This window comes from Anser cygnoides, chromosome 1 (assembly GCF_040182565.1).
Source record: "Anser cygnoides isolate HZ-2024a breed goose chromosome 1, Taihu_goose_T2T_genome, whole genome shotgun sequence".
Classification (NCBI taxonomy): domain Eukaryota; kingdom Metazoa; phylum Chordata; class Aves; order Anseriformes; family Anatidae; genus Anser; species Anser cygnoides.
In genome coordinates, this window is record NC_089873.1 from 112,633,841 (window position 1) to 112,853,839 (window position 219,999).

The 219,999-nt window shown below is 42.9% G+C and overlaps 3 protein-coding genes and 2 long non-coding RNA genes across 10 annotated transcripts; 3 read left to right on the plus strand and 2 right to left on the minus strand.

Moving 5' to 3' along the window:
* Window positions 1-4,335: 4,335 nt before the first annotated feature.
* On the plus strand, window positions 4,336-9,037 carry SOD1 (superoxide dismutase 1). The gene is made up of 5 exons (XM_013192917.3): window positions 4,336-4,506; window positions 5,155-5,248; window positions 5,747-5,816; window positions 7,593-7,707; window positions 8,468-9,037. The coding sequence occupies exons 1-5, from the start codon at window positions 4,432-4,434 to the stop codon at window positions 8,576-8,578; spliced, it is 465 nt and encodes a 154-aa protein (XP_013048371.2). The 5' UTR covers window positions 4,336-4,431; the 3' UTR covers window positions 8,579-9,037.
* Window positions 9,038-11,316: 2,279 nt separating this feature from the next.
* Window positions 11,317-58,165, minus strand: SCAF4 (SR-related CTD associated factor 4). Of its 2 annotated transcripts, XM_048071451.2 has the most exons (21): window positions 57,863-58,165; window positions 45,795-45,878; window positions 45,155-45,199; window positions 43,640-43,801; window positions 41,474-41,609; window positions 38,895-39,034; window positions 38,152-38,328; window positions 37,731-37,831; window positions 37,191-37,238; window positions 35,937-36,045; window positions 35,432-35,599; window positions 34,149-34,234; window positions 33,332-33,522; window positions 31,017-31,117; window positions 29,861-29,974; window positions 28,998-29,154; window positions 27,324-27,478; window positions 21,555-21,717; window positions 21,342-21,422; window positions 21,054-21,242; window positions 11,317-13,287 (listed from the first exon to the last, which is right to left on the minus strand). In XM_048071451.2, the coding sequence occupies exons 1-21, from the start codon at window positions 57,890-57,892 to the stop codon at window positions 12,446-12,448; spliced, it is 3,279 nt and encodes a 1,092-aa protein (XP_047927408.2). In that variant the 5' UTR covers window positions 57,893-58,165; the 3' UTR covers window positions 11,317-12,445. The 2 variants fall into 2 exon arrangements, with proteins under 2 accessions (XP_047927408.2, XP_047927409.1); XM_048071452.2 differs by lacking the exon at window positions 37,191-37,238 and having other exon boundaries at window positions 57,863-58,164.
* Window positions 58,166-69,196: 11,031 nt separating this feature from the next.
* On the minus strand, window positions 69,197-83,644 carry LOC125183664 (uncharacterized). Of its 4 annotated transcripts, none has more exons than XR_010825199.1 (4): window positions 80,450-80,569; window positions 73,998-75,772; window positions 73,655-73,731; window positions 69,197-72,739 (listed from the first exon to the last, which is right to left on the minus strand). It is a non-coding gene; the product is annotated as an uncharacterized lncRNA (long non-coding RNA). The 4 variants fall into 4 exon arrangements; XR_010825198.1 differs by having other exon boundaries at window positions 69,197-72,742; XR_010825197.1 differs by lacking the exon at window positions 80,450-80,569 and adding an exon at window positions 82,027-83,644 and having other exon boundaries at window positions 69,197-72,742; window positions 73,655-75,772.
* On the plus strand, window positions 81,717-138,661 carry HUNK (hormonally up-regulated Neu-associated kinase). 2 transcript variants are annotated; one of them, XM_048071477.2, is made up of 10 exons: window positions 81,717-82,101; window positions 100,699-100,991; window positions 108,712-108,767; window positions 114,286-114,421; window positions 116,264-116,391; window positions 122,161-122,296; window positions 126,744-126,912; window positions 128,018-128,098; window positions 132,973-133,153; window positions 135,539-138,661. In XM_048071477.2, the coding sequence occupies exons 1-10, from the start codon at window positions 81,826-81,828 to the stop codon at window positions 136,183-136,185; spliced, it is 2,103 nt and encodes a 700-aa protein (XP_047927434.2). In that variant the 5' UTR covers window positions 81,717-81,825; the 3' UTR covers window positions 136,186-138,661. The 2 variants fall into 2 exon arrangements, with proteins under 2 accessions (XP_047927434.2, XP_066834135.1); XM_066978034.1 differs by having other exon boundaries at window positions 81,718-82,101; window positions 133,090-133,153.
* A 7,629-nt stretch (window positions 138,662-146,290) lies between these two features.
* Window positions 146,291-149,731, plus strand: LOC106043446 (uncharacterized). Its single transcript, XR_001211683.3, has 2 exons — window positions 146,291-147,480; window positions 149,315-149,731. It is a non-coding gene; the product is annotated as an uncharacterized lncRNA (long non-coding RNA).
* The last annotated feature ends 70,268 nt before the right edge of the window (window positions 149,732-219,999 follow it).

Below are 219,999 nucleotides of genomic sequence, written 5' to 3' on the forward strand. Positions count from 1 at the left end.
TTCTTAATAAAAGGGAATAAACATAAAAACAGCATTAATGTAGATTCATGATCAGTGATTTTGATGGGGGAGCACCTATGCACGCAAGCTCAGATGATGCGGAATGACACCTACCATCACAATCTTAGTTTCACCCTGCATCTTCCCATAAGACTCATCACAAGTAAAAATACTATGTATTTGCACAAGGTGTCAGAGTTATGGCTGCCATGGGAATCACAACCCTCAAAATGTCTCTAATTTTTTAATTCATATAAAATCTTGATCTGATTGCACGTTAATCTGCTGGAGGGGCTTTATGCTCGAGATACGCCATGCTTTTACAGTACATAAGGGTTTGGGATTTTTTGCTTCTACGCACATTTTGCCCAGAAGTTGATGAGCTTCTATGTAGATTAGACTTCTATTAACCTACATTACATGATAATTCATTTGTCCTTTAAACAAGAACATTAGGAGACAACCAAGGCTCTCTTGAAACCTAGCCCTTCAGAGATACCTGTATGTCTACCATTATGCAGTGCAAGCAAACCTTTTGATCCACACTAAAAAGTGCTTCACTCCCTTGTTAAAACAGATGCATTTTGCAGGCAACTGCGGAACAGGGTGAATAGGGAAAACCGTGTGTCCGCCTAGCCCTAAGTCTGTCCCCCTGTATTTGTTTCACCCCTCTGGGCTCCAGGTCAGCCCCCTTTATCACCATTTTATCTATAAAGATGCAGCCAGGCCCAAAGTCTACACTTCTTCCAAGCCAGGACAGCAGAACAAGGTTATGGGGCAAAAGGGGATGTCAAACAAAGGTGGCAGCGTTGTAAAAGACAACATGCTGTTTTTCATGTTGGCTGGAACTTGTTTTACCTCAGTTCATGCTATCAAAGTTAGCAATCACATGTTGCACTTCTTCTTTTCTCTCTCCTTTGAGTCTGATATTCCAAACACTAAAATAAGGAATTGCTACCAAACACCCTGTTTCCACTTCTTTGTGGTGGGTTTTTCACAAAACTGTTCCCTATTGGTGAGACTTCAGAAGGTAAATGAGTTAAAAGGAAGTACGTAGGAGAAAGCAAATCAAAAACCTTTCCCTAGCTTCTTGTATAAGACTCTTGTGAAACAATACACTTGTAAACCAATACTTTTGCATTTCTATTGCACTTGTGAAAGAAAAGAGGAACAGAAAACACTCCAAAGGGTGCGGCCATGAACTATATAAGATTACTGATCTCTTTCTCCAAGTGCCACAGAAACTCTTGTACATTAGTCCTTGAAATTTACCTCTCTCCTTTAGCCTTCCACTGCTGATCTGTTCACCATGCTGTCTCTTACCGTGTCATCTTTGTTGGCTGCTTTCTGTCTAACTTAGGCAGCAGGCATCTCAGGGTTCAGGCTTTTTTTCACAGGTAAACTGCCCATTGCTGCTGCCTAATGTGATCTCTGAAATAACTTTTTAGAACTCATTCACTTGAAATATTAAGAGGCCTGGCAACATCTGGTTCTTAGCCCTCTGTTTGCCCTGCTTTCATGTAGAGGCATAAGAATGGCAGATCTTGAAAATTTACCTCCAGGAAGGAAGGAATGAACCTGGCTGATATAAACGTAGGTGGATTTGGAGACTGGCCTAAAAGTAAGAAAAAGTATTATGGCACAGCACTCAAGATGTCCATCTTTATGAAAGGACATTGACAAAAAAGATAGTGATACAAGAAGCCAGAGGTGAATGAAAGGAAAATGAGTCACTACTATCCTTTCATGTTTACAAACCATTAAAAAAATCAAATGAAATTTGCCCTGCAGGCACTGGAATTTTTCCTTTTGATCTAGCCAGCATTCAGGATGCTGCAGGTTGTGCCATGCACACAAATTTGTTTGCTCACCAGTAGTTTACAGAGCCTTTGCTCTCCAGGCGCATCAGAAACAAACTCCAGGGAGCTGAACTACTCGCAGTGCCAAGATGCCTCCCAGATAGGAAGCAGTCCAGGATTCTTTCCAGGATTAAACAAATGCTCTTCTCTCAGACAAAAACTCTATGTTTCTTGTTTCCTCTGCCTTTTTTTTTTTTTTTCAAGTGGAGATACACACCATTCAAACGATAGTTAACAACAGGACTTATTAAGCTTCTAGGACTCATGGCTAAGCCTAATGTGTGAAACAAACCTTGTACTTCTTCCCTGGCCATAGGGAATTCTCAGCCAGGTGTCTTAAGACTACCTGGGCTATAAGTGCTTTACCTCTCAGTCATATACACAGACTTCCTAAAGTAACAGGAACTTTAAAAACATTTTTGTGTTTCTGATTTAATGTCTCCCTCAGCAACGCAGCAGGAAAACAAGCAACGTGGGTTTGCCAAGGGAATTCATTAAATGCAATCTTTTATTCCTAAAACACTCAAACGGTTGCAGATCTCTGAAAAAAAAGTACAAAGGTGCATGCTCCTCAAGTCTGATGTTAACTTTCCCTTAGAGTCTAAGGTGCATCAGTATTGCATCTACATGGCAAGGGCTTGGCAGCTGGGGGACTCCAAAAGGGACACGCCACTGGCCAGAGCCGAGCCCATCAAGTCACTAATGCTAGTTGCACCTCTGTGAGAGCAGATTTAAGAAAGGGAAAAAAATGCTGTGCAACAGCAGCTGGGAGAGCCAGGAGTGAGCACCAGCCCTGCAGCCCTCAAGGTCAGCGCAGCAGGAGGGCAGGAGGTGCTCCAGGCACGCAGCAGCAGTTTGCCTGCAGCCTGTGGAGAGGCCCCTGGTGGAGCAGGCTGTCCCCCTGCAGCCCACGGGTCCCACACGGAGCAGATCTCCACGCTGCAGCCTGTGGAGGAGCCCCCGGTGGAGCAGGTGGATGTGGCCTGGAGGAGGCTGCGGCCCATGGAGAGCCCCCGCAGGAGCAGGCCCCGGGCCGGAGCTGCAGCCCGTGGAGAGGAGCCCACGCAGGAGCAGGGGGTCTGGGGGGAGCTGCCGCCCGTGGGGGACCCGTGCTGGAGCAGTTTGCTCCTGGGGGATGGACCCTGTGGTACGGAGCCGTGTGGGAGCAGTTCTTGAAGAGCTGCTGCCTGTGGGCAGCCCCCGCAGGCTCAGTTCAGGAAGGACGGCATCCCGTGGGAGGGACCCCGCGTGGAGCAGGGGCAGAGAGTGACCATGAGGAGACGAAGCGTCAGGGATTGACCGCAGCCCCCATTCCCTGTTCTCCTGAGCTGCTCAGGGGGGGTGTAGAACAGGGTGGACGGGGGGAAGGTGTTTTTAGTTTGCTTTTACTTCTCACTGCTCTAGTCTGTTATTGGTAGGCAAAGAATTACATTAATCTCCCTATACTGTTTTGCCTGTGACTGTAATTGGTGAGCAATCTCCCCATCCTTTTCTCAGCCCATAAGCCTTTTTTCATATTTTCTCTGCCAGCTGAGCTGTTCATTGGCATTAAACCACCACAGTCCTTTCTGGTGCCCAATGTGGGGTTTGAGGAATTTGAGATAATCAGGAGAGGTAATGGGCAAAACATGGACTGGACATTGCCAGAGTGTAATAACTGTGGAGAATTTGTGCAGCAATGTGGTGGAGGGACAAAGGGCAGGATGTTTGTAGGTTGTCTACCTGTGTCAGGTCTATGATGATATAATGATGTGGGGAATTCTTTTTGTTGGTGTGAGTGAAGATTGTCAAGATTCTGTGATTAATGTATTTTAATGATAATTCTTTTTTAAAAAAATGTTTTTTGTCGCCTCTCTCCAGCACTGATCCACGGCTACACCAAGAGACTCAACCTGAAGCAGAGCTGTCTACTGGATACCCTGCCTGTTACACTGTGGGTAGTCTACGTGCAAAGGCATCTCTAAAAAGCCTACAGCACACCAAGAAAGGCCAGCAGCTGAGCAGCACCAGCTTCAGATTGTATTTCTGAGTTTTCTGTACAGGGAACCAAACATCTTTTGGACAGGAGGGCTATTTTGAAATATAAAGCTATTCAGAGGGAACTTCAGGGCAGTATTCATGCTTTAAACAGGAGTTCACGATGTGATATAACTCAAGTTGCGGTAATGTTGCAAGATAGCCTCTAGGAGTGAGGATATAGTTAAAAAATAAATAAAAGTGCAGAAAACACCTCATGGAGACACGCCCCCCCCCCCCAACCGCCCGCCCGAGGCGCCGCCATTACACAATGCGCAGCTACAGCCGCGCGGTTGGGGACAGCTCACCCGCCCATTGGCCCACGGGCTGGCGCCGCCCATTGGCTCCCGCGCAACAACTCCCTCCCTCCGCGTCTTGATTGATCGATCCTCAGCCTTATGACTGCGCGAGGAGAACGGAGGGCGCGCTCTGATTGGCCGCGGCGCTGGCGGGCACTCTATATAAGGTTGGCGGGAGGGGCCGTCCCCTCAGTCCGCGTTCGGTCGCTGGGGGGCTGTGGAGGTAGCGCTGCACTCCGCCCACTGCGGGAAGGAACATGGCGACGCTGAAGGCCGTGTGCGTGATGAAGGGGGACGGCCCCGTGGAGGGCGTCATCCACTTCCAGCAGCAGGTTGTGGCCGGCGGCGGGCGGGAGCGACCCTGCCGGGCTGCGGTGCTGAGTCATGGCGAGGGGCGGGCGGCAAGGCCCGGCCCTCCCCTCCTCACCTCACCGCTGGGGGTTTGGGGGTGTGTGGGGATGTGACCGTTGTGACCGTTAGTGCACGAGGCACTGACCTGCCGAGCAAGGTGAGGCTGCCTATGGGCCAGTCTGTGGAGGAGGAGTGGCGTTTGGGTTGCTCGTGCTTGTAAACAGGCGGGAGCAGCCTCAGAAATAACCTGATAAATCTGTTACCTTCCTCTTTCGGGGTCTTCGAAAGCTGCCTGGGCATGGCAGTGGGCAGCCAGCTGTAGGTGGCCTTACTTGAGCAAGGGCTGGAGCAGGTGACCTCCAGCAGTCCCTTCCAACCTCAGCTGTTCTGTGGTTCCTCTTGCTTGGTGATAGCTAATAAGAACGTTCTAGGTGGCTAAATACAGCATTTCATAGAAAATCTACTTTTGCTGGCTTATGGACTCAGTTTAGCAAGGTAATTGCTTATGTTGGTAGCTGAACTTACAGCGGCGTTTTTAGGTTGTTGGTTTAGGTTGTCTAGGAAGCCTCACCTGACGTGAAGCCTTTTGCTGTGGTTGTTTCAGCAGTTATAAACTCTTTCTCTTACAGGGTAATGGACCAGTAAAAGTTACTGGAAGAATCAGCGGCTTGTCTGATGGAGATCATGGCTTCCATGTCCATGAATTTGGAGACAACACAAATGGTAAGATGTACATTCAGGCTTCTGAGTTACAGCTGTACTGTGATTGCTCACCTTTAAAGAGCTTTTAGTGTTACAGCAGCAACTAGTATTAAGGGTACTTAGGTTTCATGACTGCAAATCTGATTTAAGAAATATGGTGTTTCCTAAGGAATTGATTCTTATTAAGTACATTAAACATGTTTAGGCTAGTGTTCAAGATGTACTATATCAAGCATTAACCTAAATACTTTGACGTTCTAGTCTTAAGAAATGAGAACACTTGCATCTAAGCCTGGAACACTCTGGAATGAATAATTTTAATTTAGTGAACTTGGAGTAATGTTTGACATTGTAATAGTTCCTTATATCCAAAGGATCAGTGGACCTAGCTGGAGAGTAGCTGTTTCATTAATGATTTTACTAGTGTGGGCTACAGGAGTGCTACCCTGGTACACTGCATGAGCAGCAGATGTAAGCTGGTTATTGCAACAAGTCTACTTTGGCTGCGTTCTGTTTCAGGATGTACCAGTGCAGGTGCTCACTTCAATCCTGAGGGCAAGAAGCATGGTGGACCAACTGATGCAGAGAGGTGAGTTTGAGGGGTCTGACCTCTTACAGGTTAGCTGCATTTTTGTGCTAGGAAGGCAACTTCATGAATAATGCTGGGTTAGTTCTAGGAGAAAACTAGTACTTCCAGCGGGACTTCTGAGGTCAGTTAACAATGTTTGGTAACTGTAGGGCAGTGTTGTAGAGACCTTAGCTCCCAGAGTGTGTGAAATGTAGTTTCTAGTGCATTCTTGGTTATATTGTGGCCTGGGGAGAAGAACAACTAAGGGCTCTTGGTGAGTGTTCCTTAGGATATGAGTGAAAAGGGGAGAGAATTCATGTGTTAATACCTTATGTAGTCAGTGGTGCTCTGCTTCTGTTTTGGGGCTGCCTATTGACGACAGGCCCTAAAGCATCACCTGTTGAGCTGCACACAGGCTCTTCGTGTGGTTTAGGGGGGTCATCAGTTCTGGACCAGTGCTGTGGCCAACTTGCGGTGTTGGTCGGGCTTTCAAGCGTTTGCATCCAAGTCTGTACTTGCAGCTTCTGATGGATCAATCCATAGCGGAGCGAGCAGTTCAAGCAGGCTGGCTGCTAGCCAGCTGCCTGGCTGAGAGCAGGATGCGATGATGTGCTTACGGGCTTCACAGGCCCGCGAATGCTCCAGTGCTAAAGGTCACAGCTGCATGAACACTGTGGCTTCTGCTGGGCCTGCTTTGTCAGACCCTGCTTTTGGTGTAACTGTCTGCTCAGGCAGCTCTAGGCTGGGGATTTCTCTGCGAAGGTAAAAGAACCAGGTCATGACTGTCAGTCTGCAGTTGGGGCAGGTGGTAGTAAAATTTCCTGAAAGCTTACATCAAACAAATCCCTAAAGGGAAAACTGCCCTTGTCCTCATTTTATAGGGCTGTGTTAAAAACGTGGAACTTGCACCCTGCTCTCCAAGAAGCCGGTAGTCGGCATGTAGCTGAGCTGGTCGCCCTGTGCACGGAGAGTTTGTCAGAAACAAGCTGGTGTTGGAGGCTCTGGATCCACAGTGTCTTGCAGAACACCAGCTTCGAGTGAATGCTTTATTTGGGGTGGATGTGCAGGGAACAAGACACTGGAATGACCCGCAGGTCTGTGGAAACTGAGCTGACTGAGGATTAATTTTTAAAGCAAGATGTAGCGAACCAGCTGTGACTGGAACTGTGTAGGAGGGTGTCATGCTGTCCGTATGGAAAAACACTGGGCAAACTTGAGTTTGTCTCAGAACGATTCCTAGTGCTGGTTAGAACTCAGCCAGCTCTTATTGCGTCCCCTTTGACCTAGTGATTGACAAACCGCTTTTACTAATCCTATTTAAGCTTAAAGCCTGCGGCTGCTTGCAGAATAGCTGACTTGTGCTATACAGTAAAAGTTACGTATAGGAGCAGTGTTTATACCCAGCCTTGTATGTGCAGGAAAGGCTCAGAGACTGAACTGAGAGCTCCCTTCTAAGCAGGCAGTCACCTTCCACCAGCACGGAGGGGTTGTGAGCTGTAGAAGTTGTGTGTTGCTGGCTTACCTGGCTAGGCAACAACAGCACTTCTTCCCCCAAAGTGGGTCAGCCTGCCAGTTTCAGGTCCTCCCTAGGACCGAATTCTAATAATCCTTTGAACTGAAAGAGTTAAAGTAGTGGAAGTAATCAAGGCTCACTGGTGGTAAATGAAAACGTGTGCTGCGAAAGATAAGGTGGTGGAGTCCTGGAGTGCAGTAACCCTGGGTATTGTATGGCCCCGACCATCTGTTAGGGCTTTCGATTTAACCAGGGTTTCTGTGGGTTCCTCTGCCTTTGTGCAGGCACGTGGGCGACCTCGGCAACGTGACTGCTAAAGGAGGAGTAGCAGAAGTCGAAATAGAAGATCCCGTCATCTCTCTGACTGGACCACACTGCATCATTGGGCGCACCATGGTGGTAGGTGTCTTGCTGCCTCCTTGGGTGCTCTAAAGAGCTCCAGGGCAGCGCTGCCACTGAGTGGAGACTTCTTGATGCTGGAGGCCGCTTCCTGGTGTGCTGTATGACTTGTAGTGCAAGACTTCTGATATGGGGGGTTCTTTGGAGCCTTGCCTGAAAATATTTTATGTATTAACACTTTGTAACCATGAGATATTAATTTGCTTCTGGCCTTCTTGAGGATATTTTTCTCTGTTTCAGTTCGCTTCTGGTTGTGCATGATTAAAGCAAACTGAGCTGAGGAAGGAACTGGCAATGCTGCCACTGAAAAGCCTGGCAGTGGTCACTTCCCCCTGGGGCTTTGTGCGCCTCTCCTGCACCGGACTTGGTCTGATGACCAGGCACAGGAGATGGGTGGGGTAACAGCGCTGGGCTCTGCGCCTTCACAGCAGTGGTCAGCCTTGTGCTGCGAGGGTGAACTTGGGTTGCGAGTCCAAGTTTGTCCCTGGATTTGTAATAACTTCTTGAGTGTTGGGGTTCTGGTGACTTCCAGTTCAGACAAACTCAGCTGAAGGCGATGAATCGTTCTGGGCAAGTCTGGTCTTAAATTTTCAGCATGAGTACTGATTTGGCATCCAGTGCTACAGACTGGGCAGGTGCTCGCTGTTGTGTAAGGCCCTGCTGGTAGCTGGCAGTGCTGCTTGTCACTGCCTGTGTGTGCAGTGAAGTACCTTAATTCATGTCACTGTGTAACTAACCAGCATCTTCCATTCTCTTCTAGGTCCACGCAAAAAGCGATGACCTGGGTAAAGGGGGAGATAACGAGAGCACGCTAACTGGAAATGCTGGACCTCGTTTAGCTTGTGGTGTCATTGGAATAGCCAAGTGCTAAGTGTTGTGCCTGAAATGCTTAAGATGACAGTGAGAAATGGGCTGTTTTTCATTGTGATCGCTGTACTTGCTCTTCCTCGTTCAAGCAAAAGATTTCAGTTAATCTCATTACTACTCTGCATTCTTGAGTATCAGTTAAACTGGTAAAGACTGACTTAATTTTGTATCATGCACATTGCAATTAAAGTGATGTTGATGGAAAAGCTCTGTAGTCTCCTGCTAAAGCACCTGCTGTAACCATTCTTAGTACGATCCTCACTAACTGGAACAACTCCCGTTCTGTGTAAGGGGAGAGGGGCGGTAGTGTCACACGCTGAACACAACGTTTCTAGTGTATGGCGGGGGTTTGGAAGATGAGGAGCCCCAGGAGCTCTGCCAGGACTACTCACCAGAGAGCAGTAGGCACAGTTTGCCACATTGTACATTTCAAAGTTGCGTAATAAAGTTGCTGGCAAATATACCTTGGTCTTGCAGTCTATTTTAAAAAAAAAAGCTACCAGCTGATTTGGCAACATGGAAAGAAGGCTTGGACTCGCTAACATCAGTAGGTACTTGCTAGGCACCAACAGCGTCCAGGAAAATGCTTTCAGGTAGCAACCCTGGAACTGTTGACCAGCTCAACTGGTCTGTGAGTAGCAAAGAACTTGTGTGTTCCTTTAAAAGTACTCCACACCCTGTAGTAATAACCTGATACCCAGAGCATATCACATGTTATGTACCTGAGTTTGTGCAAATACCTTAAGTGCTGGGGGAGCTGTGAGCATCAAATGGTCTGCCACAACGATGTCACTGCGTGGGCCTCAGGGTGTGTGGGTTGGAGTGTTGTGGGCAGGTGCCAGAGCTTCCCCTCAGTGGAAAAAGTCTGGCTGTGTTGGTGAAGGCATCTCCTCCAACCTGCACGGAAGCATCTAATATGGAATGGGTCTTGACTCAAAAGAAATACCAGAAGTATTTCTGGTATGAATGGCCAGAAGTTCTGTATTCAAATTCCTGAAGCTTTCCAGTGGTGTAACCACTGTGTAGTAGTGCCAGCTTTAGGTTTGCTTGTATGCACCTCTCAGACACAGATTGACAAGTCTTTTAATAGGAAATTATTAGTTTTAATGAAGACTTGCATCAACATTCCTTTCACTTGTACATAAGTGAGATTCATGGAAGCAGTTGGTTGTACTTCTAGAGACACCCAAATTCTAGTGTTAGCATGGCACAAATGGGATGGCTTTTCGTATGGCGAGAATACTGTAAAAAAACACTTCAGTCTTGCATTGTTTACAGGTGGTAAATGGCTGAGTGCAGCCCTGACCCACCTGCACTTCTTCCCGGGGTTAGCCTGCACTCCCCTTACGCTGCAGCAGAAGGAAGGTGGTAAACGCACCTTTCAGCTTGCTGCGTGAGCATCAGAGAGTCCGGAAGGCTTTGAGTGTGCGCAAATGCCACCAGCACCTCTTTGTGTTTGAGAAGCTCAGAGGACGGCTGTGTCGCCTGCCCAGCGCAGGTACCTGGGGAGCTGTAGTGCAACGAGAGCTGTGGCAGCTCCACGGCTCCTCCTCTCCCTACCCCTCTCAGCCCTTCTTTGGGAGCTTCGTGCTCAGCTGCCTGCCGTGGTGGGGTTAAACGGCTGAAGTCAGCGCTGTACTGAAGGATGGAGGAGCGATACGTGGTTAACACATAAACACACCCGTAACTGGCAGGCACAGGCTCAGTAATCAAGGTATTAATTGCTAACACTATAATGTTCTTACTGGGAAAGGATGCTTACACTGAGCTGACTCAGCCAAAAGCCAGAAATTGGGCAGCTGATACAGGAGTAGGGTATAGTTATACAGGTGATGCCTCCCAGCAGGTTCACTGTACAGTTGCTGCTTCCGAAGGCAGCAATAAATCATTCTGCAAAGGACATTTACGGTTCATCCTAGGCGCTGTTCTCAACTTCCTAAAAAGGGAGAGAATGTGAGGTGGCATTTGTGTGAATTGTAACAGATAAGCCTTCCATCTCTGTCATCCTTGTCTTAAAACCTTTTAATAAAGTGTATTTGTTTTAAAAAAACTATCTACCTCCTTACGGAATTATGGCAGTTCTTACTAAGTGTCTTAAACGTAAATGTCTGGCTATGAAAAAAGTTCCACTGGCCCAGCATGAAACAAACATTAAGGACACGAGTTTCAACACATGGAAGTTGAGTTCACTACAAGTATGTAAACAGTTTTTTTTCTCTCTTTATTCTGCTATTGCAAGAACATAAAAATATATGTCCTCTCCCCAGTCCATAACGCCACATTTGCTTTCCCTCCCCTCTCCCTCCCCCAGGAAAAAAAAAAAAAAATCCCTCTGCCGCAGAGCAGCTATGAAAAAGTACTGATGTAAGAAAGCAGCTGCCCTTCACTTAGGGAAAAATAACCCAACTTTAAAAGTAGAACACACCTATATCAAGGAGAAAAAAAATATTAAATATGCACAGGATTCATACAATTTTTTCCACTACACCTCTAGAGCGTAACAAGCTTCAGCTGAACGCCTGGTGCGACGCGAGCCTCGCGGTTCAGTGCGGGGGCTGATCGGAGAGTGCGATTCAGCGTGGGCTCGTCAGGGCTCTGGCTCTCCCCAGAATAATGTAGCGGTCTTTCAAAACTGTTTGCACCTGAAGGGCCAACCACGAAGAACTAGGATTCGCCCTCTCAAAATCTGACAAAATTATTTAAGTAATATGGCGAGAAGATGGTAAAAACTTACACAAACACAAGAATAAGCGTTCTTTTTTTCCATCAGTCCAATAGGTACAACACTAGGTGAGTAAAAATTTTAAACCTACCTCTTGCAGGGTTACAGGAGGTAGACATCATTAACACAGACAACAGTAGCAGCCCAGAGTTGTGTGAACGAACAGGCAGCAGTTTAAAATCCTTGAGCGACTCCCCGACCTTTTCCCAGCCCCGCTTAAAAAAAATAGGTTAGCATTTCATATTGTGTTTTGGTGTCTTCCTTTGATTTCTCTCACCCCACTTTCCAAAAAGCATCAATGAATAAACAGTACAAAAGATGCTGAACTGGTGCGCTCCCTAGCCCAGCACACACAATAATTTCATAACATTACAAGCAGAGTAGACTAAGTATGTCTGAAGGTGTCCACTTTTTTTTAAAAAAAAGGCTAATTAGGGCAACATTTACCATAAAACCAGCTGAAGGGGGGGAAAAAGGAAAATAAAAAAAAAAAAAAAAAATTGATTGCATTGCAAACACTAAACAGTTACCTCTCCAATTAACATTTTAAAACTAAGTTTCACCTAGTATGGTCAAGTAGAGCATTAAAATGCAGCAATCTAAAAATCAAGATGACTATTACAATTAAAAATTGCTTCTGTGAATAGCTACACAAACAGATGTATTTCTTAGAACAAATATAAACAAAAGTCTAATTTAGACTCCAGTACAGCATCAACAGTTCAAACTTTAAGATGTTGAACAATCCTTTTCCACTTCAGTGCAGTGTAGGAAGAATAGCACACGTTAAAGTTTGTTACGAAAATAGAGTTTATTAAAAACACATCCCTATTGTTTTGAGGAGCTTTCACCGTTACCTTTTCTTAAATTAAAAAAAAAATAGAAAGCACTTCTACTTCTGATTTGTAAACTTTTTAAAGTCAAAACTTTAAAAAAGTTACAGCAAAAATGGGTAATATTTTAATCATATCTTCAGTATTTTTGTGTTATGTTGTGGCTATTTTAAATAGAAGGGAAGCAATCAAATTGCTTACAATTCCCCACCGACTACTGAGGGGCTGTGATATAAGCAGAAGCAAATATAATACAGCAGACTGTACAACTCTAAAGCTCTACACTCCCACAAATGTCACTGACAAATTCCAGTCTCTAACGAGGAGCCTCGGCAACTGAGCCCATATCCTTTTCAGCTTGTTCCACAGATGAGGTAGCCTCAGATGTTAACGCTTCGTCAGGTTTTACACCTGAAGGTTCAGACTCTCCTTTAGGAAGTTCTGAAACAATGTCTGCGTCCTCCATTTTGCCACCATGAGATTCATGGTTTTTGTCGCCATCTGCCCTGTCTGTCATCTCGGCTTTCTCCTTGCCTCGGTTCTCTTCCTTGTCTCTACGAGACTCCCTATCTCTAGAATCTCTCTCTCTGTCTCGATGTCCACTGGACCGCCTATTTCTGTCCTCCAAGTCTCTATGCCTATCGCGCTCGGGGCTTCTTCTTCCCCACTCTCTCCTTTCCCGATTACCGAGTCGCTCGTGATCTCTGTCATCGTTGCGGTTGCCGTAGCGCTCGCGATCGTTCTCTACCCGATTCCCAAAAGATCTCCTTCCGAACCTCTCCTGGTCTCTGTTGGGAGTGAACGTCTGCCTGTCGTTCCTGAACTGCCTCCCGTCTCGGTTATCCTCAGGTCCGCCCGGCCCTCCGCTGCCCGGCATCCCCCCGGGCCTCACAAAGTGGCCCGGCGGCGGGAAGGGGGTTTTCATCCCGTGAGGAGGAGGCATCCCAAAGCCCCCCGGCCCCGGAGGGGGCCCTCTGTGCATCATGTGGGGAGGCATGTGGCGCGGCGGCATCAGGGGGAAGCGTTGCAGGGGCGGCGGGGGCATCCCTGGCGGTCGCTGGAGTGGTATCAAACCGGGCCGCGCGCCCAGGAGGCCGGTGGATGGAGTCTGCAACCCAACAACAGGGGCGGGCGGGGGTGGCGCGACGCCTTGGGTGCCTGAAACAGAGGAACAGACGCACGAGTTAGAAGAAGAGCAGGGGAAAAAAGCGCTTTCATCCGTTCAAAAACATTCGGAAATTCTCAAGAAATGAGGAACGCAAGAATTGTGTGTGGGGAGGGCAGCGGGCAAAGCGTCTTGTGCTGGTTTGCATACCGTAAAGAGCACGCCGTCTTAAACAGAAATTTCTTTTGTGCTATGAATAATTACCGTTGGAATGGACAGTAACTATTCACTTATCCTTAAGGCCTCCCTTTGTGAAGAAGCCATCGCCGCTTTGCAGGTCAGAGCTCTTCCTCACCGCCAGCCCAGCGTCTCGTGTTGACTGCCGGCCAAACACCTTCCCAATAGGTTACGCTTCCTAATTACAGGCACATCATCTACTTTTGCTGTCTTTGAAACTTTTCTCCTCTGTTACAAACACGATCTAAGTCATATGTGTCTAAACTGTTTGAAATGTGAACTGTGTCATCAACAAGATTTCCGAGGCGCAGAAGAGGCAGCAGGTAACAGCGAGTGATGAAAGCAGAGCTAAGGCCAGGCCAGGGCCGCGGAAGGAGCAGGAAATTGCACAGTTCAATTTACCGTTCCAGAGAAAACGCATAAAACAAACTAAGTTTAGTTTTAGTAAAATATAACTTGCAATGTAAAACTAAATGGAAATGCAAGAGGTAATTTCTGGATTATTATTAATTTAAATACAGTTTTGTATCTTTTGTAGTACATATCCAGTGCCAACTATTTTCCACTCTTACTCGTGGAGTACTGGAGTCTTGGCTTTAGCATGGTCTTCAGAAAAGGAAACCCAGGACCTCCCAAAACATCCCACTTTCAGAAAGCTCAGCCCAAAACCTGCTGACATCAGCACAAGGAGCTGCGATTGAAAACGGAGGAGTACTGAGCTCCAGATGAGTACTTCACACCTCTGTGTATGCCAGCTCCTCTCCTGTGGCTCCAAAACTTTGTTTAAATAAGTAACACAGTTGTCTCATGTCCTCTGTGGTTTTTACGCCGGATCCACCAGCCCTGGGCCCTTCTGCTCATTAGCATTTTACCTGAAAATGAGCTTCGTGTATCTAAGAAACCATAGCTATATATACCATACATTTATATACACATATACATATTTAAAGCAAACTCCAAAATTAAAGAGGTCATTAACAGTTGCCAGACTGAGCAAAAATCTCTCCTGCTCCATCTTGCTTTCCTTTTTAAAATGTGGTGAGACTATACTGTTTTATTCGCATGTCTTAATAAAAATGAAGTTAAGGATGCAGGTTACATGAAGGTTTTTAACTCCTGCCCTTGGGTAAAACTACGATGTCAAATAGGCATGTAAGTTAATATTGAAATTAAATACCTGGCAGTGTCACACCAAAAACTGCACTTGGAGTGAAATCATAGAATCGTTAGGGTTGGAAGAGACCTCCAAGATCATCTGGTCCAACCATCCCCCACTACCAATGTCACCCACTAAACCATGTCCCTAAGCACCACGTCCAACCTTTCCGTGAAATGGAGCGGCCGTGCCATTTTGCAGATACCCCACGTTCCAACCAGCCATCCCGGCTTCCCTCTCCCTGCAAGTAATTTATTTAGCATTTCTACCCCAGCTATGCGCGAGCCTTCTGAAGAGCTATTGCCCGGTCACCACACTGCTTCTTACCCTAAGAACATCTCTTAACAGAAACCTTTTTATCTCAGTGTTCTTCGTACTCAAAGGACATTACGTTTTGTGATCAGTAAATTCAGGTAGCAAAGACGTGAATATTCCTCCAGTCCACGGTATCATCTTACCTTCCCCTCCAAGCAGTCACTTTAAGACACGGTTTGATATGTCTCACTCTTTGAAAGAAACGATCCATCAGCAACAGCTTATTTTTTTTCTGGGGGGGATTCTTTTTGTTTATAAAATGAGCAGCCCTCCCTCCTCGTGTTCATAATCGGGCTGTAAGTCACCTTGCTTAAACTCCTCCCGTGACTTACTACTACAGAGCTGGCAAGACAGACATACAGCCAGTGACGCCCAGGAACTTTATTTTGCTGAATGTTGAGGTTTGGGGATATTTTTATGTAAATTCATCCAGAGAATTTAAAAAGTAAGGCAGAAAGGAATAACTGAGACCTAATGAGCTGAAGAGGATAAGCATATGTTTTCACTCTACAGCAGCAGAGTAGGTGAGGTTTCTGACAGCACGAATGTGAGACAAGTGATAAAAGTTTTTCTAACTAAACAAGTTATCAGTCATTTCATTTCTCAGCTGTACTTCTACATAAAATTATGCATGGAAGCAGCACAATGGTATCTGGAAAGTCATTCTCTTTCAATCTGGATTGCATCATTAAGGTAGCTGAACACTTTTTGTTTTGAGTAAGCCCTCTCAAATTTTCAGGCTGGAGTACAATGTAGAGAGTACTACTAGTTTCCTTAATGCGCTAACAAATTAGGCACTAATTAAAAATTTACTCCGAAAGAGCTTTCCAGAAATACATCCAAATTTACTGAAAATGGTCAGTAAAATGAGCGGTACAGATCATGTGCAGCACCTGGGAATATTTAAAGCTCTTTGTTGCTCTATATAGAGAAAACCAGTATGCAAAATTTAAGTAGTTTGTCAAACTAAAAAGAAATAGCACAGCTCTTAGAGAAGCAATTAAGTGATTTAATGACCATCTCATACCTGTGCAAATGAGTGATGAAATTTATCTGCCCCAACCTGTATTTTATTAATTTGTCCATAATATAAGCCTTTTTGTAGTTAACCTTGTCATCTTGCTTATGGATATGGATCGTCAGCCAGACCTCTCACCAGTTGCTTATTCTGCACAAGCTGGCTAAGCCACGGCTTTTTATTACGAGACCTGGCTTCTACTGCTGGTGACATAAAATCCTTGGACCTTACACCTAATATGTTAATTCTGTTTAAATGTGTAAAAACATAGACTGCTTTCACAACTTCTTGTTACTTGTGACTTTTACCATTGATGCATAACAGAAGATCTTCAGAACTTGACAAGAGTTTAACATGAAGAACTCATGCAAGAATGACCCCATCACCAACCACCTGAGTGTTTCCAGAGATGTAAGAACAATCACACAGCATCAAGTTTCATGCTTTCACTTTACTCATAAAGCATAGCCCAAAATGCTACGGCTGTCCTGAAGAAGTGTCTTCTATCCATAGAGGTCCCAGTAGCTGTTTTTAACTGTTCTGAGAAACTATGTAAAAAGCCAGATTTCCGTGTCACTGTAATCCCGTTTCTGATCATCTTCTCTTCTGTCTGGACAAAGCCCATGGTGCCTTTGTGATAATCATCAGTGTTAAGGCAGAAGTGCAGCACCTGATTTTTTTTTTTGTTTTTGAACTGAACTCGGCTCAGTAAGCGACGACAGCGTCTCATAATTGTTCAATTACTTCTCAGTTGTGTTGTTAAAAGAAAGCAAGTGGAGGTGTTTTCTGTATCTAACATACTAACCCTACTTCAAATATACCTCCTTCTGCAAATGAGACAGAAGTACATATGAGAACACAAAGTCAAAAGCCTAGGGATCTAGCAAAACAACAAAATGAAAGGTTTACACAATGACATTGATGCTCACATTCTGCAGCATTCAACATGTCACACTGGATCCTCCAGCAGGGAATTCTGCATGTTTAAACTAGAACATTAAATACTATCAGGAACATCAAATACATCGTTTTAAGTCTTGTGTCTTTTTCTGGTGTTTCATAAGGAATCCTTCAGAACACATCAAGAATGTAAAGAAGCCTAAACTTTAAGAGTCTAAATACCAACTCACAGTTTAAATAACTTGCCGTAAGTACCAACAGTTTTCACCGTCGTCAACGCCCACCACTGAAGCCAGTAGGAACTTGCTCCTATTCATGTAAGATGCTTCAACAAGGATGCAAGAGTCAAACTCGCATGTGGATAGTGTTGATTGCTGGTATTTGATTTCTAAAATTCCTTCTTTATACAACATAAATTGATCCAGATCAAGGGATTTATCAAGGCAAAACTGAATTCCATGAATGGTGCTTGAGAATTCATGTTCCCTTACCTCTGAATTCCCATTCAGTATTATGAAAGCAACATTCACATATATGTAATTAGCAAATGTGCAGTGTTTGTTATGCTTTTCAAATGAGCTGTAAGTTGGAAATGTATTAGGTTTGTCATGGTTCATATCCTGTATTAACAAAAAGCTCCTACTTCTTTTTTTCCCCATACACAGTTTATAATAGTTTAATACTCAGATGAGCTCAGAAAAATGTACACTGTCTTTTATAATTTAATAGATATTACAAAAAGACCATGGCTACTGAAGAGCAACCCAGCAAGGGAGCAAAGACAAGTAGTTCAGCATGCGTTAACAAGAAATGAATACCAAGCTCATTGAGAACTATGGTATATTATTCTTTGATAATATGTAATTATCATTGTAGAAATTTTGGTATAAAGAGCATTAGACCAGAACCTACAAACTGCAATGTGGTGTGTGTAATCAAGATAATAGATCACAGAATCTGAATATTTGAAACACAGCATCTGCAACAGCGATTTATTACTGGTCCAAATTACAGCATTTGCTCAACACTAAGAACAAGCTGACGAATCAAAAATGATTTAAAATCCTGTCACTTTCTGCAGTATGTACACATAAAAGGAGTCTAAAATATCTGCTCAGCAGAAGATTTAAAAATGACATGAGCACACACTCACAAAACCGGTTACAATCTGGATAATCTTGTTCAAATTAAGAACAAGAAGCTGTAACAACAGTGAATATGACCAAGGATACAACTAAAACAAAACAACCTGAAGGTGGTTTTTAGAAATAAGCACAAAAAAATAGACGTAATGTCCACAAGAGATCACTTCTCTGAAGCACAAACACGCCTTTGTTCGAAGTGATGAAAGAATTACATTGGAGGAACGAATGAAATTAGTGGAGGTGGAACAATGTAACTTACATTACTAAGAAAGCATATGAAATCTTACAATAATCAACTTAGAATTACTTTGTAACATATCTTCCATATAAAAACTGAACAGATAGATAAGCTTAATTTTAAAATTACAAAAATTAGAAAAGAGCTCCTCCGTTTGTACAGATTACATAAGGTATTCTCAAGCAAGGTTATTAAATTTGGCTTTTTGAGAGTCTCTTCAAAGCAATCTTCATTCCTTGCATTCAGCTTGCTGCAGTAAGTTCTTCTATCCTGCCCACATATCCGAAGAACATTTCTTCATTCTTCTTGTTAAACTACTCAAGCCCCTTCATCCCTACTTCCCCAAGCAGAGTCCTCATGCCATACTTCATGATGCTGTCACACAAATCTTTCTTCCACCTTGTTATCTCAGCTTGCACAGCCCCATCATGGGCACGTTAAGGAGCAGTTTAAGAGGACTTTGTGAGAAACTACTCACACAATCAGTCATATATTCAAATAGCTAAACCATATACTTCTAAACACAAGTTCGTTTCAGCTGAAGCATTTCATTTCCCTCGCCTATACTTCCCCATGGCTAACTGAGGGTGATGCCGCAGCTATTCACTTATTTGTCCAGTTCATCCACCTCTGACCTGTACAAGACTGTGCACTAAGGCTACATTTAAACCATCAGGCCTGCAAGTCCTTCTGGGCTCCAGGACTGGGATGCAGACGTAGACTGCATCTCCCATCCGCACCCGCGGTGAAACCCTGGCACACTCCATTTCCCACACTTTGATTGCCCCAGGAGTGAGACCCGACGCACAGAATGAGAAGGAAGGAATGACGATGCAGCCTGGCCAGCTCCTGAATGCAGATGGTGGGGAGGTTAAGACTTCAAGGGACACTGCTTTGCAATCTAGATCAGCATGTGTGGTGGTAAACATCACCTCTGTCATGTTTTTCTTCCCATTTAAGGAGAGACCACATCTGGACTCTCGCATGCAGAGTTAAGCTCAACTGTTGAGTGAATCAAGGTGGTTTTAGAAAAAGTGTTTGATTTGTGTTAACTTACTGGAAAGCCTTGCAAGAAAAGAGACTGATAATAATCTTTTAATCATATAAAATATTATGATCTGTTTTTTCCAGTTTTCTTGTATCATACACCTCGTGGTGAAAAGTTCCCCCTAACTCTGAGATGTCAGGATGGAAGGATTTTACCCAACTCCCTGATTTAGTATCTTCTTGAAATAAGACACTTAAGTAAATGCGTTTTATGTTGATGAGTAAACACACAGATCTCTTAGCTGTTCAAGTCTACACTGTCAGCTCACACATTAAGACAGACTTGCAATCCCATAAAAAGAAAAAATTCTCCTATCTGCTTGTTGATGAGACTGAACATTGAGAGCAGATACTCTGACCCCATGGGCAGCTTTATCCTCTTTAAGTACTTGGTAAACAAAACAATAAAAGCAAAGGCAGATTCTCCATTCTCAGATTTATCAAATTCAGCTTCCTTAAATTTGCAAGAAAGCTACTGTCTGAATAACTGACATGAGTACTTCATTTACTTCACTCCCATCTTCATTTTATAAAATCTTTTTCTTCTGTGTATAGCAATGCATGTAGCAAACTGCAGAGTGACTTAATACGTTTCAAAAGCTTGGAATAAGAAGTTAAAGTTATGCCATACAAGACTAGGTACGATGAAATTCCAAGAAATCTGGTTTATACTGTATTATAAATACTAAAAATGTCACTCAGCCATTGGGACAAGAATGTCTTAAATATATAGTCCAATAATCCTTATCGCTACTAAATTCTCTCAACCTATGGTATCCCTGCAGGATTATTTTTATTTATTTATTCTAAACTTTTCTCTACTTGTTAAATACCCAAGATACTCTAAAACAATTAGGTGCTGGTCTTGGATGTCTGCTTTGATGGATTTTAAGACTGATTTTCACAGAGCAGAGGCACCTCGGTTTTAAAAAAAATCCCTTTAAAAGGGATTTTGTCTAACATTAAGCAACCAAAAATCACTAGTAAACAACTGAAAAATAGAGTCATCACACCCAATAGCGTAGCTCAGCTCTCAGGAGACAAATCCTTCTTTGTTTTGCAGTATACAATGAAAATTTCTGGACAGAAACACACTTAAAAGTATGTTTTCCATTTGCTTGTCAGGCTCTCTTTCAGAGGTGTGAAATACCATAAATATAAACCCTCAGTAGGAAACGTCTTTTGAGTGTATGCTTGACACTGACGCATGAAAGGACGCATTTGTAAGGCAGCATATAGGTAAAAAGGTTTCAGAACCTGTAATACCGCAGGACTAAGTAATAGCTTTTTTAAAAACCATTTTATTCAGATAATTCATTCAATACATAAAAAAGTATACTGTATTTTCATAGATTAAAAAAATACACTAAAATAAATACTGTTCCTCTGTAAGATATAATTTACAGAAACCTCTATACATGTAATAGTTGAGTGTAGAACACAGTTCATATGCCATACAGATGTTTTGTTGTAAATTACTTTTCTATATGGTATAAGCCTCACTTTATTAAAGCAGACAGCATGTCATTCTGTCCTGAATTTGTAACTTAAATGTTATGGCTTTTTTGTTTCTTCAGAAAACAAATCTTGAATAATAGAAGTTTTACTGCTTCTTCCATGCAAAATCAAGCCTCTAAAAATTATTTAAAGGCCAAAAAGAAGGACAGAAAATTTTTAAAAATAGAAAAATGTGCTTTACTTTCCCACAAACTAAGTCAACAGCAAAATCAAAATTTGAAGAATATATACAAAAATGAACTTACCAAGAAGCGGAATAGCTTGGGTGACAGGAGCAGGTACATTAGTAGGTGCTACGGGAGGTGGAACAGTCCCATATATTTTGGAACTATCACTAGTTTCAGCATTTCCTCTGGATCCAGAAACCACTGTTGGGATGGGATTTCCTACAGATGCATCTTTTGTAGTGTCTTCATTGACTCCAGCTGCTGTAGCTAAGGAATAAGGCATTGGCATATTAAAAAATACATCAGCTTCTCTGCTTGCATGATACCTTCCTTCTACTGCTGCTTGCTCAAGGTTTAAACACTTACAGTTTGGGATGTTTACTGCTGGAGTGTGAGGAACAGATACTGGGGGAGTTATAGGTGGTGGTGGTCCAGGAGGAAGGAAGCCTATAAAAAAGTACATATTAACAGTGAGCATCACTTTAACAAAATGTCGTTGTGTTGTTTATATGGCAGATACTGTTACTTGCTACGCGGTTAAAAAAAGAACTTTATTACTAGGTAAATATATATAGGTACCTGGAGGTAAATGCATTGGGTTAAAACCAGGTCGTAAAAATGGAGGTGGTGGTGGCGGTGGCACGCCAGGAGCAAAGCCAGGAGGTGGGATTCCTAAAGGCGCTGTGAAAGCAGGAGGTTGGAGCGCACCAACCACAGGAGGACCTGATGGATGTGGTGGAACCTACGGAAAAAAGAAGAGAAAAAGCATGTTACCTCAAGACTGAATGGATTATTTACTGTTCAGATGTGGACTACTCTCCTCTGTGTTCAGTTCATTAACACAAAACAATTTGAACTACCTTAAACCGCTTCACAACAAGGTGATCTAATTAGCAGTCTAAGGATTCTTGCAACTTACAATATCAACATTGATCTTGTTTGCCTCTGTTCTTGAAGAAAAAATGATTCTTTGTGGTAAACTGTTATTAACATATGATGATAATTCATCTAAATATACACCTTACACAGTAGCTGGAATTCATTTTAGCATTCAGTATGATGCCCTATTAAGCTACCAATCTGAAGCAGTTTAAAGCTTTCTTTTTTCTTCTACCTGAGTTTGTATGTTAGAGTGGTTTGTTTCAAAGCAATCAAAACAAAAAAGCTTAATCAAAATGTTTTGCATTTAAAATTTGTTTACTGAAGTGAAGGAGAGCTGTGTAGTCAAGTGACCATAACTGACTCATCTGCATGACCATCAAACCTTCAGAACTACTTCACCAAGACTTTTTTTTGAATTGTTATTTCTAGAGTAAAGAAGGAAAAGTCTTTCCTATCTTATTCTCAGAACTGAAAGAAATGAACTAAGCAAAATGTTCTCCTTAAACCTGCAGATGTTTAAAGCTGCCAGGCACCTGATATCACTTCAGATTTCTGTTTCAGCTTCTTTACCAATGGCTAGTGAGCTGAGGCATGTTACAGCTTGTACCATTAGTATTTCAAAATCAATTACAAGAAACAGGCTCAAATTCTTTGATTATTGGGCTTTAATATAGAACTGCATCTTTTAATTTTAAATTCATTATTTATCTTCGGTTTATAATAACATGCTGATTAAACCCTGGCCTGAAATTAAACTAAATTAACAGGATCTGAGACACTACTGGGTGTGACAGGAGAAACCGCTGGTCAGGTAACAACGTGAGAAGCTGACAGAAGTTACAGGTGGCACCATAAGAGACGGTTGGATTCTGCGGGTGGTTTAGGGAGTGTTATGCGAACAACCGCCAAACCTCACAGATAACCAGACAGGAGCACTGGAGATCTTCTGAGGACTAGGACCTTGCAAGGCCAACTTTGAAGAGTTAAGCATAATCCAGGAATACTGTGTGTGGCTGAGATTACCTAGGTGAACATTAACTTTGAGTAATTCTAGAGCTGTTTCTATTAAATCCCAGCTAAAGCTTTAGAAAAAGTGCTGTGAAAACAGTAACCTAATAGTCTTGGTAGGTCCTTTTGTTTGCAGACACTCCTGCAAAGAAAAACAACTTGAAGGAAGTTAGACAAAGATAGAACTGTTGACTGCACAAATGTTCTGTGAAACAAGTGTGTACGTAGTGCGTGCAATTGAGCAGGGGTACCAAGAAGGTAAGAGGTCTAGAACTGGGGGAAATTCTAAAGTGTTGGCAGTCCTGGAGTAGTGAAAAGCTGAGACAATGGTGTATGAAGCAAAGAGATGGAACCAATGGCCAATAAATACTAACAGATAACAAAACCAAAAGTGGTGAACAGTTTCACAACAATAGCTAGTGGACTGGAAAAAATGAAGTAATACAAACACTACTGAGAAGACCCTTTATTAATGGGGAGACAAACACTGGGGAGAAACTGGTATTTTATTAGCAACACTGAAACTGGAGTAATTGACTTCTCTGTAACTGTGTAATGAAAACCACCAGCTACACCTCAATGAACATGTCTTAAGGTTTGGCCTGTGTCCAGATAGAACTACTTCTGACTGCATAAAGAAGGCTCAGGGGAGACCTTATTGTACTTTACAATCACCTTAAAGGAGGCTGTAGCAAGGTGGAGATTGGGCTCTTCTCCCAGGCACCAAGTGATAAGATGAGGGGAAACGGCCTCAAGTTACACCAGGGGAGGTTTAAGTCGGATATAGGAAAAATTTCTTCCCTGAAAGGGTTGTGTGGCATTGGAATAGGCTGCCCAGGGATGTGGTTGAGTCACCATCTCTAGAGGTCTTCAAGGAATGTGTAGCCATAGAACTCAGTAGCATGGTTTAGTGGTGGACTTGTCAGTGCTAGTTGAAAGGTTGGACTAGATGTTCTCAGAGGTCTTTTCCAACCTGAATGATTCTGTGGTTCTCAGATTGAGAACTGAAGGAGTATCGTTGGCCCAGTGACCTAAAGTAGCACAGTCTACATCCATGCTCCAAGACAAGTAAATACGTATTTAAGAGCACCTGGAGTCTCCAGTGGAAAGGCTGGAAAGGAGCCTGCTGGTTTCAATATGAAGAGTATAGGATGGATACTGGATCAATGCACGACTACTATATCCAGTTACGTGAAGGAGCATGAGGGGTTTGGTAATATATCAGGAAATTCAGTAGGTACACACATCTCAGATCGTGGTTTCTGGCTGAAGTCCCATCAAACAAACAACCAAAAAAAACAGACTTGGGGTTGGACTGGTAAACTTAGAGGAAAGGTAGCCACAGCAAATCCCTGAACTTAAATTTGTAACCCGAGCAAAGCCTCAAGCATGCTTTCGTTGTGAAAGAACGGCAGTTTTGGTATGGCACCACCAAGCTTTGCCAGGAAAATGGAACATCAAGTTGCCCATAAGCTTGTCAGTGAACGTGTAACACAACTGACATCACAAGTGCCATTAACTGAAACTGACTCTCAGCAACCAAGAGATTTACCTAACTTGATCTCGGACACTGCAATACAACTTCAACACAGACCTACCCTCAGAGTGGACCACTGAGGTGGATCACTTAGACCTGCAGAGTGGGACCAGATTCAGCAACGGCTGAGAGGTCTGAATCTATAGGCAAGAAAAGGGCTCACTCCAGCGGCACAACACAACAATATTCCACCTATCTTGCCAACAGCCCAGGGCCGTGCAGCTGAAAACATGCTGTGCGTGCTATCAGGCCAAAGAACCAGACTTACCTATGAGGGCTATCACTTGTAAAGGGACATTATCCGTTTTAAACACCTTACTACTGGGTAGATTGATGGGTCCCAGTGGTACTGGCTATGACAGGAGGCCAGGCTGCAGGCGGCTGCACCCTGCACAGGCAATGTCGAGCAGAGCAGGGCTCCTGTGTGTGCAGCCCATACAATGGAGGCCCGTTTGGGCTCTGCCAGAGAAAGTAATGATGCAGATCCTTCTGATCCTAATGTTTCATTGGGACATCATCAGGGCTGCAGGCAGATCACAGAGCTTACAGACAGTGCCATTAGGGACAGCTGGATTTGTCAGGTGGTTAGCGGGGTGCTCTGTGAACAACAGACACTTCCCACTCCCCAATCAGAAAGAGGCATCTTATATAGGGAAAAGGACCTTGCAAAGCCAATAGCACCTAAGTAACCATATCCAGGAATAGCATAAGGACAACGTTACTTAGGTAAAGGTATCATAAATAGCAGAACTAGTTATGGACGCAGCATAACTGGGATCAATGTGGAAAAACTGATTAAGCTAGAGTTCGGTACTTGCACGGAGACTGGAATAAAGAGAGGAACAACCATAACAAAAAGAGGGTAAAGAAGTGAGAAAACAGAGTAAGGTATGGGAATGATGCAATCAGAATTGTTTGGGTGTATCTGTCAGGCAGCCTTATGCTTGATCACCCTAGCCCAAAAAAAGTCAATGCATCAAACCTGTTCTGACATATTCCATGGACCAAACCTGCTTATCTGGTCAGAGGAACCAGGGTGGACAGGGTGTTTTCCCCGGCTGAAAGGGGAGCAGATGGACAGACTGTGTACCCTGGTATCACTGAACTGGTGCCCATTTCCAGGCTGGACAGAATCAGCAGCTACCCAGCTCTTGTAACAGCCTCCCCACATCTTACAGTCCTGAACACATTACTTTTACCACTAGTACCATTACCATCATCACAGCTGAACTTAATTTGCAAGTTTTAAGAACTATTTACAAATTAATAAACTGTTTTAGTTTTATGACACCCCAGAGAAGACAAATGAATTGATCAAGTATAACACAGCCTAAAAAGAAGTTCATAGCAAAACCAGAGATAAAGGCCAAATACGATAAGCCAGAGATAAAAGCCAGCTCTCTGATCCTGGCCTGAACTTGTACAGGTGCAAGTATCTTTGCCATGGTAAAAAAAAAAAACAACACTGAAGTTGGCAAGGCTGAGACAAACTATCACCACACTCATATATTCTGAAACTGGTTGATTTTTTCTTTGTTTTCTTTTCCAGCATGAATTTAAAGGAAAATAAAATTGCTAATATTTGGCACAGTTAATTCTAATTAAAGCTAATTACAGCTAATGGCTATTAAAGCTCTCTGAAATTTGACATTTGACTCAAATGTTCATTTCCTTAAAATGCCTTAGAGCATTTCATAAATTCTGTGCCAAAACAACACTGAATTCAACTTACTATGTTCTCAAATCAAATAACTGTTAAATTGTGTCTTCAAATAATGTGAGTTTTTGGTCTTTACTGAGTGTCTGCCATATTGCAATTCATAATTTTTCTCAATATTTAAAATAGATTTATTCAAATTTCCTCCCACTTGAAAGAAGGTATACTACTATCTTAAAAGTGACAAGAAAGAAACTATTATAAAACTAGTAAGACTTTTACCAACAAATAAAGCTAAAAGAAATAGACTGTAAAACACTAAAGGGAATAATTTTTGTCAAATATTACTTGAACTAATGGTAAAATTTCAGTCAGCGTTGTTTTAACAAACAAACATACAACATCAATTTTGACTAAAGAACCATTATAACAACAAAGGCAGAATATGAAATTTTTCAAATGCAATTCCCAAAGGCTGTTCAAAAAGAGTATACACAATACGAACCAAGATGAAAGCGCTATGCTATTTTAGAAGGTCTATAGCTTATTTAAACCAGTAGTAAGGAAAACTAATTAGGAAAACACAGAAAAATAATTAATGCATTCATAAAAAATGAGAGGGTGCAATTAATCTCATTGGTAAAAATAATCTACTGTAATAATTTATTCAGATTGAAATTCAGGTATTTGAAGTGCAGTCCTACAATAAACATTTCCAACAGCGTAAGAAGCATATGTGGGTCTGCCACATTAGCATTAAAGCAGCAGTGAGGTTTTGGAGCAAATTGTCCATCATTCCTGCTAACTATGTGCTGATTCAATTCCCAGGGCCGTCCTGGTCCATGCAAACTACATCCTTTTTCAAGGAAACCAAACCAGATACTCTGCTCCTACTGGGCACAAAAAAACCATTAGGGTTTGGATCACGTTAAGTTTTTCAAGTCTTCCATTGCCACTGCAATTCAGCAGAAAAAGAAGAGTCTGTTCGACTGTATTGCTCCTCTAGGTAAAGAAGGTCAAGTAGTGGCTTTCAGGTGCATACTGGATTTATGGTGCAGGAAAGTTATCTACATAAGATGTCAGCACAGCCAGTCTGCTAACAAGAGCACTTTTAAGCGGGGACAACAACACAACAAATATGCACACAAGATCAACTAGTTATTCACCATATTTTCTCCCTTCTATTTATGTATTGCCATAGTAAATAATTATCTAAATTAAGTTTTTGTTCAGATAACCAGAGCAAATTGGAAGCAACTCTCACCTGTGGAGGAGGTACTGTAATTGGTGCAGGCATGGGAACGGGAATTGGAACAGGTAAAGCTTTAGGTATAGGTGACACTGGTTCATTATGTGTAGCTTCTGCACCTCCATTTTGAGCTACTTCATTTTCAGACTTCTTGGGAATTCCCTTCCACTCTGCAAATAAGTTATATGTGAATCAGTTCAGAAGAAGTGGACAAGTAGTCAAGCCATGTAAAAGCCATATACTTTGTGATGTTTACAAGAATGAGCTAATTAAAGCTTTTTTTTTTAGATGAGAAGCACACAGAGCCAAGAAACATTTACATGTATTTCTGAGAAAAAAATCCAATGTCTTCGAACACACTAACAACAAATCACTGACAAATGGCAAGTAGGTTTATTCTTTTCATTAGTCATTTAACAACTCTTTGCACTCAGAGCATTTATACGTCTGAGATTTTGACATTATCTATAGCAAAAACAGTGAGGCTGTTTTGGGACAAGCTTTCAACAGATTCTGTTATTCTATGGCAAGAATGAAGCTGGTTTATTTTTTTTAAATGATTTGAGAATTCATTTCTGAAAAAAATGAATTTTCAAGTCTTGAACAAAGGAAAAGGAGAATACAACAATGAACAATTGCAACAAAATAGGAAAAGGAAAATATGAAACACAGCTTTAAGCTCATTTTAGAGAAGAAGTTGGCCCCTATTGTTTGTCAGAACTTCTTGAGAAAAGACAGCTGAAGAGAAAGAAAGGATCAGAGAAGAGGCATTAGTTAGACAGACTTAGATTTAAAAACACACTCTACTTATTTATGTGTATTATGATGAAGACATGTTACTATTTAGAGTAATAACCACCCAATTAGGGCAAGTTAGACAGAATGACACAATCCTGAAATGGTGTTTTGGGAGCGAGACAGAACAGCACACAATGGTTGCACTGTTAAAGCCAACACAGTAGTCTAGAGCACCAGTTCAAGGAACCTTAAGCAACTTCATTTTCTTAAGTACTGCATTCATTTAGTAATAAAGTATATTCATTTAGTATTACTTTTAGAAATCCCAACAGCCAGCATGCTAGCAATTCTATATTAATTTGAAACTGCTGATTTTAAACAGGTGTAATTTTCTTAATACATTCTTAATACAAAATAGAAGCCTATTATTTTCACTGATTTACACCCAAAATAACAAGAATTCTAGTTAGGTCAAGAAAAATACAAAACTTGCTAATGGAACTGAAACTGATTTAAGTAGAAAAATAAAAGGCACTTTTAATGGAAATTATGAAGTTGCTGTCATCAGCTGCTATACAAATACTCCAAAGGCAGGCTCCTCTGCTAGGGATACCTCACACAAACCAGTGGATCACCAGGTTGGTCTGGGACTAGTGAGCACTTGCAACATTGATTACTATCAATGGCAAACCCGAGTGCAGCTCAGTTTGTCTGGTATACAAGAGCAATTTTAGCCCAGACCAATAATCCAGCTGCACAACCCCTGCCTGTTGAGGACTGTCATTAACTGACAAAGTCTCTCTGATCTACTGGTCACACATCCTGCTCTTTGTAGCCATTTCAACAATTTCACAAGCACCTCAGACTCAGGAAAGTTAGCCACACCAAATTCAGTGTATCAGTAAAAAGGATGATTTTTAAAAAGCATTTAAAGATGTAGCAATACCTTACCTGGACTAAGAGTTTCATTGTCCAACATTCCTCCTTCACAGAAACTTTCAAGATCTTCAGGTTTCACTTTGTCCCATGGTATGTAAGTAACACCTAATTCTACATCCCAATACTGCTTGTAATCTGGCTTTATTCCCTTATTCAAAGCCCATGCAATCTTGGGGAAAAAAAAATAGATGCAGTTAGTAATGTTTTGATTTTAATGGTTTTAATAATCTGTTATCACAAAATAGCATTACCAAAAATGGCTACAAAGCAAACAGAATACTCTAATTGAAACAGCAGAAAAAAAACTTTGAAAATAAGTTTTTTTTAAAGGCACAACTAGCTCTTATGTCTTGGCTTGTCTCTTGCACGTAATTTGTAAAAATTTATACAGGCAGTTTCTTTAAATGTTCCCCCATCACTGTAATAAATTTTATTCCCCTTCAGAAGACAGTGCCACTCTCTAATATGGTGTTCTGCAAAAGGTAAAATTTCACCAATGAATGCATTCTTCCTTAATTATTAGCACTATTTGTAGGATTATAACTGTGTTTAATTATAGATGGTAAGACAAATAAGCAGCAACAACAAAAAAACATAGTTATGGTCCACTGGAATGACTAAAAGGACACCATTTTTGTTGTTCAGATACACAATCACTGACAGTCTTTCACAGAAACTGATACAAGTTCCTTTAATCGCATGACAGAACAAGAAGAATACTTATCAATAAAAAAAGAGGTTCATTCACATACATTTATGGAATATCATATGCAGACTACGTAAAAATCTGAAATATCAGAAAGTCTAGATTATAAGAAAAATGATTCCAGTAATTACAGCAATTTTAGAACAGCCTGACATTTTCCAAGAAATACCTTTATAGATTTCTGATTGACTTTGAAGTTGCCTCGGCTCAACTTTTGTAGGGCACGATAAGCATCTTGTCTGTGGACCATTACAATATAGGCACATCCTCTAGGCGGTATCATCTGTTTGTATTTTAAGGAAAAAAGAAATAGTTTTTGCTAACAGTAACAAAGCAATGAGCAACATACAAGTGTTAAATTACAGTAAGCTAGAACACCAGCAGGTGTTTCAAAGAAGACTATTAAATATGAAAGAGAATGTTAGTTTAAGAGGCTGAAATAGCCAGCATCTTCTGAAAATAAAAAATTCTAATAAATTAGAAGCAACTTCTTATGCAGGAAGTTTTTAACTCTATTAAATGTTAAAATATGGGTTCCTGTTGCATATTTAATCCTTAAAAATTTTAAATAGTAGTGTATATGGAAGCGCTACGGCATTGGAATCAGTTAATCTGTTGGAAGAAACAAGAATACCCCCAACTTTATTCCAAATAGCACAAATTGCTATCTGCACCTCCGTTCAGTTTCACCTGCAGTTTTGTAATAATTTTTTATTCTTTGCAATGGATTTGAGAAAAGGCTTCAATGATGTTTTAACAAAATTTGGGAATAGCAAGAAAATTAGTCACATCTTTTAGTTTGTTTCAATAAAATATCATAGCCAATGGAACATAGTTTTTATTTACATATAAAATATCCTTAATACAGCAATATAATAATGGTTTTCTATGCTTACGTCTAAAACGACCGACGAGAAACTAGCAAAAGAAAGAACACCAGCTTGAAGTCCTATTAATTCCTATAATCAACCACAAAATGGAGCAGACAAGAAGCTCAGTAGGTACAGGAACCTCTCCCTTCAATGACCCTTTCTCATTCAATTCCCTCTAGAGAAAGTACAAGTTGCATGAAGTTGGGGTAATTACGAAAATTATCCCATCACAGAGGCATCACTATATAAAGAGCAAGCAATGAAAGCAACTGCCCTTTTTTCTTTTTCGTCCCTCAAAGTCGCCAAACAAATTGAGTCTACACATTAGAAAACACAATCATAAAGGAAATGACAGCTCTTGAATCTTCTGAATGTATCAAAAATAAAGGTAGCTTAGAACAGTCTGAAAATCATTTTTGAAAGCTAAGCTTGCACTGCACCATTTATACTTACATTTATTGACTCAATTGGGCCAAACTCCTCCAAAAGACTGCCAACATCCTGTTGCGTAGTCCTTTTGTCAAGTTGTCCTACCCAAAGCGTAGTACTACAAACTGCAAAGAGTTAACATAGCCTGTAAGAGCACTTGTAAATACACACTTCATAAGCCAAAAATAGTCAAAATAGTCATGTTAAAATAGCCAGTTACAACAAAATGAAAAAGCCAAATGAAACAGAACAACAACAAAAAATGTATCTTTAGGAGTATTTGACAAAGGCCTCTTTCTTTTCCTGCCCAGAGCTGAGTTAAAAGTGAACCACAGCGACTGCATCAGAATCCCTGAACTGCACATGCTGAGAAGCTGTCCAGTTAACTACTATTAAAATGACTTACAAGTTCTGATGATCATCAGCTCTGCAAATAATTACAAAAAAGGAAAGTATGCTTTGCTGCTAAGATTGCTCCATGAAATACCCTTACGCATGCAATGGATATTTCACAACAATGTAACTGCTAAGTATGAAATCCAAACTATGGGCCAGCATCACAATATGGGTGGTACTTAATAGCAAGATGAGAATTAGATTGTTTATGGTGACCCGCATGCTACTAGCGGAGTTTTCCTCCAGAACGCAGTGACAAACTACAGTGAGTAGCAGTACTTTTATCATCTTTAGCAACCTAGTCAGTGCCATTTCTCTCAATGGTTAAGTGAAAAATTACTGAAACAAGCTTTTTCTTTTGGGAGAAAGTAATCAATATGTTTATCTCACTCCATTCTTGAAGGCAGTAAAACAGCAGATGAGCACATGGTATCACATTGCCTCTGGAGTACCATCACAACATTCAGTACTCCCCTATTTTTTCCCCACTACCTGATACAAAATCGCTAACATAAAAGGCATTATATGACAATCTGAGAGAGATGTTAGTAAAAGCTATCTTACACCACTGCCATTAGATACTTTAAATTAAATTTTAATTCTTTGCAGTCTCTTTAAACTACTGTTATTGCCATCCACAAGGTTTTGGCTAGTTAGAACTCTGTATCTTTTGTCCCTTTTATACAAAAAGATTGATTTGATATGATTTGATGCCCCCAAGAATATTTAGAAGACAGCTACTACGTTGTCTACAAACACAGGCAAAGCCAACCTTCTTTAAGAAGCCAACATTCTTTAAGAAGTCGTGACATTAGCCTATATGTTTTCCAGGTCAAAGATCTCCTTCAGGTTGGAGAGATACACAGCACTGAGTCATTAGAAAAAAATCACAACCATGCACTCAGCTTCTTGTGCTCAATTTGCTTTACGTTGTATGGCTTGAAGGAAAGAAAAGAAAAACATGGTGTTTCATCTTTTTCTTTTCCTACCTTACAGCCAAAATACTTCTGACTTAAGAGATATCCCCAAAGGCCCAATTGTCTATTATTAGTGTAAGGAAGAACAGAAATGTGATGGATTTGATTCTTGACAGCTTTAAAATAGTTCAGAAAATAATTCACAGTACAGTTTACTTCTATTTTGTTTGGCTGAGTCTTAGAGATCATATCAAATAGCACAAACTGCAAGAAAAAGGGATGGAGAGGGAAAGGAGGAGTCAGATCAGAGAAAGTATTCCAAATGGTACTAAGCCATGCAGTGTCTTCACTCCAAGGAGAGAAGGGAGAGTACCTAAGACATAGCTAATTTTTTTTCAGATTTTAGCTTTCTTGCTCTTTGACGTTACAATTATACATCATTAATGAAGTGATGCTTATTTAAACTGATTTCTAGTACTAAAAAAATGGAAAATGAATGAATGAAATGAATGAAAAATGGAACCAGAGCAAGAACAGACAATGGTTAAAAATTACACAACCTGATTTTTTTTTTCCCTGTCACAATATACTGGGCTATCTCTGGTATGTTCTTTGGGAAGATGGTAGTTTGATAAGTAAAAAAAAAAAAAAATTAACACACATCAGATTTAGAGTTGTCTTCTGGGAGATTCTCATCACACATCATATATTAAAGGTAAGTGGACTAGTCAACATTAAATTTTAAAAAAATAAGTCTAAGTAATGTATCTTTTCAACATTTACAGTTTTTCTAAAATACCTAAGTTTGTCTTGCTAGTATTTCCTTTTAATTAGGCACAGTAATTACGATATAACGCCTTCAACTTTACAGAACTCTAAAATTCATTACAGAAAACACTGGAAACACATGCACACAAAAAAATCCAGGTATGAACCATGAAGATGCTGAGCAGATGAAAAATGGTACTACGAGAATTTTCACGGTTACAGCAATTTATCAATGATAAACAGAAAAAGCGAACTTACCACTAACAGTTTCTGATTTGATCTGCGGAAGGCCTTTTGATCTACGTTCTCTCTCCCTCTCACGTTCACGTCTCTCTTGTGACCGAGACTTAGGAGAGTGTCGGCGTCTATCTCTGGACCGTGATCGAGACCGACGATGACGTGACCTTCGAGAGCGTGAGCCCGATCTCGAACGCCTCCTTTTAGGTGACCTAGTTTAAACCAACAATTTACTGTTTTTGTTTAATTTATTATTATTATTTTACTCCTTACTCCTTACAGAAGGGGAAGGAATTCAACTTAAGCCCTCGACAACTATGACTACCAAGTTTCACTAGTGTTGTCCATACACAGAATCATATATGGAACAGTAATTTTGTGTAAATAATCCCGAGATTAAATCAAAATGAGACTTTCTTGCTAAACTTGCGTTTTGGCATTCACTAATAGAATCCAACCTGCACAGCAGAATTACGCACTTCTGTGAAGTGGTCCCCAAAGCAAGTAAGTATGCTGAGTGAGGGTCCCACAAAGTCAACACAAAATACAAGTAACAAGACTGTCCTAAGGCACTGAAAATGAACTCCTGCAACAGTCTGAGGAATTAGCTCACCTCTGAACTATTCTCTGCTGTCTGACAGTTAGAAATTATCACCCCCACAGTAGATTTGGCAGCACAGAACCAGGTTCTCTGAGCTCCAATCAGCCTAGCTCTCCCCAGTACTCAGAATGCCCTTTCAAATCTTTGGACACGATACACCTAAGTTCCTTATGTTAAAATCCAATACTCAATATAACATATACCCTCACTAAACTAAAAGAGATTTCACTAATTTACCTTGAGGCAGATCTAGATCTTGACTTTCTGCTGTCAGAAATATGTCGTTTTCCTTCTTGAATAGGTGGCTGTTCCACTTCCATGTCCTAAAATATTAAGTTTGACTGGTGTTACAGGTGCAAGCATTTTATCTTGTTTTGTGCCTATACTGAATTATGTAACAGCACTAAAACTATATTAAAAAGTCACATACATGAAATTAAAATATAATGCCATTCTCCTCAGAAACCTCCCCACTACTAAAGCCACCAACAGGAAGATAGCCTGGTAGTAAATTAATTTAATACAACCACTGAAAAACACAAGAATAATTTGGACAAAATTCTCATCTTCAACTTGTAAATCGTTTCTCCACATTTTCCTTTATTTCAGCACCATACAGATGTCCAAAGGATATCATTAAAGTCAGTCAGCAGATCCTGCTCTGTGACCAAACTCATAGGCCCTGGCAGGAAACATCTGAACAGACAATTTGTTAGAATTACTGATTCAACACACTTCAAGACTAACAAACTAATTAGGAAGATATCTTGAGAATTCTCTCTTTACTACAAGTGGAAAGCAGAAATTATTTATAGAACCTGTGACATCACAGGTCACCACATAACGACAGCTTGGTATCATTTCTTTTTCTCATTTTAGAATTTTCCTTGGAATAAGTGAGGTAAATATATTCAATTGCTGTAAGAAATTTAGAAACTTTTTTTAAAATACAGGCTTATATGGAGACTTGTTCTTTGATTTCTTCTTAGCAGTCACCATACCAACAATATCCTCTGAAGGACAGAGGCATATACATACATACACTTTGAATTTTTAGAACTTTTACAGACTTCCGAGTTCATTTTCTCTATTTCAGAGTCCACCCTTTAAAACCTTTAAAACCAAACCCTTTAAAATTAGCTTTTTCAAGCTGTTTCTCCCCAGAACGGGATTGCCTTGTTAGAACTTCTCGGAACAAAATATTCCTTAAGCATGATGGAGACAGGAAAGGGATGATGAGGGGAAGCAAGAACTCAGTGGACAGAAAATGCAATCCAGAGTCTGATACTGGAAGAAGCATACAGTATACATATGCTGTTTTTGCTAGATTCCTGAAATACCTAACTCATCACGTAGCACTGTGGCTATCCAACGTTCACTCAGATGAACAAACCTCACAGCCACCACTTGAGGTAGTTATCATGAAATTTCCTCTCCTGAACAAAGTATGTGCATTTGATAAAGACAAGTATTAGAGAGCACTGTAAATTAAAAACTTATTTATTTCAAAGGGTCCTCACCTGCTGATGGGGTTTTTGCATGTGTGATTCACTCTGTACTGGGAAAGGAGACTGAAAAGTTTGCTGCACAGGTGCTGCTGGCGGAATCACAGGCTGAGCCATTGGTGGAAACTGTGGGGTAGGCAGAAGACCAAAACCTGGCATTTGCCCATTAGGAGGAAGTGGGACCTTTCAAGAACAAAACACACAAAACCCTTCAGTTAGGAAAAATATATTAGGTTTTCCAGAAGTAAATTTGTCTCTCTGCTTCAGAGTCACAATAAAAACCCAGAAGTCTGAGAAAAATGAAGTAGGTCAGGCAGTTATGCGTACAGAATAAAAAACAAGTTCTTCAAAGCTTAACTAGAATAGACAACAAAATTCTCTTTTCTGGGAAAGTTGAAGGACTAAGCCATATTCACTTTTCGCTAACAGAAACATCACTTCCTTGCTTCTCCATCAAAGAAAAGTACAAAACACAGAAGACATAATGGATAAGGGAGAAACTAAAAAACCCTGAAGTTACCTGGTGGCGCATTGGATCCTGTTGCATTCCCATCATTCGCTGCTGAAAAGGATCCATATTTGGGAGTTGAGGAAATACTGGCTGTTGTATACCTTCTCCTGGAAATCCACTAAAAACAGTAATATTTGGTGAGACAAGTCAGTAGACATACAGACTTATTTTTGCCTTTGACATACTTGTACGCACATTTACACATTCTTGTTTTAAATTTAGACAGAAAAAATATATTATGATCCCATTTCCTCTCTAGAAAGTGAAAACAGAAAGAATGTCTTCCTTATATTTTCTCCATTTTAAGAGCAGTCCTTTAACATATAAAGAAGTGCTACAAAAAAAAAATTAATTCTCTTTCTTCCCCTTCTTTTCTTATATTATCTTGCTAAAGCCGTAAGTTTATGGAAATTTTTCATGAAGGTTGTCTACCTTAGGCTAACTATCCTCTTTTCCAGTTCATCTTGTGGGAATAAAAGACAGTGACCGTACTTTCACTGGGAAAAAAAACTTTTCATTTGAGAGAAATTTAGGGCAGAGAAGAAAGGGATATGTATATCACACAAGGATCACAGTGATACCATTCACTTCCTGATTCAACACACAGAATGGACAGTGCTCAGGGAATTAATGAGGTCCGTGCAGTTAATAGAGCCTGTTTAAAGGATGCAGTTTGTGTAAGAAAACAAACAGGATTTCAGGAAGATAAAGAAATCTAATGGTGATGTGAAATGAAACTTCGTACCATTTTAAAACACAGGCACCATACAATTCTTACACGATTCTGGACAAATCAGTTTTTCATACAGATTTGAAAATACCTCTGATGTTCAGAGGATACCTCTGATTTTGTTTGCCCAAAGTGAGACTTCTGGAATCCAATTTTCAGAAGCATCTTACGCAAGTATAAGACAATAAGGACAGAGGCTTAGAAGTGCTACAAACAGAATATAAACAAGCTGAAAAGCCTAGTCCACTGATCACTAGTTGGGCATATACAAGCAGTGGATATATTTGACCTACCTCATCTTTCTGTACTTCAGAGTTCCCATCTGTATTACAGGGAAAATACTACCAATTTACTTACAAGGCATTTTAATTAACTAATTAATACTTGTGGAACATTAAAGTGATAAAACACACCAAGAAAGCTGATGACAAAGTTAGTGATTTTGTTTTTCAGAGCAGGGTTTGGATGGCATAAGCAGAAAATAAGACATGGGGCCACATACTGAAGCAGGGAAAAAAGAAACATTGACTAACCCAGGTATTGAGCACCATCCAGTCTGTGCACTGAATGAGAGAGAGGTCCTGTGGAAAAAACTAGTATGTGATCATGTAATTTAAGACTTTATCAAAATGCATAGCAAAAGGGAAAGTGGAGTCCAAGTTATTTTGCATGGGTATTTAATCTTCGAGATTTTAAAGCTGCAAAGTCAATTTTCTTTTAATAGCTAATGAATCGAACTTTGTTTATGAAAGCATCTTTTCCCCAGCCAGCAAAGCAATCCAGCTGCTTACTAACAATGCCCTGACACGCTCAGTAGTGCAATAAAGATACAGAACTCATCTTGAAAGCAAAACTGAGCTTTTCCACTAAACACACTCCTCAACCAATAATGCAACATGCCAAACCCACACTAAATCACCAAGGTATAAAAAAAACACAACAACATTTTAACTTTGGACTGTAACAGTTAACCACCGAAGTAACTTGAAATTTTAATAAGCTTTGTAACCTAAAAATATTTTTTTAATAACAAACATGGTTTAACTTTTATTCTGACAAAAAAAAATACTTACAAAGCTGGCTGAGAAACTGAAGGAGAAGGAGCTGAATCTTCTTTCTTTGAATCTTCCACTGCTTCTGGCTCATCATCGTAGTCAAACCGATCTAGCAGCTTCTAAAAGGAATTACAGTGAGCTTACTATTTTTGCCATATTTTATACTACTAGAAACCAAAATTTTAACAGCTCTAGAATTAAAGAAAAGGTTAGAAGCAGGAAAAATATTGAAATGAACTAAGCTGTTCAAAATCAGTTTTAATAAGCTTCAGAAAATGCTAAGTCTATAAAAACAGGAAGGCAACCTCCACATTGAAGACGAAACAATTTGCACCGTTTCCCCCCAGCATCTGGAAGACATTCAGTTATCCACTAAACTATCCACTAAGCTTCCTGTTGAATTGAAGATGTTAAACTCAAGGAACAAAGGAAAACTTACTTTGTCAAAGGATGTTTTTTGCTCAGGTGGTGCGAAAGCAGCTTTTTGTTCTTGTGGTTGTGATGCTGTAGTTTTCAACTGAGCAGTAATAGCTTGAACCTGAGCCATCACAGTGTTATCTATGACCGGTGACTGGGGTTTTTGAGGCTGCTGAAAAGTCTGAAGAATTTGCTGAAGCTACAAAAAAAAAACAGAGTATTAAATAAATGCCATTGTATATATTACTATTAGAGCTGTAGGATATAAATTTTGTATCAAATTAGCCTATAGCATTGAATGAACACCAACAGCATAGGATGCATACAACCAATAACCTGACTGAGCTATGAAGGTGGAGAACTTTCAGCGAGACCAGAAGTAATTTTTAAATTACATCAGTGGCACAATTCAGCACATCAGAAGACTTCAATATTTAGGCCTTCCAACACTGAAGCTGTTTAATTGAGTGTACCAAACAATAAAATTCAATTTTCATTCTATGTATTCAGCCTACTCTTGAAACTTTGTAACTGTACCAATTCAGAACTAATTCTTTACTAACGCATAACTGACTTTTCCTGAATACAATCATCTCTGGATAGAAAGGCCATGGAAGATTCAAATACCGACCTCAGCTCTTACAAGTTTTCCATTTAAGACTCAGGCAGTGTTTTTTTGTTTTGTTTTGTTTTTCGTTTTGCTTCAAATCAAGAATGTTTCTTCCATCATTTCCCCACCTTTCATCTTACATATAAAGACGTTACCTGCTGTCCTTGCGTTGTTTGAAACAACTGAGCTACAGCTGCAAAGGCATCAGAACTGGGCAACTGTGGCATTGTCGGTACTGAATTAGCAGTGACTTGAGGGGGCTCCGAAGCAACCTTTGCTGGAGGGGGCGGTGAACCTAAGATTTCCGTAGGAATGAACAAAAAGCTTCATTACTCAAAAATTGTACTCATCAGTGCATACATCTACCTCCTTGAAACACCCGTCTATCCACAGTAGCTTATTTAAACCAAAAAAATCAAGTCCGTGCTCTTATCTGAACTACCCCAATTACATGTTGTATTAATTTTGCCTTCAACTGCTCTATTCACTGCTCACATCTCTGCGTTGGATACACTACGAAAATACATTTAAAAAGAAAATAAAGAAAAAAAAAGCCTATCTGAAAGCTAGTCCAGCATGGTATTTTAGATGACAGCTCGATGATTACATTTTTACAATTGTAGGAAAGTTAACAGCAAAACTACTACTCAAGACAGCATTAAGCAATACAAATCAATACACTTAAAATATTAGTTCCATTTTCAAAGTTTAAAAATCTGGACTCCTTTTTCAGGAGTATTTTAAATAAATCATTTAATGGTTCACTTCAAGAAAAATTGAGTTTTCTAATCATATTCCTTTGAAATATTGATAACTATTTTCTAGCAGTAGCAGAACTTTTGCTGGGAAGTCTGGTAATAATTAAAGGTTTCTAAAAATTATTTCCCAAGCAACTCCTTTGGCAAGGTTTGTTCACATGCCACTTCTGCAGAGACATAAGCCAAACCTGCATCTGCTAGATAAATCCTCCCATTGTATAAACCACCATATACTAACTCTTCCAGAAAAAGTTTCATTTCCACTGAACTCCACTAAAGAAACCACATTTTAAGGCATGCTCTTAGCTTTGTCTACACATGCAGCTTTTCCATTCTCTTTGCTTTAAGTAACAATGTTTTTTGTTTTTTAACAAACATTTTGCTAGTACAATATAAATTAGCAGCAATACCAGCAATTTCTCCATGTTGTGAGCAAGTAACTATTCTTCAGTGAAAATATTTTAATGAAATGTTATAAAATTGTACAATGGAATAAAGTTTAAAAAAAATATATTTTTTGACAAACTAAGCTAATGTTTGCATCACAGTAACAACTTCTTTAAACCCATTCATCTGTTTGCAGTTTAAACTACTGCAGTGTTGATAAGCAGCAAGCAGAGTCAAATGTTGAATAACATTTTCCCAGAAGTCAGATGTTACATAAAAATTCTGCAAAAAGATCCGTGATTGATTTAAAAGATACTTTAACTCCCAAATTACTTCCTGTATATATTCAGAGGGATATTTGCTTGCTCAATGGAGAAAAAAAATTCTCATTTTGGCTAAACAGATTTTGCAGCATTGTAAGTGAAAGAGATTCTATTTCATATAATGCATTAATATATTTATTATTAATCATTAGCATGTTTATTTCAGGGCCAAATTATCCCCTCTGGTGCATGTGAATAATCTGACTGAAATCAGGATGAACATCTACGAAAAAGGCACCCGATCCGTTAGCTACCAGTAATGAGACAGAGACGGAACAATAGTGCCACTTGTCTGTTATAACCGAATGAAACCATATAGCCAGCAGTCTGCATCTGAGTTGAGATGCTAAGATACTTCCCCCCTAACTCACCATGTTTAAAAAATACATTTTCCTGAACACCACTGGAGAATATTCTATTTATGCTACTGCGCATCATTATTTTGTTGTCTGTCACCACACCTCATTCACATTATTACATTTTTGCCAGTCCTATTCCAACATATACAAGTGCAGCAAATATTGAGGTCACAAAAACTAAGACTGAAATACAGAAACTCAAAAAGACGACCCTCCAGAGAAAGAGGGATTTGTGGTATGCATTTGCTCTTCCACAATTCAATAACCTCACTACCAGCTTTTTATGTGGCATAAAATAGGTCAGTGAAAATATTGTGGGAGGGCAGTCATTACTTTACTCTTTAGGTCAGTGGTTTTCTACCAGTAGTCCGTGTAAAAGCCTACCATCAGTCTTAAATTTACTGTTCAGGAATTTGGATTTGAAACACCAGCATAAAATGTTTTGGGGTCTCACACTGAAAGATATTAATAGCTGTTGCTTTCAGACATTAAGATGGTTCAGTGTAAGCTCTTACACTGAACATCATGCTTTATGGATCCAGATTCTAACATTAAAAAAATGGACATGAGAATTATAAAACTAAGAAGCAACAAAAATATTTCAGAATAAAGAAAAGACTATTTTAAGAGTGAACATTAAGTCATCTTTATGGAAAAGATGTGCATCCATATGCACTCACGCAGTATCGATTTGAGGTATTTTGAAAATGATCATTCACATTCTGATAACTTCTGAAGTACAGTATCAGTACGGGCTACAGCTGGCCCACATAGTTGTGACAGCAAAGCTGAATTTATTAATACGTTACTGTTGAAACTACTAGTAGCACTTGAACGTGAAAGCAAGAGTTTCTAATACCATTCACCTTTCTAAAACAAGTAGAAGAAGCCATAATGTCATTTATACCTTCATTATTAGCAGCATTTTCTGTCATTGGAGCAGCAGTACTAGTTCCTGCTGCCATATCCAGAAGGGGTTGAATGATCTCAATTTTAAAAACACCATTTTTCTGCCAAAGGTTCAGGACACGGACTATTTTACTCTGTCGAAACAAAAGCAGACATCAATGCTAAATACAGCTTTCCTAATTCACAAACTCCAAATTCATCTTTTTTTTTTTTTTTTAAACATTGAGAAGAAAGGATTGATCAGTATAGTAGTTCAACAGAATTGGGCACACCTTTTAAATAACCCTCTATGTTGTCACACAGGTCAGCAAGACCTTGCATATGGCAAAGATACAACCTGCCAACTTATTATCCCCTTGTACCATTTTTCTAAAGCTGTTCTGTCCCATCACAAAATCCAGGTTTGATAAACAGTAGAAGTAGTCACATCAGCCCCACCACCATTTCTTCACAGTCATAAAGGAGTGAAACAAACAACAAATGTTATGAGAAAGAAAATGAAGATGAGCTGGAAAAGCCCAGGGGAGAGAGGGGCAATTAGACCATAAAATACTAGAAGTTTCAAAGTTAGTGAAGACTGTTCAAAACTTTTTCTACTAACCCAACCAATTCTATGTTGGCACCAGAAAACTCATCTCTATCAGTATTCAAAAGATCAGGAAAGCGGGTGGAAAATTCTCTAACTGATCACTGAAGGAAGATTAAATTAGAACCTCTAACTGACAGCTGTTATTTTAAGCTTGCTCTTTTTTTTTTTTTTTAATAAACCTTAAGGAACAAGCTGGAAAGTAGCCTTTCCTTCTTTAGCCTAGCATTAAACAATAATACCTAACTAGATGTGCTGCTTCAGGTATAACATACAAACAGATAGAAATCAGAATAAATGTTATATTTAATCTTGGCATACCCATCCTTTTTATATACTTAGTCATCTGACTTACACATATACATTTTAAGTACTTCTCAGTTCTAATGCAGCTTCCAAGAATGAGTTGATTCTGTTCTTGTTTCAACAGTCAAATGCCTTACTGTGTTTCAGTTACATACACCCATGCAAATCCACTGGTACTGTCATAAGCTAAATGATTGAAGAATTTAACAAAATATTTCTACAATAGTATCAATTAAGACAGAAACTTGGAATGGCTATTTTTGTACAAGATTTTGGACTGAAGAATAGTTAAACTTCAAAACAGCAGCATTTTTGGCCTCGACTATTCTATCTCTCTGAAAGACTTGAAAATCCCACACTAATTTCAATCCCACACTAATCTTACAGAAAGGCTGTTAAAAATACAAATATCATTCTCTTTTGATATCAGCCATGGTTATTCTGCATCTACAGGTCATTTTTTGTTTAGGTTCTAGATATTCACGCATTAAGTTTCAGAGTATCAGGCTCAGTCTAAAGGTCTTCAGTGTCCATCCTAGAAAACAACAGAGTACCAAAAGATTTCAAAAGCTTAGTTAGGAAATTAGAAAAAAAAAGTCACTTAGAAAAAGAGTATTTTGCTCTTAGTGTTGCAGTGAGTAGGCAATTTTCTGCAAACCAACTGGCAACTCCTAAAATGCACTTATCTCGGAAGCCTTTTGAATGTGTTCCAACAGAGGGCATAAAAGCCATCTTCTGTTGGTAGCAACTGGGACCATCAAGAAATTAAGGATAAACTAAGAAAACTGAGGCCTTAAATAAGTCTTCACAATGGAGAGAAGCAATTAAATTCTCAAATGCGGGATCTGTCAAGACTGAAGAAATAAAGATAGTCATTTTCTTAGAAAAAGTCTAGGAGCAGAACCTTCACTTCCTACAACTCTGGCACTTCTGCAACACCTTTCTGTGGGAGACACCACCTTCCACACTAAGTTTTCCTGAAGAAACCTCAAGAAGAAAAGTTTTGGCATAGTCACACACACTCACACACTGTTCACGTGTCTGCATACACAGAGCAAAAGTGATGAACTTAGGCAAAATATTTACTTTTTGGTATAACTTAGAACTTCCATTTAACTATTACCATTGACAATCTTTCTTGTCATGTTTTACCATTATAATAAATAGTCACTACAAGGACATAGAGAACCACCGAATTAGCTTTTGTGTAAATGGAAATGTCACAAGAACACTTATCAATTCACAACAACACTTGAGAAATCATAGTTGTACCTTGTCTTCAGATGGACAGAGATACAAATACTGGAATGTGGCAGTAATATTTTTAGAGAATCTTGGCCCAAAGACATCCTTGTCCGTTCCAAACTGGTGACGAGACTGACGAACAATAGAGTCAATAACATACAATCCAGGGACTTTATATTCTGGTTTGCACTGAAAACAAAAAAAACGTCCTTTAGGCAGTGATACTCAGAAGACAGCATGCATTCACCTCAGTTCCCTACAAGGAGTCTACTCTTACTATATTAAGGCAGGGAAAAAAAACACATCAACACCATTACCATTTGTTTCTAAAACTACAGAGGCTTCAGCCTATGTAGATCATGGATGGTATAAAAGCAAACAGAATGATGAATTTCAAACTGACCACAGATTTAATGTTTATGGCAGCACCACCAAAAAAACCTGTTCTTTTGCAGATGTTATTTTTTTTTAAAAAATGAAAACAAGTATTTAAATAGATTCAACAGTAATAGTTATTAAAGACAACAAAAAGTGAACTGTAATACCAGGTTCATATACAAATTTCTACAAAAAGATATAGACTCTATTTTACAGTACTGAAAGAAGTTGGTATTGTGCATCATTAATGAGCCAAAATGACAAATAAGTAAGAAAAGGTTTAAGAATTTTAATCTAAAAAACCTTTTAATTTATATAACAATAACTTTCTACACAATGTAGTATTTTCATTAAGTTGGAGAAAGGGGCCACGAACATTTTTATAGAAACACAAGTTACAGTTGGGCGTGTATACAGAAGAGACTTGTGTATCATGCTTAGGTAGAATCCTTTTACTGCTTTACTTTTGTTGATAGAAATCGAGAAGGAAGAAAAAAATGCTTTTACATTTGGGACAGAGTAAAATACAGCTGCATAACTTGACGCAGCCTTCACCTTCCCTATCACTGCTTTTAAAGTATCTTTAGCTTGAAACAACAGATCTACTACTTTCCTGTACAGACCGTCACAATTGTGTTGTCAAGCTACCTTACACTCAAATGCACTGGACTTCTTCCATCAACTCTATGTTCTGGTATTTAATGCATCTTGCAGAACAGCAAGTTCTTCTCTTCCACAAATGAAAAGGTATTTTTCCTGTTCACTCAGAGGAACTTATGTTCAGCAGTATGCAAGTTTCCTTTTAGTGAATCATTACATTCTAGCCTGTTGTTTTACATGCCTACGCAAGTATAAAAATTGTATTTCCTAAAATATGTATTATCTTCACCAGTGAAAATCAGTTTCAAGTTCCATATTGCTAGTTTCCTCCCTAGTTGCTGATTGGAGAAGTTTTACAATACTTTTTTTCTTCCTCTTCCTAATGTAGTACAGAAAATTCAAATGAGGAGATTATATACTCAAAGAGATATCAAAATATATAAAACACTAAAAAAATTGATTGTTTCCGTCAATCCCTGAATAACAGTAGCCTTTTTGGCTATTTACCAGCATTATTAATCATATGTAGTAACAGACGCAGACAGGTTTGGTTTTTTTTATTACCTTTTTGATAAACTTCTCTACAATCTGGACAACGTGTTTGTAGAGCTGGAAAATAAATACATAAATTAATTTATCAACTACTTGACAGTGACACAATTTTAGAAGTATTTTAACTCTGTGCTTACTATTATTTAGGAAGGACTACAAAAACACTGAAGTCACATTTGAGAAAGAAGCATGTTAGAATTAATCAAGGTCTACAGCTAATGGGGAAAAAAATCACAGAACAGACAGACACAAGCCATCCTTTCTACAGAAGTGTTTCAACATGTACACAAAAGACATACTGCGTCTCAAGTACTACTGAGAACTTTCTCGATTTACTTTACAAGCGAGTTCAATATGTTTTAATATGTTACGACTCAGTTGCATGCTGCAACATTTAAAGCTTTATTACATAGAAATCATAACACTAGAGTGGGTGGCATTAAAAAGCAACGATTCAAAAAAATGAAGCTGTCATTATGCTACTAATCTAAAACCAGGAGATGATGTTCACCACCCACTTGTTTCTTAATGCCAGCTAGAATAAAACATCCATGAAGCTAAGACTGGGAAGTCTGGAGACGCGTTTACTTAGAAGTAAAACAACAACACATTGCTACTGTTATTGTTTTATTTTTAGGCTATTGTACCTTACCTTAATAGCTTTAATGGCAGCTTTTGTGATGAGAATCATTTTTGCTCGGGAAATAGGAGGTTTCATCTCCATCAATGAAAAGAGCTGAAGAGAAAAAGAAAACACAAACAAATATTAAAAATGTATTATGAAGTTTAAGCTGTTATCCAAAAAGACAACATTTCAGACAACTGATTGATTACAGATGTTCCACGTTACACATCACTGCAATGTTGGCTGGCCTTTGAAACAAAGAGACTACCAAGCAGATCTTTCTAGGCAATGTTCAAAGCTGTTTTCCTTGTGAAGTAGCCCACATTCAGCAATTTGCAAGATAAGGCTACTGTCAAAGTCCCACTTACGTCCAAAACCAGGTATCTGCTTATAGTATAGGAACCATTTTACAGAAGTAATATAAATCAATTAACTGCATCTTGATTTAAATTAGCCTGAACGTCTCCTTAAAAAATAGAAATGTTAGGATATCCTTACAGATAGCTAGACTGACATAATCCTATAATCTTAAAATAATTTGCATAAAAGTATGCCAACTTTCGTCCATCAAGGCATCAAATCAATGCTAAGTTTTCAAATTACCCTGTTATATATATATAGACATTGCAAATGTCTTTAACTGAGACACTTGGTTTGCTATGAACATCCCATATTATTATTAAAGTTAACTGCACCAACTGTTCTGTAGAATCCTCTGCACTGTTCTCCATACTAATGCTGCCCAGTGGAAAAGTTAGATCCTCAAGGACAAAGCTTTCAGAAGCGACTAGTCTTAATACAGACGGCAATTTGTGGCATTCTGTGAGCCAGATTTACAGAATAATCATATCCTAATTTCTTTAAGCATAGCCCAGGTACACTGTATCAAAAAGTTGTAATCCTACCAGAATTTAAGAACCCCAAGTGCTGTTCTGTTAAGAACAAAAAGGAATTTAAATCTAGTAATGCAGAATCCAGGTTATTTTTTTTCAAGTCTAAATTACTGAAAGCACATTCTATACTCAAAACAGATAGGATACAGGTAGGATATCCATCTCTTTAAATTTGAGTGTGACTCCAAGCTAAAAAACAAACTTCACATTCACAAGTGGCATCAGTGTGACTTGCATCTCACAGGAGGAAATTTTATTACAAAACAGTTTCACAAAGTTTTCAATCTTGGCATTGAGAAAAAAACACCACTTGGTCTTCCAGTGTTAACCATGATTCTGGAAGCAAGAACTAAATTTGCATTTCAGAAACTGAAAGAAACTAAAACCTGGATGTAGAACTGTCACAGCTGGTACCACAGAGAGCTGAGGAAAGAGCACCGTGTTCTCCCCAGGTCCCCAGCATCATCTCAATGGCATAATTCTCCTACTCTAATTTGCTGTGTGTAGAGCTTTTTAAGAGAACAGGGAAATAGGAGATTTTGGAAGGGCTGTTTTTCAATACCAGTCCTACAGTCAGGCACCCAGAAGCATGCACTGCACACACGACACCAAAATCCTGTGCACCTTTCACCATTTTCCAGCCTAGCCTACCTACTCTGGATCTACAGCGAACTCCATGTACTCCGTAAGCTGCTGTTGTAATTTCCCATCGTAAAAATAGCCGATTGCTGAAACTACACCATATGCTACACTAGGGTTTTATGGCGTATTGTGACTGCTTCTACTCTGCTCGTCTGCAGACCTGGAAGCACAATCCACGTTGGCGTGTAAGAACAGTTTTCTCCAATCTTCTTTCCCATCTTCCAGGCAGAAATAGAAGCCAGGATGTTCCAGTACTACTTTTTAACTCCTCCTTCCGAATCACACCTCATAGTTAGGTGCTCTCACCCCGTTAAATATTATTTTCTATTCTTCCCACGAACTTAATCTGTTATCTTAGCTGTGGCTTACTAAAGGCAGAAAGAATCCTCATATTGTCATGTTTTTTTGTAACACAAGGAACAGATCTTCAACATTTCCTACACAATCATTTCTACCTTGAATTTTTCCCCACAAATCATAGAAAAATGTTTTGCATTACATAAGTGATTTTGTTTATCACAATGAAATAAAGAAAAACTAAAGCCCTTGAATACTAGTCAAAAATGTAATAAATTGCCTGCCACAGAACAAAGTACAGAATAAAAATATCTTCATTTGACAGTGTAATGGAAAGCAAGAAGTCATTTATAAATCACTCTTGTTTTTCTACGAATTTAAAGGTTCAAGATATTTTTGAAGTGACCAACTTACGCAGATTTACCTGTTGTCTCAGTTAAGGAAAAAAAAGTAGGTATGTTTATGCAGAAGGCAAAAAAAAATTACTGCCAATTATTTGAAGGAAAGTAGATTGACAACTTATTAATTCATCAGTTCAAAAAGAAAGCTTTACACCAATAAAACAAAGAGTAAGCAAGAATATATGCATGTAAACTTTTAATTATATTCCTATTCCAAGAGATAGGAATGAAGAAAAATTGTCCTTCAAGAGAGTGGTAGCCAGATATCCTTTCCAACACCAACAACAAGTCAAAACCATGGCTTTTCGTTACGAATCTCCATAAAAGGCAAGCTCCAGTGCCAGAATATTTCATTTTAAAACCAGTCAAGCTGTAAGACACACTTCAGCTAACATCTCTGCTTGCTGACAAATCACAGTATGGCCAAATGCAATCTGTCTGATAAAAGACAGAAGGAGAGAGGTGTCTGAGTTTTAATTTCAATTCTGAATTATATTTTTCTATTGAATAAGTGCAAAGGCTCGTGATGAACAAAGCCAATGCTTACATTAAAGCAATGGAAAATCTGTTTCAAGATGCAATGAAAAACAAAATTAACAAAGAACCCAACACCCACAAACGGACCACCAGAAGGCTTGAAAAATGAGGTGGAGCAGGAGAAAAAGGAGCCAACATTTCAAGACCAGCACTCCGTATCCTTTCCCTTACGCACCAAGAAGCGACCAGCCCTGCAGAAAAAGGAGCCAGCCCCGTGTTCCAAGAACAAAGAAGCCAGTGTGAAAGCAGCACTTCAGCGCTCCTTCTTCAGGAACACCACAGGAGAGAACCAGGAAACTGGGAGAGCTCATAGCAGGACAGATGACAATAAACAAGTTGCAGAAAAGAGGGGAAAAAAGAAAAAAAAATGGTGTCTGAAAAGGTATCCCAAGAATGATGTTACAACTGGGGGAAAAAATGCAAGGAGCACAAAACTGCTAGAGGGCAGGAAGAAGGGAACCAGCTAGATGCAGTGAAGTAGCCAGGGAGGATGCAATAAACAACATGGTAGCTTCAAGAAGGCACTAATTAAAGAACATGAGAGGCTGGAACTGAGGCTAATAAGGCAGGAATAAACAGAAGCTTTGGAAGAACAGGACTGAGCAGATGACTGTAAATTGTTCATTTGCTGTTACAGACAGCACTCTGGGCAACAGCAACAAAAACACAGTAAAAGCAATGAGGTCAGTACATGCGGATATTTCCAGAGGGTACAGCCCAGGATGAACTACAGCTGAAACATCTATCAGATTAAGATGAAAATATTTTTATACGTAAACACACATACATACACACACGTTTGTATATATACTCTGCTCTCTCTTCACACACACAGCTAGCTTTTTGAATGGCACACCAAAACTTCCTTGCCTTTTGGATTTTCTTAAGATTTTAGAATACCAAATGAGTACTTTAAACCTGGTTTTTACTTAATTCTCACTATAACGGTTACATGTGTCAAAACGGTGTTGTAAAGAAGGGTAAACCTAAAATTTAACAGCCTTACTAGTTCCTTATGAATTTTCATTGTTAGAAAGGGAAATTGTTCAGTATTATGCCCATTCAGCTAGACTTAAATCCTTTTTCATACACATTCCCAGAACCAATGTATGCCAAAAAAAAGTCTATTTTCAGAGGAATCTTCTTCCAAGAGTACTGCAGTATCTAATTCCTCAAAGCGCACTATGATCAATTCAAGAAGCAACCTAGGTGCAAAAGCTTAGCTTTAAGAGCACTTCCGGCACGTTGCCTCCAATAGTAGAGCCTGTGACCTGCTCGGAAATGACTTGCTGCTCTCGCCACTGCATTCCTACCAACCATAACCGCATGTTTGGGGAAAAGAAAAAATGCTCGTAGTTGCTCCCTGCCTTCCTTCCCTGTATAGTGACACTGCTGGTTAAAGGAACAAGCAGAGGCTACTGCCCCTCAAACAGCTCACCTGGCAATCAGAAGTCAAATGGGTATCCCATTGCCAAGGATGGGGGGGGGGGGGGGGGGGGCACAACAGGGCAAGAGGTAGCACGGGAGACGAAATGAAGTGAAACCTTCTTTTAATGAACCCAAGGACTATTCAAGACTTGTACTTTTGTTTACTTTTGATAATTTCAGTACTTTAAGACGAATTGTATCCTGCCATCTGTGTGGATCTTTTCACACACAAGGGAAAAACAAGGTAGAATAACTAACAGAAAGACTTAGCCACAAAATGCTATCAAGATCATCATCAAAGGTCATTAAAAAACTTCACTGTTTCAGCTGAAACCATCCTACCTGTTGAAAGTAGTATGAAAAAATGCACGGTTGTTTTACACAAGCTCTGGCTTAGGATACAATTCAATTCAAGAATCTGTGAACATTTCTGGAATCTCCCTCTCTATAACTGACAGTCTGTGTGCTGTGGCAGCACGTTTTTTAAAGAACCATGTTTTTAAAGGGATCTTTTCTTTGTTGCTCTGTATCAACCCATGTACTACAAAAATAAAGGAAGTAATAAAGAACCTACTAAACTCAAACCACAATACAAAATACTCATTCAAGAATATTTCTGCATACTTTTCATAACAGTATGGATATACAGGACAAAATACCTCTAAAGCCAAGAGCCTCAAAGGGAGGAAAATCACCTCCTAGTTTTCAGAATAATAAATGCAACTAAATACCAAAAAAAGAGCCACTCCTTAAAGCTTAGCAGATAGTAAAAAAGTGATGACCTGTTCTGCACGTTATTTAAAGGGCAAGCTAGTAAACATCCCCCCAGATCAATGTAAAATGCAGAAGTACTGGAGAACATGTGGCAGAACCGAGCAAACTAACAGGGCCTTCCAACTCGAACTGTAGAACCCGCTCTGGTTCATATCGAAGGTGTAGGGTGAGGTGCAGTAGAAGTAGGTAATGGGAGAAGGCACAGTTTGATGACCTAGAGAATCACAGAATGGTTTGGGTTGGAAGAGACCTTAAAGACCATCTGATTCCAACCCCTCTGCTGTGGGCAGGGACACCTCCCATTTGATCAGGTTGCTCAAAATAGTTTAATTTAGTTTTCCAAAAACCAAATTACACATTTCTGCTATTCTACCATCAATGCCTTTTGAGGGTTTATTTTACACAGAAGCATGAGAAACTATGTTTTTTTAAACATAAGAGAGATGCTCTACTTGGAAGTTTGCCCACAGCCCTACCTTAGAACCCTAAAAAGACAGCACGTCTGGCACAGCGTATCTTATCAAGAAGAAAAAGATGAAATGCAGGAATACTATCGGCTTCACTTTATTACTGAGTTCATTACAAAAAAGGCAAAATCAGGCAGTGATGTGTGCATGCCAGAAGAGATTAACAGACGCCCAGAGAGATGGGAGGCCTTGCAGAAGGACCTAGACAGACTGGAGCACTGGACAATTGGCAACGGCATCAAGCTTGACAAAGGCAAATGCTGAGAGCTGCACCTGGGATGGAGAAGCGCTGGCCACAGGCACGGCCTGGGAGAGGAGTGGCTGGGGAGAGGCTCAGCAGAAAAGGGACCTGGGGGTGCTGGTCGACAGCTGGCTCAGCGTGAGCCAACAGTGTGCCCGGGGAGCCAGGAGGGCAAACTGCATTTTGGGGTGTGTTACACACAGCACAGCCAGCCAGTCAAAAGGGGTGATTCTCCCGCTATATTTAGTGTTGGTGCAGCCTCACCTTGAATACTCTGTGCCATTCTGGGCTCCACAATATAAAAAGGATGTTAAGGTCCTTGAAAGCATCCAGAGGAGGGCAACGAAGCCGGCAGAAGGGCTGGCAGGCACGTCCTGTGAGGAGGGGCTGAGGACACTGGGGTTGTCCAGCCTGGAGGAGACTGAGAGGCGGCCTCATTGCTCTGCAACTCCCTGAGGAGGGGAAGTGGAGAGGGAGCTGCCGGCCTCTGCTCCTGGTCACCGATGGCAGGACACGCGGGAACGGCACAAAGCTGCTCCAGGGGAGGCTCAGGCTGGACATGAGGAAACACTTCTTTACCATGAGGGTGGTCAAACACTGGAACGGGCTGCCTAGAGGGGTGGCTGATGCCCCCATGCCTGTCAGTGTTCAAGAGGCATTTGGGCAATGCCCTCAGTAACGTGCTTTAACTTTTGGCTAGCCCTGGAGCAGGCAGGCAGTTGGACTAGATTGTCGTTGTAGGTCCCCTCCAACTGAATCATTCTATTCTACTCTATCCTAATACAAACAGCCAGAGAAAAGAAACAGCTCATACATTTCCCAAAACCGAAACTACTAGGAAAGAAGTGAAACAGTGTCATCCTGTGAGACTTACCCCATTGGCACAGAAGGAAAAAAAAAAAAATCAGGCTTACAATCTTTGTTGTGTTTTGAGCTTGATGCCTGATCTTAAGTCTGTTTATCTGTTTTAAGCACCAGCTAACATATTAGGAAGGTAAATACCTTTTAAGTAATGCTGACTTCTCTGGCTTTGCTCTCCCGGTTAAGTCTCTTTGCTATAAAGAGATCTATTTACAAATATGGAGGTACGGCTCAGTTTTATATACTCACTAAATAAAACCCACAGAAAAGGAACAGGAGACATAACCTACTGAAAAAAATGCAGTGTTTAGTGGATATCAAGCACTCGGGTCATTGTTGAAATATTCTCACTCGAACTTCCTTCTCCAATTTTAACACAGGAGTCTAACACGCCCTCAACAATTTTAGCAAGTCTCACGTGTCCAAGAACATTTCTTTAAGCAGGCTTCACACACACATATGATACAGTCATTACTCTGCATATTATTACTCTGTATATTCACTTGTTATTTTTTGAAATGCATTTATGCATTTAGAAACCACACAAGACAGACAAATGGCAAGTCACTTACACATATATAGTATAGTTATTTGTTCATGTACTTAGAGAGAAACGGATGGTAGAAGACATGACTACCAAGCACAGACAGCACAATAACAGTAATGGTGCTTTGTTAACAAAATCATTCATGACCAGATCTTTAAGAGGTCAGATGTTTAAAAAAAATACACATGGGTCCAAAAAAAAAATGGTTAAACACATTTTCCTTCCCCTATAAAACTCATTGCTTCCTTTCCTCCTAAGGTCTCACCCAGTTCTTCCTTGAGCTGCTAAGAAAAGGAAGATAACAATGTCTACCAAACTTCTGTTCCTACGCTATGTCTCAGAGGATCAATGTAAGTTTTAAATTCTTAACCATCAGCTGTGAAGCATACCAAGTATTAGGTGTCACAGAAGATCAGAGATCACCATAACATTCACGGCAGCCAGCCTATATTCTTTGGAAAATAAAGTGAGATTTAAATTTGATCAGATATGAACCCCAGCAAAAAGAATACTCAATCCACTAAGCTATTTCTACAGCCCAGAAAGACTATTCACAAATTCAGAATCACTGGGGAGAAAAATCTTGACCAAAATAAACAAAAAAAAACACAGTCAAATGGAGATGACAGCAGAAAAGCACACAGACAAGAACTTTATTTTCTACACAAACGTTTTTGAAACTTATCTGCCTCTTTGGGTCAGTGCTATGTTCACTAGTCCGGCCTGTCTCCTGAGAAGCTTTTCATCTCATTTCTTCTCTTTCCAAGAATTTCCAATAGGACATCACAGCTTTCCATATTCTTGGAAACGGTTTAGTCCAGAAGAAACAGACACAGATCTTTCACTATCAGAATGACGATGATACTTCAACTAATGGGATGCAGTCATAAAAGCAACAAAGCAGCTTCTGTCCCCAAAGAGCTGCACACTACTTCTGCAATGATTCCAGTCTCCGTCACCCACTAAAGAAGGACTAAATTCTGCCTAAAACTCTAGAAGCACTCTCTTATCCTTCTTGTCCTCTACACCATCCAAACATCATTTGAAGGGCTGCTTGAGCAACTCTCCCAGGACACGTGGGAGACAACGCTCACTTAAAAATACACTCTGCAGCACCTTCTAGAATATAGGATATATTTTAGTCAGCTGCAACAGGCAGTAGCTTTCACCATTTTCTGAAAGAGACAAGGGGGGGGGGTGCAAAATGCACAGAAGTCTGTGACCTTTGTTTTTCTTCCAACCACAGGTATTGGCAGCTGTGTTCTTCCTGCTTTGCCATACATTAGAGGGAATCTAACCAGGATTCGTGAATTTCAGTAAATTGCTGAAGAACCACTGCAAAGGACATCCTGCTAACCTCTGTTTACAGGTATTGGGGTGGGGAGGGGAAGAACAGGGAGCAACAGAGAATATAGGTTACCCACATCTCGCTCACCAAAGTTAAAACCTTTGAATGCCACCCTCTCCATAGAGGGAGATGGAGCTTGCTGGCAAGGGCAAAATGAAGAAGAAAACAACTGGGGGGAAGGGGATTGTAACAGAATACGCAAAAGGTCGTCTACCACTAGCGAAAGATAGCTGTATGGAACAAAAATACAACTGACTGGTTCACTGACTAAAGATAAATGGTAAAGAAGAAAGCTGCAACTGGAACTTAAAATAAGCTGCCCACAAAATATCTATTCCATTTGCAGTCTAGGGGGATATCAACTGTTTTAGTGGTACAGATTACCTGCTACCAACCTGAGACATATGATTAAATGAATGTACTGCATTACTCAATACAAATGTAAGATTACAAAATAGCAGACTTGACTTTATCCCACTTCCACCAAGACCGTAAAGAAGTCTCTACCTCTGGTCTCAAACTTTTATAACCTTTAAGTTATCCCCCAATTTTTTCAGAGTAATGAAAAGGAAACATATATCCCCTAAATTCAAACATGATAAGGATTAAAACCTTTACAAACTGTGGCAGATGTGTTTTTGTTGTTTTAGGAAAACATTCACTTGCTTTCTTAAAGATGTATCTAAGTTTTGTACCATTATCAAATTACCTTTTGTGATTTACTTACGCTGCACTGTTAATGTAACAAACCATATACATCAAAAAATACACGAATTCTAACTCATTCTTCCAAGACACAATTTGAACTGATTTCCTCAGGGAAAATACACTATACTACATAACTGTCAAATCCTACCTATTCAGTTGGTAATATCTGCTCAGAGCGCAGCTGGATAAAAGTAAAGCTGCAAACACGTTCGCTGAATACAAAAAATGTGCCCGCTCATTAGAAAAATTAGAATTTCAGAGGCACACTGACAGGTAAACTTGCATTCAAAACAGAGGTACAAAGAACAGGACTTGAAGGAATGGGCAACACAATCAAACACGATCAAATTGCGCAACCCCTGTAAGTTACCACCCATCACCGGAGCCAAACTAATGGACTCGGAGTGTTCTTTTGTAGCTTGCCACAATTGCTAAGCACAACATGCAAGCTCAAAGCTCAGTATTTAAGTTTCACCTCACAATTCAGATGGGCAGCTAAGATCGCATACTTATCACAATTAGCTAACAGGCAGAAACTTGTTACTTCACTGCAACATGATCGTATACAGTCAGAAGCCTGTAACTCATAGGCCAAAACCTGAACTTCTGAGCGAAACCGGAGTCAGCCAAAACTATGAATGATTCGTACAGAACTTCAGGCAAAACAAACAGTACAGCTTGCACTAATAAGAACGTTGCTGGTGCTTTTCTCTTTTTTGAGAAGAAGATACCGATATAATAGCCCAGAGGATGCCTAATTTACATGACTTGAGCTTGGACCTCTCACCATTTCAGAAATCACTGTAATCACCAAACTTGCCCCCAAAATCCCAAAAGATCATACGACCACCTGAAGCAGTAGCTCACGTCTCCGCTGGCACACAGACTGGCTGAGAGCTGGCAGCTGCCACCTCCACACCAGAAGGGACAGCAAAGCTGGAAACGCCTCCCCTCTAGCACACATGGCAAGTCCAGAACCAAACTCAACGGCTGTTGCAGCTGAAGTTGCCATTATAAAACCACAAGTCCCTTTCTACAATGGTATTGTACAACTGTCAGACAGTATGTTGAGGAATCCTTGACCTACAGGGTATTTGGGGACAACCCTGATCTTTGTTGTTGAAGCTGTTTTACTCTCAATAAAATAACTATTCGACTAGCAAAGACTAATACCTCTGCTGTCCTTACGTCATTTATGCATTTTAAGATAGTCTTATGGACAAAATGAGTCCTCAAGCACTCGCCAGCCTGCCCTATCCCCACCACCCTGTGAAAATGTTGACAACTTTTGTAAAACTGCCCCTTCTCCGCTTTCAGTGAGAAAACCCACAAAAGGAGCAGTATTTAACGTAAATCTTTCCCTCCTCAAAATAAGCTTGAGCTGTTTCAAACTTTATTTTAATCTGCATTGTTTTGCATGCAGTTTCAGGCAGCATACATTCTGTAATGCTAAAAGGACAGCTGAAGAACTTTATGTTCTTAGCTAATACCATAAACACACCTTCTAAGAACAGCACAGTAATTACAAAAAAAAATAAATTTATTAACACTCTAACTTTATGCACAAGCAGTCCTACGGAACTACTCCTGTGTGCCAATGATTGCAGAAGAGGAGTTTTTCCAAGTAGTTTTCTTCTCCATAACTGACATTGAAATAAAATCCAGCGTTTCAATACCTTTCAGCTTACACAATAAATTACACAATAAATTTCTGATTGTATCAAACAAAATAATTATGCTTTTGCTTCATCTGAAAGGAGGATGCATTAATTAAAACATGCCTATTTCTAAAACTGTGGTTAGTCACAGGATACCAAGGCACACTAACGTCTCCTCCAAAGTCGCACATGCTTTCACCCCCAGATCAGCAAAAAAAAGTGGTTTTTATTGTATGAGAAACGCAAAGCACTACCTGTACAATTAAGTTTTATCAGGTAGCATCATTTTGAAATGAATGAGGTAAAAGCAATCATCTGCTAGAATTTGTTTATATTTAGTCAGCTAAGAATATTTCTGCGCTCTGCATGAAAACTGAAAATGCAGCACGTGTGCCATTCTGCTCCAATGTATTTGGGAAGGTTTTTTGTATGCTTTTTTGTACGACTGGTTCAACATGTAGCATGCACAAATGAAAGAAATTGTTAGAAGGACGCACGTGCTATCTATTTTTTACTTTGTACTGTTATATATATGTATTTTTGTTAACAAAGAGTGGATTTTTGGTCGAGTGTGTATGACAAGCAGTTAGTTGCAGGGAGTGAACTTTACACAGCATGACTTCATCACATGAGGGTAGCCTGCCATTTTTCTCGATTCCGTTCAGCAAACACGCACGGCAACCTTCAAAATGCACTAAACGCTCCGGGATAGGTCCTGGCTTAGTTTGAACTGGTTAGTCGCGAGGAAGATAGGCACGTTCTGTAGCCCATACCTGACCTGCAACAGTCAAATCTGCAAAGTGAGGTCTAGCTGGGAATTGGTTTAGGCCGAAAAGTTTATAAAATAGGGGCTGAAGCGTTTCCTTCCACAACACGCAAAGCCAGCCGTTGTCCATTTTGTTCCAAACCCTGGCTGGCTGAGTAAAGAATCACAAAAAGCCACCAGAGGCCGACGGGGGCCTTCTGTTTGCGAGGGGAGAGGGCTCCGAGCGCCTTTCCAGCCTGCCCCCACGCCGGGGCAGCCCCCCAGCCCCCCGCCGCCTTCCCCCCTCTCCCTGTCCCACCCTGCCGGCCTCCACCTCCGCCCCGACCTCCCCTCACCCCCCGCAGGCCGCAGCCCGGGCGTTACCGGGCCCTTCCCCAGCGCAGGCCGCGGGCCGGGCCCGCGCGGCCCAGAGCCGGAAACCGAGCGCCGAGGGGAAGGCGGGGGGGGGGGACAACGATGGCGGCCGTGCCCCCCTTCCCTCCTTCCTCCTCCCCTCCGCCGTGCCCCCGCCGCCCCCCGGCTCCCACCTCCTGGTTGAAGGCGTTCACGGCCTCCATGTTGGCGGCTGGCTGCTGCGGGCGGGCGGGCGTCCGCGCGGGGGAGGGGCGGCCGGGCGCCGCTCAGGGGCTGCGCGCGGGCATGGCCGTTGGGCGGCCCCCCCCCTCCTCTTCCTCCTCCTCCTGCCCCCTCCCCTCCCCGTCCGCCTCCTTCCCGCCTCCCGGTGCGGCGGGCAGGGCCCCGTCCGTTGCCCGTCGGCTCCCAGCGGGATGGCGGAGCCCCCACGCCGCGCGCGGCACGCCGGGATGGCGACACGGCCCTGCCGGCAGGGGAGGGGACGGAACCGACGGGAGCGCGCGCCGAGGCGGCGTCACGTGACCCGCGGCCGGGGGAGCTCCCCGGGCGCCGCCATGTCAGCGCCTCGCCCCGCCCCCGGGGAGGGGAAATGGCGGGGAGCGGGGGACGCGGGGGGGGGGGGGATCGGTGTGAGGGGAGAAAGGAGTGGGTCTTTCCGTGCTTACCCTTGAAAAATTGCCCTTTAAAAAAAAAAAAAATCCCGTAATTGTGTCTTATAGGTTGTCTAGAAAGAACTGAGGAACCGCCGCTTGTTGGTGTGTTTTATGTGGTGGGAGAAGCTACACCGGTCGTCCCACACATCGAGCAGCCTCTCAGTTCTGTCCCAAACTCAAGTGTTTTGCACCAATAAAAGCATGGGTTAATCAATGATTACATTCACACCAAGTGTGGAGCTAATGTTCATGAGAAAACCATACATCCTACCAGACGTGGTTTCAAGGACAACACATGGCTACGGCACCTATTAAAGAGCACCCTTACTAAGCGCACTGTTAACTCACAGAAGATCACAGAATCATCTAGGTTGGAAGAGACCTCCAAGATCACCCAGTCCAACCTCTGACCTAACACAAGTCCTCAACTAAACCCTATGACTAAGCTCTACATCTAAATGTCTTTTAAAGACCTCCAGGGATGGTGACTCAACCACTTCCCTATAGCGATGCATTACTACTGTTAGCGATTTGAAATTCGTATAGTTCCACGTGATATGCTATGTTCTATCAGTTCACTCTGATACATCAGCTAGGGAGTGTAAATATTATTTAATTCTTTAGTCTGATACATCAGCTAAGGAGTAAATTCAACTGTTCGGTCGGATACGTCATCTAGGGAGTAAATTGGAAAGGTGGGGATGCAGGGTGTCACAGAAATCTCACAGAAAGTATATTTAGCTTTATTTAATGTTCCGCAATTGGACTCTGCCTGGTATTCAATTGATTTTTTAATAAAATGCAAATTGCTTTTAGGAGTCTCCTTCCTCCTCCATCAATACATGGCTGTTCTGGAATTAGTCCTCTTTAAAAACAAGTATTATACAATTCAAGTTAAGAAAACTGACAGGAATGAGACCTCTTGTTCTCAGACTATGAAACCTCTAAAGCACAGTTTGAATACAGCTGTTATTCAGAGGAATTTTTAAAATAGGCTCTAGTAGCAAATGGAAAGCTCTTCCATATGCCACTAATTTCCATAGGTTGAAATCAAAAATATCGAAAGCCCTAGCTTTCATAGTCCTTTCTGAGAAGATGGAGAAGAATAGAAAAGGAAGGTAATACTGTCCTTCCAGTGTCAATGTCTTTGCTGTGAGATTTTTTTTGCTAGTTTCAACATGGCACGTTGCCTCATGAGTAGCTTTTACTACTATTCTTGCTCACGTCACTGTTCAAAAATTCACAAAAATCAAGGTAGCTCCTCCTGCCACCTGAAAAATACAAACAAAGGTAGAACTGGCGTATGTGATGAGTGACTGAAAAAGTTCGTTGTTGCTCTCCAGTTCTTACAGCAGTTGAAAAGCTCTTTGGGAAGTAAGAATCACTTCTTTGGGGGTTCTTGGCCTAGGGAGAGATAGTGAGTTAATGAGATGCAACTTCGTGAACTGGCAAATAATTTTCAGATTTGAAACCTGGATGTTAATTGGTGACAGCTGTTCCTGTAATGTCAGCCATTGCTGAGTACCTGGCATTAAATTCCGTCTGTATATACTTGGTAATGCAAAGTTATCTCTCTTAACGCAACATCAGTAGCTTATGCAGAGTACAGAAAAAACGGTCTTCGCAGGACAGGAAAGGCTGTGAGTGGTACTGGAAATTCATATCAAATTTGGTAGTTCTTTTGCATATTCAAACCTTTCAGGTTTCTAATATTGTGTATGTGCCTGCAACAAGATATCACTACAGGTTGTAGAAGTGACTCCTCCAAAACTGAGTGTTAAATGCATTCTGGTCCTCATTGCTATGTATGTATTTGGCCGTTTTTATTATGAATTGGACCAGATGATCTTGGAGGTCTTCTCCAACCTTAATAATTCTATGAATCTTCCTTATAAAGCACAAAAGCACCTGCTTTTGTATGTACTGTGTTTGTGTAATTACATTTTATAATCTGTGGGGGGAAATAGTCTAGGTACACCCCAATGTGTTTCAAAATTCTCTAGTAAAAGCACTGGTAGGTGCAGTGCCTTGCTGTTGGATGGGGCTGGCTGTTAGTGCTTGCTTTGCTGTGCTGAGCTCCATGCTCATTCCACTACCTAGCTAAAATCTGTTGTGGTTCATCTTTGCTATAATAAGGTCCTGGTTCTGCTTTCAGTACAGAGAAATCCGTAGAACTTGCAGAGTTATCCCTGGCAACTTCTGTTCATTGAGAATGAAATTCTGATACCCTGGGGGCTGGATGTTAGGATTTGGGGCTGAGGAAGGGTGAAGCAGGTTAATGAATCAGGATTTAGCCTTAAGTTGGGTTTTATTGGGCTATGGTTTTGCTGTTCAAAGCAAATCTGCTTCATCAAGATAATATGCTCAGCAATTTTAAATTAAAATTTGCCATTGCTTTTATTATGACTACCTGTTGAGACAAAGGAGGCAATTGTGTAATTTCTTAATAAAAAACATTTTCTTTGTTTGTGCTTTTGTCAGTTCTACACTTGGAGATACTTGAGCTCACAGCAGGCGTATTATTTAAAACTGTTTTTGTAACAACATTAGGCATTGTACAAATATACAGTGCACGATGCCTAGTATTATTTTGTATATTTGTACAATATCAAGGATGGCCTTTGCCTCAAGGATCATGCAATCCAATTTGCCTCATAGAGCATTTCTTACAATTGTTTATATAATACATATTTTTAATCATTGTTCCTTGTTATTCCATATATCTTATCTTTAGCAGTTTTGATTTGTCATGGTGCATGAGTTCGGTTATGTTCAGCTTGCTTACTTTTTTGTTTTTGACTGAAGGGCAATAGATATGCACTCCACTGTGTGGAAATTGTGCTTGAGAACAAATTATGGTTACTTGATGTAATAATGATTCTTTTTGTCTTTTGCGCATAAATTTCATCAGATGGTAGTTTTATTCAAGTCTGTTGATCTGAAAAGTTTTTGAATTCACTATAGTCCTTGTCATTCTACATAAAATTAAGTACAAGTGTAACTGAATTTCACTTAGTTGAGCATTTAGGAAGTTTTACATAATGATGTCTTTTTTTTTTTTCTTGTACTGATGTCGTCTTGATCTTTCAAGCTGTTCAGAAGCCTAACTTTGCTCCTTCTGCTAAATTATTATAAGCATTTTGCATCTTTATTGACAAAATTATTGACAGAAATCATCCATTAAAAAAAAAAGTCATTCCCTGTTCTTTGTTTATCTTTGTCTGACTATCAGTGTTTCTCTGACTTATTCAATAAGGATTAGTTACTGCTTAGTGTTTTGTCCATGATCCATGTCCATGTCCATGTTTTGTTGGTGTAACTTAGTTTATGGGGCAACTGCTTTTGACTATTATTTCTTGAAGTCCTGTATTCTATAGAAAGACAAAACTGGTTTTCTTGATAGGTTCAGTATACTGCTGTGGTTTTGTAATCTTTATTAAACTAATACTGCGTAAGCTTACTGTGATCTATAGGTATTTGCACTCTGGGTGGATCTACCTCACATCATGGGGAAGGATTTCCTTATTCTCTAAATGTTGGCACCAAATACAAGCAACACTAAAAATATATCCCTGAAATCAATAGGTCTTTGACGGAAGAGTATGTCTCTCCCTTGCCATTTATCTGTACTCTCTAAGGATTAGACTTGTAGGGCTGGCACTGTGATTCTGTGATGGAGTCAAACCTTTTATCGATGCTGGTCTTCCATTTTTTTACTGTTTGTAGACTCAAGTATTACTGACAGGCAGACTGTAGTGGAATTGGGCTTGAGCGCCTTTGGGGGAACTTCATAGCACAGACAGCATTTTACCTGCCTGCTCAGTGGGGTGAATCTGTGTGCATGAGCTTTGGGTGGAGCTAGCTTTCAATAAAAAAGTGTTTCTGCAGACAGCCCTGTCGTGTAGACAGCTGGATCTATGATGATTGCACTTAAGATAGTCTAGCTATGGGACTTTCTCTTGTATTCTTAATGAAGACCAAGGTTTGAGCCTGGTGCAAATACTTCTTTCTGGTCAGTGCTTACTTTTGTACGATTTGTGGAACCAGTTTAGAACAGTGGAAATTCAGTAATTTTGTCTATTGTGATCATCTAGGTTTTTATGCTCTGCCATAATTTTACTACTGTGGACTTCAGTATAAAAATAATTAATAGTTGTTTTCTGAGTATTGATGAGACAACATCTAAAAGTGCTGTTGATGGATATCTAACTGCTGAGGGTGTGGCTTGTCTGTATCTGATGCTTAGTGTAACCATTTATTTTAATATTTTGCGGATAAGAGGAAACCTCCGCCTTTAACAACATACCTTTGATAACCATGTGGAAATGGGACAGCCCATTAATCCCCCACCTCCAGGGAATCTTGAATCTTACCCCAGTATTTACAGAGATTCCAAGCCATACCCCAAGGTAGTAATAAGGAGCACATTTGGCAAGATCTCTGTGCAACTCCTTGTTAAGTAAATAGAGGTTTTGCACATGAAAGCCTATGGGATAGAACATTAACCTGATAGAAGACAAACTGCCATTTGCATTTTCTGTGGAATCTAGACTTTTCTTGCTTTTGCCTGTAGACACATGAGAACAGACACATGAGAACAGAGACTGGTGAGAGCTAATAACCATTAAACAAAGATTGCAGTGTTTAGCTATGGTTTAAGACATGATGTGAACATACGGAATTTAAGATACAGGGCAAATGAACATACAGGAATATGTACTATATGTGGCGATTATTTAATGGTTTGTCTGACACAATGTGGGGTTTATAAGAACAAATGTTTGTAACAAATATGTTCATGTTGTCACGTTAAGTTATTCAGTGTTTTCAAAAACTTGTACAATAGAAAGCAAGTCTTTTATTAGGAATCACAAACCACCTTTTTTTTTTTTTTTTTAAGAATCAGCATTCTGAGTTTGAGTTAGTTTCTAGGAATGTGTGTAAGCCAATAGCAATAACAATTTTATAAATGTGAAAGCGTTCACCATTAGTACAACCTCTGCCTATTTCTCTGGCATCTTTGTGATCCTCTTTATGCCCCGCCCTGTTACATGTTGTACAACAAAGTATTTTGGATTCAATAAAATTTGACTTCAGAAGGTTTCTTCCTCCCCACTCCTCCAACAAGTGAGTTGAGAAGCAGCAAAAAACTGTTCTTGTCTATCTGGATAGGAATTATGTTTCTTGTTTTGTGTGTTTGCTTGTTTATTTAGGAGAAGAAAAATCACATTACACAGTTAACAGACGCAGAAAATGCTGCCTTTATGAAATCAACTTTCAGCTTGCTGTGTTTCGTGTGAGGAAAACCTAGGCGTATACGCTTCTCTAGCACTGATGCGTATGTAGCAAAAACACTTTTACATTGGATCAAACCTTGATTTCCTTATTTAAGTTCTGTACTTCTTTGTTATTTCACTGAGATGCATCTTCCACAGGTTTCAGTGGGACTTTATAGGATTCGGTGATATGTTATTGTGGGACTCAGTTCCTTTACTCTGTGCATAACCTCCTACTGGCATCTGTGGATCGGAAGTGTTGGAGGCTTTGTCCCTCATGATTATGATAAACCCCATTATACTTATTTCAGGTCTCAAAAGAGTGTGTGCCAAACATCCTACACAGAAACGGTAATAAATGGCACCCTTTGTTCCTTCTTAGCTTCTCTTTTTCCATCTCCATATTGTCTAGGGTAAAAGCGGTGGTAGATTTTAAACTGATTTTTGTGTGTAGTGTTGTATTCTGTTGAACCTGTGTTAAAGTACCTCATTTTATATTATCTATATCAGGCATTGAAAAAAACACATCCACATCCAGTCCTTTCGTCTTGGTGTGATGAGGGAGACTTAAAAATCACCAAGAACAACAGACTTTTAAAAAATTATTTGCTTTCTATCTTTTGGAATTTTGCCTTTTTTTTTTTTTGGTGTTTCTTTATTATATACTGCTGAGAAAATTTGGTTTTATTTATTTTACCAAAGCCCAAGATCATCACGTAGTTGCTACTTCAGAAGATGGGATTTTAAGGCAGACAAGTGTCTAGCAGTAAGTGTGTTTACTATGGGAATGTAATCATGAAGTAGATAAGGAGGCATATGTATCATAGAATCATAGAATATCCCGAGTTGGAAGGGACCCATACGGATCATCAAGTCTAACTCCTGGCACCACACAGGTCTGCCCAAAAGTTTAGAGCATGTGACTAAGTGCACAGTCCAATCGCTTCTTAAATTCAGACAGGCTTGGTGCAGTGACTACTTCCCTGGGGAGCCTGTTCCAGTGTGCAACCACCCTCTCGGTGAAGAACCTCTTCCTGATGTCCAGCCTAAACTTCCCCTGCCTCAGCTTAACACCGTTCCCATGAGTCCTATCACTGGTGATAACGGATAATAGGTCACCTGCCTCTCCACTCCCCCTCACGAGGAAGTTGTAGACTGCGACGAGGTCCCCGCTCAGCCTCCTCCAGGCTGAACAGGCCCAGTGACCTCAGCCGCTCCTCATACGTCTTCCCCTCTAGGCCCTTCACCATCTTCGTCGCCCTCCTCTGGACACTCTCCAACAGTTTTACATCCTTTTTGTACTGTGGTGCCCAGAACTGCACACAGTGCTCGAGGTGAGGCCGCACCAGCGCAGAGTAGAGCGGGACAATCACTTCCCTCGACCGACTAGCGATGCCGTGCTTGATAAGTAACATTCAATTTTATCACTTCTAAATAGATTGTACAATATACTAGTAAACACTTCTTATCTGATTATACTTGAGAGGGGAGAAAAAATCCTATGCAAGTGACAATGACTCTTGGCTAAGTTTCTAAAATGTGGCATCAGGTAGTCCTCTCTGTATAAATGGGAGATGCATGGATACATTGCTGAGATGTGCTTGATTCAAGTACCTACTTTCAGTAGGATTTGGTGTTGTTGCCATAGTCCAACAACACAGTGCTGCCAGGTTCTCTGAAATTCTACTGAAGTGCCCTAAATGGGATGTGAAAACTTTTCCTTGATACTTCCGAGAAATACCAGTGACACAATCCTTTTTTGTTACATCGAGCATTTCAGGCTTCAGCATGTTGATGTTGGGAACACAGGGTAAGAAGGACTTTCTGGGCCACTGGTGCAGCTGCATCCAACTGAGGCAAGTAACATTTGATTAAGATCTTTGTAAAAGCAAAGCTTTGCGTTTATCCTTCCCTGCTCTGTGAGCCTTGGAAGGATGCTTGCAGATGTGATAGCTCTGACCTTCAGGAAGAACTTCTAGATAAAATTTCCTCACAATAAATCTATGTGCACTTATTCTTTCTCCACTACTAACTGTAGAGCAAATAATTCTTTTTCTTTACAGGTTTTACTCCAAGTCGTTACAAAAGACAAGTCATAAAAACAAACAAAAAAAACTTTTTTTACCACTTCTCTTGCATTCCCTGTTGTGGCCAGAAGATGGCATTTGTATACCACGAAGAAGGGGTGAAGGAGTCAAACAAATTTCACTTAAATTTTGTTTTGTTTCATGCAGTTAGCATGAATCTTTTATATATATATATATATACATATTTACAGATTTTGATACTATTAGCGTGGACTTATCTCTGACCTTGTATATGAGTTGCTGTTGACATTTATCCAAGTATAAATGTTTACATGCAGACCTGAATGAAGGATCAGGGCCTAAAGGGTATATCTGTGTGTGTGGTCACAACTCTGGGAACTACCTGCATGGTGAATATGTTGACAAGTATTGTTGCTCACTCTTTTCAGTAAATATCTTAGGGAAACGATAACTCACAGGATAAAAGAACACTTTGATCTTGTAGCGCATGAGGAGCACAGATTCAAGAACAAAGTCCAGGAACTTGTTGCTCCACATGGAAACTTCTTACTTCTTTACTCGGTAATAAGGATCTGATTTGCCCCTGAATTCAGAAAGCGATCATCAAACAAAAAATTTGCTTTTTTGTTGTTGTTTAAAGAGAGTTTAAAACAGTCTATAAACGGTTTCTAGCACTTTCTTCTCTTCTAGATGAGTTTTTGTGCAGAATGTTAAGGCCTGGTTATAAAGAATGATTTTCCCCTTTATCATTTTTTGTATTTATGCTTGCTCATCCTCCCCAAATTAAGGCATTTATATCATTAGCGGATACTGAGTTGCCCTGTTTTCCATTATAACTGATTTCTCACACCCGTTTGTGATGAGCCATTCCAGTATGAACCTATTTATCCCTGCGTAACTTCATCAAACATCATGGGTATTACTCTAAACTACACTGGTTAAAACAATGCAGCTCTTCTATGTAGCCAAGTTTGAAGGGTTGGAGCACTGAATTTGCACGTAGGAGAAGGGCCAGAGCAGGGGAAAGATATAAAGTGGCTGTAACCTATCTAGGCAGCTTCCCAAGGCTGGCAGAGTATTTTTGTGAGGATCACGGGGCCCATCTAAATCAGCACAGAAGTCAGAGTGGTTCATCTGGCCTGCTCTGCTTGGTGTGGTGGATTCCCTGGTCTGGTGCCTATGGCAGTCTTACAGGGTAGTGATATGGGGAGGCTGGGTCACAGCTCTTTGAATAAACCTTTTATCAGTGTCTTCCAGGGGCTCACTGATGTTTTCAATTCACACCAATAGCCGTACTTCCAGGCCCTTCATGACATTCTGTTTCACCTGCCATTACCCACAGCCTTCTTCCCCCTACCATTTTTTTTGCTGATTTATTTTTAGAATTTACTTCCAGGCCCTTTGCTTTGTTCTGTGTAAAAGCAGTAAGCATCGTAACAGAGAATGCCAACTTGTCTTCAAGCTTCCCCAGCCCATGCATCCAGGTTAGGTCAGAAAAATACTTGCTAACAACTTGAAAGCATTTAATGTATATAATATAATGTAAGAAAATTCATAATATGGGTTCTCCTGAGCTGTCTAGCTATATTTTACATATGTACTGCACCAAGGCCACTAACAGTGAGTTTATTTGTGATGTTACATGTGAAAGATAATTGCAGAAGATGGTTTATCCCCTGGCACTGATGGTAGTTTTGCGATTCAAGACCAAATTAAGCAGTGTGGAATCCCAGCATGAGCTTCGAAGAGCCACATCCAAGCACTAAGCACATGAGCCATTGGAAAGGGGTCTTGGGCCTTAGGAAGTATGAAGACTGCAATCAACAGACAGGAAAGCAGTTGGAAAATGTCTGCTGTCGACTGTATGCCAATGTCAAATATTTGACCACTGGCAGGAGATGAACGATCATGAGCTGAGCAAAGGAGGAAGGGCTGTGAGAAGCACTGTGGGTGGGCTGGCTTGCTGATGGTCCCAAGCAGGGTCTTAGTTGGAATGAGGCACAATTGTTTTCCAGACTGCATGCTTTCATTTATTTTTTTGTGGAAATCAGGTCTCAGTACTTTGACTGGATGTGCGTAGGTGCTAGGTAGTGAGTTGTAAGCCTTCTTTTGCTTTTTGCTCTGTTAGGTCAAAGGCTTCAAACAGTACTTGGTAGTATGAGTGTACCTGTTACTAAATGCATGTGCTATGCACTGCCTTCTGTAACCATGAACTGTTCAGCTCAACTGTTACTTCATTTGCAAAACTCACTGCTTTTTGGCAAAATAGAAATACATTCATTTCAAATATACATAATTATCAAAATGGACCTTGCCAAAATAAATGTTACTCTGCACATGTGACTCTTTTCCCTACTTAAAGGGAGAACACAAGTTATATGATGGGTGTGTGGTTTGCCTTGCTACTCTGAAAAAATCAAGTCCTACAAAGAAATGGCTGATATAGCAGTCTGCATTGTATGTGACAGAGATGGGGAGGCAGGGTACTGTGGCAGTTCTGGCATCTTTTTTGTAGCCATGCTGCAGAGTCCTTGTGCTACTGCTCAGCCCCTTGGCCCTTGCACCCTTCTGTAAGATGTAATTGATGGTTCCTCTAGGGTGAATTCATTACTCACTTGGACAGTCTCAGAGGGGTTGGCATTTATGAAGAGATGTAAAGGTCTATACGTGTTCCACTGCGAAACAAGAAAATAGGAAACTGCAGTACATACTGCTGTGTGTTTGACTCTCCTTAATATGTTAGGAGATGTATTTACATTTCACTGGGTAGAGTCTAGAAACAGCTGCCGAACCCATTAACTGAAATTAAGTCTATCAAAATAACAATCCACTGGTGAGGTGATTTTTTCAGCTAATTGCATAGCCTCCCACAAAACATATGTAGGCTGTTTTAACTTAAACACACAAATCCCATTGTGAGCATGTGAAGTTATCATACAGGGTGCTAATCAGTCGGGTCTGCAGATGGGAGCCCTTTATTTTTCTGCAGAAAAGCTGTATTGTTTGTGTCAGTATAACTTCCTGACAGGGTGCCGTATAGCACAACTAGTGTTCTGCCACCATGGCTGGGATGGAAACACAGCTGATGTACTTTGCTGAGACAACCAGAAGGTTCTAGTTAGAGAGGTGTTTGGTTGCTGAAGCTCCTAGATTAGTTCAAGAGTACTCTTGACATCCTTCTGTGAATGTAAAGTAATCTTTGGTTACTTTGTGGAGATAGGTAGAGGTAGCCATCCCAGGCCTGAGTGGTGGCATATTAAATTTTCAGGCAGTATATCCTTCAGCTGCACTTGTTATTTACAGAGATGGCGAATTCTACTTTTGAAGGAAGGCTCAAAGCTCTCTTTAAAAAGAAGTAAATGCAAAACTGTTTCCTGAAGCTACAAAAGTATTTAGAAGACTGCATCCCACAAAAGTCCAGAGGAACCAGATGGCCATGAGACACGCTGTTTCTTGTGGGAAGCAAGACAGACATCTGGGAGAAAGACCCTTGTCAGATGTCCCAGTGCCACCCACCTGGGTAGGTTCAAATGCTTTTGAAGGTAGGATTTTGTCCTCCAAGCCATTCAGACTCTTCTGAGAATGACCTACCAACACGTGAGTAGCATCCCAGCACCATCAGGTAGGTCCTGATGAGAAGTGGTGTCTGCTAGCTGCTGACCAGTGTGGGCCCTGGGTAGTCTAGTGATATTCATGGGTGGTTGATGTGTACGGAACTGGACTGGTTTATTCAATAATTGTGATCTGGGAAATGAAGCTTATTCCTCCCTGAGCCATCCATCTCTCCTGCAGTTTCTATTTGTAGGAATATGCATCTACCATGCAAGCAGTGGGGCTGACTGTAAAGCAGAGAAGCAGGCCCCTCTCAGCTTCAATGCAGTTAGCATAGGTAGCAAGAACAGAGAAGGCAAGACTCCAGGGTGACCTGTGGAAAACTGCTGGAGGGTCAACATTTCTGAGCCCCAAGCCTTCCTGCACCTCAGGGAAATTAAGACATTTGGGTTTTTCAGAATTTTTGTTTTGAATTTCCTGTTAAAAAGAGCAGTATTACTCTATTTTGTCCTCTTACTCTGCAGACTCATTATATATTTGCAATATTTTGCCTTGTGAGAGCTTGCTGTAACTACAGTCTGGCAATACTTCGGTTTCTCTGCTCTGCTGTTGCTAGGCGATGAAACACTAATAGCAATTTGCATGACCCTTTCTTTGGATGATATCAACACGCAGAAATTAATGCCACCCAAAGCTGGCGATGTGACCATCCACAACCAGCCTCCTCCTCCTTGCCTGGGTCTTGCCTCTGATCCTGCTTGAAATGAGTTACGGTGTGTAATTTGGTAGGGAGCGTGTAAAAATTGAGTACTGGCACAAACAGGACATACTGGCTGCCCTGTAGGCCCACGGCGCGCCATTCCTGGCATTGCCGCAGGCCTTCAAAGCATTTAGCCTGTATGTTCGAGCGAGCTCTGGCTTGTAGATCCTTTGTTTTCAGGTGGCCACTCCTGACATCCTTGTACTTATAGATGTGTCCTTTGTACTCTATAGTGCAACTCAGGAGTTTCTATTAGGAGATTCGCAGTACGTTATCTGGAGTGAGTTATTTACACAAGATCACTGCAATACTTTCTGTTGACCTACCATGTAAGTGGGTATATAAATAGAAGTGTAATATGTAAAATGTTATCCTAAAGTTAAACCAGAATAGATTGATAACTTCTGTCTTTTAATTTTGGTATATTTGCAAAGACTCTCCTGATAACATAATTATAACCACACTGCCTTCGTCAGTGTGATCCTTGTCATGTATGCATGTATAAATGTGCATCATTCTCCTAATGATTATATGGCTGGGGCTTTTTGTGTGGTGAGACATGTACGTTGCAAACATTTTCTGATATATTAGTTACTTTATTCTGTTTTCCTGTGATTAATCTTTATCTACAAATATGAGGTATGTTGTAAAAATATAACTTTGTAGTGGAATCCAGGAAAAATATCTTGCCACGAGCTTACAGATCTGGAAACACGTTAATGTTGAATACATGTGGTTCTAAATAAGATTTTTATTTAGATATTTTACTTGAACGTAGTGATTGAGGCATACTTCAGAAGTAATTATTTCTGACATTTGGAAAGATTCTTAAAACCATTCTGTATTGTTGCTATTAACGCTATTTGGAAACCAACCAACTGGAAATGAGATACATTTTGCATGTATGGTGAAGAAGCGTGCGTTAAGCTTTGAATGAGCATGACATTTGCTAGCATTTTATTTAGAATACCAAGAATCTGAAGCTCATGTCATTATGCTTTTTGTACGCATTTTTGTTTATTTTGAGTATTTTTTGTGAAATCAGGCTTTCCTCTAGTCAGAGGATAACTTGTTTATATCCCTCCTTATTGCTTAACTGATTGGCTATTGAGAGCCCAAACCTTTAACTCCCTCAAGTACTGATCCTTATATATATGTATATATAAATATATATATGTGTATATATATATATCATCCTGTTCTGTCAGTAGGGTAGCTTCTAGAAATAAACTTTCATAACAATGGACTGATTTTAAATATTATGCTTTTAACATATTTGTGCACGTCTTTGATCCACATAAAACTGCTTACTCTGTTTCAAGAAGAAGACCTATTTCTTTTCAGCTGTCTTATTTTTTATCCTATATTACTGTATTTTAGCAGTCAGGCTCTCCACATAAGGAACATGTATTTTATACCATAACTGTAAGCGATTCAGAATGCTGCAGTGCACTTAATAACTAGGTATTTCATTATAATCCTCCTGGTACATAATCTTCACTGTCTGTCAGTCGATTGGGTTTTCATGCTCACTTGACTGTCTGACACAGTAAAACTGCTTCTATGAGGGACTTGCAGGATTACTGGCATCAGAAACAAGCTTAGAGCACTCTGGGTGCTCAACACTCAGTTTTCCTGCTCCATCTCAGGTCTCTTTAGGGGCCAGAAGGCAGCTCAAGGTACCCTGGTCCTGCAATTGAACATTCCTGCAAAATCAAGCTTGTTACTGATGGCTCTTACTACAGCAGTAATTTTAAGCTGTGATACTCTTGGTTCTGAAGGGTTGAGAGTTTCACACAATATAATGCAGGTGTGGGAAAGGGCTGCCTCGAAAAAATAGGATGTGCTTTATATTATACGTAGCCATACATAGTTGTCTTTCTGTAAATTATTTATCCCGTTGCTGTGCATGCAGCTAACACTTTGCCATGCCCAGATAGTTTGAAACCACTGCGCCTAAGGATATGTCGGATTTCAATTCCTTGACCGAGAGGGGGAGCAGATGTTCTAGATGATTTGCCAGGCCGCCTGTGTAAAATGCACGTGAGGGAAAGAAGAGGGGCACAAAGTCTTCAAAGGTTAGAGCTCATTTTCCATAAATGAGGTGGATGTCCCTGACTGAAAGGAAGATGAAGCAATTTAGCCATTATCCCTTTTCTAAACTTCTGTGCCAAATTCCATGCATGCTCAGGAGCTCAGCACCTTTGCAATGAAGAAACCAAGAATTTCTGGCTTTTGACTGTGTACCTAATCAGTAGGTATATAAATATGCCCCTGGATTCTTCGCATAAACACAGATTTATCCATTTTGTCCTTTCCATGTCTTACAGCTGCTTCTCATCTTCATTGTAAATCTGCTTCTCTCTCCCTTTGAATTTCATACTGACAATCTTGTGACTAGACCTTCAATCATTTTCCGTGGTAAGTGAAGCTGGGTTTGTCAGGAGATAAAATATTTTATTAGGTGAATGCATATAGCTGGAAGAAACTCCAGGCAAGCTAGTGAAAGCTGATCAAACTGTATCAGTGGATTGAATGAAAGATAGCATCTCTGCCTATAAATAGTGCTTTGCTTCACCTTTTCACTGTCAGTCTTCCAACAACATAACTTCTGATTCCAATGGCAAATCTTCCTCCTGCTTCTTCCCAGAGAATCTTGTTCATTACAAAAGAATAATTCCAAATTGTGGTTCATGACGCCAGATGGGCTACTGTGATGCTCTAGCCCTCCTTCCTGTTTGACACAGCATCAGGCTTCTTCCTGCTTGAAATAGAAAGTCTTTTTTTTAAAAAAAAAAAAAAAAGAAAAAAAAAAAACATCTGATTTTGATTTAAAAAATTCCAAAGAAGGAGAATTTGCCATAGCACCTCACTGGGTTGCTGTGATGGTTAATTACCCTTACTGTTAAAAATGTGTGCCTTGTTTTACAGCTTGAATTTGTCTAGATTCAGCTCTTAACCGCTGGATCTCATTATAGCTTTGTCTGTGAGTGTGCACTCATACTTCTGAGCAATAGAGACTACAAACAGTCATCATCTCCTTCTGCTAGGCTAGAAGGACTGAGTTCTTCCACTGTGAAGCGTATTATTTAGGTCTTTAATCATTCTCATAGTTCTTTTCAGAATTTTCTTCGGTCTGCCCACTTCTTGAGTTGTGGAGAACAGAACCAGATGTGGTTTTCCAGATGGGGTTACATGAGTGCAGGATATTCTGATAATTTAACAACTTCTTTCTTTCCTCCTCCTTCTTTTTCCTTTGTGTATGCATTTATGGGCCACACTTTATATAGACTAAGATGTTATTTTTGATAGGCAGAAATATCCACCCAGGGCCTGAGTCACATTCTCTCTTTTGGTCATTCAAGTTAAGAGCAAACAGGGAGTGGCAGGGTCTGAATGATACCAAAGCCAAAGCTTTCATGTGCAATTCCTCTTCCGTGCCAAATCTTTCATGACACATAGTGTTCATCAGCCAGGTGGATAACTGAGTGCTGATTCAAGAGAGAAAGTGTTTGCTATAGAAACAGGTGCAGAAATGAATAATCTACTGAGTTTTGTAATAGTCAACCTGATATCCTGGCATATTCAAACACATCTTTGAGTGGTGCTGCAATCACGTAAATGCACAAACCCATAGCTATTTTTTTTCCCTTCTCAATATCTCTAGAAAGTGTACCTGTAAAAATGTGAGGGCTTTATTGGCTTCAATTTTTCCATTGAATTACTTGCAAGGACATGCTTACTGGAAATTCTCTGCAGAAAAAAAAAAAAAGTGAATAACTTTTTATAGTCAAAATGGATTTTATCATCCCACACATATTTAGGACCTAATTTGTAAAACTTCCTGATAAGGACTAGTATGATTTTGTTAAACAGGAGTGTTCATATTCATATGGACTACCCATGTAAACAAATGGTTGAAGGAGCACATATGTTCAGAGCTAGACTAAATGTCCTACACAACACTGACATAAAAAGCCAGAAACCAAGAGGGGAGAATGTAAAGAGCTAGCACTTACTTTCAGGAAAGTTTCATGACTTTTGGAGGCCTGAGTAATGGTTTTTAGATGCCCAGCTTAGTGCAGGCTCTGCAAGTGAGCTGGCCGAGGAGGTGAGCTGACAGTGCTGGGAGGCTGCTTTGAGTCTGTAGATTCAGGATCTTTGTGCAGAAACAATGAAGTAGGTTGTTGCTAGCACTTCTGGACTGCAAATCACGTAAGGGAGAAGCAATAAGCTGAAAATAAACGGAGCAAACATCCCTTTTGAGTGTGCAGAAGGCACAGTGGAGATTCAGCTGTGGGCTGAAATGCAAGTGGGATGCAAGCAAGCCTTGGAAGGAGGGCTTTGCACAGAGTCCCCAGGCTTTCCTAAGGAAGAGCAAAAGAACAAGGCTAACAAAGAATATATATGTAGTGCAGGAAAACTTCGGATCATTTAGAAAAGAGTTGCACCAGAATATCATGCATGAACTACGCTATCAAGAGCAGCGTCCCGCGTTGAATAAACACTGTCTGCGTGCTATGTTTGTTTCCAATCATTGCTTCCTGCACTGATCCTGGGGCTGTGGATTTGCAACGACCCCTTTGGACCAGTGAAGCTGTGTGGCTGGGACTGGGGCTGCCCGAGGAATTTCCTCCTCTCCTCTTCCGAGCGCTATCTTGACAGCTGAGAGCAGCCAGAGCACTCTCGCCGGCACACCCTGAATCTGCACATCTGGAGAGTGTAAGCTCTGCTTTCCTTGTGAAACATGCTCAGCTCAGGAATTTACTTCTCCCAGCGGCCTAGCAGAGCCAAAGTCCGCTGACTTTCAGGGCACGATGTAAGGCCCATCTGTTTGCTCAGATCTGTGCCGGAGGGTCTGGCAGTGAGGCTTATGGTTAACGTGTCCCGTGGGAGTCTGTGCGAGAAGAACAGTGGCCAGCGCGCTACGTGTCTGTTTTTTAAACAATCTGCATGCATGCAGACTATCTGGAAGTTAACAACTGCAGGGAAATTAAACAAAATAATTTAACCTTACAGGCATTTTACAGTAAATAGATTCACTGAAAGGACCCCCATTTGCTGCCTGTGCCACTAGGGTTCTCCATGCGTGACCAAGAGCGTGATCTCTCCTCGGCTCTTCTTCCTTGGTCCTGCAAAGGAATCACCTCACAGACACTTCCGTAACGACAGACGGGCACACATTGTACGCTCAGGATTGAACCAACACTGAATCATTGAACAGAAGAAGCTTGTGTGACACAAAGCCCTTATTAAAACTTAAAGAATTTCAAGGTAACAAAGAAAGAAATGTATTTCTTCTCTTTTTTTGAGTTCACTCTGGTTGGTCCTTCTTTTAAGCACGCAAAGGAAAGCACTGCAAGCCTGGCATCCAGCTGGGTTACCTGTTGACTGGAATACCTGTAGACTAAATGGAGGGTGGTGAACAGGTGCTGATTAACTCCTTCAGGCTTTTGTCGTAGATATAAAACCAGGGGGAATCAGAAGGTGTCAAAACCTGTTGGAAAGTACTTTAGGCCACAAGTACCGTAGTTCCAACCTAAAAGCTCTTGTAGAGCCCCTGATGCTGTATAACCGTGTTTCCACTTGAAATCTGATGTGTTCCTCCAAGTTCACCTCCATTCACCTCTGCTCAGTGTGGTCTTTTGCTTCCTGTGCAGCATCATCAGGTCCATCCTTACGCTGTTTCTGCTTCCACAGCTTGTCCTCTACACCTGCTGCAGCCTTTCACTGCTTGCAGAACTCTAGAGCAAGGACCAAAAGCCAGGTCTTCTTCTTTCCTGCATGAGCTGTCCTACCAAAACACAAATTTCATAAATAAACTAATTTTGCAAATTAAAGATAGACACACATAGATTATTATGCTAATTGGGAATTGTTAGAAATTTCAGATACCAAGTCCCATTTAGGTAAAATCACTCAAACAGGATTCACAATTTATTTATTTTTCTTTATTTATTACTAAGCTAATATTACTTTGGAAATGTTTCAGGACTGTGCCAAGTCTTGGAGGTATGTCAAAGTATTCACCTCTTAAAAAATGCACACTTCAAATCTGAAACTCCCAGGTCTGAATTTTTGGTGTGGTTTCAAGTTAGAAAAGTGGCATACAGAGCAACATGACTGGAGCAAGTTAACCATGACATGCAGGTGAGATTTGCAGTAATCATGTAGGAAGTCTATCTGTATATAATGGAAGGCACTTGGAAAATTAGTATTTTCAGTTTCAGAGCACCAAGATGAATTTTCATAGCTGAATACAAGACTGCATTCATGTCAAGGTTTTTAATCTGTTTAAATATGTAAGGTTTCCCAAATTCTAATTAACACTAACTATACCCACAAGATTTGTATTTATATCGGTTTTGTGATGGGATTTGCATGACCGGCATAGAACGGTGACTGGATAAATATATATTTTTTTGTTTTCCTTGACAGACTATGCCATCAGGGAGGTGCGTCACTCCTTTTGTATGTCAGAGATGAAGTCCTGCATAGTTCGCGGGCTGCATAACTAGTAGATCCTGAGCCTACAGGAACCTGCATCAGTTAGGAACAGAGGAAGCTGGGCCACAGCTGAGAAGCGCGGAGTTGCTCTGCATGAAATCCTGGCTTTAACACGGCACTCTGTACCTCCCTTGAGGGAAGGAGCACGGCAAAGTTGCCCCCTGCACACACCTGGCTACATACAGGTATAGGCAGCTTGCTGCCCCTATCCGTGGAGAAGTCAGGGGCAAAGCCTGCAGCAGGACTAAAGCAGGACGAGCAGAGGCAGACACCAGTTGGACCTGAGCGCCTCAGACCCTGTCCCTGAGCCCTCAAGCCCTCCCAGAGCCCATATGTACAGAGTACATATCCGTAATAGTTTTGTGATAGCGTAACGTGTACTTTCACCGCTGCAAAACTGTGCTTTCCAACAATGCATTCAGTCATAAGAAATTCTTTCAGGCTTAAACAAAACATGGAAATCTTAGTTCAGGAGTGAGTCACTGGTTTGTTCACATTTTAGCACTGATGTAAACAAGGTGCTTGGAACTTGTCTTGCAAGAAAGCATTTAAATAGCTGACTTCTTCAACCCCAAAATCAGTGATTACTGTAGGTGCGAGCACACAGCAGCCACGGGCTGATGGTGCTCAGCCTGCAGCAACAATGGGAAAATCGCCAGTCCTAAATCACGCTCTGCAGTACTGGCACATTTTCTGATTTATTGCCAAGGAAAAGGAGAAGAGGGAGATGCAACCTTACGGCTTGCGGGCATCTTGATTCTGAATTTTCTTGATGGCAGGTTACTTACTTGAATGTTGTCTAGCATCACATTTACCATTTATAGGATCATTTGGACTAGTGTCAGTCCCTACTCAAATCTAAAGCTTTATTTCAACTACAAGCTCATTTAAATTTCTCTCAGAGCACATTAACAGTGTACCTACGTGACACCAGGGATTGACCTGGCAGTCCGTTGTGGGGGTTTTGACAGCATTTGTAATACCTCGTGCCTTTTTCTGCAAGCCCTACTTGGCTGCAAGGCCATTGCATTGCAAGACCCTTAAGCTGAATTTGGCTGTACTTATTTTTAAATTTCACATATGTGTGGTGGTCTAGGTTGTTGTATTGACAGTCCAGTATTTGAGTAACATACTTTTTCTCTACTGTTATTGAAAAAATTGCCACGGGGACCTTCAGGAGAAATGTAGTATGAAAAGATACACTAATTCCAGAGATTTACAAAAGTCTGATTTCCTTTTCCTTTACATGTCCTCCATCACCGATATCCAAAGGCTTTTTAAAATATAAGGACTTCCAATAGGCATAATTAAGCAATACTCTTGCGTTCCCTCACATGTAAATGAAGCTTAAATTCGAGGTGCTAGCTTTTGACACCATGCGCTGCAAGAAGGGCTTCACAGCAATTTAAGTTCAAAAATTGAACTTCTTAATTAGTGGAATGTGGAAAAGAACAACAACATCAACACAGCTACCCCCTGCTGCCTACTTTGATATTAAATTCAATTTCTTTTATGATACCTCCCAGTCATCACACACTCTTGACTCTTATATCAGCTGCGCAGAGCTACATTAAAGAGGCTGCAGGGCAGAGAGCAAGCTGAAGATTTCAGTGGGAGCACAGGGAAAGCTAGATCAGAGCTCAGAGAGACAGCAGCAGATAAACCCATTGCCAACACGTTTGTGTAAAAGTCAGCAAATAGTTTCAATGCTTACTGACTCAAGCACTTTTGCACCTATATTCGTCCCGAATATTTTTGAGGACAAATGTTTGTTCGATATTTTTCAAACACAAGCTTTAAGCTTACGAAAGCTTAACTGTGAAAGTCCCCTTCCTGCTGCTGCTGAAAGGTGAAGTAATCTTTCTCTGCGATTACAAGACCACAAGGATTTAGGAATATGACTGTGAACATCAGCCAGACAGTGTCTGCAGCATTCACCCATAGGAAGAGAAGTCATAATGTTATTAGTCGATCCTGGCCATCACTGCTGTGCTGGAAGAGACGTGTCCTTCACTGCTGTCCGCACTGCCACGTGCAGGGGCAAGGGCACCCTTGCTGTACCGGGTGCATCATCTGCTACTGCAGACTTTTACTGTGCCAGTAAACGTAGAAGGTCCTCAGCAGCCTGAACTTGGACCAGGATTTGAGCACTGCAAAAAACACGCCCCATAAATCCGTCAAGAAGAAATGGAAATACCTTCCCTCTTCAAAAACTATAATAAAAACAACTGTTCTGAATAAATATCCCTGTAATATCTGAAACCCAAATATGAGAAACGTGGACATCTGTCCAAAAAAGCACCCCAAAACTAAGCTGCCATTTTAAAGCAGAAAGAAATGCTGAAGAGAGAATAAGCAATAGCAGCAGAACTTTTTTTAACCTAAGGTATCGGTACTAAGCCAGTGTTCCTCCTGCAATCCAGCTGAAGTCAGCAGTTAACCATTGCCTTCCAAAGGCCTGGTGATGGTAGATGGAGCTTTCCATTTTTAATTTGATCTGAAGAGAATTTACGCATTGCTCTTGTGCAGCACGTTTACAAGTTTACCCGCTTCTTAATTTACCATTGTGCTGTTGAAAAGAGACGCAGTTTCTTCCTTCCTTTGCTCAAGGACCTCAGACCGCTCCAGAAAGCAATTAATATGGATTGCACGCGCAGGTGAGGTGTAAGGAGAATTCAAGCATCCCCGGCGACAGTCCTGTGCTCCAGCAAGGAGCGTTTGGCAAGCTGCCACCGGCAGCTGCACCAGAGGAGGCACCAGCAAGGTGAGACGAGCCTCTCTGCTGATGGGCTCTCAGGGTCATGAACATTTCTTTTGCAGGACCACGTTCTGCTGCTGGACCAGCACTTTCCAGCTCTGTCCCCAGCCGCATCCTCCCCTGGCGTGGCAGCAGAGCCTGGGAACACAGCCATAGAGCTTGACCCCACGAAGGACGCAGCCCTTGGCACTGGGGATGGGGCTCGGGGGCCTCAGCCTTCCTCGGGACTGCAAAACTCCCCGTCTGCCCACCGACAATGCATTTTACTACGGTATTTTAGAATGGTGCAGACGGCCAAGGACAATACTGTCAGGGTAACTCTGAATTTCTTTGCTTTCACAGATTTAAATCAAGCTTTAAATTATTTTTAGTAGCTTGTTATTACAGCTTTTGCAACCTGAAGACAGACTACTGCCTTTAATTCATTAGTAATTTCAACAGTTAATCAGAAAATGTCATTACCTAGGAGGACTGCGGCTCAAAATAAAGCACACTGGAGTTACATTTAAATTAAAGCATGGACAGAAATGAATGCAGCCTTTGATCCCCCTTCCATCCAGACTGCACCCTGATGGGCACAGCTGGACAGGATAGAAATCGTGAGAAGGGAGCAGTCTCGCCTGTTTAAAAGGGCACTGTCAACTCATTACGTCCTCAAGTTGAGCAAATTAAAAAAAATAAAATTTCACCGGGTTCTTTTGGAGCTCCACTAATGTTTTCTGCAATGGCCACTACTTGCCTGTTTAATTTTTAAAAGAGGCTGATTTTCAGGTGTTTGACTGAAAAAAAAAAACATAGCCTACTGTTAACAACTGTTTAACCTTCACGGTGGCCCCAAACCACCTTTCTGTTAGGTGAGTGAGAGCTGTGAGCCTAAACAAGGGCATGTACCTCTGCCTGCCTGTCTGTCTTTGTCATCAGCATAATCCTCTGGGCAAGCTCAGGGCCCGCTCGGCAGGTGCCAGAGCCCCACGGCGGCAGGGTGGCACCAGCAGGGATGCAGGCGCTGAAGAAATGCCCTGGCGCATGTGGTGTCCCTGCCCGCCTTCCCTGACCCACGAGGACTCAGTGGCAGTACTGTGCCCTCCTTCCGTGCATACTGAGGATGGTATGCGAGGAAGGATTTTTCTCCTTCCATTCCGCAGTACAACTTTCCCCCCCCACACATCCGTGTTGTTAAAAAGCTCACGCACACCACGTCCTGACCTGCGGAAGGATGGGGTCACCTTCCCTGCGAACAGCGGGGCGCCCCGGGCACCTCCCCGCTTCCAGCTTTGATTTAGGCAGCGTCAACAAAGCTGTTTCCTGGACCGCTCACAATGGGCGGGAGACAGATTTACCAGCCCCAGCTGATTCAGCGGGGCTGGGACAGTCTGATAATGGCGCGAAATTCGGCTGAGGGTAAAACTAGGGATGTCGTGGCATCCAAGGGGACCCCAGCTGCTGGGAGCATGGAGCTGGCACAGCAGCCGGCAGCCCAGAAGTGGAACCATGGTGCATGTAGCCACAGGGAATCGATTTTGGAGGCTTTGATAGAAGTTTAAGGGAGCTAAAGCGGGGTAGGGGAAGGTAGCCAGCTGTGCTCCAGGAGGGTGTAGAGTGAGTCTGCCTCCCTGGTTCTCTTTCCCTACACTTTGCCTTGCCTAAAGGCAGCCCTGGCCGTGTGTTTGTCCTGAATACCGCTGGCTTGGAAGCCTGGACTTACGCGGGAGAGGCTCCCAGTCGTCATTCGCTACAGTCGGGAGGGTAAAACTACGATGTTTCTCAGCTCTGGCTTAAATTAGGAAGTTTTACCAGCGTAGCCTTGTCAACGGCAGCCGGTGTGAGAGGAGCACACGGCTAACCGAGACCTGTGCCAGCCGAGATCCTATTAGCGCCGCGGCTGGGCTCCGGAGGAGGCAGGGAGCAGAGCGCTGCGGCTCAAGCAGCGTTCAGCGCGGAGCGGAGGCAGCGCGCAGGCTAGCAGACGGCAGCACGGCGTAAAAAACCGCTTCGACATTTTTGAACGAGTGAAAGGAGAGCCTAAAAAAAAAAAAAAAAAAAGAGGTGGTGGCACGGGAGAGCAAGCCCCCTAGCGGGAAAGCAGCCCTGCGAGCCGCCGGCGGGGTTTTCGCTGCGGCCAGGTACCCCGGCATCCTCGGGGGGGGTGCTGCCCGCAGGGCTCCCTGCTGGCCGTCCGACACCCCGCCGCAGGCAGCTCAAAGCCTTCGGGGGTGTCAGGGCGGAGGGTGCGAGCGTCCCAAAGGTGGCGGTGGAAGCGGACCCCGCTCCCCGACCTTCCCTTTCCCCGTCCGGACGGGGAGGGCGGGCAGCGAGCCCCCAGCCCCCGGGGCAGGGCTGCGCGAGCCTCCTGCGGGCTGTGCAAGCGCTCCCTCTTCTCGGGGATGAAATTACCGCCAGCCCAAAGCGGCGGCGGCGGCACGAGGAGGAAGAGAAGGAGGAGGAGGAGGAGGAGGCGGAGGCAGAGGGAGGCGCCGTCCCCAGGCGGAGGGGCGGCAGCAAGGGGCCCCCCCTCGCCCCGCTCCTCCCCTCGGCGCCCTCCGCCGAGCAACTTTGCTGCCGGGCGGCTGCACGGCCGGGGGATGCCGGCGGCGGCGGGGGACGGGCTCCTGGGCGATGTGGCGGGCGGCGGCGGCGGCGGCGGCGGCGGCGGCGGCGGCGGCGGTGGCGCCGTGCCGGGCCCGGTGGCGGCGGAGGGCAGGCTGCTGGCCGCCTGGCTCAGCGCCGCGGCGCCCCGGGAGCGGCTCCGCGACTTCCAGCACACCAAGCGCGTCGGAGGCTACCTGATCGGCAGGAAGCTGGGCGAGGGCTCCTTCGCCAAGGTCCGAGAGGGGCTGCATGTGCTCACCGGAGAGAAGGTACCCGGCCGGCCGGGGAGGGCTGGGCGCGGGGAGGGCGGCGGGGCGCTCTGCTGCCCCCCGGGGATGCTCCGCTGGAGGCGCACCGACCCTTTTTCCCCCTCCGGGTTGCCCGCTTTGAGTGTCGGCACGGTAAAACCTTCCCCCCCCCCCGCTTTTTTCCCCCCCTTGGGTATTCGTAAGAAAAGTCCGCCGAGGGGCTCTGCTCCTCGTCTCTTCTCCCCAGCCCTTTAGTGGAGCCTCCTGCCCGTCGATCAGGATGTGTCACCGCGCGATAAAGAGCAGAGGGTGTTTTAGTTCGATTCACCAGGCTTGGGACCCGCAGAGGAGTTATCCTGCTCCCGTTAGAGCTGCCCTGTCGGATCAGACGAGGTAACAAAGCTCTACCTAAAGCGGGACACCTTACCACTACTGCAAGCTCCCTGGACCACCAAGACTAAGCACCTCCAGAAATTCCCTCCTGCACTAGCAGCACCCTAAATATGCTGTCGGTACGGTTGCATCTTCGTAGTATGCGTTCCTGCACTCCTGGGTCCTTTTTCTTTCCCCTTCCAGTAAGTTTGTCGTGGAGTGAATTTTAGAGTTAGGGCTCTGGATTTCATCAGGACAAAAAATGGTAATGTTAGTGATTATTATCATACAGGAACGCAAGAGGAAAATAATTTTGTGCTCTTCTGTTACCAAGCGTGTGCTTCTCCTTGGTAACAGATACATCCAATGATCCTCTCGTTGATAAAAGGCACATGCACACACACGTCCTTCCCACCTCCACTTTTTTGGATTGCTACATTTATCTCAGTCTGTTAAGAGGAAAAAATAAAAAGGCCCACCACACGCCCCTCCGTCTCAGCTCCCAGGCCTGCTGCCTTCCTTTTTTTTTTCCCCCAGTTTCTTGAATAACACATGTTATGACAAAGTGCCGAGCAGAAACTCTAGGAGGATCACCCTTCCCTCCTGCTGAGCCCCCGTGTCCTTATTTGTGGCCGGGTGCGATGATCTCTGAGCTCTGCCTGACCTGATCTTGTGCCGCGGGGTCAAAGGAGGCGCTCGCTGTCGGCTTCAGCGGGTAAAAGGTTGGTCGCATAGCTTCAAATTCACACATTCAGGGTCCGTCCGCCCAGAAAAATCACCTCTTTAATTTCAGGTATTTATGGATGAGCTATTTGAGTTAACGGATGGGAGATAAGGGCAGCTAATGACTTCCTTCAGGTGAGGCCCTATCTCAGCGAGGTGCCTCCCTCTAACCGGAGGGGGGAACGCTTTCCGTCCCACGCGTGACCCCACGTGAGGATCTCACAGAATGGTAGGGGTTGGAAGGGACCTCAAGAGATCATCAGGTCCAATATCGTGCCCGGCAGAGAGAGCTGATGGACACTCAGCTCTTCCGGGCATGTTCCTCCACCACGCTTTCGCGTGGCCTCCAGCCAAAGGAGGCTGAAACGTGCCCAAACTGGATCTGCCTCGCAGCTGCCGGCAGCTCTGCCTACACGGAGCCCACCACAGGCGACAGAGCTCTGGCTGTAACATGAGGAAGAGAAGAAAAACATCTGCTTACCCGGGCTCCTTTCTTTGGGAGTGCATTTGAGAGGAGGCTGGGGCTGGCAAGCAAGCGTGTGCATCGAATGGGGAGGGAAAGCATGAGGCAGTGGGAGAGCTGGGATCAGCGGCACCGGGTCGTGGAAGGAGGCCCTGTGGGAAGAGGCCACCAGAGGCCAAGCACAGACCTCATCTGGGGTGGAAACCAGGGTCAGGCTGGCATTATCAGGGCTGCCCGGGAGCGCATGAGTATGTGACAGTCACCCTTTGCCACCTCTCCATACCCACCTCCGTCCCCCAGCTCAGGACATCCCCCCGGCGCAAGGCTGGGGGAGAGCATCACCCTGTTACGGCCTGACCCCTGGTGATTGGGGTGAGCCAGAAACTATCTTCCAGTCCGTTCACTTGCAGAGGAAAAGTTAATCTGCAGGAGTGTGTAGTCAGTGCGCCTGCAAGTGGAGTTCAGCAAAGTGAGCTGTGGAAACAAAGCCTTCTCCTGCGGACAGCCCGCTGGATCGTCCCAGTCGCTGCATTTTTCTAGGCTGATGTTTTATGAGTCTGTTATTCCAGGATTAGTGCCTGCATGTATTTTCAGAGGAAAAAAAATAATAATTGACATCTGATTTTTGTTTTGTAAAGCAAGGGCGCTGTCTGAATTTCAATAAAATTGCAGCGATAGTGTGAAGTAGGGGTCTTACTGCTAATGCCTGGTAGCTGGTTTGGCACAGCCCAAGCTGTTACGGTCACCAGATTATCTGACTTCAGCCAGGGGTGCCCAACCAGGTTTTGATTTGCAGCAGACTTTAGCAACTCTGGAGGAGTTAATGCGCATTATTGTTTCAGAAAATTGTGTATTTAGAAATGAAATCTGTGGATTAATGAGTCCCCAGCTAGGCTCGGATCCATTGCACTGACACAATGCATTGTACAGAATCAAGGCAATGCGGAGTGAATGCCAAAAATCTGCCATTACCTCACCCTGAAATCGCTAGGAGCTAAAGAGGTCTTCAAGAGAGCATGAGATGGTGTGTGCCCTGGGCCAAACGCTAGTTGCTTTACCAGCTGCTCCAAGGGCAGCTGGCTGGATTATGCATTTGGAGTACAGCGTGTGGGACTGCAACCAACAGCTCTTACGAGCGCCTGAGCATGGGAGGGTGAGCTAAGGTGAGATCTTAAACCTTAGCTGCGAGTGTCTGCAGCGCTGGGCTTTAAATCCAATCCGTTGCAGTGCTTCTTGTGGTTTATGTTACCATAATGTAAGGCATGTTATTATTTTCTGGGCTTGAAAAATGTTTGGTAATGCCTGATGCAATTAAGTGTATTTTAGCTGAGCATGGGAGAATGCTGAACAGATTATTCTTTCCATTGCTTTTGAACAAAAATATCACAGCCTATAATCTAACATTTTGGAGTAAAAGGCTGATTTGTCAGATCAGCTCAGGCAGTCTTTATTGCCAGTCCTAAGGAAACGTAGTTTCTCTATGAAGAGCAGGCCAATTTAGATTTAAATTGTGGCTACAAAACCCCGCTGAGCTAGCTGCATTGTTATTCAGCTAACTTTTGCAGCCTGTGCACAAGATACTCCCGGATTGTTTCAAGCTTGAGGCTCGGCATGGTCTATCTCTGGGCAGCAGAAAGCAGGCAATATTGCAAGATAGTATTTTTGTGTAGTTTCAGACAGCTGAAATTGGGTTCCTGTCAATGCAGGGGGGTAATATGCTCTACTGGTAGACCAGACGGATTGTGTTATCCGCTGTGGACCCCAATGAAATGTCTCAATAACTCCGTACAGCATCACAGGATGGCAGTATGTTGAGGGGAGAAAACGGCGTGAGCGTGAGTCTTTATAAACAAACTTGACCCGAGATTGCTTTTGTCTACTTTTAGGTACAATCTTTAGCTCGACAAAAAAAAAGGCATTGAAGCAAATTGAATCATTTGACTTCTCATCCACTGAAAAATGTGTTTATCAGTTTCTTTAGCGCTATTGTTAAGCTCAAAAAGGGGACATTTTTAGTTACAGTGAATCGAGTGGTTTTCTGTAACAATGCTACTTAGTGGGAAGTGGCTGCTAAAAATACAGTTTACCAGCTTCTATGAAGGCAAAGCAATTAATATCGAAAGTGGCCTTTTCACAAAAGGGTTTGCTTTCAGAATGCTTTTCTGTGTTAAAGTTGCTAAAAAAAAAAAAAAAAAGAAAAGAAAAGAAAAAAAAACTAAAAAGCTGCATTTGAGACTCCTGGAAGTGCCGGGGCGGGCTGCGTGGGCAGTTGCACCCTAGGAAAGGAACAGGGGAGGTGTTCTCAAAGGGCACCTGGGCAGCGGTCCCGCAGGCTCTGTCCCCTGCTGGTGGCACATTGCTCTGCCTGCGTTTTGCAGAATTACATGCTGGCAGCATCGCGGGTGCGTTTCTGCTGGAACATCATGGTCTGTTGTCACCTTCTGAAGCAGATCAATGGGTGCAAGAGCTGGGGGGAGCTGCACGGCTCCGCACCTCTGCGGTGGGTGCTGAGCCATGGGGCTCAAGCTGCCTCAGGGAGGCAAAATGGGATGCAGAGGTGGTTGGGCAGGTTGTGTTGCTGCCCTACACCAGCCAAGGCTGTTGGCTCCTAAAATCCTTGCTGTGGCGGGGAAGGCTGTCAGACAATCTGTACCCTAGTCTCAACATCCCGTTTCTAATCCCTTGCTGGCACTGAGGACATTTGTTGAGTTGCTTATGGGCTCGCTACCAGAAGCAAAGGCTGGAGTGATGTGTTTTGCATAATTCCTATCTTCCAGCAGTGTCCCCTAGGAAATTCATCAGCCCTTCAGGATAATATAGCCAGATGGACACAGAGAAACATGGACAGAAGTAATGCCAGTACACATCAGTAGATGTTACAATGCCATGCACATTTTTTGTTTTGCATTTTATGCAAAGTGAACACACGCTATGGAGTTAAATTTGCCTTGAGTAAATTCACTCTTTTCCTCTTATGTTCTGCCATGGACTTGAGGGAATTGGGGCTTGACTTGGTGGCTAAAAGCCTTTGGGTGCATTGGCAGTTGAGATTTTGCCTTGTTCCTGCCCTTGATAACTGTGCCACCCCTGTGACCTGTTTGGGAAACCAAAACCTGGTGGGGGCTTCACATGAAGGACTTCTGCATCAGGATTTGCAATCATCAGCCGTGCCTGTATCCCAAGATCCAGGGCTGCCCAAGTAGTAATGCTGGCTTGGGATCAGAGAAATGTGGTTTATACTCATACGTAGTCAGTTCTAGGATCATAACCTTTTTGAGTTTGGGGGCTGTGTGTGCATGGGGGTCGCTTCCAAGCCATTTTACCAAGCAAGTGGGCCAGAAAGTTACTTCACTGTAAATAAAAGTTGAGTTTCTAATGTGACCATTGGTCTTTCAGTTCGACCATTTGTTTTTACTCCCAAATACTATCAGGCTGCAGATTGTCCTTCCTCCAGTGATAGTTGTATATCAGTTTCCTCAATGCAGTTGTGCTCTCACTGTATTTAATTAGTAGTTCTCTTCTTAGCTGTTCCTCTACATATTTTAAAATTTTATCTATACCCCAAAAAAAAGCTTGCTTAAGAAAGTACTTAACATAAATTTGCATGGTGGCTTTCTTCTGGGATTTTTATTAACAGCTGCCAACTGTTACACCTGGATGATGTGTTATGATGCCGCTCTTAATTATATGCACCGAGGAAGTGAAATGAGGGTGTTTCTGCAGCCTTAATTTTGACATTTCTGTGCTTCTAAGTGCTTGCTTTCACAGCTTTGACACCATTCTTTTCAGAGAGGTTTGTGTACGTGCACGCAGATGCATAATTTGTATTGAAGCCACTAAACACATGCTTTCGTTAACATGCGATACTTCAGAGAAGGATTTCAAGGGGGCTGTCAGGGTTGCAGTGACATGAGCAAGGACTTGGCTGGAAGCAGGACCAGACAACCAGATGCTTTGTCAGCACAAAGTTCTCCGAAGCGTGTTCATTTAAGAATTTGAGCGCGGGGCAGAGTAAACACCAGACCGCTGGTGTGTGCTCACCTGCTCAGTCTCTTGTATGAGCACCTGCTAACAGTTGGTTCATCGGGAGAATAACCAGTTGCAACAGGCACTTGTTATAAAGCCACACTCTTGACTCTAACCCTTTTCTGTGTTGCATGCTTGGAGTAAGCAAGAATAGGCCTGAATAGGCAAGAGAGCCTGTTCATTATTGCAGTCTGCTTCTTCCAGGAAGCTTGTTTTAATATTTATCAGCTGTAGCTTGCAACTTGTTCTGCAATGAGCTGAATTGATGCACATGTGGCAGTTGCTTATCCTCTTGAGATAATCTGCTTTCAAGTTTACATTCAGCAGTTTTAAGGACGTCACTAACAGTGCATGTCAGCAATGTGCTGCTTTTCATACAGACTGTTATAATTTTAGTGGCATAGGCAGGATTGAGGGAAGCTGAGTGTTTAGGTTGAATTGATACCAGGTGTAGTTCTTCTGTGGCACTCACATCTGGATCCCTGTATTTGTTCTCACAAGTTTTGTGTTTTTAACATATTTAATGATGTGTAAAGCTGCGAGGCTGTTTTTGTAGGCATGCGTTACCTACAAGAGTGTTAGTAATTAAAACACGTCTAGCTTTCCACGTCTTGCAGTTTGCTGTATCTCTTTTCACACTAATGAGCTGGGGAATGCTACCATAGCTTCATGCTTTTCAGTGGACATAACACATTAGGCATCTTCGCCCCTCTGCCCTTGTGAGTTATTTGTTAGCCTGCACTCGGGAAAGTGGTTGTTATTAACGTTGTTTACCTCACAAGTGAAGCAGTCATGAGGTGACGTGATGGCCCTTCTGGTGACTGAATTGTAATAATAGCCTAAAAGCCAAGCTGTTGTGTTGTATAAACAACAAAAGACAAATAGGCTGAAAGTTCATGTGCTGATTACGCTAGTCTTTGAGATCTTAGAGAGGGATCTAAAACCATCCATACCCAGTGGTTATGTAGATATTGGCCAGAAGAAGAGTTATGTGGGTTGCTGTGTTGGTGCTCACCTGGCAGCATGGGGTGCAGCTGGACCAGGATAGATGCAGGCTATCCCGAATACCTTCTGCTGGCAGCATGGTCTCACTTTGCACTAATTCTCTTTCAGATTGGCTTAACTACTATCTTCAGCTAAGCCGAGGAGCAAAAACCTCAAACCTCTTCATTCTGTGTCTCTGTAAAACCTTTTCTGCTCTACTTTCCTGATGTGCTGTCTGTTGGCCAATCTCCTCGAGGGCATGAACTTAGCGGTGCCAGTGTTTTCAGTGGGCTGATGGAGCTGGCGCTGATGAAGAGAGACAGGGAGTTTTTTCCTGGTAAATTTTACTGCAGAAGGAGAGAAGCTGCAACCACAAGCACGACCCTGTGGCCCGTGCTAGGACAGAGGTGCCCGTTTCTAAGCTGTTGAGGTGAAGCACTGCCAAACCCGTGTTTGGTGTCGGTGCTTGTAGGAGACAGAGTCAAACCTCCTCCTCCTGAGGGGGAAGACCACTTCAGGAAAGAGTGGTTGAGCATTTAACGTGGTCCCCAAGGGAGACCACCTACAAAAGCTGGTGCTGCCTCAACCAAAGCTTTCTTTTCTGTGCATGCTCTGCTGCAGTATTGCGCTGCCGAGCTGCAAGTCTGGCACTTCCAACGCGGGACCCAGTTGAGCTCTTCTCGTTCCTGGTGCGAGATCAGGTGCCACCAGGAAAATCACTGCAACAAAGAGAACTAAAAAAAGATAAGTTATATATAATGAAGTTCCTTTGCTTTCTGCCTGTTGTGGAAGATTGTCATGGAAACATTTGCTTTCTTTCTTTTTTTTTCCAAAGAATAAATTTATTTTCTGTGATTAATGTCCACAGAACTAAGGGAGAGAACATATGTACAAAAAAACTTTATTGGCGACACCCTTTTCTCGGTTCCCAATGGTTGTAAATGTTTTATCTACTGTATTTTAAATTGCTATAACTGGGCTTTGAAAGCAGTGGTTCTTGTTGATGTAACAAACATATTTTTTCTTTTTTCCTCCCCTTTTTTTCCCCCTCTTTTTTTTTAATCATAAAGCTGTATTGGTGTTAAGGCGCTTTAAATTAGGGACACTTGGTCTTCTGAAAGTCCAGTTATGGATTTGATCACTAAAATGTGAAGCAGGGACTGCTTAATATGAAACATGCCACAGGTCCATGATCACGCAAGGGGCAAGCGGCATTAGCCGCAAGGTTTCTCCTTTGAGGAGTGGTGCTGGAGGAATGTTACTCGGTATCACTTCTCCGCTTTTGTTTCCCCACAAGTAATCCGAGATCCTCATCCATCTCACTGTGACAGAAGACGTTTTCAGCGTTAAAAAAGCGAGCTTTCGTTTATCAGAAGCAGCTGGATAGGATACGGTTCATTTGTGACTGAGGCGTGGAGCATGCCTTGCTGTGCTCCAGCGCTCGCTGCTTCCTGTTGTCCTAGCAGCTTACTGGGGCCGTGTCTGGGTGAAGAGGACCTCTGGTTCCCCAGCAGTTGTCACACAGCTTCCTTCATGCTGGTTGTGAGTAGCCATCAGCTTTGGTCAATGTAAAATAAGGACCTTGCTCCTCTTAGCAGGCTTTCCCTCAGCTGCAGCGGCTGCACATCAGGCCCCCATGTGCTTGTGTAACAGGACCTGAAAAACATCTTTCCCTCTAGCTGTTAATACCTTGAGCTCAAAAGAGATCTCGAATTGAGTGATGGATGGTCTTTTAGCATGTCAAAGAGCCCTTTTCTGCAAAATAGCTAATATTTGGAAAGTGATACCGGGCAAATATTTTTACATTTCAACAGCTGGGCAAATCCAGCCGTTTCAGACACTCAGATACACGCTTTCTTCTCGCAGCACGTGGCCCAGGCCTGAAGGCTGGTTTTGACAAGCTCGTTAGGATTTTTTGGGGAACCTCAGTATCACATCCTCGTTTATCTCCGCCTCTGGCTTTCTGCCGCCGCCACGTCCATCGGTCTCTGTGTAATCTCTCTTGACTTGTGTAGATATCGCTAGAGGCCAGCGAGGTAAAACGTGCTCCCGTCCGTCAGGGGACACAGTTATTGCTACCCCCTTAATTAGCTGACCAAGAGAGCAGTGAAAGGTCACTGGAACCGGTTTCTTCTGCCAAAGGCTAGGCAGATCCCACCCGTGACCCACTCAGGACAAGTCGTGTGCCCTGCCTGTAGATGTGCCGGCGCTGTAGCAGCATGGACTCCTGCTTACCAGGCTCCTGTGCTGGGCTCTGACTGTCCTGCATCCATACATCATACACATTCTGCTGGTTTGGACATAGAGCTCCAAGAAAAAGTGTAATTCGTGGGGATTTCCGTACAGAACATATGGGAAAGGACAGAATTGCTGCAGCCCCTTACCTCAAAACCATCTCCTGGCAGTCACTGAAGGTCTGGCCGTGTCAGGTGGCAGAGATGCTCACAGATAGGGGTATATCATTCAGTTCGAAAATGGAGTGAAGCAGAAGATGAGGGGGAAGGAGGCAGTTAGCATTATGGAAACAGCAGAGCAGAAGTATGTCCAGCAGAGGATATCTGTAGTTACCTGTGAAGTATGGCTTGATGTTACCTGTAAATATGGCATGAAGTAAAAAGCATGTTGAAGAGAAATATGGCTGGGAACGGCTCTCCTCCAGTGAAGCTGAGCTGCTCTGTGGAAATAGACCATGTCGAACAAGGCATTAGTTGTGTGTTAGATCAGCAGTTACCTCTGTTTCCTTCCTGACTGACTGAAGGAGGAGGAAGCATTGCAGAAATATGGGGAATGCCGTACCACATAAAAGGGCATGAAGGTAGATCACGAGGAAGCTCTGACCAGTCTGTGCTCACAGCCTTGCAATATTGACTGTTTTAAAGCCTTCATATGGTCTGCCCTTGCACATAGCATGGTGGAAGCAGCCCTATAGTATGTCCTTACAAACACCAGTCCCTTGACACATCAGGACTCTGGCTCCTCACGGAAACACTAATGCGACTGTGCTGATGCAATAGGCAGCAGCAGCAGCGTGGGCGAGTTGGGCTGTCTGCAGGAGCATCAATATTTGCCTGAGTCCTCGTGACACTTCGTGTCTTCTGTGCCACAGAGCTCAAGAAAGGATGTCAGAGGGAGCTTTCAACATTTGCATCCCTTGATGTGACTGCTGATTGCTCCCAGACTATCTTGCCTAGCTCAACTCCAGTCTTCCCGTGCTGTGCCTTGCCCCTGTCTCTGCTGGGACCAGAGATTCTTCTCACCTGTACAATCACTAAAGCTCAAAGGGATCACGGTGGTCATCCAGCCTGACCTCCTGTGTAAGACAAGATCTAGTATTCTCTTTGGGAGTATCTGTATCAATGTCTTGTTGAGCTATTGCACACTCAGGGGGCGGGGGGGATTCAAAATCTACTTTCATCTCTGTAAGATAAGATGTTCCTGTCACTGCTTCACTGCACCTAAAAAGCATGGATCGTGCTTACAGCCTGAGTTTGCTCAACATTACCTTTTGGGCAGTTAATTTTATTTTATCAAAGAGCTGTCTGTTATCAGCAGTCCTTTCCTCCTGCAGGTACTTGCAGAAAATCATTGTCACTGCTTAGTTTTCTCTTAATTAAAATTTTTGAGCTTCAGTCTGATACTATGACAAGAAGTTCTTGGACCTCAGACTGTTCCTGAAGCTCTTTTCAGAACTCTTTGCAAACTTTTAACATCATTCTTGAAGTGCTTGCGCCAGAACTAGATATAGTAATCTAATAATAGTCCCCAGTGCCATGTACAGGTGTAATTAATACCTTTTCTTACCTTAACAAATACATCCTGCTTATGCTTTTAAGGATTACATTTAAGTTAGCTGTGACATCAAGAGGGTTCATTTGCTTATCTGAATCCTTTTGCACATTGCTGGATACTGTTGTCTTTGCATTGTAGGTAATGGTAAGATTTTTTTCTTATCTCCCAGTGATTTGATTCTTTCCATTCAAGCTACCTTCAGTCTGAAGTATACAAATGACCATACTGTGAGCTACTTTCCTGTTTATAAAAGTTTATTCTCCTTTAGGGGCTGATTTAAAGTTTTCCTGACTGTCTAGTCTGCCAACAGAGAGAGTGGTCCCCTGCGTACTAAGACATTTATCCTGTACTTATCTCTCCAGCAGCTGTTTTTATCTCTTGCTAAACCCCAAACTCTTGGCTTACACTGTCATGGACTCTGAAGAGAAGACAATATTTTAACAGAAGTGACTCCTCCCTACGTTTTTTAATTGTTGATTTTACTAATTCCAGAGCAAATACAAATGAAACAGAATATATAATTCAGCTGTCCTGCAAAGAGCAAACACAAAAGTTATCAAAGGCTGAACATCACCACTCAACTGTGAAGCAGAGAGATGATACTGCTTGTTTAACATGAAATCTCAATGCATCTCTAATTGTATTGCTACTGAGAAGCCTTTTCAGTGTGTGTACATGCACATGCATGCATGTTTAACTCAGTCTCTGATCCTCCTATTCTATTCATAGCAAGCACACAAGGCAAGTATAAAAGGTATCAGATGGCCATGGTTGAATGGTTGGTCTTTTCTATCCTTGATAAATAGAACAGATGTCATTCTTGTGGAAAAGTCTGCCTTCATGCGTTGCTGTAGGTTTGGATGATTGCTTACTTCCTTGAAGTGAATGGCTAGGCTGTAAAGAGAATGGTTAACAAGCGTCTATCTTTTTGTAACACTTTTAGAATTGCTCTGCGGTCTTCTTTGAGAGCAGTTCTTGAAAGGATGCTGGTGTTTGTTAAGGAACTGGGCAGCGGAGCAGGATAGCCAAGGGGAGTTCCTCCAGAAGTGCCACCCCAGGACCACTTCAGGCAGATCCTCTGAATTGGCTGCTACAGGCTGCTGGGTAATTCGGTGAATGCCAGTGTCAGGCCATGGAGAAAGTTAAATTTGTGTTTCTGAAATGGTGCATGGACTCATCCACGTCTGACAGTCGAAGCAGAAAAGCTCTGACTTCTCTCTGTCCTGAGCAGAGTATGCGTGGTCCTTTCTGAAGGTGTACAGCTTATTGATTGCTGGTATGCATCTACTTGGATGACCCTTTAATGCTTTATTTCTTGGGATATTGGTGCTTATGATCTATGAAAATATTCCCCTGATGTACTATAAAATTTACCAAGCTTTAACAGTTAAAGCAAAGAATAAACACCGTCCGGTGAAAGAAGTTAGCATTTCCTAATCCTTGGATTCAGTTATGAAAAGCAACTTATTATATGCCTGGTTGGTTGGTTGGTTGCCCAACCTGAGATACCCTGGAAGGGACTGCTCTCAAGAATATGCTGAGAACTGGGCAGGCTTCAAAGTTAGGTCTGTTTAGTATGACCTAAATTGCCCCCCCCCCCCAAATCACCATCCAGCTTTGAAAACTAAGCTCAGATTTTTGTAGTGAGAGCAGTGGTAATTACAAAGCAAGCTACAAGTGATGCCAGACACCTGTCACCAAAAGGAGGGAAAAAAAGAAAATGAATTCACTGCATGAGTTGTTCTGGGCACCTCAAAAAAGAAGTGGAGATCGACTTACACTAACTATGGCTGTATGAAATATCTACATGGTCTGGCTCTTTGTCTCATTCTCCTCTAAGCATAAATCAGGAAATAAAGGTCTGGTTTATGGTGGAGGCTCAGTCCTTCCCATTGGCTGTCCCCCTGGCTGCACCCAGTAACCTGCGGCTCTGAGTTTCATGTGAATGGTCAGGGTGCACTGGGACAGTGCTGAGAACTGGCTCTGTTGCCTGTCTTGGCATCATCTCCAGCAGGGCTGCCACCAGCAGTTCCTGGAAAAAAAAAAAAGAAAAAAGGAGGGATGTGGAGGTGGGGAGGGGAGGAGGTGTCCCTCCAATAGTCTATAGCTGAAGTTTCTCCTCTTGTGTTGTGTTGGTCTCCTGGCCAAATCCCACAGTGCCTGCTGGATTCTTATTCAAACCAGCTTCCTCTCGGTTCAGCCGGAGCTCCTTTTGGCAGAGATCTGCAGGAACTGGCTTCCTCTTATTAAAAGTTAGGAGCGAATTTGCAGAAGGAAACTATTCAAGTGGCTGGATAAGTGGGAAAACTCTCTAAGAGTCCTCTAAATATCATACCCTGATTTTGCAAGGTCACGTGCAGTCTTCTGTTCTCTATAAAGTTAAACATGTTATAACATTTTTTGCTAGGCTGGGGCTATTGCTACGAAACTGTTCTTCCAGTTGTTACCGCAAGCGTCTGACATGAGTGTTGTTTAAGACCTCTTGACTTCGACTCAGCAAACAGGCCATTGAGAAAACCCGTTTTCTGGCAAAGCGGAAGGCTTGCTTCCATTGAGATTCATCCGCCTGCCAAGAGACAGCCTGCGTAAAGGCATCCAATCTGGCAAGCAAGAAACCTGAGGCGAAATTAGGACCTGGGTTCCCTGGGTGCTAACATACTGCGTGACTGAAGTCACTGGTAGTCATATGCTTGCTAACTTAGTTTAATTCGGGCGGAATGATGGTGTGTCTTAACTGGATAAAGCCTGAGATTCCCCAGGGAAAAGCTAGGTAGTGAGAGGTTTTTGTTGCAAAATCATAGCTTGAATAAAGCTCTTTGCAGCTTTGGAAGCAAACAGAACCCAGTAACTTAAAACACACATGCACAAACACCACCCAAAAAACAAACAAACAAAAACAAACAAACAAAAAAACCCACTATTACCCTCCATCAATTTTGCATATATTTGAAAATCAGCTCCATAGCAGGCTTGGCTTGCCACCCCCTCCAATGTTCTTTTGTTTTGTGTGTTTGTTCAACTTCATTGTGGTTTCCAACATTTGGTTTCGCATCAGCAGGACACTGCAGGAATACCTATCAGAAGTATTACTCCTTGACCCATGGTTTCTCTGAATGTCACTGTCGGAGTTACAAGCCCCAGAAGGGGCAGGGGAAGGGATGACCATGGCTTCAGCACACCAAGCACCAGGAGGTTCCTCCTTCCTACCACAGCATCCCCACCCCCAGTCTTGTGGGCCTGGCGTGCTGTCAGGGCGCGGATCTGGGGAGCTGGCAGTGCACAGTGTGTCTCTCGCAAAGACATACAGGCTGCCCCAGGGCTTCTCTTGGGAGATGGCAGGGTGAGCCCAGCAGAAACCCTTTGTGTGCTGCGTGCTGGGTCAGCCCGAGACAGCGTGTGTTGGAGGAAAGGCAGAGAGAGCTTCGTCAGCAGGATACTGGGTATGGATAGCCTTTTGTGGGGTGGTCTGCTGAGGTCTGCCTGATGTCAGGTCTGAAGGCAGGGGTCTGTCTTTTGGGCAACTCATTCCTTCCGTAATAAAGTTTTTCCCCGCCTTGTGTTTGAGGAGCAGAAGGGAAGGATGGAATAGGCAAGGAGGAACCAAGGCATTATTTGTCCTCACTTGGGATCATGGGGAAACTCCAAACGCTTCCCCTGAGCCGCCTTCCATGCTTTGTTGCAATTTTATGTGTGAAGGTATGGCTGTTTATAAAGAGCATGCAAAATGTGCTTTCTCTGGATGCTGAAGCCCTTGCTCCCAGCTTTCTCCAGGCAACATCTGGTCCTTTAAACTGTCTCTTCTTGCTTTTTCTCAGGGCCTTGCTGTGACTGGTTTTGTGCTGTCTGGTGCCAGCCAGCTCCACCCCCTGCCTCTATCTTGCAGCTTCAGAAACCCTCCTGAAGCACTAAGTGGCAAAAATCCTCCTCCCACGCGTGTCAAACGTGTGCCTTTGTTTGGGTGATGGCACGTGCCTGTATTTGCCGATGTTGGTTTAGCTGTTGGGTTCTGCAAGCAATGCAACCGTCTCCTACAACTATCTTTGGAGAATAGTGGTGTTTACACTTCCCCCTCACCTCCGTTCCAGTACATTTTAGCCCAGCCTGAACTATTTTAGTGCAACGATCGAGAGAAGCAGCAATTGCTCATATGATGTGTCACACCATAAACTTCAGGAAAGTAATTCATTCCAACAGTAATTCTAGGACTCTGGAACCAAAAATATGGCCTATTACTCATCTTCGTATCTCATAACACAGAATAACCTAAACCATTTATTTATTTACACAGCAAAGATTTAGCCAAAAGCAAAGTGTTGAATGTCAAGAGCCACTGTTGATACATATTCAGAGTAATTACTTGCTTTATCATTTATTTTTATTTCTATGCCAATATTGGCTGGCAATTCAAGTCAGGAGATAAGCGTGATGCAAAGAACCCCCACGTGAAACTTGGGAGAGCAAAACAGAATAATTGTCATATCTTGAGTAGGTTATGAAAGCTTGAATGTGTTTGCTTTGTGGTTAGCTAGCATCTACAGAATTTTCTGTACTGAATGCTTTTTCCTTCTGCATGGATGAAAATTTCAGGTGTATGCGTGCAAAGGCACCATACATGAGTCCGTGCATATTAAATGTGTCAGGGCACATTCCGTCTCCACTTACCTCAGTGTAACTCTGGATGAACTCAAAATCAGGGATATTGAGCTAGGTCAACCCTGGAGTTACTGAGCACACAGTTTGATCCATAGATTTCCTCTGTATGCTTAAGAATTAATTGTAAATTGTTGAAAAATCTAAGAAACTCAAACAGGCAAAAACAAAAACTAAAACAAAAAACCTACAACAAAACAACAACAACAAACCAAACCAAACCACCGGAGCTCTGCCTGACAGTGCTGACCCCCTGTCATGGGATGCATTTCATTTAGGAAAGAAAAAGGATCTTACGAGAAAACAAAAGCAAGAAGAGCAGTGCAAGGGAAAGGGCATTGACTAGAAGAGCAAAAGAACAAATGAAAGGAGCTGTAATGAAGATGAGCTGAGATGAAGAGAGACAGAGAGGCACAACAGCTAGAAGCAATTATGAACACCTGTATGACAGTCAATAGGATGCTTATGTGTTGGGTCAACTGTGTATTTTTTTCTTTAGATATATGGAGGTTTCTTTAAAGCTTTTGAATTGTCCCTGAGACGGAGAGAGGGGCATCCATCTGAAATACTTCTGGAGTACCCTGTGCTGCAGCATGGAACTAGGAGAGGAGGCAAGGTCTTGCTTGCACTGTCCCAGGAGCAAGCAAGGTATCACAGAAGCTCGTGCCCTCTCTGATATGGGAAATGCAAGCTTTCCATAGTCTTAGTTGGTGTTTTACTCTTCTCTTTCCCCTATGCAAAGCTGTTGCTGAAACAAAACTGTTATTGCTTCCTTTGTCAGCTGGCTGTTAGCTGTGCTGGTGGACCTCTTGGGCCCAATGCAAAGGATGTTGAAGATATGGAAAAAGTATCTCAGACTCAACGTTGGGTCTGAAGGCAGCTCTGCTGAGATAGATAGGGTGCCTGACCAAGCATCTGTCAAAATCAAGGAGAAGATTCATCCTTAAGACACAGATAGCTAATTCTTTGTGATAGCGAAGAAGTTGGCAAGTAGTCATGTAGTTGGCTCTGCCTCCTGGGTTCAGGTGTTTGCCCGTGTTACCCACAACCGTGCTCAGCCTGCATAGGAGATATGCATGTGTTTAGTAATATGCTTTTTTTAGTCAATGAGTTCAGGATGACTTCCTGATATGGACAAGAGGTTACTGCTCCATTTTGTTAATAACCCATGTTGTATATCCTGCAGCTGTGGAAAACAGCAGCATTTTGGTGTGCATTGTTTTCAGCTTTAGCAGAGGTTGTGTTGTGCTGCCAGCAAACAAACTGGTATATCATGTTTCTGTTACCCATGAATTTGTTTGTCCTCACCAGAATAGCTTTTGTGGTTTGCTGTCCAAATAATCCATGCCAGCCTCTGTGTTCTTGGTCTTATTTCATTAGATTGAAAAACATACTAATTTAAGACTGTTTCCTTGGTGAATCACCTGAGGCTTTCAAAAATGGTTAAGTAAAGCTCTGATTTACCTGTTGTCTTATCTTAAAACAAAATGATCTTTCTTTAATGTGGCTAGTCAGGAACGTAGCTTCCAGGCATTTATGGCTCTGATGCTGCTCCACATTTCACCCAGGCAGCTGTCATGCATGTGGTGTTTAGCCTTGCCTTCTTATCAAGGGTATTTCATTAGAATCATCTGTTAATAGCAGAAATGTATCCAGCTAATAATGTATGCCACGATGCTGACTTCTGTTTGTTAAGACAAACTATTAAGCCCACACTCCTGTAGTTTTATTCCTCAATTCATCTGCTGATGAAAACTTGACTTTGACTCAAGGAGTTTGTGTTAAAGAGTCTGGGTTCATTTTTATTTATTTATTTATTTATTTAGCTTCAATTTTCTGAAGGAAAACCAAATTGTTTACTAATTCAACCTTTCTTTTTCTTGTAGAAAAAAGGCTAGGCTAGCCAAACTGGGAGCTGTCACATGCCTTATGTGACACTTTCTCATGCGGGGAGGGCAGCTAGGCATTTTGTGAACAACTTTGTCTCCCTGTTGCCCAAGACCAGCAGCCCACAATGCCATGGATTTTAACAATGTAGTTGGCTGTAGCTGGAAGCGAGCGTGCTGTGAGTAGGTAGCTTGTCAGCCATGAGGAGGGATGCTGTACGAGATGGAAATGGATGGAAGAAACCTGTTTGGCTTGAGCTGCTGTCTGGGTGTTGAGAATTAGCAATTGGGTTAGTAAAACTCCAAGATTTTCCCCATGTTTGTTATTTCTTCTCATTGTAGGAGTAAAGTAATGCAGGAGATCCTCCAAGGCCAAATCAAGGCACGCACCAAAGATGCAAGTGTAGATCCTTGTGCCTCCATCAGAGAGGGCAGAGGGATTGTGGCATTTTTTCTGCCTTCTGTTGGACCTGTACGTGTGCAAGCAAGAACCTTTCCAATCAGTTTCATGTAAAATTCAGCATCACATGGAAATACTAAGCACTGTATTTCCCTCCTCTCATCCTGACAAACAACTGTCACTTGGGTAATGATCAGTGAGCTGTTGGGGCTGGTGCATGCGTTAAAGGACTTCCTTTGTTGCAGAGCTCTGAGGAAATGAGGGGCAGGGGAGGAGGATCCAGCAGTGCCTTTTGTTGCTCTGCTGGCATATGTTGTTAAATCATTGTCTGGCGCAGATGACCTGGAAGTCTGCGGCATGCACTCTAAATAAGAAATCTCAATAAATAAATATCTATAAATTTGAGGCAGATAAAGGCAGACACTAATTTATTGCAATTATTTAATGCCTCCATTAATTCATTAAAAGGAATCAGATTCTTTAAGCATAGAAAAGAGTGATATCCTCACTGGTCCCGTCCTTTTGTTCTCATGTAGTGTCTGCACCAGCAGCAGGAATGAAAGCACTTCGACAGGGGCTAGACTGTGTCATAGGCTGTGGTGCAGAGTCTCTTTGCTTTTATTATGTACTTTCATGATGGGCTTCAGTTGACTTGGACAGCTCTGAGTGGTATGCAATTTAGTACCTGCATTTAAAAAAAAAAAGTCTTGCCTTCTTGGATTTTGCAAAGTTGCTTGGTTCTAAAAGTAATAAGGGGATTGTCTTTCCTGTATGTTTTAAAAGAGAAGAAGAAATGTGCCAAGAGAGTGGTACCAAAACAGCGGTTTTTCTTAGTAAATTTTTTTTCTTTCCAGTCATGTAAAACTAACACTTGGCTATAGTTTCAGGAACTTGTCATGGAAGCATATCATCTGAAGTCACATGTCCTAAGCCAGGAAAAGCCAAAAATGAGAGTTAACAACTTGTAAATACCAGCTTGGAGACTTTTTGAGATAGTAGATGAAATTAAATGTCCAGCATCAAATATGCTTAGTATTTGGGAGTGGTTAATGAGATCATTGTCTTCCCTTTGTTACCTATTTCCTTGCAATAACTTTTGTCTGTCACCGCCCAAGGGGGTGATTGTCAGTGGAGGCTGGGGTTGCAAAATCAGCTGTTTCTCTGACCTGGGCAGCTGTGCCTGAAACAGTGGCATATCAGCTGCGAATTACACCCCTTTATTTATTTATTTATTTTTATTTTTGAGGTTGTTTGTGCAGGTTTAAAGCGATAAATCATTAGTGTGCGACTGCTAATAGCCCCCCCTCTCCTCTGTTTTTCACTAGGTGGCAGTGAAAGTAATTGACAAGAAAAGAGCCAAAAAGGACACTTATGTCACCAAGAATCTGCGACGGGAAGGGCAGATCCAGCAGATGATCCGCCACCCAAATATAGCCCAGCTGTTGGATATACTGGAAACTGAGAACAGCTACTACCTTGTCATGGAGCTGTGCCCTGGTGGCAACCTGATGCACAAGATCTATGAGAAAAAAAGACTTGAAGAGCATGAAGCACGCAAATACATCAGGCAGCTTATTCTGGCAGTAGAACATCTTCATCGGGCAGGAGTAGTCCACAGGTAATGTTTAAAACCCTCTCTGGAACAAATTTATCTCAGAGCCTCAAAGTGGTGTGTATGCATGTATTTATATAACAAGGTGACTTCCTTTTGGAAGTGTATTCCAGCCAGCTTTTCCGCTAATCTTTAAGATATTGTTTAGTTGTTCATATTTTAGACAATAAAGGTATCTCTAGAAAGCACTTATCTAACTGTTTAACTTCAGAAAGAGTGCACAGGAGCTGCACCAACTCCGTGTCCTTAACCATAGGCCTGTACTACATCAACATAGGCCTGTACTACATTAGTACTATTTTGCTTCTTTGAAGCTCAGTGCCAACATTAACTAATGTATGGTTTCACCGTGTCTTTGAGGAGGTCATGTCTGCTGTTTTGCTGGTGGAAATACAGCAGTATAGGGAGATGAACTGATTTGCCCAAAGTCTGTCAAGGATGAAGCCTGAATGGGTTCACAGAAGTCCCTTGCTTGTGCTTCTCTGCTCTTTCCACTATTGCATTGCCCCAACAGGACCTCGCAAGATTGGAGGAAGGAAAGTACAATCCAGAGTATGCAGCTGTTCCACTCATCTTGCAGTGTCTTCTCAGGAGAAATCCAGAGCTGCTGTACTGCTCTGTGATGCGTTTCTTTCTTTAGGACTTTATTTTAATCAGTGCATAAGCAAGATGTTTACCTGGGCTCAAGGGGAAACAGGACAAGTTAATCAAATAGAGGTCTGCTAAGGGTTTCGGAGTAAGGAATAGCCTTACTGTACCTCTGCCTGAAGCCCATGAGCAGCACCTGGCAGAGGCTGGGAACGCACAGGTGGAGATACCACACATGATTGCCTGCCCCTATTTCCTTCTCCACTTATGTGCTCTTGGCTGCTATGGAGACAGGAGGATGGTGGGCTGATGTACCTTTGGTCTGACCCAGTATGTCTCTTATTCTGTTCCTAGGTGTATTTATAGGAAGTTGTCTAAGAAGGAGACTACACTTTCTAAATTCGGGATGACGGGAGTCAAGTCTGAACTCCCACAGGTTTGCCACGTGGCGCTGAGCAAGTCATGTAGGCCCCACCCTCTCGGGTAGCAGGAGCGAGGCACCTGCATACTTCTGCAGATCTGGGACTTAATACAGCCAGCCTACGCTGCTAGGCCCAGCTCCACACGCCTGGAAAGCTGCTTTTTTTGGTCTCAAGGTCTCTCTGCTTGTTCCCTGTGGTCCTTTAGGGGTAGGTGCTATGTGCACCTATAACCTCGGGTGCACTGAGGTCTTATCTCGAGCTAAGCTTCTGGTACCACTGCACTATAAATATTTGAGCAGCAGCCAGGTCTTGTCTGCAGGTTCTCTATCAGCAGCTGAACTGCTGATCTCTTTAAATTATTAACCCTACAGTTTGGGGCATGGAAAAGGAAGAAGTCTATTTATTGCTCTAAAGGATCAATTCATATCCTGTATGTAGGGAGACGAGGTGCGGGGGAAGAAAAAGGTCAAAGTTTCTGAGAAGGGCAGAGAAAAACCTGTCAGGAACAGATGAGGATGTTGAGCTTCTAGTAGCAGCACTGAGTTCAGCAGCAGCAGAGGTACCTCTCACGGAGAAATCTGCCCTCTGCTTAATGGCATGGTGTCCTTTGTGCTTATGGGGGGCTGGCAGGAGTGGCTTTGATTTCCTTGCTGGTCAGAGGATCCAAACCATCATTATACGTCTGGATAACTAGCAGGTCTGATTCTGGTTGTACCGATAAAATATTTTCTCTGGCTTAACTGTTAGCACCTTGACTTACTATATTAACAAGGTATGTAGAGCAGCACAGAGACACAAGAAAAACACGGGCAGCCCAATCCAGATTTCTTCTGCCGTCCCTCCATGTGCAAGAGAGGGACAAGGACTAGTAGTCACTGCAGGAGTTGTCCTTCAGCTTCTTGGGCATTTGACCGTGGCAGTTCTAAAAACAGACTACTTAACTGAAGAGGGGAAAAAATAGTGCAGAAGTCTGATTCATGCTCACCCTGGATGAAATGACAGTGTTCTGTTGTTGTTATTGTTGTTATTTTTAAAACAGGTAAAAATAACAGAGCTTTCATTGAGGTGGTGATCTGTGGGTGTTCACATTCGCTGTGTGTGAAACAAAACACGGCATTGTAGGCCAGGAAGCGGTCTGCTGTTTGCCTCTCTCAAAATGCTTTCATCATTCACCCTGAATCAGGCAGAGCATTGAAAAGTATTCACTGAACCTTTGATTACAAAAGTCACCGGCATTTTGGTCCACGTTATTCAGGGAATAATCTAGATGACTTGCCCCCTTTTATAATTCTGGGTGGAAAAAAAGCCAGAAAGAAGTTGCATGAAATTTGGTTACATTATTTGATGAATATTACTCAGCCAGCTTCATGATTTACAATCAAGACTTGGCACGGCAGAAAAGCACTCTGATCTTTGGACGAGAGCTGGGACTCAGAACTCAAAAGAAATGCCTCTTTTAGGAAGCAGTGTGACGTGCAAGCAGTCAAAAAATTTTCAAGAAACCTGACTCTAATTAGAGACATTAAAAAAATAAATTGAGTTTGACCATATTTTAAATTATAAATATTTCTTCTCCTATGATGTATGAAAGCTGCAAGTACCCCAGGGTAGGAATGGCATCTTTGATGAGGAGTGTCCAGGTTTCAGTGGCCGCTTTCTGGAGAAAGAAATGCCGCTATTCTAAATATAATTCCATGTAATCACTTGTGTTTCATTGCTTTTATCAGAAGAGCTGGTTGGTTGCTAAAAATACACTTGCAACAAGCTCGACTGTGAATCAGGTAGGAATATTTATCTTTCCCTCTGACAGAAGAAAACAAACCCAAATGGCAGTATCTGGTGAAGCTTTCTCTTTTCAGAGGGTGTTTACACAGGCCTTCATGCTGTCAAAAGGCAGGATGAACAATAAGCCCCTTGGGAGCATAAGGACAACAGAGAAAACGAAGTGAAAGCCTTGGTGCTTGCAACTGCATCCCACAGGAAATTCTCAACAACCCTTTTAAAGTAATTTTAACAAAATTCAATCCCATTCAGTGCAATTACTGTCAGGATGTCAAAGAAAAGAATTTAATAATGTATTGGTAGCAAAGGTAGCTTTCTGTGTTCCCCCTTTTTCAGTCTTCGTGGCAGTATATTCATACCTTCCACTGCCATTTTGTAATTAAAAGCAGATCAGGAGTTTGAGAGACATAAGAAAATACTTGAGGTTTTGAGTGGAGTTTGTATATTTTTCCATAATACCCTTCTGCTCTTTCCCTAGCACACCAAGAAGAGTAAGGTGGTATGATGATAAAGTTGCTTAGGGTGCTACGGGAGTCCTTCTTTGGTACCCACTAATTTGATGTGTGTTGGCTTTGGTAACTTCCATCCCATTAATTTTAAGTGCCAGTAATCTGGCTGCTGATGCAGTATTTATGACAGATCCTGCACCACAGAACAAAGTCTCTTTTTGAAGTGCAAAGCTGGTTTGTCTTTCTATTTTATGTCAGATTTCAAAATTACCTTTGGGCATTCTCTCTTGGACTGCTGTGCTGTAAACAAACTAAACATTATTTTAGTAAAGACAATGGAACGAATTCCGCTTTTACAGAGTCAACCACATTGAATTCAGTGACTTTCTGGCTGATAGAAGAATCAGGCTCAGTAAACAACACTTTGATAGCAAAGCAGTGCCTTTGAATTGTGTGTTAACACGATGATGAACCCAAAACCCTGCACCCTTCCCAGCTCTTTCATGGGCCTACAAAGTGAGCTTGTGGGTTGGTAGTTGAGATGTGATTTTTGATGGCACAAGCCTAAGGTAGTTTGCTAAGTGAAGCAGGCTCGTGTTGCTCAGTGTAGTCACTGGCTTGAGTAGGGATTTCCAAAGTGGTCTGTGAAGCTCTGAGCAAAGCCAGGGAAAAATCAGCTCCATCAACAGAAGAACAAACTCCAAACCTAAACAAGCCATCCTATGAAGCACGTCCCACTCTGAACTGAAGGTCTCCAGCAACTGCATGTCTTCTCCCCACCTCAGTTCCACATGCTGTGGCACGTGTACAGCTGCATGGCCCTCCTAGTCAGAAAGCAGCTGTGTCCTGTTGAAAAGTGCAAGCCACTTGCAAAATTACAGGAACCTCTGGGTCTACAGGGACCTGCATATATGCCTAACGTTTAATTGCTCTGGGTCTTCCCATTGACTTCCAAGAAGGACTTGAAGCATTATGTGTGTCATAGCAAGCAACTCACATTCTGCCTTGCAGTATACTGCCATTAAAAAATGTGCAAAATGGAATCTCACCAGAATACGTATGGTGGGATGTTTGCTTTTGTTTGTTTGTCAACCCGTTTATAATGTTGTGCATGAAATTCAGTGTTCCCTAACTTTTCAATGTAATGGTGCTTTTTTTTTCCATTGCAATGAATTAATTGAAGCATTCAAACAAAGTAGCAACTGAGATAAGCCTGTCTGTAAATAATGATAATAATAATATAGTAATAATAATTAAAACCAAACAAAAGCACTTATGCTGGAACCAGATTGAATTGACATAATAAAACATTTAGGAACTTGAGGGGAATGAGTGCTGTCTCTACAGGATGATCTTAAGACAGACATAAAACCAGATTGTACAACCACACTTTTTGTCAAAAAGAAATACGGGTGATTTGGCGTATTGTTAAAGTCACTTAAAGTATTCACAGAATAAGCCCTCTATCCTGTCTGACGAGCAGGCTGTGTTTGCACTCCTGCTGCCCTGGCCATGGGTGCCAGGTTCCTGCCGTATGTTGGTACCAGCCATCCATGAGCACTGCTGGTGGCCATCCCAGCAGGATTAGGCTGCAAGGTGGTCCTGCCTTGAGCCCTCTGGAGAGTCCATGTCTGTGTAGCAGTGGTTCTCCAGCTATGGTCTAGTCTGGCTTTTCTTGGTCTGGTTTTGTAAAAGCTTTTGCTTTGTGTTTCTGAGACAGGTTCACATGGAATCTTCTTGTTAGGTTGTACCAAAGAGTAAAAATATGTTATCCTAGTTCCCAGCGTCACACCAAAAAAAAGGGCTTTCATGTTGACGTGGACTGACAAAAATGTGGTACATATGAACTATTAGATCAGCTACCGCTTACTGGCAAGTCTGCTGAGAATAGACATATGGGTGAATGGCTTTAATTAACCAGGTCTGATTGCACTCTATACTGAAGCTATATTTAATTTTTTTTTTCCTCTGATAGCTTTAAGATTCCCTGTAATATTTATCCTTAGTTTTATTTTTTAACTGTGAATCCTTTTAAATATCCTGTGTTTATTTTTAGCTCTTCTGTCACTCATTTGTTATTCTAATTGCCTGCATGTCTTTTCGCCTCAACTTACAGCTTTCATCTTTCTATTTTCTTTCCTCTAGTTTTAAAAGTTTACCTCTTTTTAGCTAATGTTTAGTGTACTCAGAACTTCCAAATTGCATTGCTTCTTGCTTTGAGAGGTTGTACTGAGTGTGTCAGTGTGCGACTCGAAGTCCCACTTGGTTCTGTTGGTTTTTCAAGTCTTTTTTCTTTTCCATACTGTTTTTTGGCACTCTCTCTTGTTAAGTACCTGGCCCCGATATCTTTCTAGAGGCTAATCACCCTGTCTGTGGAAAAATCTCCATCTGCAAGCAATAAAGGCGTGACACGTGAAGAAATAAGCCCTTTTTTGGCAGTGGGGGGAAGTGGAAGTGGGTTGATCTGGATCCATCTGGCAAGGCACGTCACTCTTGTACCAAGCAATTTCTCAGCCGTGGTGGTTACCATACGGCAGAAGCTCCCTTTGGAGGAGGCAGAGAGGTGGGTTTGTAGCGCGTTGCAATGCATGGAGTTTCCTGCAAAGAGAGGAATGCCACCGAATAGCAGAGATTTGCAAAATATTCTTCTTCGATAGGCTTATGTATCATTTCCCCTCTTTCTTTTCATGCATGAAGCAAGGACAATCTGCAAGAAGTGCTAACTAGGGTATGGAAACATCTGTTTGATAGGGAGAAGGTCCTTGTGATTGTACGGGTGAAGTGAGTGTCATCCTACATGAAAATATTCTTCTTTCTTGGATTTATTTGAAAGATAGCATGGACATAAAATGAGGGGAGAGGAACATTTAAAAAAAAAGGCTTGGAGTTGGTCACAGTTATTTTTGTTTCCCAGATCCTTTCCTGTGAAAGTGCTTTGTTTGGTTTGGTTGGTTTACTTGTCTTATTTTATTAAGCGTATATCTTCATCTGCAACAGAGGCATTCTTCATTACTCCCGTTTCCTTACAAAGGCAAAATAACATGGATGTCACTAACTTCCCATAATTATAGCTGATGGCTTTATTATCCATTTTTTTTCCGAAGTGTACTGAGAGAAACACCACTGGCGGTCTGAGCTATTGATATCCTGGCATGCTAATAGAAATATTTTATGTCTGGATTGTGGAAAAATTCTTGTAAGAAAGACACAAGTAATTCCTAGAAGTCATGGGCAAGTTGTGTAGCAACCTAAATGATTTTTCATGTTATACTTAATGCTTATACTGTACTTAAAGCATTTATTTATTTATTTATTTATTCATTGTTTTATTTTTAGGGAGAATAATCTTTGGGATATTTTTCTTATGTAGAACGTGGTTTAGAAATTCACAGCCACATTGTTAAATGATGAAAGAGCACATGTAAAGTGAACTAAGTGCTAACAAATGCATGTCAGCAGACTGATTGGTAGTCTTGTAGAAGACGGCTGCTTTCATTTTATGCTCAGTCCCCCCAACATTGTTCCGGACCCTAGTCTGTGAAGTGGTTCTGGGGAGGTCAAGCAGAGTAGCATGGTGGAGAAAGCACTGAAGTGGCACTCAGAAAACCTGTGTGAGGACTTATCTCAGCTTTCTTACTAGCATACTGGATGGCACTGGGCAAACCATTTCAATCCCTCAGCCTCAGTTTTCAGCTCTAGCACGTGAGAATCTTAGAATCGTGGAATGGTTTTGGTTGGAAGGGGCCATCTAATTCATCTAGACCATCCAGTTCCAAACCCCCCCTGCCGTGGGCAGGACACCTCCCACCAGACCAGGTTGCTCAAAGCCCCATCCAGCCTGGCCTTCAACGCTTCCAGGGATGGGGCATTCACAGCTTCTCTGGGCAACCTGGTCCAGTGCCTCACCACCCTCACTGTGAAAAATTTCTTCCTTGTGCTATATTTCATCCTTATACTAGCATTCTACTGTTGACCACCTCTGTAAAGTGTTTGGATGTCTCATCCCCATGGGGAGGCTGATTCTGGTCCCCAGAATTGTAGACAATATCAGAGAAGAGACATTTGGCTCCTCAAATCTCTGCAGTTTATTCTCCAGCTACAGCCAATGAAGGGACTTTGGTTATAAGGAGTAATGAGAAAATGACCTCCAATTCAAAAACATATTTGAAATGTTTCCCATGTACAAGGTTTCTGCAGGCTTATAAGTACACGAGAAATTCAAAGAATCTGATTAATTACAGGATTTACTGACAAATGTTTGTAAATTCATTCTGTGCATGAAGAGTTGGTGTGAACCTGTGAAAGTACTGGTAATTACGGAGAGGAGACAGCACATGGGGCTTTCTGCTTTGAATGTGGAACTGTGTGCACTGCTTTCATAATACCCGTTATTATATATATGAATCTTGTAAATGAACTGATGAGAGTGATGGGAAGTTGCTTCATTATTTTGGAGGCTCACTCAAAATATTTTGTTTCTTTCAGAGACTTGAAGATAGAAAATCTGTTGCTAGATGAAGACAACAATATCAAGCTTATTGGTATGAAACTAGTTCGGCAATTCCAGTAATTAAAATTGGTAGTTTTATAAAGAGAATTTTAAGACTTCATAATCCTCCATGTGACAACTGCTAATGTTGCTGCAGAGAGGAGCTGGGAGAGTATAGATAGCAATCAAGCTGTTCCTGACAGCATCTTGTGAAAAAATGTTCCAAATAATTCAGCTTTAACTGGGTATGGGCATATTCCTTCATCTTCTAACCAGCGGCTTTCCTATTTAAATCAGGTACTTTGTAAAGAATTAGAGAACTGACACCACAGAAGTAACTTATTTTATTATCTTTATAATTTTGCATTTACTGAGTTGGATTCTGCCCCCATATGCATATGTTTCCGCTGAAGTTGGTGGGAGTTGCATGCATTTTTAACATCTAGCAAAATTTGGTCCTTTATTTATATTTGTTAAGTTTGCTTCCAGAACCCGATAAGAAATTGTTTTAGAGGGCCATTAAAAATATAAAAAAGATCGACAATAGAGACTTGATTGTATTCGGGTGTCAGTTGTATGCAGTGCTCAATTCATTCAAGTTATGCGGATGTTTTAGATTAATCATTTGTGGGTATAGTCTCTCACTGCCGTTGTGTAATTGCCCTTAATGTTAATGTCTGCACTGAAAAGAAAATATGCCCCTGACTAAAAAAAAAAAAAAAAAATTATATTTATTTCTATGCCTACACTCTTGCCAACAGCAGTGTCTGTGGCTGCAGACTTAAAACACTTGACTGACTTTCTTTCTTCGAAAAGTTTCATCACCTGAAAAGTGATGAAAAACACTTAACATTCAGGTCAAACGGACAGTCTCTGTAATGTATAAAGCACATACATCTCGAAACAAACAAGAAGAGCATGGTTAATGAAATCTGAAATACTCAAAAATTACTCAGGGAATTTGGCCTCTAGAAGAGCTACCATGACTTCTAGTCGTTACTCTGCAGTGAATCAAATGTCTCTGGGAAAATAAAAGCAAAAGAGAATGCTGCATTACCTCAGTTACGGGTCAAAGGATACTGATATGTTACCATGAATCATTCATCAGTAATGATGGATACCACCCATTATCTTGATTTAGCAGATAAGTGAGACCAGATGGTTTGCAACAGTGCTATATGAACATCTGATAGATTTTAAAAATTTCTATAACTTTCCTGTTATTGGGTGTTTGATTACACAACAGTATGTGAACTTGACATCCAAAACCAGATCTAATCAGATGATATGTGTACAATTAAAACTTACATGCCAAAAAATAACTTCAGAGCTGTTCCTGCAGTTTTGTTTGCTTCAGTTGCATGGAAAGGTCTCCTCACAGTGGGTGGTGTGGGACGTACAGAGAGAGAGAGACAGATCTTCCATAGCCTAGCTAGCTGAGATAAATTGTCCTGAGGTCTGCAGCCTGATGTTTTAAACAAGGCAGATTGTACACAGTATGTATTTTAAAGCAAAGCAATTAAATTGCACCGTCCAACAGGGTATGTTATAAAAAAATAAAGGTTGCTTTATTAGTAATAATTTCACTGTAAGTAAAAACAGTTTTAAAGTCACAGTCTACTCAAACACTTGTGTTTTATCAACAGTCAGCTTAAGTCAATTGTTTCATCTCCTCCCATTCCCAAAGGAAAACCTCTGATCTAATTTTCCAGAGAAGCCACTATTTTATTAAACAACCCCAAACAGTTAGGATTTGTTTTCCCATGTTTCACACAAGCTGGCTGTCCCGTGTCCTGCTTCTGCACAACTCATGCAAGGGAAATGTTCCAGCACATGTCTGTGTCTGCTGGAATAGACCTGATAATTTACTTCTTTTCCTCCTCCATGCCTGTTCCCTCACTCATCTTATTCCGCATTTAGTAAAATATTTTATGTAGTCTGTCTTTCTAGAAATGTGATGAATCAATTGTGTTGTCATGTAGTGCTGCCCAGGAAGGTTCTTCACTAGAGAAGAGTATGTTTAGAGGAATTATGTGCTGCTTGTCATGTTTTCAAGAAGAGACTTTGAGCTACAAAACCAGAGGACGTTAACTGCTTTGCAGTAGGAGCTTAGTCTCTATGTCTTGTGCAGCAGCGAACACTCTAGTATCTAGTGAAAATGTTGCTCTTGTAATAGCTGTGTAATATAAAAAAATAGGAAAAAAATAAAATAAAAACACAAAGAAAAAAGAAGAGGTGAATGGAAGACGAAAAATATAGCGTAAAGTGACACTGACGGTCCCTGATTGCTCATGCATTTCAGTGAGAACTGAATCCCCTGAATCCCTTTCTTCACACAGCTGCTTAGTGACACCTTGCTTTTTGTTACTCTTTTTAGCTACGTGATAAGATGGTTTAGAATACGTGCTTAGATAGTATTATTAGAAAAATTCCATTTGCTGTGTTAAGTGGACTTGCTGCTAGCTGCTTGGTAAGTCTCAAATTGAGGAACATCAGGATTAGCAATGCCGGAAGTGATTCACTTCTCTTTATCTACCATCCCATGGCGGTAGGTGACTGATAAAGGTGCCACAAAAGGCCACTCACAGACCATGCAAAGTCCTCGGCACTCTGCTCAGGGACCTACGGCACCAAAAGGACCCTGCCTATAAGTAGCTCTACTGAGGTCTGTGGAGCTCTACTGCCATAGACAAAGGTCAACCTTGTTCACGATCTCTCACTTTATTCTAAGGCTTGTGCTGTTAAATACCTTTTTCCATATTCCAACTGTTACAGCTTCAGAGATAGCCATGTATCCATAGCTTAATGTTGATTTTCTGGAGGCGTTGAAAAGTAGTAGTGCAATGCGATACTTCGATAGTATGAAGAGTGGGGGTGGTGGAGCTCCCATGTCATAATATTTACTCTGGAAAACCAAGTGTGGCCTTTGATCTGAATTCTGTAATTAGCTAGGCTTATTGAAAAAAAGCCCAAGAAAGAGACAGGAATGGCAGTAAAATTATCAATGCTGGTGGTAATACCATTCTTACCATGATAAAAATGCATCCTTACTACAAATGACCCTGTGATCACGATGTGCTGCCAAAGTATTCATAACAATATTCCCATTTCTTTCGCAATAAAATCCCCGTCCCCACTATGCATGCATTTGCACGCATTTTTAATTTCAACAGGAACTAGCAAAAAAAAAAAAAAAGTATACCAGTCTGGTTGTAATGAATGGGCTGAGAAAAAGTCAATGAGATGTTTATAGTTTAAATAAATAAGATAGTGAAAACTTTCACTAGAGGATACCTCCGTTGATAATGATAAACAGATGCTGGTTTATACCGGGTCAGAATATAGCCATTATGTATTTTGAGTGTGAAGCATTATGTTACAGTCAAGTAATTTTGAGGTGGTATGTCACAGTAGGGTAAAGACCATGAGTAATACCCTGCAGAGGTATTATTTCTAGTTTTATAAAGTATTTTACAGCTGACATAACCCATCTCAGGCCATAGCTAATAAATAAATTAATTAAGTAAATGGATCCTCAGAAGTATTTGTATAAGCCCCAGGGATAATACATATCTAGCAGAGATGATTAAGCAGTGTCCAGAGACAATTGTTTTCCATCAGAGGCAAGGAAATTGCCTTGATCCTCCCTACAGTTTTTACAGTGCTCTCCAACAAACCCCTTTGAGCCTCTTTGGCTGTTTAAATGTGGTGGTGCTGTGCTTGCCTCCCTCCCAGAGAGTCAGCCAGGCAAGCAGCAAGCACTCTGCAGTCGTTTGGACACTCCAACCCACATAGTCATTTTTGTACTTTTTTTTTTTTGGTAAACATTATTCATTTTTAGCCCAGTTTCATAAGGGAACAAGACTTATGTGAACACCCCAGCAGTGTGCTTTTAATATCTTGAGGGACTCTTGTCTAATTTTAGCCACATTTGGCATAGGGTGAATCCTAAAGGACAGGCCGTTACTTCAAGTCTCATGAAAATACGTAGGCAGATAAGGGACAAAGACCCTAACCAGTGACTGGGTGGAGGGCGGCATGGGCTTAGCAGTAGCCTGTTATATTTGGCCTCCAAGATGTAATGCTTTTAGCCCAGCCGGGCAGGTGGGTAGCACACACAGAAGGCTGTTTTATGAGACACGTGGATAAAAGACACGAGTCTCTAGGAACAGGATTCAGTGGTCTGCTTCTCCACACTGCCTTGTTTATGTATAAGACAATTTTCATTTTAAACACACCTACATTTGGGGAATTTTTAAGAAGAGAGGATGAATGAAAAAGGAGACAAACAGATGTCAGTATTCTTAATAACAATATTTTTGTTAAAGCTGTCATCAATAGGAAGCTATTAATAAATGTGAACATCTTTGATTGTGACCCCTCTAGATCCTCTGCTCCTGGATATGATTCCCTGCTGCAAAGGCAGACTTCCCAGCCTGTCAGCTTTGCCTGCATCCTCCTCTTCCTTGCCAGTTTGCCTCACTTCTTCCCCTTTATCATGTCAAGTTGCTGCCTTCTCTCAAGACCCTCTGCAACCTCTCCTCACCTTCCCTTGTCATCTCCAAGGCTGTAGTTTCATAATTGCTCTCTACCAAGCCAAGTGTGGGCTACCACTAGACAGGGCGGGCTTGCACACCCCTGACTGCACATTGCCCCCAGCCTCTTCTGCTGCTGGTGTGAGCGAGCTGCAAGCCCATTCCACAGCCGCTCTCTGTGAATTTCTTTCCTTGCTGAGTGGTTTAATTTTTAAGATCCTTTCTTAAAAACAGCTCACCCTGCAGCCATACCAGCGCTGGAGCAGACGAAGGAGGTTGGGAGAGCTCCCTGCTTGGCGCCAGCCTGGGCTTGGGTTGGCTGAGAGCACTTGTGAAACTGCAGCCTCCTCTGGTGCGGGGAGACTGCGTCTTGTTCCTGATCAGTTCATGATGCCAGCCTTTGCCAGTCCCTTGCTATTACTGCCAGCAGAGAACATCAGATACACCCAGGGGCCAGAAATACAATAATTCAAGACAGAAGAGGGGGAGGGAGAGCCAAATCAACACATTCCCCTTCTTGCTCCAAAATCTCCCTTGTGTTGCTTCAGAGCTGAAACGCCGACTCTGCAACCCCATGTGTTTGCAAATCACCACAACAGTCCCAGAAAGCAACCTCCCTGCCTTAAATCTGATGGCTCCTTTAAAAGATTTAAAGGAAAAATTTGAAGGAGCAACACTTGGCCTCTTAGCAGCAGTACGGAACCCATGACAACCCGAGGCTGCTTTCTGCCCCGTGCCCATCACGGAGTGAGGGCATGAGACAAACTCAGCTCCAGTCGCTGCCATCCAGTTCCCAGTGAAACATAATTGCTTTGTCTGTGAAACTGATGATCATGTGTGTTCTAAGATGTTTTTTATTGCTTCTTGAAATCTCTTTTTATTTAGCACAAATTGTAAAAATTTTTCATGTGAATAATTTTTTCTTAGACAGTTCGTTGCTTAGCTTTTGAAAAAAAAAAATGCTTTTTTCCGTGCTGTTTTAGTGCTTTTTTACTGTATCTATCTCTTTCATAACTGTGTCTCTATGCTTCACAGACTTTGGACTGAGCAACTGTGCAGGCATCTTGGGTTATTCTGATCCATTCAGCACCCAGTGTGGGAGCCCAGCATATGCAGCCCCTGAACTTCTGGCAAGGAAAAAATACGGGCCCAAAATAGATGTTTGGTCCATGTGAGTTACTTGTCTAGCTTATAATTGTTGTTACTTGTCATCATTACCCATTGCTCAAATGAGAAAAAAGCAAGAAAATCTGTTTAATTAGCATGACTCTGTGAACTAAGTTATGCAGATATTTTGATTTAAAATAGAGCTGTATATAGATTGGTAGAACACATAACATGGCAAGGTTGCAGTAAAGTACAGCTTCATCAATGACTTTGAGACATAGTAGAAAACATGGCTCTCGCACAAGAGGAACATTTTTTTTTGTTTTCCCCAAAGGATCTTCAAACTTTTACACGGTCTCCATGCATTATCCACAGTCACATCTAGCAGGAAATGTGAAACCTAGTCAGGTCATCCCCTTGAAAGCATAGTAGTTAAAAGGGAAGAAGACATGGGCAGAAATTTTGTGAGCCTGAGCACTTAGCAGCATTCAGGCAAAAGAACAGGCAAAAATCACCTGTGCCAGAGATGGGGAAAGCTATAAATGTGTTCTGGAGTCAGTGAATTTATCTGCAGTACTTTTTTTAGACTGTGTAACTCCCACTGCTCTCCTGTTGGCCATGGCCATGGTGTCAGTTATTGTCTCTCCCGGAGACGAATTAGGTGAGATTAGCTGAGTTTTAGCTTTTGTATTAGGATCTGAATATTTTCCCTCACCAGTGAACTGGGGATAGTAAAATACAAATCAATTTAAATAAAGTAATAGATTTTAGTGGTTCCCTAGTTTAAGTATTTGGAATACTCTGAAAACATAAAGTGCTGTATAAGTGCTACTACTGCTAAGAAAGTTTGGCCATAGTTTATATATGAGACTAGGACCTGAGTCAACTTCATCTCTCAGGTTGATCTGGTCAGCACCCTGTGACACCTTAATACTCTTTAAAACTTCCCCCACGGAAGCCTGATCTGCAGTCTGTGTTCCAAGGAGACCTGCACCTAAACCATCACATGGCTACTTCACTTCTCACTCCAGCAGTGGGCCATCCCTCTGCATCAAGGGGGAGATTATCAGCCCTGAGGAATGCAGGCACTCTTACTGGGACTGGAATGCAGACAAACAGAGCACAGTCATTCCTGTAAACCATTTAAACTTCTCCAGTAATAATATCCTGCTCTTTTTTTTTTTTTTTAATTTAAGAAAGAAACATACAGTTAACCCCTACCCTTCCTCGTAGCTGAACAAATGCTTGCTGTGATCAATGGTTCATAATAGCACACTGGTTTAGATTCTTTCTGTTCACATACGTTTATTCAGCAGACTGGGGAAACAAATTTCCAAAAGGAAGGGATTCCACTCACTTGAATTTAAAGCCGTTTTGCGAGAGAGAAGAACAAGAGTACCCAACCCACTTTTTGTCACTGACTGTGCTGGGTAAAAACAAGCAATAAGTTTTCTGCTATGAAAAAATGTAATTGTTCATACCTGATCTTTGAGCTGCACCAGAGGCCAGTGGAAGCCTTTGGGCATCAAGCCAGGACTTGCGATGTACCCATTGACATGAGCAGTTATACCACACCCAGGGAAGCAGCGGGATAAGGCCCCTGAAAGCACTTTAAGTATTTATGCAGCCTGAGGAGTGACATAATTGTGGATTGGCATTTAGCTGAGAACTTGCCTAACAGCTGGACTCGGTTCTGTGACTCCCAGCTTATGTCTTACACATTGTGTGACCCTCCATGAGCAAACCTCTGTAAACTCTTGCCCAAATCATTGTGTGCAACAGAAGGAGAACATTTTTCATCCTTTTTAGTAGCTGTTAGGCACTGAAAACAGTCACTAAAACCTCAAACTAAGTTTTTCCTTGTTCCTGATCATTTTGGTTTCTTTTATTGTATGTTTTCTTTTAGTGGGGTAAACATGTATGCGATGTTGACTGGAACATTACCTTTTACTGTGGAGCCATTCAGCTTGAGAGCTTTATACCAGAAAATGGTGGACAAAGAAATGAACCCTTTTCCCACCCAGCTCTCTACAGGTAATCAAAGGAGTATGTTTGTACCTATTCAGATCCAGTTGGTTGGAACCATTGCATTGAATTCTGGATTGTGAGTCATTCTACCAGCATGGCATGCTAATCATGAAAAATGTTCTTTTTCATTTTATTCTCCAAAAGATCTGGGGGTGTTGGTGTAGTATAACTCCTTTTGTTTTGACTTTTGTATGTAAGCTGGAGAATCGCCAAGTTGTACAGAATATGAGAGAGGAACAAATCTGTGAAAATCTGTGAAATTGCTTTCAGAAAATAGCTGGTCAGTTTTGCATGTTTGGAAGATTTTAGTGTAGGGTATGGATGCATGAACTCATTATTTTGGAATAACACATTTCTGGGCATTATCGTGATTAAAGTTGAGTGATAAGCTACCTTGATTGACCTCACATTCATTATGGAATAATGACATGCACTCAGAAAGTTATTTTGGGACAGTAGCCTGTGATAACCTTCGTGCGTTCAGAAAATGCAAAATTGTCATTGCATTAATATTAGAAATATTAATTCCTTCTTCAAAGCCATGTCACTAGGCAACAGAATCATGTTTCAGCTTATAGCAAGACTGTGTCAGCATTTGGAACAAACTATGTTTTGTACTTAGGTTTTATTTTTGTATGCTAAATTTGATGCTCATGGAGAGCTTCTGTTCTTATCTGCAGACAGTTTGCAAGGGACATTCAATAGATTTAAAAGACTGCAAATAGGAAAAATTTGAAAGATCATACATTTTCACTTAGATCACTAATAATGGCAAACCATTGCCATGGGGTATAAGAAAAAGCCTTTGAAAGTTGTGTCGCAAGATGAGTTCTCCAAGGACAGATTTCCCTGCATGTGGAAGAAGTAGATAGTTAAGGATTTTCTCACATGGTTTATCTGTGAATCAAGTGGCGTATATTGTTTCTCATTTGCTCAGCATCTGTATGAAGTACATATTTTCTGCCAGCAGTTCATGTTGCTGGCATGCTGTAAAGTGGTAGGTTTACAAGTGAGCTGGGATGCTTCAAGTCTTGCCATGTATTTGATGCAGTTAGAGTGTTTGGTATTTCCATTCTGAGGACTCCCCTGTAGGATTCGGTTGCACAAAATTGCTATTTTAATGTTCTAGCACATGTTCTAAAGCCCCACTGAGTAAATTAAAAAGCGGATTATACTGTATAAAGCAGATGACTGCTTCATATTGCATTGATCTGGAAGCCAAATCCTTCATCAATTGCAAAGTTACTCTTGAATTCAGGGACTTGGATATAGTAGTAAAAATTTGCCAAGTTTGCCAAATATTTTACCAAATGGACCTCGCACAGTGAGGCTTCTACCAAAAAATAGCTGTTGTAAAATGACTGTACAGTCGCTTTGATCCAATGTACTGTTTCCCCAATCATTTTATTTCAACCAGAGTCATTCTTTAAGTGGGAGGTTTCACTGACTTCACAGGGACAACTCCTGTGTTAAAGTCTGAATCACCCATGAAAGGCCTGTAGAAGACCAGACTTTGTGTAGCAAAAAAAGATAACATTGCTTTTGACAGGTTTCATTTTACTGTTTCAGTCATCCTACAATTTTATCGTGGAGATCAAATTTTCTAACAGTCGTGTTCTTGTAGAATTTGTGGCTCACTAACAATATGGTCTCCAGTGAAAACAATATTTTATTTATCCTGTGAGAACAATAGCAGCTTGAACTTTCAGAGATGATGGAAAATTAATGGAACAGATTTAAACATCTTAACCTTTACTCACTGTGAAAAAGGTATCCATCAGTTCTTGATTTAAGTCAACAGGCTTGCACATTCACCAACATGGCAAAGTGTGATTTAAGATGACATTTGTTCTTGCCACAGCTAGGCTTTGGGTCAGTAGATAGAAAATCTCCTCTGCCCTGCAAATTGTTTCATTAGTTAACTCCTTAGGTATATGGATCTTTTTCTTAAATCAGGTTTTCTTTTTCTGTTAATTCACACAGAGACCACAGAAGAGATTTTTTGCAGTAGTCTGTTTTGCTTGTTCGTTATATTCTCTTTCAACATTTAATTTCACAGCAACTGAATGCAGGGTTCGTTGTAAAAATAGCTATTCTTATCACTAAACAAGAGTATATTTTATTTGTATTAGTTACAGTTTTGTGTGACCATGGACACCCAAAGCAACTGTGTAGCAACAGGGAAAATTTGGGGTTAGTATTTGATTTTCCCACTTAGGAAACTGTTTTTTGTTAAGCTGCTTAAACAACACAGCTGTCTGATTATTGATTTTAGGTGAGCTGAGTTCAGTTGTTAAGGAAGTTGGTATTGACCTTGCACACATTGCTTTTTTTTTTCCTCAATGTACTGCTTCTGTGTTTATGGTCTTCCTTTTGGAACAGAGTAGTGCAGTGGAAACTAGAAGAATCTCTCTAAAAAAGGAGTTTTTTAAATCCTTAGCTCCTTTACTTGATAAGTTTTCTGTATGGATGATGTTTTTTTTGTTACAGAAACCCATGTCTTTCATAGCTGAGAGTCTAAAAGGTAGCGTCGACTGACACGCTACTTTCTTGTGATTCCCTTTTGAAAGCCTATCAGACACTAACCACTGCACGTGTGGCCACGTATCCCATGCTTTTGGAGCAGAAATGAAGTGTCACTTTTTACGAGCATTCAGAAGTCGATCACTTAAACTCCAGGAATACATGTGTCATCTGGTGACTTATATTTCTTCTGTGAAGTACAGATTAATTGCAAACAGTCAATCAAGTCAGTCCTGGGAAGTTACCGCACCTCAGCTAGATGTTACCACTGCCAGGAGCAGACAGGCAGTGTTGTCAAGCCGAGGTCTGTGTAAATTCTTAAGAACAGCAAGCAATCGTCTGCCCACGTCTGTAGTTCTGAGCTTACTTATGGCTTTATGAAGTGAAATGACCTTATTTCATTTTCTCTGGCCGGTTGTGTAAGCAGCACCTGTATACCTGATTTTAGCCAGGGCCCACTCAAAGCATGGCATTCTCTAAACAAGACACTAAGCTGTTTTTGTTCATGTCAAAGCAAATGAAAGCAGCAGAGGTCTTGTAGTTCATACCTGAAGCACTCTGCGTTTCTGTTCATTACTGAACTCAATACGCTAAAGGAAGTTTAAAGGGAGAGTTTTTTTTTCTCATGGTACTGGTCTGTCATTTGTCAAAAGAGCAAACTTTGCCCCAAAGTTACACCATGGAAACAAAATTCCATCAAGTGCAGGTCACTGGCTAATCAGATTAGTGCTGTCCTCGAGTTCGTTGTAAATGAGGCCCTCACATTCCCTCACATAATGAAGCATTGGAGGGATAATTCACAGTGTCCTTTGTTCATGAAGCTACTTGGTTCAGCATGAAAAGCTGCTTCAGATGCCGTGGGTCCAAAAATCGATTCATTATCTTCATGTTTGTTTCCTGGGGGATTAATTTAGCTGTCCTACAGCTGCATGGCTGTCTGAAAAAGACCCAGTCTTCCTCACACCATCTAACAGCTCAGGTGAGCGAAGGTGCTGTTAAAAATCCCTGCTGCATCACCTGGGACCGGCTGGTGAGGGAACCTCCCTGGAGGGCTTCCCTCTCTGGAATCAGTTTCTCCTGCTCTGAATCTGTAGTGCTTTGTACTGCTTCACAGACCTCATTCACTTTGTCTTTTGACAAGGGGAAAAAAAAGATTAAGGTTTTTAAGGAGCCGTTGGCTGATTTGGGGGCTGAGGGTGTTGGCAGTCAGTTTGTAGAGGGATTGCTTTGCACTGAGAAGCATGCTCTGAGCCGTGGGATGCATGCGGCTCCTAACAGGGCAGCACTGGGAAGAGAGGAACTCAAATGGCAGAACAATGGGGCGATTGTTTCCCATAACAGGGGTCTGCGCCCAAGACGTGTTGACGTGCGGGCTTTCAGGGTACGCAGGGAGCAGTCCTAACATCGGCTTCCAGGAGATTTATGAACTTGGATGTCGTTTCTTCCTGCTGTTTCCACAATATTGCTGTCATAGGAAAATAACAAAAATGTTGGGAAAGATTTAAAGTGAAGTACCTCACATAAATCAGCTATTTGTGAAGACAGAGCTTAGAAAAAAAAATGAGCTCGTGCCTAGCTGAACTGGTAAATACATAATCATAACTCTCTCTCTTCCAAATATAAACTTCTCAACACTAGGCCTGCACTGAAACAGATATCCTCTCAGGGCCTTCTCTGGCTGATGTTTGATGGTTGCAGGATGGTGAACACGGAGGTTACCCAAGCTGCCTAGAGTCAACACCTATCACGTCTAACCTTGATTTATTTGATGAGAAACCCTCCCTTCCTCTCCTGCTGCTCTGCTCTGGCACATCAGCCCATCCAGCCTGTCCCTTGTTGCGGGTGGGCTTGGAGACCTGAGAATGCTTGGGTGGACAACCAGGCAAACATCAAGAAGTCTTGAAGAAACGAATTTTATTCTTAAAGGCAGCGGTGCTTTGTCTGCGTGGAGGCTCTGTCCGTGAGAGCAGAAGTGCATTTTATATGCCTAATGAGCAAGGCAGTTCTGGCAAAACTTTTATACATGAGACAAGACTCCATTTAACCTAAAACACCATTGTTAAATCCAAAGACTTGAAGTGGGGTTAAATTTTTCAGTCCTCAGAAACCCTACCAAGCTGCAGGCAAGGCATAGCGGTGGTCCTGTGCTGCTACTGCCCAAGGTCTCCATGCAAGGTCTCTCCAAGGTCTGGAAACAAGTAGATGAGGCACTCTCAGGAGAGTCTGGGAGGGAAGCTGCAGTTCTGCTGCAGAATGAGGTGGAAAAAAGCCTCTAAGATGTCATCCATATGAGTTGGAGAAAACTGCTGGAAACCATCACTTGTGTCTTTTGTTTGCCAATGACTTTGTTCAGGGTGCACTCAGCATCTCACTGGACTGTATCATTCTGGTTTTGGTTTTCCCAGAATTAGGTTTCTTTGTCTTTTGTTTAGAGAATGATAGAGGACATAGTTAACTCTTTATTGTTTTGTAGCTGATAAACTAAATCTAACCTTGATAATTTAAGGAGTAAAGATCAGAAATAGTTAACTTAGAGTTTATTTTCAGCTCAGATATTCACTTCCTGTGAGTCTTTCAGCAAATCACTTGATTTCATTGTTCATAACCATATAAGAAGCACGTTACTTACAAATATTGGAAAATTACTTTTGAGGCTTTTCATAAGAAAATCCCAAGGTGTCATGGAATGTCATTGAAAGTTGAAGCTATGGTATTTGAAAACAGAATAAAGTCCATTCATTTTACTGTACCCTTTTAATTTTACTAAAATCTCCTGCAACTGATTGTAGTTTGGATGGAAATCATAAGAGAATTTCTCCCCATGTCAATGGGAGCAGAAAACCCAATTCTCCATGTCTTCCCTCCCAGCTCTGCATCCCTTCCCTCCCCTGCACTCACTCCCAGTCACTCTCTTTCTACTCCAAACAGAGTATGAGTGATTTGCCTCTAATCTCACTCCAGTCTCCTGTCCTCAAACAAAAATTTTGACTAGCGTGCTCAGAAACTTCAAACAAGCTCTGAAACAAAAATTTCTTTTTCTCCTCTCCTTATTACTCTATAAATCTTCGTTTATTTTAGTTACTAATCTCTTATCAGGCTTTCTTTTTTCTCAAGGACATTTGAGCATACTAGAAGGAAAAGGTTGATTTTTAGTATATTCTGGGGTCAGGCTACATAGCATAACATCTCAACTACCGTGTTAAGTCATAAAGCATATGACATAGCTCTTGTTTTTTCTTGATTTCTTCACAGCGGCCATAAATTTTCTACGATCCCTGCTAGAGCCAGATCCTGCAAAGAGACCAAATATCCAGCAGGCACTTGCAAATCGGTGGCTTAATGAGAATTACCCTGGGAGAGCACCACCTAATGTAACATATCCAAACAGGTACTGTGTGAAAGAGCAGAGAAAACCTGCCAGTGTGTACATTCGTTAAAATGTGAACAACTCTGGTGCTGCAGTTTCGTTCCTTGTGTGACAGTGTCCCACTGCATTTTCTGGGATTGCTTTTTGACTCAATCCATTTTTTTTTTTTTCAGATTGGCCATTGAATATGTGTTTCCTGAAATGACCAAAACCAAACCTTAAATTAGAAGCTGGCATATGATGCATTTGTGGGGTGGTCTGGGGTACATATCAGGTGATTAACTGGCTGCAGACCTTAGAATAGATGCGTGTGAAGATATTTTGTCGGTTCCGATCTTCTTGTTTGTCAGTAGACCCATGCTACTTTTCCAGTAGAGGCTATACCTATTTGTGATACATATGTGAGGTTCTGTGGATTAGGTAAATATGCAAACAGTAGTGAGAAAAGTCAGAGTTAAATGATCTTCATTTGTTGTTTGTTGATCTTGAATACCTGTGCAATGCTAAATGCATGACTACATGCAAACAGGTAGCAAATCTCATGGTTATTCAAATATCAGTCTAAGGAAAAACAAACAAACAGGAAGAAAGAAAAATACTTATTGTCCACTTTGGTTAGAAATAATCTTGCTTGATTTTCAACATCCCTCAGCATAGAATTCACATGACCAAGTCAACATGGGCTCTCATTACAGTCAATGGAGAAAAATAAGGGCACATTTTACAGAATGATTCATCTGACTTCCTTTTGATTCTGTAGTAGGATGACATTGTGCCCAGGAGATCTGAGTTTCTCTCCCATGAATGTAAATAGAGCCTCAGGCAACTCACTTAGAAATGTATGTCTATATTTGATCAGATAAAACTTCCTTCCTGCATCAAAGCCCTTCAGCACACACAATCTATTACCTGCAGAGGATTCATTGTAGTAGTTACTAGCTCTCAGACAAAGATCCAAAGTAGTACTGAGGCAAAGACAGCAACTTAAAGCTTGATTTTGGTGCTTAGAATCTGATAGTGCCCCAAAATTTCAGTCATAACTCACTAAGAGTCAAGTCCCTAAGAGAAGAGCCTAACTTCCACTCTACAGTTTACTCAAGTGCCAGGTACCTGATGTAGCATACACCTAGGGGCAAGACGACCTCTCTTTGTGTGAATGTCTGAACCATTGTCCTCTACCCAATATGATTTCATGTTCATCAACTAGGCCAACTCTTTGTGTTGGTGCCCTGACAGACTCAGTGCAAGCTCAGACCATGCATACAGACAGCCTTGAGCATTCACTTGAGGCCACAAAACTGCCTCCCCATCTGTCTTCCTCTCTGGTCACCTGCTAGCCAGGTGAATAGGACATGTTTCAGAGCTGTAGGTCCAAACCTTGTGGGTTTGAGAGGTACCTACAGTGCCAGTCTCTTAGTGCTGAAGCGCTTGATACTGCTGACAACTGGGCTCAGGAGATCAAACTGGGTCCCAAAATTCAGGACAGCCTTCAGGAATTTTTGGAGACCTTTCCTTTCAATGTTGCTGTCTTAGAGATCACAGTCCTGTCTGCTACCTGAGTCCCCTCTATATGAATAGGGAACTGAGGTGCCCTCATTTAGCAGCAGGCATTTCCCTTCCTGAGTTAGCATTTTAAGTATAGCATTGTGGAGAATCGCTGTGCCTATGCATTTCTTTAGCCTGAGGAGAATAATGTCTCTCACTCTCAGAATATGGCTGGATAGTTGTTGAGCAGCTTGGATGCTTGTTTTCCAACGGGTGCCATCACTAGAGCCATCCACTGAAACAATTGTGAGGCTGGCTGCCTGCAATCCTCAGACCTACGTGGACAGAGTATAAAAATGGCCCGTAAGAATGATTGTTTTGCAGGGAATAAGATACAGAACAGACAGACTCATTATCTTAACATTACTGCCTGAAATTTAAGGGCAGTTGAGTTAATTTGAGTAGGGTGCTGTGCAGCAAGAGGAAATCTGAGTTTCCATGGTGCTTTGGACTCTACCGAAGTGCACTGTACATATGAACACTGTATGGTAAAGAAAGGGAAAACAAGTGTAAACTGAATGAGTCGTTAAGCTAATGAAATCACTGTCATAATGAGCCTAATCAATCTGCTAAACGTGGCATCTGTTAAGTGAATGTAAGTGTAACTGAGAGCTGTATGGGTGATTTAATTCTCTCGCTGCGTGTGTCTTATCTGCAGAAGAGGAAAAAAAGAAATATGGCTTAAATGTGATTTCAGAATTCTTTTGAGTTTGTAGGTACATTTTCATGCCTTGGTTTCTGAGTTCTTAGCTTGAAGTTACCAGCCCTTAGACAGGCTGTGGTGGAGGTGTCACGTTAGAGCTTGCTCACTGGTGCAATTAGGTCGGAGACTTACGAGAGAGGCCAACCTCTATTAGGTAGAATAGCTGTGCAGTGCTGTTTATGGAGTGCCCATTAATCATTCCCTCCTAACGACAGGCAAATGAAATGTAAGAATAGAATAAAATGCAATATTGAACCATAGAGAGAGCACGTTTGCTCATGCATATATGTGGATATAGTGATGACCATAATCCTTTCCTATTATAAGCACTTTTAAAGGGAGTATCAATATGAAGAGATACCCTTTGCTATTAAATAAATCAGCTACATTTTTTTTCTCATTGCATAGTTTTTCTTATTTTTTTCTGTTTGAAAATAAGAGAAAAATAGCTACTTCTTTCAGAACACAGGTTTTATGATGAAATCAGTGAAGCTGTAAAGGATAAAAGCTATAATGATTCTTTCTTTCCCTTCATTTTTTTATAATATTTTTTATTTTTAATTTAATTAAAATTTAATTAGTTTAATTAGTTTATACCTAAAGCTTGACCTACCTAGAATTTATAGAGCTTTACTAAAGCCTTATTGGGAAAATGCTACAAAGTTTGAAATATTTAAAGACCTGACTTGCCTCCTTTGAGTTTGCCTCCAAAAGTACTGCTACGGTCAGCTTCAATAGAGTTTCTTCAAGTTTCTGTTAGTGTACAAATGTGGGTAAGATATTATCTGTTCTGAAAAATCAACTACCATATATTCTAGGAATCACTTTCTCTCTTAATCATGCTTTTTATAGCACAAACAAGAAACTGTGTTCTGTTCTTGCAGTCCTCTTCTACCATTTTAAGGTAACCACCTTTGTTTCCAAGGCAGCAACACTATAGGAAAGGGGAGAACATGAAGATAAGGTAGAAGAACAGCAGAAAATGCATTTTCAGGCAAATATTTTCTCAGGCTTTTTATGACCTTGTTTTTGTTAAAGAGGCAAACAAATATTTCCCATTTTGCTGTGCACTTCAAGTAGAAATTGCTTGAATTCTTTTTGCCGTCCAAATGCCTTAATGTGCAATGACCAAGATAAGTTTTGATTATGAACTTAAAAAAAAACAACACCCAAACTTTTTTTTTTAACTGCAGAATGAATGTTAGCATGCTGAATAAAGGAAAACAGTTATTTAAGATTTTACATATTATGTTTATCATCTTGTTTAAGTCCTTATGTCAGACCCAGACTGCTCTCTGGGCATTCCTCACATCACAGGTGTACAGGACAATGGTATAGGAGAGGAGGGGTGAGAAAGGATGAGAATTATCCTTTTGAAGGGGGAAAGCAGGTTGTAAAAAGGCTCATAACCTAAGCTTCCCTTAGTTGCCTTAGCCAAATATTAGGCTTTATATTGGGAGCAAAGAATATCCTTTAGAAAGCAGACAGAATCCAGCATTTCTTTGGAGATGGATGGAAGTTGACAGGTACATCTGGGAATCTGGCCAGCATATTTAGATGTCTAAACAGGAGCAAAGTTCTTTGGAAAAATTGTTTTTAACTTACACTGTGAAAGTGCTTTGCTATTTCCACAGCCTGCTGTACTGCATTTCTTACCTTGGCCAAGTCTATTATGGACTTTACAGAAAAGCACATCCATAAACTCATGTTGTATTTCTTCTTCTAACCAATATGAGTATAGCAGCAGTTTTACCATTTTGGGAGCTGCTGTAATAACCCTCCCTGTGTGTCACCTTTCTCTGGGGTGAAATGCTCTAGCCATCTAGTGCATATATGTGCAAAAGGCGAGGGGTGAAGCTGAACACTGTGGTGTCTTTGAAAGAGTCATTTTGGAAAGGAAAGTGTAGCCATCTAAGTTGGATTTTACATCTTTTCCTTCAAAACCAGGTGGATGATCTTGACGGTCTTCACTGGTCAGATCTAGGGTGACAAACTGAGACATCCAGGGCATCGCGGTGCCATTTCATTTCATGGTAGGATGTAAGGCCACTTTGGCTTGGTTTGTTCAGCTATCACAGTGTGCACATGGTTCCCAAGTAGTCTGCCTTTCTCCTCACGGCCATGTTACTGAGCTTTTCAGGTCTCTTCTCTGCCACTGCTAACAAGGCTCTGTCACTGGGAGGACAGTACAAGCAATGTGCTTCACCTCTCTTTCTGCAGAATCCACCTGGAGGACCTCAGTCAAAGTGTGCTGCTCCATATGACTGAGAAGCTCGGCTACAAGAACAGCGATGTCATCAACACTGTGCTCTCAAACAGGGCAAGTCACACGCTTGCCATCTACTTTCTGCTTAATAAGAAGCTGGAGCGCTATTTGGCAAGCCTTAGGGTAAGTGCTGCTTGGTGTTGATTCTTTGGACAAGCAGGTGAGAGGGTAAAAAAGTGCTTAAAGTTTCCCTGCTCTCTGGCATTTGATCTCAAGGTATTGCCTGGATTTTTATTCCTTCATACTAAAAGCATTATTTCCAAAGATAATTCCCCCAGCTGCTGAGGTAATTGCTTATAGGCTTGATGTCTCATGATTTCGTGCTTTTGAAGATCTTTCCATAGAAAACTAATGGTAGAGTTGCCACCCCGAGGTAGGATGTTGTGCAGGCTGTGCCTAGTGTGGTATGCAGTCTGGCCCGCTTGACTTTGCAAGCGTTCTCCCAGGTCATTTTTTCTCTTCTTTAGTGCTGCTCTCCTTAAAATCCAGTGACAGCGCTAGTGCTGCACAGCTGCCCGGCTCATGCAGCTGGGAGCCCATTTGTGCACAGGCCCTGGAGGGGACATCCCTGAGAGCCACCAGGCTGCAGTGTGCTGTGCATCCCTCCCTCTGCAGCAGGAGTGCTCTGTGTGGCTGAAAGGGAGCTCTCACCCTGCCACACCACCCTTTCTTGGACGTCTGGGGGAGCTGAGCTCCCTAGCCACATTGTGCATGGCACTTGCTCAAGTGTTAGGATGGGCAAAGAGCACCAGGGCAAGCTGCAGCCATGGCTATCTCTCCACACAGCTATCTGCGGTCTGGCGAGGAGTCTTAAACAGTTACAAGTCTGTAGGCTCCTGCATGACTTGTGTAGTCAGTAGGGTGGGCTGTATTCTGTTTGAGCAACCTGGTGGAAGGGGTTGGAATTAGATGATCTTTAAGGTCCCTTCCAACCCAAACCATTCTGTGAATCTATGTCTGGAGTTTTCTTTTTGACATGTTTGTTTCTTTGAGAAATTATCCCCAACAGCACCTTAGTTTTTCTCTTCTCAGTTCTTTTAGCAAGCATCTTTTAATGATGATGCCATCAATGATATTTAAAATGTAACGGACCAAATTCACCACATCCGTAAGTTGATGAGACTACTGAATGCCAAATGTGGATATGGTCCATTAAGCAGTAGCTAAACATTAGCTTTCTCTAATTACCTTTTATATACTTTAATTTTCCATGCTTCTCTCTCCACAGAAATCTGAAGGCCAGGACATTTGCCACAAGAACCAGCTATACCAGATAGAAAAGTACAAGGCAAATAAAGACTCCTATGAGGTAAAGCTCATTAAAGCTTCTTAAGGTACTTTGAAAGCAGGCTGAATTTGAGGATCCCCAGCTGTTGGGATTAAGACAATGAGTTTCTGGAGCTGTGAAGAAAAAAAGAGATCTGTGGTCTTGCCTGCACAGGGCAATTCTCTCAATTTCTTTTTGAAGGAACAAATAGCACCCCCTTAGGGGGAAGTTTAAAGACAACTTTCAGCTTTCATGAGGAAACTAAATGCTCTGTTTAGCAGAATAACACAAACTTCTTCAGGGGGCTCCTTAGTTTCATTATGAGGTGCAAGTTGCTGAAGAAGACTATAACAGCATTGCCTCGAGTCTGAAGACGTTGGTGGTGTAAGGCAGAGAGCTGTGTGACTGCCAGGGTGCCCTCTCCCCAGCGACTTGCCACAGATCTGCATAGCAGAGTGCAATGTCCTGGCTTGACTACTAGAAAATGTAAAACTGTATTAGTACAAAACTCTGTCTGGGTGAAAATGTTTGCTTCTCAGCAGAACTGATGCAGAACTAGCCCACTGTGTTGTGACACACTTCCCTTGGCCAGAGAAAAGATTTAACCAGATTACCTTTCGCTCTGTCTGTCTCCAGTCTTTTTGCCTGCAATAGAGGAGGTAATTTATATTAGAGGAATACATAACAGATATTAGGAAGCTTCTTCTGTGCGGATTTTTCTTCTTTGGCTGTTTCTTTGCCGAGCACTAAAATTACAAGGGTTGTGTGCACTGTGCAGGTCCTATCTAACAACATAAATAGCAGTATTCCTGAAGAGTTTACCTGTTTCAAAAGCTACTTGTCAATGTTGGATTGATGATCTAATTGCAGGGACAGATTTGTATTATGGCTGGGTTTGTTTATTTTACAGACTGCTTGCAAATTTCATAGAAAAGCTGAATTGCAAGCCAGATGGATATATCAGGACAAAGTACTTCTCATTCTTTCCTTACATAAATCAGAACCACCTCACTTAACGTGTGTCAGCAGTGGGTAGACTAGATAAATCTCGTATTTCAAAACACTCTGTGGCAGTTTACTTGCATGGCTGGCTCACTGTGTCTGCATCCACGCCACATGCAGGCAATTCTGCAGCGAGGCTTGTCTGGGCACCTGCACGTAGCCAGGAGAGAAATGCATGCTCTGTTTTCGTGCTCTTCCTGAAATCCCCACGCTCCTGGAAGGGAGCTGATGTTTGGCTCCTGTAAGGATCATTGACAACTAATGATGGTGTGACTGTATGACCCCAGTTTTGTTTGTATGCACAGTTAGGAATAAAGGCTCCCTCCAAAGCCTCTCCTGCATTCAGAGTTAGTCCCAGTGTAGCTATTTAAGGGATGAGGGGGTGTCCTTTCTTTCCTGAAATAGTTACCTTGAAGCAATCGCAGTGCAGACACTGTGATAATAATACAGTATAATATCTTTCTACATGGGCATAGCTGAATATAAAGCACGTTGATATCGCTTTAGCTGTGTTTACATGGGGGGATTGTATCACACTTACTGTACCAGGACGGTTAAAGCAGCACGCTTGGGTGAACACAGACCCTGAGATGCTCCTGCCACTTGTAACTGTGGGAGACGTTTCTTCTAAAATGCCTTCAGGGGGACGGGAACCCAGCCATGGAAGTGTCTGGATCGCGCTGCTGGGATCAGTGGGTGCCTTTGGGACTCAGAGATGCAGAATTCATAAGCTCGGAGAAATTTGTGGGCTGTAGGTAGGGTCCCCTTACCATCCCCTCTTTCCAGACTGGAACTGGGAGGTACTGGTCCCTGGGCAGATAATGCAAAGGAAGCATCGCTGTGTGTTGCCATGGAAATGCCATGGAGAGAGGTGGTCGGGTTCAGCAGAAGCAGCTGACTGAATTTCTCCCACCTCACTCCCGCCATGCGAAATGAGGACTTGCCCTCGGGCCGGGGGCTGCCTGCCAGCAGGGGCAGGCAGCACGGCACGCGTGCAGCAGACGTGCCCAGGCCCTCTTTTCCCTTCGGTTTCCTAAATTCACATGGTAGCATCGGCGTGCTGGGGCGGAGGGTGAGGAGACTTGCTGTCAGGGCTAAGCAGACGCGTGTTTTTGCAGGCTGGCTTCACTTGAGCACTCAGGGCACTTGGGCAGTGTAGGGTAATGGAAGGAGACAGCAGTCTGTCTGTCTGTCTGTCTGCCTCTATTTTGTTGCAGAGGGCTCAGGTGATGAGCAGTCATCCCTACAGCAAAACCAGGGGACCGGTACTGGGGCTATCTGCTTCCCTCCGAGTAGCTGGTGGGCTCAGGCTGGAGGAATTTGTAATTATAAGAACTTGTGTCATTGTCCTATCACAATATTAGGCAAGGCCAAGGCAAATACCCATTATCTTCCTTCCAAGTTCGTTGCCGGGACTAGGATAGATTTTAGGGTCGAGGTCAGGACAGGAAATAGCAGAGGCTGATGTAATGCCGAACCTATTCAAGTATAACATACCGGCACAACTCTTTCATTGTGCAACAGCATGCCATTGCATGGCTGCGTATAGCACGGTGAGGACTGAACTTTTATAACTCCCCTGAAGGAACACTTCCTTTCCTTTTTAAAATATAATAGCATGCAGCACCTTGGGAGTTTAGGATTTTGGCCGTTTCCCCTCCCACCACTATCATCAAAGAGAAGCAGTCTTGGTAAATTTTAAATATAAGGCTATTTACAACATTCATCCAGGGTAAAGTAATTCATTGCTAATGCCGGACGTATGAATTTGCTTTTTCATCGGCACTTTAATTGTACGGTACAACTGTGTTACCACTGCTTATAAAACATTACAGCAGTGTGAAAGCGAAGCCAGGGGCACGTGGCACGTGTTTGAGAGGAGAGCAGTGAGGAGTTCTGGCTTGGCTCTCGCACCATTAGGCTAAAATGCTTGCAGCGCTGCAATGTCCTGCATTCTGACAGATGCTGCAGCAGCCAAAATGCAAATTCTTTCCTCACCTATCCAAAATAGCAAAAAGCCCTTAAACAATCGTGATTGGCTCCTGTAGGCTTTAAATAGTCACCACTTGGTCTCATCCTCACAAGTACCTTTAAAAAAAAGGTGGTTGGTAGAACCCAGTCTCTGCTGGACTTGGCAGCAGAGTTTTACAGCCTTGAAAGCAAAAAAATAGTTTAGTGGGCTCAGAATTAAATGCACAGCTCCCACTGACTTCATTGTCATAGTCTGTTATTCACACAGCATTATTGTTATTACTGCTATTGTTGTTATTACTGTTGTTATTATTTCATTGTCATCAATAGTGACTGTGCTCGCCAAGATAGCGTCTGGGACTGATCAGACATTGCATTGTTCCAGGCATAGCACAAGCAGGGAGGGATAAATGCTCCGTGCCTGACATGGCTACAGCCTCTAACGGCAAGGGGGACAACGTCAGGTGAACAAGGAGGTATAACGCAAGGAAAGCAATGACAGCTCCAGAAGGTGTTGGTGTGTTTCTGTGGAAGAGTTAGCCGGCTTTAGATGGCTAAAGGAAAATAAACTGGAGGGAATAAGGGATGTGTGGAGAGAAGGCTGGGGAAAAAAATGGGTGTGTGGCAGTACACAGAGGGGAGGAAGACAGGGAGGAGCTCCCAGAGGGTCCCTGGTGCTCTCTCTCCCCCCAGTTACTTCACAGCTTCTGAAATAAAACTAAAGTCTTAGTTTGTCATTTCCTGAAGCTCTTCCTTCTGACTCTGTAATTTACGAAAATTCAAAGATCACTGAGCCCAGCAGTGCCCAGACGCCATCTACGCAGTGCCCAGTTCTGTCTGATGTGGCAGTGATCAAAATTTGTGCTGCCTAGTTATTTTCCTCTTATGTGTCTTAACATGTTTCCAGAGTTGTTTAGTGGACAAAACAAACAAACAAACAAAATGTCTTGTACATCCTTATTTCCCTCTCTCACATTTATGCACATTACTTTGCATCACACAGATGCCCCACTAAAGAAACAACCCCAAAGCAACCAAAACAAAAGCCCGACTTCTTTGAGATTCACATCTAAAACAAAAAAAAAACACACAAGTTTATTCAAGAAAAGTGGGAATTTCTTGAAGTCTTTGAGTGATAGCAAAATACAAGCCATAAATTGGATGCCTGAGGTTTAGAAGTAAAATAATACCCTTGGCTGCCTCTGAAATCACTGGCCAATAAGGAGTATTACGCAGCTTACAGAACCTAGTGATTCCTGTTGTAAAGATACAGTGCCTTTTTACTGTAAAGCAACTCTTCAAAAGCTGGAGCCTGGTATTGTTTTCTCTCTGTCACCACTGGACATCAAAATTATGTTTTCGGATGTCCATGTTTGCAACCCCAACTTCATTGCTGCATTACAGCATAACACACACGTAAAATCAGAGCCTGTGGATGCACAGCAAAGGCCGTGTTCCTCAAGATCTTGCCCAGAGAGGAGATGAGTGACTCAGAGAGTTCAAAATTCTTTAAAGCTGTGCAGCTCACCTTTGGAAATATCAGAGGAAGTGCAATAAACAGGAATCAAAGACCTTTTTCTGTGTTTAAATGGGCAGGCATATTTCAGATCTGAAAGAGCACAAATCTGCATCTACTTGGTTGAACGAGGTCTCCTAGGACAAATGACCTCTGAACAGAAAGCTGTCCTTTTCCCTTAATTTTCTGAAAGCACCTTTTCCTCTGTGTGTCAGCGCAGATGGGAACCCTGACACCATGTCAAATGGGTCAGAGGAAATGTGATGTGGAAGATGCAGTTATTTTGAGTAACCTGTACAAATTCCTTGTAAAGATATTGTTTTCAACCTGACTTCAGTAAGTGGTGTGCTTATAACTCTGGGGGGTTTAGGACATTTAAACTTCCTTAAGTAAACCAAATTGTTCTTGTTTGTTTTACAACCTAAAGGACAAAAAACTCAAAGAGCAAGAAAAGAAAGGGGAGATTCTTCACCGTCAGCTCCCAAAGAAAGCTGAGAAAAGTCCAGTTTCATATAGACAGCCTTCTTCCTGTCTTATCTCACAGATACAGAACACCAAGGCTCTGCTGAGGGACCGAAAAGTTACCAAGGCTGGAGGTGCAGAGAAAGGTCAGTGAGAGAAATACCAGCATGTCTCTGTGCGCTTGTGCCTTCCCGTGAATGTGACTGCATGGGTCTGCCTGTACCAATACGAGTGTCTTACGTGGCATACGGTTGTTAGTAAATAGTCGTGTGCTTGCATTTGCTGCCTGCTCTGGAGGTGGTGATGTGAACGGGGATGGAATAATGTAGTCAAACTTTGAACAAAACATCCTGAGGAAACCATGACAATGTTCAGCAGTCATGAATCTTCACTTTTACTTCTGTTTTTATGTGACAGAATTTCAACCGCATTTAAAAAAATAAAAAAAAAAATCTTTTCCTATTTTTATGTGCTTATACAAAATCATCTGTACTTCACATTGGCACTTTGAAAGCATCAACACCCACCCCAGATCAGTGCTGGGCTGCTCACTGACAAACCAAAGCTGATAGGGAAGCTTCTTTCTGCCAACAAATGCATTTTGCTCAGAGAGGAAGGAATAAGGGGCAGCACAGAAAGAAATTGCTGACCCTGAGGAGAGCGCTGGTACCCGTGGCCTCCTTTGAGAGCTGATGGCAGCAGCTGATGGTGGGGGGAAGAGAGATGGGCAGCCAAGAGGAAAAGCGGCAGGGACTGCCGACCATTGTGTATTTCAAACAGTGAAAGGAGGAGGAAAAGCATTAACAGGAAAAGATGAGACAGACGTAGGAGAGAAAGCATTAATAATGCAGGGGAGGAGGCAGCCTGGGGAGTGCTGGGTGGGACCTGCTCTGAGGATGGCAGGACAAGGGAGGAGGGGAAAAGTGCAGCCGGCAGGGAAAATGGGGCTGAAGGAGTGCATATGTGGGCAGGACGTAGAGGGGAGCAGGAAGGTGACGTAGCTGGCTGTTGAACAAGGGAGGGTAACTAAAGACCAGCACGGAGAAATACAGTGACTTAAAATGTTGATCGTGGTGTCAAGCAGTTCTTTAGAGCCTTGGCTTAGGGTGTTTTCATGGCCTTTCTCATAACTTCATAACTTACCACTTGATGCTTTCAACGTGAAGTGTCAAAATGGTGTTCGTCTGGCAGCACGGGCACCTCTGCTGTAAGGCAGCAGCAATCTGTAGAGCTGGTCACAAATAGGACATACTTTTTTGAAAAAATAATTAAAAAAAAAAAGTAAAAAAAAAAATCTATTTTTCAGAATTTGTCACTACTTTTGGGAGGGAGGCACAGCAGGCAGTAAGCAGCTGATATTTTTTCCTGTCTAGGCTTCTTCTTGCTTTTTTGAACTGAAACCTGAAAATCACCCAGATCTCAACTAAAGCATTTCTTTGCTTACGGAAACTGTGTTTTGATGCTTGTTAAATCAAGCAGTCAAATAATTTGGACCAGTTTTGGAAAGAGACTAGTCAGATTAAACCCGGCCTGCTTTTCCCAAGCTACTCTCAATGCACGTGATTTCATCCCGTACACCCATTGACGTCTCAACCTCTGCCAAGGCCATCCCTTTCAAAAGACACACATGTGAGATTTGTAGCTATGACCCGAGGGCTGCAGACCTCAGTAATTTTCTATCCCCTGTTCTCTTGGTGTGAGGGTGGGAGAAGTCATGGACAGTGATGCACTGCCAGTCTGCTATTCTTTCCATTAGGGGGGATAGCAAAGCAGACTCCTTGGCTAGCTTTTCCTAAACGCAGCAAAATGTTGGGTTTTTTTTTTCTTTTTTTTTTTCTTGCAACTAGCTTGGCGTGAGTGCCAACATTCTGTAGAAACTGAGTAGATCTTCTCCATGGGCTGTTTTGTATTATTGGGCCAAATCCTGAAAAGATTTTCCATTTATATTCGGTCCTTGCTTGGGGAAGATTCTCGCTGAAGTCAGTGCAGCAAATCTGTTCCAACTGTAACAGCCTGAGTCTGGCCAATGCAGTTACTCCGTATTTACATGTGGGAAACCAAGAACAGATTTTCTTCCAAAATGCAAGTAGAGACATTAGGAATTAACTCACTGTTGTTCCCTATGTCTGTAGGTATGTCAGTGAATACAGTACGCAGACCCAGCTAAAACCATGCAAAGGAGAAATGTGAGATTTCTCAGATGTTGCCTTAGAGGATATAATTATTACAAACAGCTGAAGACATCAGTGGTTTTCTTTTTCATGTCCTTGTCTTACTCACTTCAAGCGCCCTTCCTGCATTTAAGGAAAGTGGCAGATAAATTACCCATGAAACAACAGCGTCAGTATCAAATAAGGATCAGGTTCTTTGGTGCCAAGCTGAGTGTATCCCTAAGGCTGTTTGTTTTAGCTGGTGCATTTGTCATGCAAATTTGTTAAAGGTGATGTCCGATGCTATCTGCCACCAGGCAGAGAAGGCAGTGCCATTGATTGCCATTTGCTCTTCTGGTTCCTTTTCTGGTTGCTTTGTAGACTCCACCGGCGGGTTAAGCCCTTTCCACGAGCCCGTGGCGACCAAGACGGGCTGCGTCACGTCCAGCTCCCTGGAGTACTTGGAGGTCCAGACACCGCTGCCCAGGACCCCGCGGCTCCTGAAGAGGCAGGATTCCCCGCAGCAGGAGCCAGCCCGGGCTGGGGGCCGGGCCAAGGACTCTCCTCTCATCCTGAATATTGTGCACTCCTTCGAGTCCGTCGACAGAGAGGACCAAACAGACCAGGTTTCCCCCTCCCACCAGTACAAGATTTTAGGCTCGCCCATGAATTTCCCTTACAAAAGCTCAAGTGAAAGGACACTCTCCCCGCTTTTTCAGCCAGGAAGTACGTCCCCCGTCCACCCCACCCAAGTCTCTTTCACGTATGAGGAAAAAGCATATCCCGCGAAGGAAGAAGCCGTGTCCCCTACTCAGCTGTTTTCCAACAACCCCTTGGGCAGCCCTAACTGTGTTAAAAGCAGGGGCAGGTTCCCCATGATGGGGATCGGACAGATGCTGCGGAAGAGGAACCAGACAATGCAGTCGGCGAGCGACAAGCCACTGGAAGCACGGATGCCTCAGCTGCAGCAGATGAGCCCCACGCAGATCACCTTCAATGCTGCAGACGCTGTCAGCGGCCAGTGTTAATCTGGCAGGCCAGGATTTGTACTGCTGTTGTCTGGGACCTAGCCTTTTTAATTGTTAAAAAGAGGGGAAAGCCACAGGCATGTTACCGTCGCTACGTAATACACTACAGTTGTCCAGTGTAGAAAATCTGCTTGTAAGGAAGGGGTTGTCCTACGTAATAAAGATGAAAGAAGAGGGCTCTGCTTGTGCTGTTAGGAAATATTAGCATTTGGCATCTGACTGTACAGTAAAACATGTCTTGAAAGAGCCATGTCAGTCTGTGCTTTCACTGCTGTGATCTAGTATTGCAGCAAGTAGGCTGGAAGAACGATGAGCATTAACGATTTGATTCATCAAGGTAATTGGTGTGGTGCCATGAGTGCTGGTCCCATCAGGACCGGTGGTAAGACTGTCCATGCTCCACCTGCCTGTGCCACACTGTATGTTGTGCTCTTACAGGCATTGCTCACGTGGCTCGACAAGTGGAAAAACTCGAGATGCTGTTTCCAAAATCAACTTGCTAAAAAGCACTGCCAAGAAGATAAAGTTGGTAGAAGCTTGAATAAAGACATGGGTGATCTAAACATTTAGAAGAAGGGGGAATACTGAAAGTCAAAGCAGCTCTTAGTTAATTACATAAAGTAGCTAATAATGGAATCATTTTTTTCTAAGGAAAATGATTTAATGATGTCATTCAGAAGAAACACGATTATTTAAAAACAAGGTACATCACATGGTGATTTACCGCACAGAAGGCCCGTTCGTTTCATGTAATGGGTTTGCAAGTGGATGCTTTAGGCAGTAATCCCAACTGCAACACGCTGTGTTTAAACAACCCAGTCACCTCCAATTTTTGTAGCTGTACTAGCTCCGCTCCTGTGTGCAGGATTGCATTAGCCCCTGTTACAGCAACAGAGTACTGGACATACCTGAAGGCTTTTCTGAGAGACTGCAGTGAATTAAAGAGACTAATAAAGGACACGTGAATCTGTACCAATGCCGTTTTATACTGCAAGATTGGTAATGCAGTGGTTACCAAAAATTTGGTGTTGTTATGAGCTGTGAAGATTAAGTTTCTTAAAAGGCAACATGTTCTGCATACTGGTCTTGTTTTTCTAAGTAAATGATACATTTGAGAGGTTGGCAACATTTTTTGGTTCTGTTTTTGTGTTCTCACCATTTCCTATAAACTAGAAGGTTTAGCCAAAGACTGTGCTTTTATTTCGTCTGTACTGTGCTTGCATATGTGTTTGTGTATATGGGAAATCTCAGCAAAGCTTGTACTAATCTGGTCTCCCCCTGGGTACCCCACTGCTGCCCACCCACCTCTCACCATTCCACAAACGAGGCAGCAGAAGCATTGCCCTGTTATTGGGGTCTTTACTGGAATATAGGGATTTTGCATCAGTAGGAACCCACGCCCTATTTTTATCAGTGTTACTGCAAATGATTATGGAGCCCCGCTGCTTTGGTTTCTGTACAAATATGAAGAGATTCCCTTGTTTGAAAAGCTTTCCTTCCAGTTTCGTGAGGTGCAAAAGGACTGGGGGAGGAGGGTCACTAGAGGTGGTGAAAGGGTCGCCAGCAGAGCCCATAGCTGAGTGCATATTCCTCATTTTCAGTATAGCTTAGGCTAAACACCAAAATCTGCAGGGGAAAAAAAAAAAAAAAAAAGGCATCAGTCCAAATACTAACAGCACAGATAATTGGACTGTTCAGTATTTTGAGTGCTTGCTAGAAAAAACAGCAGAGCATGAATGCTCATCCCTGCAGATGGGACCTTCACCTCGCTTTCAAAGCAGCCTGTCCATTGTATGGGGGTTGTATGGGGGAGTCTGCGTGCTTCCTACTGTACTCTTCAGGGTAGTGAGGACACACGCCTCTGTGGTAGTTAAGGCAGCTCTAAAATTATATACATAGAAATCCTAACTTATTAAGAAAGCCCTGAAATGCTTTTGCTTGTCTTGAGATTGAAAGTTGCTATCTTCTATTTGTACAGAACATCCGTGTATCCCAGGGGTCCATTTTCGCTCTTCCTTTTGTTTAAAAACATCAAACCGTTTTCTTTTCTTTCACAGTAAGAACATGTTTGTGCTGCAAAGCTAGTGAGCAGGGACAACTGAAACACCGTCGTGTGTGTGCATCAGACTCGTGTACCTGATGGCAGATACTGACTTGAATTACAAACTCAGGTTTATTTGGAACCCAATAAAAGGTTGGGGGAGGCAGGAAAGAGACATGTATTTTTTGTGAAAACCCAGTAAATATATGTATGAATCAGAATGAAAACAGAAATGTTAAATCTTTTATTATATTTATAGAGAATATATGAGTACTACACTGCTAAAACATAAACATGTATCCAGCTTAGACAGTAGCTATGTACAGTCAAACTGCAGTGACCATGTAAGGGACTTATTGAAATACAGTAGTGGAAATTCCAGGGGAAAAAATGTATTTGTTATCATTATTAAATATATGTACTTTTTGAACAAGATTGCCATGGAGTGCTGACTTTGTTTGTGAGGTCACTATATAGCAAGGAACATGTAAGTACAAAGCAACCAGCAAAACACCAAGGTGACAAGAGGATTACCAGTGACTTTACCTTCTCCCGTCAAAGGCTGTTCCTTTGCTAGGGCTGCTGATTTGCCTATAAACCCTGAGTGAGCTAAAAGGTGGATGGTTAGTACAGGGTGGGATTTCCCTTGTGTAACATTAGCCCTCCTCAGGTTGCGCGTCTCATCTGTGTTCATTATCCAAGTTGTTTGTCACCAGTGAAGGCTGATAGGAAACTCCAATTCTCCTTACCTTAAAATAGAGATTTGAAATAGGGGAGTGAATTGCTCCCCAACAGTGCCTAGCTGTTCGAGTTACAAGAAAGGGAATAGAGTCAGTGAATTCAGATGGGAACTGAGCTCTTGGGCACTGAGGTGAGTCCCACAGATAAGAATTCACACTGGTACAAACAGAAGTATTTGCTGATCAGCTTTCTGTGCCGCTGGAGTATATTGCTTGGAGTTGTAAGGACCTTTGCTAAGTTCAGCACAGCCATGCAAACAGACTATCAAGCTTACAGCTTCAGCTTGAGCATTTCTGTTGTTGATCTCACAGTTCTTGTAAGTACTGTTTCTTCCTCCTCCTACCTTTTTGATTTTTTTTTTCCATATGACAGCTATTCTGAAGACCTCCAAAATCAGCAGAGGTCTCTTTCAGGTGTTTGCAGTAGGCTTGGCACCAAGCCCATGATGAACCTGTTTGACAGATCTGAAAACACACCTTAAACTTCAGGTCATGCCCATGGGGAAAGAGAGCACTTCTGAGCTTTAAGTGCACTGTGGCTAATGGGGCCTTTTTGAGGTGCTATTTATGTCCGCAACCCAATGGAGTCAGTGGACCAGTGGTGAAGCACTTGAAGAGCTTTGTAGACCAACTGATCACTGGACAGCAGCTCAGGATCTGTAGTAATAAAGTGGTTTTTAGACTTTACTGCCTAGGAAAACTGGTGTCAAATTTATTCAGCAAGACAAAGAACACAGCATCTGTTGCTAAAGGTGTTGTTCTTTGTCATTGCCTTGTAGGTAGGCTGATAAATATTAAAATTGCAGAATAATGAGGTTTACAAATCCTTAAAGTAACTAGCAGTTCCTTTCATGCTTTTGCACTTTACCTCATTTGATCTTTGCAACAAAATCCCTCTGCATAACTGCAAGATGATGAGGTCGTGTTTTCAGATGACTCCTCAATCCTCATTGCACCAGTAAAAGGTTTTATCAGTGCCACCCCAGAGACAGCCAGGCGCAAATCTGGTTAATGTGATTCTGGACCTTGTTTATCAAGAAGAAAGCAGAAATTTCAGGGAAGCTATTTCTGTGTGCAGTAGTTTTGAATTTGCCTGCCTCTTCCCTGCTTTTTTAAATACTCAGTAAACTTTCCCTTTTGTTCTCCCCCACATACCTTCTTGAGCATAACAAAACCACTGAGTATAGCACCAGTACCTGTTTTTCCTATTAAAAAGCTATCGTAGCTCTGTGGAACGAGAGCTATAAATCACTCGTGCACAAATACAGCCATGTGGCAAACTGATTCATAGATGTGACTCCTATGGTCCTTAAGCAAGCTCTCTACCTCCTGGTTGTGTGGCTTGTTCGCATCTCAGGCGGCCTCCAGTACAACAGTGTGGGGGGACGCTGGGAGACGGTTCAGCTTAATGTCCTCACTGTTTGTCAAGAGAACCATGCTCCCTCAGAAGGGAGGGTGTGTATTATTTGCAGCAGGCTTTCTGTCAAGGAAGCTTCTTGAGTATTCATTCCTAAAACACTGGCATTAGCATTGTGTTTCCTGGGACATGTGTGCGTTAGGTGTACTTGTCTTTCACAAAGATGGCTTGCAGATGTATGTAGGGGGAAAACAGGTTACATCGTCCTGAGTCCTTTAAATATTTAGTATCAAATGAAGCTTGTAATATGATGCTTTCTATTATTTAGGTACAGGCAATAATTAGCTGCTGCTAGCAACAAAGGGTATCAGGATAGAGCCTAAAATAGGATTTGGAGTTCATATGAGCTTCCCTGCGGTGTGGCTGCTGATGCTGGGACAGTGAAACACCCAAGAGAGAAGAAATAAGAAGAGGTTTATTGATTAAAGGTGAGGTGCTAAACTTGTTTCAAAATTTTGGTTAATATTCTAAAAACAGGACTAATGCATTTTTGAGATGCTAAAGAAATATGTTTATTAATGTTGTATGAATAGCACTCCTACTTATAAATGTAAAAATCCCACAATTTATTGTGTTTCCTGCAACCAGTAAAGATAATATGCCATCTAAAACAAAGGCAAGAAAAGAAAAGGCACCAGAGGCTTTATTTCAAAATAGTTTCAATCGTTCGCAGAAGGAAACAGAGAAGGAAGTATTGTCTTGTGCTTTTAGCACAGGGCTGACTGTTAGACAGAAAGGTTTTTCTCTTCCATCTCTACCTGCCCCAAGACAATTTGTTCCCTGCTTACCTGTCCATGAACTTGAACCCATATTTTCTGTGTGTCTCCCTGAGCTAATTCGGGTCTCCTTCTGTATCTGGTCAGTGAGCCACATGAGATCTGTGGGAACTTTGGAGACCTCCTTTGGCTGAAAGCAGCCGGGAGTGTTCAGACCTCATTTGGGAGAGACTGATGGATGGATGGACAGACTGATCTGTGATATACTTGTGAAATACCTTTTCCACCCCACGTAGACATGAGTGTTATTTCGGGCAGGTATCTGACACACACTGATATCCAACAAGGGAAGGAGCTATTGCTTGGGCTCTGGTGTAGCAAACCTCCCTTGCATGGTCTGTGCCACAGGGTCCCTGTGACACCACAGGCAGGGCCGTGAGCACTGCCAAAAGTTTAGCCACTTGAAATCACTTTCCTTTTTTTTGACTGCTACAGTCTTTGCTTTTAAAACACTGTTTTAATTCAGCTATAACATTTCTGCCACTCCTGAGGACAGTGTGTGTGTGTAGTGAGGGACTACATATTTACAGTCGCCAGGCTTACGAGCTCTTGCAGCTTCTTTCTTTGACTACAAAGGAGCTGTGGGTGGCCTTTGTGCTGGGAAGCCGTCTGTCTGTCCCCCTGAGAGCCACCCACATCCCCCTGTGATGGCCAAGTAGAAGCTGGGGGGCGGACAGCAAGCTACCGAAGCCTTTGAAGGAATGATCAGAGAGTTTCTGCAGTGATGTTGCTGCATGCAAAGGGTGCTCAGTGCCACCAGGGCCACCAAGAAGTGCCCATGGGTCCTGGAGCTCATCCTGTGAGAGGCCACCTCTGCAGTTTGGGAATGCTGGCCCGAGGTGCATCCATGAGCCTATCCTTCAAAAACCCCTGCACAGGGAAATGGGAAGTCACCCTTGAAGACAGTGCAGGCTAGAAGTTCACTGGGTACTACCTCCGTAGCACTAGGAACATCTTCCACACTAATACTTTCATCGGGGCACTTGCCGTCATTCCCCCAGCAACAGTTCCTCTCTTTTATTGATTGTCACTTTCCAAGGAGCAATTAAGTGAAACGTTGGTGCAGAACAGTTTCAGAGGGAAGATGTCCATTTTCATGGTATGCCTTCCGAGTGGAGGAGTTAGCTATCCCAACAGAAAATATCTGAAATATGTGCTCAACTCTCCAGTCCCTGTAGAGGCCAGCAATTTGTTATGGTTTATGGATTAATTAGATTTTACTTCAAACCCCAGGGCTATTGGTAAAAACTTTAGGCTTTTTACTGATGCGTTTAAGGCTTACCTTCTTAATAACCACACAATGCAAAACTCCTTATTCAGTTACTTAAGCATGCAGTAAAATTGCAAGTTACAAAACCAGCTTTTATTTACAAAAACAGCAGCATAGTGGGTGTTGTGGCCAACATTTTAATGTACACAGCTGTTTTCTCATGTTCTTTTGAAGAGGACAGAAGGGAAGAAGGAGCAGCCTCTTTTCCCTCACGTGGCAGGCAGCATCTACAGAAGGCTGGGGGGAGCAGTCCAGCACTGTGTGCTCTGGGCAGCTCTTCCATGGGACTTTCCTGGTCTTTGTCACCCCTAAAACAGGCCTTGAAACAAGCATGTTGGTGAAGGGTGTAGAGGGCAAGACATATGAGGAGCAGCTGAGGTCCCCTTGGTTTGCTCAGCCCAGAGCAGAGCAGGCCGAGGGGAGGCCTCATGGCGGCCTGCAGCTCCCTCACGAGGGGAGCGGAGGGGCAGGCGCTGAGCTCTGCTCTCTGGGGACAGCGACAGGACCCGAGGGAATGGCATGGGGCTGGGACAGGGGAGGGTCAGGCTGGGGGTTAGGGAAAGGTTCTGCACCCAGAGGTGGTCGGGCACTGGGACAGGCTCCTCCGGGCAGTGGTCACAGCACCGAGCCTGAAGGAGTTTAAGAAACATTTGGACCATGCTCTCAGACATGTGGACTGATTTTTGGGTGGTCCTGTGTGGAGCCAGGAGTTGGACTTGATGATCCTTGTGGGTCCTTCCAACTCAGGATATTCTGCGATCCTATGATCCTATGTTTCTGCATGCTTTTTGGCAACTTCCCTGCTAGCTCAAAGCATTATTTCCCATTTCTCCCCCAGCACGAATATGCAGCTTATCCTCAGGAGAAAGCACAAAATCAAATTGTTCCTATGTGAAAATTAACAAGGGCTCCATGGGGCTCCCTCCCTGCAGCTCATGCCTTGACCTTGGTATGAGCTATATGCATATGGGAAGAAAGCACAGTGGCAACTGGCACCACTGAAGACCACAGACCAGGCTGTGAGTGCCTGATGGACGGCATCTCCTAGACAAGAAGTGCAGCTTCCAGCAGTGAATGTCTAGGCCAGTGGGTGATATTTGGCAGGTGACATGGGATGTCCTCCCTGCAAACCACTCACCCACGCTTACCCATCAAATTGAGCCCATTTGTGGTGCCTCAGGAGCCACTAGAGGCAAATGGAGCCTGGGAAATGCCGAAGGAGAAGTTAATAAGTGACACTTCCCTCAGAGATTGAGTGTCCTGAAGAGAGAGGTTGTGTTTGCACAAACGACCTCAGGGTATAATCTGTGTCTCTGAAAGTACTGCTGAATGCCAGCTTTTTAGGTAGAGATGTCCTTCATTTGGGCTTGTTTTGTGTGTTAGGGGGGAAAATGTAACTTTAGCCTTCAGCCAGCTACATACTAGTGTTCATGGATAAGTCACATATTGGTGAGCGTGATTACGTGCAGCAAAGGCTTGACAGAAGCCATCTCGACAGAGACAGTCGTGTTTTGCTCTTTCCTAGAGTCACTGCACTAATTATTAACTCGGGGAAAAAAAAAAAAAAAAAAAAAAACAGAGTGGCAGGCAGAGGGAAGACAACAAGTAGATAAGAAGTAATTATCCCATAGTTTGAACCTCTCAAAAGCAGGGCTGCAGCTGGATCATCCAACTCTTTCTTCTCCAGCCCATCACCCCCCTCCAGCTCTGTTGACTTGTTTTCTGCCCTCTCCCACCCTGGGGCTGTTTTTTTGGCACTTCACAAGGAATGACTTCGGGAGCTGACCCAGCTGAAAAATAATTAACTTATTTGCCAGGCTGGTTTTCAGCTAGAGCGGCTCCCTTAGCCCAGAGAGTTTCTCATTTAAGAGAGGGGACAGGAGGGCAGAGGTGGGGTGGGGGGTCTCTGTCCCCCAGCAGGCCAAGGCAGCTCCCGCGACCAAAGCCAGGTCCCGCAGAACTGCACCCCCAGATGCTCTTCTCCCAGGTGGGACCCTTCAGGACAGCTCACGAACAGAAATCAAAGGCTTTGTTCTTTGTCTCAATGTGAAAACAGGTTTCAGATGTGAAAGAGCACAACTCTGCACATGCTTGCTTCAGTAAGAGGCCTGCCTCAGCCCTTGTAGCAGACCTTGCTCAACCCTTCATGTACATGTCCCCAGAGGCAGCAAAATCTCTGTTTCTCATGTGTGGGAGAACAAGGACACAGCGAGCTTGTGCTAAGGTGTAATCACAGTTGGCAGGAATGGAGCCGAGCTTTGTCAGTGCGTGGTGGTAACTGTGACAGGTTACCAGTGCTTCTCTCCCAAATCTCTGAAAGGTATCACTGCTGTTAACATTTCTGCAGTCTTGAGGCTCTGGCAACTGCACTAGGTGACTGGGTGCAAAACCCCATGTGGAAAAACATTGATGCCTAGGCAGTGAGTGTTTGAGAATATAACGCTACCTAAAAAATGTGTCCCGGATGATGCTATGTAGCCAAGAGAATTTCATGTGCAGAAACATGTCTGAATAATTACTATTTAGTCATTATTTCCTATAACAGAGCAGTACAATTCAGAGAATTTTTTTTTTTAACTCAGCAAAAACTGCCCAGAACTAGGAGTAAAACACTTGTTTTTGTGTGTATGTGTATCACAGTACATAAAAGAAAGGCAGCTCTTACCTCAACAGTGGTTTTTGCTCTCCCAGGCTTTTGTTATGCCAATTCTGATGCCTGCACGACCTCTTCATTTTGAAGGAACATGTAGCAGGGCAAAGCCCCAAGGATTTCTGGGGCTACTGCAACCTCGGTGACCCATGGACCACATCTGAGGGCATGGATTTAGATAAAATGAGAATGCATCTGGTCCTTTTCCCAAAACCAGTTGCCCTTCCTGAGCTTGGAAAATAGGTGGAACTGCTGCTTTTAAAGCCATGCCTTATCCATTCCAGCAGCTGTGTTATGGGTTTCTCTTCTGACATGTGTCCCCCTGGGCTCAGGTGCCTCTGTGCAGAAGCAGGAGGAGGTGGGCTCTGCAGTCTCTCTTTGGGGAGGGACTCTGTATGCCTCACAGCCAAAACTGCACCGTAGCAATCTTGGCAGATATTTCAGAGTGTCTGTCCTATCAAGAAACCACTGGAAAAGGGAAGTGGGAGGATTATTTGGGGGTCTACATCTGCTGTCTTTACTGTACATCTATGGAAATGGAACTGGGGCAAAGCAGAGCTCCAGAGCAGGACTGGTTGTCTTGTGCATTACAAGCATGATATATTACCATGCCCTAGGGACCCCTTTCACAACTTTTCATTTAAATATTTATCCATGGATGCATCTGGATGTGACCCCCTGTCCTTTTGTGGCGGCTGGGTGAGGAAGAGAGCCTTTGGGAGCACTGGGAGTTTCACATGGAGCTGTGCTGATGGCTTCGCATCAGCAGCACCTGGTTAAAAAATACTTGCCTTGCTATCCTGGGATCCCTCTGGATGCAGCTACTCATCACTGGTGCTTCACAGAGCGCCTGTCAGGTTGTAGATTCAGCTCCTTAAGGCTGCTGAAATGAGGCATAAATCCGTGCAGTTGTTATCCACGGCTGTCGCTCCCCTTCTCCGCCGGCTCCGATGTCACGCTGACTTGCGGAGGGGGCAGGGACGGGGCAGGGCTGTCTGTGCGAATTCAGCAAGGAGCTGACAGTGCTTTGGTACGGTTTGTCTCTAATCTGGCAAATCCTATGGATGCTCAGAGTTTTCTTTTTGTCAGAGCTGCGCCCTCTTTTCCAAATGGAAAAGATGACATATTTAGGTCTGCTCTCCAGAAGGGCACTTTAAACTACCTACAGCTGACTGCAGTCCCCAAGTTTTCATGTGCGGAGGCACCAGCAAAGGAGTCACGGGTCTAAGGTATGTGCTAGCCTCAGCTCCAAAACGTGTCCGAGCAGAACTGCGTCCTGACCCCTGCAATGCTCATGCCTAGAGCAATAGGTAGAGTGACGAGAGATGCTTGTGCTCCAGCCTCTCCGTCTGAGGAGCGGGGCTGGCAGATGGCCTGGGGCTGCGATTAGAGCATGTAGCACACTCACTGTGCCTGCGAGGGACAGCAAAATGCTCCCTTCCCCCTCAGCCCAGGTTTTTCCTGGGTTCGTTCTTGCATTTCAGATTCTTCACTTGGACCAGAGAGGATGCGCTTCTCCCCAGGGGCTGCACACCCAGGCGTGCCTCAGCTGCTGAAAGGCACAGCGTTTCACTCAGCAGATCCTGTGTTACGGTGCTGAGGCTGCTACCCGGCCTCAGGTCCAGATGCAGCTGGGAGCCCTGAGACGGGAACGTGAGGTCTGTCTGCACCCAGCCCCGCAGACGTACCTGGGGACCCTGCGTACCCGCAGCTCCCACTGCCTTCTCTGCCTGTGGAAATGAGTCCCTGAATGAGCCATCACAAGGCTTTAAATATAGCACAGTTTCCTGTGGGGATGAAACCCTCTGTAGCACGAAGAATTGGAGACCTTCCACGTGAATCTGAATCCAGCCGTTCCCCGATGAATGAGCCCAGACTCCCACCACCTCCCCCAGTGACAGGGGCCTGATCCATGTCGTGAGGGTTTTTCCCACTGCAGGAAATCCCACCTGGCCTGTGCATTTATTTTTAGTTGTGAGGGAAAACCTGTCTTTGCCTTCAGACAATGCACATCAGCATGAATAAAAAGCTTTCCAGAAAGCCACCCAGCACCTGTTGCTTAGTGCGCAGCTGAAGCACTAATCCCAAATTGGTGACTTTGCAACAGTCTCCATAGAGATTAATTGTAATTTGCAGACAGGGCACTGTGACTTGACAAGGGAAATTGGATGCAGAAGCAGGAAGACTCCTTGCTTATAAAAACTGGGGAGAGACACAATTGATTCAGTGCATCTGTTCTGTGTTATTTATTATTGCTGCACCTCAGCCTTTCCTGTTCTGCAGGAGGGGGTTTGGGCAGCACCCCAGGGCTGCTGCAGAGATGGAGAATTCCCTCTGTAACCCAAATGGATGAGTTCATAGAAGACAACACTCGCCTACCTGCCGCATCTGATTCAAATGTGTGAGTGGGGCAAAGACGCAGGCTGACAGCACCAGAGAATGAAAATCCTCGTGGTGTTGGCAGCAGCATGTGCTGAACGTTCATTCCAGGAGATGGGGATATGACATCCACCTGATACCACTCGCTGCCTGTACTGTGGGACGCTAGGGCTTGGGCAAGCTTCTTATGAGAATGATTCAAGGATAGCTAACCGTTATGGGGAAGAAAGGATAACATAAGACAAACTTCCTTCACTTATTTTGTCTTCCCAGATGTCTTCTGGGAAAGTCCAGCATCTATCTGCGCACACAGACAACTGCTCTTCTTTCCAGCTCATCCTTTTCTCTGGGTATTTTCTGCTTCTCATATTGTGGTTGCCAGGAGAGCAGCTTGCATGGATCGTGTCATCTTCAGGGAGTCCTATCTCATCATTATTCAGTTACCTGTAATCCTCTGACTGAAGATGCTAAATCCCTAGCTCACAGCCAGATTAGAAAAGTGATTAGTTACCTGTGTATCCCACGTTAGAAGTATAGGATTATATGGCAATTATAAGGGATCAGACTCAGCCTATTTAAAAGGATGCTGACATCTCAGAAATATCCTTTACAAGCATTTTACACTGAGCCTCCTTACCTCAAATCTTTTCAGGCGTGTTAAGTGAAATTTTGAAGTTGGTTTCTTAAAACCATTATGTTTTGTATTTCGTGCTCAAGTGATTGGGGACAAGGAAGGCAAACTGCTGGCAATTACACTTGTCAGTGAGGTCTCAAGTCCCAGGCAGCACCATGGTGATGACACTGCTTAGGCCCAGGTACTGACCAGGAAACACAATAGGGCTGTGTGTTTTTTTTCCCTGTAAAAGAAAAATTAACTGATGTGTTGGAGCTGCTTCAGAGTTTTAAAGATCTACTGAGTATAGAATATTTTTTAAATAGCTACTAATATATCTTGAGGGTTACAGTCATGTATTCATGCATTCTTACTATATGTAAATGTTATTGTATGTGAATATATAACTCACAGGTGAGGGTGTGTTTTCACCCAGGCTTGCACCATTATTAGCTTTTTTTCTGTCCCTCAGTGTGTCTGTCTGTCTTCTCCAGTCATTTCTGCATTGTTGGCCAAGCTGAGCCGCAGAAGACAGGGATGCAAGCAGTCAGAGAAATCACGTAGTTCTTTGAAGTTTCATGAAAATACACAGGGAGGTAGAGGAGAGAGCCACTGCTTGTCCCCCAGAGAAGGGCTGCAGGTTGCACTCAGCTTGTAACACCAGCTGGGTGCCTGCCATGAGCACCGCAGCCATGGGCAAGCTTCAGTCAAAGCCCACGTCCCATCAGGCTCCACAGACCCTGGCCATGGGACTGTGGGTCCTTAAGGGTCCCTTCCAACTTGGGATATTCTATGACTGGTCTGTGGGAGGCCTGCCTTTGTTACTCCCACTGCTCATGCAAATACTCTACCACACTTTTACTTTTTCATGTAGTGATCTCCATCTCCACACCTCTAAAATGCAACCAGCTACTTCCAACTGGCTATTACAGTTGCCATCTTGATCCTTTTCAAATCCTACAAAAAAAAAAAAAGGGCTTTTTTTTTCCTTTTTTTTTCCTTCCTTTTTTTTCCCCTCTTTCTTTAATTCAGATTCTAAAAATCCTTGTGCATAACTTCTCTGTATTTCTCCCTAACCTATATTTATTGTGTAAGCTATTCCTTGGGGAGCAAGTAGCTGTGAGGCTGTAAGATGCCTCCAAGGGAGGCGGGCTTTTTCTGGTGATGGGGAGCCGTGATTCTAATAGTCATGAAAAGGGAGATAAGATCAAAATTGACTAATGCCTTCTCTGTTGCTCATCAGGCCTCTAACTCAGATGCATATGCTGATGCTGGCCAGCACAGGCTACAGGAAATGCTCATAACTGCTGCGCCGAGGCACTTCATTTAGCCCATGAAATTCGTGAGTGAAGCTTCTTTCCCAGTCAATGGGGAGATGCAGGCTCCTGCTCTGAGTCAGCTGATGGAGGAACACGACTGAAGTGATCTGAATTGCCCTCGGCAGGAGCCAACCTGTCTCTGCTGACTGAGGGAGGTGGCTGAGTACCTCCGTATACATCTTCAGAGAAGTTGCAGCTTCTATTAAAAACTGCTTCTTTAGCAATGTTGAGTCAAGTGCACTCAGCCTCCTCTACAGCAGGCCTGTTCTCCTGCAACTTTATTCCTCGTATCAAGCATAGCTGCATAAACAATACAAAAATAGTCTGTCTTGTAGCAAAAAGGCCTTCCAAAGGTGCAGTGCTTGAAGACAGGACAACGGGAAGGGGCGGAGGGAAGAAGCTTTGTTTATTCTTCTTTACTTGTCTTCCAGTACTTTTCCTTCTCACTTCTTTGGGAAGGGAGAAAGGGGAGAAGGTAGGCAGGCCCTGAAAGGGCTGCTGTGAGCAGTGACTTGCAGGGTCTGTGGGAAGCTGAGGAAGGAGAAACAGATCCTGATGGAGGAGGTCAAGTGAGGCTGAATGTGCAGGAGAGGCCCCAGGTGGTTGGTTTTGTGGCAGAGCTGCAGGGGTAAGGCTAGGACTAGAGTTAACAGCGAGACAAAGGCTGCATGAGGTCCTGAGATGAGACTGGGGTCAGTGAGGTTGCTGCAGCATGAGTGAAAAGGGGAGTTATGGCAGCAGGAGGTGGGACTGGTGTGGCGAGAGTGCAAATATGGATCAAGGATGACCTCTAAGAGGAGAGAGGGGATTGTGTTTCTCAAGAAAGAGATGTAGCAGAACCTGGAGGGAAAATGAGCACCATAAGCAAACATCTGTCTTCTTCCTGATAGGCATCTTGCGAGAGAGAAAGGATGCGCTTCTCCCCCAGCACTGGCTTCCAGAAACATCTGAAACCCACAGTCTTGTCTGGCCATTTCTTCCTGTAGGAAGGAGCTGCATATGCATTGAATGCCAGCAATCACTCTTACATTACAGCAGCAACTGAAGAGAACAGCATGGGGTTTACTGGGCAATAAATGTCCAGCTGGCACATTATCTTCCTGTGAAGTGTCAGACCGATGACCCAGGGACACCGCTGTTTTACAGCAGTCATTCCCGGGGAGAGAAGCCAAATCAACCAGGAGATCTCTCACCCCCAAAGCGTAGTGAGATACCAGTCCTTGAAATATCCTGCAGTACAAGCAGAACTGATGTATACTTTATACTTTAGGCTACAGGATCATCCTCCCTTAAATCAGAGAAATGAGCATTAAAGAAAGAGAGAAAATAGCAAAATAAATAAAAGTATTTTCACTCAAATACCAGCTGGAAGAAATCAGTGCTGCTTCACTGAACTCAGTGGACTTAAAGTAACCCACAGCTCGCCACAGCCATGAACCAACAGATCTGATCTTGGACTCAGGCTCTGACCCAGACTCAAACATTGGAGATTTCTTTTATTGTTGTTTGTTTGTTTTAACTGCTTCCTTTAAGAAAAGTTATAAAAACTTTCTGAGAAAAAAAAAAAAGGATTAGGAATGGCTCTTCTTGGATAAGGAAGGCTAACGTTTTTTCTATTTTTGTCTTTCCCTTTGTTCTCTAATCTTTTGCTGATGCTAATGGTTCTAGTGGTATAGGTTGCTCTGTGTGCCACTTGAGGATAGAAGGACTGCTCTTATCACTCGTCTAAGGCATCACAAGGCTTGGCAGAAATCCTGATCTTCAAGGGTTGGTGTTATTTACATACATACTGTCTTTATCTGTCCTTAAACTGATGTCTGGAGATCTGTGAAAATGGTTGCTTCAGCAAGATTTTAGGAAGTTTCATGATTGCCAGTTTTTAATTAATTCCTTCCCTCACCCCCCAATTAGTGCAAATCAGGTATATAACTATATTTTACATTTTACGTAAAGTTAATATTTACATTTTAAAATTCAAAACTTCTTAGATCCTAGCTAAGAGAAGCAAATATTGTTTATATGGGGATACAGCTAATGGGGATACTCTCACCACTTGCATGTATGGCAAGATCTGGGGGGGAGCTATGAAAGGGGGGTGAAATAGGGGGGTAGCTCGGGACATTGCAGCTGTGCCTGTCTGTAGCATGCAATGCTAAGGGAAAAAGAACAGTCACAGGCTGTAAACTTGCTCCAAATGAAAAGCAGACAGCTAGAGAGCCAAAATTCAAGAAAAATACATGGACAACCAGAGCAGGGTGAGTTACTGCTCTGTTGCTAGGTGATAGATCTGTTATCATGCTAATGACAATAAAAGATGATACTGGTACCAATAAAGCATCTTTCATCTGAGAATTACCAAGGGTTCTCCCGACAGCAAGGCTGTATTATTCCCATTTTCCAGAGGCACAGACAGAGATGAATTGATTTGCCAAAGGTCACCCAAAGCATCACTGATGGATTTCAGAATACAAAATTGTCCTATTTTAGTTCTGTTAGGCCAATGACTGTCATAAAACCTTTCTTTGAGAGCAATCCCTCCCCCCTCACCTCATCAATCACCCCTGTGTCCCGCTCTCCTGAGGGGACATCCTCCCCTGTCTTGTTTGTATTTCTGGTCTTGTTTAGATTACAAGATCTTCTGGCCCAGGAGTGTGGCTTAAAAGGGACTGAAGGGCAGAGCAAATGCATGGGCCAAACTGTGCTGTTCTACATACATACCTGGCACTTTCCTGTCCTCTGGCACTTGGAAGTAAATATGCTGTGATAGGCCTGAAAGTTTCTTGTCAGATACTATCTTGTTTGCCCTCGGTCTCTGACTTATAGCAACAAATGGCGTTAAGCACCCATTTCTCCTGGATATTCTGTCCAGGAAAAGTGCAAGGGGCTCCTCACTGGCAACAGCTGTGTGACTTCTGTGTGAAGGGCTTCTAGGTTGCCCCCCATGACTTTGTGTTAGACAGTTATCTCCATCAAAGGCCAGGAAATGCCAAGGGGCTGTATTAAGAGAAATGCAAACGCTCCTGAACCCACTGAAAAACAACTTTCTCTATCTACACCTCTCTTCCCAATACTGGGGCTCCTTAGGCATGAATCAGTAAAGACATGACTCAGGCGTGATTTTGTCTGTCATTGTTTCCCGTTAGAGATCGTGAGGAACACACAAGCGAATCTAAATTCTAGCACTTGTAGGAAAATAGCATTTCTGATTTCCATCTGAAGAACATAATTTCCATGATGACGAGGAGCAGTCTCCAGTTTGCTGATGAGCTGATACAGTGTAGCAAGGACAACAGGGCTAGAAACACAGAGGGGATGCCTACGTGAGTGATTTTACTCTGAGTCATTGTTCCCTCAGGGGTCTGGGCTGTGCATATATTCCACCAGGTGTTTCCTATGGTGTTTCCAAAGGTAAACCCCCAGCAGTTTCCACTATATCTAAAACCCAGGGTTTTAAAACCTGTATTTCCCTTTCCTCATGTGTAAAATAGGGATGCATCTCATTTGTCCCTGACTGTCACTGTGAAAATTTAGCTAATCTTTCTACAATTCAAGAGATGCAAATTGCAAGCGCAGTAGGTGCTAAGCATTTTAATGACTCCTCTCTCCTGTTTTTCCTACCTCTCAGAGTCTTGGCAATTTTTCTCAGTCTCAAGTATTTCAGCACAGGAGGACACAGCCCCAAAGCAACTGAAGTGCAGGAGCCGCACAACAGCTTTGTGGGCTTTGTTCAAATTACGTAAAAGACGAAGACAATTTAAAACCTCAGGGCATGTCTGTAAAATAGATCCTACTGGAGTACTAAATCCTCCAAACTAATGTAAGGCTGCCACTAACTAGCTAAGAAAAAGTCCCAGTCCAGCAAAACATTCATGTGCTTTACTGGATTGGGACTTTTTCTCCTTTCCATGGGAAAAAAAAAAATATAGAAAAATGTGAAATGGCACTTTTTAGGTAAATGCACACCCTGGCGAAGTAGAGATATTAGCAGCAGTGGCGTGTGGAAAGATCAGCTAAGGAAAACCCTGCTGGCAGCCTCATGGCACTTGCAGTGTAAGTACTGCTCATAGATTTCATGTCATGCTTGAACATGATTTGCAGGGTAGCCTGAAAGCCCTGAACAGGATTAACTCCTTCTAAAAGGTGGAGATGCCAGATGGATGGGTAAAGGCTGCTCTGCTTGAAGCACTCCAAAATGTTGCCTGGATATTGCCTATCACCTTTGCAGGAATTAGCTCAGTTCTGCACATAACAGCTGCAAACAGATGTGGTGTCTTTGGTGAGCTGCATCCTCTCCATTTCTCCAAAGATTCAGTGACTTGTCCCCATGGAAAGACTGCTGGCAGCAAAGCTTAAGTAGGTAGCATTTTAGTCATTGAATCTGGTGAGGGAATCTGGCAGTCACTTCTTCCAGCAGCTTTCCTAACTCTTGAGCTTCCAGTTTCATTGAATGCCAGTGTGCCCCACTCCATGGCCCAGGGAGTGTGATGGGCAAGAGGCCATCTCTCAAGCTTCAGCTGTGGAAAATGCTTTTTTGCAAAGTTCCCCAAACACTCTCCAGAAGAGCTTGTTCCCAGATGTGCTATGATGGGACTGCATGGCCATGTCCCACAGGCCAGGCTCAGTCCCTAAGCTCTCCCATCAGAGGGGACAGACACAGCCAAATAACACTGCAAAGGAGCTAGATGTGGAGATGGGGTATAGCAAGAGGGAGGCAGAATGAGTTGATCTTAGGCATAATTGTTTAAAGCTTGGCAGTAGGGCTCATCTGTGATAATAAAACTGCCACCCCTTCACTCCCAAATCATGACCAAGAGAAACAATGCTTATTTTCAAACAAGCCCTGCAATCCAGATAAGGGCTGTGTGCAATTCATAGGAACATGTTTACATTTGGGACACTAGAAGGAGGTTAAGCAGGAAAAATAGCCTCAAGCTTATATTACCATTTTCTGTAATTTCCACATTCAGACAAAAACCAGTAGACCAAACTACTTCAGAATTGCTCAAGGTTTACACCAGTTGCTCAACGTGGACTATGCTCCAGACAGGTAAGGAGGACACAAACATGAGGAACTGAATTATTTGCCTTTGATTTGCAGCCAAGACTTCCCGCAGGCGGCCCCTTTCCAAAATCAATCCTTGGTTTTCTCAGCTACAGCTCTGGTGGAAAGCTGGTGGCTAGAAAAGGTCCCACAGATATATCTCAGATAAAATTGTCTCATAGCCGAGGTCTCTCTGCAGCCCACCTTTCCGTTTGGCAGCCCCTTTCAAGCCTCACACTGACAGCCTCACAGCACCAGACTCACCCTGAACCCTAAGCCCTAACCTCACTTGAAAAGTAATGGATGGACAACCTTTGGAGAGGGCAATCAATCTAAAGATACCTTGCTGCCAAGGTCTCTTGGCAACCCAGATTTTCTTTGGGCAGCCCCTTTCCAAAACAATGCCAAATGCAGCTCCATGATTTCTCCCCCTCTCAGTCCTAACCCTAACACAAACTTGCAATTGACTTAAGGCATGCAGCAACAGGCATCGATCAAATAAAATGTACCTTGCATCCAAGCTCTCTTGGCAGGCCTAACCTGCCTTTCACAGATGTCTTCTGCACCCCAAGGCAACAGCACCTTCAGACATTTCCCCTTCTTAACCTCAACCTGAAGAGCAAACCTAACACTAACTGATGATCAATCTTTGGATAAGGTGCCTCAGGCATTGCCCAAATTGAAAACTAACACATAGACAAGTACTCTTGGCACCACACTTGCTTTGGGCAGTCCCTTTCCATCCCCCCATAAGCTGCAAATCCATGTGGCCTTTGTCCTTCAACTCTAGGCGTACCCCTACCCTTATCTGAGGGACAGCTTTTGAACATGGACTTCCAGATACAGACCATACAAAAAGTATCTCATAGCCAAGCTCTCCTGGAAGACTACTCTTTCCTACTCCATAATGAATGTACGTCCCACTACCTTCGTCTCTGAACTTTAACCCTGACTGTAACTCTACATGAAGGCTAACCTTTGACAGGTCACCCAGACATATTCCATGCAAAAGATACCTCACAGATGATCACTTGGCAGCTCACATTTTCCCCAAGCTGCTCCTTTCCGTTGCAATGAACTGATTCTTGCTCTTTCAAAGCTAACCCTGGCCCTGACCATAAAGCTAACCAATGACTGAGCTTCACACTAGGCATACAATACCCAGACAAAATATATTGCACAGGAAAGCTATCATGGCAGCCTGTTCTTCCCTTGCCCAGCCCCTTACCCACCCCACAGCAGGTGAGGCTACCTCCATACCTTGATCCTAACCCTACATGAAGGACTACCTTTGCACAAAGTTACCCAGGCATAGCCCAACCGAAAAATGTCTTGCAGTCAAGCTCTCTTGGCAGCTATCATTTCCCTTGGGCATGTTTTTTTGGAGCTCTTGAGGAGCAGATGAATCTCTCGGTGTATGTCCTCCATGTGCACATCTCTGCTAACTCAGTTGAGTAAGATTTGGGACTCCTGACACTTTTCTTTAGGAAGATCCCACAAGGTGTGGGAAAGGATTAAAGAACCTGAAATGAATATACTGTTTGTTTAAATATTTGTAAGGAACCAAAGAGAACAGGATTTTAAAGGAACCAACAATGCATGCACATCCTAAATAAAGATCTGTGAGAGAGCTGCTTGTTGCTTTAATGTATTACGTGAGTAGCTGGTATGCCTGGAAGACTTAGTCAAGGACTAGTGAAGAATTTAGGCTAAGTGCTGTGTAAATATGTGCTATGAAGACAGCTCTTCTTTGAAGGATACTGCAGCCTACAGCAAATAAATGGAGAGGGACAAAGTAACAAAGGGTTAATTTTGGTTAGCGTGAAAACCTGTCATCTCAGCATCCAGTGGCCAGAAGCCATGCCTAGTTTCTGCAGGCCCCACAAAAGGGAGTGTTTATGTGGGGGTTAGGAGGAAAAGGCTAAATTAGTTTTACAGAGAACTTCCCCTCAAGTACCACGGGGAAATCAAGCAGGGCCTGCTTGCTAATGCAGTGCATGTAGCTCTTCTGGCAGACTCCTTGGAGGTGGGAGACGGCCCATCAGCACCGAAGGGAGGTGGGAGGCTCGGGCAGGGCCGCCAGGCCTCGCTTGTGCGGCGGTGAAGAAGGGAGGCAGGGCCAGAGGGTGGGCTGGCTCTTACGTTCATCTCCCTCCGCTCCCCACGGGGACCGCGTAATATATCAGTCTGCTTTGCATCAAACAGCTGTCTGACAACAGCCTTCCTGAAAGCGAAAAGAAAAAAAAAAAACAAGAGTCCTTAAAATTCAGGCTCTGGCTCTTGCTTTTGTCAATTGTCCTTGTCAAAGCCCATTTGTCAGAGGCTGTGCTCTGCAGGCTGTCACGTCACACGGCTCGGCACCCATGGCTCCTCTGCTGTCCCACAATAACCTTCACAGCAGATGAAAGACTGAGCCTTTCTTCCTCCCCATCTCCTTGCTTTTTTCTTTATAAACCAACACTCATTTATTAAAACGGCATTTATACAGAAAAATTCCTACAATGAATGTACTGGCTCCATAAATGGTGATGCAGTAGGTCTAGATCTGCACTAGTGTTTTAAAAGAGTCCACAGCAATAATACAGAAGCAAAGGACACACTAGAAAAATAATTCCAGGGATGGCATGGATTATAAAATGCTGCCACTTGTTTCATTAACTTGTGTCAGCCTCGCATGGCCACACACATGCCAGCCTGCACTGAAAGACGACTTAAAGGCATTATGGTCTCAGCTTCCCCAGCAAACGATGGCCCCTGGCAAATGTTTCTGAATCCAAATGTCTTCTGTCACCAAAGACTGAAAAATCCCTCCATGGTACATCAGTGCCTGTATCTGCCTCTGGCTAATTTCTGCTATCTGTTTATTATTTTTGTTTCAGATCCTCATGTTTTCCTGAGCATGATAGGTACAACACAGGCGTAATGGCATTTTCTGTTAATTCTGCGTTTAACAGAAGAATGCAACGTTGCTCTGGGTAGTTTGTTTGTTTGTTTGTTATGATGGTAATTTCCTCCCTTGGAGGAAGAAGGATGCAAATTCCAATGGTTCACATAATTCACTGTTGCCTTTTTATTTTTTGTCACAAATTAAAGTGGGAGGTTCTGATACTACACACTCTTACTTTTGGTTGAGGCCCTATTACTTTACATTTTTGTCTGTGGAGCAGCCCAGTGCAAACGGGAAGACTAACCTGGGTGGAGCCTTTCCGATTTGGCATCAGTGGATAGTGTGAAATCTCAGTGGAGAAACCTGCAGCACCATCAAGCCACGTGCAACGATCCTGTTAAAATCACAGGGAAAGCTTGCGTAAAGACAGGGCCAGAACCAAGATGGATATAAACCACCTCAGCAGAGCCAGTGTAGGCAGCGAGTAGGAACATGGCCTGAGCACCAGGTGGCCACAGGACAACCCTACACCTGTAAGGTGCTCTACCTGTTGAGCCCAAGAGGGCACTGCTCTTCTCCTTCGGCTGACAAGAGCAGGTATCCCTGTACAAGCACAAGGAATGAATTGCTGTGAGGGCATCTAGTCACAGAGATGTGTCTGTCTGACCTCCTGTGAGCCAGGCTGAGTTAATTTCCCCACAGCCCTGTTAGTCTGCCAGACCCCTTGGAGCAGTGGCAGTGGACTGGGTGGTGTGCCACTCCTCGGCCACCAGCTCTCCCCTGGGGGCTGATGCAAATTGCATCAGACCAAGCAGCACACCACCCCCCTTCTATCCCTGCAACAGGGATGACAATTTCCAGACCAGGAGCAATAAACTTTTAGATCACCCCACCACAAATGACCAGGGGCTGGCTGGAGGCAACCTTGTATATCAGTAATTATTTCTGGTGCAGGTTTCTTTCCCAAAGTCTCCATGTGGAGGGCTTTTGTCTTGTGCAAGGCGTCACTTCCACGACCAGGAGGTGACAACCCCAGCATCCTCCCTGCTGTGTCTCTGCACCAGGCTCCTTCACATCCCCGGTGGCTCCCAGGTTAAACTGCTGCACGTTGAGCTTTTGACAGCACTGTATGGCATCAAAAGCAACAGAGGCCTCTTTACCAGATCAGTTTATGGTGTTCCTCCTCTAAACATAACATGTGGAAAAGCCATTCACTTTCTGCTCAGCAGAGAGGTTTTTAAATAAAATAGACTCTTCACCATAAATATGTCATGATGTTTGTAGGACACGTTGGTATTACAGATCCCACTTGACATGAGTCATTTCAGGTTGTATTTAAATAAGAGTGGCTATATCTTTCCTGCAAGCATAAGTCAGTTAAAAGTACCCTGTGGTTACTGCTTTGAAAATGCCTCAAAATCAACTTAATCTGATCACAAAAGGTAGGTCAATGGTGACAGTCTCATCAGAACATCCAGATGCAGAGCACGCCTGCATGGAGGTCGGTCCCTGCACATCACTGGCAGCAGGACTCGCCATGAAGAGAGGTGGGCTGCCTTTCTGAAGTCACCGCAGCAGCCCCACTGGCCCTTGAGCTGCCCTCGCTGCTTCTCAGGCTGCTGGCACAGAAACAGCTGCTGATGCCTTCACAGAGGCATGTCCAACACCACCGGTGTCCAAGCACAGGACAGAACATCTCTGCTTTGGACTCACACTACATGTTTGATCTACAAGATGTGCTGTTTCCAGCCACAGATCCAGCCCCAGCGCCTCAGCCTCCCCAGCATGCAAACTACACCCTAGCCCCAACTGTGAGCCTTTTCCTTTACAATTTACTTCTTCCAGAGCTCTGCAAAGACAGCTCAAGACACAGAGAGGCTTTGTGAGAGTTTCAAAGCAAACTGCTGTTTTTCCATAAAGAGAAGGAACTCAGGTCATAGATCTTTGGAGAAAGAGCAAGTTCCCCCAGTGCTGGGCTTCTCGGCTTCCCTCTGACCTCCCTCCGGAGGCTCAGGTTGCACGCCGGAGCCTGAGCGCCAGGTTCGTGACCTGTCTTCTCAGGTCCTGTACATTTGTCTCTCCTCGCTACAAAAGCCAGCTCAGCCATAAGGGGGGCCCTGGGGGCCCTTACATGCCCAAACGTCCCTGCGTGACCTCATTTGGGATCCCCACGTACGCCTTGCCCGTGGGTCTGTGAGCCCCATTTCAGCCCCATGGCCTGCCCCATGCTGCCTCCTAGGCCGTGCCCCTGCCAGTCCTGGTGCACTCACTGGGTTTCGTGGGTGGACCAAAAGGGAATGGTTTCACCTGTTGGCAGGGCTGGTTTGATCTTGAAAATCCTGCTGGGAGAGCTGGCTTTCAGAGTTTTCATTTTTCCTTCCACACTGTTCACTCACTTGCAAACAAGCTCCTACTTTTCCTTCCCTTTCAAAACTTTGTCACTAAAAAGGAGAGAAAAGTTGCTCCTAGGATAGGGTATCTAATGCAGAGAATGAGCAAAGCCATTTGTTATCATCTCACCAACACTGTCTCACAGGCTGGGTAATACAGGGGTAGATAAAGCCCATTCAGCTCTGATGAACGAAGTACAGCAACTTCCAGAATTGCCACTGACCATCTTGCCATCATCTGACCCCCTTCTGGCAGGCTTAGAAAACGTCACAAGCACTACAGACATGAGTGTAGCCCCACGGAGTTTTTTGTCACCTTGCCTGGGAGCCCTGTTCCCCAACAAACATTGCAGAACCGAGAGACAAACACATGCTGATGAAGTTTATAAGCACAGCAAAATCTCCTTCCTCATTAAACAGCTGAAGCAGCAACCCAGTTTCCTTCCAGCTGCTGCAATCCCCTGTCACTAAAGGCTACCAAATCACACGAGTCTTTCTAGAAATCGTCAGGTGGGATTAACCCCAGCCCCTCTCACCACTGCCCTGGCTGGGGGCTTTGCTTCCTCCAACCAGGGTCACCTCAACATTGCCCCTGCTTCTGATCAGCTCCAGGGCTTCAGGCCAGTGTGTTTATACTCTTGCTGTGGGGATTCCTCCTGCCAAATGCTTCACACACCGGCATGGTTTGTGCACTGCAGCGCAAGCTGGAAGCCAGTCAAGTCCTCTGCTCATCTTCCAGGAGCAAGAAGCAGTGCACTGTCCACCTGGCTGTGTTGTAGTTCATGCTACTCACAAGCTCGCAGGGAGGAGAGCTTGTGAGATGGCTGGACCCTTTCCAGTGCCTCTTGGTGGCACAAGGTACAGCCATGGCCCTACCTCCCCTCTCTGCTCCCACTGCTCTCCTGCAGCAGGCTGGTATTTCAGGCTGGCACGTGGCTATTGCATGGCTTCAAAGGGATCGTGCCAGTATTGTCCTCTGAGAGCCCCACAAGCACCTACAGCAAACCTGATGAATTTGCAACATGTCTTTATGCTCCTGCTGGCTCCAGCAGCAGGCTCGCTGCCCTCCAGTTGCTCCGTGCCTACCACAGCCACCAAGAGCAGTAGGAAGATGAACACAGTCCTAGCATAATTTTCCTTACTATGCTCATAGCCAGCCTCTTTCATTCACCAGCTAATTTTTAGTGACTGACATTAGGGTCATCTATAAAACTGGGCACTTGGTGGTTAGACCTGAGAAGACTTTCTGCACATTGATGACACTCTCTGAGGGTCTGCTTTGTCCAATTAGTAAAGTCTATTGTGCAGAGAGTGTTTATTGAAGAAGTAGCTGGTCACTCTAGAAAAGAAAATTCACGATTCCATTCATTTAAATTATTAAAATTATTTATGAAGCCTTAGGCTCATAAAAGACAAACATACAGCCAATAAATTGTGTTTTCTCTCATGCAGTTCTCATGTTGTATGACACACTGACCCATGAACATTACTTGGGAAAAGTGGAGTGTGTTTCTGCTATCACCATGATCATCTAAGTCACACAATGGCATTTGGTTACTCCTAAATGTATTATAAATATAGCCACCTGCAAGGTCCCAGAGCTGGTTTGTGGATTTTCCTTCAGCTCACGGTAGGAAAGAGGGGCCAGCAGTAACTCTGAACCCTGAATTCCCCTGGAGTCTGGATGCATTTATAACCACCGATGCAATTGCACTCTCTCTTTCATTGGACATACAAAAAGAGCTAGATGTAGACTTTGACTCTAGTCCTGAGCTCTTCTCAGACCCTCACCTATTCAGGCTAAGGGTGTAAACCCAGCTCTGCAAAATAAAATGAGGTTTCAAACTCCAAAAGTCAAATGTAAGCTTTCTCCTGGCATGGAGGCCCTGGACGAAGTGCTAAGGTACGAGAGTAAGGAATGATGCAGTGCCAAGTGATTGCTGGCATTTGGCTGCATTGTTGAGTGAGCTTCACGTAAGTCTATTTAAACCAGTTCCATTGGGAAACAAAGATGATTAATTTGTCCTTCTGTACCTGAGGGGAAGAACTGATGGAGCTGCTCTGAACCACAGCTCAGTGGATCTCCTGTCATTGCTGTGCTGAAGAGTGGATTAAGACACTGCCAGGTTCTGAAACCTAGTCAAGTCACAGTTACAAGATGGCATTTTACAGTGAAATTCATTTTGACATATATATATTTATTTGATTTATTTATACAACTATATATACATATACGTGTACGTATATATACACAGACATATTAAGGGGAAATGAAAATATGCCATGTCAGCTTCTTACAAAAGGACTCGTTAATTCACATATGAAAGTCTCCTGGCTGTTCAAGCGAAGCCAGGATGCTGACTTAAAAACCCACCCCAGACAAAGAAACTGTAGCAGCTCTTGGAAAGTCACAGACGTGGTCAAAGGCCCTCATGTCTTATTATTTCTACACACACGTTCGTAATTTCACTGGGCCAATTGCTTTTGATTGATTTCACTTCTTTGAGACACCACACATCTGGAATTATTCAGGACGTTACTGTATATAATGTTATGCTAGAATAATTGTTCCATTTAGCTTTATCCCCTCTGCTTACAAAATCTTAGAGGAACTTAAAATGCTCTTAACATTTGTGTGTGCACATTGGCCTGTTTGGTTTATGAGTCTGAATGACAGCATGAAAATGACACGTGTGTAATACTTAACCAAAGACTGACTCTGTACACACAATTCAGGAGAATTCAGATTTAATACTCTTACAGCAGTGTTAATGTTCTTTAGGTATGTGTCTTCTTATGATCCGTGCTTTGATATCCTCATTTGCACAGCCCAAGATCTGGTGCCAGGGTTCAGCTCACTGAGCTCTGCAAACCTTTGCTTGCTGCATTAGGGACTTACTGTTAGTAAAAGTATTGCAGATCCACCCTGTGATTGTGTGCTATGTCCTGTCCAGCTTGCCTGTCAAAGAGGTTAAGGAAAAAATGTGCTGGTTTAATAGACAATGATGCATAACTCAGCTTATTTATAGAAGAGCAGGAAAAGGAAGATACAAAATACACAGAACAAGTCTCCTATGGTGACGTAGGGTTAACTTCTGCATAGTTAGAGCTGAACTGACCGGAAGGAAAAGGGTGTTTGCACTTGCTATAGGTTGTGTGTGGTGAATGAGGATGATGTCAGGGTATTTGTTTGGTATGTGTATTAAGGGAAAAGAGATTGCTCATGCCTTGCTATCGGAAACGTCTGGATTCCCCAGTCTGTCTGCTGTTTCTCAGTGGGTCTTTGGAGGACAGGACAACCTGCCTGAGCTCCAGCTTTCCTTAGAGAGAGGTGAACAGACACTTTAAAAAGTGTCCTGAATTTGTCAGAAAAGCTGGCAAAAAAGATGAGAGAAAAGTCTCTCTACTGCATTTGATTCCTAAGGAACTACCAACTATCCCACATCTAAAAGCAGTGTGAGTAAAAACTTTGTGTTATTTATAATTGTTTGGTAAAGAATGTCTATGAAGTCTCTTAGGAGATATAAATTGTTACAATTCCTTCAGTGTGGAAGAGGAGCCATGCCAAGTGAGGACATGCCAAAATGTTAAAGATTTCACTACCCGTTGCCAGTTGCATTTTGGATTTTTTGTTCCTCCAAATTTAGCCCAGTTATTTTGAAAATTAACACATATCTACGGTGGAAAGGATTTCCAAAAAGGCCAAAGTGATAGCTCTAGCATACTTCTGACTGGCGTATTTTTGCTAACAATGTTTTGTACAACCATGCAACGCAGAAATTGTTCCTACCATACACTTGAGAACCTATGCAAAGTTAGGGCTGGTTTAAGATGCACTGCCCATGCCATGTTTTCACAATGCAATCTGTGCTGCTTTTTGTAAGATTCATTTGTTTGCAAAGCCCTGTCCATTTAGCTAAGACCTGGGCTGGCTGGAGACTGGATTTGTGTGACAGGGACTCCTTCGTACAGCTGAAGTTACATTAGTGAAAATGTATTTTATGGCTACTAAATAATCGTTAAGGACTGATGCACTGGTGGTTATGGACACCTTTATGCCAGTACAGCTAAATCTGTGTTAAGGACTGTAGAAATGCCACTATTTTGGCAGAAAGTGCACTGCTCATCAAAACTGTATTACCAGAACAGAAGGCAAGCATCCAGCAGCCATCAGGCTCTTTGCAGCTGATGGGCTCTCCCAGTGTAAACTGATGAAGCACAGGAAGAGGAATTATCCTTTTTTTTTTCTTGCCTCTATTTTGAAAGGATTTGATTAACATTTAAATAAAAAGTTAAGCAGTTGCCCTGTGTTGTATATCATGCACATTTGCAACCACCTCCTGTTTAAGTTAGTTGACTGTTCAACCTTTTGCCTTTCTTTTTTATAGTTCTCTTGGTAGCTTCCTTACCTCATTAGGCTTTTGAATTCTGAAATAAAAACTCAATGCTTGACTCCTCTGTCCCGGGTCTGTTTTTAAAACCCCTTTTGAGGACATTAAATCAAGATCAGAGCCAATAACATTCTGCTTTAGGAGCACAGAGTGACTATTTAAGGTGTTTGGGACCTCCATATGATCATTTATCATAACATTATTCCAGTTCAAATGCTTAATTATAGAATATTTTCAAATCCCTTTCCAGAAGCTCTATAAATACCTCAGCAACATCTAAAGACCAGTTTGGCTGCCAGTAACTAAAACTGTCTTTTCATACAAACTAGCCTTTTCTTTCTCCTCTGCTAACACATGTCTGTGTTTTGCAAGTAGGAGCCCATGAATGTTGTGTCCTTTCTTTGGTCAGCTGGGTGCCACCAGGGGCTGAGCATCGTGCTTTGCAGACTTTGCTGTGTTTCTCCCTTGCTCCTCCAAGGTGGCAGGCAAAGGGCCTTCAAGGCAGGGAAAGGTGGAGATTGAAGTTTCTCCCTGTCTTCCTCCTTGTGTGCTTGTCTCTGCTGTCCTCACCAGAGGCAGGGCCTGGCTTTAGTTCCTCATCACTTCCATCCAATCTGTGCTGCCATATGTGAAACGAGGGCACAGCACACTGGAGGAAGATGCACCTACCTGATGGTGTTGCTCTCAGTCACAAGAAGAAAAAGAGACTGTTGGACAAGGACCCCACAGGTGTAAAGCTAGCAAAGGGAAATACTTCCCCATTAACACACATTTTGCCAGAAGAGCACAATGCCATAAGTATGACCAAGGCGGAAGTTTTACTATGAGTCTAAACCATGAGTCAGACATGGAAAATAGCCATCGTTATCCCAGAAAAGATTTGGAAAACATTGCAAAACATTTAGGATTCACCACCTTGGTCAACTGCCCACCCTCAGCCCTGTCAGCAGGGATTTCAAGATGCTTTTGCTTGAAAACCAGTGCCAGGGGGAGACATTTTGGGGTTATAAGCAGGGTGACTTTTCTGTTTCTCTTTCCTTCCTATGCAAGTGTAATGGAAATCGCACACAAAGTAAGAGAACAGGACTTTTTTTTTCCCTTTCCCAGAGGACTGCAGTGAGGGAATATGTATGCTTTGTGGCCTCAGGGCATTTGGTCCCCCTTTGGCCCCTTTCTGAGGGAGCTGGGACCCCACATGCACCTGGCTGCTCCAGCCCCACTGAAGATGTTCAGTGGTCAAAGCAAGCCATCTTAAACCCAGCTTCATGGACACTAGTTCTGCTGGACTTAGTTGTTTTCACTGTCTAGAGTACTGGAAAGCAACTTAAAAGCAGACATTTAACACATGGATGAGTGATATTTATAAGACTCCATGTGAGACTGGGGCAGAGCCATGTATATATATTGGCAAATAGTAAATTCATTGAAGAATGTGGCCTCAGTGTTTCTGGAACCATCAGTGGCTTTAGAACTGTTTGGGCTGGAAGTACATTTATTTTGGGAAGAGATTCATAAAACTGCCTGCAGGCTGGGAGACGGGATTCAACTCTCCTCAAGCAGAGGAAGGAAAAGAACTAAATTTACCCGCAGCCCAGCGAGTCCTTTCAGCCCTGAGATGGTGAGAAAAAGGGGATATTTCTTCTTGCAGTTTTTAATACCCCAGCTTTTCATTTTGTTTGCTTTTCTTCCACAAGCCCAGAAATCAGCATTTTGCTCAGGTTGAAAGGGTTATTTTGTGCAGAAAAGAATGCTTTCTTTTTTTTTATTTTTTTTATTTTTTTTTAATTTTTCTTCCAAAAGAAGAGAATTTGAAAATCTTTCATAACTTAGTTCAATCCAGAGGGATTTTCAGATGATTTGCTTTGTTTGGCTGATGTACTGAAAAAAAATCACTTTTATTTTCTTAGCCCTAAGCAGCATTCAGTGAGCTCTTTGGCAATGCTCTGTATCTAGTCTCATCATTTAATGGTGAATCTGAAGAATTAAAAAGATAAAGGAACATTTTTCTCTTACAATTACATTTACATTTTAATTGCCAATCCTCTGCCTTTGACAGCTTTGTATACTTGTAGCCGGTACAGTTGTAGCTGCACCCTTCTGAAAAACACACAGATAACATTTAACATACCATGCAATGTTTTCCTGCTCAGGATGATACGGAATCCAGATCAGCCCTACAATGAATATAGGTGTCTACCCTGAAATCCTTATCGCATGACAGTAGTAAAGTAACAAGAAACTGGAGTGGCATCGATTATGAAAACAAATCAAAATTTCTATCATGCTCGAACACCAGTGAAACACTGAGGTTTTCAAGGTGATGTATGTTAAGTTGAAACCATTTGTGGAGAAAGTTTGAGGTTAGAGTCAAGCGCTTGCACCTTTGGTTGGTTAATGATAATCCTGGCAAGTCAAGCAAGTCATAGCAAGTGACCGTGCTTACAAGGACAGTCCAAAAGGACTGTTGTGGTTTAACCCGGCCGGCAGCTGAACACCACACAGCCGTTCGCTCACCCTCCCCCCTCCCTCTCTGGGATGGGGGAGAGAAACGGGAAAGTGAAGCCGGTGAGTTGAGATAAAGACAGTTTATTAAGGCAGAAAAACAATAATAACAATAATAATAATAATAACAATAATAGTATTAATAATAATAATGTGTACGAAACAAGTGATGCACAATGCAATTGCTCACCACCCGCTGACCGATGCCCAGCCTATCCCCGAGCAGCCGGCCCCCCACCCCAGCCAGCCACCCCTATATATTGTTTAGCATGACGTCAGATGGTATGGAATACCCCTTTGGCCAGTTTGGGTCAGCTGTCCTGGGTCTGTCCCCTCCCAGCTCCTGCTGCACCCCTAGCCTGCTCGCTGGCAGGACAGAGCGAGAAGCCGAAAAGTCCTTGGCCTGGTGTAAACACTGCTCTGCAACAATTAAAACATCAGCATGTTATCAGCGCTCTTCTCATCCTAATCCAAAACATAGCACCCTACCAGCTACTAGGAGGAAAATTAACTCTGTCCTAACTGAAAACAGGACAATCGCCTACCTTGGCAACATAGCCTAAAATCTTTAAAATGTGATTGTAACCCAGGGCAAAACTGAGTAGTGGGAGGTGCACCTGGAACTCCATGGCCTGGGAAGGGCCCTGCAGTGCCCTGCAGGGCACATCTCACCTCAGCTGGAATCAGATCTTGGCAACAGTGCAAAAGTGCTACAAAACCTATATGCACTTGCCCAACTGACACTGAAAACAAGAAGAATAAATAGAAACTAAAAAATTTTTAAAACCCTTCCTACTGCTAGGAAGATGTCAAGCTGCTCTGCTTAAAACCTTGGTGGCAGCTAAGGGAATGATGCTGAAACCTCATACCCACCGTACTCCAGCCCCACAAGCATTTTAAGATGGGGTTAAAAGTTCAGTGTGTGAGCAGCTCCTACTGATGCTGAGCTGCTTTATTCTGTAATTCTCGAGATTCTTTCACTCACCTTTCTGAGAGTCTAATGCCAACATTTCTCCTAGTGGCATGACTTAGCAGGTGTGACTCTTTCTCCTGGGTTTATTCATGGTCTTTTTAGTAATTTGCTGTGATTTTTCTGGTCAACTGTGTTGCACCTGGCGGGTGGAACACATCATCCCACAGACTGTAGAAAATGAGAGAGATGTTTGTGCTGAGCTGCAGAATAAAGAGAAGAAATAACCCTTGCTAGAAAGCCAAAATATGAGTGTGCTTGAGTCAAGGATGACACCATCTCCTGGCCCTATTTCGACTGGCTCTTTTCCAAGACCACTCACTTTCAATCCTTGGTCTACATAATTGGCCAGCACCCAGCAGACTTGCTTTAAATCTTTGCCCCTTTTGGTTCCCCAAACCTCTGCCTGACAAACAGCTTTAAAATTCCCATCAATAACTCTGCACTTAACCATAACAGTGCATGCAGGTTCCCTTTCTCACATGCACTAGAGGACCTGGAAAGAGCACAGGTAATAACTCAAGCACCATCCATTTTGGTGGTCCCCTCACACCTCCAAAAGAGGCCTCCGGGTTGCGCTGGGTTCCAGAAATACCACCCGATAAGCAGCGACTTTCTGAAAGGCTCCAACTCTGCATGCTCGCTGCAAAACCACTCGGTGCGCTGAATAAACTCCTAGAAAAGTCAGCAAAGACCGTGAGAGGAGCTGTGGGGTGTCCTCTGTCGCTGTAGCAGAGTTTTCACACGGCTGGGAGCCCCTGTGCACACCACGGGGAGGCAGGAGGCAGCTCCCAGGGCCTGGCTGCTACATGGCAGCCCCGGGTGAGGCTGGGCATGAGGCTGGGTTACAAACTTCTACCGCACTCAGTTAAGTTCAGGATTTCATCTTTTGTGTTTTTCTGCTCAGAAAATATCATAGAACTATAGAATCATAGAACATCCCAAGTTGGAAGGGACCCATAAGGATCATCGAGTCCAACTCCTGGCACCACACAGGTCTACCCAAAAATTCAAACCATATGACTAAGAGCACAGTCCAAATGCTTCTTAAACTCCGACCGGCTTGGTGCAGTGACTACATCCCAGGGGAGCCTGTTCCAGTGTGCGACCACCCTCTCAGTGAAACACCCTCTTCCTGAACCTCCCTGCCACAGCTTGACACTATTCCTGTGGGTCCTATCACTGGAGACTAAGGAGAACAGATCGGCGCCTGCCCCTCTGCTCCCCCTCGTGAGGAAGCTGTAGGCCGCGATGAGGTCTCCCCTCAGCCTCCCCTTCTCCAGGCTGAACAGGCCCAGTGACCTCAGCCGCTCCTCATACGTCTTCCCCTCTAGGCCCTTCACCTTCTTCGTCGCCCTCCTCTGGACACTCTCCAACAATTTAATGTCCTTTTTGTACTGTGGTGCCCAGAACTGCACACAGTGCTCGAGGTGAGGCCGCACCAGCGCGGAGTAGAGCGGTCTCTGTCTTTCTCTCCATCTCAGTACCACTGCATCAGCATATGCTGGGAGACACGAGCGCCCTGCTCAGCATACCGTGGTGATTTTAGATATGTCTAGTCACCTAACTGCAATTAAACAGTAATTTCTATTTCTGCTTAAGCATATTCAGTGTATAACTACATATGTACAGTCAAGATTCCAAGTCCTATGGTGACTTTCAGATAACTTTTAGTTATTCCCATGTGTGAGAGTTCCAGGACTGAGACCTGTATAGACAGGGAAACACTGAAAACACAAACACAGACTTAAAATACTGTCTGGAAGTTTTATTGCTGTTTTTGTATTACTTTAATGTAACTCTGTATTCAGAACACATATGACTTTGTGGGATGTAAACCTCTTAAAGCTGCTGTCTGAAGAAGGGATCTCTCATCCTCATCCTGTTGGCTATTTACTGAAGGCTTTAAGTTGTAGGCAGAAGAGATTTGGACCAAAGTTATTTAAAGTTTCACTGGAAAAAAAATCTTTTCTATTGAATATTCACTTAATGAAATAAACATATACAATTTCAGGCTATTGTTACTGCAGAAAACTTTCCCTGACAGTCCAAGCTTTCCTTCTCCAACCTTCTTTCCTTTCAGTACTGGCAGAGACTAGAAGAATTTGGTACAGCCTCATAGCTTTATCCAGCTGTGAGTTTAAGTCTGAAGAACAGCACATGTTGTTATCTCTTTAAATCAGGTGTGTGTAATTCCTACCCATCAGCTGTGCATTTATTTTTTGTCCAGCCTTGATAGCAACTAATAGCACACTGCTAAGGAAGTCTTTCTGGTTAGTAGCATGAGGAAACCATAAAGATGCAGCTGGGATCCCGGTAACAGCTTTTATTGGGTAGGTATATAAACAAACACAGCTTAGCTCCATGTGCAGCTCTGGGCGGTGGTGCCTTCCATGGTAGAAAACTGGGAAATGCAGCGGGAGGTCCCAAAGATGTCGTGAACCCCACTCTGCAGTGCAGGACTGTGCACAGGAGCTGCCGGGATCAGGTCCCTGTGCTTCGGTGCTCATCCGGGCTGGCTGTACCAGGTCCTGAAGTCTCTCAAGGCTTCGGGGTGCATGGAGCCAGCTTTCCAAAGTTGTAGGGTTCAAATTCAAGCAAAGCAATGCCTAAGCTCCTTGCTGTCCTAAATTAAAAGAGGGTTAATATTGAAGGAGCAAGAACATTTTACATATATATTCAAGCACATTTGTATGTCCCAAGTTTGGCCTGAAGAAGAAGTGACTGGCTGCCTCCGCAGGGCTTTCCCATGTGGGCTTTGCTGGGTAGCGAGGTGCCTTCAACACAAAGGCAGGGGAAGAGGTTTTTACCCCACTAACACCACCCTGCCTGGAGGAGAGTGGTGGCCCTGCACAGCCACTTTCTGCTGCCACTGTCCCTAATTGATGTTTAGGCAGCATTTTAACTGAAACAGACACTTTCTTATAGTATTCCTTGCAGGTGGACACAACCAGACATGAAAAGGGACTTCTGAGGAAAAAAAAAGTGAAATTATGTCAATATGACCTTTGGAGCTATCTTTTGACCTTTTTTTTTTTTTAAATCAGAATAAAACAGGTTATGAGTTGCCTTTTGGAAATACGCTATCTCTCTACATACTTGCCTAGAATTTGAGTGGAAAAAAAAAGAAATCATGACGCTTGTATTTTACCCGAGGTCAAGTTTCTACATAAAGGAGAACAGTGTGAATGATATATATGTAAACAGACGGCATTCCCAATGTATGGACCTTCGAGTCCGGGAAATTAATGACAACTCAGAACCCCATTCCTCTCCAATTTCCTCCGCTAATGCACACGAACCAGTTGGAGCGCACAATTAGGAGAAGGCTGCCTGTTTCCAATTAGGTCAGAAGAGAGGACCTGCCTCTTTCCTAAATGAATTGCAGATAAAGCTTGCCAGGAGTGGGCCTCCTTCTGTCCATGCTGGCATAAATCAGGGACAGCAGCAGCAGCCTGCAACATCACACTGGGGCAAAGCGGGGTCCAGCCTGCCCCACATGTGCTGCCTGCCTGCCCGAGGGTCCCACCCTGCTCTGGAAGGGTGGCCACGGTTTGGGCTGACTGGCTTTGTCCTCCTTTTTTTTCCACCACTTTCCACCATTCCTGGGTTTATAATGCCTAGCACATCTGTATTTCATTCCCTCCCTTCAGTCTGGAGGGTCGGTGTGGGGGGAAGGTGGTCTCTCTTTCAAAATCCTTGTCAAGAAAATGAAGGCGCTGGAGCAATTTGAAGGGGAATGGCAAGTTATTTTTGTTGACAGGATTTCAACAAGTAACAGTTCTGGCTAATTACACTGTAATTGAATTGGCATGTTAGTACGGACTTCGAGGGACTCTCTTTAGTTTTTTATCCATTACAAAAGGATTTTGAAATACGGGCTGTTTTGCTTTAAAAAGAGAAACAAAGGAAATAAAATTGAGCAATTGAATTAATTTGCTCAACTCCCTCAGGCCCAGGCAATAGCAGTTACCACTGGAAACCCAGATACTCCCATATGAGGAGCACTCAGAGAAGCATTAGGAAAGCAGACCAGGGTAACTGGGTGCTGATCGCTCAGTACTAGCTGCAGCCTGGTTTCCCCTACCAGTCACGACAGAGGTTTTTTCTGTCCTTTTCATGACCTAAAACCCTTGTTTCACAGTCATTTCTTCATTATTATTTTTAAAAGGAGAGAAAATATCTGTGTATTCATATGGGAAACAAAAATCTCAGTTTCAGATCCACATTAAGGAGAAGTTATAAAAGTTCAGCCTTTCTTTCTCTTCCCCTTTATATTTCCGAAGTTAGGCCAACTGGTGCTTCAACCTAATACTGGGAGAAAGATTTCCTCTTGTCCAGGATGTCCTAAAATTGTCCAGTCCTCGTTCTGCAGCATCTGGCATTGAATGATGATGGAATATGAAAGATGATTCTGAACCTAAGGAAATGAGAAAAAAAGCTCTGCTTGCATGAGGATATATCAACATTGTTTCTATAAAATGTATGCTCTACAGTACAGTGAAGTTTCATTTGACTGCCTGTAGGTGTTCAGCTTAAACTGCATGCACAAGAACAAAATGTATATACTTTGGTTCGTGCATGTCCACACAGTATGGGAGACCTACATTGTGCTTTCCTCTAATAATAAATACATTCAGTGAGGCTTAAAAACACGACATCAGAATCTGCACAGAATTCCAGCTTCCCTTACAAGGTACTGTGGTTTTAATGTGACACCACTGTAGATACAAAACAATATGCTGATTTTGCCTTGTCCTTAATTGCCTCCAACGGTATCATCTCCCAAATGCTCTTTTACACAGTAGGTGCTTCACTTTCTGAGTTAAATGCCACCCAACACAATCTCAGAGGAAACGGTGCATTTATATCGAACAAATCCCAGGTGAAATCATGGTATTTCTTTCGTCATGAAGCATGGTAAAATGCTATATTTGCAGAAAAGCAACTGTGAAAGCTGTGGCATGGTTGCACTTAGGGTGCACACATGCTGGGGATGTGTCCCATCCTCACCCAAAACGCAGTGGTGCCTGCAGTCCCGAGCCCTTTAGCATCCACGGCCTGGCTTCACCCTGCTGCAGTATGGCCGTGACTTAGTGGGGCCGACCTGACCGATCGCTGAGGTACCAGGGTGTATCACACACAGTTCACATACTGCTCCGTCCAGCTTCCCCTTGCAGTACTCGATGTCGGTATTAAATCTCACATGAACTCCTCTGCAAATGATGGATGGAAGGGAAAGAAAGGGAGCTGGGGCCTTTGTGTGAGCTCATGCGCAATGACTTAACATGGCTCCTACGCCGAGTGCCAGTGCAAAGAGACTCTGAAAACACATTCAAAATGCATTTTAAGGGCCTCAGAGGTGCACAGGCCTTTTGTGGATCCTCTGCATGGGGTTAGCTTCACGATCTCTGAGTTATCCCTAGAAAAATAGCGACTAGACATAGCCCTCAAAACACTGCGGCGTTGTTATTACAGCGGGATGTATGGTGCAGTTTGATGTATGCATCCACTGATAGCAGTGGAAAAACTTCCATTCAATTGAGTGGGCTGGAAGCCAGGCCCACAGTGAAGCCTTGTCTGTAGCTGTTACTGTGATGGTGGATTCTATAACAACTGTATCATAAAACACTTTACAAAAGAGTCATGAACCCTGGGAAAGAGTAGGGCTTAGAGAGTCTATTTAAACAGAGGAAGTTGCTCAGTGACTTGGCAGCAAAGCATGACCCCCAGTTATGGGTAACTGAAGCCAGCATCAGAGAAACTACATAAGCAGATAGTTAATATCAAGGCTCACATCTTTCCAGTCTGTTACTGATTCTGAGCTGGGCCTAGAGACGGATAAGAGGAAAATAAAAGTGATGTGTGATGAGGGTGACAGCCCCCTGCATGCAGAGAGCCCGGGCATAGCTTTTTGCAATCTGTCAGGTCACTGTTTGAAATTGCAATTTCAGTGAAATTAATAGCTAAATTCCTCTTCACGTCAGTGGGGCCTGAGTTTCCCATTTTGGACCTATAAAACGTCAAAAGGTGAAGTAAAGTAGCAATTGCAGAAAGAAAGAACGCAAACATACATAGAACAGGGATGAATTAAGAGCTAACAAATATTCTCTCCCAGTCATGTGGAAGATCTGGAAGAAAAACACAGTGTAAGGAATAAGTTAATCCCCAGGTTTCTGGTTTTGGATGATAAATAAATGTCTGAATAAAAGGAGAAAGAGGAAATGAGAGGCAGAAGCACATAACTTTTCACTCAGAAGGGTCTGAATCTTGGCTAGGAGAGGGCTATAGCGTAAAATCATTTTCTTTTATTCTCAGGCCAAGGTTTGATGGAACGGAGGCTTTAGTGACAATATTGACTTAAATAGGTGCCTTTCCTGGCCTCATATTTCCACTCCTGAGCAGCAGCACACTGTTCCCGTACTTCATTGTTTCAACTGTTTGTGGAGCCATGCTGTAAACACACTCAAATAACTGATGGGTTAAAAAAGAAAAGTTCTAGGGGAATTTGTTGGCAAGATGGTGATGCTGTCAGCCCTGGAATGGGCATGGACCTGGTGACACCAAGATGCTTGATGTTTAAATGTTCTCTGATTAGCTTCATATAATCCTTATCTCCATCCTCATTACCGCAGAGGAAGGTTTCACTTGCATGGTGTGATAAGGGCAGTGGGTTTGGTACTCTGCCTTGCATGAGCTGTAAACAAGCCTGATGTGCAAGCCCAATCACATGATTCGTATATCTTATTTTCCCCTTTCTCATGTACTGACCCTCCTTTTGGCTGTGGTTTTTCCTCCCTTTCTCCACTCCAGGCTTCTTCCAAAACCGTCACTAAATACTTTTTCATTTGGCCCAGTTTTGCTTCATCTGTACCAATTTTAATATTTCTGATATTAGTATCTGGGTAATATGTCCTTATATCTTGGTGGCCTTGCAAGGTCCTACTCCCCAAAGGCTCCCCAGTGCTTCCCTCTGGTTATCTGTGAATTTGGGCCATTACTAACTGACACCTCCTTAAATCACCTGCAAAATCCAGCCACTGCTAATGGGCACTACCTGCAACTTTTGCCAGTTTCTCATATGTTATCTCTCGGGTCCAGAAATTTTTCATGTCCTCACCAGCAATTTTTCATGTCCTGTTCTGTTAATTTAACTAGGCCAGGGCTAAGGCCTTGACATCTGCCTACAGCCCTAAAAAAAAGAGGAAGGAAAGGGAAGACAGTGAGATAACAGATCTCAGTCATTCACTATCAACGTGGGAGACTGTGCTCAGCTGGGTTCTCCAGGGATCTTTCCTGGAGCCCATGCTACTCAATATTTTCTGTAATGGCTGATGAGATCGATAGGACACTTACAAATATTCAGATACTGCAAAGCTGTGCAAGACTGTAAGCCATCTCAAGGACTGGCACAGAGTATAGATTAATCTTGTCCAGCTGGGGAACCAATCTGGAGAAATGTTAGTTGCAATCCAACATGGAGAAGCACGCTGCTCTATGTGACGGTAGGGGCCATCCACACAATTACATGAAGGAACAACCAGTTTTGCAGAAAAAAAGGTTGGGTGGTTTAGTGATTACAGGATGATCTTGGATCTGTAATGACAAACTGCTGAGAAGAAGGCACCCAGCGGTGAGAGATATGGACAGGAATGCCGTGCATAATACAATCAAAAACAATCCCCTTACCCTGTTGGGTCTGGTTGTGAAGATTTTGGTTGGACTACCTTGTCTAGTTTTTAGGGACAGTTCTCTAAGAAAGTTGTGAACTGGATAATGTTTCAGAGGAGAGCAACGAGAACCAGGTCTAAGAAACAAGACTTGTGAGGAAGTCTTGGAGGAAATGAAAATATTTAGGCTAAAGAAAAGAAAATGAAGGGAAAGACGCCAGCAGTCTTCAAATGCATGAAAGGTAGCTGCACAGAGGAAAACATAAACTGCTCTTCATGTGCTCAGGGCACGGAGGAAGAATTAATGGCCTCACAGGAAGATTTAGGTTAGTTGTGAGGAAAGCTTTCTAATGGGCTTTGGACAAGACTCTGTACCAGTTTGCCTGAGAAAAACAGAGAAGCTCCAGCAGGGAAAGTTTTTGAGAACAAGCTGAAGTAACATCTGTCAGGAGGGGTTAAGTACAACTGATCCTGCATATAAGCTGAGACTGACCTTGTGGAGTCCCTTCCAGCCCTCTCCTCTCTCAGCCCGTGAATGTTCCCGCAGCGAAACGAGAATTTTCTCAGTATATCATTAGCCTGTCTGATCAGAGCCATCCGCTGCAGTCAAGGCTCCTTTGGCTGTTCCTCCAGAAGGAGAAACTGATGGTGGAATTGGGGATCCGTGACAGAAATCCGTTTGTTTACAAAAGGTGGACAAAACCCTGTTGCACTGAATCCAGTAGAAATCCTACAGCAGAGGCCAACTTCTTTGCTTACAGTTTTCAGACTCCTTTCAGCCAGCTCGCAGATCAAAAACATTCCCAGAGGAGTTTCGAGCTAGTGTATCCCCAGTGCTGAGTCAAGCTGCATCTGGTGTTTTTTTACTGCCTTCTCTTTGACTTCTTTCCATCTTTCTGCTATTCCCCTTTTAAAAACACCCAAGTCTTCACCCTCCTTTTTTTCCTCCCTGCATCACATTATCCCTTTGTACGTGTTTCCATTTTGTGAAGGATACCTGATTATGTAGAGGCATTTCATTTCTTTCAATCTGTTCTTTCAATAATCAGAAGTGAAGGGGGTTACTTAAACATGCACATTCAAACAGGTTTAATTCAAATCAAGCCAATATTATGAATGACTAAAAACTCCCCGCAAACTGTAAAATGGCAACATTTGCAGGCGACAAAAATGACTCCGTGTTAGTCATGATTGTGAATGATGATTTGGGTGAAGAGACTGTGAAGAGAAACCTAACAGAGCTAGGTGAATGAGAAAAGAGATATTCAGTTTAATGCTGGAGCATGCATGGAGCCTTGAAATTATGCAGGTGAACTCTGCTGAGGCTGGAAAAAAAAAAAAAAAACAGAAAGTCAGCTGCAAAACAGTTCATACCAGTGACAGATGTGCTATTCCTGTTTAACAAGTACTTTTGGGCTCTTTTGCCTGAAGAGTAGTCTCCTCGCTCATGTTAATGGTGATGGTTCTTTAAAAAACACTAAGTTAAGCAGCAAAAAATAAAATATATTTATTCTAAATGGAGAGGCAATTACCTCACCAACGTTCCCCTGTGCATAAAAATCTACACGCGCTGCTCAGTGGAGCTACAGTAACCTGCTCTTGCAAGTCATTTAGCACGTGGGATTGAGTTGTTTTTAATTGCTTGTTGAATTACCTGGGTTTCAGCTCTCAGCCAGTTCCAGATGTAACTTAGTTACGAGCTAAAGCAGAGAAGGCAGAAAAGTTGTGGGTTTCAAAGGAAGCCTGAAAAGCGCTTTCCATTTCTGATAAGGTATTTCTGATCTGAATTGGAATTGTTCTCCAAAAAAAAAAAAAAAACAAGTCACTGAGAATGCACCATTCAGACCTCTAAACAGATTCTCCCAGGTGGAGGTAGACCTGCTTTTGGCTGGTTTTGGCTTAGTTTCTACCTATCAGAGGCAATAATAGATTGTCTCAACATTGTCTCCAGCTAATATGAGGGGACCGGTTCACACCCATAATAACCAGGTCTGTTTGAAGTCTTTTGGTATGCGAAAAGGTGAGATTAAATGAGATGTTTAAAGGATGCTTGTCCTGAGTTAACTGAGGATCGTGGTTTGGATTTGGAGAAAGCCCTTCTGACCCCTGCTGTTAGTTTTGGGGAAAATAGCGTTTTCAGCAGCCAACAGCAACACAATCCTGGAGGCTGACCTGGAGAAGAAACGGTATCGCCGCGAAACGTCAGTGAGCGGAAAGCCAAGTTCTTGAGGCTGAACCAGCCTTTACTGCTTGCTGCAATACAGCAGCTGAAACTCCCACCAAAGCCCAGGGCAAAGAGCGTTAGCTACAGCAGGCGCTGGGCAGAGCCCTGCAAGCAAATCTCCTTTACTGCGCCTCCCACATTCTCTCTCATCTGGGGGCCTCAGAGTCCCTTCCTCTGCTCTGGATCTGAGCATGCTACTGCAGAAGCAGGGCAGAGCAGCTCCTCTTGTTCCTGTGACCAGAAATAATAGCAGCTGGAGTTTTCTGCCTCATTCTCTTGCTTTTCCCATGCTCCTTTGTTTTCGTGAGAGCGCCTGAATCTCCGAGAGCTCAAACAGACTGACCAGCTATGCCCCTGAAAATAATTACCTGTGTCCCTTAAGCGGTTCTCCTGCCCACAGCTCTATTCCTGTGCATTCGTACTGACTCTGCGTTGTGATAGCAATGAGGCACTTGTGTCACCTCCACAGGCACGTAATGGCAGGCATTTGGGTAGTCTTGATGTGAAAACTGACCCTTTGCTCAGCCAGATGTACTGCTACGCAGCAAGGAAGAGGAAGAGGATTACTACTTGCAGACTAGAAGACTTTTAGCATCTCGATCACCAGGAAAGCTGGACCCTCAAAAGCAACCCACACCCGTGCTTCAGAGTCCTATAAAATAAAGCTGTGATGGCAATTAAAAGCAAAGCCAAGCCCAGCACTGAAGATACCACTTAATGCTTTGCAAATGTGCATGTTTTGTTCTGTCATATTTGTTTGCCAAATTCTGTCCTGATGCAGTTTGAAGCAGCTGGGACCTTTAAGCCCTGTGGTGACTCTGGCCTTCCTAAATCAGAGCTTTTGGCACCGTGCTGTTCCTGGTCACCACAGGACTCTGTCTCCTTTTCTTCTGGCAACAAGGGCTGTGTAGCTGCCACCAGAGCCTTTAACACCTCCAGGTGTCCCCTGGTGTCACTCTCCTGGACATTGGAGAGAAGCTGGCTGGTTGAATCTCCCCTCTGCCTTCCCCCCCCCCGCCACCTCCCCCTACCCCCCCACCCCCCTTTTACAGAGCTATGGGGAAGACGAGGACATAAACTCATTCAAGTGCCAAAGCTCCATGCTCTCATTATCTTCAAGCCTTGGCTGTTGCTTACAGTGGCTTTCCTGGAGTGCTTGGTACCCAGTGTGGGTGCCTAAATCCCACCCTGGGGAGGGTGATGTCAGCCGTTCCCACATACCACAGCTATATGCTGCTTCGTGGTGCTTCATCCCAAAGCTGCTAGGATTCTGCCACCTAGCAGGACATCACCCCTTTGAACTGGCCAGGAAATATGGGATTCCACTTCATTTGCTGCTCCCAAGCAGTGAAGCTTGGGAAGTGAGTCAGAGGAGAACACACACATGCTCTCTGCTGGAGGAGCACAGGTGCTACAGGGAGAGCCCACCCATCCAGGTCCAAAATAGGCTGTGACAGGGAGCATCGTGAACCAGCAACACACTAAAGGTAGAGCAACTGCAGTCAAGTGCTGGGCTGAATACACTGAAGAAGCAGCCTAAAGAAGAGCTAAAAAGCTAGTTCCTATATTACATAGGCTCTCCAGGCCCTAGTAGACTGTGTGCTGCACTGAGTTGCTGACTCCTGTGATGAAAACTCAATGGGAAATAAGTCCAGTCAGCACATACATTACATTACACTTTTATTTTCATCTTCCTTTTTTTTTTTTTTCCCATTGTGATTCAAATACCAGTCTAGGGATGTCATTCAGAGAACGGATATGTTCTTTGCCTATCTGGCTGGAAACCAGTGTTAAACTTCAGACATGGTTGTGCTTTGAGACCCATCCAAGGCAGAAAACACAGTGTTTAGATGTCCTTTATGAAGATTTGACCTCTTCTTTCACTGTTCTGCAGTGAGTTACCCACCGGACTCTGGCAGCGAGGTATGTTTTTCTGTGCTGACGGAGCCATCGCAGGCAGAGACAATGGCACTCCAGCACATTCAGGTCATGAGTTCTGCTTTTCACCCTGTGATGGATTAAAAGCTCATAGACATTGCTGGAAAGACTCCCAGTGACTCCGACAGTCTCTGGAGCAAACCTGCACACAGCGTTAATACCTCACGGTAGGCTGCAGCTGCACATCAGGCAATGTTCGGAGCAAGGATGAAATCCAGCCTCGTGTCCTCAGTTCAGCAGATCACTGCCGCACGTAGTCACAGGGGAGAAAGAGCACGTACAAAGTCAAGTAGGGGTAAATTTACTGACTAGGAGGGTTTGACTGTCTCATCCCATTAGCCATGTCTGCTGCCACACGTATGCTCTCAGCTGTGTGGTGTGGCCAAGTAACTCCTGATCGGCCCTTGCTCTCCAGCCATACAACAGCTGCATCCAGCCCTACACGCACACAGAAAAGCCCCTGTGGAAGTTGTTTCAAACCCGTTACAGCTGTGACCTTGCAGAGCCCAGCTCAGCAAGCTGGCAGATCCAGTGGCACCATGAAGCTGCTTTTAATGCAGAAGGGGCCATTGTAAAATTCCTTTCTCCTTTCTAGTTATGTCTTTCCTAGAGGAAGTTTTTTGACATGGCTTTGGTCCAGCTGGCTCTCTGAGGAAAGACTTTCCACAAATCTGTTGAACACATAAACCTGCTCTGAACTTCATGATATTTTTTTTTAATTGACAAAGTTAAACACGTCAATTTTCAGTTGGTGTAATGAAAGTAAGGAGAGGAAAGAAGTAGTTTTATACATGTGAGACCTCTTGTTCTTAAAAACAAAATGGAAACTCAAAACCAATCGGTGCTGCATATGGGCCCAAATGATCTCTGCAGGCAATGGGAATGCAAATAAAGAGGGTTATTTTAAGAACTCAATAGGTAATCAAGTTCCCATTTAGGTTTGGCTGATCACAAGCAAGTGAATAGTTCCTTCAAAAGAAAAAAAAAAAAAAGGCTATTTCAGAGCATGTAGCCTTGGAAAGTCATTGCAGAGATTAGCCTTTAAAGTAGTTTGCTGCCTCTCTGTAGGAGTTAATTGAGGGACAAAAGGGAATAAAATAGGAAGCACATCACTTTGCTGATGTGTGATGTGTGCCTTATCTGTTACAGAAAGCATTCTACAGAAGGAAAAAGGGAGTGATCTTCATGGCACAGTGAGGCCTTTCCACTGACATTCTTACAAAGGGTCTGAAGCAGATAAAAACCTTCTCCAAAATATGTTCAGATCATCCTTATCCTTCTCGAGGAATGAGAGGAATGAGAACTATTGAGATCTCTTTGAAAGGAGCCGATCATGCCACTGTCTCAAAGCAAAGTGACTCCTGAGGCCACTTAAGGTCTTAGAAATACCCCTTTTGGCCTAGCGCAATAGCTATGATGGACTAGCAATAAGAGAATATGACTGTGACTGCAGCACACATACCTGTACTGGCAGCAAGGGATTTTTGGTAACAGAACAAGGGATTTAGTGGAACATGGATGTGTGAAACAGGAGAGGCCAAATTCAGCCCCAGTGTAATCAGCCCAAATCTTAGCCACATGAGACTCCATTTGTTTTAAGCATTCCCCAAACTAAAGTCATGCCTTCCTCTGGCATGTGGCTACATATCTTCAAGGCAATAGGTACACGAGTCTCTTCTGGGTCTTACCAGACCCCTGGGAGCACAGCCACAAGGTCCCTCCTTGAGCTGGGTGGCTCTACAGCAGCTCTCTGGTGGCTATGGAAGGAGTTGTGTGTCATCAGGGGCCATCACGACAACTGGGCCCATAAAAGGGATCTGGAGACCAAACAGCATTTTGTGAGGTCCCCTCTACCACCTTGGCAAAGTGAGTGGGTTCCTGAGCTTGACAGAAGCTAGATCTGACTTTCAGCCTCTCACTCGAGACCAGCCAGCTAATTCAATCTGCAAGTCTGACTAACTTGAGTCAGAGACTTTTGTACCCAGACAGGGTAATTGCTTAATAATCCAATTTAATTTCTGTTGAAGATGTATTCCTAGAGTAAATACAATTATTTAGACACGCAACAGGAATTCAGGATGAGCGTAACATAGAAATTAGTTATGCTGAGTGATTGTCCAGCAGGGCACACTGGATGTTTTGTAGCTGTACACTGATGGCAAAGATGTCTCATCTTGTAACCGAGGAGTCATCCCAGCATCTTCTCAAGGTGAGGACTGACATAAAGAATTTTCCAGTCTGGTCATCTGCATGGAAAATGGGGACAAATGGACAAATACATACAATGAGCTGACTGAAAGAAACTCTATCTTTCATTTTAGTTTTGTTCTGCTCCTCTAAAAGTCAGATGAATAAGTGGATTGGTTCTGGAAAGCCATTTTTTTGTGTGTGTGTCTGTGTGTACATACAGATATCTGTCTACATGTACTATTGTACAAAATATACCAAGAATCTGCATATTCTCAGAATTAGTAGCCCTTTAGGCTGAGGGCTAAGTGCTATTTCTTTTGAATAAAAGGATAATTATGGCTCATTAGTAGACTAGGTGCTCTGTTCTCTTTCACTTTAGAATATTACATTTTCTTTCTATTGAAGGAATGCAATATCATGCTGAAATAAATGCTGAAAAGTGGACTATAACTCTAAATACCAGTAAGGAGAAGAAAAATGCTTTTAGGCCTAGAGAAATCCTCTTATTCTTTAAACTTTGTGGGTAAAATCTTGGACACACAGAAGCCAAAGGCGAGACTCCCACTCATTTTACTGGGGCCAAGATTTCAATATGCTTTGTGTATTCTCAGTGTGTACAACTTGATCCCTTCTAAAGAGATTTATAGCAGACAGAAGAAACTACAATGCTATAAAATGTTGGTGTGTACATACAAAGTGAATTAATAGACACAAAAGATTTTGGCACTTAAAGTCGGGTTTGAAAACATAACCCTTTATCAGCTCGAGTAAATGCATGTAGTAAATCCTGGTAATTCCTGTGGAACTGCTTGCACATTTCTGAGACTGTGGTTTCTGGGTATTACATGCTTTGCTTGCCGAGCGCCAGAGCCTGCAATCAGCGGCAGCTCTGAGTCAGGACTAACAAGCAAGCCCCAGTAATGCGTTGCAGAATATTCTGCTCCCCGTGTGTTATCTCTGCAGACATTAAGTATAGATGTTAAATCTGGAAACTTTCTGTGGGGAATTCAATCCGTTTCCCATAAACAAAAATACTGCCTATACGCTGAAGCAGGCAATCTCTCGTTTGCAGAAAATTCATACACCTGGATACAATGCAGAGTTTTAAACTATCACTCCATGAATTTTGCATGAAGAGGAAATACAACTGAAGGACTCTAAAAAAGCTGTGACATTTCAAACAAATAGCCCACCATTAAACAAATACATCTGAGATTCCTACTGGTAATAAGAGGGAGAAATCATATCTCTGTGTTATATGCTCAAAATTAATCTTGAAAAAGACCTGTAAGCAACCCAATATCCCTGTCGGTTATGAAAGTGCAAGTTGACTATTGATCTGGAATGAAAACAGATTTTAACCTCAGGACCTCCTGTGAAGCGGAAAGGCTGGCTGATGGGCAGGTTAGGGTACAGCTGGCTCTCAGCCTGTCATCACAGCAGGTCAGGTACTTTCGCCCACAAGTCCAGCACCTGGGAAGCAGCCATTGTGTCACCGGAAGCACTTCCAGCTATCATCGTCTTCTGCCCAGCCATCTCCTACCATATGGAGAGGCTGGCTGGGTGGAAGGGGATCCTGCCAGAGCCTCCTGGGGAAGGCCCAGAGCCCCAGCAGGGCACGCAGGAAATGCTTCATCAAACAAACAAGCAAATAGATAGACTGTGGATCCAGATAGCTTTTCATGGGAGCTACATGATTGCCAGTTGCTGCTGTTAGGTCTGTTGGGGACACGAAGTGGCATGTGATGATGCCACCAGCTTGACAGGGACATGCCTTTGAAGTGATTATGTGAGCTGTGTGCCCTGCCAGGGTAGAAGTGAGCCTGTAATTACTATGTGGGGACAGGCCAAGGGTATGGTGGAGCTACCTGGCTGGTGGCACCAAGCTGAGCACCACCAACCAGCCCAGCAATGCTCCATCACCTCCTGATGGCCTTGTCACCGCTCAGGCCACCCGGGCCTCCACAGGAGGGAGGGCTCTCCCATGACACTAATGGCATGCCAGTGGGGAAAGCAGTCACTACAGAAAAGGTTTGATCTCACACCAAACAGCAAGCACCCTGATGCTTATTCCTGCCCCAGATTTCACTAAAACTGGGTTTTACAAGTTGCTGTGTCGCGGCACTTTGCAAAGTGTAAATTGGAAGCGCACAGAGCAGTGCCTTTGTAGGCAAACAGGGCAGCCATTATGTGCTTGGCAGCACGCAGAGCCCTGAACACTGGGGGCTGTTTTATTGAGGGAATAAATGCAGGTCAGAGGGGTGAGGTTGCCCTCTCCTCGCTGAAAAAGGCTCTGGCCAGTGACCAGGGAGAGCTCACCAAAAGAGACTCTTCCATCTCTTTCAGGCAGGTTACTTTTCAGAGGTAAAGTATTCAGGCTGGTAATAAAGACATTATTCTGAAGCACCGCCTATGCATTTACCTAAATGCCCATAAACTGTCGGACTGTAAAAGCAAAATGTTTTATTTAATTCCAAAATAGACTTGCATAACTTTAACTCTCAAGGTTGGTGAAAGGAAAACATGTGTATAAAATGTGCTATCCAGGATCCAAAGGCAGTACAGTTTCAGCCTTAGGCTTTTCCACAACTGTTGTGCTTGGGGCTGCAATTAAACTTTTCAACTTTGAAGAGAAATATTTTTAAAATGAGAATAATCCTCCAAATTATTCTGACACAAGTTGGAATGTTTACTTTTCATAAATCAATGAGGAACATTTCCACACCCGGTGATGAACTTTAAACAGGATTCAAGGTGCTGCGAGAAATTAACCACCTAAAATACTCAGGCCAAGGCAGAATGGGGAGCATTTCAGTGACAGGCAGCAGTACATGATGGAGTTAGTCAGGGGAAAGATTTATTTTCTTCTCTTTGTAGGAAATGGATTTCCTAAGATCTTCAAGCCATTGAAACACAGTTCCTAACACTTTAACAGTCTAGGGCATGCATTATATACATGATACTCCCTTGCATATTTTGCAAAGGATTAAAATGATTAGTAGATATTGTAAGAAGTCGCTGACATGAGTAGTATGTGCTACAGATGGTTATAAATACGTCAGTAGAAGCTTGCTTCAAAAGATTTCATTGACCAATGGTGTCTTTCTTTCTTTCTCTTTTTTTTTCTAAGCACATTGAAATATTTTAAGGACATCCATTTTGTGGACTTTCAGTGTAATGGTGGCATTGAATAACCAGTCATTAGATGAACAACAAGAGAAAAGCTATCAGGGCAAATATATATACTTTTAATGTATGAAAGTAGCGTGATCAGAAGAATTGTCCATACATTCATGTTTCTGGGAAGGGAACAGCATCCACTGTTAAGTTAGCCACGCTTTTGAGCATGGGCATTAGGAAGTGTTCCCACAGCCTTGCTCTGCCTTTCACACACCTGAGCTACCTACAAGCTGTCAGTAGGGTGGGCAGACGACTACCTCAGAAGGTACTTCGACCCTGGCTGTCCCCACTGAGGGAGCTGTGAGCCAGTTGGCTGGTCACTCATGTCAGCCAACCCACCCCAGCCCATGCCCCAAGGAGCCAGCTGTCCACCTTGTGCTCTGACCAGGAGAGTCCATGCCTGAATGGCCAGGCCAGAGCTACCTGCAGACACCTCTCTGAAGCCCTGGCATGAGAAACAGAGCGGCAGGGCAGCCATACACACATGCATATGGGCTCTCTGCTATCTGGCATTTTAAGGGGGTGGCTGTTCACAGGTGTTACGGGGAGGTATACACCAAACAGGATGGGTAAAACCTTCTCCTTCCCAGCAAGCGATCTCTGCTTCTGGGGATCAGAGGGCTAGACATAATAAGAGGCACTTTAAATCACAAACTTAAAGAAGTCAAAGGTCCTTCTTTAAAGTTTGCTCTAACCACTTTCTCCCCAGATAAATTCCTCCATACTTTAATTCCCAGGATACTTTACTAATTTTCATTTGTTGAACTATTTCAGTTCAATCTGAGTTCAGAGCAACAATTTCTCTTTCACACTCAACTCCCCACTTCTTGCCCTACCCAATAACCAGAAGCGCACTGTGATATTAAGTACACAGGATGCTTTTTGGACAGCTTTTGTTTCTTGTTCATACAAAAAGGAATGACAAACCTGCGCTCAACCATGACTGTCTGCATGACCAGGACACTTGCCACCATGTGACTGATTAACTCATATACAGAGAAAGGTAAATTGAGAAAACCATTTTGCCTTTCCAAAATAGTACTTATGCTCCTGCCAGGCAAGGGAATAATTGTGTTCCTCTTTATATCAAAATTTTAAAAGAGGTTGGTTCAAAGCAAACAGTAAAATGAGCTTAGAGGATCTCTAACTTGATCACAGAATGATGTATGCAGTCTTCTGAAATATTTGCAATTTTTTAGAATCAACATATTGCCTAAAGATTCAAGCCACACAACAGGCAAATCATTTCTGCTTGACATGTTATTACAGTTTCCTTGGGCTCCATCTGCCCTTCACCCAGCTTGTAAATTCTCTGGGTCGAGGAACGCCTTCTTATCCCGTTTGTAGAGTCCCCAGCACCAACAGGTCCCAGGCTGGTGGTTATTGTCATCACAGTAATAATTAAAAATATCAGATTTACAGTGGAGCCCCTGTAGCCCTTCTGAGGTTATGCAACTCTGCTTCCCTTAACTTTGCAGCCCGGTTTGCAAACTGTACTTATTCTGGGGAGTTTCTGACAGAAGCTTGTCTTTTAGCGAGGACTTAAAACTACGAATAGTTGCTATTAGACTGTACCAAAATGCCTTCTTGAACAAGGGTGGACTGAAGTCCACACATACATGCTTTGCTCTAGGTGGTTTTCAAAGCCCACTTCCCTGGAAAGATGTGTTGCCTTACTACTCTCCAGGCCCTAATTTCATGCACTCATGAGCCAGAGAGTTTCTCTGAGGTGACAGAGGTCCTCTTCCAGAGTCTGCAGTAGCCTCCCAGCCACGTCATTAGTGCCCTTGGGGAGGAAGCGTGGCCCCATGCAGAAGGAACCAGGCTTCCTACCTGGACATTGAGTTACTGGAACTGCAAATGCTGTACTTTGTGTTAGTCATGAAAAAAGGCCTCAAGATCCCTTCTGCCAGCATCCGTGGCCAATATGAAGCATCAACGGCACATGCTGCCATTCTTGCTGGGATTATTACTAATATGCATTATAATAAGAAAGCTGCTCCCTACTCCTAATGAGCAGAGAGGATTTAACATCTCCCTTGAAGAGAAAACAGGTGATTCATCTCTCTTACAGGGAGGAAAGACTGACATATGCTGAGCATATTGTACCCTCTCTTGTGAAGCTATAAAGCTTCCTCTGTAGGCAAGGATCACTAAGAAGAAAATGCCTTCCTTTTCTCTCCCTTCCCCCCCAAATGGAAACCATTTGATCCTTCCCTACGCTATAAACAAAGCTGCCTGTGTGCAATTGAGAAGAGCTGTTCAAAGATGTGAGATGTACAACTGAAGTCAACCACAGAAAGAATGGCTGAGGCTTGGCTACAGCTAATTAAAGTCATTCCCTTACTTATGCTGGAAACCCAGACGATCTAAAAATACCTTGGCTCTTTTTTCTGCCTCTGATTTTAGGCATGTGCTCTGTGTTTATTTCTTTTTGGTGGCAGAAGAATGTTACCTAAGAAGTTGCCTCTCTCTTTCTTTACTTTTTTTTTTTTTTTAACCTTTTCTTTCTCTTCTTTTTCACATGGGCTTTTCATAAATCCTTTTCTGAAAGCCAGGACACAGATTTTACAACAGTTGGGGAATAGCACACATCTGATACATTGGTAAGGTATATTATAAACTATAGCCATTTCTCTGTTGAAAAAAATGCAGGTGCCTCGCTTGTGGTGGGATTTTTTTAGACTGCAGACCAGCTAAATAGCTGAAGCAAGATTCTTACCCTTATTTTTTCCAGCTTATCACACATTTCTAATACCATCAGCTTGACTTCTGTGAAATGGTCCTGAAATGGCTCACACCCAAATTTTTTCTTTGAGCAGAAGGACTGGATTAACAAAAGGAATGTTGCTTTACACCATACTGACGTCTGTGTATGTGCAACATGGGCATCTCGGAGAAAGTGTCTGATCTGATCTGTCTGGCTAATTTTGAAATAAGTCAAGAGAAGCGCTCCAGCTTACTCTTGATGTCTTTTGTTTGAGGCCTGGGTCATAAAAACATATTGACGATCATGGAATCTGGAGGATGAATTTTGAAAAGTTTTCAATAAAATGGGTGTTTCATCATTGTTAGAAACACAGAAGCAGAAAACAACTATTTATAACAGCTTCTAGGTTGTTGATTGATCTTTTCATTTTTATTAAGTACTAAGAAAAAAATAAATAAATGACCTGCCAGTCACACTGGCATACAAAATACAAGAAGAAGTTAGTGATTGAAAAATGTATTTTTTTCCCAAACATGGTCATGAAAATGCTATCTTTAACCAAAACTTCAAATGTCAAACAAAATGATGTGTCAGTTTCATTTTTTTATACGCTTCATAGCTGATTGGAAACAAGATTATATTTTCAACCTTTTCAGCTGAAAATGTTGATTGAAATTAAATATCTACTCCAAAATAGCAAATTTTGCATATTACATGAGCAACAGCTCATTCTTGTGCATATAAAAGTAAGCGTTTCATGGTATGGCTGTAATACTTACACTACAATCCAAGATGTTATGGAAGAAGAAAGCAACAAAAATAAAACCATCTAGTAAAAGGACCGTGGTACGACAAGAACAGCAGAAAGCACACGATCCATTTTTGCCTCTTATTAAGTTGCAGCTCTTATTCTCGCTTTTGCAAAATCAGTCAGAAACTTTAGTCCACAGGGGATTCTCACAGAACACTTAACATACTTCCAATTTGTTTTATTTTGTGGGTGCTCTGCCCTTGCCTTTGGGGAGCAAGCGCCCTGTGAAGCTCTAGCACAGCAGCTTTCTCACTCTGGCATCCTGGGGCTGCTGCAGTCACTCTGGACACCCAACACTCCCCTCTCCCGACCTTTTGGGTCTGTTTCCCAAGCCCAGACACTGCCGCATCAATAAAGGGGCTGCTCCAAAGCAGTTCCCCCCAAGTTAGCTCTGCAGTCCTGGCATTTGCCTCCTGCTTCCCTTCTCCCTTTTTCTCCTCTCTGTTTGCTCAGCCTCCTCCAGGCCCACCAGCAGATGGGGAAGAAAGTGCTGCTCTGACAAACATTTTCATTTTCATTTGGATAGTCTGCAAAGCTACACATGTGTGGGAGACCCTCTTGAATATACACACCCAGGCACTGACAGGACTCCTGCACAGAGCACGGAAGTGTGCTTTGAAGCCTGGAAAAGACAAAAACTACCTGCAAAGCAGCACCAGGTCCTTCCCCTGCAACCAAGATTCTCTAGGTATGAAAGAAACTCCCCTGTGGGCTACCAAAGAGCTAAAAAGCAGGTGAGCCTCACCTGGACCAAGCCCCACATCTGAGGGTCTGCAGAAGGAGGGATGTACTAAGGGGGGGGTCTTTACAATGCCAGCTCGGCCCCATGTGGCCCCAACAACCTGTCCCATCCACAGCCTGTCCACCCATCATGGCATGCAGTGTCCTTGCAACACCCAGGGCTCCCTGCGTCTCTGCAGCACCCAGGAGCCTGGGGTAGGGGGGGCAGAGTAGGTCCCTCGCCCCTGTCCCATTGTTGCCCCCAGGCATGGTGCTTGGAAAGCTCCTTCTCACATGCTCAGCTCACAAACCTCCCTCTCCGCTCCTCTGCCCTCACTTTGCCTCCAACTGCTGTGTTCACGTGCCGTGGGGAGGTATGCCAGCTTTCCCGGGTGATGCAAGGGATGGTGAAATAAATGCAGTAAAAAACTCATTAAAAAGAGCTACCTCCTGTCAAAGCAAGCCCTGAGCTCTGAATGGAGACCAGAGTTCAGTGGGGTTTAACAGAGAAAAGAAAAACCCTAGACCTTACACTTTCTGCTACAAAACTATATGAATAGCCACACTTACACAGAGCATATAAACACACATGTGGAAAGACTTGCAGTAAAGTATGATTAAGACCCTCAGCATTGCCAAAGCTGAGCAATGGCAAGCAGATGTTTCACAGGGCCTTTTGGTACAGCAGCATCATGGCAGGAGGGAGTTGTGCCTCTCAGAGACTCTCAAAAGCCCCTCTTGACTCAATCCTATATCTCTGGGAGTTTTCTCCCTTTCACCGCACCCTTGAATTTAAAGGAGATCATGAAATGTAGAGAGATGATGTGATTTGCCCAATCCTGCACGTTAGGTCAATAGTACAGTCCAGGAACAGCCACGGACATCGCTTCATGGAAGGCTGAAAGCTGCACGGCTTCCAGGACAGGCAGTCTCGGCATAAACTGAAACAAATTGCCTAAAGTGGCAGCTTGACAAAAGGGTCAGGGAAAATATATTAAATTAGTCTCCCAGAGCAGTGTCTGCCCAAGTACTGAAATCTGAGTTATCCGAACCAAATACACTGAAACAAACTAATATATGTATATATATGTATATAAATATAAAAGGATTGCAGATAAGAGAAATAGGTATGTTGCTCAGAGTTTATTTTCTTAGCATTGGAGCTGAATTTTGAGTGGCTGCACGCCAGACAAGGCACGAATTTACCCCAGTCTGTCAAGTCACACCATTTTGCTGCCAGCCCATGCTTGCCTCCAAGGTCTCTGCCCAGTGCAACCGGAGGGCTTCACCTTCCAGACCATGCAAGGAGCCGTGGGCCAGCTCTATGTGGACATGACCCACCACGAGGCTGTGCTGGGGGTCCTGTGGCCATGGGGATCACAGCACCACGCTGTGCCCCTGCCAGCTTGCAGCTCAGAACATTGCCTGCAGTGCAGCTGCTGCAGCCCTGCAGGGCCACAGCAACCCCTCTGATGCCTGGGAGGCAGAGTGCCCAGGTGTGAAGACCCCATATCTTTCTCCCCCACATATTTTTTAAACTTAGATTACTAAAACAATAAGATTTTGCTCCTCTAGGGGCAGAGAGTGTCTTTTCTGCAGACGTGCAATCTCTTCTCAGACAGATGTTAGGAGGTGAAAATATTTTCCTTTTGGGTGTTCTTTTTTACTCCCTCTCTGTGGCACAGTAAAAAATAAAAAAATAATAATAAAAGAAAAAAAGGCTGCAATAACTTTCTGCCAATGCTTTCCCTGGGTCCTGGCAAAGGGTGTGCAGCTGGCTGAGATTCTGACTAGTAAATCACAGCCAGTGAGGCTTTAACCTTTAAATATCTGAGAAGGGGCCACCTGTAACAGATATAAGGTTTGAATTTATGGTCAAGTTCCTATGGAGAATTTATGGTACTTTTCCCCAACATTTTTGTGTTCGACTGCCATACTGAAATCATGCTACATAAAAACTGTCAAAAGACTTGCGGAAGATGGACAGGAAAAGGAAAAGCAATTGAATTACTAAGTATAAATAATTTTAGAAAACAAGTCAGAAGATTCCAATTATAGCTGAAACCTTGGGTGAAAGAAACTTCAAAACATCAAGATAAATGTCAAACACTCGCCCCTGGAAGTTGGATTGCTTACAGCAGGTGAATATTTTTTTCCAAGCAATAAAATCACAGAAAAATATCATTCTGGGTTAACCAAAGCTAATCACAACTCCAGGTCAAAGTATCATACATTGATTCAGTATGATAGGAAAAAAAATCGCAATCAGAAAATTTCAAATGTTTCAGCTCTATTTTCATAATGACATTTCCAGCTTCTCGTTTCACAATAACATTTTCATTTCAAATTGACCTGAAAAAAGGTTTTCAAAAAAGGGATGAAGCACTCTGATCATCCTGAGGCAATTCCCTCCTTTATCCCTCCTTTCTTTACTGCTAATGAACCAAATCAAAACCCCAAGCCATTATCACTTTAGCCGTGTTGTTTAAAAGGAGAAAGAATTCTTCCAAGAAATGGAAATCTTTTGTATACCAGCCACCTAATATTTTTTCCTGAGTTACAGATAAATACAATACTGGTTCCTTTTGGATTGTGGACAAATCTAGTAACTGCTGAATTCGTTTACTCCAGAGCACTTTCAGCAAATACCAAGGATGCCCTCGTTAATATTCCACAAAGGTTTCAGGACCAACAGTAGCATGCATAATAGTATTTAATGACAGCAGGGCTTATTATCAGAACAATTTGGCCTCATCTGGCCTCTTTTGGCAAAATAACATGCATAATAAGGTATGTTAATATTAGGCTCTTTGGCAGGTCTTAGAAGATGAGACGGTACAGCTGGCAGGATGAAATGGAAGCAGCTGGAAGAGGAAGACTTGGTTTCTACATATTAAAACATTTGACATTTGGTATCTGAAGGGAACACTGTTTGTTTAGAGCTAATAAATAACTCGCCAACGATGACAACTTGTAATGACAGCTTTTATTATGGTCTGGTTAATCCTCAAATTCAGCTTTGTCCTTTTAGACCATCTGCCGTCAATTTTTTGTTGTTGTTAAGTGTCGTGCACTTGAAAAGTTGTAGCCATGCAAATACAGAGCGCGTGTCCTGGAGTCACTGCTTGGTAGGGGGCAGAGCTAGAAGACAAGCAGAAATGAGTGCACAGATATCCAAATGGGCAAGCAGAGATGTTACCATAGATCATATGGTATTCCCTCCAAGACAGCAGTCAGCAGATGCTGGTTTGTGTGGAGGTCTGGTTGAACGCACTTTTCTTCGAGCATTCACTTTTCTAGGCATGGGAAAATGCCACTTTTCTTCCCACTGGATGAATGTGGCCTGTTTCTGCCAGAGAAATCATAAGCCTCTCTCTCTACAAACATCAAACACATGCCAGCACCCATGATGCCTTCAAAGCCTGCAGTGATAACTAGGCAAGGCCACACATATTCCTTGCAGACACAGCTGGTCAGTGTGGATGCGATGTTGCTGTTTCTGTCATGGTCCTCATGATGTTTGGTGTCACTCACTTTTGGTACATCATTGGAGCTAACATAGTTCAGAGAAGAGAGTGCTTTGCACAGAACTATGCAGAAAATAACCTCTGCATTCAGAATCCTGGCTCCAGTGTAGTGACAGGATTGTCCTGTCTCCTTTATTCCTATACCTAAAATACTTAAAAATGAGGTATTTTTTCACCTTACTGAAAAGAGCCCCACCATGGATGCCCTTTCTGAAACCCATGTGGGAGCTGCTGAGGTGCTGCCCTCCTGGGAAATGCAGCTGCAATGCTGTCTGTGCTGGAGGAGGATGTTGCCCATTTCATCAGGGCACTGTGGTTTACTTAAGGATATCTATTTACTGGCTTTCAGGGACCTAGAGACAGGTCAGAGGCAGCCACAGCCATGGAAGTCGTGTCCCACAGCACATCTCCATAATCCTATGGTACCTCAGACATCTCGGTAGATCCGTCAAGGTTTTCCTGGCTCACACTTCGGAACTGAGATAAGTAGCTGGCACTTTGATCTTCCACATACTTTGCTGGATCTCCACGTTGAGAACCAGCACTCTACTCCCAGTGCAATAAGGATTTCCAGCATGACCTTGAGTGAAGTCTTCAACTTCTTTGCCCCACAGGATTCCTACCTGTAAATGGGAATAACATCCTCTGTCCCAGACAAGCACTGTGAAGTTAACTTCCCTTGCATTGCTATAAAATGCCTATCTGGAGAGCATTTATCATACAGGCCATACTAAAGAAACAAATGTTTTAGGCCAAAGAAAAGTCATTTGTAACACTGTAGGTAGTATATACATAAAAATATTCTTCAGTTTCCCTTAGGGAAGAAATAAAAAACTTCCAAATGAATAGCTCAGCCTTCGTCTGTGTGGGATTTCTTTTGTTGTTTAATGAGTAAGATCCCAAGGAAGAACTGACTGCCCTTTTCAGACACTTTTTCATGTAGCGGAGTGTTTTTTCACCTGTTAATTGATTTCCATCACATTACTCACGTTATGAGGTACACATCACAGCAGCCTTTCCTGAATATTAAGTGCAATATATAAAAACAGGTCTGTCTACTGATCATGCATTTAATCATATCTAATAATGCTTAAATATAACCATGGAGAGTAATTAGAATCAAGAGTGCACATCTTACTACTGAATTCACAGCACTTTTTTTCTGTGAATTTGCCTTTGAGATAGTGAATGAAATGAATCAAGCAGAATATTTTAACACACTGCTGCTTTATGAGCAGCCTAGGATGACCAGTAATTCTCAGCATATTTAGAAACAGGCTCTAATTAGGCCACTTACATTAGTCAGTCAAAATCAATGTTTACATAAAAAGCCTTCAAGTGAACGCAGCAGCGTGAAAAATATTATCTTTTTTTCCACCTGGGCAGATTAGATGGTTATGCCTGCCAGGCTGCCTGCTATGTGTATTTCCATCAGTGCTGAGGAGCTGCCTGGTGGCCTCAGCACTGCGCAGCCCAAGGCGAGGCAGGCTGCGAAGACACAGGTCCTGCCCAGGGAGGCACTTTCACCACCTACAGCATGGTTTCCGGATAGCACCCGGTGGTCATCGCGCTAGGAGGACAGCAAATTACTTATTCATGTGCTATACTGCTCCTTTTTGAGCAGGCTGATGATGTTCCTGGAGAGCCTGGCCCAGCAGCACTCTGTATCTGCATCAGTACTCAAGGAAACAGGACGCCAAAATGGTCTGGTTGTTCATCCGCTGCTGCATCCCATCTCCAGTGTCAGTCCCATGTGGGATAAAGGTAAAGTTCCCCCACGGAACTGGGAAGGTTTGATCTCTGGAGAACACCATGAACCCAGCCTCTTGCGAGCAGCTTGGTAATTCCTTTAAACTCATGAAAATTTCCCTTTTTGGGTTTGAGAAGAGTCCAGTGTCCTGTCTCTGCTCTGATATGGCAAGCTCATAGTGGCAAGAGGCCATCGCTGTGGTGAAGGCATTAGCCTGTGTCCAGCTCTCCTGGGGACATCCTCTGTGATGCTGGGCAGCTACCTGCATCTTTTCCTTTGGTTACCTCTCTGTAAACAGGGTATGCAACTTCCTTGTGTGCAGAGATGGTTTGAATTTAATAAAGCTCATGACATCCTCAGCCAGCAGAGTTATAATAGCTGAGAGACACGCTTACAAATATGTCAACCCAGAGGTCAAACATTTCTGTAGTTATGTCCATGTTTTCTAGTACTGCTTCCAACCAGCTTTGTCCACAGGAGTGTAGAAACAGTATCCCAAAGGGGTTGGAAGTCCTGCACATAGCACTGGTGCCTTCAGCAGCTCACAGCTTATTGGTGCTACCTGAGGTAGCTTTCTCTGTCTCTAAAATAACTCTTTATAAAGCACTTACAAATTTAGTGACAAAGGATAACAGGACACTGAAGAAATTCAGAAATTCAGGACACTAAACATTTTTTTCGCACTACTCTGGACGTGACCATTAGAGAAACATACATCAGGAAAGCCTCATAACCTGATAGTCCTGGATTTTTTTCCAGTAACTGAGCCACAGATGTCCTTTACAGATAGAGCGATAAAATACATGTAAATGTTTGTTGCTGTTTGTTTCTTTTTTAAATCTGTCTCACTCCCATCTTTCATTGGGACTTTGATTTGACTTCTTAGGAAAAGCAATGAAAAACCTTAATTAAAATTTTGCTGCTCCCTGGACATCTGTTCTTGACTGTTATATAAAATATTACACATCGTTATAAATATACATTCAAATTTTATTTTAAACACATTAGTAATTGGGATTTTATAGGGCCATAGTGATTTAAGCATAAGATTGCAGCAATAGAGACATATGTGCACACACATGGCCACAATCCTATATAGATGTCAATATATGTATAGAATGTGTATGTATGTATATGTATATATGCGCATATGTAGAATTTTGTGATGTCAAAAAATTCTGGGAAAGCTTTTTGTCAAGTAAACAGTCAACTTTTGCATTTACAGTGTGTGCTTTGCTTCTAATATTCATGCTAGACTCACCATTGCTCTTGCCACTGCAAAAAAAAACGACTCAAACATCCTGTAAGTGAGGGTATTCAGGGACAGCAATAACCTGCAGGATCTTTCATCCTTTCTGGTGCTTTACAAATGGATATCTGCTACAAGGCATGCATACTAAAGCGCCTCCTAAGGATGCATTTGTAACCACTAGTCCATTCATGCTGCATCTAATGCATCCATCCATTACTGTCGATGCTGCAAAACTTAAAATGTTGCGAAGAAAACTGTCAAGGCTCACCATTCATTTATTCACTTGTTCTGAATGATCCAATAGATGCAATTTTTTTTTTCCCCAGACACTTCTGAAAGAACTTGCAATGGGTTTAAAAATGAAAGCCTCCCTGCAGTTATGAACCTAGTTACCATCAGAGACCTGATCCATCTCCAGGGTAAGTCTAAGTAGTGTCAGACTTTCTGAAACTTCCCTATGATCACTGCATGTCATATGAAAAATGCATGGCTAATTAATAGCAACTCTTTATTGGAAATTGCTCCAAGTATGAATCACTCCCACTTAATGTTCAGCTAGAAAGTCTAGGAGCAAGAGCCCTTGAGCATGCTGCCTCAGAATTGCTACTGCATTTCCAAGGAGTCCTGCTTTCAGAACAAAGGAGACAACATGTGGCAGTTTCTCTCTTTACAGAGCTAAACACTCCAGACGAAAGCTGAAGGTGAGGAATTGGCCAGAGCAGTGCTAGCAGAAGGAAAATCTCAGTATTTCTTCCCATGTCGTGTCAGACAACGTGGGACAACGAGTGCAGCAAATCAACTGCTCCACAGATTCTGTCAGACGGGTTGCTTGTTCAACTTTGTACTTTCCCTGAACTCCTACCCCTCTCTGTTTTCATTCTTTTTTCCTTTGACATAGTCTCTGGAGCTACTGCATTGGCCTCTCCCTTTTTCAGCTCAACAGCACGAACTCGAAATGAAAACAGTCTGATGTTGCCGACTCACTGAATAAGGAACGTTTTGTCCGAAACAAGCAGCTTCGGTGAGCCTATTATCCAGCCTAGTGCACAGATCACAGGGAAGAACCCAGGTTAGATTCATGGCACGTTGCGCTGGAGCTTGAGGGCCTGTGGCCTGGAAGTCCACAATGACAGCCAGGGAGATCATAGCTTCTGCAGCGCTGCCTGGGCCACAGCTGCAAGCATTGCCACCTCTGGGGGTGTGGCTGAGCTGGGATTTTCTGTCACTCTCTGAAAAATACCTGGTGCCTGAAGGCTTAATTTTTCATAGGACTGTAATGTGCTGAGCAGATTTTGTTTGGGATTGTTGTTTTGAGATTAAGCTTCCTTGAAATTCCACAGGTCGTAGAAAATTGCTAATATTTATGAATTTGATCTGGTTTGGGGTCAAAGACATTAAAAAAACCTGTAGCTCAGACATCCCGCTTTCTAGACTGTTTAAGCATTTGTGAGAACAAAAAATTATGGGGTAGTCTCAAGTAGAAGTTTGACATGGATGTGTGAAAGTCCATGAGATACGTTGTCATACAGCCCGTGGGACACACTGGTCTGTATGCAGATGTGTCTAACGCTGGATTTATCTAAGCAAGACAAGGCTTCACAAAATGTTTGCTCTTACCCTTTGGTGGTCAACGGGGGAAAATCTCATGTCCATGTTGAGTTACTGCCTTTAGCTCGCACGTGCCTCTGCACTGGCTGCATCAGTAGAGGCCCGTTATTTAGTGCTATATGCTGTATTATTTCACAACTTCATATGAAATTTTTTCCTGTCCTCATTTTTCAAACACTCTTGTAGATCAGAGGCAATAAAAGGGTCAGATGAGGAAGGATCCCCCCTGCAAAGGTACCTTAAGGAATTTCAGGGTGTTTTGTAAAGTTCCCCAGCCACATGAGAGATATGTCCAATGATTCCTTATAGCTAAATGTCTCAGCTGGGCTTTGCATCTCTTCAGCATTATATCTGATATATGCTTGATGGATTTTCAAAGCCTCCAATTTATTGGTGTAGCTATCAGGAAGATGTGTAGGTCTGAGGCCTCAAAGCAGGCATCAGTTTCGAGTATCGACATGTATCATGACACTCTGGTTTAATTAGTGTTACAGAATAGGTGAAGAAAATCTGTCTTAATAGCACCCTATCTCGGGAAACAGGTGTCTCTGGGAATGATGTAATACACGCAGGAATTAATAGAGTTTGCATCAGATATCGGAGATGTCTTGCTCCGTGAAAAGGGATTAAAACACAGATAAGCCTCCCTTTTGCAAGCCTGGGAAATGATTACTGGAGCCAGTGAAACAGCCTGAGCTGGTTTGTTGTGCACAGCTCAGCAGTCTGAAGAGCACTTTATCCAAGCAGTGTGTGGCCACTCTTTATGGGGCAACAGAAACCTCAGACCAGGTGTTGGTCCTGGCAAATTAACAAGGGATCTCGTAACCACCTGACATAACTGTGGATTTCCATGTCTTTCTCTAAAGCTTAACAGAAGCCTGAGCTTCCTGTCTTGGTGACTGAAAGAGACTCTCACACTCCATACATGACCTGGGTCAACCAAAACCCGGCCGTGACACCAATGCACCATAGGGAGGTAACTTTCTGCTCGCTTCTTCACCTGAGGCATCAAACCCCAGCACTGCAGGCCCTTATACAGCAGACCATACTGAGCTGCAGGTGGGTGACAGGGAGCTGTCCCTGGCCCTAAAACCAGCAGCCAGCATGAAGAGCTGCGGGATGCAAACTATACCCTGGCAGTGGGAGAGGTGGTGAAGGATGTGCTTATCTACCCTCTAGGGAAGAAAACAGCCTGTTTCATGAAGGAGTGGACGTGGCAAGTCTGACCTAAATCTGTGACGGCTCTAGTGCAGCAGACTGGAAACTCAGTGGCAGCTCCAGATAAATTAAAAATGGGGCAGGCTTTTGTTGGACTGTGGAAATGATTAGCGTGAAACATGATTGTGTCGTACTTAATTGCATTAATTGAATGTTCCCACATCACGTTTCATATTCAGAGCTCTGCTGAATATTGTATGGAAAATAGCCACACAGAGGGGAGCTGAATGTTTAGCCTAGCAGGGAGAGAAAGATAAAGATTTTCTAATTGTGAAAGCATATCTGGAATGATTCTGTATGTTGGGTGTTTCCTCTAAAATGAGCAACAGGTGAATAGTCAAGTGCTGGTTTTCATTACCAGGTTCTAGAGTTAACTCCCACATACACTTTTCAGCAAGGCCAGGAGTCAGACTCATCAAGAGGCTGCTTGCAGGTCCAATCAAACCTCATTGACAGATGGTAGAGTGAGTTTGTCTGAGCCACATCTCAGGATTTTCTTCTTAGTTAACTGTATTAGCTAAAAATCAGAGCTGGCTAAAACCTCCTATTTTGCATATTCAGACAAATGCTCTAAATCTTCTTACACCCCTTCAGTTCTGTAAGCCTTTGAGGGTAATTTTGCTGAGAAGGATGTTTGTAACTCTGAAGTTGCCATAGGCATTTTAACTGGAACAGCCAGTATCTGTTTGGAGCTAGTTTGGGTATTTTATGGGAACCAATTTTCTTATGAATATGCTTATCAAGCTCTCAAGTAGGTAATTGTTTAAATCTTTCATCAAGCTCTACACAGATAAATACATACTCACTTTTAAGGGAGAAATCATTTTTCCTGACAAGCACAATGACTGGCTACTTCAACACAAGTTCTTTGTTGTCTGACTGAAAGGTCAAGTTAACAAGTTCAAGCCAGTACGACTGCTCCAGTCAATCCACTGTGCTCCACTGTATGATTTCCTAAATGAGCCTATAATTATTTTAAATTGATGGATCTGAAAGGCACTTCCATTCCAGTATCTTTTTAACTTTAGAAATTGCCAGGCTGATACTCAGATATCAATTTTCAGGCAGCTACCGCAGGAAAGTGCTGACCCATGGTCATCACACTCTATTTTGATGATCTAATGAAGGTTCCTGAGCACACAAAAATGTGCCTGCAGTACAGGGGGCATTAGGCAGGCATCTGAAGTTGCGGGGACAGAAAAGCTGAGACAGTTTCTGCAGCGGACATGGATGCTTGAGCTTTGGCTGTGGCTAAGTGTGACAAGTTGGGCAGGTTGCTGTCAAGTCAGAGGGGTACCGGTGTGGACCCACCTATTCCTGCTCCAGAATGGATGCTGGGTGGGTCACAGCACCCCTGTTCACAGCACACCCTGTTCCCCCTCCTTTTTTGGCCCATCTCCTGGCTCAAGAGCTACAGTTCTCATCACGCAACATAAGGAGTTAGTTCCAACACTATAAGATAGTTTAAGAGTCAATACTGTACAACCAGGGTCAAAATCCAAATGCTGTGTAGCAATGTGGCAATACAGCTACAGAGTGTTTGCTGTTGTGTCGGGATACTACCCACAAAACCAGGTGCATTGGTCCTACTGGAGGTGTTAGGAAAGATCTCAGCACTTCAACCAAATGAAATGCTAAAGTAACACATAGATATTGGCCAGACTAGAGAGTTTGCAACTGGCACAAAGCTGGGAGTGAGCACTGCCAGTCGTGCCGGTAACGTTTGGTACAGGGACTATGCTGAGAAAGGGTGGCATTTCCAGGCTGCAGATGATGCCTAAGCTAAGCCTACATGTACGGTCACTACATTGCACAGCTGTACCTTCTAATCTACCTTGGGACTGATGCTGGCAAGTCACACAGCCAAACGGTCCCAGTTGCCCTTAGCTGGGAAGTTGTCGCTCCCTCTTGGCAAGCTCTGAAGTGCTCCAGTGGGAAGGGGAAATGCAGTCAGCAGGGGCAATGGCAGGCTGTTGGACTTTCATGTCTTCAAGTCCTTGCTTTGATTAGCTTTCTCTTCACTTGCTCAAGATGGCAAAGTTTATAATGCTGTATCTGAAAACAGAAATATTATTTCAACTACTGGCACTGTCTACATGTACAAGGGAGAACCCTGTTATGTTTTTCTGCTGGAATTGTTTGAATTGAAATGTTCTTACTTTTAGAGACATTTCAAAGATTATGATGTTTTGTAATAGTTCATCATCTCGAAAATTACAATCCATTTCCACTTCTTTCATGAGGAAGGCAGTAGGTTGTCTGCAAAAATCCTGTGTCCTTGATTTATGTGTTTCAATTCCTGTATTGTTTGCTCATTTTCTTCAAAAAGAGCAAAACACTGTCATGCCCTGCTCTTATCACCTGCCAGATGCCACTGAGCACTCCTTGTTCTGCTGGCTCATCTCCCTCAGACATTGTGTTTGGTCACAAAACGGTCTCCTCCAGCAGCTGTATTGCCAATGAAAATCCTTCATATGCCATGTATTAGAATTTGGCATGTGGTACACGTGAAGGAGCCAAGGTTATGAAACCCAGGTGTACAGCACGAGTTTTATAAGTCAGTGTCCATGCCTCTAAATAATGACACTGTGTGTTTTTAGAGGAGTCTATCCTCAGATTTCATTGCCCTTCTGTCATTGCTGATCCTGTTTGCAATGCCTAGGGCTTTAGATAAAGGGGAAGGGATAGACACAAATCACAGGGACATCTTGGAAGCCAAAGAGCAGGAGAGCTTCAAATGTTGTGTAGCCTGACATCTGTCATCTCAAGAGTCCCACCCGTTCCCGGGGGATGTTGCCTCTCTTTGAAATCAGTGATATTTTCTGCTCCTTCTTTCCCTCAGTTTCCAGAGGAAAGCCCCCCATGCAGTGCCGAGGGGAGGTGGAGACCCGCCACTCCAACACAAAGATTTCAAAAGGATGGGACTCCAACAGCCTGAAAGGCGAAACGAAAGCTGAGGGATATTTCCTCTTCTCCCCGTTAAAAGGTGAAAAGAGACTAGCAGGGTCTCTTTTCTCTCCTTTTTGTTTGCAGCTGAAGAGGGGCTGGGGCTCAGCTGGGGGAGTTCCTCTGCTGGAGGAGGCTGCTGTAATTGCTTTTCCAGCTGGACTGCTTGGAGGCAGCCTCTCCTGCACCCTGTGAACGAGGACCCTTTATTTACATGCCCCGAGCACAGAGACACTTAGGGAAAGGCCAGGGCATAGACACCGTCCTGCTAGATTTCTAACAGATACAAGGCTCTCGAGCACGTGAGAAATTTTGGGTGCCCTTGCAAAGCCAGAACCATTCCCATTTAGATACCAGCGTGTGATCAAGCGAGTTCATAGCTTGAATTAATGGACAGGGCTCACACAGCATTGCAGTCAGTTCGTGGGCTTAGGGAGAAAGTAGAGGTTTCCCCCAGAAAACCATAAATGAAGTACTGCTGTGGGGTCTGCTGAGGGTTGTCTCCAGAGAGAAATGGAATATTTTCCTTATGGTGAACCACAAGAGAATGTTAATACATCCTGCTCTTTGCATGGCATATAAATAGAACAAGGAAAGGAATGACTAGTTAACTGTTTGACCTCAGTTCAGAAAAAAAAAAATGCTCCCAAGGAACCTCAGGAACTCACCCCATTAAGCATACAGGAAAATGTCACAGATCTGGCACCTTAATTATATGCTAATAGCATCCTACTAGGAAGAAAAGCTTCAGATGTCTGAAGGAAAAATATTTGACTGAAAGGGGTTGTGTATGCTCACATAGCATTTCCCAACAACTATCACTTCTTTCTTTTTTGTCTTTTTTTTTAGCATTTGAAAAACAAAAAAAAAGCAGACTGAAGAACTAGGTGAACCTTTGACATTTGTGTTTGATTTTCAGCCCCTAGGCATGAACTGAAAACAAAACAAATCCTGCTGCAGATTTATTCGTCAAATGTGCAGACTTTCAATGACCCTTCTGTTCATAATACTCTTCCGATTTGAGTTTTGCTAATATTGCAAAGGGCCTTTACCCAACACTTCCTGGTGAACTTGTCTGCAAAACACTTAGTATTTTTCTATAGACTTATTTGCTCCACATGAAAAAAAGTCTCAGCTGGTATAAATATGTAGCAAGGTTAATGAAGGTATGCCCAGATATTCAATGCAAGCGCCTGGTATGACTTTGATTGACTGACTGATTTGTTCAAATTATTACTTCACAAGGGCTTTTGCATTACACCTGAATGCTCATGAGTCCTCTACTAATACCAGAAGCTAATGATTACATTTAATTGGGCAGTTCTTCTGACTAATATTTACATCCATTTGCATGCGGTGCACTTATTAACATTGGAATTGTGCTGTATTTGATTGCTAAATATTCTTTTGCAAAACTTTTAGCTGAGGACCTTGGATTACTCATCGTTTCAAGCCTCAGTTTGATTGGTACTTCAAACCAGGCCTGAACCTGCAGGCAAGGAAGCCACGAATTGTCTGCTGAATCCCAGAGGGGTAGGAGGCAGCCTGGCATGCCCAAGTCTTTCCTTCAAGAAGGTTTAGAAGTGGGAAATGTTTAATGGGGCTCCAGCTGGGGAGTTAGGACTCCTCTCCTGGTGGAGCTCACTGTGGGAGCAGAGGAGCCTCAGCTCTTATTACAAGGCCTGCAAAATAGCACGAGATGTGAGCAGAGTCAAAGTTGCTTGCATGTTTAAGAATTACAATAATGAAAGGAAAAGAGATTTCAATGTCTGGAAATAATTAGAAAAAACAAACAAACAAACAAAACAAAAAAAAAACAGTTCCGGAAGGACTACTGAATATTCATAGACAAAAAAAAAAAAAGCTTCCATCATGATGAAAGCAATCCCTAAAATAATGGTAGAAAACTTGTCTTTGTCTCCACTGAGTTGAAAAAATATTTGAGCCCAGAATGCCAGCTCCAACCCCAACTAGCATGGGACTCACGTGGAAAAGGCTGCATGGAGAAACTAGCAAAACTGGCGATGGCAGAACAGATACTATTGTAAAAGAATTAGTGCGTTTCCAGGGAGAAGTCATTATTCCAGAATAAAATTATTTATATTCTTTTATTTAAGAATAACACAAAGAGGTTATTCCAGGATAGTTATGTGAAAGCCTAACATGACAGTAGCTCTTCCAGTTATTTTATCCAAATGGGCAAGTCTTTACTTACAAGGATAGTCCCGCTGACTTCCCAAGAGTGTCTCATATATGGAAATGCTGCAAACTTGAGATTTCTACCTTGCTTTTTACAAAAACATTACCAAAAAAATGTCTTTTGCTCCCATTTTCTTCCTCTTTTCACCCTGGGGATGGCTATTTTTTCCTTTTATTAATTTTGGGGTCTATAATTCTCAGCAAAGTCTATGTGATAATCCCTTTAGGCTTTATTTAACATTCAGGAAGTAGCACTGCTACTTGTGCAATAAAAAGGGTTTTGTTTTCTACCAGAGGGCATACATTGAGTTTATTAGATTTAATTTATTGGATGAAAAAATGTTTTGTTTAAATTATGCTAAAAATATTAGCCTTGTGTGTGTCACAAGGATTAGCAGTCATGGGACACAACAACATGGTTTTAAGAGATGTAGAATAGAGACAGATGAAGCTAACCTGAGGCTTTCTCCTTGCTAGAAGATGTGCTGTTTACTTCAATATAAACAGGCTATATGGGCTAGCCAAAAGCAAAACCCCATTCAAAGCTATTTGAGGTGTGTTAGCTTTACTTTGAGATAGTCTTGCCAAGATTAGCCATATCCTCCTACCACTGGGGTTAGCTTTAGCAGGTTTGTTTAAGGACGAAACACAAGGACTGGGTTCCTTGTTGATACCACTCACAGGTATTAGCTTTTGTCTGTGAAAAAGACGTTCCCCCGTGGTATCTTCCCGTTGAAAACATCCCAGTCTGGGAGCCTGTTGGTGTGAGCAGCCCCCCTCCACCTAAGGGAATAGGTCCCAGCCCTTCTCCACCATCTTCCTCCTCCTGCTCTGCCCCAGGCCACTTGCTTTGCTGCCGCCCTCCCTTCAGCTGATCAGGTGGTCATCAGAGTCAAACTCACCAATATGGCAGAAGGCAGCAAAGAAGTAACAGTCTTCTGTTGTGCTTCTGGTGGTGTTTTGTTTGTTTGTTTGTTTGTTTTTTTCATCTAGCTGAGCTTGGCCAACCCTACAGCCTCTAGATCCCATAGTCTCTCATACCTGCAGTCCCCAGAGTGGCAGGTCCCAGCACCGCCTACTCTTGGAGGTGCCATCCTCCTCTCTGAGGCACTTCTCACTGTTCCTCCTCCACCTCTGGTCCTTGTGTTGGGAATGGGATGCAAATGTATTTTGCAATGCTACCTAGAGCCAGGCATTTTTGTATCTAAAGGTGCATTCCCCTCCTATTTTATAGCTAAATAGCTCAAGTACAGGTAAAATAGGTATTTTTGTGGGTAGGACAACACGATGCTAGAGGCCCCGTTGGATTGACCAAGCGTACCAAAGGTCAAACTGTCAATTAGACATTTGCTCCATGAAATTCATGATCACTAATATATAAGCAGCCTTTTAAAGAGAAAATTTGCCTTATGTTATTAATGCCTGACAGGCCTCATAGCGAGTTGCTCTGCCTGTACAAGCTTGTTCCTCCCACCACCCCCATCCCAGATGAGGGGATGTGGCCATCACTTCTTATTAGCATTATGTGATTCTCTCTGCCAATTAATAGGAAAGAAGTTGTACATATGTCCATAGGATCTGCATTGAGATCTAATAGAGAAAAAGTGTGTGCATGCGCTCATGAGTGCATGAGGAAGTGGGCGTGTGTCTGTGGGCATGTTCGTCTGTGCGTGCAAGTGTGTCTGCACACAAGTGTTCACAGGCTTGTACGTGCAAAATGGAGAGAGACAAACAGGCTGTATGCTTGAAGCAGCTGGAGTCCATGTGAACAAAAGCGAACAACAGGAGCCTCTGTTCAATACGAATGGACAAATGGGGTCAGGGAAGTTCTCCCAGACTCTCTGCTGATCACTTCAGCTCACACAGCAGCACTGAACGCGCTGCTCTTTACCCGTCTACTTGATGGGGCTTCTAACTCTTTCCAGATGAATGTTGTTTATTTAGCTTATTGATTAAACCAGCTGCTGCAGCTAACAGGAACTTCACATTTTCCAGAAAGACAGATATGAAACTTTACAAACTTTAAAACTGGTGACCCTTTCCCCTGCCCCGCTTTCAAGAGGATGTAGCTGGTTTTTGTGAAGAGAGGCAGCTTGTGCCACACAAGGCTGAGCAGCCCCACGACCAGGAGTCCTGGTGGGGAAATGAAAGGAAATTCTGCTTGAAGGAAATTTCTGGAGTTTGGGTGGCTGCTTCAGTTTATAAAAAGAAAATAGATAATTTCCTTCAGCATGAAAACAAAGGTGATATCAGAAAATACAGTCACTAAAACAGCTTCATTTACAAAAATGTTTTGACTGCCTTGCCATGCCGGTGAGTGACCTGGTGCACTGGACAAAACACTTTGGACTTGAATGGAGGAGCACATGGAATGTCTTGGCAGCCACTGCAGCTCCACCTGCACGGGTAACATGGCTCTCAGTGACCATCTGAGGTTACCTGCAGACTGACTTTCCTGGGGATTCGTCACTGGAATACCTTGTGAGCATGCAAGAGCTAACACCCCATTCCCTCAAGGTGTAAAGCTGCCTTGGAAAGCAGGGAACAAGGAGTTATTTGGACAAGCCAACAGAGCAGCCTGGTGATATACCTGGAAACAGGGCTCAGCTCACCTCCCCGTTTGGTATTTTAGGCACAAAGCCAGCTTTCCTCAGTTAGCCATGCCTGTGGCCTTCGTTTTTTCAGTGGGAGGTGACATGGTTTCTTTCTTTGAGGAAGTTGTTGACACATCCGTGCACCTGGATCAGTCATGACCAGTGCAAAACTGCATTGGTCCAGTTTTTACTGAAATCACACTCACTCCCTAGCTGGCATTCTGGGGCAGATGAGGAGGCAGCAAGCATTGCACAGCTTCCTCCTGGCTCGGTCTGCCTCACAGCTGCACATGTCCAAACCGCAATCTCATTGTCTGATCGCCCACTGATCAAGGACTGTGTAGTGGCTCCATCAGAGTAAACTGCAAAGTTTTCCTTGATTTTAACATGAGAAATTGGAGGCTCCAGATCACTCAGTTTGCCTTTCCCCTCTGTTTAGGATATGCTGGTCTTACAGCATCTCACTGTCATGTACGAGCAAGGTCTTTGTTTCCCAACCTTCAAATACATTCACCAGCCTATTCAAGACAGCTGAAAATCCCTGGAGAATAAAAGGGCAAAAGGATAAGTCTTATTATCAGGCTGCTGAACCTGAATAACTGCTATGCAGCCATACAGCAGCCTTAGTAGTTCATGCACAAACATCTGAAAAGAGAAGTTGGGCAGAGTCTAAACCAAACTGCTAAAGGGCATGATTTCTTACTATGTCCCATCCCCAAGACAATGAGGAGACCAACCAGCTGAGATAATCAGTTAGATATTAGGACACCCATCAGAAAACCAAGCATACAGTCTCAAACTGCAGGATTTCCTATGGAGTGATGACTGATCTCCACTCCCTTTGCCAGTGTTGCAGGAACTCTAGCTGCTCCGTGTCCTCTGTCACACAAGTACCAGATGAGCACTGTCATGTGCTGCAGTTCTTCTGAGGCTATGTTATTCCCAAACATATAATGATCTAATTCTGCCCACCTTTCCCTCAGTAGTACATTCTATACTGCCTTCCCACCACACTGCTGTATTTAAAAAAGTCTATAGCCCTCGGTTACCTTGGAGACTCTTACTGCATTGTCAGTCTTATCTGAAATGTCCACTAAAAAAGTTATTACAGGGAGAGACAACAGGCAGTCAGGCAAGCCCATCTCCATAAAACAAAAATCCCAGACAAGTACTGGCACAGTGCATATGAAACACATTCAAATACCAGCTTGCAGGAGACTCAAAGCTGTGTGATGAGGCAGTGCCACCGGCTTTCCTGTGCACTTCTCCCATGCCTGCTGTTTTTCCCCATGAAACAACCACACTTTGCTGGTTACACTTCAGAGAGAGGCACTGGGACTTCTGCAGACAAACACAGAGCAGCCTGGAAGGAAGTTGCCTTCTTGTTCCTTCCTGATAGGGAGCTAATCCCAGGGAGTATCTGACTGAAAGCTATACATCTCGAATGTGCTCCCTTCCGCTAAGAAAACATCCAAGGGAGGACATCTTTCCTACAGCTTGGATAAATTCCAGCAGCTTGATAAAACATGACCACTGTGATACACAAAAAATCCCAGAGGAAAAGATAACTCACAGTGATCTCCCTGCTGGCTGACACGTTGAACATGTCCTTGGGCTCCTATGCTTCATGGAACCCCAGAAGCCTAGATTCTTCTAGGTTGGAAAAGACCTTCAGGATCATCAAGAGATATCTTACCACACTAAGTGGAGAGATAACAAACAACTATTTTGCTGTGAGATGCCAATTTATCTGTAATAAATCTAATTGAAATGGTGATTTTCTTCAATTCTTTCTTTTCCTCCAGGAAGAAAGGGAATTACAGCTGTGCTGGAAACCAATGTGGATAAAATGACTGAATTTGTGAACTTTTTGAAAGGTCACTTTAGCAAAAAATTCAGTGTTTGATCTTCCTTCTTCTACGACCACTGGCAATGTTTCCATTAGTTTGATAGAGGCATGAGGAGCACTTCAGAGCAGGCATCTCAGACAGAACTGACCTGAGTAACCAGAATGAGAAAATAGGAACAAGACTGAATGGAAATCAAGAATTACCTATCTAGGTTAAAGTTAGCAAAAGACACAGGTCAACCTAAAAGCAGTAATGAAAAGCAAATGAATGCACTGCACTATTCAATGCTGTTGAAAAACAACAGCAACAACAAAACAGGTAAGTTTGGTAATTTTTATTTAAGTTTCACGTAGGATATTTTCTAATTTTGGCTTGTAACTACACTCAGCTTATTTTCTCTTCTGCAGTGTGCTCATGATGAGGCACACGTTCATGCACACAAGCACACCAACAAATATAGACAAGTTTTCTTGTTTCCTCATTTAGTACCCCCATTCACTGCAACTTTTTCAATTCCCATCCTAAGCATAAAAGTCTGAAAGGTACAGAACTTTTTTAAAGCAATCCCCTCAGCCATGCCACCCAGCAGTACTTCTACGTCACCATTTTCTGTCAGTTCCTTCTGCATCCTTTCCACCCACCAAAAAGACTTCTCAAAAGAAAGCAGAGGGCATATAGATACTACTCCCATCTTGTGCTGTGTGGCTGAAGTGTGACTTGCAACTTGTTCATTTAGAAACAGGAGATGGATGAAGAAGTGAAGGAACAGCTGACAAGCTCTTCTCCACCCCAAACAGGAGAATGCCCTCTTCAGTGTCTGAAAATCACTTTTCCAATATAGAATCCTGAGACTCCAAACACAACAGTTTTGCTTATGTTATCCAATCCTTTTCTTGTTAAAATAAAGGGCAAAGATCCTCGCTGGCTTTAATGAAGCTAGGCTCTTGGCTGGCTGGTGTGAGCCAGCACACTCCCCGTATGGGCAGACCGATTCCCCTTAAAGCTGTGATTACCAAGGATGGGGGTGCACTACAGGGACAGCAGGTGAGAAGCACGTTTATTAAAAGCCATACTGTTAATGCAAATAAAAGCAGATGGCATCTCCACTTGAGCGAACACAAACCCCTAAGAGCTTCTGAATATCCTGAGAGTTTTAATGACCTGTTCAGTGCTTTAGTGATTTTGCCCTTCAGTCGCAATTCAATAGCTTTAGCCATACAATAAGGCTGCTATCTATAAGGGACAGTATTTCTCAGGTCTTCACTAAATAATAATTTAAAATGGCTTTCTTTTTTTTGTTAGTGAGTATGATTTTTGCAAGACAAAAATCCCAGAGGAAAATAATGGACTTCACCAGAATTCATATAGGTTTTGAAGTGACTCCAGTGTGAAAGTATTTTTCTTTCAAGCAGTAACTCTACCCATATGTGTATTTTGATCAGTATCAATGTCATCATCTGTGGTAAGGTAGCCTCAAGGTGCCCCAGCCAGGCTCAGGGGTTCGTTCTCCTGAGCTTTGGTGACAGTTAGCTGAAGAACTGTAGCAAATAAAAGGCAGAGGAAGGATGGAGAGAAGAATGTGATTGCATAGGAAAGTGTAGGCACAAATTTGTGAAAATACTTTCTAAACAATATAGTGGTTTTAAACCAACATGCAAACACAGTAGTCACCAGCATCTTCCAGAAGCTTCTTGTTATTTCTACAAAATCCCTTGAGGAATGGAGCATGAGAAGAAACACACACGAAGCTGTGGTATAATTCCTAAAACTGTACAGGGCACCGTGATAGCAGACTCTGTTATTGGTTCCCAGAGATCAGATGCTTTCCAGAAAATTACACCACCTCCAATTCTACTCCCTCCAGATATGACAGCTGTGGTGTCCAGGCTCCCAAACTATGTGAAGCCATTTACTGGCAGGGTTACCATTGTATTGTTTCTGTTTTCAGAGATAACATCCACTCTTCACAAGCAGAACGGAAAAAAAAAAAAAGTAAAAATAAATAAATAAATAAATAAATAAACACACAAAAGCACACAATCTCCAAGGAGAAGAATGTGATCATCCCCGAAAATTCTGTCATGTGCCACCAGGGCAGACAGATGTCCTCTTAGGGGTAAAACAGGCAACAAATCAAGAATTCCTAGGGCTCTTATTGCAAATATTCTGAAATATATTTGAGAAACAAAGGAGGAAATAGAAACTAAAAGATCTCTTTTGGATTAGCAGTGAATAAAATCTTGTAAGCAGGGAAAACATTGCAAACAACTAAGACAGTGTTAGCAGCTTGCCAGGTCACAGTGAGATATTGAAGTTGAAGTGCTGGTCCCATGGGAATCAGACAGTGCTGGGTAGCTTACTGATTTCAGCAGATGCAGTATTTCCTTCCCTGTGTAGTGGCAGCTATTTGCTTAGCTGCAAGATCAAGAGACAAAAATTAAAAAAAAAAAAGCAAAACAAAACAAAACAAAACAAAAAACAAATAAAATAAAATAAAATAAAAATAAATAAAAGGGGGGAGTTTTTTTCTGGCATTTAAGATAGGTTTTGTTTTTGCTTTGTTTTGTTTTGTTTTCTTAGCTATCTACTTTAGATAACAACTCTGTCTCAGTCTTATTAATGCTACTCTCTGCTTTGTTGGAAGACTGCTCTGTGTCCTGTCAGTGCTATCTTTCTGTTTTTCCTGGTCAAATTTACAAACACAATGTTGTTTAATAAACTTTTAAAATGGTATTTCCTCCTCTCAGTGTGGAATTGGATCTGCCTCCTCTGACAGACAGACCATGCAGCCTTGAATTATTTGGGGTCCTTTGGCCATGTTGCTTACTGACTCATAGGATTTGCCCTGCAGCCTGATGCAACCTTCTGTTCAAAGTTGTCTTTTACCCCTCTATGTGCCAGATTTGACAACAGCCAGTGTCAGGCACATGGATTTCTTTAGCTTAGGCCAGTAACTCTCTGCCCTTGGTGAGAACAGAGTAATCTGAAGGACGTTGCTGTTTGGCGTTGAACAACTTGTGCAGCCTCTCTACAACTGTGCCAGACATAGTTGTGTGTCCTTGCTCACCATCACTGAGGGCCCACAAAACACGTGGACAACCGAGGAGAGGCCTGGAGCATCCCTATCACTCCAGCTGTGGAAAGAGGGAGACATGATAGGAGACAAGCTCCATAACAGCTCCCTGCATTTACCCTGACACATCGAGATTTTTAACATCTGGCCAGGCTTGTGTTTCGCCAACAGATGTGATTGTTTACCCCTGAAGTCACCCTTGTATTCTTTTAATTTCTCTTAAATGCCAAAGAGCCATGTTTGGCCAGAAGCTGGACTATGTTTAGAATATCTACTGAAGCTGACTTTTTATGCGGAGTAATGTTCGTATTGTATCATCTGACTTGTGCTGACATGGTGTCCAGTGATGAGGCAATGTGTCCATGGTTTCTCCTGTACATGTCCTAGGATCAGATAACCGCGACCATTTCAAAAGGATCATACATGAGCTAGCCCAAAACCATTTCAGGAAACTTTACTGATCTGATCATATGAACGTAAGGCAGTTAAGTATTTTGGTTTTCAATGGAAATCAATAACAGTAGGTAAAAACCTATCCAAGAAAAAATCTGACGGGTTTTTGTAAAGGAAAGGAGGGAGCGCTCTGTGCAAGTTTTCTACCTCATGACTACTGCCATACCAGGGCAGAGGAAAGGACAAAAATGATCATTTGGGAACATTTTATTTTTACAAAATGACGAATTCCAGACTGAAGTTTACTTTTTCAGCGATGATTTTCCATGTACATTACTGCATTATGTTGCACCATCATTCTGGGTTTAAGGAAAAAAAGATTGCATGTGCCTAATAATGAGTCAGTGCCATCAGCAATTTAGTCATACTAGTCTGATCAGACAGAAGTTTCACAGCTGGGGACCGTGAATTCGACTCCAGTGGCAGCAGAGAAGGCAGGCTCAGTGAGGTGAAGGACTACAGGCCATCTGAAACATGCTCACAACTCCAGGCAGTAAAAGGTCTCCAGTATTTTTGAAAGTAACTTTGTCTCTCCACTGCTCTGACAACTATGTGCTCAGAGGTGCCTTTGCGAGGTCTGTGGTGAGTAAAGCACAAGCAAGAGGGGTGTGGAGCGGCCAGAGAGGTGAGCTGTGAGCTGCAACTCCAGGTGTTTGCACAGCATTGCTAGCCAGTGGAGGGAAGGGATTGTCCTGCTTTACTCCACACTGGTGCAGCCTCACCTCGAGTACTGTGTGCAGTTTTAAGCATCACATATTAGAAGGCTATAAAGCTATGAGAGAGCATCCAAAGGAGGGCAACAAAGATGATGAATGGTCTGGAGGGCAAGACGCATGAGGCCCCTTGGTTTGCTCAGCCCAGAGCAGAGCAGGCCGAGGGGAGGCCTCATGGCGGCCTGCAGCTCCCTCACGAGGGGAGCGGAGGGGCAGGCGCTGAGCTCTGCTCTCTGGGGACAGCGACAGGACCCGAGGGAACGGCATGGGGCTGGGACAGGGGAGGGTCAGGCTGGGGGTTAGGGAAAGGTTCTGCACCCGGAGGGTGGTCGGGCACTGGGACAGGCTCCCCAGGGATTTTTTGGGTGGTCCTCTGTGAGCTAGGATGACTTGCTGATCCTTGTGGGTCCTTCCAACTGAGGATGTTCTATGATTCTAAGACAGAGCGTAGAACAACGCTGCTCAGTTTTTCTGCTGGAACAACTCAAACAAGTGAGAGGTGGTCTTTCGTCTTTCACAGCTGGGATTGACAGCTCACAGGCTGGGGAAAAGTGCCTTGAAGTGAATCTGGTCCAAGCACTTTTCCCAGGATTATTCAGTACGGCTCATTTCTGCAGAGTAAAGCCATTGCATCTAACTAACATTGCAGTCAAATGACATGTACAAATAAAGAAAGAGGTTTGCAAGTAGTGTCTCTGAGCCTGGGCACCCCAGCTTGGGGACCGAGCTTTCATCGTGCCTGACGGACTGGATTAGTTATTGAGCAAGGCTGATAATGGGACACTGGGCTAGATAAAATAAGCAGCCTGAAATTTAACAGCATTATTATGAATGGGGACTTTCATGGCTAAGCCAACCCTGCCTGCTGTATTTATTACAGCTGGGGAGGAGGCACTTCAAGAAAAGTTTTTTTTTTTTTTTTTTTTTTTTCTGATAGTGGCAACCAGGAAGAGTTCGTGTATTTGCAAATGGCTTCCAAACCCTGTTAATTTCTGCTAAAATATGGAGCACTGCAAGCTTAACCTTCTTTTCTCACCAGCTGCTTTCAGAAAAGCCCTGCTGGCTTGATATAAGGCAGTTCTATGCTTATACAAATCTTAAAGAACAGCCATTGAAAAACAGCAGTAGTTTCAGAAAGAAGTTGGTTTTCATGGGTTCAACTTAAATCCAGTGTTATTCTCTGGACGTATGTTACAGTTTAAAAAAAAAAAGGGGGGGGGGTGTACAGAAATCAGTGATTTGAAAAAAAAAAAAGAGAAAACAACTGTAGTGTGAACAATGAAGAGCCTATTGTTACTCATGCAGAAATCACGGCATGAAATCACCGTGTCCCAGGATATTTTTAAATACACGTTCAGTGGGAAGCTGTTTTGGTTCTTTTAGGAAGTATTCAGATAAGTGAGATTTGCCAGCAGCATTAATTATCTAGTGGTTAACAGTGTGCAGTTTGTCATTCAAAAGTTCAGCTGTAGGCTCATTTTCTAGAGCATCACAGTGCCACTGAAAACTAGATTATGGTTTATTTGTAAAATCCTTAAATAGGCAAGTTTTCATGTTTTCTACCTCACATTACTTTGCTATGTAAAAATAAGCTAAAGGGTTTTAGTTTCTGTCAAATCATGGAAATTTGCTCCTTAATATGGATTAAATGAATGCTTGCTGCACTTTATTGCTTCTGTAACATCTCATGTGTCAGAAGCAAAAAACAGATGTGAGCTCCAATTTACTCTCAGGATTAGAAAAAGTCTGTTTTATTCAGGTTTCTTTTTCCTTTTTTTTTTTTTTTCTTTTCCATAGAAAGCATCATAGGAGTAATAGCAATCCTCCCCAGAGAACCACCAGGGAAGTAACAGATAAGAGTCCTACAGACTCCTTTATGGCTCAATCATAATAGCTTTGAGTCTAACCAGTATTTATTCAACAAACCTACACCTCCTACCTCCCAGTAACGAAATAGGGCAGCTTGCAGTCCTCAACTAGGCTGCTAATTCATCTTGAAAAACAAACTGGTGAAGAAAGAAAGGCAAAACATACAGCACTATGTGGTGGAAAAGCCAACGTCCTGAGTGAGCAGAATGATTAGGAGAGGAAAATCTTGACTGCCACTGTTAAGCAGCAGTGAAATTCTTATGGAGATGTGCCCTCTCCTGGCCTCATTGGGAAAGCATGAAGGGACGACGTGTGCGGGGGGCACAGGCACCAGAGGGAGGTTTGGGAGCCCGTGTTACTCTGCTGAAACATTAGTAAGCAAATAAATGAAATGCATATCAGCCTGGCCATTACGTATTAACAAGTCAAGTATTTTGGGTCAAGATTTAAATAAATAGAGGGGCTGCCCAAAATTCAGCTCCCAGATGGCCATTTAAGCACTGATTTTTCATAAATGCTGGAACACCTGAGCCTAAAGTGGGCTTAATCCCCTTAGATTTCACTTGGATGTTTGCCAGCAGCTTGAAAGTCACACCTTCTATTTAGATGCCTGAAAATGGTTATTTGAACCCAGCTTTCGGTCCCTGTTTTGTTGTTATTGCTGGTCTTGTTTGTTTGTGGTTGTAAATTGGGGCCCTGGAGAAAAAGCTTTACCCAAACGGAGCCAGGAAAGGCTGCCCAAACAAGCTCTGCCAGACTGCATGAGTCCTGGCTGCAAGCCCCGCACCTCTCGGGGACTGCTTTAGACTTTGGCACAGAGCTGTGGCCCAGGGACCCCACAGCAACCCACAGGCAGCTGCAAGCAGTGCCTATCTTACAGATTTCCAGCTGTGGATCATCCTTTATTTGAGTACATCGGTGTACAGGAGTTGGATCACTGGTTGTTAAAAATCACACACTTTATTTCAAATACGACTTTTGTGTAGCTTGCAGTCCAAACCACCGGCCCTTCCCCTTGTACCACTAGACCAAGGGTGCCTGCATTAGCAGATCCCCATTCCCTGGGGACGAACTGACAGACAACATTTAAAATTCTAGTCCTGGGATAAGCTAAAGAGTTTGAATGGTTAACCTATGAAATGAAATAAAATATGATTTCTTACCCTTCTAACATTCTCCTGGCGTCTTCAGTATCCCCCCTCAAAACATGGATGCCACAGAAGAATGTAGTCTAGGAACAGAATCCCTGGTCTTTCTCAGTATTCCTGTCTTTAGTGTGTGGTCACTACTTCAGTAAAGCAGGGGGGAGGGAGATTGTGATGCATCTTACTGATCTATAAGTCTGCGGCCTATACAACCACAGACCGCATGGCCATTCAGCTACCAGAGCTGTTATATGCGAATATTTATACTTGGACCCACATGAGATTTTGGTTCACAATTAGATCTCATTTTTCAATTGATCAAGACAAACTGTCATTTGGGAAATTTTGAGATGTCCTTCTGCTTTCCTGAGTGGCTGTTGGTTTTGTTTGTTTTGTTTTCCTACCCAAACATGAATATGGCATGAATAAGATCCCAGGCTGTTCCCTTTAATTCCAGTGAACCCCAAATGTGGCCCCAAAGAGATAAAATAATGGTTAGCAAGCCTTGGAGTGAGCTCAAACTATTTAATTCTTCCATCTTAAACACCATGAGAAACACACGTGTCTAATCCTCTTGTAGCAAATTCTTAACAGAGAATAAAATTAAATGGCAAGTGAATCGTGGAATATCCTGAGTTGGAAGGGACCCACAGGGATTATCGAGTCCAACTCCTGGCTCCACAGAGGACTGGAATGGTTCCGAAATGTTTAAAATGCTGAGGCTCTACTAATGGAGTAGATTCACGTGATGTTGTATAGTAATATAATGTCATTTTGACAGTTTGGCATACAAAAACAAGTCAGAAAAGCCAAATGCATTTCTTGATTTTAATCCCTTACTGTTTGAACATTCTACTTGCTGTGCTGAGGTATTTGGGAAGTTTTCTCTCAGTTTACAGAAAATTTGAAACAAATCTTCTGTCATCCTGGTATAAGAACTAGCCCTTGGGGCTTAAGGGGGAAATGTAGCTTTTACACCATCAGAGAGGGAAAACAAGCAGATCTTTCCTGATTTATGGCCTCAGCAGTTTCATCATAGCAGTAAACATAAAGCCTTGTACTATAAAATTACATAGGTTTGGTCTCCTGGGTAACTTGGCTGAGCTTGGAGTTTTTAGTTTAAAAGAAAATATGATTGTGTTTCTGTGCTCGTTTTCAAGCTGATGATGATACTCTGTTCCTCTTGCCACACAGTATGAAGCCAATGGGAGACATATGGAAAGAATCGCCTGGATGGTGTCATGCTATGTAGAAACGAGCCCTCTATTGTAGTCCTGCAGCACAGTAAATACAGCATCTCCATTAGCAGGCCATCATTCTTCTATTCTCATGGCAACAAAAGGCCTAAGGGTTTGAGAAACATTGTTGGCATTTGTCTGGTCTTGAACTTATTTAGCTTGCTTGTAGCTGTAACAGCACATCGCCAGTAGTCAGTTTACTAGAGTCTAATTTGGTTTAGCTATACTGGTGAAACTGTCTAATAAACAGCTAATTAACGTCTAATTTGTTTTTAATTTTAGATTAGTTTTGTGTAACTAGCTATTACACCAAAGAATTATACTATATATGATCACGAATTTTGCTAGCTTGTTATCATTATATTATTAAATTTGTAGACCAGCCAGGAAGATGTTGACAACCAGCTGCCTGGAAAAGTTCAGGAATCAACCTGTCCCCAAAAAAACACACTATAAACACACCAGCACATCACCTGGTGAAGAACCTGGCACTGGCAAACAGCTGCAACATCGCAGCTAAGGAACAAAGACCCTCCATATATAGAAAGTCTATATATAACAGTTTCACTAGTTTATTAGTAGGAATTAGAAATAACTGGAAAATTTTAACAGCAAGCTCCGTTATTTTAACTGGACTGTTAATAGCTGCTTGCTACTATTTTGCATAGATTGTTAAAGCGCTAATTACAGTAACAATACATTCCAATTTTTGGCTCCATTTAAAAGGAGCCAAGTGTTCATTCTAGGCATAACATTATCAGTTCTTGTTCATCAGACCATATGGATATTGAGTAAAAACCTACTAGGACTTAGCTCATTTTGCTGCTTTCTTTGTTATTTTTTTTTTCCACTGAAAATTTTCATTGAATGATTTTCTTTTACTTCCTCTTTTCTTTTCAGTTATGGAATGTACTTTCTGCAATCCTTTCTTGCCCTGAAGACTTGTGAGAAGGGTTTTCAAAGGACTTGCTGCTTTTTATACAGAGAACTTGACACGTACCTACACTTCAGTGCCTGCTCTGGTGTTGTTCCCCATTCAACTGCATTTTGTGAGAATAAGTATTTTATTCCAGAAACAATCTGCTATGTCAGTTTAGTCTCTGGTAACTGTATCAGACAGTTTGCCCGTCTACATAGGACCTAAAGGAATGTGATGTTCAAATCTCTCTGGAACTAAACTGATTCAGGTGCTTTGCTCCTTTTGGAATCCACGCGTCTATTTTCGTCCTGCTCACTCCCACGGTATCAAGCTTCCCTGTCAGGATATTATGTGCCAGTTTTCTCTTTACCTTCTGTTCCTTCTGCTCTGGCACATTTTCTCCAGTTCAGGCTCTCTTTCCAGCTTCTTCTATCCTATCAGTGTTGAAAAGGAAGAGTCATTAAATGGAGGTGGTTTTCCAGCTAGCGGATTCTCAAATTCTAAACATGGATAAACATCATGCATTAGGGGATTATTGAGGAGTGAAGGTTTCCCGCTTCACATATTTACATCAGGTCTCTAAACAAGGATACTGCATTAGTCATGAAAGGAGCCCCTTTCCCTGCCTGTGGAGGACAAACTATCCCTAACATCTCAAACCTCAGTCAAGAGGTGCTCTCCTTTTCCCATGAGCATTCAGGGTGCACCCCCGAAATGCCTCCACCTATGCCTTGGTTCCTCAGCCTGCATCAGCCACATTAATTCCCCTCTCCCAGGTGAAATCTCCCCCGGCCTTGAGTAGCATTTTTGTTTTGAACTTGTACTTCACTTTCCTTGTGCCTTTTCAGCTATCTTGCTGTCTTAGTCTCTTTCCAAAAAGTCCCAGCTATTTCTGTGGTTCTTTAAGCTTAACAGCAGCTATTACCATTTTCAGCCCACAGCTAGTGCTATCTGCTGGACCTCTGCTCTACTGCATCTCACCATACACTGTGTACCTACCTGTTCGCTACACTTTCTCCCCAAACCCTGCAGAAGGCACGTCCAAAAGAAGAACATTATTTTCTGCTCATTTCCTATTCATCATCTCTATTGTTTTTGTTACTGAAACAAAAGTTATTCAATAGCCAGAAGAGTTTTTAGACCGTCACCTTTTATGCCTCTCCCAAAGCCAAGAGCTACAGCTACCATATGGAATAGCCACAAGCTACCAGAGGCGGTAGAGAACATCTTTGTTGGCCACTCCATTTTCTTGTCAATTAAGGAGTTGCTGTCCTCACATTTGGTCCCTCACGTTTCCTAGGCCTCTACTGACAAATATGGCTGTGCTGCTAAATGCCTTCCAACCCCTTCAACAGTAATTCTACATGGCTAATGACTACCACATTAATGACTGCATTCACCCCAGACTTGAGACAATTAAGGGCCACGGTAGGCTAGATGTCACCCACACAGAAAGTGGAAGCATAGCATGTATTTTTCCTCACAGCACATGCAATTCACAGGGCTATTGCCAAAGCTGACAAGTGCTGCTACTTTTCGAGGAACTTATCACCAGTGGAAACTTTGGGCAGTATCCCTTCATATCATAAAAGTGTTTATCTCAAAAATCAGCATACATAAAAAGGAGACAAATCATTGCTTTTTCAACCAGAAATAAATCCCCTTTTTTTCTGCAGCAGTAGCTAGAATGTCTGGAGGTGCTGGATTGGAGAGTTCCTATCAGCATTACCTTGGGCTAAAGAAATAGATGGTTACTTTGTTGTTTTAAATTTTGTTTTATTTATTTTAAGCTAAGTAGTTAGATGTAATAGGTACTTCAGGCATTGACAATCTAGCAAAAAGTACTCAACAGGCACAAATAGAATGATAGGACAAGCAAAAGTCTGAGTTATGCTTATTAAAAACTGAAATTAGGCACTCTGAGAACATTAAGATGAGAAACAATTCAAGACCTGCTCTTCATCTTGAATGTAACCTATTCACTAAAATAGAGTTCACCTGTCTATTCCCCCCTTCAAATACAGTTTATAGAAGCTCCAATCTCATCTAAGCCAATTCCCATTTTCATCTTTCTTAAGCATGTGAAGATCTTTTAGCATACCTGTATCAGCTTTCATGTTTTCATTTTTCTTCAATTGACAATTCCATGATGCATTTATTAATAAGCTGCAAAGAACGTATGTAACACGATCCATTCATAAATATTCATTCTTTATGTACTGGATGTAACATCTTCCCCACTCTCGATCCTTTCCTCCTGGTGGATTCTGTACATGCAAAGTTTTGCTTGCTGTTCTTATCAGTGCTTTGGAAATTGTTTCGAAGTTACAGAAAAGTGTTTTAAAGTTTGAATATATCAAAACCTCAATTTTTAATTTTCAGAACACACATTATATCACTTCCCTCTCTAAAGAGCATACAGAGTAAGCTATAAAGGACTGTTGTATTTGGAACAAATCCTGCCGTATTAGCTGCATACAGAGTTCAAGAACTCAAGAAATGAGGTGGTATGTTTTTCCCCTCGCATTGCATTAATGCATAAAGTGCCTGGGACTGGTATCAGGAAGCATACCATAGAGCATGCAGAACCCCAGTTAAACTCCCTATTTATCCTGTATTCAAGGATAGAAA

Excerpts from the sequence above, each read along its gene's own strand:
- HUNK (XM_048071477.2), top strand. The coding sequence starts at position 81,826 with ATGCCGGCGGCGGCGGGGGACGGGCTCCTGGGCGATGTGGCGGGCGGC. Across the intron at positions 100,992-108,711 it reads CGGGCAGGAGTAGTCCACAG|AGACTTGAAGATAGAAAATC; the intron begins GTAATGTTTAAA and ends TGTTTCTTTCAG. Across the intron at positions 108,768-114,285 it reads CAACAATATCAAGCTTATTG|ACTTTGGACTGAGCAACTGT; the intron begins GTATGAAACTAG and ends TATGCTTCACAG.
- SCAF4 (XM_048071451.2), bottom strand. The coding sequence starts at position 57,892 with ATGGAGGCCGTGAACGCCTTCAACCAGGAG. Across the intron at positions 35,600-35,936 it reads AGGATCCAATGCGCCACCAG|GTCCCACTTCCTCCTAATGG; the intron begins GTAACTTCAGGG and ends TGTTCTTGAAAG. Across the intron at positions 21,423-21,554 it reads CCCAATGCATTTACCTCCAG|GCTTCCTTCCTCCTGGACCA; the intron begins GTACCTATATAT and ends ACTTTTTTATAG.
- SOD1 (XM_013192917.3), top strand. The coding sequence starts at position 4,432 with ATGGCGACGCTGAAGGCCGTGTGCGTGATGAAGGGGGACGGCCCCGTG. Across the intron at positions 4,507-5,154 it reads TCATCCACTTCCAGCAGCAG|GGTAATGGACCAGTAAAAGT; the intron begins GTTGTGGCCGGC and ends TTTCTCTTACAG. Across the intron at positions 5,817-7,592 it reads GGACCAACTGATGCAGAGAG|GCACGTGGGCGACCTCGGCA; the intron begins GTGAGTTTGAGG and ends GCCTTTGTGCAG.